At 43.1% G+C, this 288358-nt stretch overlaps 1 protein-coding gene and 1 pseudogene across 1 annotated transcript; both read left to right on the top strand.

Annotated features, from left to right (window-relative positions):
* Positions 1–64116: 64116 nt before the first annotated feature.
* EDIL3 (EGF like repeats and discoidin domains 3) lies at positions 64117–254972 on the top strand. Its single transcript, XM_066612550.1, has 11 exons — positions 64117–64183; positions 65302–65430; positions 98917–98946; positions 136888–137016; positions 148422–148535; positions 167634–167815; positions 191190–191345; positions 195221–195365; positions 204947–205131; positions 244304–244459; positions 254823–254972. Exons 1-11 carry the CDS (start codon positions 64117–64119, stop codon positions 254970–254972), a joined length of 1443 nt encoding a protein of 480 aa, XP_066468647.1.
* LOC136642502 (5S ribosomal RNA) lies at positions 149382–149498 on the top strand (annotated as a pseudogene).
* Positions 254973–288358: the final 33386 nt, after the last annotated feature.

The raw sequence follows: 288358 nt of genomic DNA, 5'->3' as shown, positions 1-288358 counted from the left end.
GTAGCAAAACCAAGGTGCCTACAACCATCTTCCAGTCAACAAAGGTGCTGACCACTCCTGTCATAAGTGGGTGTGCAGAAGAGTGTTTTGTTGCTGCCTATACAAACTCACTTTGCAAACCAAGCAAAACTTAAACCATTTCACAACAGATCAAGTTAAGTGCTCCTTGAGTCCTTCTACCTCAAACATTAGAAGTAGACACACCTTTTGATTGCTAGGCACCATGACTGTTAACTTCTGAGTGGAAATTCCTCCCACTGAAGAGCAAGAATATTGAATGGGTCTATTGTCTTTGCAAGTATTCACATACAAGAGGATGACTGCTCCCTGTGATTAAGGGAGAATAAGGATAAATAAGGGTTGTGATATTGTAGATGACATTACTGCAGTTCTATGGGAAGATACATCAGACTGATTTCCATGGGGCTCACTGTGCTCATGTGATTAGATTAAGTGGCCCTTCATGTTGATAGTTATACTAGTGACTGAGGCCTTCAGTTGAAATTTGAACTAGTTATGGAGGTGACTAAACAGCCACCGGGTAGATGGGACTCATTAGCCTGGGAAGGCAGCTCATCTGAGAGAAGGAAAACTGATCCCAAACCTCCACTGCCTTGTGGCTACATCCAGTTATGGAAAAGGTCTCAGGAGTCAACCTCGAGGGAAAATCTGGAGCCGGAGTCCCTGAGGTAGTTCATGGCTGAACACAGTCACATTCTGGCAACTCCTGCAACACCGCTGGAACTAACCATATTGGCCTCTGCCTTTCCATTGGACCATTTCAGCGACGTGGAGAGGGGGGATTTGCTGCATGGGAAACAGTCTATCCTCCATATCTACTTTACCCAGGCTTCGCGCACTGGAGAGGACACTCTGTTCCAGAACCACCATTCAGAGCGCGATAACTTAGTCTTCTGAGACTGAAGGATGCCAACAACATGTGGTGAACAGTTAATCTGAAGTATTTGCACACTCTAATGTTGACTGCTATCTTTCAAAGATGCTTGAAAGAGTGTGAAGGAATGTGTCGCCTCCATTTTGATTTATGTTTTGCACGGTGTTGTAAAGTGATTGCCAGAAGAAAATAATTACTTTTTTATATTTCAGTTTTTTTTCTGTAGGGCTAGACCAGAGGTGCCCAAACCCCAGCCCTGGGGCCACTTGTGGCCCTTGAGGACTCCCAATGTGGCCCTCAAGGAGCCCTCAGTCTCCAATGAGCCTCTGGCCCTCCAGAGATTTGTTGGAGCCCGCAGTGGCCCTACGCAGCTGCTCTCAGCGTGAGGGTGACTGTTTGACCTCTTACATGAGCTGTGGGATGAGGGCTCCCTCCACTGCTTGCTGTTTCAAGTCTGTGATGCAGTAGCCGCAGCAATGGAAAGGCCAGCCTTGCTTTGTGCAAGGCCTTTTATAGGCCTTGAGCTATCGCAAGACCTTCATTCATTCTTATAAGTTCATGTTTAATATATTCATTTATGTAAACTTATGTACATTTATTCAAATTCACTGACACGGTGTCAGAGAGATGATGTGGCCCTCCTGCCAAAAACTTTGGACACCCCTGGGCTAGACAGAGAAGTTCGTATGTAAACCTAGGAAACTAAAACCAAAAGTAATAGTCAGGAAAAGGGAAGAAAGGCTTGGAGAAAACATGACTTTAAAGAAATGAAACTCAAGACTGCCATCTGATTGGGCAAGATCTAGGAGGGAGGTTCAGTGGTTTCTTATAATGCATGAACTGAATTGAGCCAGAGCACAGAAGGCTTTGCTTGGAAAAGGGGAGCAGCAGAGAGAGCTGTCAAATAGAAAGACAGTTGTCCCTGGACTTAAAGCTGAATCATGCACTAGTATTGCTTTAGTTTGGAATCTGGTTACAATAGGGGAATAAGTCCTGTTCAGGTTAACTGATTGCATTTATCTTTGTTACTTTCTTATTCCCCATTGTCTAATGTGTTTTTAAAAACTGGTTTGCAACTGATTATCCTTGTATCTATTTGCTTACTGAAACATTTTTCAAAAACTCTGCTGTAAATGGTCATTTACCTTCCTTTTCTGGGGTTTTTCCATCTCATAGTCAACTCCATTTTGCCCAGTACTTGTGGCTGGAATGGAAGCACCGATTTTTCCCAAGGCAAAAGGCTGCTTTAATGAAGGAAGCTATATAAAGAACTTCTACTTGGTGACAGCAGGGAAGTGGACTAGGCAAGCTGCTTTTGCCTGTCTTCCCTTTCATCCACAGCACGAGTTACTGCAGGATCATGACATATGGTAAAATTGGGGGTTTATTTGTACTTTGTGCATGTCTTGAAATATTATAATAGTAGTTGTGGTACGATTATCTAAGAAGACCACAGGAAGATTTAAGTCATATAGCTATTATCACATTCCTGAACTATTACAAACTAAAACTGTGAACACAGCAGAATACATGTACTGACTGGGAAAATGGATGAATGAGTAAAGCAAGAAATGAATTCACCTAATACTGTGATTCTGTTGTAACAATCAGTGTGCATTTATACACCCTGAGTGCTGAGTTGAAGGAATACTTTTCTGAATCCTTGGATTTGTCAAGCAATCTTGAGCCTGAAATGTTCCTTCTCACCCATAGATGCGATACAGAGTCATTATCTCTTTTCCCCAACATTCAAAAACTGAAAAACAGTCTTAGAAGGCTGTATACAGGAATGGAAGAGCAGCAGGTAGAGGGATTGCTTAAGTCTTTACCCTCCTCAAAGCCGTCCCATTCATGAGGCCAACTCAACAGCCCAATCCTAACCTGCTGTGGTGTAGCCAGGCCACATGGCTTGTGCTTTATTCAGCACAAGTTAGGACATGGCTGGAGGTCTCCTCAGGATAAGGGAAAAATTTTCCCCTTTACCCCAAGTAATGCCCCAGCCTGCCCTATGGGGCTTCTTGGATCCTTGCCAGCTATATAACTGGCTGACGTCCGAGCATTCCAGTGTAATGCTGGCTGGACCAGGAGGGGATACAGTGGAGAAGGCCTCTGCCAATCCCACCCCCTCACAGGCCTGATCTGTGAGGCCTGATCTGTCAGAATGCCAGATGCAAGGGAGGGCACCAGGATGAGGTCTCTTGTTATCTGGTGTGCTCCCTGGGGCATTTGGTGGGCCGCTGTGAGATACAGGAAGCTGGACTAGATGGGCCTATGGCCTGATCCAGTGGGGCTGTTCTTATGTTCTTATGCCCCATTTTGCCCTTCCCTCACCCAGAAATATTCCTTCCTTTCTGCTGGACTGCTTTCCCACCACCATCTCCCAACCCTTGCTCTGCATGAAACTCACTTCTGCCAGCCTCCCTGCGTCTGAATGCAGTGCTGGTGGAGTGACACTGGTGGGGTGGCACAGGCCCCTCTGGTGGTGCTGTTTACTTGCCAGGTGCTGTGATGTGCCATATAGCACATTTGCTACACCCTCTGCCAGCAAAGGAGCTGCTAGCACAGATCGTCAAGATAGGAGTGCACAATCAGGTGGTGGCTATAGGCAGCGAATTGGCAAGGAGTGTCCAATTCCACCCATTCTCTCATCCCCATTGCTCCTTCTGGATTGGCAAAAGAGAGAGGGGGATGGAATGGAGGACAGGAGATTGATGGACTGAAGCTGTCTACTTCATCACTCATAAAGGCACTGCTTCATTTTATGTCTTTGTATCATATGCTTTTTAATTGAAATCATAATTTTTTTTGGAAATTTAGACAATGAGGTGAACAAAATCTAAACTGGATAGAGTAGGCAGTGGAATACTATCTTGGGAACTGCAGTGTTCAATTGCCCTTAGTCAAATGTCTTGGAAACAGTGTATCGGCAGTTGGGAGTAGCAAATTGTCATAAAGAGATCATCAAACTGGTTTTGCAGTATAAAAACATCAGACACAATTGTCAAATTATTGAACTGCAAAGCAGGTTCAGATAAGGGCCCATATTTCATACATGAAATCCCCATTCCATCCTCCGAGGCTATCAACATCTACCAGTTAATAATTCAGCATATGAGATTTCTGCCAGAGGCTCATTTGGTGTGAGTTCATCAATTTGCGATAGCTAATTTTACTATAAAGGCACAGATTTCTTATCATTTGCCTCTTTACAGTAGCTTGGGTTTAGCTTTGTTATTGTACACTGTTAGGCATCTGCTAAATGTAACACAGGAGCCAAAAAGCAAGGAAGAGTTTGAAGGAATGTCTCTATGACTCGCCTGTGGTTGTCTTTTCTTGGAACTTTTCCACGTAGTAGGAGTTTGCACAGTAACGTAATGTATAGCAGATACATCTTTGCTTCATACAATCCAGATATATTCCTTCACGTTAGCAATTCCATTGTAGGAGTATCACGTTTTCCCACCACTTAAACAGCAGTCCTTTTGTTGCTAGGAATATGTTACAAGCACATCCACTGCTACTATGAATACTGCTTGGAATGTGAACTATACGTATTGTGGAACTCTCCTGAATACTGGTGGCTGTGAGATCACTAGCAGCTAGTAAAACAAATTTCAGCACAAAGCAAAACAAATATGTGTGGAGGGGTTTTATGACAGCAGAACACAGCTCCACTGTTGTAAAATGGTTTCTGGTTTCTGGCCATTTTAAGCAATGTGGGAGGACCGTTGCTGGATCCAGAGAGGTAAGTCCAGCAGCAGTGAGGGTACAGGGTAGGCGGGAGGAGGAGGAGATTTGGTGGAATGGAGGGGAGATGGGTAGAGGTGGTAGATAGAGGCTGCGTATGGGCAGCAGTGGTCCCAAGATCCTGTCCCCAGATTGATCCACCATCCCCATTCAATTCAGACTTGCGCCAACAAAGTACTTGGTTCTGATCCAAGTAGACCCATGCAGGTGGCAAAGGCTTACCCCCAAACAAGGGCACAAATGTTCCCTAACCTGCAGGAAACTTCTGGAGCCTGAAACTCCCCTGCAAGACACAGTGTGCAGTCTGTTGGCATGGCTGTGTTGGTGCAGGCAGAGTTAGGTAGGATTGGAAATGAATAGAATAAAAATTTGATACATTTCTCACACCCAAGAACTTGGACTTTTCTTTATTTAACAGAACATACGCAGATGACTTATAAAACCCCAACTGTCTCATTTTGGAGTGGAAGTATTTTTTTAAGATAACTTTGGGATTTGTTACTTCAGAAAGGAATGTGTTTGTTTATAACTTTGTTTACAACTCAGATCTGTGCATCTTTATTTGGGAGTAAGTATTGACTTGCTAGCGAGCATATGAGGATTGCAACCCATCAGTATGTGTAGCCACCCTGGATGTTTAAAAATGTGGGTTAATTAAAAAAAACTATACAAAATCCATTTTATTTTTCCTTTGGATCAGCAATATTCTAATTTTCCTACACCCAAGAGTACTAGGGCATAGAAAAATGTGTGTGTAACTCAAATACTATATAGGTATCTATGGCTTGCCTGGTTTCAGGCAAAAGTTTTTCTCTGTGTGAACATACTAGGGATTGAAGTGGGGACTTTCTGCCTGAAAAAAGCTTTCTGCCCCAAAAGCATGTGCTCTATCACTGAGCTATAGCCCTTCACCTTGTCTGCCTAAAATGTTTCATGTGTACACATTACAAGTATATTTATGTATGGTGCATGTTACATGTTATACACTGCATGTACGAGAGGAGCACTTGTGCTAGGGAAATGAAACTGGTCACAGCTTTGTCATGAATAGAGGGAAATGGCCTAAGGGTAACAAAATGATGGTGAAGCCCCAGAAGAGCTTCACCCCCCCCCCCTTTGCCCAGCACTCCTAGCAAGCTAGGCTAAGGCAGGAAAATGGGAGCACCTCATTGGCTGCTGCACAAGTGGGGACTGGGTGGGCTGAATGTCCTGAAGGCTGCATGCTTTCTTTCAGGGGGCCTGGTAGGAATTTTTTTTGTCACCAGCCTGATTGGCCTTGGCTGGTGATTTTTTCACCTACCCAGACTGGTATGGTAGGGTGTTGAGTTATGTTTAGAGTTATTTGCCTTTGGTCACTTGGGAAGGTGACATGCAGGCAAGGTAGTCAGGGCAGTAGGGAATCCGGCATACATTCCGCAAGGTCAGCAAGGTCAGGGGGGGGGAGGGTGATCCAGGTCTGCTCAGATGATACTTGTCTGGGTCGATGAGGCTGGCTGGCAAGTCCCTAGGCTAGATTGGGCGTGGCCTCTGGGGTACCTGCTTGTCTGGCTGCCTTGACCCCTGGGGTTGGTGTTGATGAGCTCTGCCAGGCGATGTCTGGGGTGACTTGGAACCAGGATGTGATGCATGGATGTGATGCATGGAGAGGGGGGGAGGTAGGCAGCTGGTGCAGTTTCCCCCAAATTAGTAGTCTGCATGTGGGGGGCATTTTTAGATTTTTTTATGCCCTGCTGCAGATTTTCCGATTGTATTAATAAAGTGATCCTTCATCCCAAACCTTTGTCTGGCATGCTCATTTCGGAGATGCAAGGGTAAGGGCACTTCAAGCATCCATTCTGACCAGTGGATTATCCATGACGATCACAGTGCAAGTTGACAGTGCTTTTACAACTGACAAAAGTGAGGTGACATTGAGGAGACATCCTCTGGCAGGGACTTCCACAAAGTGGGCCACATAACCAAGAAGACTCTCCCACATATCGCTGTCTTCCATGAATAGTGGCCTGTAGTGGAGAGCCTCTCTAGATTATTTTAGGGTCAAGCAGATACATATGGGATGAGACAATCTTTCAAGTATTTGAATCACACATGATTAAGGGCTTTAGAGGTAATAACAAACACCTTGAATTGTGCCCAAAAACTAATTGGTTCAGATTTTTGCAGTCAGGGCCTGACTAAAAAGCAGGGTTTGTTCTCCATACCTACTGCTATCCAGTACTTCCTGCCAGTTCCCCTCTCTACCAAGCCAAAACAAAACAAAAATCATCAGGAAGGAGAAGCCATCCTGCAGGGCTTCTCCCTCTCTTTCCAGCCATGAAGAGGTCCTTCAAGGCCTCACTTTCTTGAACTGAGGAAGGAGAAACTCAAAGACAGAGGGGCTGAACTCTACCCACTTCAACCTTTTTGATTGTGCCTGTCACATGCTTAAACTAAAAAACTCAATTGAGGTTTTTTCCACAGAAGTGGTTTTCAAGATGAGCTGAGTGGTCAGGTCCAGTCACATATCACTAATCGTGCCAAGTTCTGCCCTGATGCTGGGGGCATTGTTTTTGCTACTCCAGAGTCAATGAGCCCTCACACAGCATACTGAACTATTTAATTAATCTAGCTGCACATGCAAAAGCTTCTTTCTACCACTCAAGTTTTGTATAAGCAAGCCCTAGGAAGGAGTGCTTTACTCTAATATCAATGAGCTTGCACATAATTATGCATAAAGACACTTGCTTTTCTTTTCTACACAGAACGCCACTCTTTGTCTTTGCTCAACAATACAAATCAGATGGCAACACTTTATGTAATATAAAACTGCTCCGACTTGCACTGCCCACATTTTCATGACTGTTGAAGGTGGCAGCAAATATACTCATATAATTAGCAGGCTAATATTAAAGAATTTTACAAATACTTGAGATTAGGAATTTATCTCTAGGCCTTGGGAATGCACAAGTGTAATGAAGTTTAATTAGCAAGATGATACCACTTTCAAGAATTTCAAAATGCTTTAAGCACTAGCATCTTCTATCTACCTTCATTGGCTTCCTGTAATAAGTACTTTTTTTTTGCTGTGTGATTGTCACATTTGCGGTGAGTCATGGAGAAGTTTTAGTGTTATAAGATGTTCTACATATTTATTTCTGGCTGCAGAAAAGAGCTGGGTCTCTAGTGTGAGGTTTCATCAGCTCTTCCTCAGCAAGCAGAACCTGGGCATAATCATCTGAGTTTTACTTTCACCCAACCCCTCTATCAAATGAACAAAGTCATGGGATTTGGACAAGCAGGCTGATGGATGAGTGAGTCTGCATCCTTTCAGTATTTACAGTCAAGCAACATTAATGGATGCATCAATATTCACCACCTTTCTCCTTGTTCAGGCATGCTGTTATGGCTTATGTAAAAATCCTTTTAGAAATATGTATAATGGATGTAATCCTTCTTTGATATGCAACTTACCATTGAAACTGTAGTTGGATAATATATATTAACATACTTGGTTATGGATGTCAGGCTTTATTCTCTTCAACAAGTCCTATATACTGAATACCTTTTCTGCCCAGCTATTCAAAATGTGGTATCTTCAGGGTATATGAATATAAGGCAACATTTATCAGTTTTATAACACATCTTGATAGTTTCTGAATTCCATTAGGTAAAATAGGGAGCCAGGCTGCAGTGATTCACAAGAAATCAACCTATGGAAAGATATAAAAGGGTAGGTATAAAAGTACATTGTTTGAACAGTCAAATCACTATAGAAGTATCCAGAATTGAACTCAGGGAAAATCTTTATGACCAATTTAAAGGAGACATACGCTGTGCACATTCTGATTGGCTGGTATTAGTTATGTTTACCTTCGCCACAAAGTGGTTTTGTATACTGATGATGCCATCAGTATACTTGAGCCAGTGATTTCACTGGTGTAGGTCTGAGTAAGCCTCTCTCTGCCATGGAGGCTTACCCTTGGGTAAGGGAATGAATATTACCCATAGGAGACCTTGGCAACTGCCCCCCCCCCCCCAGGATGCAGTGGAAGCTTTTTTGATGACATTGCACCAGCAGGGAAAATATGTAGGAAAGGTAGCACTGATGAAGTCACTAGAGATGTAAAATTTCTAGAAATTTTGAAGCTCGGTTTTGAACCCGTTTTTTTCCAGAAAAAAACGTAAATTTTCAGAAAAATTGAAAAAAATGCTACATTAGCACTTTTTTTCTTTTCCAGATTGAAAGTCATTCTGTTACTTTAGGAACATAAAATATGACTATGGACAATTTGACTTGGCATAAAATTATCACTACTAGCATGTTAAATATAATCCCAACACTTTGTGTTGCTGCTGATGTTACAGATGGAGTAGAAAGAGGACTTCTTGAACGAGAACGTTGAGAAAAACTATGTGCATTTTCATCATTGTGGTTCTCTTCACTTAGATCCATGAAGGATTTTTTAATATATACGGGACACTTGTTACATACAAGAATGTGTTTTGCCATCTGGTAGCATTTGGAAATGCATATTTCATCTGACAATATTTGCAAATCACATTTTTCTTCTCAGAAGAACTTGTAATGTGAAAATGCCTCCTTATGCTAGATGTTCGTCTCACCTGCTCCTTCTCCAATTTCCTGATACCCACAAGCCCCTCTCTTGCCCCTCCCCCTGCATCCTGTTTGTCTCACCACTGCTCCTTCTCCAATTTCCTGATACCCACAAGCCCCTCTTGCCCCTCCCCCTGCATCCCGTTGGTCTCACCACTGCTCATCCCCTTAAAAGATCCCCTAAAAGATCCATTGTTCATCCTCGGCGATTTCAATGCTAGAGTTGGTGCTGATAACAGTTCGTGGCCCACTTGCTTAGGTCAGTTCGGCATTGGGAAGATGAACGAGAATGGCCAACGCCTGCTAGAGTTTTGCTGTCTTCACGGTCTCTGTGTCAGCAACACTTTCTTCAACACGAAGCCCCAACATAGAGTCTCCTGGAGACACCCAAGATCAAAGCACTGGCACCAGCTCGACCTGATTCTCACCAGACGCTCCAGCCTTCCCAGCATCAAGATCACACGCAGCTATCAGGATGCTGCTTGCGACACCGACCATTCCCTGGTGTGCAGCAGAGTGAAACTGCAAACAAAGCGACTGTACCACACGAAAAAGGAAGGAAGACCTCGCATTGATACCAGCAAGACCCGGAATCAGAGAAAAGTGGAGGAATTTGCACGAGCGCTTGAGGAATCTCTTCCAGGCCCGGTCAATGCAAACGCATCCAACAGATGGGAACATTTCAAGAATGCCGTTTACAACAACGCCTTGTCCATATTTGGCAAGAAGACCAACAAGATGGCAGACTGGTTTGAAGCCCACTCTGAGGAGTTGACACCAGTCATTGAGGAAAAGAGGAGAGCTCAAGAAGCATACAAGGCCTGCCCTAGTGAGCGCAACCTGCAGGTCCTCCGAGCTGCTCGCAGCAAAGTCCAGCAGACTGCCAGGAGATGTGCTAACGACTACTGGCTCCAGCTCTGCTCCCAGATACAGATAGCAGCTGACACAGGTAACATCAAGGGGATGTATGATGGTATCAAGCAGGCCCTAGGTCCAACACAGAAGAAAATTGCCCCTCTGAAGTCTGCCACAGGCGAGGTCATCCAGGATCGGACACAGCAGATGGAACGCTGGGTGCAGCACTACTCTGAGCTATACTCCAGAGAAAATGTAGTCACCGAAGAAGCGCTGAACAACATTGAGTGCCTGCCTGTGCTGGAGGAGCTTGACAGTGAACCAACCCTAGAACTTCACGTGGCCCTGGACTCCCTTGCCTTTGGCAAGGCACCTGGAAAAGACAGCATCCCTGCTGAAGTCCTAAAGTGCTGCAAAGAGATTATCGTCACTGAGCTGCTGCATGAAATTCTCTGTCTCTGCTGGAGAGAAGGTGGAGTACCTCAAGATATGAGGGATGCAAACATCATCACGCTGTACAAGAACAAAGGCGACAAGGGTGACTGCAATAACTACCGTGGCATCTCTCTCCTTAGCGTTGTAGGAAAGTTGTTTGCCCGAGTTGCACTAAAGAGGCTCCAGGTACTTGCAGAGAGCATTTATCCAGAATCACAGTGTGGATTCCGAGCCAACAGGTCCACCACTGATATGGTATTCTCTAGAAATGCAGGGAACAGCGACAGCAACTCTTTATAGCCTTCATAGATCTCACGAAGGCCTTCGACCTGGTCAGCAGGGATGGCCTCTTCAAGATTCTCCCCAAGATTGGATGTCCACCCAGGCTCCTCAGCATCATCAGATCCTTCCACAAGGACATGAAGGGCACTGTTGTCTTTGATGGCTCCATATCAGACCCCTTTGACATCTGAAGCGGCGTGAAGCAGGGCTGTGTTCTTGCACCAACCTTGTTTGGGATTTTCTTCGCTGTCCTGCTGAAGCATGCCTTTGGAACCGCAACAGAAGGCATCTATCTCTGGACCAGATCAGACGGAAAGCTCTTCAACCTCTCCAGACTGAGAGCAAAGTCCAAAGTCCAGCTGAAATGTCTGCGTGACTTCCTCTTTGCCGACGATGCAGCTGTCACTACCCACTCTGCCAAAGATCTCCAGCAGCTCATGGATCGTTTTAGCAAGGCCTGCCAAGATTTTGGACTGACGATCAGCCTGAAGAAAACACAGGTCATGGTTCAGGATGTGGACTCACCTCCCTGCATTACAATCTCTGCGCACGAACTGGAAGTTGTCCATGACTTTGTGTACCTTGGCTCAACGATCTCCGACACTCTTTCTCTTGATACTGAGCTAAACAAACGCATTGGTAAAGCAGCTACCACATTTTCCAGACTCACAAAGAGAGTCTGGTCCAACAAGAAGCTGATGGAACATACCAAGATCCAGGTCTACAGAGCTTGCGTCCTGAGTACACTTCTGTACTGCAGCAAGTCATGGACTCTTTGCTCACAACAGGAGAGGAAACTGAGCGCTTTCCACATGCGCTGCCTCCGACGCATTCTCGGCATCACCTGGCAGGACAAAGTTCCAAACAACACAGTCCTGGAACGTGCTGGAATCCCTAGCATGTATGCACTGCTGAAACAGAGACGCCTGCGTTGGCTCGGTCATGTTGTGAGAATGGATGATGGCCAGATCCCAAAGGATCTCCTCTATGGAGAACTCGTGCAAGGAAAGCGCCATACAGGTAGACCTGCGATACAAGGACATCTGCAAGAGGGATCTGAAGGCCTTAGGAGTGGACCTCAACAAGTGGGAAACCGTGGCCTCTGAGCGTCCCGCTTGGAGGCAGGCTGTGCAGCATGGCCTTTCCCAGTTTGAAGAGACACTTTGCCAACAGTCTGAGGCTAAGAGGCAAAGAAGGAAGGCCCACAGCCAGGGAGACAGACCAGGGTCAGACTGCACTTGCTCCCGTTGTGGAAGGGATTGTCACTCCCGAATTGGCCTTTTCAGCCACACTAGACGATGTTCCAAAACCACCTTTCAGAGCGCGATACCATCGTCTCTTGAGACTGAAGGTTGCCAACAAAGGTCTCACCATTTTCCAGAGGGGAGTAGGAAAGAAAAATAATTTAATGGCTAGTTTGCAAGAAGACACTAATCTATGGTTGTGGGTAGGGGAAATAAAGAACCAGATTAGTATTAATTAAATCATTATTTGCACAAAGGTTATAAAGATAAACTAGTGTAGCTAAATGATTCAGAGCCCAATCCTGTGGTTGGCGGCATGGCTCCGTGCCACAGGCCACAGTCACAAATGTGCCGTAAGGTATGTTTGTGGGGCTCGCCACCAGGCTCCCGCCAGTGCTAGCCTAGCACCAGCCGGTGCTGGGCTAGCGCCAGGCAGTGGCCCAAGTTCCGCAGCTTGGTGGTCTCCTGGACCGCTGGGCTGCGGAATGGGTGGATGGGGACATGGGGAGGTGTTCCAGGGAGAGAGGCTGGCAGGGCATAAGAACATAAGAACATAAGAACAGCCCCACTGGATCAGGCCATAGGCCCATCTAGTCCAGCTTCCTGTATCTCACAGCGGCCCACCAAATGCCCCAGGGAGCACACCAGATAACAAGAGACCTCATCCTGGTGCTCTCCCCTACATCTGGCATTCTGACTTAACCCATTCCTAAAATCAGGAGGTTGCGCATACACATCATCGCTTGTACCCCATAATGGATTTTTCCTCCAGAAACTTGTCCAATCCCCTTTTAAAGGCGTCTAGGCTAGACGCCAGCACCACATCCTGTGGCAAGGAGTTCCACAGACCGACCACGCGCTGAGTAAAGAAATATTTTCTTTTGTCTGTCCTAACCCGCCCAACACTCAATTTTAGTGGATGTCCCCTGGTTCTGGTATTATGTGAGAGTGTAAAGAGCATCTCCCTACCCACTCTGTCCATCCCCTGCATAATTTTGTATGTCTCAATCATGTCCCCCCTCAGGCGTCTCTTTTCTAGGCTGAAGAGGCCCAAACGCCGTAGCCTTCCCTCATAAGGAAGGTGCCCCAGCCCCGTAATCATCTTAGTCGCTCTCTTTTGCACCTTTTCCATTTCCACTATGTCTTTTTTGAGATGCGGCGACCAGAACTGGACACAATACTCCAGGTGTGGCCTTACCATAGATTTGTACAACGGCATTATAATATTAGCTGTTTTGTTCTCAATACCCTTCCTAATGATCCCAAGCATAGAATTGGCCTTCTTCACTGCCGCCGCACATTGGGTCGACACTTTCATCGACCTGTCCACCACCACCCCAAGATCTCTCTCCTGAACTGTCACAGACAGCTCAGAACCCATCAGCCTATATCTAAAGTTTTGATTTTTTGCCCCAATGTGCATGACTTTACACTTACTGACATTGAAGCGCATCTGCCATTTTGCTGCCCATTCTGCCAGTCTGGAGAGATCCTTCTGGAGCTCCTCACAATCACTTCTGGTCTTTACCACTCGGAAAAGTTTGGTGTCGTCTGCAAACTTAGCCACTTCACTGCTCAACCCTGTCTCCAGGTCATTTATGAAGAGGTTGAAAAGCACCGGTCCCAGGACAGATCCTTGGGGCACACCGCTTTTCACCTCTCTCCATTGTGAAAATTGCCCATTGACACCCACTCTCTGCCTCCTGGCCTCCAACCAGTTCTCAATCCACGAGAGGACCTGTCCTCTAATTTCCTGACTGTGGAGTTTTTTCAGTAGCCTTTGGTGTGGGACCGTGTCAAACGCCTTCTGAAAGTCCAGATATATAATGTCCACGGGTTCTCCCGCATCCACATGCCTGTTGACCTTTTCAAAGAATTCTATAAGGTTGGTGAGGCAAGACTTACCCTTACAGAAGCCATGCTGACTCTCCCTCAGCAAGGCCTGTTCGTCTATGTGTTTTGAGATCCTATCTTTGATGAGGCATTCCACCATCTTACCCGGTATGGATGTTAGGCTGACCGGCCTATAGTTTCCCGGGTCCCCCCTCTTTCCCTTTTTAAAAATAGGCGTGACATTTGCTATCCTCCAATCTTCTGGTACCGTGGCCGTTTTGAGGGACAAGTTGCATACCTTAGTCAAGAGATCTGCAACTTCATTCTTCAATTCCTTAATAACCCTTGGGTGTATGCCATCAGGGCCCGGTGACTTATTGATCTTTAATTTATCAATGAGGTCTGAAACATCTCTTTTAACCTCTATCTGACTTAACTCCTCGGTCAGGAGGGGCCGTTGGGGCAGCGGTATCTGCCCGAGGTCTTCTGCCGTGAAGACAGATGCAAAGAACTCATTTAATTTCTCTGCCATCTCTAAGTCTCCTTTTATCTCCCCTTTCCCTCCCTCACCATCCAGAGGGCCAACCGCTTCTCTGGCGGGTTTCCTGCTTCTAACATATTTGAAGAAGCTTTTATTATTCCCCTTAATGTTGCTGGCCATGCGTTCCTCATAGTCTCGCTTGGCCTCCCCTATCACCTTCTTACATTTCTTTTGCCACAGTTTATGTTCCTTTTTATTCTCTTCATTAGGGCAAGACTTCCATTTACGGAAGGAAGCTTCCTTGCCCTTCACAGCCTCTCTAACTTGGCTGGTTAGCCATGCGGGCACCCTCCTGGATTTAGTGGAACCCTTCTTTCTTTGCGGTATACACCTCTGCTGGGCCTCTATTACTGTTGTTTTAAGCAGCCTCCATGCACTCTGGAGAGATTGGACTCTTTTTACCCTCCCTTTCAACCTCCTTCTAACCAGCCTCCTCATTTGAGGGAAGTCCGCCCGTCGGAAGTCAAGGGTTTTTGTTAGAGATTTGCCTGGTATTCTTCCCCCAACGTGCACGTCAAAACGAATCGCAGCATGATCACTGTTCCCCAATGGCTCAGTAACGTTTACATCTCTAACCAGGTCCTGCGTACCGCACAAAATTAAATCCAGAGTCACCTGTCCTCTGGTGGGCTCCGTGACTAGCTGATCTAAGCCACAGTCATTTAGCACGTCAAGAAATCCGGTTTCCTTATCGTGACCAGAACACAAATTGACCCAGTCAATATGAGGATAATTGAAGTCCCCCATGATTACAACCCTGTCCTTCCTTGTCACCTCCCTGATCTGTTTCCTCATTTCAAGGTCCCCATCAGATTTCTGGTCTGGAGGACGATAGCACGCCCCCAGTATTACATCGCTGCACAAGCCTGGTAATTTAACCCACAGAGATTCTACGGTGGAGTCGGACCCACCTTCAATCTCTACTTTGCTGGATTCTATCCCTTCCTTAACATAAAGGGCCACCCCACCTCCAACACGCCCCTGCCTGTCCCTCCTGTAGAGTTTATAGCCCGGGATTGCGGTATCCCACTGATTCTTCGCATTCCACCAGGTTTCCGTTATGCCCACTATGTCAATATTTTCCCTTGTCACCAGACATTCCAGTTCTCCCACCTTTGCTCGTAGACTTCGGGCATTCGCATAAAAGCATTTATACACGGAATGCCCCAGGATGGGCTGCTTATTCGCTCCTTTGTCCCCGCATCCTCTCATTGTGCCAAACCGTCTATCACATCCCATCACCCTACCTTTCCCAATTTCTTCTCCTACCCTGCCTTTGTCTTGTGGGAGGCGTGCTGAGGGTCGGGCAGGAGGAGGATCCGTGGAGCTGAACTCCACAGGATCCAGGGCGCTTGGGTAGGGCTGCCCGCTCTACATGACGGCCTTTACTCTACCACCGACCATTTGGTCGGTGGTAAAGTGAGTAGCCCCATTGTAGCTACAAATGTCCCCTTCTCCCAAGAAGCCTCCTGTGGTAGTGCGGGAGGCGCAGGATTCGGCGGCAGCCCTTTTCAGTGCCGCTGAGTCTGGGCGCTCTGGGCAGCTCAGGATTGGACTCCCCAGGCCCAATGCAGTTATCCAGTTTTCCAGTGCCAGTGCAGACATGCCAATGGGGCATGCACTGTATCCAGTGGTGGGAGGGCTGTCACAGAGGACTGCCCAAGGTATGGGGACATTTGTTCCCTTACCTCAGGGCTGCATTACAGCTGCACCAGTGCTGGAAAGTTGGATAGGTTTGGGCCCTCAGTTTTCCGGAATCAGATAAATGGAAACTCTTACCTTTTAAAATTAAGTATACACTTTCAGGTCCTTTTTGTTACTCTATTTTCTTCCAATGCCTTGAGGCCTTGTGAAGAGGACAGAACAGAACCAAACTTAAAAGGGGATTGGACAAGTTTCTGGAGGAAAAATCCATTACGAGTTACAAGCCATGATGTGTATGCGCAACCTCCTGATTTTAGAAATGGGTTATGTCAGAATGCCAGATGCAAGGGAGGGCACCAGGATGAGGTCTCTTGTTATCTGGTGTGCTCCCTGGGGCATTTGGTGGGCCGCTGTGAGATACAGGAAGCTGGACTAGATGGGCCTATGGCCTGATCCAGCGGGGCTGTTCTTATGTTCTTAACATACCCACCCACATGCAAAAACGAAACTGCAACCTTTTATTTTCATGTGACAATGGCAGCACCTCCTAAAGGAAGAAATGCATTTTGTTCTTGCATTGAAGAGTTCAGTTTGTAACCTAGGACTTGCTTGTCCTCTGTGCACAGAAATTAGAATACTCTGATACCATACATATTTTTTAGAAATGATTTGGAAAATATTTGAACAGCTTGTCTCAAAATATTTTATTCATCATGTTAAAATAAAACATTCCATAATCAATTTTTTCTTTTTTTTTCAATTTTTTAGAAAAAAACAGGAAAGTCTTCAGGAAAAAAATGGGAAAAAATTGGTTTTTTTCTTAATTTTTCTGGGTTTTTTCTGGGCCTTCACATCTCTAGAAGTCACAAAGTAAAAACACCCCCGCCCCCCTATAAATGGGTATAAATAGGTGTTCCAGAAACAGAGCCTTTTTTCCCAGGTCTGTCCATTTACGTCTGAATGGAACCCAAATCAAATGAGCCCCATTCAATTCAGGTGTCATTCATTCTGAAAACAAATGCCCAACCCTACAAATAAGGTGTCTTTCATGAAATCAACCAATTTAATCAACCAGCAAGAATTTCATTGAGTTGAGGTTGACTTTGTGTGCCTGGTCTGCTGAATGCTGATCACGTGTACAGAATCTTGTTTAATATTCCGAACAAGAGAGGAACTTCTGGAGAAAATGGTGCTCTGTTTGTAATACAGCCTAAACAAATTCATAAAACTGATCCAGGTAATTGTGAATTTTGGCTGCATTGCTACTCTAAATGGCTCATCTGCATCAACACAAAAGACAGTGCCAAACTTCACAGGTGTTTACATAGACAAGAAAAGCTGACGTGGCTAAGGTTTTCCCATACAAATGTTAGTCTGTTGATAAACTACTTTTCAAACAGAGACTTCGCCAGCTCTTTAGGCCTATTTACAATCCTTAATGTGACCCAGTCCTAAAATCCCAGAAGAATTGATAAAAGATAATTTGTTTCTCATTTACCATACTGGACATTTACAGACTATCCAACTTAATAACTGGACACATGGCTCAATATACTTTAAATATGAACAGTCCAAACAGAATGCACAAGCACTTTTCATTTTTCTTATTTATCCCAACATGCCATAAGGCATGTTTGCGGGGCTCACCACTGGGCTCCCACCAGTGCTAGCCCAGCACTGGCCAGTGGCTAGCGGCTTGGTGGTCTCCCGGACCACCGGCCTGCGGAATGGGAGGCGTGGACAGGGGCGTGGGGGAGGTTGCAATAGCATTGAACACAATAATGAAATAAGCGGCTTTTCTACTCAGATATTCTAACAGTGCTATTACCCAGCTATCATTTTCAGCAGTGCTGCCCAGTATCCTTGTGAGACTTCCAGCCCAATCCTATTGGGCATTAATGCTGGCCAAACACGTGTTCTACCAGCATTAACTGCCTTATAATAGACCAAAAAAAAAAAAAATTCAACAGATCCCCCAACTGGTGCAGGTATCAAAGTGTTATTTGAACTTCAAGGAGATTGTTAATAAGAAAGAAAATTGAGAGTATAAATGGATGATTTTATGATTTTATATATGTGTAAAGGGATGTTGGTTTTAATTTTGTGTATTTTGTTGTGTTGTTTTGTGACTAGCTGGTCGGATGACCGTTAATAAAGAATCTATCTATCTAAGGAGATTGTTATGCCCTGATTATGAGGCACTAAGAGGTAATGGCAGTCTTAGAAATGCTGTAGCCAGCACCATGCAAGCATACAGTTGCTGAATAGACAGGTATCTCAGATTACGTCTCTTGTCCTCTGAAATTCAGCACCAGGGATGAATGTCTCACTTCTTTAAAGCTGGCCAGAGCCAGACTGAGTCATTGGTTTTAAAGGAAAATTAGGCTAAATGTGCTGCACCTTAAATGAGATAGAATTGACCCTTCCTTAATTCAGCTCATGACATCTACTATTTGTCTGCTAAACACACCCAAAAAGCAATGTATTTTTATACTTGGGAGCTGTAGTGTTTAAAATATGTTCTAGCTGTGGGAGAAAGCTGATAAGATGAGCCAGCAAGGGGCATATGATTGTGATGTCAGCATAAATTGAAAGAATTTACAGTGACTGCACCACTGTAATCAAGAGGTGGCTAAAAGAGTTTAAAGGCATTTCATTTCCATAGTAATATACTTGGCTTGTTAATGTTCTTACATTTGTTCCTGCCTCTGCTTCCTCATTTTTTATTTTTTTTTAGAAAAGTATATATTAGTTAGGGAACCTGCATGTTCAAATCCTTTCTTTTTTCTTAATACACAAAATGTACTCTTATCTAGTAAACCTGTACAGCTTCTGAATAATTTATTTTGAAAATAACAGCGTGAAATAAAATGAAGTCTAAAATCAGATGCTATTTAAAATCTAGGGAGACATTCAAACTTGTGCTGTCTGTAATCCTATGTATGTTCTGCTATCGTAATGGGCTCAGCATGACAGCCCAGTCCTGGGTAGGTTGGGCTGTATGTTAACTATGTATATTAAGGGCCCTATCTTATCCAACTTTTCAGCACTGATGCAGCTGTGCCATTGGGATGGGGGGTGCAGTCACTGAGGCCTCCTGAAGGTAAGGGAACATTTGTTCTCTTACCTTAGGGCTGCATTGTAGCTGCACTCCTGCTGGAAAATTGGATAGGATTATACCCGAAGAATGTAGTGCTTGATATACTTTACAAGATGCAAATGGCTCCTTGTACCTTCATATCCTTGCTCACATTATCTATTTTTGATTGAATGGGCATTCAGCATTGCTTTCGAATGAAGCAGGGGTTTTAATCACACATTCAGTGTACATGCACATCCTATACACATGTGTAGGCTTTTTTTGGAAATTACTCTGAATGTATGCATGAGCAGAATTAGCAAACACTATCCTATGCTCATCTGTACACATCAACACAGAAGGCTAGATTAGACACCTGTTCCTCAATCTGACCCATTAAATGGAGGAGAGTTTGAAAACAATTTCCTTGTCTGTAGTCAGTTGCTGGATTTTTCTGGGGGAATCAACCCTGAAATGTTTGGGCTGCATGCATCGGATCTTATATGTGTAGGCAATCGTCAGAAATTCTATCCCCAGGACGCTGTGTGGGGCCAATATGCCAAGTGAGTTGGGATGCTCTCTACACAACAAGCTGGGGTTGTAACTCAGCAGCATGCAGAAAATCTTTACATGGTTCCACATTCAACTATTAACCTCTCTACCCAGGACAGAAACTCTGGAAAGTGACTGCCAGTCAGTGTCAAAACACTGTGTTATATGGACTAATGGTATGATTCAGTTTAAGGCAAGCTTCCTAATGGTGTAGATTGGGAACAGTATCATCTTGTGCAGCCCAAGTATGTTTTTCAGCAGAATTTAAGGCTTGAATAGAAGTCAGAATTTCATCAGGTGTCACTTTTCCTCTCACAGTATTGCAGTGATAAGAGAAGCCTCACCTGCTGAAATTCTGACCTCCACGCAGTTCTTAAAAGTAACTAGATCTGATTGTTGGGTGATTCTTGTGTATCTCAGAACATAACAGATCCATTGAATAAGATGGTTTGTATTGTCCTTATTTTAGAACACACACACCTCTGTGCCCCTTGAGTTTCTGACTTCTTAGCAGCTGGGAAACTGTTTACTTATATTTAAAATCCTTTGAATCTGTGAGCAATAGTATATATTTATTCTTTAGACAAAATTTGTAGGCTGTTGGTTTTATCTGATCCCATTATAAAGCTTGCAGTGTAGGTCACCTCTTGGGTCCAGAAGTCCCCGGAAATGTTGCTTTTGAACAGAAGACCAATAAAAGGAGTGGCTCTTTTTTAAAAAAGTACCGTAATTCAAAATGTATTTTATAAAACAAAGAAGCTAGGAATGATGAATAGATATGACTATTGATTACTGTTTGAAGGTAACTTTACTGTTAAAGAGTGCTGAGTTATTCCATCTAATCTCAGTTCAAGTTCCTTTCCTCCGGCATGTAAACAGAAGCATCTGATTAGGTGCAGTGAATTACTGGCCTGAGGCTTCAGTTCAGATAAACACCAAGTTAATTAGTTTCTGTTGTCAGAAGAAAAAATAGATCACATTTTGTTTAAAATTAAGGAAACACGCAAAAATAAAATTCTAAATCGAACAGAATCTAGTTTTAACAAAAATAGGTTACCGTAAATGTATTTCAGACAGGGAAACTTGATTCATTTCCCATTGCCTACATTGACTATTGAATGTTTATGGCATACTTGGAGTAAGTGGTGCTGGCGGGAAGGCTTACACTGCCCCATCAGCGCTGCAGAGGAAGGCCCGGCCACTACTGGTGACCAGGTAGGTGCCAAGCAATGTAGGGGAGTGGGGAGTGTGGTGGGAGGGTATGAGTGAGGCGTTCGTGGGCAGGAGGAGGGGGAAAGTAGGAGGGACTGGCCCAGAAGGGGGTGGTACCAATAGAGACCTGCCCCATCAGATCATAAGCATGACACAGGATTTCTAAAGAACTCGCCAGCAATGTAACTAATGCAGACTCAAATATCTCCATTATAGAGGGAGGAGCTTTACTCACAAGGAGTCCTCCGCTGCTTCCCTGGTCCCTCAGGTTACAGCAGCGACTATTTCAGTGCTGCTGTAGCCTGCAGTGCAGGAAAGCATAGGATTGGTCTGTAACATATCAGGCAAATGCTCACGTACTTCAGGCGAAAATTGACTTGCAGCATAATCCAGTGCTTCCCAAACTTTTTAGCACCGGGACCCAGTTTTTAAAATGACGATCTTTTGTGACCCACTAGACCAAAAAATTAGAAACAGAGAGAAATTTTATTAATACTTAAATTATTAATAATAAGAGCTGCTTTGGTCACAAGGAGGTTCATCTTATGTTGCTGTCATAATTTTCACTAACAATATTTGAAATCTCATTTCTCTATGTCTTTGCAATTTTTGTGCAGATCTATAAAACAGCCTTGCTCTTTTCAAAACTTTGTCTAAACTTTTTTTAACTCCTGAAAAGAAATTTGTATTTGGAACCTATAGGCCAGATAATTTTACAACCCATCAAGTTCATTATAGCGTGCATGCCATTTCCTCTTTCATTTTTTTTATATCATTCATCTCCCTAGGAAATAAGAGACAATGAAATGAATTTCATTTTTTTGTGTCTGTCAGTCTTAACTGTTTAACCTATTAAACTTTACCTGGGAATTAGTGCTGCTGAACACATTGGGGCTTACTTCTGAGTAGACATGCATAGATGTGCAGTGGGTCATGACCTTGCCTCTCCCATCTGCATTTCCTCATGTTTGGCTCCAAGCTTTCCAGAATTACTCACTAGGAGGGTGGGGAGTACTTTTTCAGGCCATACTGGGCTAGCAACCCATTCTACTGACCTCTGCAGGCCTTGGAATGGTTTCAGAAGCCTTGGAGAGCCATTTCTGGTTTTTTGATAACCACTTCTGGTTTGCTTCTGTGGGACATTCTGAGGCTCACAAAGGCCAGTAGAGTGGGTTGCTGGTCCAGTAAGACCTAGAAAAGCCTCTGCACTCTCCTGCCAAGTCATTACTGTGTCACAACTCACTGCGGAGGATGATGTGGCATCAAGAAGATTGGGAACCACTATAGTAGTAAGTATAGTTAACCATGGTTTGAACCTGAGGCTGACCCAACTGCAGTTTGTTTGGAGCCAAGGATCCAAAATCTGAAGCCACAGCTTCTACTTACTACAGTTTGCTGTTATGTCAGTATTCACTGACCATTGATAAACCACAATTAGGGCCATTGCTATGCCTCAAGAAGATTGCTGCATCATTATCACTCAGGATAAACACATTCATAAGTTCATCCCCGAATGGGAACAATAGCAGACAAACAGCTCAAAACCTTGGTTTGCTTGTGTTATATCTGAAAGCTGAAACAATGGTTCTTAGTGAATGGATTCTATACTATGTTTGGCAAAAAACATGGTTTCTATTATGTTTAAACTCAGCTTGTGCATAGCACTGAAAATAGTGTGTTCAATTGAAACTGTACAAACATACCAAGAACCCTCTCCCCATCAAATCCTCCACCTGGTAACTGTATATTGTTACAGTTTTCCATCAGCTAAGTTTTCCATCAGCTCTAACATGATCTGGCTTAACTGTCTAAAAGAGTTCCCCAATGCTGATGAATTTACTTTTGTATCTTCTCGTGGCGCCAGCGTTGTGGATTACATTTTAGTTTCCACCAAAATGAAACATCATGTGAAAGATTTTGCCATTGGGGACCTAATTCTTAGTGACCATTTACCTTTAATCTTGGTCATTGACCTCCATTCTGGGAGTGTTCCATCACAAGCTGAGGTAGATACAAATCCAGAGTGTAGGTATAAAATTGTGGCTAACAGTGCCCTTTCCCCAAATTTCCATCGTTTAAGTATGGAACCAGCAAGCAGAGATTTTTTATCGGCCATTCTACAGGATTCGGATCCCTTTGTTCAAATCAAATCCTTTGAAGGTTTTATTGGTTATGTTTTTAAGGTCTTGAGTACCAAGCCCAAGTTGGTTAAATCATGCGGTGCATTTGACAAAAAGGATTGGTTTGACAGTGAATGTAGGAATCTTAAGGTGTGTATTAGGGCTTCTTATTTAGATTTTAGAAAGTACAATGACCCCGATTGTTTGGTTAAATACTCCATTCTCAAAAACAATTAAGAGTTTTATTGACAGAGAAAAAGAAAAAGTTTGTTTTAACTCAATGGAACAAGCTGCATCAAGCAATTCAACAAAAAAATAATAAACAATTTTGGGCAGTTGTAGCGAGTTCGTGTAGATCAGAAACATATGACCCTGCTATTATTCCATCATCTACATGGGTTCAACACTTCACAGACATTTTTTATGATAAGAGCAAATCCCTAGACACCTACCCTGACTTCACCTCTGTGGATCTGCCTATCTGGCCTCCTGTGACCCCTGAGGAAATTAAAGAGCTAATTATGCATTTGAAGCCAGGGAAGGCTACAGGTCCAGATGAAATACCACCTGAGCTTTTAAAAGGTGATCCGGAATGGTGGGCCCAGTTACTTGCCCACATCTTTACAGTGATCGACAGTTCTGGCCTATTGCCCATTGTCTGGCTTACAGCGACAGTTATTCCTATCCATAAAAAGGGTGACCCTACCACGCCAGGAAATTTTCGGCCCGTTAGTTTGCTTTCTGTAATAGGTAAGATCGATGCTAAATATCTATGCAATAAGCTTACTCTCTGGGTTACTTCGCAAGGCATCTTAGGCCCCGAGCAATCTGGCTTCTGTCAGGGCAAATCAACTTTGGACAATTGCCTGATCCTATCTCATTTGGCCCATAAGCAGGTTAGGATATGTAAGGCTCGCCTTTATGTAGCCTTCCTTGATCTGAAAGGTGCCTTCGATTCTGTGGATAGGGAGCTTCTTTGATCCAAGTTGGAAAACATGGGGATTGATAAAAGATTACTGCTGCTGATTAGGTCCCTCCATCTAAATACTTCATGCAGGGTTAGACACTCCTGGAGTGGAAATCTAACTCATTCCATCATCACTAACAAAGGGGTCAAACAGGGCTGTGTCTTGGCCCCCATGCTTTTCAATCTGTTTCTAAACGATCTTGCCCCATCCCTGAAGGAAGTAGATAGCCATTGTCCGAAGCTTGGCGCAAGCCAGGTGCCACTACTTCTGTACGCGGATGATGCAGTACTGATATCTTGTACTAGGATTGGCCTAAAATGTCTGCTGAATCACACTGAAGAGTATTTTTTGTCCAACAAATTGCAAATCAATTATGCTAAATCTAAAATAATGATATTTGCCAACAGATGGAAGGCTTGTAAATGGTCTTGTAATGGCAATAAAATGGAGCAGGTTAAGCATTTCAAGTACCTGGGAATCAACTTCCATTACAGGGCTCACTTGGGCTTTTCATCGTAAGGCAGTGCAGAACGCATCCAAACTAGCATCCTCAGCTATTTCCCGTTTCTTTTTCACCTGCGGCAATGGTTATGTTCCAGCTGCTCTGGAGGTGTTTAAGGGAAAGGCTCTTTCCCAGGTTCTTTATGGCTCTCCTGTCTGGTATAAGGCTATTAACCAACTACTAGAACGCATTCAAGCCTCCTTTTTACGGAAGATTTTGGGTTTACCCAGGTGCGTTCCCTACTCGGTTATGTGTCTCAAGGTGGGGTTAATTCGGCTAAAGGCGACTGCATGGCTAAGATTACTGAAATTTTGGTTTAGGATTTTATTTAACCCTACCTCCTCTGGTCTAATGCACCAATTATTGTCGGATTCAGTTCTGCCATTAGAGATTTCTGATCTTCTAACCAAATTTAAGTCAATAGGGCTGGACACTGTAGAGCTAGGCATGAGTGGCTGTGATGCTGCTTACAGAATCGTCAAAGAAAGAATTCTTGATATTGAACAACAAGAGCTGTTTAGTGCCACCAGAACCACATGCTCTCCACGCTATCTCCATGTTCCAGTCAGTTTTGGGAAACCGGCCTCCTTCTTTTATCACCTGGAGTGCCCACAGGCTCGGAGAGCATTCACACTTGCAAGATGTAATACTCTTCCATCAGCCTTGTTATTGGGCAGGTTCAGTGGTATTCCCTACTTGGAGAGGAAATGCAAGTGTGGTAGGGATTGTATTGAGACTATAACACATACCTTTTTCTACTGCCCACTACATGATGTTTCACGCAAGAAATATCTAGGCCCATTGTTAACTAGGATGCAGGGCTGGGAGGACTCAATCATGCTTCAGTCTCTCCTTTCCACACCTGACTCTGAGACCCTTGATAAGGTTGCTTCCTTTTTATCTGGGGTAATTGCCAGGCAGAGTTCTGGGACTCTGGGCAGTGTGTGAGAAAAAGACCGATGTCTATGTTGTGTTGTCTTTGTATATTCTTGTTTTGTTTTGTTCTTTCTCTGTATTTTATGCCAATAAAGGTCTTACTGAACTGTACTGAACTGTATATTGAAAACTGGCCTTGGACAACTACAGAAACAGGAAAATAGATGGCAATTGGAGATAAAACTGTGTATGACTGCAAAATGTATTGGCTCTTTAGAACACTGATAAATTCTTTGCCAAATGAAAAGTGATAAAGGACATAAAAAACCAAAAGGCTTTTTGACACATATATAGATCAGCTTTCTCTTGAACAAATCACCAGCCACCAAATCACCAATGAACTGTGATAGGAATTTATAGAATTGCAAGGTTGACTTGGAACACCTTGAAAATGTCTGATACAAATCCATTTAAAATAACATATATAAAAAGTTACTTGGGCCTCACTGATTCAAGTTGTAGCAGGATTGTTAGGTACTTCTACTACAGATAGAGAAGCAGAATCTGATACATGTATAGTCCAAGATACCAATTACTGTTCTAAAAAGAATTCAGAAGATGAGATATTCTGACAATAGTTTTTGGGAACTTGAGGCATGAATTCTTCCTTTTAACAACACCAGCAGAAGACAAATCAAAGAGGTAAATTCAAAGTAAATTCTCACTTATTGGATCAGCCTGAGACTGGGGAGAATTGCAATGGCATCCAGTAAAATAGATTCAAGTACTTATATTAGTTTGGATATAAGAGTTTCAGAAGATTTCTAGACCCCTCTCTAGCAGAAAGCTTCAGGGATTCAGCAATACATTGGTGAAATTGTACAATATCAACAAGGCAATGTCCTGTGATACATAGACCATTGGTCTTCATCTCTGAAGTCAATGATCAAGGAAGACAGTCTTCTTACCCTGCCAACTTTGCTTAAAATAAGGCTGGTCTATGGCCCAAAATGTGATGTAAGACTTCACTTATTTTATTCTAGGGGAATTGAAGGGTATTCCAACATGTACAAAGACAAGTGTAAGATATGATCTGTGGCTGATCTTTTCATGTTCAATGTGAACACATTCAAGTCTTTCATTCTTTAACCTTGCAAATCTTTCATTTTGTGCTCAAAGGAAGCATATGCTGCATATTGAATAATCTTTTTCCCCCCCATTCTGTTTAATGGATGTTAAATGTGAAAGAGTCATTTGGTGTCAGAAACATGATGGCACTTCTTTAGCCTATTTACGCTGGAATCTGTAACAAGAAGTAAGAAGCCCTAGAGACTGGTGGGCTTTATAGCGGTGAAGTGTGAACCTAAAGGCACAATCCTAACCAGATCTATTCAGAAGTAAGTTCTATTTTGTTCAATGGGGCTTACTCTCAGGAAAGTGTGGTTAGGATTGCAGCCTAATTCAGTTCTAGTGGTATAAACAAATAAGGGCAAATTATTTTTCCCACAGAACTGGGTAAAATGGAAAACTAATGACCAAGCCAACTCTAAATCCCTTATTATTAAAAATGCAAGACCTCTACCGTCATGAAGCATGATCTCAGGACTAACATCTTATTTACCTCTCTGTAGATGTTTATACTTATGGAAGTGACTTTTAATCTAGTTTTGGAATAATTACAGTATAAGGAGTAAAAAAACCTACTGGCCTAAAGTTGAAATGCTATGCTCTCTTGTAGCATAGGTCCAACTGAACAAAGTGGGACTTATTTTTAAGACAACATGCATAGAATTGGGGCAACATGGACACAGTGCATGCAGAGAAATTTTTACTGCAGGCTTTCTCTTGATGTATTTTCTCATCATTTTCTTGTTTTTCTCTTAAAAAGACATTTTCTATGCAAGTTCTTTACTCTGGAACAGGGATAGCCAAACGGTGGCTTGGGAGCCAGCAGCTCTTTGACATATAATAGGTGGCTCTTGGAAACATGTTGGCAGAGCTCCTTTCTGCATTACAATTAATATGTTAATATTAATAACAAATGTTCATGTTCTATAAGTATTTACCAAGTATAAACTCAAGAGTCAACTGTATTAAAACATAAGTTTAATGTTCATGGTGAGTAAATATATTTAAGAATTCACATGCTTCATAAATATTGTGGGTCTCAAACATCTCTCATGTGTCTCTCAAACATCTAAAGTTTATCGTGTGTGGCTCTTATGTTAAGCAAGTTTGGCTACCCCTGCTGTAGAATCAGAGTAAGCTAGTGTAATAGGCAGACCAGTCTCAGAAATAGGTGTGGCTTGACTGAACCCACCCAAAATACAACCACTTTTCTAGGTAACAGCAGTGGTGGGGATGTAGCTCCTTTGGCCTTCCTGTCTTCTTTTCAGTGCTCCACCACCTTTAGTTTTCTTTCCCCTTCTCTGGGAATCACCCTCTGATGACTACATTAATCTACTTGTAGTTTGCTTCAGCCAATACCTCCAGCTCCCCCTTGAAATTATTCTACTGCTTAGTGCTATTAATTTGGTCACTTGGAGAATCACACCCTTCCTGGGGGTCTTAACTGGCTTCAGTAAGGCTGTTGTGTACCAGTGATAGTAACCTCCATACACTGGTTGGTGGGCCTGTGTCAGATTATCTTGACCGAGGGACGAAAAGTCATGTGTTGTCGTAACATCTCACTGTTTATTTGAAATAATTTGATGGTTCTATACTATGATGTATCTCAGTAGTGAGTTATGAGGAGTTTGGGAATATGACCCTTCCCATAAGTCCAGCTGCAGAAAAAATTAGAACAAATAGTTTATTTTCACTGCAATGTTATGCATGTTTACTCAGAATTCAGTCTCATTTTAATTCAGTGGGACTTACTTCCAGGAAAGTGTGTATACATTTGCAACCTTATTCCCCCCAAAAAGGGGGGGGGGAGATGGTTTATTTGATTTCTACTATTTGAACTTAAACCTTACATTTCAGAATCAGAGCTCCTCAAAGGGCACAGATAGCTTTGGCTTATGTAGTTAAATTTTTTTCTGTTGAAATGAGTTAGAGAGCTATCATCCCAAAAAGTGTATTTCAGAAATTTACTCTCACTTTTTTAAGAGGGCTTCCTGTTTCCTGAAACTATCAATATTTGCTAAGCATTGTAACTGTCCTGGGGCAGGAGCTCAGTCTGCCCTTCACAGTACTATCACCCTGATAGCCTGTTTTTCAAGAAGTGATTTTCTTTAGCAAAAATAATGCCTTCTGCTAGCATGTAACCTCTTCCACACATAAAAGGGCTGTTTCCACCCAAGCCAAATAAGAGCCCAATCCTATCCAGTTTTTCAGTGCTGGTGAATTTGTGCCAGTGGGGTATGTGCTGCATCTTGTTCTTGAGGGGCAGTCACTGTGGCCTTTATAAGTATGGGAACATGTGTTCCCTTACTACAGGACTGCACTGTGGCTACACTGGAGCTAGAATGTTGGATAGGACTGGGCCCTAATGAGACAATGACTCCTAGTGCAGAGCAGTTCCTCTGATTGTACAAGTTAATTCTCAAAATCTTTGTTTCCCCCCCCCTCGCAATTATATGCTACTGTATGTTCAGCATATTTCTCAACCTGTACAACAACCCTCAATATACCTTGTGGCTTTGTACTGCAAGGTCTTCTGTTATCTCTCGTACAAATGTTCACTGAGTGGTATGAGCACATTTTCTCTTTCTGCTCCTGGCTCTTTGGATCTAAGCCTTGATATAGTGGGGCAAAATAAGGCAACAACATGTATTCCTAGCTCAGACCTTTGGTTTGCTGTATTGTACCATTACTATAGCCCTGTTCATTCAAAGTGAATTCAGTGAATGCACAAGCTGGGGATCAAGCCTGCTGCCACAATGTGCCCTCCCCAGTGTATTCACTGAACGTGCTCTGAACAACTGAATAGGACTTATGTGGATTTTGAAATTCATACTAGATGTTCTCTAGCCTAGTGCAGGTAACTTTGAGGAGGATGAAAACACATTAAGGGGGGGAATGGGATCAGATTGGCAAATCCAGTTCCTGGCTTTCATATGTAGATCATGCCCTGCACATAAGAGACTATTCATATACAAACTGCATTTTGCAGTGCCCCAAATTGCACAGAGATAGCATATGTTCACAAGTGCGCATGCAGTGGCACCCCTGGCACTGGGCAAACCAGGCAAGTGCCCTGGGTGCTGAGCCCATGCAACTCCAGGACCACGCAGGAAGCCTTACGGAAGCTCCCACATGACTGGAAACAGTCCTTCCAGTTTTCCGGAAGTACTGTTTAAGACTGCAGGGAAGCCTCTGAACGCTTCCCCAGTCAGTCCTGGAGTTGCACAAGGCTCTGTTTCATTGGTAAGCATGGGGGGCATGGTTTGGGGAGGACGACACTGTGCCCTGGGGCGCCTTGAGGGCAGTGTGTTACTGTGCACATGTAGGCTCTGTGCCCAAGGTGTGATCTGAGCATGGAGGTCAGAGGCCGGATCTGATACCCTGATCCCATTCCCCTCCATGTGTTACATGTACCACATTACAAGATATCTGAACAGGGCTTGTATACCTTTCAAAGGATTTCAGTAGGGGCAAATCTGATTCCACTGCATCAAAGACATGCTCCCCATTGCATTTGAAAGTCAGGATTTCAGATTCTGGTGGTTTGCAGTGCATAGCATAGCAACATAACATCCTTTTACCCAGATCCACAGAGAAATCTTGCCTTCAGAGGCATCACTAGAGCGGTGCAGGGGGGGCAGGCCGCGCTGGGTGATGTGCACTGGGGTGGCGGCAGCACTGCAACTGGCCAAAATGTTCAAAATCCATCACGTTATATATCAATCAATGTGTAATTTCATGCTGAATGCAATGAAACAAATCATGTTGAAATATCCCTATTCTATCAAAAGTTATAGCCAAAAAACCCAGCAGGGGGCAGGGCAGTGACACGTCACCACATCCACCACCCAGGGTGCTGCCCCGTCCACTGCGTGGGAGGAGGTCCATCGTAGGGATGACGCACTGGATGTGAACCCTAATGATGCTACTGCTTGACTCATTGAGCGAGCAGTTTACAGCATATATTTTAAAAGACTCTTGGGGACAGAACACAACAACAATAATATAATCCTTTGGGGTGAATTAAGCAGGAAAGTGATAACTGCTAAATAGAACAAGTGAGAAAGGAAGTAGTGCCAAAAGTGGTGGAAGCACAGGTCACCGGTAGGAAGCACAAGGACCCTGGAGTTGGAATTGTATTACCTAATTATTCACAAGGTACATGTGAATTACTTTGAAATTAAGCTAATGTGATCATTTATACTTTCTGTACTGTCCACTGAGGGCAATGATAAATAATTAAACATAGAGAGCTATTAAAGTTTGACATTAACAAAGTCATCGGGAATCTATTAGAGTTGGACAAAAAAATTTCAACGGTGTGGTCACTTGAGTGCCAGGCAGCCCAATCCTAACCTGCCTTGGAGTAGGCAGACCAGCAGGCCTGCCCCACAACCAGAGCAGGGTTGAGGCCAGTTGCAGCTTGGCCCGGGGCAAGAGGAATTCCTTCGCCTTTACCCTGGGTAACGCCGCAGTAGCCCCAATGGGGCTCAGAATGGCTACTCAGATCTAAAGAGGTGGCGCAGATCCAAGCAGCCTGGAGCTGCTCTGGGTTGCCCAGGACTGGAGATAGGATCTGGCGCAAGTGCCAGATCCTGGCCCCATCCCTTACTCACCCACGGCCTGCACACGGGTCTGCCCAATATTCACCGGCCCTGAAATGCCTTCATCCGCCCTTCCCCCACACCCCTACACTGCCCTTACTTGGCCAGCACGTGCTTACCTTCCCACCAGCCCAATAGGGCTTAGGCTGGCTTCTGGAGGTTGGGGCATGTCTGTGCGCTGGTCTCACTCCTCCAGGGTTGTCGCAGAAGTGCCTTATGGAGCTTTTGTGACACTCTTTGGCCAAGTGGCCCTACTAATAAAATACTCTCCCCCAAACTTCCGTGGCAGACCATTCACTGCACACCAACGTACCACAGCACACTGGTTGAAAATTGCTGGCTTGCAACATACACTGTCCATGTGCCAGGTCTTCTGCATGGACCTTCATGCCTGTGCTGGCAGCTGCTATGCCATCATGAAGTGCTTTACGGCAGTTTTGCAATGGGTAGCACCAATGTGCCTTGCTGTATGCCTGCATGGAAGTTGTGCTGGATTCGACCATTATTTTAGGTGCCAGACAACATCTATCCTCTTTGCCTGAAAGGTTGGTTTTCCATGAATTTTGATTGTAGTTACATTTATTTTGGTGTTTCACTATGGGTTCTTCCTTCTGCTTAGTTGACTTAGTATTGGCTCATACTTTAAAATAAAATATTTTGTTTCATAATAGTGATAAAAGTTGCCTTATTTTTTTTACTTCTGTATTTTATGAATTCTCTGAAGATCACTTTTAGAGAAATAGCTGAGAAGTTTAAAATAAATAATTAAGGCTGCAGTCTTAACCACACTTTCCTGGGAGTAAGTCCCATTGAACTCAATAGGACTTACTTCTGAGTAGACTTGCATAGGATTGTGCCCTAAGTAAAATAAGGAGATGACTGAGCTACCACAGAGGTTACTTTCTTATCCCTTACACAAGGGCCTCCCCTTGCCCTGAAATGCTCCTGAAATGCTGTTCCCACCCTCCCCAAACCCCCACGCTGCCCCCCCGGGCTGGTGCTTCCTAACCTCCTTTGCCACTGGTTCTGGCAGGAGCATGCTGTCACATGTAATTCTGCCAGTGCGACCTGCTCCCCAGTAATCACAGATGTGCCTTATGACATGTTTGCGACGCTCTCAGGCCGGCTTAAGGAATTTATGTAAGGGACTTACACAATTACACCTGCTCAGGGTGATTGTGTTCTTATTCCCATGGTCAAATGTATTAGGATTGTAGCCAGAGATGACTAAGCTATGTTGGGGTGAGAGACTTTAGTAGATCAGTCATCTACAGTATATAAGGTCATGGAGTTGATAGTAAAATAGTTGTCTGGGGTTCACTCTCTTTAATCTTCCCATGTGTTCCACCAGAATTCTCTAAGCATTATAGTGAAAACCAGAAGCATGGAGAAATTGACAGAAAAATATTAGAGCTACTAGGAAGACTTCTTTTATTATTTTTCCCATAGACCAATAATTCTTTCTCACCAACATTGCTTTCCTGTTCATTGACTGTGATATTTATAATTATGATCTTTTGCTCTAAAGACAGATTTTGCAGAGATCAGTAACAGCAGCATTGTTTATTTTCCACAATTTCATTCATCCAGATTATATTTCATATGATCTGGAAATGTTTAAAATCAAGACTGTCATAAATTTTCTTTGCTGGCTGTTAGCAAATTATACAGCAGTCAAAACTGGAATATTGGGGTGTCAGTTGTATGGTTACTGTTTGCATATTTGCTAGTGCCTTTATTTACACTGAGAAATCTTGTGTACTTACTCAGTGCTTCTCAAACATTTAGCACAGGGACCCATTTTTTAGAATGAGAATCTGTCAGGACCCACCGGAAGTGATGTCATCATTGGAAGTGACATCATTCAAGCAGGAATTTTTTTTAACAATCCTAGGCTATAATCCTATCCACACTTACCCAGGAGTAAGTCCAATTTACTATCATTGTTAAAAGCATATACATAGTAGTGTGTTAAAAGTACAGATCTGTGACATTTTCCCAAATACAGTCACATACCATGGTAACATGGTACTATATTAAATATATATTAAAAATAAAATATTAAAATGAATGGGGACCCATCTGAAATTGGCTTGCGACCCACTTAGTGGCTCCCGACCCACAGTGAGAAACACTGTACTTACTGACCTTACCAGGTCTTACTGCTAGAGCTGATAGCAAATTCAGCATATTGTATAAAGCTAACCTTATTTTCCCCAACCCTGTTTACTAAAAATGTACCATAAGATCTCTTGTGAATGGAGGAAGGTCACGTTTTATTTCAAAACCTAATTTTTGCCAAAAATAATAGACTTATTAAATTACAGCCCGATCCTAACTAATAGTCCAATCCTATGCTTCCCAGCATCTGGAGGAACATTGGTGCCAAAATGGCTACTGGTATATCCCATGGGCTGGGGAAACTACCTGAGGTCTCCTCAGGGGAAGGGAAATTTTGTCTCCTTCCCCCAAGGAAAGCCCCAGGGTTTCCTGGGGACTTGAGAACCTCCGTGTTGGGCTTTGCAGCCTGACATGGAAGATAGGATTTGGTGAAAGAGGTCTCTGCTGGTCCACTCCCTCCCGCCCAACCCCTCCTCCATTTTGCCTCCCCCCCCGAATGCCCCCCACTCTGAAAGGCTGCATCTCTGCCTGGCATTCTGGCAACTGCTTGATGTTCTCCTCCCAGCAGTGGGCCCAGTGCTGAGTCCAATGCTGGCTGGCACTCCTTATTCTAAGGGTGTCATAAACGTGCTTTACAGCACATTTACAACACTTATTGCCAGTGCTAGACTCCAGTACTGGTGCTGATGGCCCAGAGGATTGGGTCCTAAAACCCCTGCTGATGCTGCCACACCAATGTGCTGCATCCAGAGGGGTAGGGAGTTGTGGAGGTCTTGTCCAAGTAAGGGACATTTGTTCCCTTTATTCAGGGCAAGTCTCAGCTGCCCAAATGGGTCTTCTCCAGGAATCTTCTATGCCAGCCATTTTGCTGGTATAGGTCCAAAGGGAGTAAGATAGTGAATGGGGAAGGTGCAAGTCATAGCTGCCAGTATCCATCCTCCCTGCCTACCACTTCCTGCCCACCCCTCTCCCCATGCAGGCAATCCTTCATTCCTCCCTCCTCCTCCCATTCCTCCTACAGTCCACTCCACCCCCACACTGGCTTACCTGTTGTCCTGTGTGCAGTCAGCTGTGGCAATGGGCTGCCAACACTGTTTGCAGCATGATTCTGAAATTGCCCCCATATGGCCATTTACTACAGTAGAACTACTGTTCTGCTGTCATACAGCTTAGTTAGGATTGGGCCATCTGTAATACAAAGACAGCAATACACAGTTAGATGAAATTCTGCTGTTATTGTTACAGGGCATGAGTGACAATTCTGAAAAAGTAGGAACATTTATTTTGGATGTTTTGATGATGCATAGGCATAATGGAGAAAGCCCATTTTCAATCCCTGGCATTGCCAAATCTGACTAGGAAAGAGCTCTGCTTGAAACCCTAAATACAGTCACTGTAGACCAGGGGTGCTCAATAGGTGGATCGCGATCTACCGGTAGATCGCGAGGCAAAATGAGTAGATCGCGGAGCCCTGTCTCTCCAAACTGTTAATATGCCAATTTCGTCTAGTGACTAGACGAAACTGACATATTTAGCTGACACTAAACTGACACTGAAACTGACACTTTAGCTGCTCTTCAGGCATGCTGCAACAAAACTGAGGAAACTGACTAGACTCCAGCAGGGGCTCCATACATTAAAGGGGGTGTCTGTCAGACGCTTCCTTCCCCCCTGGTAGATCTCCGGGCCTTGCTGGGTTTCAAAGTAGCTCTCGAGCCAAAAAAGTGTGAGCACCCCTGCTGTAGACCATCCTGGTTAGCTAGCTGGACCAATACTATGACTCATGATAAGGTTGCTTCCTGTGCTCCTATGCAGAAAACAATTATTTTCAGGAAGTTATTTGTCCCCCAGTTGTAATTGCTTTTCACCTGAATCACTCACTCACAGTGAGTGTCTCCAACCAGTGTAAGAGGTTCTTAAAGGCTACTACTTGGACAGGTCATGGAGATGTTCAGCATGAGAATAATCTGTATGTCACATAGTGACGTCATTACAAAGAGTGCCATTTTTAGCAGTATACTTCTGGTAAACACATTCAACAGTCTTTATAGAGCTATTATATACATGGGAAAGCAAACAAGGTCTGGATCCCAATATCTCTGGTGTTATCAGTTTTTCAGATGGTGTAATTGTTTTTCACTGGTGTTCGGTGATAGAGCTGGGTATTTCCAAGAATGAATTTCCAGATGCACCTCTACTACAATCTGACTTCCAATTCCTAGGAAATGACCATGTGATTTAGCAGTTCATAGTATAGCCACTACATTCTCCAAATCGAAACTTTAATGATAAGCCTACCTCCCTACCTTGGTGAATGTCTACAGATTTTTAATAGGAACCAGAAGGGCTTGAAAATTAGAATCAAATGGGTTCTTGGGGAACCAGTTTGGAAATCAAGATGTGTGCTTCACAACTCTGTTTTTGAATCTGCAATTCCTGCTCAGAAAGGCCTGTGGTGGTAAAAATAGAAAACTTTGATAGAAAGAGCCGAACGCATTAAACATAATCCTGATACATTTCAGCTGTTAATTCATTTTGATGTAGTGAAGCCACGTAGTGATTTATCTTGCATTTCTGTAATAACCAAAGAGACCAAGGCAAAATGTATATACTTTGAATATTTAAATGTGGCAGGAAAAGATAAATAACAGCACAGGGAATGACTTTCACTTTAAAGATTTACCTAAGTTGTAAAGTTCCAGTTTCATTTTAGAAGATTAGATTCATGTAAAAAAAATTTGTAAAACATAGACTTTAATATGCCAGGCATTAGCAGAAGTAATGCAAGTAATACACAAAAAAGCAATTTAAACCCTTTTGGGCATTCTTCATTGTATGTAAAAAACAAAGTGATCTGCCAAACTTCAGAATTGATACATAAATCTCAAAAATGTCTTATCAATGTTTATCTGTGGTCAATTGATAGTTAATGTGCTGAATTGATATAGCCAAGATGTGACTCATGATAGACCAAAAGCTTAGATCCTTTACAGTAGTATTTGCCTGACTTGATAAGAGAGAAGTTTACCCTTGTACCTCCCATAAAGGAAGACATGATACAGATGCTTGGAATTAAAACTTGGCCCATTTTATTAAAAGATTTAATACAGAAAAACTGCAGCAGGGCCTGACGCAAAAACAGCATCCACTGTCTGCCATCCCCTTGATCATTATCAGGCATGCCACCAGACTCAAAGCTCAGGCCCTGCCGAGCACAGGACCAGCTTGTCATCACTGGACCATGCGACCCATGGACTGACCAGGGCAGAAAATGCCGCCAGGCAAACCCTAAAGGGGCTTGCCAATCTGCCTCCCTGAGCCAGGCAAACAAGGTTCTGGCTCAGCCCTTGACCCTGCTGCTTCAGGGTGGATGCCAAAAGTTCCGAACTGCCTACCAACGTGCATGTCACCTGCCTAAAGTAACCAATGCTAACCAGCCCTAATTAATCACCATGCCTGCAACATCTTGGGATAGGTGGAAAAAAAATCACCAGCCTCACAGCCAATCTTGGCTGGTAGTAAAAAATTTCTACCCAGCTCCCAAACGGGCAACCAGCTAATTTCAGAATGAACACAGGGAGGGCAGGAGGGACGAAGCCACGAGGATTGACTGAGGGGTAAGTAATGGACCCCTCAGACCTCTCCTTGTCCCCAAGCCATGGCCCTGCAGTCAATTGGCTGCCTCCAAACTCTCACCTCAAATTATGAGTTTGAGATATTAAACCATGTTAGGAACACAATTTTCAGAACAATCCACAAATAGTGTACTGACATAGGTCCTGTTGGCATTTGCTGAGTATTTTGAAGGCAGTATTCAGCATCTAGCTTCCACCCAAAGCCATTAAAAATGTTTTTGCAGTTCCCAAAAGCTTTCCCTGCCATCCTTTTATTCTAAACACCTTCCTGTCCTCTCTACTGTCAAGTGGCAGAGGAGGTAGGAGCAGCAGCATTCCTCAGAAGAGCTACCTCTCCCATGGCCCTGTAGGCTTTGTACTCCAGTGTGCTGTTACCCAGTGCATCAGCATGATGGAGAAAGAGGAAGAGCGGGAACAAAGCTTGTATCTTCTGCTCATTGGCCACCAATGACGTTCCTGCTACATCTGCATCTTGTTCTGTAGGTAAAAGGAAGGAAGTGAAGCATATTTTTGGACATGCTGATGAAGAAGGCTTTGGAGCACAGTGAAGCCTGGCAGGATGTGGAACCAAAGCTGGGAACTCTTCTTTCACTTTGATTTTGATCCTAGTTGGGTTTAAAAGGCCCCCTGTATTGGAGCTGGAACCCACAGTTTTTCTTCCTGGCTTTGGAGAGCTCTACTGACTCTAGTGCACTTGCTATCATGGTCCCCTGCTCCAAGCAGTAGCTTGGAGGAAGAGCCAGCTGGACCAGTAATGGATCCAGACCCAGAAACTGAGCTGGAATTGGAGCCCATCAGCCAGGAGCCCCAGCAAGAAGTGTCCCTGAATTCTGCACCTCCGGAGATCTCTCAATCCATAACTAAAATCTTACACTCTTCTGTACTGGCTTGCCAGCACTGGCAGTGAGTCAGAAGAGAGTTGTTGGAAAGGAGCGCAAGTCTTCAAGGCAGAAAGTTTGGACACACTTTCCTTTCCAGGCAGCAGGGACAGAGCTTGAGACAGGCAGTCTAAGACTCAGGACATTTAAGTCCTTGCTTAAGTTATGGATTTCACAAAATGCTCACTTGGAGCTCTCCATGGTTCTAGACCTTTGGCGATATATGGTAGTGTTTCGCAACATTTGTCCTCTGCTGTAGCACTTTCCATGATCCGCCTATTTGAAGTACCTCCTGAAGTAACTGGAGATGATATAATTACCAGTGACTTCTGGGTTGGGAGACTAGATGCAACATGATATGCACCAGTAAGAGGCTCAGGGTGGGCAGGAGGGCTTTTTAAAATGTAGAAAAGCATGCTATGGAGCCTCCTACTGCTGTTTTGGTGTCATGTTCCTGGTCTCACTGCTGGGTGGCAGGTGTTCAGGGATCCCATGAATACCGTCAGACACCACCTCAAGTTCCACTGGTGGTACCTGTACAACAGGCTGATTAACACTGCTGTATGGAAACCTGCATGAAGGATGATACCCACCTTCTGAAGTGAGTGGCAATTAAGGAGAGTGTCTTCTCAGTTGTGGCATCTTCCCAGGGAGTCTAACTTGAAAGAAACATACTTTTATGCCATTTCAGAGTTAATCAAAGACACTTTTTTTTTTTGGCCAGACCTTTTCATCCTTTTTTTAAAAATAAAAAAGTAAAAATCTATCGTTTCATTTTTAATCTGCTGTTTTTATTGTTTCAAGCTTTTATATTAGAATGTGTTGTTTTTGTCCTTCAAAACTGAACTCTACCCTGGTAGCACCCAAGTCTTTACTGACAGCAGGATAGACATTAATGAAGTAAATAACATGAAGTTCTTGGTGTGGGATACATATTGCAACTGCCAGAACTAACTTTTCCATTCAGAAGTTCCTCTTGCAATAAATGAGCCAATTATATATTAAAATACTCTGCATTTGTTGTTGCAACAGACTGATATACTTCATTAGAAGGTTTTATCTCACCCAATCCTTATTATGGTGCATGTCCCTTAAACCGATAACTAAGTAAAAGTTATGTTCTGTTATCTAGAACTTTTTTTCACTTGGCATACCCTTTGGCAGCCCATTTCCAAAAATTGTACCCCTAATATTAGCAAAATGATTGCTAATTTTTAATGATTTTCGATGACTGTTATTTCAAATTTATGTTTTCAACTTCTGATCCATATTGGATAGTACACAATTTGATGACCAAAACCTAGCAGTTGGTGGAGCTTTCTCAGCTAGCAAGCTGCCTGCCGTCTTGTCTTGCCAAACCCACAAGGCATTCTAATAGAAACCTGCCTTTTTCTGCCATTATTAAATTCTTTTTTGAGTAGCCCTAAAAATACTGGCAAGAACCCCTGGAGATACACATAACGCAGGTTGGGAACAACTGACCTAGGGTATACATATGAATATTTAGAACACTTATGTTTTATTTTGGAAATGGAGTCTGTGCTGTCTTTATTTCATTAGCAAGAAAATGGTCATAAAATTTAGTTCACTGTTTTATGTATTTCTGGTTCACTGCTCATATGGAATTAAGTGCATTCTGTGAGGGCAGAAGGGACTTTCTTTGATCTTCTTGACAGCTGAATCCTACCCAGCTACCTAGCTTGGCATCTACAGCATCTTGCAGGGGCATTTTGGCTGCTGGAAGTTTCATCAGGGTAAAGGGACCTTTCTCTCCTTGCCCCAGGGCAAGCCGCAGCAGCCGCTATGGGTCAACTCAGATGTGCTCCAACAATATTGCTTGCCGAAAGTCCACGTTGATCTGTTTGGTGGATCAGGCCTCAGAAGGGGGTTAGGATTTGACACGCACTGCTGCTGCCGATTCTGCCTCACACCCCCCCACCCTGTCGCTACCCCATTCTGCCCATCCCCGTCATCACCCTGTTCTGTCCACACACTGCTCAGTTCAACCCAATCTCCACCCTGCCCCATCCCATGCCCTGAGTGGGCTTACCACTGTTGGCTCATCACTGTCAATCTGCCAACATGCATAGGAAGGTTCCAGTGTCCTGCTGGCAAGCCAACAGCTTGCACTACCACAACTCTGTTTTGACTGTTGCTTTGGCTCTGCAGCCTGTGCCGGCAGAAATTGAAGTGTTCTAATTTCTCTGTGGCCTGGGCACTTTTTCCATGAAGGGAGCCCTGCCGGATGGAGGAGTCTCGCGGCTGAGTGAGAAGCTGCCCTTCTGGGGCAGGTTGCTGGAGGAGTCTAAGCCGAGGCAGCCTCATCTTTTGATGCCCAGGAACCATCTGCCATCAGGGATCCTCCTCCTTTGTAGCCAGAGGATCCTCTCAGTCTTATGACAGAAAGGCAAAATATTTTCTTTTGTTTTCTCCATTATAATGCCAGTCTGTAGATCCAGTCCCCCTACTGATTCTGCCACATTAATGAAAACATGTTGTAAAATATTTAGTACATACAGCTGTTTTGTTTAAAGTGAGAAGTCTCAGACACCCATTGCTCTTTTGAAATTAAAATTGCACTGTGTAGTTAACCTTTCCGTTTCCTGCATCATGTTGCATTGGCAGCAGCCAAAATAGATAGTTCTTAGGGAAAAATTATGTCCTCCAAAACATTAGCACTAAATAGTGAGAAGGTTGTGCTTGTTAGCCAATATCAGGTCAGCATGTAAGGGTTTTTTAGAGCCAACCACAGCATCATGTGCAAGCCTGGTTTATTTTTTCCTACGTATGTAGTCAGGTATGTATGAAGCATTACTGTGAACCAGATAGTGCACAAAGTTGGTGGCATCCTTTTCAATAACTGTGAGGGTACCTTTTCATATGGAAAACTGTCCCACGTTCTGACACTAATGCAACATTTGGTTGTGTTCTTCCATGGGAAAAATGTGGGACTTAGTTGTGTAAACAGGCAACCAATTTATTGTTTATGCAATAAGGGTTCAATATGTCTATTGGGTGAGGAAGCAGAGAAAGACAGAGTATAATACTTAGCATCTGTATAGCACTTCCAAGGGTTTGAAGTCCTTCCTAGGAGTATTTAATCCTTTACAGCACTCCTGTAAAGTAAGTAAGTATGCATCAGGTAGCACTTTTGTTCAGACCATTCCAAAATTGTAGATGAAGGATCAGGGTAGGTGAGCAAAAACTAGAAGAATAGCAGCTACCTATTAAGTTTATGGTGAGGTTTTAGAAGGGACTTCCTGATTTAAAGCTCAGTTTCTTCACCACAGTCAGCCATATGGGTTTTTGAAGTTTATTTTAAAGGTACAGACACGTATCAGAAATCCTGGGATCACAAGGTGTGATTCACAAATGGCAATGTTATGCTGAGTCTTGTCCCTTGCAGTATCAGCACATGGAGCCACAGATCCTGGTGGCTGTTATCCTGTTATCCAATAATAATAATAATAATAATAATAATAATAATAATAATACTGCCTTCATTCAGACCTCAAACATCATTACATTCTCTGAAGTAGGGTGCCATCTCACAAGCCTGGAGATTTCTCCCTGTATCTTTAAATATCCTTCTGAATCTGGACATGGTAGCTGCACTTTCTTCACATTCTCTTTCACCTGCTACACTGTACACCTGGAGTCCTGCTTCCCTACAGCAGGTGTAGGAGAGGGCAGACTAGACGACTGGAACAGGGAAAAGCCACATTTTTTGTCTCACAATTCAGAAGTGAATTAAAGAATAGAGTGAGGGAGAACACTGTGTGGCAACCTGGAGCTCCTACATTAAATTCTCCTTTTCTCCCTACCTGTGCTGCACCAGCTCATCATATTTCCCAAGTTCTGAACAGTAGGAAGTAAAAAAAAACCAAACATTTCCGTTTTAAAATGAAGGACAGACAAGACCAAAGCACCTAAAAACAAGGAACACAGGCCAGGTTGGATGATATCTCTCCTTGATCTAGCACAGGTGTCTCCAAGCTGCAGCCTGAGGGCCACATCCGGCCCACCACAAGATTTTATCTGGCCCATGCAGATGGGCAGATGGTTTTTGGCAGAGCACTTGCTAATGTTTGGTATTTTTACTCCTTATATATCATTTCTCAGTTTAAGCATGGCATTGTTTCTTTGTACTTGTCACATTTCTCTTTTGTTCTGAAATATCATGCTGATTACAAAAAAAAAAAACCAAGTCACATTCATTCAATCATTCAAATTTCATTCATTAAGTTATAAAACTGATCTTTTTTGACCCGATATGTAAAAGATACGATGTGACCCTTATGTTGAAAAGTTTGGAGACCCCTGATCTAGCATATACCGTACATGTTGTGGGGAATGAAAGGGGATCTCTCCACCCTGACTACTTGACCCAGCTGCCCTGCCTCCAACATTCTTTGTAGTCCACCTAGGGGCGAATGGTTGAATGGAGCTCACATATGTGAAATCCAAAGCACATAACCACCTGATCTCAGCCTATGCACCTTGGATTTTATGAACATGGGTCATATTCAACCATTATGTTACTGCATGGAGAACTTGACATATTGGAGATAGGGCATATGTACCACCTGGAAAGTTAGATTTTTTTACTCCTATCATATGTATGAATTAGATCAAGAATCTGGTCCAGTGCAGGAAATTGTAGTGGTATCCGAGTAATGTTAAGTGTGCTTTGTTCTAAGATGAATAAGTGTTGGTGAATGAACAATGATTTGCTTCTGGTTGGTGATCTAAACTTGAATAAACTCCTGTCGATATTTTAAAAATAACATTGAGTAGACAGACTCATCCAAACTCATCCTTGGGTAAACTTAAAGCACAGTGCAGAGAGAGAGAGAGAGAGAGAGAGAGAGAGAGAGAGAGCCTACAATCAGATGAGGAAATGCAATAGACGAAAGGAGGAACAGTGTGTTTCTATAATGAGTCTCTGAGCTGTTATTAATAGCTCAATTTAAAAAGAAATATGTTTAAATCCTAGATCTACTTTATATCTCCACTGTATCCAATGTTTATTTTAGCCTTTTTGTTTCTCAAGCTAAAATGTGGCTCCTCTTCAGGGACTAGGCTAATCTATTTGCCTAGGTGTAATAACTCTTTTATATTTCCAGTCAGTGAATGATGAAGCTTCTCTAATCACCTGTTTGGTCTATAACTACTGTATTCTGTTACCCCCAACTGACTTTTCTAAATGGCAGCAATAAACACCTAAAAGTTTAACTCTGTGAATAACCAAAGGCTAAAAGTAGTCCCAAGTCCAGGAAAAGGAAACAAAAAATAGGTGAAGCAGAGGTAACTTTTTTAAAAAATACTGTAGCAAAATGAAATATGAGACTTTTGGTTTCCTCTCCCTACACTAAGGGATTGCTCAAGAGCCAGAATGATGCAGTGGATAGAATACTGTGCCAGGGAACTTAATTCAACCATGGACTCTGCCAATGCAGAGTTCCGTAAGACTTGGAAGCTTGCATACTCATACACAGGCCTATGTTGGTCCAATAAATATCTCCTTAGATACTAATAGTGTCAGTGGCAACATACAAGGGACCTTGGGACAACCTGGTCCTGCCCCATGGCACACATTGGGCACACATGCACTGCCCCCTATAGTACTCAGCTGTCCAAAAAAGGTAAATGGGAAAGACAGATGAGACAAATAAATCAGTCATGAGGGGAGGAGACTGGATGGATGTACCTTGTTCAGGTAAGAGAATGCCCTTTTTAAATGACATTCAAATTTAGCACTCAGGTTCAGATTTATATTGTTTAAGAAGAATATTCAGAGACAACACGAGAAGCACTGTTAGACCTTCACAGGGGTTTCCAGGTTGCAGATTTCTGGAAACCAGGAAAAAGTCAGATACGAGTTCATGGGGCCAGAGAGAGGAGTCATGATCCTAAGCAGGCAAAACTGAGTTCCAGAAAAGGCAGACAGGGATCAGTGGGCAGAGAGAGGTGTGTAGTGACCTCATAGCCTGTCTGAAGGTCCATTTCCCGGGAAGGGGGGGGGGGGAGAGAGAGAGAGAGAGAGAGAGAGAGACTTCAAAAGGACCAGAGGCAAGAAAATACAGTACTCAAAAACAGGTGAAAGTCAAGATCTGAGGTAGCAATAGAGGACTGAAGGAATCTGCCAGGGGCAGATGCATGATGAAAGTTGAGGTGGGGTAATGGTCCAAGACAGCGGTCAGGAAAAGGGAGCAGAAGTGTTTTCAGAGTCTTCACACTAGCAATGAGTTGCTTGGAATGAACTGAGGAGCAAGTCTAAAGCCAGGGCGTTTTATAGGATGGAGTTTGGGAATTGACCTTTGGTGATCCATTGCGCAGACAAGCTGTTACTGTCGACTAGTTTGCAGAGAAATTGGAACATCAGTGACACTGGTGCTGGAGCCTGTCTGCTGGGAACTCCAGTTTGACACCCACCAACCCACCCACCCGCACCTTGCAGATTCAAATAGTGGGCCCCTAAGATAGAAGAAGGATATGGGATCTTGCGTCAAAATAGTGGAAGGGAGGAAAGTGAACAGCAAAGCATGTGCTCTCCTGCTCCTGAGGACAGGGTTAGAGGCAGTGTGTGTCCCTTAGCCAGCATTGCTACCCATTTTATTATACATTATACAAGCTCCTTCTAACTAAAGTAGCATGCCATGAATGAATGGTCAGGTCTCCTTGTGATCTGTTCAATTTTGGCCAGTGTGTTTTGCTGACAGTCAGAGGCAGTCATCTCTAGCAGTTGAAAATTTTTCCCAAGGACAAGTCAAAGGCATATTGAATGCAAACAGCCAGGATTCAGTTGCACTTCACTCCTTGCCTGCCTCCCTTTCACCGAAACGGTCATTTTGTTACAAGCCAAGAAGAACACAGCATGATAAATGCCGCTTATTTTTTGATACTCTCCACCAATGCATTGCTCCATGTAAAGTAGAACAAACAGTATCTCAAGTATGAAGCAAAAGGAGCAAGTGTGCCTTGCTTGCTCTCACTATGTGTCTAAGGACTTTATCTAAATATCTGCTTATTTAGGGCCCGGTCCTTTGGTGGGTCAGTGCTGGCACGTTTATGGCACCCTCCATGTAGGGTGTGCCATACTGGCCTAGCGCCAGTCAGCACTGGGCCCTGCGCTGGACGGGCACTACCCGGAGCATGGTAAGAGGTCTGCGTGGCAGTGAGGGCCTTGGGAGCAGTGGTAGGGGGGAGGGGGAGGCAGGGGATGGAACTAGTGGAGCCCTGCTCTGCCATAACCTGTCCTTCTTGTCGGGCTGAAAAGCCCAACATGAAGGCTCTCAGGTCTACACTGGCAAAATAGCTGGCACAGACTTGAGAAGCCCCATTGTGGGGCTTTGGGCTTTCCCCAGGGTGACCCTGGCAGGTGACCCTGGCGGTGCCGCTGGATACAGTGGTAATCATTTTGGCATGACTGGGGATAGGATTGGGCCCAATCCTATCCAATTTTCCTGGGCCGGTACAGCTATATCAGTGGGGCATGCACTTCATCCTATGGTAATGGGACAGTCACATAGGCCTCCTCAAGGTATGGGAGCATTTGTTCCCTTACCTTGGGGTTGCATTGCAGCTGCACCGGAGCTGGAAAGTTGGATAGGATTGGGTCCTTAGTTGGCAAATTAACAGGCACATATACTAACATTCACTATAGGACAAATTGGACAATACCTTTGCCAAAATCACTCACCTAGGTGTAGTAGGGAACAATTTGGTATCTTCCTTCTTCATCAGTCCAATGTGCAGGTAACTTGAAAACAAGGGTACATGCATATAAAATCCAATGTGTGTAAACCCAAACTGTGTGGTTGATTCCCAGATTTTATTGAGAATAGCAGACATTCATGGAAGACTGAAAAACACTTGAGTCAGGGACCCCCTGACTCAGCACTCCTTTAGTGTCACTAACGGAAAGTAACGACTCGGAAAGTATCCCTGTTATCGCTCATTTTCAAGTCAAGTTGCGGGGGGCAGTGACTGCAACTCCACTTGAATCAAGCCCAACTGGGTTTCCCATCCCTGGCATCTGGGTATGCATTCCAAGCTTCCAGCAGGAGCAGTTTCAGGTCAACAAGCTGTAAAAAGTGACTCCTGGCTCTGTTGTCTCATGACAGCTTTTTCAGTTTTCAGTTTCCCATCCAAAATTCAACCAGGATCATTCCTGCTTAGCATTCTTCAGGCAGTCTTTCACTTAACCAGACCACACCTATTGCTGACATCTCCCATGAAAAAATGAGGAAAGACTTTTTCTGGATTTTAAGAGAATGTTATAAGATTTATGGGAAACTAGATCGACGAGGTAGGGCACTTGTGGGATGTTCCAGCCACGATTATTACTATAGGTACCTTCCAATTACAGTCTGACAGTTATAATTCTGAGACTTGTAACTTAAACAGAAAGGAGAGACTACAAAGCAAATCTCCTTGGGGAATGGAAGTTTGAGCAGCTATGTGAATAGCTTCTAGACAAGTTACAGAAGGAAATCCAAAGCGTGAAACAAGATTTAAAGCAGGAGATCTTAGCAGTCAGACAGTGGGTTTAAAACAGATTACAGCATTGTGGAAGAGATTGAGGAATTGCCTGAGTTAAAGAGAATTTCAAGGGAACATGAAAAACAAATTAAACATGTGGGTAGTAACACAGAAGTCCCAGCATGTCATTTCTGCTGCATAATTTGAAGTGTTATAACAATCCATGAACTCAGTTGCAAATAGGAAAGTTATGGGCTCTGAAACATCACTGAGCATCTCACTTGTTAGCATTAAATATAGACCTTGCTGGCAGTACTATTGTGACTGTTAACACAGTGTTCAGATTATCAAGTGAAGGGCACAATCCTAACCAAGTCTACTCAGAAGTAAATCCTATTTTGTTCAGTGGGGCTTACTGTTAGGAAAATGTGGCTAGGATTGCAGCTGAAGTCATTCTAAAGGATAATTCACATAAATGTGAGGACATGGAGCTGTCCCCATTCCTAATTATTCCCCATTCCTAACTAACAAATAGTTTGGGCTTTTCTCTTCAACATATATGAGACCAGAAGTCACTGGAGGTACGTCTGTGCCACCAGAATTTGTGGGAAGAGCTTCATCTGCACACTCAGTGCTTTAGGAACTGTGAGTAGTGAATAGTGTTAGGTGACTAAAGAGATGGAGAAGCAAACCAGTTTGAGTATTGATGTTGTTGATACAGCAAAACTACCTTTAGGAGGATAATAGAAGATTAATTGCCCAACATGTCACAGCCTCAGCCCTCTCCACTGGTATAAAAATGCTTCTTGAGGTTACAGTAGATTGCACAAATAACAGGAGACCAATTTACATATTTGTGGGGTCATTGGGAGTACCAAGAAACCCTTTTCAAGGCCCTTAATGTGAACTGAGATTGAAACATGGTAGTCACATGCGCATAAATTAATAAATACTTTGTGCTCTGAGCACGTGTTAGCACAACTGCCTCCCTCTTTTCTTCCTTTTACCAAGCAACTGCCTCCTGTTGACCTCCACCATCAGTGACATATCTCTGCAGCTTCCTCCAGAGAAAGAGTGAGAGAGCACACAAGGCCATTTCCACCCACCTGTTTGACTTGCTATTTTGCATCCCCCTTTTCCACTTCAGCAGAAGCAGCCAGCCACTGGACGTGAGGCAGAGAGAGAAAAAGACTATTCAATTTGCCTGTTTTGACAGCTATTCACCCTGACTTTCCTTGGCTGATCCTATTTCCTTTTGCACTCACATTTCCTTTCCTCCATAATATGTCATGTTTCGATCGCATTTGGACAGCAGCTAGCAACTTCGGGTGCTCTAGTGATAATAATAACAATCATAGTAAATGACTTATAAAATTAAAAGAACTTTGTATCACCCACAAGCAAATTGGAAAGCAATCAAATCATAATTGAAAAAAGCCAAGCCTGTAAATGGAACAGTGGAAAGTCTTGCCTGAATTATGTCTGTCATAATTCCTTGCAGCCTTCCACAGGGCACATACCATTTTATATGCTCTGCTATATCTTGTGGGGGGGGGGAGCCAAAACTCCCCCCACATGATACAGCAAAGCTTGTACCACTTCTGCTGCATTGCCACACCAGGAGTTATATAGTATTGGACCATTAGACCCCTCAGCTTCCCCTGTTTGCATGTGCAACAAGTAGCATTTCTGAAAATGCTACCCTGGAAGTCCTGACCTTTAGCATCCTACTTAGCACCCTTTGCTTCCAGGATCCCCTGGGAGCAACACAACCATTCCCTCCTCCCCAGCACTATCTACCACCTATCTAGGAGATGTGTGATGCCCGCAACCTTCACAGCCAGCGGGGAAGTCACAATGCAATCCATGTATCTGTCACAGACTCTTCTGTCTGTTACTAATGATAAAATCACTTCCTTTCTCGGGTTAATTTGTACCCAGGTGACTACCTGAACAGAGTTTTCTTGAAATGCAAAACAGATGGTAAGCTGAATATTGGATAAGAGCTTGAGCCAGACATTGTGACTGAAATCCTTTACTCTAATCTCCCAGTCTACCAAATCTGCACATAAGCTAAAAGAAAATTGGTGAAGACTATTCATCACTATTTATTGAAACCTTGTCAAATAAAAAATGCCCATAACCATGTGAAAGAAGAAATGAAGACTGTGCTTTACCTCTCATCCTACCTCTAACCTTCATTTCTGTATGCTACACAGGTAGGTGAAAGCAACTGTAAGCAAAATTAGGGAGGTGTGTGAGAGAACCTTGCTAATCGCTTATCTTCTAACTCCTGTTGCCACATTAATTTTTCAACTGTCTGTCTAGCGTTCAGGTTCCTTTGCATTTTAAAACAAATCAGCCATTAGCCTGAACAACTGTTTGTTTGTTTCTTAAGAGAACTACAAAGCTCATTTGTTCTCCTGTTTATCAGTTGGTGTCTCTATGTGTCTTTGGCAAGATTTATGGCCTCGCTTCTGCTTCAGCTGTGGTACCACTATTTCAACTGTGGATAAATAGATTTGAACTTTGACAGTTTACAAATTGCTTTGTGCATCAGAAAACTATTAAAGTGCTTTGAACAGAGTCCCATTTTTATTGTCAAATGGTTTCTGCCATATTTTATTTTTTCAATATTATCCAAAGGAAGAAATGCTAACAATTGGTAGCTGGGGAAAAAAATGGAATTGCTTTTTAAATAGTAGTCATAGTAGTATTGGGGATATCAATAACTTGTTGTTTCAGACTTCTGTTTAGTATTCTTACTTCCATCCTTACTTGATCTCTCACTGAGGTGGTCTCTGATGTTCCTGAGGCAACTGCTTGCTTTTTAAAAAAGAGATATGTTTCTTTCAATTCAGGATATAGGCTTGAAGGAAGTGTGAGATCAACCACGCTCCCAGTGGACCTTTACTCATTGTGGCTGCTTAAGGCAGCTAGAGATAGCCTGAGCATCTGGGAGGCAGAGACAGCAAATTCCTTGCTAAGAGACGACATTGTTCCATCAGGTTTGGAGGAGGCTATTGAGAGACCATCCCTCATCCCTGATCTTGTCTGATCTTGGAAGCTAAGCAGGGACAGGCCTGGTTAGTACTTGGATGGGAGACCTCTTGGGAATACCGGGTGCTGTAGGCTTATACCATAGTCTTTCGAGACTGAAGGTTGCCAACCATTGAGAGACCATTGCTGAAACCACCCTCTCTGGATCTAGACACTCTTGATTATTATCAGCCTGTGGTTGTAATCCTAACCAACTGTCCAGCAATCTGGTTTCAGGCTGAATTATGGGAATAAAATGACATTTGTCACCCTGGTTGATGATGTCCACCAGGAATTATCTAGAGAGAGCACCCTGGTTGGTGCAACCTGGTTGGACAATTCAGTGGCTTTTGATGCTATATTGACCACAGTATCCTTCTGAATTGCATGGCTGGGATTAGTTGTTTTTTGTTGTTTTTTTGGTGGGGGCACTCTGCTCCTATCTGTTGGGTTGGTCTCAGAGACTATTATTGGGGAACTACTTCTTGACCCTTTGGTCAGTGGCATATGGGATCCTGCAAGGTTCCATTCAGTCCCCAATTCTATTGCATTTCTATATAAAGAGAGGTTGTCCAGAGGTTGAGGCAGGAGGTCTGGTCTAGAGCAGGGGTGCCCAAACCCCGGCCCGGGGGCCACTTGCGGCCCTCAAGGCCTCTCAATGCGGCCCTCAGGGAGCCCCCAGTCTCCAATGAGCCTCTGGCCCTCCTGAGATTTGTTGAAGCCCACACTGGCCCAGCGCAACTTCTCTCAGCGTGAGGGCGACTGTTTGACCTCTCGTGTGAGCTGTGGGATGAAAGCTCCCTCCACTGCTTGCTGTTTCGCATCTGTGATGCAGCAGCAGCAGCAAAGGAAAGGCCAGCCTTGCTTTGTGCAAGGCCTTTTATAGGCCTTGAGCTATTGCAAGACCTTCATTCATTCATATAAGTTCATCTTTAATATATTCATTTATGTAAACTTATGTAAATTTATTCAAATTTTAAATGTAAAGTGATTCTTTTTTTGCCCCGGCCCCCGACACAGTGTCAGAGAGCTGATGTGGCCCTCCTGCCAAAAACATTGGACACCCCTGGTCTAGAGGGTAGAGCCTCCGTTAGCCTGAAGAAACATCAGAAGGTCGCCAGTTCAAGGACACCGGCAGTTCCCTGAAGGGCTGAGAATGGCGAGACCTTGAAGCAGCTGGCAAGCCCAGCTGAGTGATTCCACCTGCTCTTGGTGTGAGCAAGAAGCGTCTTGGCTGCCCTCCATGTGAGAGATGGAGCTGCTTGTCAGCCTGCGTGGGAGAACTGGAGGCCAGAAGTGAGACCAAACCAGAAAGATCCATTCTGAAATGTTGTTGGTTCTTGAAAGAGAGAACCTCTATGATTGTAAAAATCCCCTTGAGGGATTTAAAAACGCCTGCCTATGTAAACCGCCTTGAATAAAGTCAGAGTAATCCGATGACCAGAAAAGGCGGTATATAAATACCAAGTTGTTGTTGTTGTTGTTGTTGTTATTATTATTAATGTGGTGTCATGAATATGTGAGTGACATCCAGCTCTACCGCTACCTGATTCTGGGGTTTGAGGTTTTCCATGAAGTTGGGAATTTCATCCCCACCTCACTATTGTCCCCTTTCTCTGGCTGCTGTCCTTTTACTTTCTTCCTTTGAAATAAATAGATGCCATTCACTTCTGTAAGAGAAGATAAGTATTGCATTCTGTACGGACAGTGATTTGCTACTATTATCCTTATACTAGGATCGCTAAGTACAGTACGCACCTTGAACGAGACTGTAAAAAAAATATATGGAGTTGATTCAGCTGGACATATTTCTAAAGTGTGAATCTCAGCTATGATGCAGCACTTTTGTAACTATAATGTCAAATTGTTTATGCAAAATGCCCATGTATTATCAGTCATCACCTAGAGAGAGTTAGAGAGTGAGAGAATGAGAGAGACTTTTCATCAGGTACATCACAGGAAGGAAAACTGACAGGCACTTGATAAAAGTGCGTTTGCTGACTACTGCAACACAAATTGGTCATCTAATGGTCCAATCCTATGGCTGGGATACACTGGCAGATATCGCTATTTGTCATTGCATCCTGTGGGCTGCAAGCACAAAGGCTGGGAGTCTGCGCATTGGCAACTGCAGCCCACAGAACCTCCCTCTGCACCAGGTCAGTCGATGGTGGGGAAGGATCGAGGGTGGATCTTGGTGGCAGTGGTGTCCACAAGACCCAGAGCCCCTGGCCCAGTCCCAATTTTATGTCCCCTTGGATCTACTGGATTTATGCCAGCAGAAAAACTGACAAAAATCTGAGTAGATCCATTGGGGACCAGAGAGCAATAGAGGAAATGAGTAAAATTTTGCTTATATCTCCACCACTGCCTGGGCCCCAGCCGACCTGTGGGGTGCATAAGAGGCTGCATTAGTGCCGCTGTACCCCCTAGGCCAGGGGTGCTCAATAGGTGGATCGCGATCTACCAGTAGATCGCGAGGCAAAATGAGTAGATCGTGGAGTGCTGACCCCCCCCTTCAGGTGCCTCTGGGAGGAAACGCTGGGAGTAAGGCCCATTGTACTCAATGGGGCTTACTCCCAGGTAAGTGTGGCTAGGATTGCAGCCTCACAGCCTAATCCTAGGCATGTCTACTTAGGAGTAAGTCCTGTTATACTCAGTGGGGCTCAAGGTACACCAACATACATTGTACACATAAATGTTATATGTCATGATGGCGCGAACATTGTAAAAAAAACTCTGGTAGATCTCCGGGCCTTGCTGGGTTTCAAAGTAGCTCTCGAGCCAAAAAAGTGTGAGCACCCCTGCCCTAGGCTGTCCAAGGATAAAATTCAGCCATATATTTCCACTAGGACTGTTTCTGTACACATTATTTGAGCTATCAATGTTAGTGATCTGTGCTATACTACAGACTAGTGGTGACCAGTGTTCCCTGTAAGGTGTCCATGCTGTTGGCGAACCCCTTCTGTAGCTGTGCAGTGCTGCAATGCTGCTTCTGCATGTTTAGAAATACATCATCATGTCATTGCTGAACTTCCACATTGCCAAGCTTCGCATTGTACGGAAATCAGCTTGGAGGTGTGCAGCTGTTCAGCCATGCACCTTAGAGGGAATAGTGGTGGTGATATATCTGATGCTCAAGTGACACTTAAGAATATGGTTGTTGGTGCAGTTGTAGTATAAGTGCCTACACTATGGAAGACACAGTCTTGTCATTTTGTCATTCACTTCGTTCACACCATTCCACTTACCTTTGGATAGGATGGTTAATTCTGCAGCAGTACAAAACTGCAATAAATGGCAAGCAATCACAATAAATGGAAATGTCCGCACAAGTAACAGACTTCATCTTTTCTTAATGTAGTGTTTAGGACACCATATGTTGACTTTTCATGCAGAATACATGTGTTTAGATGCAATTATGAAGTGCTTCTTGATAGGCTATAAGAGAATTGCAACTGAGTGTCAATTTCTTGTTCGCTTTGTCTTCCTTAGAAGCAAACACTTGCTGGTTTAGAGTTGTGTCTTTTGTACTTTTGTGAGTTCAAAGTACCAAGCTTTTCTTTGGTAGCAGGCCAGTTGTGGAAAATCGGAGCCGTATTTTGGGATTTTGCCCATATATTTTTTCATGAAACGGCCTGAAAGTGCGCAGTTTCTTGAAGCGTTGGCAAAAGAGAAAACAGAGAGCTGTAACAACCCTTTTTAGGTGGCTTGACTCACATCAAAGAATGCAGGAGTTGGATTAAGGCGGAAACATATGGTATTTTTTGGCTTGTAGCAGTTAAAACTAGAGTCTAGTATTGCATCACATCCATTCTTAATTTTTCCAACTGCATACTCAGACACAAGTACAATAACTCTTCTTAAGACAAGAGATAAAGTTCATTTAAATTTGCATACTCAAATTAGTGAAGCTCTCTTAAAATGCTTGTGCCCATATGACTTACTGCCAGTGAAATTGTGCAGAACAAAATAAATGTCACTTTTGAATCAACAATATGCCTCTCAATTTACATTTGTGCCTCTTGAGAGCCCATTTATTTTGAAATATTGAGGCCTAATTTGTTATACATTCTACTTAGTTTGATGCATCGACTTTCATTGTTAAAGGCTTCACTCTCAAAAAGTGCTTGCATGAATGCCTGTTTTGTGCTGACATTACTGGTGATGGGATTTCTTACCAGATAAGCACCCAAGATATTGCATTTTATATGACCTTTAGTACAACATTATGGTTCCAAGACTGAAACCTGCTATAGGAATCAGCTGGAAGACAATTAAGCCCAATGTGAAGGACTATAAGACGAATTCTTATACCATTGTGGTGGTATTCTGTGCATACAATTTCACATGCATATCATCTCCAAGTATGTTTTCAAGACAGTCTATAAAAGTGGTTACAATTTCCAAAATATAAATAGCTGTTAGGACTGGTTTACACATGAATGGATACATGCAATGGATACATGCATTATTTAATCACAGATCAAATACCACATGTAGAAATTTGCTTCTGACATCTCATGGTCTTTGAGGGGCTTTTCAGTGAAGTCCCTTTACATATTGTGAGATATCAAGCACTGAATAATTTATCAGAAATCAAGTGATCACATAGATGTCTGAACCAAATTTATTTCTTAAAATCTAAACTTGGACCCTAGTGGATGCGTTAAGTGGATACTGATGCGAAATTAGCATGCACCTTTTGTATTTATCTCCTGCTAGGACATTTTGCCATCATTTACTGCAAACACTAGCGTGCTCCAATTCATTTTTTGTTAAATAATGTCTCTACCAATTTTGTAACAGACACCATCAACTCAAGCAGCTGAAGTAGTTGTATATGTTGGTTTAGATCCTCTCACATCAACAGTACTAAATTGATTTAAATCCAGGTATTCCATCCTAGCTAGGTTGTGGATTAAGATGAAGCATGTAGTAAGGCTCTGTTCCTTCAGTAATCACAAATACTGTCATTGCAAAATACTATAATTTTGTAAATCCTTCAAATCACTGTATTAGTTTTCCTTCAACACTAATGCTGTCCTTTGCCTGACAGCAAAGGGCAGTCTGAAAAGATGCAATTGTTCCATTCTACATAAATAATGCAATACATCAGGTTGGTAAAAGCCCATCAATCCATGTCAGGAATACAAACTTGCAGGAAGATTATGGAAACAATCTTGTGACTGAAAGGCAGCCTGGGATGGGCTGTTCAAACAGAAAAGCAGAGGGAAGAAATCTTTTAACGATTATATTACTGTGTCCTAATGGCACAACCTACTCAGAAATAGCAGCCAGTAGCCCCACATATTGTAACTCTGTGGATGTGATTGTTTTAGTGCATGTTTATTGTTAATAATGCATTTTCACGCAGCTTAGTTTGTTCTAGCTACGTAACTAAGGGCACAATCCTAACTCACTTTCCAGCACCGACATAAGGGCAATGCAGCTCCTAGGTAAGGAAACAAACATTCCCTTACTTTGAGGAGTGCCCCCCAACTGTAGGATGTAGCACATGTCCCACTGGCACAGCTATGCTGGTGCTGGAAAATGAGTTAGGATTTGGGCCTAATATGATAGCTGTCCTCCTAAGAAGATTTTAGTGACTGAAAGATTATGATTTTAAATTATTAACTATGAAATCCATAACTAAACTAAATCCATAACCAAATCTGCATAGTTTGAAAAAAGTGGTTGCAGTTTGAGTCCAAATGCCACTGCATTTTAGCTCAGCTTATAAATACCCTGCCCACTTCCCAAAGACATTTGGCCACATCTTATGCCAGGTTTGGTATCCTATGTTAAGGCATTGAGTTAATTAGAATAGCTAAGTTGGTGTCACAACTTGCAAAGTCCAGAGTGGCTTGTGGGATATTGCAAGGAGTTACGCTGCACCTTCTCCTAGCTGATAAGGGGGCTCTAGCAAGCACAGATCCTCCGCATTCAACTACCCGACATGTGATTCCTCCCCTGCCCGTTTTGTCTGACAGCGCTAATAAGCATGAAGGTGGTAATGCTTTCACGCTTTTAGGATGTGGGATGGATGAGCTGAAGCTCTGAGACAGAATAGGGTCATCCAAATCTCCCTTCCCTATGGAGGGACTGCTAGTCACGCTGAACATGCAGTGTGTACTTTCAATAATGTTGCATTTTTCACTTATTCTAGTCCTGTGCTTCATGTCTGTCTTCTGGGCTGTGTTGAGGAGGTTCTACATTGTATTACATAAGAAAAGAATTGTTTTGTAAAATGTGTCAGAGGAAGTCATTAAAAAGTGTAAAATTGGCATGTGTGACTATAAAATGTTCTATAAAATATTTTTTAAAAAAAAAAATCTGGTAAATAATGCCATTAAGGTAGATCAACAGTACATTTAGATAAGGAAGAGATCATTTGAAAACAAGGAACTGGCTGAGTTTATTGTGTCCTGGCTGTCCTTAACTTGGCTGTCCTTAAGTACACTTAACATAAGTGTACACTTAACGTAAGTGTACTTAACCATTCCAACTTCATGAATGCAATATGTCAAGCATTAACAGGTGCCAACACAACAAGCAATAAGAAGTGAACTTTCCTGATGATTTAGCTTACCAGTTCAATACAAACTCAGTGGCTGGATTGCTAAATCAAAATGAATGGTTTTGACTTGAATTAAATGAACTGTGGTGTGCATGTTTTTGTTAGCAGTGACATGAAACTCAAAAGGGCAGAAAAATGCACTCTCCCCAAATGTCAGGATCTGATCCTTACAAATCTTATCTATAAATGTGGACATGGTGTAGTGGTTAGACCAGCAGCCACCAATTTTTTTTTAACACTGACTGTCAAAAAAGCGTTCTCCATTCAGAGCAGAGCTTACTGCCTTGGCACCGCATGTATTCTGAGTAGATCTGGGAACCAGGACACTCTGGGCAGTCACTTCTGCCCGGACGTCCTATTGCACAGCCCTCTGGGCAACAGATGTGCCTGCCCAGAGCTCTGTGCAATAGGACATCCAGGCAGACGTAACTGCCCAGAATGTCCTGGTTCCCAGATCTACTCAGAATACACGTAGCATGGAGGCGGAATGGTAAGCTTTGCTTACAGAATGGAGGGCTTTCCACAAACCCCAGATCTGGCTCCTGGTTCGGGGTTTGGAAAGTCCTGGGTTAGACTGTAGGAATTGATTTGGTAATGCCTGAGTTTGAACACTTGCTTAGGCTAACCTGAGGCTTAGCAGGTTAACCTAGGCCAGTCTATATAAGCTGCCTGTTGTAGAGTGGGAATGCAAGAGGGTAGCAAAATCATGTCCTCTAGCCATGCCCAGGTCTCCAGGCATTTGGCACTTGTCTGAAGTACGCAGGACAGAATGCACTGTGGAACCCTGAGCCTCTAGGGGGACAACTGCTAAACGTGGGGGTGTGACCAGAGAGCCTGTTGGTGTTTGGATCTGTTTGGGGTGTGGCCACCTGGCACACTGCCACTTCCGCTGCCCTGTGTTCAGTGAATGGTGGGGAGAGAGCAACTGAACAGGGCTTGTCTCTCAATCTAATCAACCATGTAAAACTGTGGTGAGGATAAAAATGTCTGCAACCCTGGAATGTTAATAATGACAAGTGTTGTAAATATCTGTATAACTACCATCTGTCACCAGAATGGATATTTGCCATAACTGACATTTATTACATTTAACTTCAGCACTTTCTCCCCAAGCCTTTCCTTTTTTTACTCTCTGAAATTATAATTTTAATTTTTTTAAAAAATGACTCTATGATCTGTTCAATAACTCATAATGGCAGAATAAACACAATTAAATCTGGAGTTTACCTTGCAAAGACAGTTTGCCAGTTTTTTTGTTCTCAATTTGTTTCTAATGTTGGATGTCCTTGGTGTCTGGCAGCCAAAACATCAGGGATACTTTGTCTCTGTGTAAACTGCAATAAAGTGATTCCAGTGAATATATCTGTTTTTATCCTTTTTACCCTAACTGGATTCCTGTATTCAGTCTGTATTCAGTCAATAACACAGTCTGTTATTTTGTATTGGTGACAAATGTACCCCAGCAACTTAGAGCAAAATCCAAGGGGAATGGTTGGCAAGAAAAGCACCAGTGAGGCCACAAAATCAAACTGTTAGCTGCTTTGGGAGCGTTTGGGGCTGCTCTTCTGTTATCTGGAAGCTATTTGTACTTGGAGAAAAAACTTTCAGTAGCGAGGCTGGGCAGTCATTCCAGAGAAATGTAGAGTAGTTGCAGAGAATTCTTTCCCCATAAGACATCTTGAGTACTGATCAGACTGGAGCCAAAATGGGCCACCCACAAAGAAGGAGAAGGAACACCATGCATAGGAGGAAGTGCATTGAATAGCTGACTGTGGGCCCAATCCTATCCAATTTTCCATCACTGGTGCAACTGCAATGCAACCTCAAGGCAAGGGAACAAATGTTCCCATACCTTAAGAGGGCCTCTGTGACTACCACAGGATGCAGTGAATGCCCCACTGACATGGCTGCACCGGCGCTGGAAAACTGGATAGGCTTGGGTCCTATGTGTGCGTGAGAGAGAAAAGAAACACCATGTGTGAGTGCTGCAGAATAATAGTATGTTGTGGGGCATGTTTAAAGTAAGCCACATGGAGTGGAATGGAATTGACTCTCAGGAAGAAGCTGGGAAGATTGTGTGTGTGGGGAGGAGTTGACTCCTATCCAACCCCTGCAGTGTGATTCAGAGCACATTTACTCTGGAGTGAGCCTCATGGGGTTCAGCACGACTTATTCCAAGGGAGATGCGCTTGCAGCAATATTTTGTTGTGGAGCCCCGCTTGTTTTATTAAGTAGTTTCCTAGATATATCAAGCAGCAAATGCTTCTGGATCTTGCATTCCAGAACAATGATGTTGAGCTATACAGTGTGTTTATTAATTGTGATTAAGAATATAATACTGCTGTCCAACTACAGAAGTTTGCAATGCAGTTTACATAGCAGAAGGAACGAGAAGCAGATTCCCTGGCCCCCCAAAAAATTCGCACTAAAAAAAAATGCATGTGGGTACCACAACGGCAACAGGAAACTGAGAATTGCAGGGATAAATTGAAGTGTTACTCTCTTCCTGCTCACTATAAGACAGCAACCACTTTCCTCTTTTTCCACTTAGCTGGAATTAAAGATTTACGCTGGTGTTATGATCTGCCTCAATTACTGTGGAGATCTCTCTCTCTCTCTCTCTCTCTCTCTCTCTCTCACACACACACACACACACACACACACACACACACACACACACAGTCATGAGAGTATCAGTAGTAGAAGAAGAAGAGAGCAGAGTCCCAGAGTGCATTAGCAGCAGCAAGGCCAGAGAGAGAAGGTGCAATAAAATACTTAATTAGACCAGTGCTTCTCCCTGTGCTGGTGTGAACAAGCTAGCAGGACCTTTCACATCATCCTACTACTCTGTCACAAAGTGCTTTATTGCAGCAGGATCTGCACCAGCCTGAATGCTGCTCAGGATTGTGCCATTAAGCACTGGATGCTGCAGTAGGGGAAGGTAGGCTTAGGTGATATTGGAAAGCAGCAGCCAGCAAGGTTTTGCACAGTAGTAGCCTGGAGTAATGGGAGCTGGTGTAGCCTTAGGGCCCAATCCTATCCAACTTTCCAGCATTGGTGCAACCTCAATGTAATCCCAAGGTAAGGGAACAAATGTTCCCATACCTTGAGGAGGCTTCTCTAACTGCCTCCCCACCACAAGATGCAGTGCACGCCCCAGTGGCATGGCTGCACCGGCACTGGAAAATTGGATAGGATTGGGCCCTTAGTAGGCTGCCTGTTTGATCAGGGAGCAAATACAGCCTTCCTCCTTCCCTTGTTGCTGGCAGAGGGCAAGAAGGGAGCTGTGGAACTGGGAACTGCTTCTGGCCTTGTGGTTCTTAACTGTTTCACTGAAAAAGGTGAAGACCCTTTTAAAAAAAAAAAAACTTTGTCAGGCTTCTTAAAATTCTGATGAGATTGTTTTATGCTACTGTTTTATCTTCTGGTTTTATTATTTTTTAATTGGTGTTTTAATTGATTCATTTGGTGTTTTTTTTTAATTGTCTTATTATGTAAACTGCTGGAGAAATAACCTGTAGTGAAGAGCAGCATATACATTTATTGAGTAAATGATAAATGGTTATGGATTGCTGTGTTTTGTTTATTTTAAAGGAATAATTGTGTGCCAGTTTTATAAAATTATAAAATCGATGTGCAAAGGGGGAACAAAAGATTTCCTGAAGGCCGCTAACAGCACAATTCTATGCATATCTATTCAGAGGTCAGTGAGTGTAGGATCACAGCCTATGTAACAAGCAAGGACAGCAAATAAAAACCCCAACCTAATCAAGATATGTGGACTTGTTTTGTTAAAAATAGTGCAGTTTAATTTCATGCACACTCTGAAAAATGGACATTATTGAGAAGTTCTGTGTACTGGAATCTCTGGGTCTGAAGTAGGTGGTGGCACAAGTCACTGTAGATGGGGACGGAGAGAGAGCCTCCCTTGCATCCCTGGATTTCATGCTACTGATGTAAGGTGGGGGAGCCCCTGACCCTCAAATCCTCTTGGTTCATAGAATGCCTCAGGCTATTGCTCTGAGATCCTCTGAAATCTATTTTGTTTGCCACCTTTTCAGACTATAGGCAGTCAGTGTGTTAGGCATTGTGTATGCTAGCCTAGCAAAACCTCTCTATGCAGTTTCTGACATATTAGAACCGTCTAGTCAGAAATAATCCCAGTAGTTGAGTGTAAGGCAAACCCAGCATCCAACGAGGTGCAGTTTCCAGGAATAACTGAAATCTGGTGCTCGTTCACCCCAGACCCACCAAGCCTGCTTGGCTCCTGACACAGACCGTCTGTTTAATGAACTCTGGAACTTTGTCTTGTGCCCAAGGTTCCTATTTAATTTTAATCAAATGTTACCATATGGGTAACACAAGCAGTATTTTCCTCAACAAATTAATTATTAACATTGCTGGGAATAGATTTCCCTAAGCATCTTCTACCTAAGTTGGTAATAATTGGGCCCACAACATCTTTTTACGTCCCTCCAGAGATATCAAATTGATCCCTATAAGATTGACCTCTAGCTACCTTCACTCCCCAAAGAGTGCTGGGAACAGCATGAAACATACCCAAAGAACACTGGGCTAGAATGGCAAAAACAGATGCTTTCAAATATACAGAGGCAGGTCATTGGTTCTCCGCTTGAACAACATGTAGCTCCCTTAGATGCTTAGTTGGCAGGATACGTAACAAACACGGAGGAGGCACAGACATGCCAGTTTTCAGAATGACCTACTTCTCTAACACCTGGAAAAGTTAACTTGCATCTCCCCCCACCCCCTGCATTTCGAAAAAGAGATGGATTCAGCAGAGGCTGTCTTCATGCAGAAATCATGGCTCTGAAATTAAAATAGCACACATGGCTTTGTAAATATTCATACTGTAGGCTGATGCTTGGATGGCAGTGATCTCTTCCCCCTCCACCCACAGAGCTTTATCATGTTCCTCTGCAGAACCAAGCAGACAGGGTTAATAATGTATCAGATTTGCCCATACTGTAGTTAGTGCTCATTAACCTAGATGAACATGCTTCCCCTGACTCTCCTTAAAAAGAAATATTAGATAACATTTTTTTTTAAAAAATAGACATACAAAACAAGATCTGAATTCAAATCCAGCAAGAACCATGCTTCAGTCCGCAAGTTATCCTTTGAGCTATTAATCCCACTCATATTAAATCTGTTGCCCTATTAAAGAATGTTTTGTCGATTCATCACATGAGTTTTAATGGATTAACTATTTATGTCCACATATGAATAAAATCATGTCTGAAGGAAAATGCATAGTTTTTTGATTATGCAGGCAAAAAGTGCCACTTTTTTTTTTTAAAAAAAGGCATTCTCATCCCAGAGAGAAGGGGAGTGCTCTCCCCAAGATGACATCTGTCAGCACATTTTTTTTTTTTGCAAGTTCCTGTATTACACATTTAAATTGGATTAAACTATGCAAGTCTATAAAGGATGCTATGAAGAAAACGTATTTGCAGCACTTGGGAGTGGGTGGGTGCGTACACTGTAGTGGTACTGTTCTTAGACTCAGTCACCGAACAGATAATTGGTTCTACCAGCTCTTCAGCCAGTCAGTACTCAAAGCACCGATCATCTGCATGCTCACACAGCTATCCCTTAATCAGAATCACTGGATAAAACTAGATTTCTTTTTTTTTAAAAAACAGTCATCTTAAAGGAGCGACTAAAATTAATGGAGAGACTCGTCTGCAACAGTGCTTGGTGGCTGATGCCAAAACCATCTTTGCACTGTGTACGTTTATGATTCTTCGAAATGTGTTAAAACATGATTAGAATCTGCAAATACAGAATTTCCCCTTTGTGCAAACAAGTTGGATTCCAGGGATCTGTTTTTGTTGTATTGTTCTTAAGTCCAATGCCAGTATTATTGGTAGTGAGCATGCTGTGAAAAGTTTCAAAAAATGTTTTGTTATTGGGTTGCCTCCGTTCTGGGTCCATGTTCATGCACGGTATTCCCGTTGCCTCAATTCAGGGCCCACTTTTACACTTCCCTGCAAAAAATATCCACCGTAATCAGCTAGCCCTTGCATTTTCCTGCAGTACTTCTGGTGATGAAAGCCCCAGCCAGCCCTGACCAGCCATGTTGCTATCTCAGACATTTGTTAACTTGAATGTACATAAGTACAAGAGCCTCGGTATTTAATTGATCAAACTGATCACTTGTTAGTGAACAGTGACATGAATACGTATGGATATGTTAGTGTAATGCCTGAAATATAGCATTTCTTTTTTACTAGGCTTATATATGCACACAACCACGAGTAGTTGCTGGTTATAGAGGTGGTGTTATGGCTCCCAGGTGACTATCCATTATTGAGGTGGTTACTAGCTCATAGTCAGGGAATATAAGTTAGTTTAGTAAATGGGCACTAATAACTGGACATATTCTCCTAAATAGGCAATTTATCCTCGGGGGTATAAATGGGTATATGTCGGGGAAGATGTGACTGGCAAAAAAAAAGTTGTAATTTGCATCCTATGAGAGAAAGAGACAAACAGAGCTGTGAGTGTAGCTGGACTGGAAGTAAACTTGGAAGATCCAGGGATCCATGCTTGGGGGGACCTGAAGTTGGATTAGAGTTTGTGTTCCCCAATGTAGAAGTCTGTTTGCTTGCACTGTGTACTGATATTTGCAAGGCACCTCACGTCTCCAGTGGTCTTATTGAAAGACATTTTGGAAATGACATTTTGAATGTTTTCCTCTGAACTTCTTGTCAGTTAAAGGAGTGGGAATTCTTAATGCAGCTCTCAGAGGTGTGGGATGTTTTCTTGTTGTTTGAGCTGCTAAGCTGGTGATTGAGCCAAGAAGAAGAAAATATTAGTATTTCTGAAATCACAGCATTGTTGTAGCTACCTGCAGAGAAAATTAAACCAACTGTGAAGTAGATTATAGAAACTTCACATTATTGTTATTGTTATTAACAACAGTATTTATATACTGCTTTTCAACTAAAAGTTCACAAAGTGGTTTACAGAGAAAAATCAAAATTATGGGAGTAGAGTTGTGTTTTGATCACCAACTGGAAGTGTTAGAGCTGGCCCCAAAGCCCAGTTGCAGAGACCCTCGGTTTGTAGGATCATAGACCAAGGCTCATAGACCAAGGAGGCTCATAATGTGGTTGGACAGATGGCTGACTAGGACCGTGGAGTATTGCAGTCAGGAGACTTTGTCTAGCCAGAAGTCTGCTCTCAGTGAGGGGGAATGAGAAACCGGATAAACAGCCCCAGGACATACAAAAACTACTGGGAAAAGAAATGGCAGGAGATGAAGCAAGAGAAAGTGCAGCCCACATTGGTAATGAGTAACTTAAGAGGGGAACCAGATGCAGCCTGGGGCCCCAGGGAAGAAATAAAACTCTTCTAGGCTTTTAAAAACAGCAATTTGTACCTCATGAAGGTCTCAGTATGAAAGGTAAGGCACCTGAACTGATATATCATAGCTGCAGACCCTGTTGTAGCAGTAATTCTGAAGTTATGGAGGGAAAGAGCCTGAGGTTGTTATCCTCAACTCACTAGGAAATAAGCCCCACTATACACAATCTGACTTCTGAGTAAGCATTGACTTTTTGTAACGCAGTTGTATTTGCTTCAGTCTATCATCCCTAATGACTGGGTTGCTGGAAAAGCAGGGGAGTGATCGGCAGCTGGCCTCAGAAGATCAACCCAGCTGGTCTCTCAAGATATATCCCCAGTTAGACTTGTTCAAGGCCTTGAGGTTGCAATTGGGCATGAATTCAAGTGAACCAGGGACCAGTTCAGAAATGGCAGTAGAAAGACAGAGGAACAAAACTGGCAGCCAGGTAGTTTCACAGAATGGAGCTCTTGATAGGCTTGCTGAAGGTGTTAGTTCAGCAGTTTGAATTAATGCACAAGACCTTGCTGGGAGGAACTAGTTCAGGAACAGCAAGTTGAAATAGGGAACCTTTGCAAAACTATCCGCTGATTTAAAGAGTTGTGTGAATCAGGCATACTGAGATGCATAGCTAGGCAGGAATGAGACAATTTGATTTCATGTGATCTTCGTGGAAACAAACATGTATCTGAAGCAGACATAATGCCTTTATGTGAGTAATAAACATAGTCTTTTTTGTACCGTTAATGGTGACTGTTGCGTGCATGGAAGGAAGAACATACTGGTTATGGGGATACTGGTTAAGGAACTGAATTTTTAAAATTTCAGTTAGTGGCACATGGTAACAAGACAGCGTGTAGATATAAATTATAAAGGAAGGAAATTCAGTTGGCAGAATGCATGAATTTTTCTCACGTGCTTTTGATATTAGGAAATCAGATTTTACACGTAGGACACAGAAAAGTAAGAAATTTGCAACTCAGCATACAGTTTGACATCAGAGTGACACCTGACGTCCAAGTGCTTGCTCATACTCTGGTGAAGTCAATGCAATGCTCTTTAGATGGATGTGTTCCTGATAATACGGAACTCTACATGACAGCTGTCTCATCTAAAATGCTGGAACCAGAAATACTTTAGTAAAATTCTGTCAGAGCTATAGATCATATTTAGGACACAAACTTTCCTTTAGAGTGGATTTAAAACAGACTGACAAACAAAAAACAGACCAACATGCCAGACGACAGGTTGCAAAACTTGACTCCTTAATACCTGCTTCATCCAATATATACTCGGAAGCATCACACCACTAGTCCTGCTATATGTTTTCAAAGTCTGCTGCCATAAATAGTAGATAATTCTACAAAAAAACTCAGTTATGTATTTTTAGTGAACTTTTAGGAGAAAGTTCTGTAACTGTGGAACAGCCAACAGGAAGAGCTCTCTGCTCATATTATATATAAAGAATGAACATTTGTTGGTAGATGGTAAGAGATGTGCTTACATCTCCTAAACATGCTCATTTTTGAGATAGTCTTTCATGGTTTAACACAATCTTTTTTCTTCTTCTCAGCACTTACTTCCATATAACATATAACTGACTGGCTGTAATAGATTTCAGTATTGGCATTTCCTGTCTTGCTACCTGAGATCCTTTTAAACAGATCACAGAATATTTAACCTGAAACTCTCTATATGAAATGTGTGATCTCTGTTAATTGGCTCAAACCAGTTTGGCAAACTTCTGGCAAATAAACTTATATTGAAATAATTGAATTTTTCTTTCACATTTGCTTGGGAATTTGGCTTCTGTTTTCCTCCTGTTGCGAAAATTCTTAGTGTTATGTACAAAATGTATGTATTATTTTCTATAATTGACCTGCTATGGTCCACCATGAGCAAGATTTAATGGTATGGCCCAGGCAACTAGCCTTTTTTTGTTGTTGTTAGATGTTATGCTAAAATGGGAAAATAATAACCTGCCTTTGGCTGTAAACAAAACAATTTTTGTAGCATTATTTTCTTAGTTGTATGATTTATATATTCCTGAGACTGAGAGACATCCTTTCTTTCATTTACAGGGGATATATGCGACTCAAACCCTTGTGAAAATGGAGGCATCTGTTTGTCAGGGTTGGATGATGACTTCTACTCTTGTGAGTGTCCCGAAGGCTTCGCAGACCCCAACTGTTCTAGAGTTGTGGAGGTTGGTAAGTGCAAACCAAAGCAAAAAGTACTGTAGTGTGTAAATAGTTTCTGAATGAACAAAAAGCAGTAAGTTCCTTGCATTTTTGCAGTGCTCAAGTCATAATCGTTTTCACTTTGAATACCTTCCTTTAAATGTTTGTGCACTAAACTCATGTTTTTGTAACTATACAATTGTAAGACTATTCTATTGGTTGGAGAAAGGATAGCCACCTCACTAAGTATTAGGGCTCGTCTACACCTTACTATAGCCAAGTGGAAGCAGAATGAATTGAATTTCCATGGGTTGGTTTCTGCACACTGTGGACATAATGTGTGGCATTTCTGGCCTTGTTGTTTGTGCATGTTGTAGGGAGTGACTCTATTCCACTCTATTCCAGCAGCATTGTTTACACCAGGGGTGTCAAACTCGTTTCATGTAGAGGGCCGAATAGCATTCATCATGCCTGCTAAGGGCCAGAAGTGATGTCATTAAACAGGTCATAGACAGGGGATGTGATTAAACAGATCAAAAATAAGCACTTTTTCTCACTTAGGAACTCATTAGCTGCAAATGACAGAAAAGTATGCAAATCTTGATCATATTTCAAGATATGGGAGAGCCCGTATACTGCCTTTTCAGCAGTAACACCTCGACACTGCTGAGCAGTGGAGAGTCTGAGGGCCAGATAAAAAGCTTCCGGGGGCCGCATCTGGGCCCCGCGCCTTATGTTTGACACTCCTGGTTTACATATTCATTCATTGTTTACCTGAATGTGTAGTTGGGATGCTGTGAGAGTGGACCAGCAATGCTCTCACACTGATGCATCCTGTAGACCTGCCCCTGCTGTCCCAGTGGACAACATTTGACTGCACAGGCAAATGTAATCCACAGGGACAGATTATCCCATGATTGAGAATGCTCCATCCCAATGGCATCGCTACAGGGGTGTGGGGGGTACAGGCCGTACCAGGTGACGTGCAAGGGGGGGATGATGTTCACTAGTGACCAAAATCTCTAATACGGCAGTCTATAGGAATAATACCATCATGTTATATACAATTGATGTGTAATTTACAGCAGAATGCAATGAAAAACACCATGTTGAAATATCTGTGCTGTATCAAAAGGTATAGCCAAAACACCAACTGGGCGGGTCCATGGTACAAGACTGTGCCCACAACCTGGGACCTTGCCCTGCCCACTGCATGGGAGGAGGTCCATCATGGGGGTGATGTACTGGCCTCTGTCACTGAGTGACACAAACCTTAGTGATGCCACTGCTCATTCCTAAGTGTTGACAGTCACATAGAGAAACTTTTTCTGTGGACAGCATTTGTCTGTGCAGATGACTGCTATCCCCAGGGAGAGTGGGAGGTTGGGGCTACAAAGAACATCAGTATTGGGACAGGACTTGCTGGCTTGCTCTCATTGCTTCCCTGACCATGCATTCAAGTGTGTGCTACCTGAGCAGGGCTAGTGACTGCCAGGAGACTCCACTGACAGAATGCAGATTATCTGCATAATGCAGGGAATCCATTTTGTACTAAGTACTACCATTTATTCCCACAGCATGGAGCAACTATCATGTGGGAGTTACTTTAATTGGCCTCCACATGGATGGCAAAGTGTGCAGAGAGACCTTCTGAAAGTTTGTGCTAGACCGGTGAACCCAAATGGTCTTTTGATAGTGGAGATAACAGTTCAAAAATAATAATAATGGATTTAACAAAATACCATGAGATTATTAGCATTTCAAAGGCATCAGATGATTCCACAGAATGAATGTATCGGTTATCGGAAGGCTGCAGGAAGAATCACATTATTGAAATTATTTTAAAGTGACTTCCTATCTATGGCCAGTTGATAGAAGGAATTTTTAATGGCATCGCAAAAATAATGCAGATAGTTTGTGAGGTAAATGAAGCATTGCAACCTAGTCAGGGTGGGAAAGAAATAGCGGCCCAGGGAATGAAGGCTTTGAAGTACAGTTATTCCTGGCTAAGAAAGCTCTATGCTGCTCATTACATTTCAGTGGTTTCCAGATCGGTTTTCTCCATTAATAAGAGAAGAAGAAAAAATTAAGTTATTTTTTCTTCTTCTCTTATTAATGGAGAAAACCAGCTCTGTGAAAGTCTGCCAGCTCTGCGACACCCTGGGATTCATGAGTCAGATCACTTCCTTTTCAAGAATCATTTACAGTAAATAAAAGGTCATCAGATTAAAGGAAACTCAGAGACAATAAGAACATCTCGGTGCATTCTGTCTCTGTGGTAGCAGAATCAATTCATCAGATGGAGAGGTTCATGTTGAAGACATGTGTGTGTGGCAGGTATATGAGTTGTAATGCAATTCTCCATCATTCCCAGTCAGCACTGGAAGTGCATCATCTTTGCAGAAGAATGTATCTTAAGCCTCATGTGTAAAAATGTACTGGATTCAATGATTTCTGAAACTCAGTTATGCCCAGTAATATATAGCTACATAATGCTGCCTTCACCCTCAAGATGTGCCTGGCTAGGAGGAACCAGGAAAGTGAATGATAAATAGTGTGCATGTTTTGCCATTCTGAATTAACACAACCAGGGCACAATCCTGAGAGCACCCTCGGCTGGTGCAAGTCCCTTGCACCGGCCGAAGAGTGTGGTGAAAGTGCCATAAAGCACTTTTGCACCACCTTTGGAGGAGGGAGCTGGCACACAGATGTGTACCAGCCTCTAGATGCTGGCCAAAGTGGTGGAGGTAAGCCCATGCTGGCCAAGTCAGGCTGACGCGGGAGTCAGGGGGAATGGGGAGGACAAGGAGGAGGTGTTTCGGGGCAGGGGGAGGGCAGGCAGTGGCCTGGGCCATGAGCAGGTGGCGGGTGAGAAGGGGGCAAAGCCAGGATCTTGCACTTGGGCCGGATCCTATCCTAGGCATCCCAGGGTAGCTCCGGGCTGCTTGGATCTGTGCCACTTCTTGAGTTGGCATAGATCCGAATAGCCCCATTGGGGCTGTTGTGACTTTACTCAGGGTAAGGGGAAGCAATTCCCCTTGCCCCAGGCTGAGCTGCTTTCGACCCCAACCCCACGTTGGATATGGAACAGGCCAGTGTGGGTTAGGATTGTGCTGCCTGTTCTTTATCACATTAACATGCTTTTCTATATGAAAAAGAATCCCTTTTTAAAATGCATCGTTAAACTTTTTTTTTTTAAAGTTTATCTTTGTTTGGTGCTATCCCCTTTTTCTTCGTTGGTAAAATGAGTGGGGTAGGCCTGAACTAGTGATCCATTATATCTCTTTAATTGTAAGCTGTTGATTCCAGAGTTTCTGCCAATGGAATTTTGCCTAGTATTTTCCTCATCCTTCTGAAGTCTGCCTTCCTAAAGTCCAAAGTATGTCTGACTACCATCTCCATATGGTGAATCCCAGGGGAAACACTTGCTCATAAGGTTCCTTCATACTTCTCCTCATGAACCTGTTTTTTCCCATTAATGAAGATGATGTGTAAGAAAGCCATTCCCCTTCGGTCTTGCCAGAAGACAGTCATCCCAGAAGCATAGTCCATGGTCCAGGAAACCAAATCCTTCTTGTTGACACCATCTGCTTGCTCAGTCTTTTGCTTCTAAGATTTTTCCTCCCCTTTGCGAGCCATGAGTTTCCACCAGAATTATCAATTTCTGGCTAATATCATCATAGTCTTTTGTGATTTGTTCAAAGCCTTGCCTGTGGAAAACATGGCTTCTTCTTCCTTGCAGGCCATATTCCTTTGAGTCTGCATAGTCTCTGGAGTTGCTTCCACTCAATCACACACTGCTAAACTCCCACATAAAACTCCCCTGTATGAAACTCTGTTTGGAAGCTTGGGTTACAAGCTCCCTGGCCCTGTAGTTGCTTTCTAGGAACTGAGTAGGAATTAAGGTACATATTTCTCCCCCCCCCCCAGTGAACCTCCATGTAGTTTCTTGAGAAGCAATTTCAAACAACAATAAAGTGGGTTTTTTTGGTTGTTTGCCGTCTGTTTGTTGGCTCCATATGGATGGCAAAAGGTAGAGACCATATTCAGGTGCTGAAGGTCAGCCATGAGTAATTGTCTTCACCATTATTTTTCCTTCTAATGAATAGTAGTTGTTACTTCTTCCATTCCACTTTTGCAGAGCCATCTGTCTATTCACTCCCATCTCCTGTATTGTTCTGTGCACTTCAACCACCCCCTCTCTTCCATCAACCTTTTGCATTCTGAAACTGTAGGTTGGCCCAAATTGCCTTCACAAGAGATGATGGGGTAACAAAAGTGATTTTCTATCCGTCAATAGCTTTGTATGCTGTTCCCACAAAATCAACTTTGTGGATTCTGAGATGATGTTGCCTCTTGATCCTGTTCTCAAATGGCTTGTCATAAAACTTGTCATAAAAGGTGAGAACACACAGTTGGCACTCACTTCTCTAGCCTTATATGTGATTCATCATACTGGTTAGCTCTGCAAAGAGCAAGCTGCACAAAACCCAGGTATACAAAATCTCCATTTCAGTTAACATGTAGGATGAGAGAGAGGCCACTACAATGAACAGATGACAGGGGCATATTTTGTCAACGGATTATGATCTAATCTAAAATCATAATAAACGCATTTCACTAACACCCGTCAACTTGCCAGCATCAGCTGTCTGGTTTCAAAACTGTGGTTGGCACACCTTCATACTTCAGCAAGAGTCTATGAGAAACTACTACCTTTCAGCTTTCTTCATGTTTTATTCCCTAAAGATGACAAAATCAGTGGTATTGCAGACCTCCTGCTGCTTAGACTTCACAACTTACTAAGAATTCTCTTTTTTCCATCTAGTATAACTCGCTTGTCTTTCACCCCACTCATTTTCTAGCTCTCCCATTATAGTCAGGCATTCTACAAAGTTTGCTTCTCAATGTATTTGCAGCATTTTCTGGTCTATAATCTGTGACCCTGGCCAGCAACTAGGTTTTCTGGAGGGCCAGTAAGAGGTGGAAGACCAAACCCCAAGTTACCCTTCCAGAAAGCCCAATTGCTGCAATCCTTTTTTTGCATTTGGGCTAGCAACTTGAGAGGTCAGGCAGATGTCACAGGAAGTCAGATTTGGCTCAGTCCTTGGCCCCTACATTTACATATTTAAAGGATTTCCATTCTGCTTTTTTCCTTAAAGCATCCATGGGATGATGTCTTTGTGACAGAGGGCAGGATCTCACACCGTTCCTCTACTTTGCTTTTTCAGTGCTTGTCCCAGTGGATATATGAACCATTATATATTCGGCACTGGTAGTTTGGTGCCCATCCCATCCACTGGAATTCTCTGGTAAAGCAACTGCCTCCATAAAGGTTAAGAAATAGGACTCCCACATGTTCATAAGATACGGGTTCTTTGAAAAATTTAGCTGAATTAGGTGATTTGGGTAGCTGAAGCTACACAATGTGTTGTGTAAATTAGTGTTTCTCAAAATGTGGGTCAGGACCCACTAGGTGGGTCGTGAGCCAATTTCAGGTGGGTTCCCATTCATTTTAATGTGTGTTTTTTAATGTATTCAACTTGATGCTACCATGATATGTGACTGCATTTGAGGAAATGTGACAGATTTGTACTTTTAACAGGCTACTATGTATATGCTTTTAACAATGATAGTCAGTGGGGTTTACTCCCAGATAAGTGTGGATAAGATTGCAGATTTTGAGATGTTTGGGGAATTTTTGTTCAAACAGATCAGCATCTGCTTGGGAGGTTTGGCATGGTTCTTCTTTATTTGAATTACAAGTTTAAACTTATTGTAAACTTTTAGTTTACTTAATTGTTTTATTTGATTTTGTCAAAAAAAATTCCTACTTGATGATGTCACTTCCAGCCATGACGTCACTTCCAGGTTAATGACATCACTTCCGGTGGGTCCCGACAGATTGTCGTGCTAAAAAGTGGGTCCCAGTGCTAAAAAGTTTGAGAATGACTGCACTGATGTATGTAACCCAAAACTACCTTGACCCATTGCTGCTGCATATGCACCTCCCCAAAAGACCCAGGCGGAAGAACCCAGCCCCTTCCTGCATGCCTTCCCACACAATCCTTTTCAACAAAGCAAGAAATGCAAGCCTGCTCTTCCTGTTTTAATTATTGATCTGCTTCCCTACCTACTCATCTTGCTCCTTTTTCACATAGGCCCTTTAAGGAGCTCAGGAAGTACACTCACAATCTTTGCCATTATCCTTACTAGCTCCTCAAAAGTGTATTTATTCCTTGCCTTTGAGGTTGCACTGAGAGAAAATGACATGCTGGATCAAGTGCAATAAACCAAAATAATCACTGGAAAAAACCCAGTAAAGACAATCACTGAAGGACCTCACAGTCAGCAAATGCAAGTGACACAGGAAATGATAATTATTCCCCATCCAGCCCTGATCTGATCTGAATGCCCTAGGAGAAGCAAATTGCTCAATCATAAACATTTGTTAAAAGTAAATTTTGTACTCAAGTTCTATGTGCCAGCAGTAGGAAAGATAGTGCAGATGTACTTTTGTGTTAGGGGGAAAGTTCTTTGATTAGACATTGCTCATGCTACTATTTTTTATCTTAGAGCATGTGACACTTGTATCATCTGTTCAGCATAGGCACTCTAATTAGGGAAACATTTGGCTGAGCAAGACTGGTTCTGCAGATAAAGAAATTGCATTGTTGGTGTCATTTGATTTATTCAAGAATATGTATAAAAGGACTATAATTTACCATGAGAGCCCTAATGACTGCAAGAAACATGGCGTTCAATTTTAGCTCCAGCTTCTGCAGGCATGAAAGAAGAAACATCTGTGGCTGTTTGTGACTGAACTCACTTAGGGACACACCAATTTAGGTCAATAGCAAGTGAAAAGTGTTGAATCAATCTTGTTCTAACAAGTGGCACCTTCTAAATAAATGTTAATGATATGAAAAAGTTCTTCCATTTAAAGAAGAACAGATTAACTAATTTGATTTATTAATAAATATTGTATTCCAATCACTGTTTCTTTGCCTAACTTAGGACCCAGTCATATTCATATTTCCAGCAACAGTGCAGCCACAGTGCAACCCCCAGGTAAGGGAACAAACATTTCCTTATTGCAGTGGTTCTCACACATTTAGAACTGGGACCCACTTTTTAGAATAAGAATCTGTCAGGACCCACCAGAAGTGATGTCATGACTGGAAGTGACATAATCGAGCAGAGAATTTGTAACAATTGTAGGCTGCAGTCCTACCTACACTTACACAGGAGTAAGCCTCATTGATTCTCATTGTTAAAAGTATATACACTGTAGCCTGTTGAAAGTGCAGATTTCCCCAAATGCGGTCACATATTATGCTAGCATCAAGTCTAATATATTAAAAATATAATATTGCAATGGATGGGGACCCACCTGAAATTGGCTGGTGACCCACTTAGTGGGTCCTGATGCACCGTTTGAGAAACTCTGCTTATCTTAAAGAGGCCTCTGTGACTGCCTTCCTACCACAGGATGCAGTACATGCTCCATGGGCACCAGCACTGGAAAATTGGATAGGATTGGGCCCTTACATCCCAAAGATGTTGTAAGGATAAAACCAGGTAAAGTTACACCATCTTGAGTTCCTTGGAGGAAAAGCAGAATAGAAAGGAATAACCAAATATGCACAATTGTAACCAATAAAAGCAGTCTCTCCCCCCCCCCCCCGCAAAGGCTTACTCTGGTTCTTGAACTTCCAGAAAGTTTGAAAACCAATGGTCTACAGACTTTAGGGTGAAACTTTGGTTTACTATCTAGACTTGATGAATATGGCCTTCAGATGCAGAAAATGAATTTCTCATCAGGTGACTATTCCAGCCACAGAAGCCTTAACTCCTTCATAAGATTGGAATAGTTTGAATGATAAGAATAGTATGTACATAAATGCAGAGGTAGTGTGTGGGGAAATTAAAATGGTAAAAAGTAGGAAGTGGGGTCAGAGGCCTTCAGGCACAATGACAGAAATGTTTATGAGTGTGCATGTAGTGGGGCACGGAAGATAATGTTATATCATGAACATTTTGCCTCCCTTGGCATAAATACTAAGTGTGCCTATTTGAAATTGATCCACAAGATCTTGTTCTTTAGAGACATTTTCCATCCGGAGCAAATATGTTATTTCACCCAATAAATTCCACTGACTGGCCTCCCTGGGAATCTATTTTAAAATATTTAGGTGAGTGTCTGGAAATAGAAGTCCTCATTAAGCTGAGCTGCTTTCCCACATAGGGACCCCCAACTGTGGCCTGCCTGACCTTTTTTTTCTCTGTTTCACACACACACATGCTCATGCTCTGACCCTGCAGAGTCAAGTCTTATGGCCTGTTGCAGAAATGTGAGGCCTCACATGGTGTGCAAGGCTGAAGATTATCACACACTACTGGCGTGTTTTGGAAAGTAGGTTAGAGTTTCACTAAGCCTCTTTGAACATATGGCCTGCAGTTGTCATGGCTAAATGTTAATGCACTTGATGTGATTGCTTAGTGCTGGGAAATCTTTGACCCATTTACAGAGGAGTTAAAATCATTAGTCCAAAACCTGGCATGGCAAAAACAGTTGCAGTTACCTGTTGCACTTACTAATGTGCCTTGACCTCACTAGACATTTTACATTTACACAAGCCTGGCAAAACCTGATGCTGATGCTTAAGCCATTATCAAAAAGCTCATAAGGACAAAGCAATCTAGACACACAGTCTGTTGATTTATTGTAGATTGCCATGAGATGATCGGTCCTTTCAGGTAGTGACCAGGAAATAATGAACAGGGAATATAATAACAAGTAAGTAAGTAAGTAAACACAAGATATTTTCATTGTCCCCTAGAACAGTCATCTCCAGACTTTGACAAAGAGGCCACTCGGTTAGCTAGCAATTTAATTTCAGGAATTGGTACCTGTATGTCTTAAAGATGTGGTAGATGTACATAAGAGTGAGCAAATACCTTAGAACAGTGCTTCTCAAACTGTGGGTCAAGACCCACTAGGTGGGTCGTGAGCCAATTTCAGGTGGCTCCCCATTCATTTCAATATCTTTTTTTTAATATATTAGACTTGATATTACCATAGTATGTGACTGCATCTGGGGAAATGTTACAGCTCTGTACTTTTAACAGCCTACTATGTATATGCTTTTATCAATGATAGTAAATGGGACTTACTCCTAGGTAAGTATGGGCAGGAATGCAGTCTAGGATTGTTAAAATTTTTCCTGCTTGATGACATCACTTCTGGTCATGACATCACTTCCAGTGGGTCCTGACAGATTCTCATTCTAAAAAGTGGGTCCTAGTGCTAAAAGTTTGGGAACCACAGCCTTAGAACAAATAGGAAGCCAACATGCAGAAGTCAGGCAGGCAGAGGAGCAATATTCCAGCAACGCGGAGACATGATTGGGTAGCTTCTCTCACAGCAAAATGTTTTGAAGACTGAAGCAGAAATTCCATCAAAAGGTAACCCAGTTCTTTGCAGTCAACTGATTCGTTGAGCCAGGAGGTACTATGTCTCATTTTTAGTTCCCTGTTCTAAACTAGCAGTCCTGGTGTCCCAGAGAGGAAGGAATAGATGCCTGCCTGCAATTCAGAGTTCCATTTCACTGTTCCCAACTGGATAACAATGCAGGTGACAACATCTACTTGCAATACTATCCAGAATCGTCTATTTTCTCCACACATTTACCAGATGCTGGTGAGCACTGTTAGCGTGGCTGTCAAGGTATTCAAAATCTCATGCTCCACTTTCTTTCAGAAATTAGTAAATATTTTTTGGAAGCTCTTGGCGAGGATGTCATGAGCTTGCTATCACATTGTGGCTACAGATCATATTGTCCATTAAAAGTCAAGACATATGAATTGAGAATATTGATGCAATTGGATTGTGTGACTTTCTGTTATCCTAACTGAAATCCTTGCAGAAATCCCAATGAGATAGATACAGGTGTGCCATGGTACCATGGGGGTCCCGTTTCAGAAACCCCTGCAGTTAAGCGAAACAGCAGATACCAGGGATACCCCCCAACCCTTCAGAGGCAAGGGGAGCTCTGCTTCCCCTCACCTCCATAGGGACTTTTGAACCTCACAGAGGCTACCTGCATCTGCCCACTGCCTCTGCCAGGGTCAGACGGACTCTTAGAGTTAAAAAAGTCACTTTCTGTTTTTCTGAAAAACCAGAAGTGATGTTTTTAATGCCTTATAAGATATTAGAAGGCCCAGGGAAGCCCTACTTCTAGAAAAAAACAAAACAAAAACGGAAGTGAATTTTTTTTACTCTTAGAGTCAGTCGGGCAGAGGCTGTGAACAAATGTGTGTGGCCTCTGCTGAGCTCAGGAGACCCTCTGGAGAGGAGGGGAGTAAAGCTCCCCTTACCTCCTGAGGAGGCTTGTGGGATTGCAGGCAGGGAGGCTATGGACCTGATCCGTGGATAAGTGAATTCGCGGATACGAATTCATGGATATGGGGGGCCCTCTGTATTGCCGTCTAGCATTGCTTGTTCATCATCCACAAGTTCCTCCCTACCAATGCAATTTATTGTCCTCATTGGATACTGGTTATGTATATTAACATAGTTATTTTTTGTTGCTAACGCATAATCGAATATATCAATAGTTTGTCAACTGGTGTTTGCATTGCACATACTATGCAGTCATCCTTTTAAAATTAAGAACAGACTTAAAAACGAACTAGTTTAAAGCATAGAATATTTAAAGTTGAAGAAATTTGCCCACCTGATGAATATATCATAATTTAACTTTTTATTTCAGCCTCTTGAATACATTTTATATTTAGTTGTGGTAGTCTTTGATTTGTTATGCTCTCTTTGAAGTCTGCAAGTACCAAGTGATTAATAGGGACTCTTAAAATACAAGCAGTAAATTAAATTTTAATGTTTGACAAAGTCCAATAATGAGAATATTTCTTTTTTCTCATGTAAAGATACCTAAAAGCTTGAACAGGAGTTCTTGAAATTTAGATTTTGGTTGCAAAGGATTTTCAGTAAAGGATACTCATGACTATTAATTGATTTGTAATTCGGCATTCTACTCGGACATACTGATTTTTTTCTTTCTATTTTTTCCTGAACTTTCTTTGGGTATGAGCAGTTCTTATTTTTATAAAAAAAAACTGACCCAAGCTACAGAGAACAGATCTAAAAATGGCTATTAGTAATTCTGGCTGTGTGTCACCACCAGAGTCAGTGGCAGTGCATGTCGTTATCTCCGTTTCAAGGGAGCAATGGTAGGAGAGAAATTTGTCTTTCTTTCCAGTTCTATTTGGACACCATGCTGATGTCACTGGGAAACCAGCGTGATGTCATCATATCCTAAACCTGTCCTGGCAATGCCATACCAACAGTGCACTGATAGCCAAACAGCAAGGGTAAAATTCCGAACCTACCCTGGATCATGTTAACTATGTTAACTATCATGTTAACATGGATCATGTTAACTATGGACCAGCATCCTGACAGCAGTGCATCAGTGCCATGACATTGGAACATCACCAGTGTGGCATATGTATGTCATTGCCAGCATTTTATGTGATGATCCATGTGACATCTATATGTCATTCATATGGGCCACAGTTTGGGGGCCACCAAACTGGCCCCCTTCCTGGACCTGATTTGCCCATCTCCTGTCTCTATCTCCCCAGTTTCTCCCCTCCCCACCCCTGTCCTGCCCTCTCCCCACCCCTCCGGTCTCTCATGCTGACTTTGTTGCTCCAGCAGGCATCGGGAGAGCTGACAACATGAAGAGGTTCCTTTTATGATGGCGCTGACTGCTTTATGGCAGTCACCATGAGCAGGAGAAGCATGACAACAGCCATTTAGGACTGGGCCATTTGACTTTTTATGTCTGTTTCCATTTCATAAGTAGGTGCAGTGCAAAAGAGGTCACAGGAAAGGAAAGTGTAATGTGAGTTTTCCCCCTTAAGAATTCCCTTTAAAATGTTTTTTTTTTTTTTTATGGATTTATGCTGAAATCTTTCTTCATAGAAGTTCCCTTTCTGACAACACTGCATCAAAGTGCTGTTTCTGGGCTAAGAGCTTTGCAACTAGTGCTTGTTGTACACTCTAACCTGAGGTCATAGCATATGACAATCCTACTCATGGCAGCTACTTTTTCCCCTCATGGCAAATTGTTTTTGTGATGAAATGCAAAACTACAGATCCTGCTTATGGGAAATAAGTCAGATGGCCCAACTGCCGTCAGGAGGAATCTTCCCAGAACACGCTGAAGCTTCCTCAAGCTTTAGTTGTCAGACACTGCAGAAACGTTGCCACCACTTTCCTTAAAGTATTCTAAAAGTGATTTTTTTGCTTGAAAGTTTGCCAGGTTTGTGTCCTGCATACTGCTTGAATAGTAGTCACTATGACTCACAGCCCAATTCTAACTTATATTTATTTTTCACATTTGTATACCACCCTTCCTCCAAAGAGCTCAGGGTGGTCTACACAGCTGCTCCGCTCCTTTTGTCTTCACAACAACCCTGTGAGGTAGGTGAGGCTGAGAGAAAGTGACTGGCCCAAAGTCACCCAGGAAGCTTCATGGCTGAGGGGGATTCAAACCTGGATCTTCCAGGTCAAAGTCCACCTCCCAAACCACTACACCGCCCTGAGGAGGTAGGCCAGCGGGTCTGTGCTGCATCCAGTGCAAGTTTGGGGCTAAAAGTAGTGCAGCTTGAGGCAAGGGAAAATGTTTCCCCTTACCCCATGTTGCACTGCAGTGGCCCCAATGGGTCTACTCAGATCTTCGCCACCTGACGAGGTGGTGCAGATTTGAGCAGAACGGAGTGACCAGAGGCCGCTCTCTGCCGCCCGGGAACAGGGTCAAGATCCGGTATAACTGCCAGATCCTGGCCCTGCTGCCTGCTCCCTACCTACCCACCCCCAGGAACGCCTGCCACTTGCCCTTCCTCTGTCCCAAAATGTTTTCCTCCTACCTTCTCCCCAAGCCCCTCCGAGAGCCCTGTGTTGGCCAAGTTTGGCTGATGTAATCTTACCCCACTGAGGCTGGATCTGGCCTAATGAGGCCAATGCAATTCCTTGTGCCGGCCTCCCCGACTCCCAGGTCGGCGCAGACGTGCTTTATGGCACATTTGCAACACTCCTTGGCCAGTGCAAAGGACACTCCTCGACCTTGTGCCAGCCCAAGTTCCCCTCAGGACTGCGCCCTTAGTTTCTTCACTGCCCAGTCCTAAACTGTGCAGTCTTCGTTTTGTGTTATCCTACATTATGAAAGGTTCTTATAGCTTAGCTATGGTGCTGGTGGGTCTTAGCTTTGGAGGTCAGGTACATAATAGACATTCATACCAGAATTTCATAGGTTTTTTTAAATTTAAAAAACCCTTCTTTGTAGTTTTGTTTGTTTGTTTAAAGAACCCATGTGTGATGTCTGTGGATTCATACAAACTGTAAATTCTTATCCTTATAGGTCATGCATAAATCCAAGAGTTCCATGTTATTTGACAAAATAACTAGCAGAACACAACTCTGGTGGCACTATGGTGTTCATCATATGACCCTTAGGCTTTTTTCCTTAATAATAAAAGATAAACAGTATATAATAACTATTCAGTTTTATTTATTAGAACAATTTCTATCCTGCTTTTCAGCTGCAGGCTCTCAAAGTGATAAACAATGATCAACATCTATTGAAACAATATAATAAAACCCAAAAGCGAAGCCAAGAGTTAAATCGTCCACTTTTTAGTTCCTTCCTTGTATGCTGATATGCCCAGAGATCAGAGGGTTGGAAAACCATTCTTGAGGTTCTGAGACAAAGCCTATTGCTCTATTTCCCTCCAGGACACACATGATCTTGTAATAAAGTCAAACGCAAGGTGTTATATTTGGAGTTGTGGTCTTTTCTAAGGTACTTGTTGTCTACTCACGTATCCTTTCTTATTCCAGTGTTATTTTTTAAAGCAAAATCCACACTACCAAGTCTTCCCAATTCTCTCTTTATTGTTTTCTTCATCACTTTGCTTGTATTTTATTTTTCCATTGTCTCCCATAAAAAGAGGACTTGCCCTTGGGTGTGGTGACCATGTCCTAACTGCATAATTATTTTATGATAAACTGGCAAAGAAAGCACTATCCATCCTTAGAAAAGCTTCCATGCAGAATGAAAGAGCTAAATCACAGAAAATGTACTTTATAACTGTTCATCCCTTGGCATTGTTTATGGTAAGATTTGAGTCATCAGTCATCTGCTTAGTGGAGGGAAGAAGACCACAAATAATACAAAAGGGCTAAATTCACAAAGAGTTGGGTCAGCACCTAACAGTTGTAGTTACTCATACTAAGAGCTTCCATTTGCCCGAGGGTTTTATATAAAAAGTGAATAAAACAGCTTAAAATTCAAAGAAGAGCACAGTAGACTTGAACTTCAAGCAGTCGTTATTTTTTCAAGCAACTCTAATAAAACACCTTTTAAAATCAATAGGTCTGACTCCTTCGCTAATGAAAATTGAAAGTTAGAGAGCAGTACTAGAATGCTGACTGACAGTTTTCTTCAAAGTGCTTTTGTACAAAGGTTAAGTCAGGAGGGGCTGATAAACTTTTGATTTCTTGTGACTCCTTTCATTAAGATAAAGAAAGATCAATGAAAGTGGTCTTAACTTACTCATGAGTAATTTGCAAAGCTCCATTAAAGGACCATACATAAATTAAAGTTTTGTTTCTAATTCCTAGAGCATATTTTAGAAACTAATTCTTTTCTCAGCATTGCTAATCGTATGTAATACGCTGCTCAGAACGCACTCAGGATCAGCCTCTTAATTATTCGTCATTTCCCTAGAATATATTTTGAAGTCAGTTAATGGAGAAGGCATTTTTTTTTCTTACTCATGATTCCCACATTTGTACTTTTCATTGCATAATTTAATGGTACCCAGATAAATTAGACAGGAGCCTAATCTAAACTCCTTTTACTACAGTGGTTCACAAAACATCTCAAGGAACAGTGGTTCTTAAAACTTTTTGGTCTTCGGAATCCTTTACACTTCTAAAAATTATCTAAAAATTCAAGAGCATTTGTTTCTGCGGGTTCTGCCTATGAATTGATACCTTATTAGAATTTAACCCTCAGCTTAGACATTAAAATTAAGGTTTAGGCATTAAAAGGTATTGTGTCAGGGCTTCCAGAAGAAATGTTTTGGGAAGAGCAGGTTTACAGAACAACACTTAAGCTACTTGCTACGCTCCGAGAAGAAGCAGTGGAAAAACGGGGGGGGTGTGCGCGCGCGTGTGTGCGTGCGCGCATGCGTGCACACATATGTAGCTTCACCCACAGTTAAGGCTAAGGCTGCAAACCTATCCACACTTATCTGGGAGTAAGCCCTACAGACTATAATGGGATTTACTTCTGAGTAGACATGAATAGGCTTGGGCTGTTAGACATTAAACCGTGTTGTGTTAGGGCTTGCTGAACAAACATTTGGGTAAGAGCAAGCTTATAGAACAGCAGAGCTTACATGTTAGCTACCTGCTGAGAGACTTGTTTCCAAGTAAGCACAATTGACTCGACTGCAGAAGGCAGATCTACTTGGAAACTAATAAAGCTTAAGCTTTAGGTACTCTAATCTTGGGGGGGGGGGCAATAAGCAACTTTCATTTACATTGCCTAAAAATTTTTGGGTCTACTTATGAGAAAGGATTTTTTAAAAAAATAATAGTATAATAGTCACTTGACTCAAATTGATTAATGTTTTTGTTGTATATATTTCAACAATCCCAAAGCTGGTTGCGAAGGGGCCCTTATAACAGTTCAAACTGCAGGCCCCCAAAGATGTTGGTCTGCCACTGACCTCAACTGTTCATTAAGATTGCTCAAGCCTCAAAGGATCCCTCCTGCCCAACCAAGGCATTGAAAGAGGGCAAGATTCTAGCAAGTGTGGGGTGAGCTCTGTGGACACTTGTGATTGAAGATGGTGATTTATTGTTGTCTGCTCTGGGAGGGAAGACTCATGCTCATCTCCTTGATGAGTGTTTTCTTTTCATGTCACTCATAATGGGTGGCTCTTGCCTGCCCTCTTTTGCAACACTCTTTCCCCTGCCATATGGTTTACCAGAAGAGAATGTGAAAGTAGAAAAGCAGGAATGCTAGCACTTGCAGATCTGCTCCTTTCCACAGCAGAACCAGATCAAATGGAATAGCTACTTGCAGGGCTTGTGGCCCTGTTCTCACAGAACCCTGAAGGGGAATTGTGGATCACCTGGGTTCCACGGAGCACAGTTTGAGAAAAGCTACATTAGAAGCTTCTGGTCTCAGACCACCTTCACACAAACCATTCCCAACGTGGTTCGGGTTCAGTGCATTTACGTATATAGGTTCCCATTTATGTAGCTCCCCTTTTGATCACTTCCTTCCATTATTTGTACAATGGTAGGAATGCAAGCTATGTGGGTTGAAATGTTCACACACACACACACACATACACACACACACACACACCCAGAGTAGCATGGGAGCAATCCTGAAGATACCTGTAACCGCAAGAAAGATACAGGTAAAAGAGGTAAAGACTCTAATCCTGTGTTCACTTACTTAAGAATTGTGGGACTTACCACTGAATAAGCATAGTTTTGACCAGTGATGTGTGGTGTGGGGGATGGAAGGTAAGGCAGAACTGCTGCCACCACCATGGCGGCAGTCACGCAAGCACTTACAATCCACACAATGCCTCAGTTGCGAAGAGCACTTGGGTAGTGAGTGTGTGTGTACTCACAGCTTGGGCAGTGGTGGTAGTGCCTTTGGAAGAAACCCAGTGGAGTCTCACTGCTTTGCTTTCCGCCCCCACACCTCTCGTCACTGGTTTGAACTATGGGATTAGAATGTGTGTATGTGCTATCTTTTCGTTCATACTTGTTTATAACTTTTCAACTTAAGAATATTCACAGAATGGCACTACCATAGAAAACACCATCTTAGCTGAGAAATGTTCTGCCTTTGGATTTTTGCTTGCTCGTGCAAGGAGGAGAAACTCGTAAACATGCCATTTTTGCATGCTGCCTCATAATAAACAGTGTTGACAGGGATCTCTTTGTGGAAGACGTATTTCTGGTTTTTTTTTCCCAGTGCATGGTCAGACAAGAGCAATGAGAAAAGGAGACATCACTTCTATTAATAAGGTTGTCACACACCTGCTGCTCACGAGAAATGGGGATTCAATATTCCCCTTTTACCACAGATCTTACAATTCTACAGAATTTGTCCCCTTGGCCATGTCTCCGAGATAAGTAAAAATATATTTTAAAATATATTTTATGTATCTCCCTGATCACATATGGGTCTCCTTGGACCTACTTTACTATATAGCTGGTGCAAGTTCAAGGAGAGACAGAGGGCAGGATGGGCAGAAGAATAAAGGATAAATTCTGGCATGTGCAAAGATGTGACGAATCCACCCTCTCTGTCCCCAACATGCCCCTGATTTCCTAACGTGCCCCATAACTCTCCCGCCCTGCCTTTGCCATCAACTTACTGGTGCCTGTGTAGCCTCCTGGAGCTGCCAATGCACCGCTGTTCCTCTTACCATTTGTGGCAGTGGCCCAGTAGTGTGCAACAATACCCCAGCTTTCGCGCAGCTACAAAAGAACTTGTGCTGACAGAATGCTAGTTCCGGCATTACAAAGCCACAATAGGATTGGGACCTTAGGTTTCATAAGATGTAGCCACAGAATGGGCCATTAAGAAAAGGAAAGAGTTGGAGTGTTGGGCAAGAGCCATTCATGTACATTTGATATGTACCTCAAAAAAAGTGATATCTACAAGAAAGAAAGCGTTGGTAATTTATTTGACATTCTGACTCTGAGTAAAGATCTGATTTGTCTGCTTGAACTTACAGCTCCTGAGATAACTGTTGAATGTATACATGTCTGCAGTTCTGATCCATCACCATGCAATGGCATAGCTAATAAAAATATAGCCCAGTGTCAAGTACATAATGATGCCCTCAAAGTGATGTCACTTCCGGAAGTGATGTCATACCCAGACATTTAGAGAAGTGAAAAATGGGGCAGTAGCATAGCTAAGATATCTGCTATCTGGGGTCAAAGAAGATTTTTTTGCCCCCCCATGACAAAATTGAATTTAATTAAGTAAATAAATACTTTTCCAATGATATATAATATAATGGTATTATTCATACATACTAAGGTTTTCACAATTTTGACCACTAGTGTCAAGTTCTGCTTGTTACCCCCCGAAAGCTTGTAGCTACCCCCTACACCCCTTAGCTATGGCACGTCCCCCATGCTCTCACTGAACATGTCATGGAATCATTATCTATATTATATCAAAAATGGATAAGGAAAGGAATTTTCCTTTGCAGAGATCTAGGTGGTTGGTGTTTTTTTTTTTTAAAGGAAGAGACTAAAAATCCCTTGACAAATTTTGTGAATGTGGAAGAAAAATACAGACCAGAGAAATGTATTTACAGTCAGAAAGTCATGCTTGCTTCCTCTTCAGCGTACTAAAACTCAGATGGAATCATACAGTCAGGCACTACGCCATCCCTAACAGGGATCATTACCTATACAGAGAGGAATTGTAATAGAGCAGGGATAGAAAGGATTTAGTAGCAAAAGAAAAAAGAAAAAGAGAGGGAAAAGCTAGCTAAAAAAAAATCCCATCTCAAGTGCCCAGTTATAGCATGGTGAGAACCATTTAAATACTGAAGTGTAAGGAAATAAAAAGCAGAGCTGAACAATTCCGGTCGGTCTTGTACTCTTGTATCTGTGCTGCAGAATGAGGCTGTGAGAGGACCAGAAATCTCTTTAGCTTGTGCTGGACTGTTTTTTTCCTCTGTGCCACATTAAAGGCTTGCAGGTGGCCAAGCAACAATATACCCGAGACACCCGCCCATAAGTCGACCCCACAGATAAGTCGGGAGCAGGTTTTGAGCCAACAATCATGGCGTTTTCTATGACCCTCGGATAAGTCGGGGGCTAAACTTAGGGGAGTGTCTGACTATAGTTTTTTCTGATTTTACCGGAGGCCAGATCCTAAAAAATAACCTACCACTAATTGTTACCTAAGAACTGTAGTCTCTAATTTATTAAAAACATAGTAAAAGATTATAAGATACATTTTTATTCTTTTTTAAATTCTGATCTTCACCACCTTTTTGTAAACACTGTCAGAGTAAGTGCACTGTAAACTACATACCAGTAAAACAGTGGTTCCCAACCTGGTATTCACGTACTCCCAGGGACACTCAACGGGACCTTTAGGGGTACTTGAAAAAGAATGAAATAATGGCAGAAAAAGGCAGGTCATGCTCCAGAATACCTTGCAAGGACCAGCAAGGCAGGAAGGGAGGTAGCTAGTTGGCTGTGAAAGCCCCACCAAAAGCTAGTTTTTGGTCATCAATTCATGTATGCACCAGTGATTGAAAATCAGCACAGTAAAAAAGCTGAAACAATATGGAAAGTGATCAGTCACCCAGAATTTCTCAGCACACTTCTGGTGCAAAACAGTGCAAAGGCAGAGTCTTCTATTCTTCAAACAGATAAAAAGAGAAAACACTGTGATAAATACATGAAGTCTGGGCTTTCATATGGAGGAGATGAGGGCTTGTCTTACTAATTACAAACATTTTGCTATTATGAAGGGTACAATTTATGGAAACGGGCTGCCAAGGGATATGTAAGTGAAAAAGGTTGGGAACCACTGCAGGAGAACCATGAATCAAATCCACCTTTAAGGTGTCTGGCGTGTTAAGCCAGAAGCTCTACATACAACATACAACCCATAACACAGAACTGAGAGTGCACAATTCAATTCATAGCAGAGAGATGAGATATTTGCAGCCCTTTTTACTCAGAAGTAGACCCACTGCTTTCCATGGGTGTTATTCTGAAGTAACGGCGCACTGAATTGTAGCCTGGCAAGGAGGGTCCCATCCTGGTGTTTCCAAAAACAGACCTGCTTTGCAAGTGTTTGCCAAGCAGAACCAGAACCAGGCTGCAGCAGAAGGAAGGAGAATAAAAGCTTACCTTTGGCTGGAATGTCCCTGGAAAGTAACTATAGCAACTAAGGAGGTGCCTGCGGGAGCTGAGCAACAGCTCAGCTGAGAAAGGAAACTGTTCAGAGCTGAAAGGCTCTGCCCTCTGATTGATCAGGCGATTGACCCTCTGAGATCAGGCCAAGTGAGAATTGGAGCTGGATTACTTGGGGAAAATTTCACGTACTATACATGAGTATCCGGTAGTTCAGAAGCTCAAAGTGAGTTTCATGCAGCAAAGTTAACACTTCTAAATCCCAGCAGCTTGGCTACTAAGACCGTAGCTTGCCAGAGGAGAAATTCCATTCATTCAGATTTCACCCATGTCTCTGTTTCTTCTGCAGCCCCCTACGTCTCCCCCCATTAGGCTGCAACATCAGTTTTGGAAACTATTTTTAGGATCCATCTTACAGCACAATCCTGTAAGATTGCACTGAGTGTCACAGGGAGCCTGGGAGCAGGCCGCACCAGCACAAGGACGTGCAGTGGCCTGCTGGCACCAGATCCCACCACTGAGCCAGCCAAGGCAGGTAGGTTTTCACGGGGTGATTCAGGTGGTAAGAGAGGGTGGTGAGAGGGCATTGTGGGAGTGGGGAGGGGGTGTTTCTATGTGGGGGGAGGGTGGAATGGGATGTGGGTAGGGCCAAGGAGGGGTGTGGAATTAGTGATGGTAGTGCATGCTGTATCCTAACTCCCTGTCCCTGACCTGTGCAGCCATCCACGAGTTACTCAGATTTGCGTAAGCTAAATAGCTGGCACAGATCAGAGTAGCCCCATAGGCCAGGCTGGGGAGATACATAAGGGAAAAAATATCCCCTTACCCTGAGCTGACCTCCAGCCTGCTTTTAATCTGTGTAGGATACAGTGCAGGCCATGTGGCCTTGCTGTTCTGGTGCAGATTAGGATTAGGCTGTCCATAGTTTCAGTGTATACTGATACATTGTAAGCACATGCTACAATGCAAGTAATGCTTTCGAGTGCACTGCATTGCAAGCAGTGGGTAGTAGAATATGTTACATGAAATAACGTGTACCTCAAACCAACAGTGGGCTATGTACATGGGGAAGCCGTCTGCATATTCCTAGCTTGATGAAGCTTCCTATGTCCAAACTGTTTCTGCAGATACTGGAACTCCCCTTCCCATCCAAAACTGTGTGCCCTGGTCCCCTTTGAAAAGAGGGGGAGCTGGATTCAACCCCCCCCCCCCCATGTCACTATTAAAAACCTGACCAGCAGGATTATTTTGCTTTTGAAAGCAGAGCTCCAGGATCCGAACAGCTCCACCCATGTGACATTGGATCATATCTGTGGTCTTCTAAAGCATCAGTCATATGTGGAATTAATTGCTTGAAATGCGAGGTACAACGAAAATTGGAATTTAAAAGAGACCTTTAATTTGAAGAATGGACAGGCGTCGTTTGGCTCATTAAAATGATGAGCGATTTGACTTTTATGAAATGAACATGGAATGGCCTTTCTAACACAAGTAAATTTCAAGAGCTGTGGAAGCCATCTGTTATTTACTGGAAAAATAAATAATCATTTACACAGTGTTCAGTACCCTGGTCCCTCTGTGACTTGATGTTTTTGTATTGATTCTTTTTCATATTATTCAATAAAAGGGAGGAGAGGTACACAGTGTCTTTGAACTTTCCCTGTTGCAAAGTATTAATTGCATGGATTTTAGCTAAATTGATCCCACTTCTGTACCTCATTTTCAAACATCCTTGTTGTTCATGGTAATTAGTCAGGTGTCCTCTTTCGATTCTGTCGGGATCCCAGTACTTTTCACTTCCTCTCCTTGCATAGAGGTGGGGAATTCAGAAAACCATCAGGGAGTGATTGGATGCAGTTATGTGAGAGGGCCTGTAAGACTCAAGAAAGCTGGTACAATGTAGTGGCTATGAGCGTGACTCAGGAAATCTGTGTTCCAAATCTCACTCATCCATGAACTGACTCAGTTGCCTTAAGGATACCACCATTTCATAGTTTCAGCACTTCTCTGCAATATGGGGACAACACTCGCACAGTGATTCCCAAAGTCCTACTTGAACTTTGGGACTGTGGTAAGTATTTGGGGGACAAGGGGGAGGTGCTGCAACAATCATGGTGGTGCTAGGAGGAAGGGGCTTTTACATTTCTGGGGGAGCATGCTGGCCTCTGGGAGAGTCTGGGGGGCTTGCAGCCCCCTCTGTGGGCTTCCACACTGCTGTATACAGCAGTTATCTTTTATCACAGCCATTTTCAACCACTGTGCCGTGGCACACTGGTCTGCAGATGGTCTGCAGGTGTGCCGTGGGTGTTTGGGGTAGGGTCATTTATTAATAGGGCCACTGGGGGATGTGAGCCCCCCACCAACAGCATGGTGTGTCTTCTCCATTGTCCAAAACCTAATGGTGTGCCTTGACACTTTTCGTCCCTTTTCAGTGTGTCGTGAGACGAAAAAGGTTGAAAATCACTGTTTTATCAGAAGGCACTTCAGGTTTTTGTGAAGGAGCAGCCTAGAGACCTAGCTAGCAACTGAGGAGTGGAGAGGTGCAGATGGGGGAAAGGGGGTGAAGAAAAGAGGTAGCAGGAGGAAGAAGGTGGCAGGGCAGAGAAAGAAGGCAGAGCTAGAAGGGAAGGGAGGTGGAGAAGTCTGAAGAGGGAAGGCAACAAAAGAGAGAAGTATCAAGGGTACATGGCAGCCAGAAGTGGACTATGCCATAGTTTCTCAACTATGCCAGCGGTACTTGAGGTGGTGTGTGGTGGTACTCCCAGGGCTCCTGGACACCTGCCACCCGGCAGCGAGACCAGGAATGCAACCCAACAAATAATGGTAGGAGTCTCCAAAGTATGCTTTTCTGTGCTTGAAAAAACCCTTCCCCCACATTCTGAACCTCTCACTGGTCGTGTTGCATCTGGCCTCCCAACCAGCTGACAATGATGTCATCGGCAGTTTTGGTGATACTTCAAATAAGTGGAGCATGTGAAGTGGTACGGTGGAGGAAAAACAGAAAAAGAAACAGTGGACTAGGCCATTCCCAGCATATCCTGGGCACAGTTGCCCTTATTTCCTGAACTTGGACTCCAACCCCTGGGACAAAGAGGAAGCCTTCAGGCAAGACACTCTTAGACAGGGACACCCTGACCCAATGACAAAGATCACTCTGGTTCTTGAGAAAAGTACTGTAAGTCTTGCTGCTGGAAGAATAATGCCAGGAAGACTGCCCCCCCCACTTGCTTTCGCTCTCTGAGTTCTTCAGTACCCCCCCCATGCAGAATCCTACAATAAACCCCTGTATTAGCAGCATCTCTATGCCTCCACATTTCTGTATCTCTTCCTCTGCCCAGCATGTCATTTCCCTTCCCCTGTGAGGTTGAACTCCTACTGTAGGAAGGGGTGGGGAGGGAGGTGCAATCTGCATAGTTAGCAACAGGTTCACTTAGACAGGAATTTTCTTGTATTGCATCATCAAACTGTGCTAAACAGGAAGGCAAGATAAGCCTATTTTTGTTAAATAGTTGAGTTTGCTTTTCAGGAGAGCTACATCCCAGACTTCTAAGACTGCAATTGTATACACACTGCACACTTACAGTGGGAGTAAGTCCCTCTGAAATCAATTAGATGTACTTCTGAGTAGATACACGTACGTTTGCACTGTAAAAGAAGGGAGAACGTCAATCTGTTTGCTTATACATCTCTACGGTTTCACTTCAGAAAAACATATCTAGTTTCTGTCTTATGGTCTGTTTGAGTCAGGAAGTTTGAGTTACCATAGGAAGTTGTCTTATACTGAGACAGACCCTGGTAATAGAATGATGCAATACTAGAACTGGAAATACATTGCAGATAATCTAGTCCAGCCCCTGTTCAGTGCAGGCCACAGCATCCTTATGAGATGGCTATCTAACCTCTGCTTGAAATCCTCCAACAAGAAAGAGCCCATAGTTGCATAAGGCAGGCTGTTCCAGTATCGGTCAACCCTTACATCAGCTCTTATAGTTACACTTCCTCATCTCTAGCCTAAAACTACTTCAGCGTATTGGTTCTAGTCCTGCCTGCAGGAGCTCCACAGAACAAGTCCTCACGTTCTCTTATGTGACAGCCGTTCTGATACTTGAAGGCGGCAATCATACCTCCCCTTAGTTTTTTCCCTTTCCAGAGTAAATGTAACTAAACTCTTAATGATTCCTAATGGGACTTGGTTTCCAGACTATTACAGCGCAATCCTATCTTGCACTGGAACAGGTAGGCCAGGAGGCTTGCGCTATATCCAGCACGAGATAGGGTGCAAAAGTGGCTCAGCCAGAGGTAAGGGGAAACTCTTCCCCTTATTCCTGGGTAAGCCACTGCAGCCCCTATGGGTCTCCTTAGACTTGTGGCATAACAACTGGATCCCAGCCCCATCTCCCGCTCCCCATCCACCCACTCCTGGGGCCACCCTCGCCCTGCCCCGAAACACCTCCGAAACACCTCTTCCCTGCCCTCCCCAGACCCCTGCATTGGCTGAGCTTGGCTGACGCAACTTACCTGGGGAAGCTGACATAGAGGCTGGATGCTCCAGCACACCTTCCTCCTGAGGAGGTGCAAACATGCTTTACAGCATGTTTGTGACCCTCCTAGACTGGCAAGGGACTTGCGCCAGCCTAGCATTTAGGAAAACGTTAGGATTGCGCTCTCAGGCCCAAATCTTAACCAACTTTGCAGCACTGGCATGGCTGTGCTAATGGGACGTATGCTGCATCCTGCAGTTGGGTGGCACTCACAGAGGCCTCCTCAAAGTAAGGGAATGTTTGTTCCCTTACCTCGGAGTCGCATTGCCCTTATGTTGGTGCTGGAAAGGGGGTTAGGATTGCACCCTTCGTTGCCCTTTTCTGAACCTGTTCCAGCTTATCAATATCCTTAAAATATTGTGCCCAAAACTGTATTCAGCAGTCCAAGTAAAGTCTGATTAGTGCAAAATAAAGTGAAACGATTGCGTCTTGTGTGATCTGAACTCTGTGCCTTTGCTAATGTAGCCCAGTAATGCATTCACTTTTTTTTTTTTTTTACTGCCACAAAATCAGGATACCTAGATCAACACAGGGTGTCCCACATTATCCATGGGGGTTCCGTTTCAGGAACCCCTGCATATAAGGAAACCTACACATAATGAAATCCACAGGTTTCGGGTCCTGTAATCCTCCAGAGGCAGGGAAACTGTGCCTTCTAAGGTGTTTGGGAGCCCAGTTCCTCTCACCTTCAGAGGCCCATGTGAGTCTGACCCGAGGATACTGAAATCTTTTTCTTCTTACCCTACCTGAAGATGGCAGGGTCTGAACCTGAGACCTTCTGCATGCTCTTCTACTGAACGAAAACTAATGCTCTTCCACTGTGCAGCAGCCCTGCAAGCCAAACCTAATTAAACAACAGAGCATATCCTTTGTTTCAATAAAGTAACACTATCTAGTAGCAGATCATCATGGTGTCTGAAGGACAGAAATAATCAAAGATACATTCTAGTAGCTTTACAAAAACGTTTGAAAGGGAGGCCAGAAAAATTAGCAGTGGGAACACTATCAGGCAGGCACATCAGGCAAGATGACAAACCTTAATAGTCGATAGTATATTGAGTTCTGCTGACAGATCTAGTAAAATCAACATGTGCAACTTTCTGTGTCGATTACTACTGTAATATTCTGAGAATCAATCATCTGATTGATTTTCATACCAAGCAATGGTATGAACAGATTCCCAATTTAAACAGCCTTTTCCATATTAATCTTCTTGGGGGAAAAAATTGCATAGTGCTTTTCTTCATTACCCCAGCTATGCATTTTTAATAACTCTATGGGTGCTTTACTTTTTTTTCTGTAGCCACTTCATAAGTTTGGAAGAGTTACAGCTGTGTAAAACTTAGGAAAAAAATAATCCACAAAACTGATGGCCTAATCCCCATCCCTCACCATTGGTGAGGATTTAGCTACACCAGCAGGGCACATGCTGCATCTAGTGGTGGGGAGGGGAAATCAGAAGGCCTAGGAGAGGTAAGGAAAATACCTTACCTTTCTACAGGCCTCCTGGTGTCCCATGAGTCTCCTTGGACCTACACCAGTTGTGAAAGGGGAGTGGCAGTTCAAAACTTGGGATAGGATCCTGATGTATGCTAGTGCTGATGGACTTCACCCCCTGCCCTCTCTGACAAACTCCCTGCTGTCCCCCTCCCTGCCCCGAAACCCTTCCCACCCCCACTGCCAACTTACCAAGAGCTGTAGTGCCTCCAAGAGCCGCTGCTGTGTACATGATGCCTTTGCCCATCATGTAGAAGCTTGCGATGGAAGCCCAGCTTTTGTGTCACTGCAAAGGGCCTAGTGCTTCCAAAGCACAACTTCTGGCAGCGCAAGACCCCAATAGGATTGAACTATAAGATGCCAAAATCATGCATACTTGTGGGCAGCTTGATGTTTACTCTTGTGAAAACTGTTGCTTTTTGTTTACTTTCAGAAAAAGTTTAGTAAGACACAAAAGGGAGGGCTGGTAGAGTTGGATACTCGAGTTCAGCCTAATCCAATGCAGGCTTGTGCTGTCATGCAGAGGGTTTTATGCCCCTTTGAGCCTGGTGATATGGCTGTACTGACTGTGCATAGACCACACACACATTTATGATCACCTGGGCATCCCTATGTACCCTCTGACCTGATCAGGTGGGCATGGAAGTCCAGTTGACTGGCACATACCAGTTCCAGCAGGTGGACCAACTAGGGCTATTGTTATTGCTGAGCTCAAGCAATGAAGCAGTTCACAAGCTGTCTGTCTGCTTGGTCATGCGCTCATTCTGCAAAAATGTAGATTTCAAAGTGAGTCAGAGTCTATTGATTCTTACACTGATGTTTTCCTTAAGGGAAACATACTAATAGAAAATGGGAGCAAGGAGAGCTCAATCATCACAGCAGGGTTTTTACTTAAATCAGTTTGTAATGAACACATAAAAGTTAGAATGGCCGGATGTACTGTTGATTTAAATATGGCTGATTCTCTTTTTCTCTTCTGCACTGGAGACACTAATTCATTGTACAAAGAGGAGCTCAAAGGAAGCATATTTTAGCATACTCATTTCAGGTAATGTAAGAACAAATTCATTTAGTAGTACACTCAGCCTGCATCTTATGCACATTTTACTTGCACAAATTCAAGTATGCACGGTGGGAAATAAAAGAAAGGGGGGGGGAAATAGTTTATGTGATTTGTCTATCATTCCACTCAATCAGTATATTCCCTGGAGTGATTATGAGATGGACTGAATCTTCTGTTCTCTCAGTCATCTCTGTTCCTGCATGTCTCTCATAGTGTGATTTTAGTTTTCAAAGAGACAGTACATATTTTATAGATTTAAAGATAATTTTAGTATTTGCAATTTTTGCCTTATGAGCTGACTTAGGCCAAATCCTACCCAACTTTCCAGCACTGATGCAGCCAAAGTGTAGCTCCAAAGTAAGGCAACAAACGTTCATTTACCTTGAGCAAGCCTCTGTGACAGCCCCACCATGGCAGGATGCATCCCATGCCCTACTGGCACAGCTGCATCAGTGCTGGAGATTGGATAGGATTGGGCCCTTAGAATCTCGTATATAGCCTTCTACTATTTATTTAGCTAAGGATAAGGGAGTGCTTGAATCTACAGTATTTGCCTTCACAGATGTTGATTTTATACCAAATCTTACAGATTTTTTCTTTTTAGGATATGGGCAAGCCATTTTTGTGCATCTTCTCTCTGGTCCTTATCAAATCACTGTTTGCAATATATAGGGCATAGAAGACTGTACAAGCTGCCAGAAATAGTTCATCGAAGTTGTACCTTGGTTCTGAAGAAATCCTAGAAGATCTGGCCGTACTATCAGTGCTATATTGTCTGTACTAATTCACAGCGCAATCCAAACATCATCCTGAGCTGGTGCAGCTGTTCTTGAGGCTTGTGCCGAGTGGCACAGGGCTGTAGGGAGGGTAGCAGAGAGGTGGGGAGAGTCTGGGCAGGGGGAGTGTGGAATGGGGGCAGATTGAGCTTGGGAGGGGTGGAATTGCTGGAGGCCTCCTCTGCCATATCCTGACTTCCTTCCTGGCCCTCCCAGCATTATGCTGGGCTTCCTGGATTTGCACCAGCTAAATAGCTGGCACGGATCTGAGAAGTTACGTATTGCAGGCTGGGGCTCAACATAGGATAAGGGGAAAATATCTGGATGTAGTGTACATCAGCAGGCTGGATGTAGTGTAGGCCATGCTGCCTGGCTGATATCAGTCCCTGACCTACCTGCATTGATTAGAAATGTGTAAAGGGCCATTCCTTCTCTATGCATATTTTGATAAATACAGTGGAGTCTGAATATTTATGAAAATTTGGAAAGCACTGAAAATTTGGAAAGCATCACCCTACATCGAAGGGTGTACATTCCTTCACCCTACATCTTCTTCTTCCTCCTCCTCCTCCTCCTCTTTTTGTGTCAGTTAAACATGTTGCTTAAGATAGGGCCAAAATATAAAACAAGACAAAATTTGAAAGTATATTTCAGGGTCCTTCTCAAGGAGAAGCATCTGACAGTTTTCAAGGGAAGCCAAGAATGTTTCTGTAAGACAAGTAAAAATTCTCAGGGGGCTTGTCTTCCTATGTCCCATTAATTTCTGTATAAATAGTTTTTCAGTGTTACACTTGGGCTGCAATCCTAGGTTTGCCTACATGTGAGCAAGCACTCAATGAATTTGGTGGGGGGGAGGGGCTGCGGTTCAAAGAAATCGAATCAAACATTCCCCAAGGCATGGCTAAAGTAGCTTTAGGATCTGAGCAACGTCATTGATAATCATTGAAATATCATTGTGGTGTTATTCTACATGTCCTGGTCAACTAAATTTAAGAGTATCCCCTCTCCCTTACATTTAAAAAAATGGGCTGAAGTTAAAGCTCATTGCATTTGCTTCCACACGAAGTCCCACATTGAAACTGCTGTACCTGTAGTAAAGGAAACCTGTCAAGCACAGCAGGGGAATTGCAGGTGTTGATTTCTTTTGATGGAAAAACAACTCTCTGTGCATTAAGCCTGCAGGATTTTGATAGTTTTTATTCATAATTAATTTTTAGTATATATTTGCATTTCTCTCGTGTCAGTGATTTAGAAATGCAAGAATGACAGCTCAAATTAAGTCTTCACCTTTACATAAAAGCAATTCTGAAGGGGCATTTTTTTTTTAAAATCCTTTCCAGGACTGCCATTTAGATTGCAAACGGTGAACAGTGATGACTGATATCTGCCGTGAACAGTGATTATCTGCCATGACTGATAATATGGACATGTTCTGCCAGAAAGTTCTCTTGTGGAAATAAATGGGAGTTTAATAAGAGCCCGTTCTTTTCCCATTCTTTTCACTGGGGCTAGCGCAGGAGACTGTAAAAGGGACTACAGAGTCCTGGGCTGCTCGAATTTGCACCACCTCTTTAGGTAGACCCATTGGGGCTGCTGCGGCTCTCTAGGGGTAAAGAGAAAAGTTTCCCCTTGCCTCGGGCTGAGCTTCAGACTGTCCCAAACTTGCTCTGGATACAGCACAGACCCACTGGCCTGCCTGTTCCAGCACAAGTTAGGATTGCGCTGATGCTGACCTATGACCTATCAGGTTCCATTGAACTTAATGGGATTTGCTGCTGAGTCCCTTCTACTTAGGATTGGACTGACAATGCCTCTGAACCTGGGCATACCGTACTGCAATCATGACTAGTAGACATAGATCAGTGTGACTTCCATCACCATCATCATCCCACTTCTAGTTAACAACAACCAAGTGGTTATGTCAACAGAGTGTGCCTATAGTTTTTTGTTTTCCAAGGTGTGCAAGATTATGGTCACTAAATGCTTACCTTTCCTAGTTCCTCCCAGTGCTTAATGCCTTACCTACACAGAAGATTCAGTCCACTTTGTTCTAATCTTCAAAATCAGTGCAAAATCTTTTAGCATAGGCAGTAAGTTCCCTTGCCAATAAGGCCACAACAATGCAAATGTTTAAACTGAAGTTTTAAAGGTTTCACAGAACACCCTGGCAGATGGAATTTATGGCCATTTGAATGAGGCTTTAAGAGCTAAGTAAGCAAGTCATAAGATGAAGGAACTTTGTGTGGATCAATTTCTGATTAAAAGATATAGAACAGAATGATGTAGATAAATGGTCACTTTTTATTATGTTGAGAGGTAAACACAGAAATGGCTCAGCAAGCTGTAATGTTTAATGAGACAGGAGCTGTCTCACCTTTTAAGTCTATGGGAAAGCTCTATGAAATTACAGGGAATCCATTTCACATACTAAAAGCCATTGAATAGGAAGGTGGCCATATTGGCTGCTCATGCATATCAGCTACCATCAAAATATGTAAAGGTGAACTTCCAGGATTCTGTTACACTCTAGGGTCAAGCCAAGAAATGGAACACAGATGGCAATGTGCAGATGATGGGGCAAGGCTATGCAGATGGAGGCTGGCTCAGTCCTCAGTAATGCTCATTGACTTTATTGGACTGATTGCACACAGCTGAAGCAGGCTAAACCTGCCTGTTACCATAGATACTGAAGGAAAGTGTTAGCCCCCTTCCTAATCCTAAATGACTCCTCTGTTTCTTCCCATAAATCCTCCTGGCTTTGCAAGTGCAAAATAAAAAACTTTCCCTTTACCATTCAAGCCTCTTTTTTTTTTGTCCTTTTTAGTTGGATAGAGAGACTGTCTTCTGAAACATATGTTGAGCTTCAGTTCCATCAGATCAGGACCATTCTGGTGTCCTCACATTCCCCTTTGCCTGGCCTGACCACCAGCCAAGGCTCGTCTATCTACTCACGAGTAAACACAACCGTGAGGCTGCTTCGCTTTCCATAGGGCTGGGAGGGAGGGACCTCCTTCTCCCTTTTGTGTTTCTGGGGGCTGCATTCATTGGATCAGGACCATTCTGACATCTCTGGAGTCCTCTCAGCCTGCCCTGAGTCCTCTCAGTCCTTGCCAGTTCTCTCAGTCCTTGCCTGGTTAGTGAGGGACTCACAAACGTGAGTTTGTGACCTGGCTATGAATTGAGAGCTGTAAACGTGTTCTGTTTTCAGACACTCTTCAAGGTCATTTGCTTGTGACTACCAAATTTTACTTTCTGGTAGCTTCAATCATTTCCTTTCTCCCTCAGCTGTTGATTCAGGTCCACACATCTTTATTTTAAATATTGCTTACCTAATAATTATTAATCACTCTTACATTTGTACATGAAATCATGCTTTGATAGTAGGGGTCGGGTTGACCTGGAAAGCTTGTGTTATTCATTTTTTTGTCTGCGTATGAAATCCATGAGCTGTACTGCTTTCCCAATGCCTTTCAAAACAATTTAATCCAAAGGGAGGAGGTGCCTTGCAAGCAGTTCAGATAAGATAGTCATTAGCCTTGACATTTTGTTTCTGGTATCTTAGGGAAAAACTCTTTTTGACATTCAATTAGAAGAAACCTGTTGTGACCGATATAATGGTACTAAAGAGCAATATTTAGCATCCTGACTTGGGCTGCTGAAGCATGAGATTCATGCAGCAAATTCAATCCCTGTCTTCTATGGGAAATTGTCTGCCTTTAAAAACTTAACCATACAAGTCAGGATGAGAATGGAATCAGAGCAGACTGCCGTATTTGTTCTTCAACAAATGTGTTCCTGCTTGCTGTATTTGTTCTTGTTCATTTTTAGCAAAGTGGATGCCTGACTGGGACACGGGTGTAGAGTCTGCTTGTAATCTTTAACCCCTGACCCTGAAATCAAAGTGTGAACAACTTTGTCCAGTGTAACTCATAACGCCGCCATGTGGTGGCAGCTTGGAAGCTCACTCAAAAGATTCTCTGCTGCTGCAGTGCCTCAAAACACAAAGCCTAATGGAAGTGTATAGAAATTTAAAGGATAATTTTATGAGAGATTATGAATGAGCGATGTTTCCTCTTTATTATGCACGTAATCATTTGGTAACCCTTTCTTAAGCATCTTGTTGTTCTAGAGTGCCTGATATTATTATTATTATTATTATTATTATTATTATTATTATTATTATTAACAGTATTTATATACCGGTTTTCAATGGAAAGTTGGCAGGAGGTCTGGTCTAGAGGGTAGAGCCTCCATTTGCCTGAAGATTAACATCCACAAGGTCGCCAGTTCGAGGCCACCGGCACCGTGCGACCTTGAAGCAGCTGGCAAGCTGCAGCTGAGCTGTTCCATCTGCTCGGAGCGTGGGAGGATGGAGGCCAGAATGTTAAACCAGATCGGAGTGTAACACCTTGAATGTGGTGGTTCTTGAAAGAGAGAACCTTCTTTCAATTTGTAAAAATCCCTGCGTGGATTTAATAAGCCTGCCTGTGTAAACCGCCTTGAATAAAGTCTTGAATAAAGACCAAGAAAGGCGGTATATAAATACTGTATAATATTATTATTATTATTATTATTATTATTATTATTATTATTATTATTATTATTATTATTATTATTATTAACAGTATTTATATACCGGTTTTCAATGGAAAGTTCACAAAGCGGTTTACAGAGAAAATCAAACAAACAACTAATGGCTCCCTGTCCCAAAAGAGCTCACAATCTAAAAGTATGCAAAAGAACACCAGTAGACAGCCACTAGAAAAGGCAGTGCTGGGGTGAGGAGAGCCAGTTACTCCCCTCCCCCCTAAATTAAAGAAGAGCACCTTCTTAAAAAGTGCCTCTTACCCAGTTAGCAGGGGTTATCCAGGCTCTGAGTCTCTTCTTTCCCAGGGATTGTGAAATATAGTATTGTCACTGTACATTGTCTTTCCTATGTACATTGAGAAATTGTGATTTTCCATAAGAGCAATATAGATGAAGTCACTGGTAATCAAGGGCTGTCTACCAGCCTTTAATACCAATATATTCTTCTTTTTAAATATATTTTCAATTGAACAAAGAGGAGTCTTTTGGCTCCATAAAGACTAAAAAAAAAAGCATAGGCTTTCAGGGGCTAGAGCCCACTTCCATCAGATGTAAAAAAAGTGTTATCATGTATCTGATTAATAGAATTCTAGACCACAAAAGCCTAGGTTGAAGTCCAAATGTTTGTCTTTGAAGTGTTGACCAGATTCTTCATTGTTTCTTTTGCAAGGGACAAACATAGCTTCCCCTGTGGAATCTTTTCAATTCCCTTTTCTAACTGAACTTGCTGTGGTACTCCATAAATGCTGCTCATACTTTCTCTCCTAAATACTCAAGGAATATTCTGATTCTGCTTTGGATTATTTTCTTATTAAAAGTGGAGATGGTGATTTTATTCACAAACTATTATTAAAAATGTGACAGTTATGCTTTTGCTTCAAGGATTTCAGATTTAAAGGATGTAAAAAGAAAAAAAAAATAACCAAAAGTGATTTGATGGAACATTTAACATCAGAAACAATTTAACGTTTTTTCTAAAGATTTTTTTCAGATCATGTATAATCTTGTTTCTTTTCTCTTTTTGTCTTTTCACAGCACTTGATGAAGAAGAGCCAACGCCATCAGGTGAGAAATTTACAGTGTACAGTTTGTATTTTAATCATCATTGCCTTTTCTAGAATTTCTTCTTTCATCCTAATCTAGCATATTTCACGAGCAAACTCATACTGCAATTCTGTGCATGCTTCCTCAGGAGTGTAGTTCATCTGTCAGGGAAAGGGATTCACAGGAGAAGGCCCACTGACCAAAGCAAGTAGTACCTAAAGGGGGACACACATCACTTCCTGCTTCCCATTTTCCCTTTACTGGACCAGTAGCTGAACAGGAAGGGAAAAAAACCTTGGGAGAAAAAAACCTTGGTAAAAAAAACCACTGCCACCATCCAAGACTACAGAAACCATGCAGAGAGGGGCCAGAAAATCCCCTTTCCAGAAGAGCACTAAACCCCAAAGGTGTTGAATTAAAAATCAAACCCACAGTAGCGCTTACAGGACAAAGGGAGGTGAAAGAACTTTGGACAAATGATACAAAGACATCCCTTGGTGAATAATGGTATTTGAAACATGTCCTGGGTCTGCAGCCATTTGGAGAGTGATGCAAAACTCCAGACCAGTCCTGGAAAGTCTGCAACCCAATCTGGGTTGCTCCAGGTTCACTGTCTGAGGCAGATAGTGTAGTTGCATCAAAGTAGACTAGTATCTTGGGTCCACCTAATTATCTTGGCATTTGGTTTCAGAAACTCTTGTACTTGTTCCCTGAGAAACAGTATTAGATACAGCTGAATATGCAACATCTTGCCCACACTCAGTGAACTGCATTCACAGTCTGCAAAGAGAAGCTAACTGGGCAAAGAGGCACTTTTTCAAGTGATTTCCTCATATTTAGTGGGGGGGGGGGGGAGAGCAATGTCCCTCATCACCCCAGCATGGAGTCTTTTCCAGTGGCTGTTGAGTCTGGAGTCTGACTGGGAATGCAAGAGGAGCAGCCTGATGGTCCAATCCTATCCAATTTTCCAGTGTGGTGCAACTGTGCTAATAGGGCATGCACTGCATCTTGTAGTGGGGCAGCAGTTACAGAGGCCTCCTTAAGGTATGAGAACATTTGTTCCCTTACCATGGGGCTGCACTGTGGTTGCACCGGGGCTGGAAAATTGGATAGGATTGGGCCCTGATAGAAGCAAGCTCTGCCCTTGCAGCTGGCCCCTTCCAGCTTTAGCCAGCTCAAATTATCTCACAAAGCCTTGTGCCTTTGCAAATGGGCTACCCCAAAACCACTCTACAAGCTTGGGGTCAGTGTCATTCCAAGCATCATTTCCTGAATCATATGCTCAGGACAGCCACATGTCTTTATACAGCCCTATTGTCTCTTGCTCACTTGGGAAGCATTGGAGGTGGGGGTATGTTCCCCTTGGTGGCTCTCCAGGGTTTTAGGTGGAGTCTCTTATGCTGGAGGTGCTACAGATTAAGGCTTGGATGCTCTTCATGCGAGGCAATTGGTGTACCACTGAGGGATGGACACACACCCCAGTATACCTGCTGACCCCTTATGACCCCTTATGACCCATAGCCCTTTCAGTTAAAACAATACTATTTCAGTAATTCACCATTCAGCCATTGATGTGAATAGAAACTCTTTTAATATGGTCTTTGTTGGCTTGATAAGAGGACCAGACAGATGCTAACCTATAGTGTTTTAACTGCCTTCATGGGATTTTTATACCCACCTCAGGGTGTTGTAACCTTCAGCACTCAAGTCTAGTGGAATAATGTAAAACAGCCATTTGCATTTTAAAGTCTCTAGAAATTGAATGCATCTGTTTGCATTTTATCTATTGAGGATTACCCTTAATTGCCCGAATCACCCCCTGTTGAATCAATTGCTGGGAACACAACAATAATCCCTTGAAACATTACACCTTGAGATTTTCCCACAAGTTCCAAAAGGTGCCCCCTACATAATAAAAGAATGCTATTCTAAAGATATCCCTTCCTTGCAGTGTTCTACACAGTTCTGTTCTGCATCCAAGGGTAAAGGTGGACTAGTTTGAATGGTACACCTGCCAACCCCTTGAAATCATATGGGAAGGTGTGTGTGCGCATACATCTCCCATCCAACTCGGTGTGCTATCACTCCACCACATAATTTCATGGGGAGATTAATTCTCTGAACCATTGCATGCACACAATTAGTATAGTAATACAGTACTAGCATTTAAATCACCTGTGGGTGGGAGGGCAGGTTCAGTGAACCATACCAGTGCAATTATGTGGTGTGTCCAGAGTGTACCAGATGGGTGGAAACACACTAGCACATGTTCCTTCTTCTTGTGATTGCATGGGACCAACAAATATATAATCTGAACTGATCCACTATCACAGCACAGATGACTAAACTGAAGGGTTGGATATAGCATTAGTCATAGGACTAGGCATCCACTTCTCTTTATGTCTTCCTGAATCTAATCCATTCCTGTTTGTTTGTTCTGCAAATCATTAAAGTCCTCACAGAGGTCGGAATGGGGCCTCAGAAACTCCAATTAAGGTATATTCCACTTATTGCATCTGCCTAACATTTTTCCTTATGAAGACTTCAGCTTCCAAAAGAAGCAGAAGCACTGCGTGGCTATCTAGCAACCACTTGACATGGTTCCCAGGAAAGGATTGTGTGCTGTTAGTTGTTGTTCAGCTGTCCCCATGAAAGTGGCTTTGGGTTCACAGTGCCAAGACGCAGTGCATTTGCAGGCACTTTAGAAGAAGCTTGCAGCAGTTAGGATTGGACGACTGCATGGAAGTTGGCTCAGGGCCCGATCTCAATGGGCCCATGCCAGCGCAGTGCTGGTGTGCAGTATTGCAAACATGCCGTAAGGTACACCTGTGACACTTACTGCTCGGTGGCATGCGGGCTGGCTCAGTGCAAGCCTGCGTTGAGCCAGAACCATGCAGAGGAGCAACAACCGTAGCCTGGAACTCCAAGGAAGCACCCAGCAGCGAACTGATATGTTAGGGCAGTTCCGGGGCAGGGGAAGGCTTGATGGGGGAGAGTGTGGGTTCGGAGGGGTCAGAGATGGCGGCAGTCTCTGCCACCGTATCCTAACCCCCCTCCTGGCCCAGGAGCCCCAACATGGGTCTCCTCAAATCTGCACCCATAGCAGGTGCAGATCTGAGGAGACCCATTGGGGCCACTTGGGAACTACACATACCCCATGTTGCTTCCCCACCCCATGGGATGCAGTGGTAGCCATTTCAGCTGCACTGCAACCTGCATGCTGGGAAGCACAGGATTGGGCTGCCCATAACATTGAGCCTAGACCTTGTGGGGTATCACATTTCCTTCTTTGGCAATATTTCATTTTTAATGTTTTAGACTATTCCAGTGTTATTCAAACTGTGCGGCGCGGCTCTTTAGGGAGGCGCTAGGAACTCAAAAGGGAGGCACGGGACGTCCTCTTGCAGCAATACAGTTGCACCCCTGGGCAGAATACGAGCCTATCTTCTGCCCGTCTGCGCTTTTTTTAAAGCAGAAGAACTGGGAGTTGCTCAGCTGCGAGAGTGGCTGCTGCCGCCCCGCCCTCTTCTCCCTCCACTCCGAAGCTGCCGCCTTCTGTGTTCCCTGCATGTTGTTTCCAAAGCTCTTCGACTCCAAACCCCATCTGGCAAGTACTGAGCATGCTCAGCTTGCAATCCTTAACCCTCGCTGATCCTTGTCTGGTTGGTTCTTAGTTCCCAGCCTGGGATCGTTTCTCATCAAAGTGAAATCTCTCTTTTCAGCCCCCTCCCTCTTCCACTCCCCCCTTTCAATCTCCAAACCTTCCCGCTTTCCTCCCCCTCCCCAAATAAAACACTTCCTATTTTACCAGTCACCAGGGGTCTTAAAGTTGCTTCCATGCAGTTGGCAAAGGGGGGGAGGGGGGAGAGAGAGAAGCACACACTTTACTTGGCCAGGAGTAGAAAAAGGGTACTGTTTTTAAAGTGATTTATTAATCTTGTTGTTTGACTGAAGAGGACAGGCTGTATTTTTAAAGTGATGAATCTTGCTATTTGAAGGGAATCCTTATCAGCCATTGATGAAGTGATTGCCAGCCCAATCCTATCCACACTTTCCTGGGAGTAAGCCCCATTGACTGTAATGGGACTTACTTCTGAGTAGACATGCATAGGCTTGAGCTGTGCATCTCCTAGTATAGGAGACAAATCAGCTTCCTAACCAAACCCTTATCAGCTCTGATATATTTTCATGCTCTATTTTTGTTTTCCCCACCACCTGCTGGAAAAATTTAATTTCATTAAATTAAGAAAGGGTTCAATCCTATCCAAAGAGAATGGGAGAAATGACTAGATGGATTGGGTCCACAGGGTTGTGTGTGTGTAATGTTGGTCAGACCGGTTGTTCACAAAGTTCATTTGATAAAACAATTCTATTGGTATGCTTACAAAGTTTTAAAAAATGAGTCCTCCTGGACCAGACAAAATCTACCTACTCCAGCATCCTCTCTCCAACAGTGATCAGCAGTTGATAATTTATAAAGCATGTATATTGCTGTGTATTAATAATGTATTTTTAATAATGTATTTTTCTGTATTTAATTAATGATATGATTAATAATTAATATTAATACAGTCAATATATATTTAATATTTAATATTATATTATAATAAATATAATATTATATTTATTATATTTAATATATTTAATATTTCTGGCCACTTCCTGTTTAATGATGTCACTTCCAGCCCTCAGGAACATGATGGGGAGTCATGGCCAACAGCTACGGGGGAAATGTTTGAGTACCACTTTCCCTTAAAAGCCCATTTCATCATTGTTAATTTATAAAAGTAAAATGTTATCCATCAGGCATGGCTCCTAAATCAGTGGGTTCAAAATAATAGAATTTATGGTTGACTTCATAAACAGATGTGTGTACGAAAGAGGCCATGAGGTGCTATTTGCAGGCATGAAATGTAGTACATCAGCAAGCCCATAGTTAACACTTATCAAAACAAATGAAGGTTGCAAGCAAGCAATGATTGTTAGATTGTATTCATAAATATGCTTTGCTAGTGCTCTTTGCAAGCATCCATTGGATGTGGAATTGGCTCCAGTTCTTAAAATGTCTTCTTGAAATGTTACTATAAGAAAATTAAATTAAATTAGCAATCAGTTGCTATTTGTAAGTTTTCTTTCCAAAGCAATTACTGCAGGGATTCTCACATTATGTATTAATTGCAACCATGCTTTACCAAAATGTTAATTTATACCCAACCACCATCACTAATTCTAGATATTTGAATTTTTGGAAAATGTTTATTACTACAATTTTGTTTTGCTTTAAGATATGACCAGATGTTTTTGTTTTGAAAGGAAGAGGTTGAAATGTTCTTCTGGATTAGTTCTGATACTTATTTGCCAGATTGTATTGACATTTAAAACCACTGCAGCCTCAACACAGCAAATAATCTCCTTCTATAACAATTGCTTGGGGAATGAAATTGTTTAATTGTTGGACAAAAGTACTCAGTTTTTTCCCCTAGAGTTTGTCATAAATAGAAAAAGCTGATCCAAAGTCAGAGGTGGATGCCAAGACACTTGATTGGTTTCCTGAAGTATATGACTCAGAGCAATAAATTATATGTTCATCAATGCTTATTCACATTTAATATCTCTACAGAATCTAGCCACGTGGGACAGTCAGTCATTCCTTTATATACTATAAAATAAGAATGACCAGCTTCTGTGTCCTTCAGGGCAAGTGGTGTTCTGATAAAAGCAATTGCTCAGACAGTGCTTTGACCTTTAGATAAAATTTCCTCAGGGCCCAGGTCTGGCCCACTTCCTCCAGTTGACTAGGCCTATCACAAATACTTAAATGTGTATATTAAGGACACAATTCAGTGAGATTTGTCCCTGATTTAATACAGATGGATGTTTAGTTTTCCACTAATTTAACAGTAGAAATAGTATTATATTGTAGTATGAACCACCTTAAAGCAATGCATTACAAGCCCTTACAGAGGAACCTGCAGTAGGGCTGGCACAGCCATGAAGAAATGGCTGCTTTGAGTTGGATGGAACTGGTGAGATGTGTCCTGCACCCCACATCTGCCTACCATCCCTGTCTAGCCCACCACTCATGGAGCTGCTTCAGTTGACTCTCTGGTCTTCTTATTTCTTGTGGGAAAAAGGATCAGGGCAGTGGCAGCCCACCACCCTCCAGCACCACTGCTGTGAGTGATTGTAGTGGTAGAGCTTCAAGGAACAGCAAAACAATGATCCTGTTTTGATCGTTTGCTTGACAGCACTTTATCAATAGGATCTCATAGCTCAGCTCCTTTTCCTTGCAGCCCACCCAGCAAAAAGGCCAGGTGAGCAAGAAGGAAGTGGAGCCCCCACTTCTCCTCCTGCCTAGTGTCAGGTTTGTTGCCACCTCTTCCTCCTTGCTTTGCTTGGTCCTGCTGAAATAAACAGGATGAATGGAGCGTGGGCATTCTCATTGTGTTCTGTCCATGCTGTTTGTTTTGCACAGTATCAGTGAAAACAAATAGCAGTGAATGTGAGGATAATATCCACTCCACTCTGTTCTGCCTCCCTCTCTTTGCCCATCCAGTTGCTTCCCTAACCAGCCAGGTAAATAAGGGAGAGGGTAAGGAGAAGGAGGCTGGAACCTCCTCCAGCCTCCAGTGGTGGTAGGGCTTGTACACTGTAATGTACATGCAAAGGTGTGTGTGTGTGTGTGTGTGTGTGTGTGTGTGTGTGTGTGTGTTTTTAAGGGGTAAGAGGTTCAAACTAGCAAAGTTAGCAGATTAGGTCCACCTCCTGACCTGCAGTTATGACCACTGCATGGTTTTTCTGTACTTTGTTAGTTCTTCAGCCGACCAAGGTGTTTTGTGTAAGTTGATGAGCTTTCTTCATTCAGCAAATGCAGTGACAAAATAACATCTGTGAGGTATGCAAAACATGTTTCCTACATATCAGAAAGGTGAAGGAACTTTTGGTGTTGCCTTCTAGTGGAACCTACATTTACATTCAGATGTCCTCACCCTCAGCAACATGTGTAATTGAATTTTAGTCTCTGATTCAGCATACATCTGTACATTCTTCTATCCTGCAGTGTCTAAAAGGTATCTTGCACTTTTGTTCTGCTTTTTCTCTGTATATTTTAACAAAACAGAAGTGAGGTGCAATTCTATATTGGAAGTTTAATGAGCATTGGTGCTGTGAGGAAATTGGACTACAGCAGTGAAAACAAGATTGGGAGCCAAGTGGCAGAGTCGGTTTGTTCCTAAGCCTTTCACCTCTAAAGGCTGCAAATCTTGCTTAGGTCAAAAAGAGGAATTAATTGGTGTTTCTGGCTTATTCCTTCGGGAATTGTTGGTCGGCGTTTCAGAAAAATGCCATGCAATTATTCTGCAGCAGTGATAATTTCTTTGTAGGATTAGATAAAACATGGAAATAAGGAAATTTTCAAATAGCTTTACCCTCTAGTAACTATCCAGGGATTATAAAATGCCGTGTCCAGTATTCTGCTTCTTTGTACAGAATGTGATTAGTTTTTTTCTTTGTATTAATTGTTTCCAAGTGCCAATGATACTTTATATGTCACATTTTTCCTCTTCTAACTATTTTTCACATTCATTACTTCTTCAAGATGTGATTTTCCCAAATGAATAACTAACAACCCAATCCTATGGCCTCTTTAAGAAGGCAGAACTTGCATTCCACTGCCATAAATGATTCACTACTGCCATGCATGTTCGAGCAACCAGCACAAATGGCTGGCAGTTTTGTGCACCCACCATCATTGGACTGGGCCCACTACAGAACAGATAAGGTAGTTACAGGGGTGGGCCATGGGTGGTTCAGGGTGGGAAGGGGGAAGGCATGCATGGTTTGGATGATGGAAGAAAGGAGGGGGTAGATCTTGGTGACAGCAGCATACTCTGGAATGCTACCCCTCTTTTGGCAGCCGCGTACACTCCTTTCCTGTTTTTGGATTTATGCCATTAAGTGAGTGGTGTGGGCCCTGGGAGACCCATAGGAAACCAGGTGACCTACTGGGAGTAAAGTAAAAAAAAATTACTTACCTCTAACTGCCCTCTGGTTGCCCCCCTCCCACGACCACCATAGCATGCAGCACACACAGCAAATTTTAATACCTCTAATCTTTAGTAACAAGACTAGAAACAAGCTCTGGTTGAACCTTTGGAGAGCTACTGCTTATGTGTGTGAACAATACTGGGCTAGGTGTTCCTGTGATCTGATTCAGTATCTGGCACTATCATATAGGACAGGTGTCTTCAAACCCTGGCCTGGGGGCCAGATGTGGCCCTCGGCCAGTCTCTATCCAGCCCGCAGCCAACTTCAGATCCCCTGAGAGCCTCTGGCCCAGTTGACCAAACACAACTGGAGTTGTGCTTGTGGGGTGGGGGAATGGGAGTCTGTTTAAGTGTGTGCTTTATTTCTTGGGCTGTGATGGTGCTTGGAGAAATCCTGGGCATTTGAACCCATTTATTCATTCATCTAAGTTCCATCTCTAATGTATTAATTTAAATTTTATATTTAATTTTTTTCCCGGCCCTCGACACTGTGCCAGATATTTGATGCTGCCCTTCAGCTGAAAAGTTTAGAGACCCTTGATATAGGAACATAAACTGAAAAATGCAAAAGCCCTTCAAAATTTTCTGTTAATGTTAGTTGGAGTTAGTTAGGGCCCAGAAAATGTTGCTGCATGTTGCATTTTTGCAATTATATTTGGGAACGTCACAAGGGGCAATAAATGTGACACTTGGGCACTGCTTTCGTTTTCCATTGACAAGAACCAATACAGTGGCGAGATAGGCAGCAAATGAGATTAAGCATCTCAAAGTACAAGGGGAAATGTTAAAATAGAAATGAATGGATTTCTTTCCCTTGTGCTTCTGGTTATTAGACTCTATCTCTTCAGTCACTGATTGGATGTCCATTTTCATCCAAGGAACTCTCTCCCTATATTATGGTCACTGTATTCCCTTCCTACAACTAATCCTGTATCTTGGAGAAAAATGGCTCTTAAACTCTCTGATGTCCCAAACAATCTGCTCTCTGGCTTCAGCCAGAAGGATTTGCCTGTCCATGTAAGGGATCAGGTAATTGGATTGTCTGAGCAACTGATTCTGTGAAGTCTGCCTGTATCCCAAAAGTGTTGTTTTGCAAATATAACTGAGGGATAAAAAAATAAGCCATATGTTCTCTAAATGAGAGGATTAAGTCAGGAGTCGTGAGCATAACAGAGGTTACCCAGTTTTTTCAATGACACAGGTAGGAGATATATAAAATTTTCTGTAACCTACCCTGGAAGCATATTCATGCTTACACGTAGGCAAAATAACATATTGTCTCTCATAATGACAGTGTGCGCTCCTCATTTAGATAGCGTGTAATCCACCTGCCAAAACAAATAGTAGCCATTGAAATATGGTTGTAAGGTTGCATTAAGTAAAGCTCATGTTATAATTTAATGGAAATAGTTTGGTTTATCTATAACCAATCTTGTCCTGTGAGGTGACTTATAACCGATTAAAAAACTATCAGCCCAATCCTAACCTGTCCTGGAGCAGGCAGGCCACCAGGCCTGCCCTGCATACAGAACCTGGTTGGGGTCCAAAGCGGCTCAGACTGGGGCAAGGGGAATCACTTCCCCTTACCCTCAGTAAAATCGCAGCAGCCCCAATGGGGCTACTTGAATCTGTACCATCTCAAGAGGTGGCGCAGATCCAAGCAGCCCAGAGCTGCCCTCAGCTGCCCGGGATCCATAAGTGCTGGATCGTGGTCCCGCCCCCTCACCCGCCTCCCGTCCATGGGTTCACCCACTGTCCGCCCTTTCCCTGCCCTTCCCTGGCCCCAAAATGTCTTATTCTCACTCCCGCTCCCTATGCTGCCCCAGACCCCTGTGCTGGCCTAACTTGGCTGGCTTGGACTTACCTTGTGTAACTGCCTTCTTCCTCACCCAGTGGTGCAAAAGTGCTTTATGGCACTTTCACAACACTGGTGGACCAGTGTAAGGGGCTTACGCCAACCCAACTACAGGTTGGGATTGTGCTCTGTATTGTTCCTTTAATACATGTTACTCCCACCCTTCTACTCCAGCAGGGGCTGCCAGGGAAATTCTGTTATTTAGTTTTATATATCACTCTATTCCATAGGCTAAGAGCACCTTAGAGCAGTGGTGTCCAAAGTCCTCAGAGGGACTTGGGAATGCTGTAAGTTGTTCCGAGGGCTGGGCGGCAGCTGGGGTGTGTGCCCCAACAGCGCTGTAGTGATCATGGTGCTGCAGGGACCCAGGAGCATTTAAATGTACCTTGGGGGGTTGAAGAGCCTCCTGGAGACTCACAGTCCCCTCTGCGAGTCTCCCTGCTGCTGTGCTGAACTCTGATCGATCCGAGATGCTTCACAATCCCCGGGCAAATTTAAATGCCCCTAGGTTCTGTGGCATCATGATTGCTGTGGCGCCATCAGGGCACCCATTCCTGGGTCACACCCATTACAGGTAAATGGCCCATTTCTGGTTCCCCGGTAGGTTGCGAGCCACCAGTTTGGGAACCACTGTCTTCAAGTACTTCTCTCTGCATGTTAGTAGAACTTCTTAAAAGGGGCTCATAATCTAAAAGGTAAAAAAAATGGTTTGGCCATTAAGAGAGGTCGGCAGCGCAGTGTTAACTAAATCCCCACACAGCAATGCAGTGGTATCTGCACGGTCTATGCTGCATCTCACAGGGGATTATCAACTGCTGGAGGGCTCCTCAGGGTAAGGGGACATTTGTTCCCTTGCCCTGGAGTGAGTGTGCATAGGATTACAGCCGGACAGCCCACTCCTGAGCTGCCCAGAGCTGCGGGACCCGGCGGCTCCATGGAGGGCTCCCACCGGATCCAGTGCCTCCTGTGCTACTGTGGGAGGCTCCTTGGGAGAAGGGGACATTCGTCCCCTTCCTCCGAGTAAGGGAAGCAGCCTAGCAATGGGTTTACTCACTTTAGCGGCAACTGTTTGGTCCCTGCTAAAATGAAGGCACTCAAGTAGGGTGAGCAGCCCTGCACGAGCACCTTGGATCCTGTGGAGCTTGGCTCCGTGGATCTGCCTCTCCCCCACCCCCGACACGCATCCCCCACCCCCCGACCACGCCTCCCCTCTCCCTGGAATGCCTCCCCCACACCCCCAACCACGCCCCATCTCCCATTCCGCAGCCTGGCGGTCACTGAAACCGCTGAGCCGCGGAACCTGGGTGCCCACCAGCTCACTCTGGTAAGCCGTGCCAGCTCAGCTCTGGTAAGCCCTTATGTTTGCGACTGTGGTCCATGCCACAGAGGCACTGCGCGGACCACAGGATCGGGCTCTAAGTTGCTTAGTTTTTATATCTTTCATCCTTCTTTCTGTCCAAGGGCACCAACTTCATGGAGTTCAGCAGCTGTTAGCAATACATGTAGTTTTGACTTATATGAGCATTTTGATTCATTGAAGAATTCACATACTAACCATCATTTGTAAGAGGTCTCATTAGATGTTCTTCTTACCGCCCAATCTTGTTCTTTCCCCACGCTGATGTAGCTGTGCCATGGAGGCTTGCACTGAGTCTTGTGGGAGGGGGGCAGATTACCTCCCCATAAGCCCCTCCTTAACTGGCACAAGCCCAAGGACAGAAATGGGGTGTGCTGGCTGCTTTTGGAGGGGATAGAATCTTGTGCAAGTTGTCCATGCCAGGATTATCCCCTACTGCCCCCTTCATGACCCCCAAGCCTCCCCCTGCCCTGTTCTGCCCTCCCTGCCAACATGCCTTTGTCCCGTCATCATGTGCAGGGCTGCTCTGACCTTGCCTCTGGCCTTCTGGCAGCATGCTACTCCACACTCTTTTGGAAGGATGTTTGCAACAGCCAGGAAGGCTGTTGGAATGCTTGTTCCAGTGACAGGGAGGAAGGATAGGATTGGGCCGTTAATCATACACACACACTTTTGTTGATCTTTTCCAGTCAACAGTCATCTCTGCATTCCTTTTTCCTTTGCATACCATTAGTTTTGTAATATACGAAGGGGAAGGGGAAGGGAAAGGCATAAATATTTTAAAATAAATACAAATAATATATCAGCTCTGTCCAAAACATGGATTGCTTTTAGTCCTTGAGCCAAGGTGAGCTTGAGCTGTAACACGTTTTGCTGTCCGGCTCTTGGCTGTGTCATGACAGGAAATTGATTTTTGTTACACTTTTCAGTTTCTCCACATAAAAACTGATTTAAGAAACATAAAATCCATCTACCCCTAGAATCCTAGTATAAAACATGTATAGAAAGCTTACATACTGACTAGTATTTTTTAAAGGAATTGAAACCTAAACACTCAATTCTTAAAATGTATTCCAGACGGTGTCCTCTGCATTGCAAAGACAATAATGAGAATACGATGTGACTCTATAAAATGCTATGCATATATTGAGAGTCATGAGGTCTTGATTCTGATGAAATTTAAGTGATGACACAGGAACAGGAATGACAGAAGGAATATAAAGAATGCAAATCCATATTCACATGGGCTGCAAAAATTTAATACCTTGTTTCAAAGCACAAAACAAACTCCACATTAATACTGAAAATTCTTAAGGGTTAGTCATATATTATACTGTAACCAGGTACTGAATGCCTATAATGGGGTAAACATTTCCATGTGAATCAATGTACACAGACTAAACCTGCATTATATGGAATGTGTGAGTATCCGAACTCAAGTGGAGACTAGCAGAGAGAATACAGCTATATAAAAGTAGTGTGCTTTAATGTGTGAACAGCTCTTTAGTGCATTGTGAATTGGTTTCTCAGTCCCTCTGTTACACAGTGTGCTGCTAAACTCACGTAGTATGTACAGAGGACAACTTGGTTACTCGCTGCGACCAATCTGTAAAGTATTTCACAGATAAAATCTCTCACACTGTCACCACTTGAACTGTTGGAGGAAATTAAAAGTAGTTTCCTCTTTGGGGGGAAGCAGAGTAGCTTAAGCAGCAAAAAACCCCTTTTGGGTTCCAGGGAACCTCCCTCATCTGGCTGACTGCTACTTTCTGACTGCTAATTTCCGTACCAGGGGAATTAAAATCTATCCCCTCACTCATGGTGTTTCAGCGAGGCTCAAATCCTTTTTGTTTTATTTAAGCCTCTATAGCAGTTCCTTGATGTTAATAGTTTCCCCCTCCTCCAATTGGTATTTGTTTGTTTGTTTGCGATACCATAGTCTTTCGAGACTGAAGGTTGACAACAACATTGTTTTTATAAACTGTATTTATTAAAATTATTTTTTTCTATGTAAGCCACTGTGGGCATCTGCTCTGGCAGAGGCATTATGTAGACAGACAGAAAGACAGACAAAGAGGGTGACATCTTCAGCTCATTGCAGGGAACACTAGAGACCTTGAACCCAGCCCACTGTAGATAACATTAATCACAGCCTGAGCACTGTGACAGTGCCTTGGAGCAAAAGTCAGACTGTCAGACAAAGGGTGAACACTTCTTCAGAAGTTGGGACAGAGCACTGCTGAAACTGATAGAATATTGCAAAGAACAAGAGTCATTTGTGTGAGTTGTGTTTTATTCTTTTTTTGCTCTCCCATGTATTGTTCTTGTCAGCTTTTTTCCCCTCTACCCTTTATTATTATTTTTAATTGTTGTATGTGGTAGGATATAGGGGGTTGCCTTTTTTATCTAGTAAATAGAAAGAGGAAGATGTGAGGATAAAGCTGAGAGGGAACCAGATAAATTATTACATGAGGGATGCGGCCAAGCCCACCAGGGAAACCAGGAGAGCAAATAGGACAGTCCTCAGTAGTGAAGACCTCAAGTCAAACACTTACAATAAAGTGTTTGTTTTCAACATACAGCAGCACAAGACAGAAAACGACAAATCATAGCAAATCACTTTCATATTTACCTCCTCATTATGCAGTTCAAATGCTTATTGATTACTGGCAGGACTGGCATCACATATCGGGCCTTGCCAGCCACAGTCCTGGCAGGTTCCATGTCTGTGTTCAAACACGTCCACTTGCCCGTTGTGTTGGCTCCGTCCCCCACATCACCTGGTAAGTAGCTTGTGACTAACTGGGCAATAGGGAAGATAGCAGCTGCGGCAATGATCAGTCTTCCTTCCTGGTGCTGGCCATTCTAAAATTGCAGGATGGATTGCTTGATGTGATTTGAACTGAGATACCTGGGAATTTAAAAATGGCCAGTACCCAGGAAAGAAGATGAACCACTGTGGAGGCTACTCTCCTCCGCATTGTCTGTTAAGGCAAAGAACCCCTACCAATGTGCTGTGTCCCTTGTGCTGTGGCACTAGTGGAGGTGAGAACTCTCCTATCTCTTGTAGTGGCAGCACAAAGAAGAACACTCCTTTGAAGCTGGAGGAGGGGATTGCTGATTCCAGTAGAGGTCAGTCTCTTCCATCTTGAGTCTTGGCAGTCTGACTTCTGGGCAGCCAAGGCCCAAGGTAGAGAGTGCTCCTTCATGTTGCTGCAGTGGTGGCCCAAAGGGATATTCTCATTCTTTCTCCTACCTAGAACAGACAGAGGGGGATCAAAAAAAGCCTTGTGCCCTTGCCAGACTGATGCTGACCCTAGTTTAATGGACCGATGTCCCAATTCTATCTGGGAGTTACAGTGGCAGATCTTTGCAATTTAATGAGCAGATGATATTGTCCATGCACTGCAATTTCCTCTATGAGGAACCTGAATTCTAGAGGAATGTATTTAAAAGTCACTGTGGACACGATGTAGAGAAAGCTAACAAGAAAAACCTGAGAAAGGAATTTTGACTTAGCAGGCATCAGAAAGTAAAGGGTCAGTCAGACAAAAACCCTGATGGTTTGAAGGCGAGCAAAAGTAGAGACTGTGGAAGACGGGAAAGAAAATAAAAGACAAATGAAATAAAAAGGACAATGTAAAAAAAAAGAGGGTTCACTGGATGCAAATCTTTCTAGAATCTTCCTAGAGTCTGATCTGTCTGATACTCTTTAAAAGACTGAACTGAATGTTTAAAAGCACACACCGAGCCAAATGACACATTCCAATATTTGGAGCATTTAAAAACCAAATTGTATAAGAATATCAGTTACAAAATGTCACAAAGAAGGTCAGGCTTAACTGTGAATTAATCTGCCATTTTCAGTACAAGTGAGGCTAACGGGGAAGTCTTTATCAAGCACAGCTTTTTAAATTACGGAGTGACAGTACACGACCACGAGTTTTAAACAGCTTGTCATCAGTAATTACTCCCCCAGTTATTTCATTTTAAAGTGAAGCCATTGGCTGAGCAGTTCTCTGCTGCTTTCCATTTCTTTGTATTCACAGTTCATTCAAATCGAAAAGGCAGGCAAGAGTTGGAAGGGGACCTGACCTGCAGCATTTTGGAAAGGTGTGGACTTTGCTTTTGGCCTTGCCAGATGGAGGCACTTTGATTATGGTAATTAGCATGCATCATTTGATGCATAAAGCAGGATAAATATTTAACCACAGCACAGTCAAATCTGGAACAGTGCCATTCCTTGGTATTGAATATGTGGGGTTATGTTGCACTCATACAGCCACATCCTTGGAAAACATGTTGATCTAATTTAAATCAAAAATCTTATATCCCTTCGGTACATATAATTAACTAGAAGATACGTCTACTAGTTCTGAATATCATCTACTAGTTCTGAATATCGCTCTGTAGCCATGACCTCTCTTTCTCTCTCTTTTACACACAAACACACCCACCCACCCACCCACAGAGAGAGAGAGAGAGAGAGAGAGAGAGAGAGAGAGAGAGGATGAGCTGTTAATTTTATATTACTACTTTTTATATATGTCTTTATTATTTATTTAAAGCATTTGTACCCTGCTCTTCAGCTGACAAGAGCGGCTTACATAAAAATCGAACAATGAGAAATAATTACAACAGAAAAAAGCAAGGTGGATATGCCTTGCTTGCTTTTTTTTCCTTCCTCCTCCTCACTGTGCAGTTGATGTTTCAGTGGCCACTGTGATGAACACAGGTACCGTGAGGTGGAGATGGTGATATAGAGGGGTTATGCCTTGCTGGTACGCAAGGGGATATGCTCTTTTCCCTCTCCTCCCCCTCCACAGGGAACTTGATCATGTAATCATAAAGTTGGACGGTACCCACAAGGTTATCTAGTCCAGCCCCCTGCTATAGCAGGAAATTATCCTAGAGCATCTCCAGCAAGTGTCTGTTGAGCCTGTGCTTGAAGATATCCAGTGAGGGAGACTCCAACGCCTCCCTTTGTAATTGGCCCCACTGCAGAACAACCCATACTATTAAAATTTTTTTCCTGATATCCACCTGGAATCTCCCGTCTTGCTTTTTGTCCCTTCTTGATCTAGTTCTACTCTCAGAGGGAGATGACAACAAATCTGTTTCTTCTTCCATATGACAGCCCTTCAGGTGTTTGAAGGGTACTATCATATCCCCTCTCAGCCTTCTCTTCTCCAAGTTAAGCATACCAAGTTTCCTCAGCCTTTCCTTGTAGGGTATGTTCTCCAGACCTCTGATCATCCTTGTCTCTTCTCTGAACCCACTCCAGTTTGGCTGCATTTTCCTAGAGTGTGGTACCCAGAATTAGGCACAGTAATGTCTGCGAAAGTGGAAGAATTCTCACAACTTGGAAGCTACGATTCTGCTAATGTAGGCTAAAATTGTGTTAACCTGCTTTGCAGCTGAATCACACTGCTGACTCATGTCCATCTTGTGATCCACTGCTGATGGACATAGTGTCACTGTTTTCCTTTCAGACAACCCAATATGGCCTACCAAGAAATCATTGACAATACAAGGAGCCAAATAATATGAACAGCAGGAAATAACAGAACAGTACATGACGTTCTAACAGCTAACAAAAGCAACGACAACTACAACAATTAATAATTTGAAGTTCAAACTTCAAACAGAAGAAAAGCAAGATCACTTTATGCTAAAGATTTTTGGAAAGAACCAGGTTTTTGACTGGTACATGAAGTATAAAGTGGCATTGTAAAATGGTATAGGGCAGCCCAATCCTAACTTGCATTGGAAAAGGCAGGCTGACTAGCCTGCACCGTATCCAGTGCAGGTTAGGAGGTGACTGTGGTGCAACTCACCACAGGGGATATTTATCTCCTTACCCCAAGTAATGCCACAGCCACCCCTATGGGGCTACTCAGATCTGTACCAGTGAAATTGCTGGCACAACTTCAAGGAGCCCAGTGTAACACTGGGCTAGCTGGGAGAGTTTAGGGCTAGGTTGCCTAGGCTGGTCCCACCCCCTTCCTAGGCCTGGTCTGCCCACCAATCACTCTCCTGCAACCCTCTTCAAACCCTTGTGCTGCTGTCAGCCAGTGCAAACTTACCTTTTCCTGGCAGGGATCTGGTGTGTGGAGGCTGGCACCTGTCCTTGTGCTGGCTTCTCCAACAGTTGAAATAAAAAGAGGACAGTTGAAAGGATTTGAGAAGAGGATCCATGTACATAAGGTCCCTAAATATACAGAAACTCATACCATCAATTTGCCTGAGGAGTGGATTAGGTTTTCTTTTACTTACCCATTAAGCTCCTGGAAGGGTCACCTCTGTGGAACAGAGATAACATTGAACTAGTTACTAGTAACTGTGAAGTCATCTTTCTGATGAAGTTTATATCTGTCCTGACACTCAAAGAAAGATCTGTAGTACCAAAACTGTAGCTAATCGGTGAATAAGAGGAATCTTGTATTTTGATATAGCTTTATCTGAGGAATTTACAATAAGAACATAAGAAGAGCCCTGTTGGATCAGGCCAAGGGCCCATCTAGTTCAGCTTCCTGTATATCACAGTGTTCTACCAGATGCCTCTGGGAACTCTCAAGACAACATTCCACCTCCTGTGAAGCAGAGGAATGTTGCATTTTGATATAGCCTTTATCTGAGGAATTTACAATAAGAACAAAAGAAGAGTCCTGCTGAATCAGACCAAGGGCCCATCTAGTTTGGCTTTCTGTATCTTGCAGTGGTCAATTCTAGCAGAAGCTTCTGGGAGCTCACAAGATGCCTATATCCTACTGCCACTCCCTTTCATCTGGCATTCAGGAATAGGCTCCCTCTAAAACCCAGAGTTTGCATATAGTCATCATGACTTGTAACCTTTGATGGACTTTTCCTCCATAAATCTGCCCAATTCCATTTTAAACGTATCTAGGCCATATGCCACTGAAGGTGGTGATTCCTAGGAAATATGATCTACATTTTCTCCAGGACGTAAGAGTGGAAATAATTTACAGTATATTATTGAATATTGCTGAATCTCATTTGGCAGTCCCTTCAGACCTTTCAGTGCAAGGTTTCTGAGGTTGAGAAGAGTGTGCCAGGTGGCACATAAAGCAAAAAAAAAAAAAAAAGGTAGTCACAACACACCAGCCTGAAAACCACTGCCCCTTTCCGTTTAAGGAGAGGGATTGGGGGAAAGCAGCAATGCGATCCCCAACATCGTGCAGCAGCAAGGAAGGGGAGCTTTTAAAACATAGCTTACCTCCTGCCAGGTTCCAGGGGGTGCAGGGAACTTGCAGAGAACTCTGCAGGGCTCCCTGCAGCTTGTAAAAAGCGAAAGTTGCAATTGCGACCCACTTCCGGTTTTGCAGTCGCAACCTGAAAGTGGATCGCTATCACAACTTTCACTTTCTGCAAGCTGTAGGGAGCCCTGCAGAGTGCTCCATGGACCCTGGCAGGGGGTAAGACATGTTTTTTAAAAAAAAAAAAAAAACCCATGCCACTGCAGTAGCATGATCCTAGGCATCACATTGCTGCAAAGACTTATCTTGGGAGGTCTACTCCCAAGACGTTTGAGCACCACTGGTTTAGGGCTTTAAAGGTCAAAACCAGCATCTTGAATTAGCTTGGGAAACAACAGCTATGCAGTTTGAAAATAACTGGAATAAGATGTTTCAACCTATCAATTCCAGCCAGAGTTGGAGCAGTGCCGACATGGGAAGGATTCCTTCCCTGGAACATTTACACACTGAAGTGTGGTTCTCAAGCTGCTTCTGTAATACCGAAAGAGACCTTAATGCTCCAATTCTGTCCTTGTCAATTGCCAGTGTACCACTAGGTATGCCAATGCAGTTAGGGCCCTGCTTCTTCTTTCTGAAACCTTTATTGGCATATCAAACGATTAACAATTATACTTTACAATTGACATGACAATTTGCATAACACTCAACAATTTAAACAAGATACTAGAATTATTTAAATTCTAACAGCGTTACTTTAAGGATCTCGGATAAATAACCAGCAACAGCTGCAGTTAGGGAATCACAAACATCACTCATAAACTTGGAGAGAATAATATCAGAGGGGATAAGGTCAGAAGGTCAGAGCTTGCGTCCTGAGTACACTTCTGTACTGCAGCGAGTCATGGACTCTTCGCTCACAACAGGAGAGGAAACTGAGCGCTTTCCACATGCGCTGCCTCCGACGCATCCTCGGCATCACCTGGCAGGACAAAGTTCCAAACAACACAGTCCTGGAACGTGCTGGAATCCCTAGCATGTATTCACTGCTGAAACAGAGACGCCTGCGTTGGCTTGGTCATGTCGTGAGAATGGATGATGGCCGGATCCCAAAGGATCTCCTCTATGGAGAACTGGTGCAAGGAAAGCGCCCTACAGGTAGACCACAGCTGCGATACAAGGACATCTGCAAGAGGGATCTGAAGGCCTTAGGGATGGACCTCAACAAGTGGGAAACCCTGGCCTCTGAGCGGCCCGCTTGGAGGCAGGCTGTGCAGCATGGCCTTTCCCAGTTCGAAGAGACACTTTGCCAACAGTCTGAGGCTAAGAGGCAAAGAAGGAAGGCCCATAGCCAGGGAGACAGACCAGGGACAGACTGCACTTGCTCCCGGTGTGGAAGGGATTGTCACTCCCGGATTGGCCTTTTCAGCCACACTAGACGCTGTGCCAGAACCACCTTTCAGAGCGCGATACCATAGTCTTTCGAGACTGAAGGTTGCCAATACAATACTATACTATACTATACTAAGGTCAGAAGGGATCCAAGAATCAAGGTAATGATTCCGAATATCAAAGTGTGCTGGGCAAAGAAAGAGTATATGAAACAAAAAATCAGAAGTCTCATGACAAAAGAGACAGAGCCTTTTCTCCCGTGGAATGTTAAAAAAATGGCCAGAATGAACTGCCGACGGGAAAATATTGAGGCGAGCTAACATAAAGGCTCGTCTATGTAACGGATTGATTAATGTATAAAAATAATTAGATGCATGATTAAAGGATGGGGCCAAACCAAGGGAAAGAGGGGAACAAACAGAATTGAGACTATTACTTAGATAATTGAATTCAAATGCTAGGAGCTTGTCTTTTATCAATGAAATATGCTCTTGGAAGACTCATATCTGCCAGGGATTCTAATGAGAGGTCGAGAGAAGCAAGTTTATTTTCTATCAACCGAAACCAAGAAGAAAAATTAGAATCTCTTAACAAATCATATAATAAAGAACCGGAATGAGAATTTAAAAACAGCTTAAGCCAATATTTAAAAGTAAGTAACCAGGCTGTAGTTGTTGGAAGATGGATACCTAATTCTAGGATAATTGTGGAAACACGAATTAAATTTGGAATCCCTAGAATTCTACGAAAAAAAGATGCTGCGATCTGATCAATATCCTTATTAATTACTTTAATCCAAATTGGGGCACCATAAAACAAATGAGAAAGAATTTTGGACTGAAAGATCTGGATAGCAGCAGGAAAATACTGGTTACCTTCATTATAAAAAAATTTTAAAATTGCTTTAAGTTGGGGAGAAAGAGATGAAGTGATAGCTTTCTTATGAAGAGACCAAGAAAGTTTATAATGAAATATAAGACCCAAATATTTATAAGACTGGACTTGCTTATATATATTTGGACCTATCGTCCATGTTATAGGGGACCAAGAGCGGGAAAACACCATAATTTGAGTTTTGTTTGAATTGATTGTTAGGTCATTTAGTGTACAGTACTCCTGAAATTTAGCCAAGATGCAGCGAAGTCCAGATTTAGTTAGAGATAATAGTACTGCATCATCTGCATACAAGAGAGTAAAGACAGGGACCCCGTTTAGAACCGGAGTAGAATGAGTAGAAGAAAAAAGAAAAGAAGGTAAATCAGATAGAAATAAATTGAATAATAAGGGAGCAAGGATACAACCCTGGTGGACACCATTGTGAATAGGAAATCTGTCAGTGAGAATATTAGAATTTGGGATCCGAACCTGACAAAAATTTTGAGAGTGTAATTGACGTAGCAGGAATAATAAACGCAAGTCTATTCCCCATTTAAGTAGTTTGGACCATAAAAGGTCTTTATTCACGGAATCAAAAGCACCTTGGAGATCAACAAATGCAGCAAAAAGGTTAGCTTTATTATAAATAAAATACTTCTCTGCTAAATAAGTCAACGTAAAAATATGATCAAGGGTAGAAGCTCCTGCCCGAAAACCAATCTGTTCCTTTCCGGGGAGGTTTTTAGAAATTGCCCAGGAAGAGAGTTTTCTTAAAAGATACTTTGAATACAATTTTCCAGTGTTTGATAATAAACTTATTGGGCGATAATTTGAAGGTGATGAAGGGTCACCTTTTTTGTAGACTGGAATGAGAGTAGATGTCAACCAGGCATCAGGAAAACGACCTGTGGAATTAACCAAGGTAAAAAAGGATGCAAGTGGTTCTGCCCACCAATTGGGATTATTAGACAAAGTCTCATTCAAAATGTTATCGGGCCCAGGAGCTTTACCGGGTTTTAAAGAAAGAATTAACTCATGTATTTCATTAGGGGAAACTGGAGGCCATTCCAAGAGATCCTGTGGAGTACTGCTGGGAAGTTGAATTGGGGACAAAGATGAGAATTTTTTTGAAAAAAAGTCAACCCAGGTAACTGCAGAGATAGATGGAAGCAAATTTGAAATTGAACAGGTTGATCTGGAAACTAAAGTCCAAAAGGCCTTTTGATTATGGGAAATAATTGCAGAATGTAATTGGACCCACTTACGCAGAGCATACTGATGTCTTTTCTCATCAAATAATTCATAGCATGTTCTGCGTAAATAAAAATAGTCTCTTAAAAAAGATGGGATTGGATGAGAACGAATGAAAAAAAAGAGAGCGTATTTGTTTCTTTAATTGCCAACAATCAGCATCAAACCAAGAATTATGGTTAAAAGGAACCCTGAATGGTTGTGAGGAATTAGAGAAGCTAAGAAAATTAACTAGAGAATCAATTAAAGAATCGTAATCTCTTATAGCTGAGGATGGGGAAGAAAAAGAAAGAAGGTTACGGATGAGAACAATAGTCTCCGGGTGACTAGTCCACTGGGAAAAAGCTTGTTGTGAAGTAAAGGACCATTTATAAGATCGACTGGAGTTAGAAGGAAATGAAGAAGAGTGGGGCACATCATGGGGAAAAGAAAATGTTAATAAAAGTGGAAGGTGATCTCCCTCAGAACGATGGCCCACTGAGAAATCAGAGAGGAATGGTAAGAGATCAGGGGAAACAAGGGCATAATCAGTAACACTTGGGCCTCTCACTGAAAAATGAGTAAACTCTCCTGGGGAATCATTACCTCTAGAGCCATTTAATATAACTACATTAGCAGAGGCACATAAATCGACAAAGGAAGCATCATAACTATTAAAGAATAAATCTTTGGACACCCTTGGAAGATGAAGCCAAGGAGGGATTTGGTCACCCATAAACCAGTTCATATGTTGGACTAGCGCAGAATTACTGGGGCCAATTCTAGTATTAAGGTCCCCTATTATTATCAGCAAAGCAGAAGGAAAAGCTTTTAAATTTTCCTCTATAAGTTTTTCAAGAGATTCCCATAGATTGGAGGGAGTAATAGCAGCAGGGGGGATATACACATTAAACAGCAAAATCTTAAAAAAATTTATCTGTAAAAGAAAAATTTGACAATACAAAGATTGAATTGGTATATGAGAAAAGGAAAAAGGTGATGATAACTTTACAAGACAGCAAAGTCCAACACGTGGACGTCCCAAAATATTATTTTTGAAAGCAGGTAAATGGTAGGGAGTATAGCCAGGAATGGACGGGGAAGACAAAGACCATGTCTCCTGAAATAAAATTACATCAAAAGTTTTCAGAAAATTGATGAAATCTTTATCTGAAGCTTTTCTGGACCACCCCGAAATGTTCCATGAAATTATAGTAATAGTCATAACGTTATGCAAGGAAGGAGAACAACAATCAGTTAGTCAACGGGGAGAGGGGATAGCAGAATGACTTTTAGGGGAAGCTTGAGGATCGTGTGAAACCTCTAGCTGAGTTATAATTGAGTTAGGAGGGGTGATCTGAGTATCTAAAGGAGGGCCAGATGTAAATTTATTAATCTCATTGTTTATTAATGTACTGGAACCAATGAAATCAAAATTTAAAGGCGGGGGATATTGAGCGGAAGCATCAATTAAACGAAAAGAGTCAGATAAAGAACTTTTCTTAATAATACAAGTAGGAAAAAGGGATGTATGTGAAAGAGGCATCAGATTCGGGTTAGAGGGAACAACTGGAAGAGATAGAACATCATTTGGAATCAAAGCATCAGTAGAGATTTCTAAATTCAACATAATAGGCATTGGAGAAGGCTGACTAAAACAAGGATCATCCGGTCCTACAGAAGAATTAGGCAACAGGTTTGTTTTGGAAAATGCAATTTCTGGTTTATCAGCCTCCAAAGGGCAAGGAAGGGGAAATAATTTGGAAGCAGACAAAGAGCAATCCAAAAGGGGTATAGTAGAGGAACCATTCTTTGCCGAACAGGGAGACTGTGCTGACGCAGGAACGTCCATATTTCCTCCTTGGAGAGAAATTTTAGATGGAACCAGTTTGGTTATGGAGGTATTACGAAAATAATGATGGACAGATATACCTACTTCCTGGAGAAATCTGGAGGTGGCAAATAAGAATCTCGGAATATATGAGGAACGAAATTCCAGGAGGAGACGAAGAGGGTGACGAACAGAAGGTAGATGGACTGAATTCCGTAAATCCACCTTAGAAACAGGAACATTCAGCAAGGAGGCTAGATGTCTTCTGGCCAAATGGATTGTAGACCAGGCTGGGTGTCTCCTGGGTGCCAGTTGATCAAATGATAGCACAGCTACAGAAGCTTGATAAACCAGTTGGCTTGAACATTCCAGCAAAGTTGCAGAGACAAACTTAGAGTGAGATGTTGAGGCTAAAGTAGAATGTCTCATCTCCAATGCAGATTGAGAAAAATTTTTAACAAAAAAGTTTGATAGCTTAGAAATCATTTGGTGTTGCTCCTTTAAAAGGCTCAATATATGGGAGATCTGAGAAAATATAGAAGATACCATCTGGGCCGTCAATTGAGAATATTCCTTAAGCTTCGTAGATAATTCACCCCCATTAATCATTTGTGCACTCCCCTCCAACTGAGAAGACTGCTGAGTTTCCAGCAGAGGTTGTTCTTTTGAAAGGGGAGACACAGGCTGGAAAAACTCTTCCAGAGACGGCTGACTCATAGAGAGTTCTTTGGAATTAGAGTTGTAGGAGGGCATAAACTTCTCTAATTTAGTTTGTTTCAAAGAAGGTAATGATGGCTCAAGGTCAGGACTTGAGCACATAGACGAACAGGCCTTGCTGAGGGAGAGTCAGCATGGCTTCTGTAAGGGTAAGTCTTGCCTCACGAACCTTATAGAATTCTTTGAAAAGGTCAACAGGCATGTGGATGCGGGAGAACCCGTGGACATTATATATCTGGACTTTCAGAAGGCGTTTGACACGGTCCCTCACCAAAGGCTACTGAAAAAACTCCACAGTCAGGGAATTAGAGGACAGGTCCTCTCATGGATTGAGAACTGGTTGGAGGCCAGGAAGCAGAGAGTGGGTGTCAATGGGCAATTTTCACAATGGAGAGAGGTGAAAAGCGGTGTGCCCCAAGGATCTGTCCTGGGACCGGTGCTTTTCAACCTCTTCATAAATGACCTGGAGACAGGGTTGAGCAGTGAAGTGGCTAAGTTTGCAGATGACACCAAACTTTTCCGAGTGGTGAAGACCAGAAGTGATTGTGAGGAGCTTCAGAAGGATCTCTCCAAACTGGCAGAATGGGCAGCAAAATGGCAGGTGCGCTTCAATGTCAGTAAGTGTAAAGTCATGCACATTGGGGCAAAAAATCAAAACTTTAGATATAGGCTGATGGGTTCTGAGCTGTCTGTGACAGATCAGGAGAGAGATCTTGGGGTGGTGGTGGACAGGTCGATGAAAGTGTCGACCCAATGTGCGGCGGCAGTGAAGAAGGCCAATTCTATGCTTGGAATCATTAGGAAGGGTATTGAGAACAAAACGGCTAGTATTATAATGCCTTTGTATAAATCTATGGTAAGGCCACACCTGGAGTATTGTGTCCAGTTCTGGTCGCTGCATCTCAAAAAAGACATAGTGGAAATGGAAAAGGTGCAAAAGAGAGCGACTAAGATGATTACGGGGCTGGGGCACCTTCCTTATGAGGAAAGGCTACGGCGTTTGGGCCTCTTCAGCCTAGAAAAGAGACGCTTGAGGGGGGACATGATTGAGACATACAAAATTATGCAGGGGATGGACAGAGTGGATAGGGAGATGCTCTTTACACTCTCACATAATACCAGAACCAGGGGACATCCACTAAAATTGAGTGTTGGGCGGGTTAGGACAGACAAAAGAAAATATTTCTTTACTCAGCGCGTGGTCGGTCTGTGGAACTCCTTGCCACAGGATGTGGTGCTGGCGTCTAGCCTAGACGCCTTTAAAAGGGGATTGGACGAGCTTCTGGAGGAAAAATCCATTATGGGGTACAAGCCATGATGTGTATGCGCAACCTCCTGATTTTAGGAATGGGTTAAGTCAGAATGCCAGATGTAGGGGAGGGCACCAGGATGAGGTCTCTTGTTATCTGGTGTGCTCCCTGGGGCATTTGGTGGGCCGCTGTGAGATACAGGAAGCTGGACTAGATGGGCCTATGGCCTGATCCAGTGGGGCTGTTCTTATGTTCTTATGTTCTTATGACTAGACGGAGACAAAGCTCTTTTACGCCTCATTTGGAAAGACTGATTCGCCGTAGTTTTACAAACAATTGAGCTCTGCACAAGGAAAATCATTAGGGCCCTGCTATTATGGCAGCCCCTCTGCCAGAGGCTGATGCATGGCCACTGGTGCGGCAGCTGTAAAGCTGCGCATCACCAGCAGCATGGCACATATTGGTTGCTGGCAGGATTCTGTCACTGGAGAGGCAGAAAAGAGGTGGGAATCGGGGCAGGACAGGAGGGGACAAGGCAGAGTTGGCGGTCAACAGATCCTGAGGCGTCATCCTAAGCCTGACAAGCTCCCTGCAGGTCCTCAGAGTTACACCAGCAAAAGGCTTAGAAATAGCTCCAAGGAGTCCCATACTGGACCCTTTGGCAGCAAGTGTACCAGTAAGTATTTTACTTTCCCACCCCCCACTTGCCTGGACACTTCCTCATGATTACAAGTTGGGGGCGGTGAATGCTGTTCCAGTGGTCCTGCATCCCTTGTGCCGTCACCAGATAGAATTGGACCATAAGTGCCTCTGCAGAAAATTCATTGGTTGCCATTATGTGGCCATTTGGCTAGCTTTAAAAAAAAAAAAACAAATGTAACTTTTATTCTGGGATTGCAGCAGACTGGCAACGTAGTAGGATCTCCCTGCTACAGCATGCAAAAAATGCAACTGTAGCATTCTCCTTGCATGCACAGCAATCAGCTGCAGCTTGTCTATCGGTCAGAAAACCTGCACATTATTACTTTAGCGCTTAACAAAAATATTTACTCATTCCAGGGAACCTGAAACATAGCAGGAGCATCTAGAATTGCTTAGGCAGTGTGTGCCCAGTGAATGCATAAGCAGTAACTGCCCACCATAGATAGTGGATGTGAAGCTTTCCTTGCTGCATTCAGCCTTCTGTGCATAAGAACAGAAGAATTAAAATGGGCTCTGGTCCATTTAGTTCAGCATCTTGCTTTTTCAGTGGCCAACCAGGTGCCTCTGGGAAGCCCACAAGCAAGGCTTGAAGGCCACAGCTCCCTCCTACTGTCGCTCCCAAGAACTGGAATTCAAAGGCATGCTGTCTTCGGGTCCATATAACCATCATGAATAATATGTACTACATGTATTAGGGAAGATCCAGCAGAGGAAGCCTGTATCAGGGTGATAATGATTTTCTACGTTTGGTTTATTTCAGGCACATCATGCCCTCCATATTTTGCAGCATATGTATGTTGAGGAAATGCCCCATGCTTTTATCAGCTTCCTTATTATAACAGCTGTATTTACTGTTGAAAGTGCTATTGAGAACTTCTTTAAAAGTGCTAGAGTGCATAATTAATCAAAATCCTGAGTCATTGTTCTTAAGCGAAATGTCATCTGTCACATCATCAATCTGCCATCTTTACAAGTTATAACAATGCAAGTTTAACGTTTTAGTTAAATTTCAGTTAGAGGGGGAATTGGATTTTACAACAAATGGAAGGAAGACTTTAGATTTATTACCCACTACTGGAAATGGCATCAATTTTCAGCACTACATAGACAAGTTCATTAAGGAAAATTAAATATGCCATAGTACTGTAATTCAGTCTCATTACTGTGTCACTGAACAGATAGCCTGGATAACCAGGATTAATTGAGAGCTGATAGCAGAGGGTGGACAGCCACAAACATGGCATCCGGTGTGCAACAAAATCATGCCGTTATTCAGTTAACACTGTAGCAAGGGGCTTTTTTCTGAAAGAACAATATATTTTGCTCAGCATTGCAAGTACAGGGGAGCACCCATGTCCACAGATCCCGTATCCGCAGATTCACTTATCCACGTATTGGGTCTGTAGGGCCCCCCCCCCACGCACCCCCTCCGGGGGTGAGGGGAGCTCAATTCCTCTTGCCTCCAGAGGTTCATCTGAGCCCAGCAGAGGCCATGGACATTTGACCACAGCCTCTGCCAGGCTCGGACTGAGCCTTTCTGCCTGAAGAGCTTCCCCAGGTCTCCTATTGCCTTCTAAGCTGTTAAAAACATCACTTCTGGTTTTTCTGTGAAACTCAGAAAAACTCAGACTGAGCCTTTCTGCCCGGAGGTTCTCCCCAGGCCTCCTATTGCCTTATAAGGCATTAAAAACATCACTTCCAGTTTCACAGAGAAATGGAAGTTGTATTTTTTTAGCAGAAAGGCTCAGTCTGAACCCAGCAGAGGCCATGGACAGCTGGGGAAGCCACTAAGGGCTTCCAGGGTGCTCATAATGTCTTTTAAAGGCATAAAAATTCATTTGCTGGTTTTTTGTGGTCTTTTTTTTGTTTGTTTGTTTGTTTTGCCTAAACAGCTATTCTGTGGCCTGCAGAGGCAGCGGATGGGTGTGTGCAGCCTCTGTGGGGCTCAGAAAACGCTCTGGAGTATGCATGTAGGTGCATGGTGGAGTGGCACATCTGCAAATCTGTAGATAAGCGAAACCATGGATGCGGGATCCACGAATATGGTGCCCCCCTGCATGATTAACTGAATATGAACTCAGTTGATGGGATCAGGTTTTTCTTCCTTTTATTGAACAGTTGATTTAGTTCAGCTTGTCATAGTTGCTTTTTGCTCCCACCTGCATTAAAACAAAAAGTGTTCTAAAAATTATTTTAATTTTTCTAATTTTTTTGTGGTTCTTAGCTGTTTGTGTTTGACATTTCAACTGAATCAGAAAGGTGGGAAATTCATTTTAAAATAAATAGCCACACTAGGACCTCTTTTGAGTATGTGTTGCAGGAGTAGAAGTATGTGGACCGAAAGTGAGTAGGATGCCAACAGAATCTGAAAGTATGAAGTTATACATGCATTTGTGTTGTGTGTGTGTGTTGTTTGTTTTTGTTGTTGTTTTCCATTCACCCCAAGCTGCATCAGGTCCTTCTAAACATGGTTTCTGATTTACACCTATTATTTATTTCCTTTGTCGGCATTTACATTTTACCTGGGGAAAAATGGCCTTCTACACTCTATCCGACAGCCTCTGTATTTTAAATCCAAACTACCTGTCACATTTGGAAATATTTAATTTCCAGTTCAGAGTTTGGTTCTCCCTAGTGGGCACATATTATGGAAACTGAATTGACTGTATTTGTCACTGAGGCCTGGAAGTAACACGGTTTCTGCCTTAAAGACCTTCTTGCTACCCTGTAGAGAAACAGTCATTTGATTTCTTTGCCTATGAACCTCAGATATTTCCATCACAGCTTCTGAAATATTCAGCAACTGCCACCCTTTTATGTTGACTATTATACTGTTAGTATCTTTCCAATGCAGGATGAGAATCCAATTGAATATCAACATCACACATATTGGAGGGTTCCAAGCACTTACTGCGCTAGCTATTATCAGTGGGGTTGTACTGGGAGGAGGGCTCAAAAGAGCTGCAAACTGTATAGATCCATTACTGTTAGTATGCAATTAATCTTGTTGACATTACTTATATGAATGTGGATTAAAATGCCTGGGAAGCATACCATTGGATTCCGCAGCTCGTTTATATTGATCAAAGGTAGTTGTTCTCTTTGTGTTAGAAGCTACTTAAAGATTACCTGCAAACGTATTACTACTCTATTGATTAATTTTTAAAAAAATCCCTGAAGCCTATTGTGTTTTAAAGCATGACTACAAGAATTTGCTGTAATGATGGATGTTTACAAACTTTGCCTGCATCTAATGAATAATATTAATCACATAGAAAGTTAGGCAACACATTCCCTGTATTATGACAGAATTCCCACCTTTATATTTGGGTGGTATTTCCTAGCATATGGCTTTACTCTTACGAAAACTGTACATTTTCAGTTTCTGAATATCATGCAAATGTCCACAACTAAGACTTTTGCAGTGTATTCAATGAACCATGACACTGGGAGAGCTTCAGGTCTGCAATTATTTGTATTGATGCAAATATAGGGCAATCATGGGATAACTGGAATTTGACAGGCACACACACGCAAGCGTCCTAAACTATGCCTGACCTTAGTATGGAGAACATGAGTTCTCATGGCCTGGGTGCATACTTGGTAAAAATGATAGAAGTTTTGTCTGATAGAAACATACCCTCTTTGTTAGCATATATTTCTATAACAGACACCCAGATGGGTACTCCATGAAATATTTTTGAGATTTGCAGCCTTAAAATTATGATTCAGTGGCCTTTCATGCGTCCTGCAAAACTGAATATTGGTGTTTCAAAGCTGCGATATACAAGAACCATGAGAGACATTCCAGTTTGACACCATCATAATCATGCTGTTATGGTTTGTGTGTGTGTGTAATGATCATTAGTCTAAAAACCTATACATCACAGTATTACTATGTTTTCCATACTTTTTGTTATTGGGTATGTATTTCAACATGCAATAACATATACACAGTGGGGAACAATAACTTGTGTGTTGAGACCTTGAGACCTTCAGTGGCACACCTCAGTGATTTTGTGGGGAACGATGAGGGAGACAAGGGTGAAGGTACACTAAACAAACTTTATTGTGGAGATAATTTAACAATAATATCAAATCAAAAATGGAAAACAATTCACTGTTTCTTACAGTGCAATCCTGAGCTACACTTAGGTTGGCGCAAGTCCCTTGCACCAGCACAGGAGGGTCACAAATGCATGGAGGCGCGTCAGCCTGCAGAGGATGGAATAAGTTTCTGTGCCGACAGAGGCTCTGAGTCTTGCGTTGGCCAAGCTCAGCCTACGCAAGACTCTGGGGTGGGCGGGCAGGAGGGAGGCATTCCAGGGCAGGGGGAGGGCAGGCGATGGGCAGCCCTGGGGGCGGGTGGGTGGGGAGCGGGAGGCAGGGCTGGGGTGGCAGTTATGCCAGATCCCAACCCCTGTTCCTGGGGAGATCGAACTGGCTTGAAGCCACTCCGCTCTCCTCATTCTTGTGCCACCTCATGAGGTGACATGAGTCTGAGGAGACCCATAGGTACAAGGGTGGCTTACCCAGAAGTAAGGGGGAAAGTTTCCCCTCACCTCTGGCTCAGCTGCTTTGGGTACCTATCATATGCTGGATTCCGTGCAAGCCTCTTGGCTTGCCTGTTCCAGTGCAGGATAGGAGTGCGCCCTTAGCCATGTATACATCTAGGTCCTAAACATAAGCAGTTACTATGTCAAAAAGAGAGAGAAAAGGCAGAAACCTTAAAAGGGAAAGGGGTGCATGATTGTACAAGCATGGAGAAGGAAAAGAAGGGAAAGAGATGGAAGTGAGGTAATTAGGTGGGCTACCTAGAGTAGCTGGGCTGCAAAACCAGAAGTTTGACAGTAGCAGAAAGGAGGGGGAGGGGTAGCTGAAGAAGAAAAAGTAAGGGAGTGAGAGAAGTTCCCACAGTTTGTGGTGGTGAAAAGCCATGGCTGAATTATGGTTTTCTATAGCCTGAACCTTAGGCTACAGCAGGGGTCTCCAAACCCCGGCGCGGGGCCAGATGCAGCCTGTGGCCAGCCTCAATCCGGCCCGCGGCCAGCCTCTTGTCCTCTGAAAGCCTCTGGCCCGCTTGGCCAAACATGACTGGAACTGTGCTCTGGTTGCATCTGGAGGGTGTTCTAAGGGCCAGAGAGATTGAATGAATGAGCCCATTCGTTCATTTATTCACTCATCTGAGTTCCATCTCTAATTTATTTATATAAATTTTATATTTAAATTTTTATTCTGGCCCTTAGCACTGTGCCAGATATTTGATGCGGCCCTCTGGCCAAAATGTTTGGAGACCCCTGGGCTACAGGAAAGCAGTGAGATGCTGAGTAGGCCATGAAATCACTTCTCTACAAGGGGCAGGTAGTCTCTCCTACTGAATTATCTCTCTGAACTGATGCTCCCAGACACCAAGTGGGAATTGGCAGGAATGGATAATTACATTTGTACTCTGAGTCCCTGATGGATCGGTTAAGGGGGTTTGTTCCATGGAGGCCTGAGGCTGATCTTAGACCTCCCTAAAACAAATGCACACTTCATTTCACAAATGCACACTTGCAACAAGAAAAAGATAGAGGCACTGAGCATTATGTCAATTTGATTGCAGATGGTAAAAGGAAAGATAGAGGAAGTTTTGTGGGTTGATGGTGAGACTGTATCAAACAAAGGCCAAGGGTCAATTTCTGCTGGATGGAGTGTACTGCTTTGCTAGTCACAGGGCTAAGATGCTGAAACAAAGTGATTTTCCTGTTCTAAAGCAGGGTCTAAAAAGGCAGAAAGAACTCTGAAGGTATCCTAGGGCAGTGACTGTCAACCTTTTTCATTTCATGGCACACTGACAAGGCATTGAAATTGTCAAGGCGCACCATCAGGTTTTTGACAATTGACAAAGCACACCATGCTGCTCACATCCCCCATTGGCCCTACTAACAAATGACCTCGCCCCTCATTCCTATGGCACACCTGTGGACCACCAATGTGCCATGGCACCGTGGTTGAAAATGGCTGACCTAGGGGATAGGAGGTGGGTGGCTCTAGGAGGGAAACAGAGCAGGAGTTGTTTTCCAAGAGTAAAGGGGCATGTTACAAGACGGCCCCCAAGGAATAGCTGCCCGGCACAATAGATTTCAATTGCACTTGAGGAAGAGAAAGGGGAAAGGTGGGAAAGGAAAGGTGAGCGTGGGATTGCTGGTGCTGGGTGACAGCTCAGCACAGTGGTCCTTGGGTTGTGGCTGGAATGGGGATGGCTTAATACAGCATCAAGGGGTCAAATATGCAAATACTCATGATACAGAAGCATGGATTTATGTTGGTGTATGCGTGTTTCCCAGAATTCGGATCTGTGTAAAGTTTCAAAAAAGAAGTTTCGAAAATCTCTCCATGTGTATGAGTACATATGTTTACACATGTGTATGTATTTGTAAAGTACTTTGAGATCGGTCATGTATCACTTAAGTTTGCTAGAACTGGCTCAATTATCTATAAAAAATGACACTTTCAGGAGTTTCAACTTCAGGGACACGACAGAACAACATGCCAATAGAATGTTTCATTCTTAGCATAAAAATGTAGGAATACTCCTTGTGTTGAAGGGAGTCTCATTTCATAGAAGAAATAAGTATTCGGAAACCATCCAGCTTTCTCAGAAAGTTACACTGTTTCATTAATGGAACACATTTCTCCCTGTAGTTTGCTAAAATTTCACATTCATGCCTACCTACATCCAGTCTATCAAGTATTCTGCATGCCATCTTATATAAATTAATGAATGGCATTTGTTTGTTTGTTTGTTTTGTTTCCTGAAAAGTGAACACACTGGCCAAAGGCCCATAGGCTTCAGGTGTTCACAGTAGAACCATGACTATAGCACAGGGATGTGCCGGAGTCACAGTGTCAAGTCACAAGTCAAGAGTCTTCACCCCCTTAACTTGCTCACAAGTCATAATGGGCAGCCATCACGACTCATCCAGAACTGCAGAGTCATTTTTTTCTCAAGTTAGGGCACAGTCCTAATCCAGTTTCCAGCACCAACATTAGGGCAATGTAGCTCTGAGGTAAGGGAACAAACATTCCTTTACTTTGAGGAGGCCCAATGAGTGCCACCCAACTGCAGGATGGAGCACACGTGCCATTGGCACAGCTATACCAGTGCTGGAAAGTTGGTTAGGATTTGGGCCTTAGTAGCAAATGAAGCTGTGAGTCAGGCACGGCTCCACAAGCGAAAAAAAAAAGAGAGGTACTGGTGGTGTGTGTGTGTGTGTGTGTGTGTGTGTGCTGGAGTTCTCATATAACTCTCCCCTGAAGTTCTCATCCCATCTGCAGTCAGCAATGTGATGAAGCCCTTCACTTCGACCACCATTTTTTATTTCATTGATGCAAACAAAAGCTGTGATTGTTATTCGAGTCAGTGCAGCAGTACAACTGATTGGTTCCATATGAACCCCAGTGACCCCTCCCCCTGTACACATCATGACTCCTCCTTCTCCCCTTCCTCATCCTGAGAAAAAAAATCATGCCATCCATTCAGCCAATCAATAATGTGTCATTGACAATAATCTGTCCGGACAAGAGAGCTCCTCCCCCGGGCTTCCCCCACCTTCTTCTGGTTCCTCCCCCCAGCCTCATCAAGCCTCTCCTTCACCCCCAGTCCCTGCCTCCTGGAACCAAATTACCCTCCTCCTACTACATCTGCCTCTTGCACCAATCTGAATGCCAGATTCTGAATTTGGCGTAATGCACAAGTGGTGGAAAAAAAATAGTAAGCAAGCATTGCACACACACACAGGGCTGAGTCTCAGGCCCCAAAATCATGAGTCTCAATTACTTGAGTCTATACAAGTCATGACTCATTTCTAAGTCACAGCCCTGAGTCGCGAGTCAGGGTCCAAGTCAGTGATGCAAGTGGTTCGAGTTCCCACCAATCACGGAAAACACACATTTTCACAACTCAAATCGAGTCTTCAGGTCTCGGGTGCCCATTCCTACTGTAGTGTGCTAGCAATGAACATAGATTATATGTTTTGCCAGTACTAATCTTGGGCTGCAATCCTATGCAGGCCTCCTGCTGGGTTCCAGAAGCGGAAGGTTCTTTACAAATGTTTGCAACCCTTGAGGCACTCTCCAGTTGCCTCCCTGCCCACAAGGGATACAACAGTGGCCATTTCGGTGTCTGTGTATCATGGCACAGGCAGTTCTGCTAGGACTGGGCTGTTAGTTGTGGCTAGCTTCTTCCGTTGGATTCAGTCAGGTTTGATCAGAACTAACTTTTGACTAAAGTCAAAATTTTAGACTGATCTTTTTTGTTTAGATCAATATTTTATAATACTGTAGAAGTACTGCTAGGGTACTATACTGTAGGAATATAATACCATAGGAATAACTAGGGCATTTTTTGAATATGCAGAAATGCCTAATTACTGCTGAGAAAAGATCTAGATTACTTTAAGATATATATTTTTTTTTCAGCACACAGAAAATAAATTTCCTGCAATAATAAAAAATATATTACTTTTAAACTGTAAATACTGGCGTGTCCCCCCTTATTCACAGAGGTTAGGTTCCAGCTGCCACCGTGGATTCCAAAAACCATGGATAACAACAAAACCAACAAGAAGTGGTTCACCAAACAACCCCCCCCCCCCCCATTGCACAGGTAACTCATCTGGTGTCTGATTGCAACCATCCTGTTGTCTCCAGTTTCTGGCTATTTCTGTGCTGTGTGCAGTTGTTAACAGGAAGGCGGGGAGTGGGGACTGAAAACAACATGATTCTATGAACTCTATAATAACCTTGTGGGTTCCTCCCAACTCTTATGATTCTAGCTCTGCTGTGACATTCTTTGCTTGCAATTCAATCGTCATTCTCCAGTTAAAGATTCAGAGCAAAACTTTTAAAGTGCTTTGAGCATCACAGATTGGCAGCCCAATCCGAACCAGTTTTTCCAGCACCGATGCAGCTGTGCCAATGGGATGGGCACTGCATCCTGCAGTGGGGGGCCAGTACCAGAGGCCTCCTCAAGGTAAAGGAATGTGTGTTCCCTTATCTCAGGGCTGCATTGCATTTGCACCAACAGTGGAAAGTTGGATAGGACTGAGAGTTTGTTACACATTTTTTCCTTGTTTTTCTTTTTAAAGAAATGCCTGTGTTTATTAAAATCCAGCAACACTTGCAGTGTGACAAAATTCATATTAGGGTGTCCGGCAAACCATCACTGATATCTGAATTTGTGTTGACTTTTTGCCCACACTTCTGCGTATGTTCTATTGTGCTTGCTTGTTGCTGTTTCTGTGAAAGTGCATTTTGAATTCTGAATAAATTCTGTTTATATAAAGAGTCAACAATCCTTGTTATAAGGAAGAGAATGTATTGAACTATTATGTAGAGTATAAAAAATGTGAAAATATGTAGTTCTTGAATCATTAAATAATTCAGTCCCCAGCCTTATTTATAAATAAATTACATGGTCGGGAGGAAAATCTTTTCTTATGTATTACAAAATGAGATTTTAAGTGGACAAATAATTATAAAAAAATTATCCCTGCATTCCAAGGAATGAAGATTAGTTCTTTATTGCGGAGAAGAACTTATAAGCAGTTGTGAAGAGCTCACTTCAGATGTTTTCAAGCATGTAATCACTTTTTAAATACTAGCACTAGTGACTGCCAATTCTTTGCAGGGAGAAAAGGTAAAAAGGTACCTAAGGTAAAACGGCTTCTTCAGTTGCTTAAAAATACTGCCCATATTTTTGAGAAGCTGATGGCTCATATCCAGCTAAGGATGCAAAAGTAATGGGAAATTGGCAGCCATTCTTAATTTCTTGGAATATAAATGCATCTGAAGAAAAACTACAGAAACAGATACTTCAGGTGTTGTAACGTAATAGAGATCATGCATTTTCAAGAAAATGCTGTTCGTACCATATGCAGTACATAAGTATTTATTTTGTTTCTTTTGGACAGTTAAAAAGTGAAATATTTGTAATAGAGGAGTTGACAGCTAAAGCAAAAGTAATAAAGTGCTTTAAAATGTTTGTCCTTGGGGGCTACACTGAGAGTTCAACTGACATATTGCAAAGGGAAGATATTTTCAGCATAAAACAGTGAAAACTTTTGACCTAGATTTATACAGGCAGTTATTTGAGGAAGACACATGCTTAGTATAGAAATAGCATCTACCACATTTTTCTGAAACTTATCCAAATGACCCATTGTGAATGACAAAATTAATACAATTAAATCTCACAGTGGTATGCAGAAAGTATAATTTGCTACAGCAGCATGTTAGCATCACTTAAAAAAAAATCCAGTTAGTCAGAGCCACACTTAAAATGTAATTTCAAAAGAGACATTTAAGTTCTTGGAATCCCTTGCTTCTGCTCTGTTTGTTCACAAGGCTGACTAGTACACACAGCCAAAAATAGTTTTTGGCAGCATTGTTGCACTGTGTACATATGCCACCTGCAGCATGTTGATTTTAAGAGGCACCCAACATCCCCTGCAGCTGCTATTCCATTTTCTTATATTTAAATCACATGAGAATGCTGAAAATGAAAGTTATCTTGGATGGCAGAAAGGTTACAGATTGCCACTGGAAGTGCTTCTTAGAAGTTGCGTCAAGGTCTGCTTGGCTGTTTAGAACTGGGCCATAAGAAAAAAGTGTTCCATAACAGCAACCAAGTCATGGAAGAGAATGTTATGATTGAGTGGTCTCAGTGGGAGTTGTGTGGTCAGTGGGAAAGCTTGGTGAATATTGCTACCCTTTGATAAAGCTATTGAGCTAATACACACAAAAAAGTAGAAAGTGATTATGGTGAAATGTAGCAATCATGGTGGTGATTAATTCCTACTTTCCCACCTTTTCAGATTTTATCTAAGTGTAAAAGCATTTTAGCTTCTCGTAGCCAACTACAGGTGTGCATACTTAGCAACGGTCCAGCTAACGCCGGGATCGCATATGCGACAACCACATGGTCATGGTCACGTGGTCATTGGGGGCGCACATCCCTACAATCTGAATGCGAGGGGAGCTCAACTCCCCTCGCCTCTGGAAGGTTTTCTGAGCCACCCAGAGAAAGTGCATGTCCGAGCACTGCCTCTGCAAGGCTCAGACTGAGGGAAATTGGGCCTCTTGCGCTATTTCTAGTTTCCTCCATGAAACCGGAAGTTGTGCAAGAGCTGCGATTTCCCTCCGTCTGAGCCTGCAGAGGCAGTGCTTGGATGTGTGCTGCCTCTGGGAGGCTCAGACAGCCCTCCAGAGGGGAGGGGAGCTGAGCATTCCCTTCCCTGCAGAAGATTCAGATTGCATCAGGCGCCACTTGGCAGCGGGGATCGTGGTCCTGATCCCCGTCATTAAGTGGCGCACGACTGTACTAATATTTCTATCCTGAGAGTCACTTTTATCTTCACAGCACCTGTCCCACAGAGTCTGAGTGAAATGGATCTCATGGAACGTATAATTCTTCATTCTAATATTTGATTTGCCTTTTTTATCTTTCAGGACCATGCATTCCAAATCCTTGCCATAATGGTGGCACATGTGAAATCAGTGAAGCATACAGAGGAGACACGTTCATAGGCTATGTCTGTAAATGTCCAGAGGGCTTTAATGGGATCCACTGCCAGCACAGTAAGTTTCAGTATAGTGCTTCGTTACTTTTGTCCCCAGAGGCTGCACTGTGGTTACCGATGGTATAAATTACTATAAACATCTATAGCAATTGGTTGCTATTTGCTATAATTTCATTGATTTCAACCATTCATTGTAATTCTTGTTTCACCGCTGACTATCCTGGGCCAGTTTCAGAATTATATCTGTCTTTCTAGACAAGACAACTGCTGCCCAGTTCTAAGAAAAGTTTAAAATTTCACCTCATGTGTATGCCTCATTTGTTTAAAAAAAATACATTTTGAAAAATGTAAGCTTAAGTCCTTGTCATCAAATAAAGATGAGCTGAATTTCCTCCCCCCCCCCCCATAAATTTAGGGGTATCAGAAAGTGGAAAGTGGCCTGATCTGCCTTAGGGCTCAGGGCTTCATCATGATGTTGTCAGCAGTTCATTTGGTCAATGGCAGCCAAAGATGAAAAGGATTATAAAAAGCAGATCTTTATGCTAATCGGTTTCTTATATCCTCTTATTTAGCCTATTTTAATATAAGCCCAAGACAGGTGCTCTTGGTCATATTATTTAATTCATTGAGAAGACTTTCCTGAGGGCTTCATTAATGGCTAACCTGGATTTAAAACTGATAAGCTTTTACCATTTAGGTTTAAAGTGAGGCATTAATTCTACCTAAAATTTGTTATAACTGGTTTGAAAGTGCCTATTAAACTGTGAGGTTTTTTACTTCCTCTTCTTATCATGGAAACTAAGCAAATGGGCAGCCCAATCCTACCCAGATTCCCTCACGCTGGTGCAGTGGCATCAGCATAGACTCTGCTGCATCTTGCGTGGGAATTTTGGAAGTGGAGGTCTCCTCAAGGTAAGGACATTTGTCTCCTTGTCCCTGGATAAGACCCAGCAGCTGCTGTGGGTCAACTCAGACCTGGGCCAGCTCAGTCATTGGCACAAGTCTGCATTGATCCATGTTAGTGGGTTAGGCCGAGGAAGGGGGCTAGGATATTGCTCGCACTATGCCACCAATCCTGTCACGCTCATAGGCTCAGTCAGTCAACCCCTGCCCTGTTAACCCCTTCCCTCCTCTGCCCTCCCCCACCCCTGCCCCAGAGTTACCTGCACTAGCAGGCATAGCGCCACACATCAGCACCAATGGGAAGGCTCTGCTTGTAGGCTCACTTTTGCAAAGTGCTTTCCAGCACTTTTGCAACAACTTGTGCTAACATAGCATATGCTCCACTGGTGTTTGTAAATGTTACAGTGGGGACATAAAGGTTTATAGACAAAATACTTGTTCTCTTCAGATGAGGACTGTCAACCATTCTGTCAGGTGCCCGAATGGACAAATAGTATTTTATATGCTTCATCAAAGACTCCGGGGCAGAGTATAACACAATAGAATATATTTGCATTTAATAGGAATTGCTATGGTAGCCAATATACTAAGCTTGCCCATGCAGATTATGTTCTCAGGGTGAAAAGAGACAGGTCAGAAACCCAAGAATCCCTTGACTGAGTGGAATTCACACAGAGGGTACACCTAAGTCCTACTGCAGCTAGAATCTCCCCATCACTGTCAGTATAGAATTGCATATGAAACCATATCCCACCTTGATTTAAAACAAAATGTTTTATGAAAACCCTATAAAAATAGTGATGTCATAGCCCAGGGAAAATGGTAAGTTTAGAATTAGCCTCACGGTAAGTGCTACATTACTATTTTCACTATCAATCTTTTCCAGTTCCTTCTAAGAACAGGCAGAGTACCTTTTGCCCAGTAGCAATATTCTTCAACACCATTTTTCAACTACAAAATATTTACACTGTCTCCTGCTGTTGATAGGTATTGAGAAAATTGATACTGAAATAGGAAATTCTTGCAGCATAACAGCTCTGTGGGTAGGAAATGTAATCTGAAATCAATTTTATGTAGTACTGCACCACAACCACTGTTTTTACCCAGCCATTTTTGCAAGTGAAACATTCCAAAATACATGCCTTGACTAATATAGTGACTGTATTTTGATTGGATTCCCCAGTTAGCTATTTACAGGGATAAAAGTGATGCATGTGACTTTTGTCAAGGGAACATAACGACAGGTACTCACACGTCAATAGCACAATCCTAAAATCAGAATGGGGTGTAGATTGCTCCCACTGATTATAAGCACTGTCATTATCAACCACGCTGCAATTAGATCATACCAGAACAGCTACCAGCAATTCTGAATGAGTCCACCCAACAAGGCAAAAACGGTAACAAAGTCATGGCTGTCACAATTTCTGCAGGAGTTTTGGAAATGGTAAATTGCTTTGTGATAGTAGAAGCCTCAAATCACCTACCAGGTATTTGAAGGGAAAAGCTGCAGATGTATATCTCAAGGAATCTCAGTTTAGCACAAGAGCTCTTGCCTACTGGCGCCTGCTCTTTCCCCTCGTAAGTTCTCTTGGTGAGAAGAGCACTGTCAACGTGGGTGGGACTGTTTAAGAGGCATGCATGAGGCTGTACGTAGAGGAGGTTGTTTCTGCATATTTGAACGTGTTTAAACTGGTTAGAGCAGAGACTTTCATCCTTTTCATCTCACGACACACTGACAAGGCACTAAAATTGTCAAGGCACACCATCAGGTTTTTGACAGTTGACAAGGCACACCTTGCTGCCAGTGGGGGGCTCACATCCCCCATTGGCCCTACTAATAAACGACCTTCTCCCAAAATCCTGTAGCTCACCTGTGGACTATTCACAGCACACCAGTGTGCCACGGCACAGTGGTTGAAAATGGCTGGGTTAGAGATCTAGAATTTTCATTGCATAGTACAAGGTGTGAGCTCCATTAGAGAAGAAGGGGAGCTATTTAGGACTGCTCCAGCATCTTCTTTGCTGCTCAATGTGTGTCATGATTCTGTAACAGGTTGGTGAGACAGGCATCATCTGTGTGGTTTTCTTTAAAAATAGCAGAACCTCCTCCTCCTGCCTGCCTGAAACTTTCCCATGGGCTGCTTTGGCAGGGGGAAACTGAAGTTGGACTGGACTGCCCATCTCTAAATTCTACTAAGCTCCAGATCTTCCATGCATACTTTTCACAGTCATGTGCAACTCTAAAGCCCCACTTTATTATCCCTTCCAACCTTTTCTGTCACTGTATCTGTGTTTTATTTTGTTGTATCAGCAGCCTTACTGGTTCCAAAATATCATAGGGCAACTCAAAGCTCTTATACTTTCCCTCATATTTCTCATAGTGTTTGAGAAGGACGTCTTGGAATTGTATTACTTTTATTGGCTGTTCTGGAAGCAAAAGCAGTAATTAACGCACATTCAAAATACTGCATTGTTGTGTATACATTAGCAAACAATGCCCAAATAACACACAATACATAATTGAAAGAAATAGTTTATGAAAATACAAAAACAGTGGGAAAACAAGAATGTGGAATATGAAGTGAAAATATTAACTCATTCTCCCTCTTCCTTTGCTTGAATAGAAATGCCTTCTGTTTGTGGAAGAGAGGGTCAGGATACAACACTTTGTATCTCATAGCCATAGGAGGTATCAAGTCCATATATTTGGGGAAATTAGATGTGCTAAATTCTTATCAAAATTAGGGTAGTATGTTGGCAGATTGTATTTACCTACAGTAAATCATATAGAAAATTAAAATGATTGACCTCAGATTAGTTTATTCTTATTTGTGATTTTTGAGCTGGTATCATTTTGAAGAGCTGAATTCTGTTGATATGTAGAAGCATAAATACGTCTGTTGAATACAAATAATAAAACTGATTAAACCCATTCACAAATAGTGCTAACTCTTTTTGCCTGTTTCCTAACAAACTTATACTAGGCCCAATCCAACTTTCCAGCACTGAGGCAGCTGTGCCAATGGAGCATATGCTGAATCCTGTGGTGGGGGGCAATCATGAAGACATTCTCAAGGTAAGGGAATGTTTATTCCCTAACCTTGGGACTGCATTGTGGCTACATTGGTGCTAGAAAGGTTAGGATTCAGCCCATGGTTTTATAACTACTTGAAATCTGTCTTTCCTGGTTCCCTGTCTACAAACTCAGCTGCAAGCTCATTAGAATTCAGGTATGTAATCTGCCCAAATTTACCCAGAGTACAGAAGCTAAATTAAAGCGACCTCATTCCAAGGCATGCAGCTTCTTGTGGAATTATAATTTCTAAGTGTCCAACCTATAATTTTGTTTTATTTCACTTTTCCCCCTCTGATATTGTCTCTATGAATCAATTAATCTGGATAATTACAAACCTATCAAACCACACTGATGCATTCATGCCAACGGATTGCAAACCAATATTTCTGTGATTCCCTGACCTTTCATTCACGTAGTGGGTCATGTACACAATTAATATGTAAATTCCAAAGCATATCTCTATTAATTTTTACTGATTTCATATGCCAGCCTTGATAGCTGTGCCTTGATATTAATTTTCAATATGCTGCAACAGTTTCTGACGTTTCAATGGCATTACCAAGAATCGCACAATTGGTGCCGTTGTGTGGGCTCGTAAATTGAATACCAGATAGTCTGGCTGAGAAAGAAATCCCAGGTGCCTAAAAAGCAGTTTCTAATAGCATTAATTAATTTAGTCCTGAGTCCTGTGGCAGTGTATTGTATTGGCAACCTTCAGTCTCGAAAGACTATGGTATCGCGCTCTGAAAGGTGGTTCTGGCACAGCGTCTAGTGTGGCTGAAAAGGCCAATCCAGGAGTGACAATCCCTTCCACACCGGGAGCAAGTGCAGTCTGTCCCTGGTCTGTCTCCCTGGCTATGGGCCTTCCTTCTTTGCCTCTTAGCCTCAGACTGTTGGCAAAGTGTCTCTTCAAACTGGGAAAGGCCATGCTGCACAGCCTGCCTCCAAGCGGGCCGCTAAGAGGCCAGGGTTTCCCACTTGTTGAGGTCCATCCCTAAGGCCTTCAGATCCCTCTTGCAGATGTCCTTGTATCGCAGCTGTGGTCTACCTGTAGGGCGCTTTCCTTGCACGAGTTCTCCATAGAGGAGATCCTTTGGGATCCGGCCATCATCCATTCTCACGACATGACCAAGCCAACGCAGGCGTCTCTGTTTCAGCAGTGAATACATGCTAGGGATTCCAGCACGTTCCAGGACTGTGTGGCAGTGTGTGCAGAGGAGAAGCCAGCAGGCTGATTACTACCATCATCAAAGTTTACGGAAGAAATGTGTTTCTGTGCAGTCATCGGAGTTATGATTCAGGGGCTTCCAATCCAAGTGTTCTGAACCACCTCATCAGTGACTATCAACCCAATACAATTGGGTTGCCCAGCTGGCAGAAGTATCCTTCTGCCAGCATTAACTAAAATAATGTAAAATAAAATAATCTTTCTTCAGCGCGAAAGCATAAGAAGGCAATGGGGGAATCAGGGAGGGGTTTGGTGGCAGCAACATCCACTGAATCCAAGCTCCCTTTCCAGACTTAGTTCCCTGACCTAGGCCCATTTATCTGGCACAAATATGAGTATGCCAGACCAGACTTTGGAGGCTTACCCCTGAATAAGGGAACACATGTGAACACATGTTCCCTTACCCAGAGGAGACCTCTGCAACTGTCCCCTGCCCTGCAGGATACAGCGCAAGTCGTTTTAGTGTGGCTGCACTGGTAGGGAGTGAGGGGAACGATAGGATTGGTCCTCAAGGATAGGATTTGGCCTTAATATTTCACTAAAAACATATTTTTAACTATCAGCCCAATCCTAATCTGCCCTGGAGCAGGCGGGCCAACTGATCTGCACTGCATCCAGAGCAGGGTTGGGGCTGCCTGCGGCTCAGCTTGAGGCAAGGGGAATTCATTGCCCTTACCCCAGGTAATCCCGCAGCAGCCCCAATGGGGCTACTCAGATCTGTGCCACCTAAAGAGGTGGCGTAAATCCAAGCAGCCCAGAGCTGCTCCGGGGTTGCTCAGGAGTGGGGTACAAATGCCAGATCCTGGCCCTACCCTCCTGCTTGGCCGCAGCCCACCCATATGCCTACCCGCCGCCCATTCTCCCCGTCCCAGAATGTCTTCTTCCCACCCTCCCCAAGCCCCTGTGCTGGCCTGCCTCTGCTAATATGGCTGTACCTATTGCACCAGTTCAGCAGGGGTTGAGTCAGCCTCTAGAGGATGGTGCACAGCCTCCCTCCTCACTCAGTGGCGCAAATGTGCCTTACAGCGCGTTTGCAAGACCCCAGGGCTGGTGCAGGGAACATGTGCTGGCCTATCCCGGGGTCTGGTTTGTGTCCGATCTCTTTTTGTCTTCCTCAAAGTCAATTCAACAGGATATTATTAAATATCCTGTTGCATTTATTTTTAGGAACACAGAAAGATACAGAAACTTAGTTCAAAACAGAGAGTTGAGTCGGTGTGGTGAGTTTCTAATGGAGTGCAATTTTTGTGTGTCAGATTGGTTTAACAAGTGCTTCAAAGCAGAGTTATAAATTGTTCATGCCTTTCCTCATGGATATGTTGAAGTCTTCAAGAAATGACATTTTAACTACACTAAATTTAGTATCACTTCAAGACATAGGGAAAAAAGTTGTTACAAGCTTGGCCTTTGTTTGACTCCTGCAAAGAAAGTGGCTTTGGCTTGCCTTCTTTTCTCTTGAAAGCAATAGCAGTTTAGCTTTTCTGCAACCTGCATCTTACCCATTCCCAGAATAAAAGGTCTTTTAAATATTATGTATTTTGAATTAATATTATATTTCCTTTATCACCCTTTCTTAAACTAAGGCTAACCTCACAGTGTGTGAAGAGAAATTAACACATCTTTCAACGCACTGCCACAGTGAACGCCCCAATTAAAATGACATTCTCTGAAATTGCCTCACTAGGGTGAAATTCTGCCGGAAAATGAACAACTGTGAAACGGAGCAGGCTTTATCCTGCCAAAAGTACCTCACTCACACTGCTACCCCGTTTAAAGTGCTGTCATTTATGACAACTTGTTGAAATTATCAGTGCTGTGTCATCAACTTGGGGGGGGGGGAGCACCGGGTAATGCCACCTTTCAAAATGTGTGTACGAAGTGAATTAAATACTTACATTTTTAAATGGCACATTTAAAGACAGTGTGCAAGAACTATGACAGTTTTCCAGATGAAATCTGCATGTATCATTTAGTCACACATGCATGCCCTATCCCATGATATTTAATGCTCATATCCAGTGGTGTAGCTTTGGTGGAGGCGGTGCAGTAGGTAAGGCAGGCTCTGAAAAGTGCTATGTAAGCAGCCCCTTCCACTCACCTTCGGAGCCATTCCGAGCAGAGACACCAATGCGCAGGCACTCCAGAGGTGAGTGGGAGGGGGCACTTTCGTGGCGCATTGCGGCTCCTGTAGTACTTAATGCACAAGCCCCCTATAGCTATACCAATGTTCATATCTGAAGTGGAGAAACCAGATGACTTGCCAAGTTATTCCCCAAGCTACCTTAGTGTTAGCAGAGAGCTGTGCACAATTGGATCAGCTTTCCTGAAACAGTCATCAAGTGTCCATACAGAGACTATACATGAGTTTTACATGGAATCGCCTAACACAAATTATCTAACCATTTCAGATAGTTAAGCCAAGCACTTAATTTTGACAGAATTCTATATGTGCTATAAAAACAAATCCCTGGGTAAACTTGCATTTATATTTTGATAATACAAAATATGTGTTGCATGTCACTATTTTTCCTATTTCTACCATTAAATTATTTACATGTCATTCCCCCATATATGTCACAAACATGTTTCAAGAAGTTCAGGCAGCGTACATAAAAGTGTCTCTTTATCCTCACAATAACCCTGTGTGATAAACTAGCCTCAGATATAATAGCTTGCTCAAGGCTACCAAGTGAGTGTACTTTATGGCTGTGCAGAGATTTGAGCCCAGTTCTTACTGGTCTAACACTCTGTCCATTAAACATTCTACAATTTGAGGAACTTGTTTAAGGTTTATGCGCTTGAAATTCTGATGTTGGCTCCTTTCAGTGTCCCATACTTTAGGAAATAAAATCAGCATAATATGGCATTTCTCAGTTAAAGGAAGAAAAATGGTATTTCCAATCAATAAGGGTTTTGACTGGATAAAAGCTTATACAATGGACCAAATGCTGGTTTATATGATAATGCTTGTTTTTATCACTCTGTACAACACACTTATCAGAAAGTGTGCAAGTATGTAAATATTCTCAGTTTTTCTCTAGATTTTGCATTTCAACAAGAAAAGCTATTATCTAAGTCCGGAGTAAGCTTTGTCTTTTTGTGTCATCCATTTCCTCAATTTCTTAGAAAGTATACTTTTTTCTATTCTCTTTCAAAAAGTGGTTTATGTTTTCTTCCTTTGAAAGAGTAAAAAGTCATTGTATATCAGATCAGCAAAATCTCTTTCCCTTTTCTCTCCAAAACTTTAGAGAGAAGGAATATTTATTGTTCTTTGTTCTCTCTCTCCAGGTTACCCTTTAAGTTCTTTTTTCTGAAAACGTACCTATTCGCCATTTGAGTCTTGCAAAATGGTTTCACTTCTCAATTTGAAGGTTGCTTGTATCCTGAGCACTGAACAGGAGAACAGAGACTAACAGCGCAATCCTATCTTGTGCTGGAACAGATTCAGATTCAGGAACCTTTATTGGCATTAAATAAAACATAACATAGGACAATACAGGTCCAACCTTGTTATACACTGATTTTTTATACACGGATTTGACTCAACACGAATGGCCCCTGCAAAGGAAGGAATGTGCTGATCCCTGGAGAAGGGGAAAAATGCACCCCTTTAAAATCACAGTTTAAAAAAACCGCTTTTCTTACTGTTGTAGAGAGAGAAAGTCATGCAAGTGATTACAGGTATAACCTAATTATCCATAGATTTTTCTCTCTCAACGCAATGAGAAGCGCCCTTTAAATTAAAGGAAAATTAAAGGAAAACAGTCCTTTAACAATGAGAGAGGGGGGAGCAGGCTGACAATCCATCAATCATTCTCTCTTCAGGCAGCTTCAGCCCATGACCCCTCCCTTCCCCCTGAGCATGTGAAAGAAAGATACTTTGCATTGGTGAAGGGAGGGGTGAGAGTGAAACCTTTCTTAGCACCTTGAGAGAGACTGATTGTTGGATTGTCCTCTTAATGACTCTATCTTAACCTCACAAAGGTCAGCAAGGCTGTTTTTAAATCACCTGAGCAAAGAAACTTTGTTTTTAAAATTGATTTGCTATAGTGCATTTTTTGCCATCCAAGTGAGTTCTGGGAAGGGAAACCAAATAATGAGTCTCAAATAATGAGACTCAAGCTGTACATGTAAACTACACCTAAAACAGCCCATGTGCCCAACCAATACACCGCCCTTACTTATACCACGCCTCCTCAAAATTGAGTAAAGAAATTTTGCAACCTGGCATGTACATGCCTCATCATTTCCTAATAGCAACTGATGTAGCAATGGCCTGAGCAACTGCAAACGCAGATCATCAAACCATTTGCAAGTTAAAACCATATGTGGAAGAGATTCAACGTCCAGAGAGTTGCAAGGTCTGGAACAGGCCTGGAGGCCTGCACTGTAACTAGCACAAGATAGGGACCAAAAGTGGCTCAGCTGGAGGTAAGAGGAAACTCTTCCCCTTACAACCGTGTAAGCCACCACAGCCCCAATGGGTCTCCTTGGACTTGTGCCACCTCTGGAGGTGGCATAAGTCAGAGGAAAGCAGAGTGGCTTGTAGCTGCTCTGTACTGCTCGGGAATGAGAGTTAGGATCCAGCATATCTGCTGGGTCCCAACCCTGCCTCTTGCTCCCCATCAGCCCTCCCCAGGACTGCTCTCCCCCTGCCCCAGAACGCCTCCCTCCCACCTCCTCCCTGCCTTCTCCCCCCCTCCCCAGAACCTTGTGTCGGCCGAGCTCGACCAATGCAAGACTCCCCTGTGAAGTTAGCACAGAGACTGGATGCACATATCCCTGCGGCAGCCCAGCCGACTCCTGAGGAGGCGCAAACAAGCTTTCAGCGCTGCTAGGATTGTACCCTAACTTAAAACAAAAGGGGTTAGCAGAGTTTATTTGAGGAAGGAAGGAAGGAAGGACGGACGGACGGACGGACGGACGGACGGACGGACGGACGGACGAAAGAAAGAAAGAAAGAAAGAAAGAAAGAAAGAAAGAAAGAAAGAAAAGCATTATCGCAGCAGGATGGAATCTGTTACTTCTTTCCCCATGATTCCAGTACTTGACAAATGCTGCCAGGGATGGTATTGAAGCTGGCAGGCAATTAACAGTTCAATACTATTATACTTGTAGAAAACTGACAGACCTATGATTGTAGATATGGTGATCATAGGAAACCTTGTGGTAGGTCTGGAGGGGCAATCACTGGGGCCTTTTCAACATGTGTTCCCTTACCACATGGCTACATTGTGGCTACACTGGAGCTGGGAAATTGGATAGGATTGAGCCCTAAATCTCTTAAAGCATATTTACTGAAGGAATAAATGACTATATTTTTCAGAGAGGAATGTGATGCAAAAAATCAATATAAGTCAGTGCTTAGTAGAAGAGGTAATATGGGAAATGAATTATGTTGGTGAAAGGAAATTCATATGTTTAGGTTTCTCTTTTTGTTTTAGTGAGAAAAAAACAACCTTTGTGTTTAAATTGCCTAACTTTGGCTATATTGCACTATATATTTTTCAGGGTATAGCATTATCTGGTGTGTGCAGTGTATTCTTAGGAATGCATGCTCAGAAGTAGGTCCTATTTAGTTCAATGCAGATTATACCAAACAGGGTGTGCTTAAGATGGAAAGCATGCAAAGCAATCTACTCAGAAGTGAGTCCCATTGAGTTCAATTAAAACATAAGAACAGCCCCACTGGATCAGGCCAAAGGCCCATCTAGTCCAGCTTCCTGTATCTCACAGCGGCCCACCAAATGCCCCAGGGAGCACACCAGATAACAAGAGACCTGCATCCTGGTGCCCTCCCTTGCATCTGACATAGCCCATTTCTAAAATCAGGAGGTTACACATACACATCATGGCTTGTAACACGTGATGGATTTTTCCTCCAGAAATTCGTCCAATCCCCTTTTAAATGCATCTAGGCCCGATGCCATCACCACATCCTGTGGCAAAGAGTTCCACAGATTAACTACATGCTGAGTACAGAAATATTTTCTTTTGTCTGTCCTAACTCTCCTAGCTCTCAACTTTAGTGGATGTCCCCTGGATTAGATTTACATGCAGGTATGTCTGTGTAGGATTGCAGCCTTTATTGTAGATTCCTGGGAGGGAGAGGTTTTTGACTGAATGCATTTTTTACTGATATTATATTACCTAGTAATACTAATTATATGCAATCAAGTACCAGAACTCTTATTTCAAAAATGCAAACATTTTCTGATTAATACTCTAATGCGCTCATTGGTCATCCCCACAGATGTGAATGAATGTGAACTTGAACCCTGCAAGAACGGTGGAATTTGTACAGATCTCATTGCAAACTATTCCTGTGAGTGTCCAGGTGAATTTATGGGAAGAAACTGCCAGTACAGTAAGTATAGTTTACCATGTATGGATTTAAACTCTGATCCTTTTATTGCAAAATAACTGCATGCTAGTATGCAGAATCCAATTGTGATTGCTAAGGTTCTAGATATTTAAATGAAGAATATTACCTGATTATAAATGATCTGATTATTTATAATATTAATCATAGCCTAACTGATGCCATGTTCCCTCTCTCAAGCTCTGACTGATGCCTGCATTCTGCAGTACTTTGTTTGAAACTGCTCTCTCGTCAAATTTCTCATCATTCTGCAGCTCAGCCCTGCCAGACCCATAAAGGCACTATGCACCTAATCCATGACAGTCAACATTTCAGCACTGCTTAGGTCAAGCTTTTGATTCTGTATATTTAGAAAGAGGTCTCCACAAATGGTGGTCCTATTTTATAGGTGGTCTTGGTGCAGTCACACATGGTGCCATTCTGCACATTCACAGAACTGACTGAGAAGCTACTAGGGCTCTGGTGAGTTTGCTTTTGTTCTTAAGACAAGAGATCCCTGTACACACCTTGTGTTTTAAAGGGAGAAAAAAATATCCAGTCCCTCATTTCCTTTGAGGAATACCACATAAATTCAAATTGAAGCATTGCAAGAGTGATCCAACAGTTGGAGCCGAACCTGAAGGGGGAACAGTTGGGCGGGTCATCTTGTTTCTGCACAAATGATTACACAGAGACCTATCATTGCACACTGTGTGTCTCAAGGTTAGGAAGAATGCCCAATCCTTCTGTTCCTTTTTAACCATCACTGAAGCAGCATCACAAGTAATGCTTATCTTTGTCTTTTGTCCCACAGAAATTTGGAAGACTTTAAACACAGTTTTAATTTTTATTTTCTACGACTGTTACCCTGCACATACCCGATCTCATCTGATCTTGGAAGCTAAGCAGGGTCAGTCCTGGTCAGTACTTGGATCGGAGACCACCTGGGAATACCAGGTGCTGTAGGCTTATACCGTAGTCTTTCGAGACTGAAGGTTGCCAACCATTGTGTTAGTAGTTTGATGTTACAAAATCATAGATTTAAAAATGTTGGTAGTTAGTACATTAGTTAGTTCTGTGTCACTGTAACCTCTGGGGGCTGGGGATAAGAATAGGCCCTCAGTTTGCCTATACTTGTCATAAGTGGTGACTGAACAGCCACTGGATAGATGGGACTCGTTAGCCTGGGAAGGCAGCTCATCTGAGAAAAGGAAAACTCTGATCCCAAACCTCCACTACCTTGTGGCTACATCCAGTTACGGAAAAGGCTTCAGGAGTCATCCTCGAGACAAAATCCGGAGACGGGGTCCCTGAGGCAGTTCATGGCTGAACACAGTCACGTTCCGGCAACTCCTGCAACGCCGCTGGAACCAACCGTATTGGCTTCTGCCTTTCCATTGGAGAGGGAAGATTTGCTGCATGGGTAACAGTCTATCCTCCATATCTACTTTACCCAGGCTTTGCGCACTGGAGAGGACACTGTTCCAGAACCACTATTCAGAGCGTGATACCATAGTCTTCCGAGACTGAAGGATGCCAACACTGTATGGCAACAAGGGTTACTTTTTAAAAACTTGCCATTGTGGAGCAAAACACTTATCCACTATTGGGCATAACACTGGTCTCCTTTATTTGAGGAAAAAGCTTTGTAGTGGGCATCTGCATCCCCACAGCAATATTCCTGCAGCATCCTTGTAACAGTATCAGCACCTTCTGCAAACCTACTTCCTTCTTCACTACTGACAGTGGCTTCCAGTGCATAAACTCTCTTCAGGCTGCTGTCAGGATCAAAGCAATACCTAAAAGGCACAGCAAATGGCATACGTCCCACACTAGGTGATTGACCAGTACTGGGGTTCCCCCTAAAAAGGCAGTGAAACATCATTCAGAAGCCAAGCCTTCAGAAAAACTTTCCAAAGTCTAAACACCAATGCCTTCTACCTTGGTGGCTGCAACATTCCTGTTGCCAACCTGATCCTGGAACAATCTCACTCTTTATTGAAATCTATTCCAAAGATACCATTGTTGGGCTATTCCTATGGATCTGACATTGTCATGGACCACACTATCTCTGAGGGAGTTACACCACCTGGGAGAAAAGACCATGCGTGGGGGAGAAAGGACAGAAGAACGGCAATTGAACTTTGCATTGTAACAAGGTGTTCTTTGTTGTCCTCTTACAACAGTAGCTAACAGCCCTGACACACACACCCCATAACTTCTCCCAGGTGTTATGTTTCCAGCAATACCTCTTGCCTAGTCCTTTGTGGCTTTGCCACTATATGCAGCATCTAACAATTTTCAGCCAAGGGATTCCTCTATCTAGGGCATCCTATGGCATGATATTCGCCTCAAGTCTGTGCATTTGGTGAATTCTTCCTTAAGAGTTCATTTTGCTGCCATCTCTGTCTTCCATTTGGCAGTAGGCAATGTATGTGTTTCCCATACTGCTAATCAGAAGATTTTTCAAGAACTATCCACCCACCTATAAAGCTACTTGTTCCATTATGGAATTTGTCTTCCATCCTGTGCCAATTTATGAGCAAACTGTTCGAGCGTATGGCTACAGTAGATCTATGTCAACATTGGTGTTTCTGATATGCATTAGTTCAGCATGGAAGACCAGTGAACTGTGCACTCTACTCTGTGGTCTGATTTTTCCATGTTTCATTTTTAATCCAGAAACAGTGGTGTTGAGATTGGGCATTGCCCTTTTGCCCAATCTCAACATTCCACATTAATCAAGAAAATCCCATCTCTTTTCTTTCAAAACAAAGCTTCAGATGCTGAAAGAGAGGTTCATATATCCAGACTATTAGGAGAGCTTATTTTTTCTACATTCACTGAACTGCATCATTCTGGGCAAAGAACAGGCTTTTTATCTGCCACTGAAAAGCCCCAAGAAGGCAGGAATGTTTTTACCCATCATCTGCATGTTTGCGCCTCTGTGGGTGGGAGCCACGTAGGCACGTTCAGTTGCGCCAACACGCGGAGGCAGGCAGAAGCCTCCGCGGTGGCTCCTGCGCCGCCGCTTGTGTCGTAGGTAGGTGTGGTAGGTAGGCGTGGTAGGCATGGGGAGGGGGCAGGAGGGGTCGTTTCTGGGAGGGGGAGGGCGGGCAATGGGCGGCCCTGGGGGTGGGCACATGGGGGGCCGGGGCGGGGCTGGGACCAGCCGCTTCCAGCCGCTCCGCTCTCCTCGGACTTGCGCCACCTCCAGAGGTGGTGCAGCTACGAGGAGACCCATCAGGGTGTGCAGTCCTTACCCAGGGGTAAGGGGAAGAGCTTCCCCTTGCCCGTGGCTGAGCCGCTGCACCCAACAAACCTGCATTGGATGCAGTGCAAGCCTCCTGGCTTGCCTGCTCCAGCGCAGGTTTGGATTGTGCCCTTAGTGACTTACCAGTTAGTGAAGAAAGAACCACTAGCTTCCTGGAAAGCACAACCCATCTGAGTGCTTCATCCTACAGTGCAAGATTGAGAGGTGTTTCAGTTCTGGAGAGCATTGTGATTTACATGATGGACCTTTATCAAGCACTATACATAGTCATGAGGTAATGCCTTGTTTGGGTGCACTGTTGTACAGAATATCTTCTCCTAAACTACGAATTCAGTAGCTGTGACTGCTCAGAGACATCAAGTTAAGCTTGCTTAATTAGATTACTTGCTTGTTTACTAGTTCCTTGCGCCTATAATTCATTGAGTGGTCATCTGTGCAGTCACATGGTTCACCCAGCCATCACTTCTCCTGGTCTAGCTCTAACTGTTGGAACTTAGAGATGGCCCTTAAAGGAACTAAGAGCCCAATCCTAGGCCCATCTACTCAGAAGTAAGTCTCATTATAGTCAGTAGTACTTACTCCCAGGTAAGTGTGGATAGGATTGAGCTCTGAGTGACTGAACATTCTTTCCAGCCTTCAGGCACCCAATGTGCATTGGGTTTCCACCCTTAAGATCAGGGGCAAAACAACAATGTCCTGGAAACTTTTGAGTCTGCTCTCCACTTTTGCAGAACAGGACTATATAGTTAAACATAAGCAATCTGTTCTTCTGATTCAATGCTTCATTCATGGTGCCTCAAAGCACTAGTTCAATAGTCCACTCCAGCATATCTTAACTACAGTATCTCCTTTCCTTCTGCTTCATCTTTTACCATGTGGCAATCTATTCCAGGAGGAAGTATTTTAACTTCGCATTCTGTTGGTCTTTAAAAGTAATATTTATAAACCATCCAAAATCTATGTAAAATCTCTTGTGGAAATCTCTTGTGGAAAACCGTTTCATTACCATGCTATACTTAAATGCTCTTAATTCTTAGGTTATGTTATGGTATGTAAATAATACGATGGACAGGTGGTTTAATGTCTGTACTGACTAGAGTACGCTGAAATACCCCTGTTTAGGGAGGCAACTGCATCTCTCCTAAGCACTTTGGCATAATTTCCCTGACTTTTAACATTCATTTGTGAGCTATAAATGTAAACTAGCGATAGCAGAGTTCATATTAAAATGCAAGCTCCTACTTATATAACTACATTATTCTTGTAAACTACAGTGCCAGCATTAGCAGGCTCCCGCTTCCTTTCACAAGGGTTTTTGCCATGTTGTAGCACCTAATTATGTAGTTACACATTGTAATTACAAATCCTAATTGCATCATTGCACATATTTACAATAATTATGTAATTGAAAGCTGTCACACTAATTATGTAAATCTGTGATTACTGATTACATGTACCTCAGTTAGACCAAAATTTTCTTACTATAGTCTCAGAATTCTTGAAATACCAGCACTGAGTTAGACAATGTAGAAATATTACAACATGTAGTTCAGTTTTGGGTTATAGATGAATGTTTGTTCAGGTGGGTTTTCCCCCCTTTTATTTGTGAATTTTCTTGGCTTTTGCTTCAGGATATTTTTCTGAACTTCCCTAGGAAGACTTTTCACAGCTTGATTATAGATCATTCCCCCAAAGGTTTTTATTCCTGTTCATTAATTCCACCCAGTAATTCTTCTCTACCAAATCCTATCCCCCACCATTGGTACCAACGCAGCTATGGTGATGGACTGTGTGCTGCATCCAGTGGTGGGGAGGGGGTGTGATCAGATTGCAAGCTGGAGGTAGGTAAAAACACTTTACTACCACCCCCCCCCCAGTAGGCTTCCTGATTGCCTATGGGTCTCCTTGGACATATGTCAGCCATTTTGCATTTGTCCAAGGAGAGAAGAGTGGAGGGAATGAAGGATAGCATCTGATGCCCCAAGATCTACCATCATTGTTTTTTGTTAATTCATTCCAAGGCCTTGGAAGTTGAAGTTTCTGCCATAGAATTAAGCTGTTTCCTTCTCTAAAATGGAATTTAAAAGGTGACTAGTCCACTCTTTAGGGACTATGGTTATCAGTAGCATTGGGAACTAGAGTCAGTGTCTCAGGCTCAAGTAGTGAAAATGTGTGATTTTTGCTTACTCAGTGATTCATGGGTCACATGCGTGGAAGACTCTGGAAAAGATTCAGGTTAGGGTCCCCCTGACTTAGCACTCATCCCCACATGTGCTGACTCAAGTCTGCCTGGGTCTGGTAGTGCTTACTTACTGTTTTCACCACTTGGAAAACCTTGTGGGGCAAGTATTCTGATCAGTGAGCATCAAGGAGTTCCAACCGGGAGACAGGGAAGGGTTAATGTGAGGGGGGGAGACGGGCCAGGGTCTCTTTTCCTGTCTCTGATAGGAAGGAAGGAAGGAACGGATGATCATTGGACAAAAGATGAACATTCTGATATTTTCATTGGTTGAGGGAGGGCAGGAGGAGCAGCGGAGATGGGGCAACCTGCAAAGGGTCTATTTCTGAGTAGAGCTGCAAAGGATTGGGTTGTCCTTGTAAGCCTCCCAGTTGCTGCTTGTGACCCGACTCCCTCTTGCCGCTTCTGTTCCGGTTCTCATGCAATCCCTCCCACCCTGTTTACAGATGGAAGGGAGCAGCAGGGGAGTGAGTAAAGAGAACTCCCCCCCACATGCACACACACCCCAGCAGCAGCTCCGTTTTTCCCATAACTGGCTTTTTAAAGGGGGAGACTCAGTCTATGGAAGAAAGAGAAGGCAGAGGTGTAATCATGCTTTGCATGACATGGCTCTGTTGTTACTTTGGAGGAAGGGGGACCCTCACTGAATGAGCAGCTGAAGAGGGACTACTTCCTTCCTACCCTTCCTGCCCTCTTTTCAGATGGGTGGGGACAGCAGGGGAGTGAGAAAAGGGAACTCCAAGACACACACACACTCCCCAGCAACAGCCCTGTTTTTTTTCCACGGCAGGCTTTTTAAAGGGGGTGGTGACTCGACTCGAGTTCATTAGAGTCACTAAAGGGTGACTTGGAGATTCAGAAAGTTCCTGTTAGGACTCTTTATCGAGTTGAGTCTTGGGGGACAGTGCATTGGCAACTCAACTCAAGTTCAAGCCCCTCTGGGTTTTCCCATCCCTGGTTATCAGTTTCCACAGTGTTGTAATTATGCAACACAAATTATAAGGTTTGATCCTTCCCTCAGTACATACAACCACAACATTAAAAACACTGCTACTGCCTGAGATACTTGTTTTTTGCATTGTCTATATCCTTCCCTCCAGACACAGCCAGAATGTTAAAAACACTGCTATTGGCCGATGCAACTAAACACTTACGTTCAGATCGCTGATTGGTTTAGCTATCACCCACAAAATCCTGCTGGTAGCAATCGCAAGCCCATCATAAAGTGAATAAAATACTGTATACTATAGTGAACCTTGTTTTGCTTCAGAGAATTCATTGTAAAATGATTTGATCATAAAATGAACCCACTGTAAGTGGAGCTCCACTATATGGTTTCTCTTGCACCATGATCCCTCAGGTTGCCTATCTGCAGAATCTCATTTGACTATGCTCTTGAGCTTTTGTGAAAACTTCTACAAGAACTCCCTCATTCCTGCCTAAGACACACTCATTTTTGTGGGGACTCATTTTTCCAGTCTTTGGAAATTCTCTACTTCCCACCTCACTCCTTCCAAAACAGTGACGGACCTCCCCAGCCCCATGCCCCAGGGCAAAGGTCTGAGATGGCACTCCCCCACGGGATGCTGTCATTCCTCCACATGAACAAATCCACAGTCCCTCACCTGAGGCTCTCGGATCCTCATGCGACTGCAGGCTTCCCTCAGGGATGCTTCCCCAAACCTTTAAACTGCGTTTCTGGAAAACCGGAAGCACAGTTTCCAACCCTGTTGGGAGCCTCAAAGAGGCTTCCGCGGAGTCCTAAAGACTTGCGCCTGGGGCATTTGCCCCATCATTCTTAATGGGAGGTCTGCCACTGTCCCAAGATTTGGCTGCTTCCTCATGTGCTAGTTTTCCACTTGCAAGGAATTAATTGTATTACACTCAGTTTAAATATGTGATCAGGTTTACAGTGGAACTCTCCATTTTGTCCTTTTCAGTGCTCTGCTGTTTTCTGCTCTCTATCACATTCACTTTGGAATTCCACCACTTCGTTCCCACTTCATGTTACACATGTAGGCTGGGCCGTAGAATAAACCTGGCTCTGAAATGGTCTACTGGTTTCAATATTTCAGAACGAACAATCACTTTAGATTAGTAGGGTTTTATTTTGTTCTAAGAGATAAACACATTTAGGAGTATTTAGCAGATCTTGTTAGGCAGGATTTAAACTAATGATGTAATTCCCAAAACACTCTGCCAGCCCAAACCTCTCTTTTATGAGGTTCTTCACTATATCAACATATAGAAACAGAATTTCTTACTGTTTTTATTCATGCAGAATGTTGGAAAATCATCTTCTGATATTTCTTTCCCATGGTGTTGGAGCCACTGCATCCCCATGCAGTGGGCTGGGATGCAAAAGCAGGGAGCTGAGTCAGTGTGTGCAGAGCAAATGAACACAGCCTATGCAGATAAGGTACACCAATAAGTAGGTTCTGTTCAGCAGTTTGGATGGATGTGGCCACACTGCAAACCTCCCCACACCTCCACCAATTCATTTTTCCTCACTTATCTGAAAAAGCCATTATTTTACCAGTAACCAGGAATATATTCTGTGAGCTTCATCTGAATGAACACGGGTGGAGCACCTGCACATGAAAAACTTCAGTGCTTTTTTGTGTTGCCTACACATATACCTGTGCATCACATTGATGGAGGAATGGGAAAACAGACCTTTTTGATGCCTCTGAAACTCCTCCGTGTGCAGGTGCTGCACCCTGAACCCAGTGGGTCTCTTCCATGCGCACATACTCTGCATGCACTTGACAGGATCAAGCCTGCAATGTTCAAATAGCTCTTCTCTGTGATTACGGACAATTTAGCTTGGAACCTTGTAATGCCAGCATTAATTCTGAAGCGTCTCCCATTTAACTGAGATTTATCTTTATGTCAATCATATTTTATTCCAGTTTAAGATGTTACAGTTCTGATACTGCACATAAATGTATGCAGATTCCTGCAGTCCATATCCGTGGGGCATCTTTCATGATTTACATCTGGCATACAATTACTAGAAGTCTAAAAAGCTAATACATATTTTTGTTTTTAAAAATGTCAGGCATTGTGGCTTCTAAAATGTATTTAGATTAGAGCAGTTTGCATGCAATCATGCATCTCTGGTGGCTATAGCTCATTTTTAGCATTGTGCTTTAGTATAGCATTCTTAATTGTTTCCAAAAGAAATGAGCGATGCTGTCAGCCTATACAGAAGTTGTTCAACTGGTATGTTTTAAACTATGTTGGTAAAAGTGTCTGAATTGGTAACATTCTTGTCATGTTTTAGAAGGAGTGTTTTGTTGCACTTAAGGAAAGATACTTCTCTTCTAGAAAACTGATAAGGCTAAAGCTAGATATTACCTTTGTCCAGTGCCTTCTAAGTGTGTTCCTATTTGATGGTGCCTTAGGGTGGGCTGGCCACAATAATGCCGCTGACCTTTCAGTTGCCAATATAACTGGAAATGAATAACAAGAGGAACAATATGACTCTGCATTAGTAGACAAAAATACATTTTTGTAGGAGAAATAGACCAACAATATTGCAAATAACTATCATTATTGTTTCTTGTATGTTAGAAGAGCGTATGCAACTATCGAAACCCTCATGTGCTTGAATAAAATTATTCCTGCCCAAAGAACAATTTTCTATGCTTAAGAGACAAAATAGGGGAGCGTGTGCTGTCTCTATACTTGGACAGGGATCATAATTATACTGACAACAAAAAAAGTTGTCTTGAATAATTTAAAAAAGGATAATAAAATAAGGGCGTAATCCTGCGGTGCCGTTGGGCCAGTGCAAGTCCCATTACAGGAGGTGGTGCAAGTCCGAGGAGACCCATTAAGGCTGCAGTGGCTTACCTGGGGTAAGGGGAACAGTTTCCCCTTACCTCTGACTGAGCCACTTCGGGGCCCTATCTTGGTCTGGATACAGCACAGGCCTCCTGGCCTGCCTGTTCCAGCATAAGATAGGATTGCAGAGAGCTGCACGGCTCTCTTTTGTCTTGTATTCATTGCCACCAGATTTTTGGACTGTGTTCATTTTCAACCACATTAGCTGTCCATTCTGGTGACCATTAGTTGCATATTTGCCATCTGGTGCCAAGTAGAGAACAGTGAACATCTATCCAAGTCAATTCAGAAGTAAGCCTCATTAAATCCAATGTAATTTACTTCCAGAGAATGGTGCAGAACAGCCATTCTCAACCTTTTTTTGGTCACGGCCCCTTAGGAGCTCTTCTCAGGTTTCAGGTCCACCCTGTCAAACAAGGATGCAACATGATAAAGATAAAATCATTTATTATTAAACAACAGTCTGTGGCCCCCTTCAAATATGCCAAGGCTCCCGAAGGAGGCTTATGGCTCCGGTTGAGAATGGCTGGTGTAGAAGATTTCAGCTTAAGTTTCCCACAAATCACTGTGGCTGTCAGAAGTTACTAAGGCTGAAGTCTTAATAAATGTGTTTAAATTTACCAGGGAATAAGTCCTGCTGGGCAGCCTGTAAATATCAGTAACCCATACATGCACTCTTGGTTGTTGGCAGTAGCTTTGGTGATAACATCTAGCTTTCAACCCTGGAGCTACCCTTTGAAGGCCCAGCAGACATGTTCCCCATATGCTTCAAAAGCCAGTCCTTATTTGCTTCCAACTACCTTGTTGTAACAGTGAATAAATGCATAACAAATGAATAAATATCTGACAAACCTGAACCTAAATATTGCTCTAGTCTAGTTTCTCAACTTCCTTAATAAGAGTATTTGCAGTAGAAAAACATTTGCTCCATTCTGCCAATCTGGATTTTGCTTTATCTAAATCAAGACCAAGTTCAAATGCAGGTTCTAGTGAGCACCAGTATGCTATTTGTGATACAGAGCTATTGCTAGCCAAGGTTTACCAAACAGCATAAACTGCTTGCAGAAGAAAATAGGCTTTTTCATAAGGTTGAGTAGGACAGAGATCTGTGTTCAATTATCACTGAATCTGTGAAGAATTAAAGAGGGACCAGTAATCCATGGCTGCCAACTGTTTTAAATAGCTGTCAGTAAAATGGATGGGCCCCTAAAATTGCCCCTGTAGTCATAATCATATAATTTTATGGTACCACAGTAATGAAGCAGCTTGAATAGTGTTGTGCTTCTGCCTGAAGGAAGGAAGATTCTGTGTCTTCTAGAGCTTTTGTGCAATGCATGCTTGTTTTGTTTGGCCTTCTCATCTGAAGAGAAGAGGCTTTTTAGCTGTGCATCAAGGAAATCCAGTAATGGCCCATATTGGTTATGAATATATTATGAAATAAAATTCTGCAATAATCATTCCCAGCCATCTAAACAGATTGCTCATAAGGTCACTGCTATCTTCTTTTTTTACCCAAAGAGAAGTACCCTAAACAAAACACCTGCAAGTGAATGGAAATGGCTGTGAGCTTAACTGCACATTGGAAAGTTTATGCAGGAATGATTATTACTACTGCAAGTTCGGAGGTTGTCTATAATCCCACTGCCAGGTTTTGTGTTCAAGGCCATTATCATGCTATGCTAAGCACAGCCAGAGTAATCTCTTTCCAGAATATGAGGTGCTGGGAAGAAGAGAAGGCCACAGATGTCTGAAGCAGGTTTCCTTTGTGCATTCTGCCCATTGGAAATCTGTTGTGCTGAACTGCTGCTGACTTGTGGAGCTCTGCGGACATGATAAATGAACTCAATGCAGCAAACCTTACCACCTCCACTAATAGCAATACGCTCCCAACAACTTTATTTTCAGTCTACCACATTCTCTTTGCACCTGTTAGAACAGCAATTCAGCCATTATTAGACAGTGGTCGCCTTATCACCTGCATAACTCATGATGTATACTGGGCCTACTGCCATTCTAAGCATTAGATTTCGGAATAAGTATCATTTATGGATAGCATGGTGACCCTTGCCCTCCTCTGTGTTACAGAACACGCAAGAATGTGCTCAGGAGCAACTATATTTCTGGCCAGCTCACTGGCACTGCATGCTAAGACTAGGTATAACAAGGAGTGGGCCTTTGCTTTTCTCTTATTCAAAACAAAAGATGAAGAATAATATCTGCAGAGATCTCTGCACAGAATATCTGCAGAATATTTGCACAGTCCCCATCCCGATCAGGACTGTGGGGTAGGAGGGAGGGAGAACCTTTCCTACCCTGCCATTTTCCTGTTGAAATTCCTCCTCAGAAAGTGTTGTTTCCCCCAGAAAGGCAAAAAATATGGGCATATGGAGCAGTTTTGTTCCCTGGCCAAATAGCAGCTTTTGGGATAGTGATTCTCTTTGAGAGAGTGACATTGGGGAGGGAGAGGTAAAACAGATCAGGGAAATGAGGAAACAGATCAGGGAGGTGACAAGGAGGGACAGGGTTGTAATCATGGGGGACTTCAATTATCCTCATATTGACTGGGTCAATTTGTGTTCTGGTCACGATAAGGAAACCGGATTTCTTGACGTGCTAAATGACTGTGGCTTAGATCAGCTAGTCACGGAGCCCACCAGAGGACAGGTGACTCTGGATTTAATATTGTGTGGTACGCAGGACCTGGTTAGAGATGTAAACGTTACTAAGCCATTGGGGAACAGTGATCATGCTGCAATCCGTTTTGACATGCACGGGGGAAGAATACCAGGCAAATCTCTAACAAAAACCCTTGACTTCCGACGGGCGGACTTCCCTCAAATGAGGAGGCTGGTTAGAAGGAGGTTGAAAGGGAGGGTAAAAAGAGTCCAATCTCTCCAGAGTGCATGGAGGCTGCTTAAAACAACAGTAATAGAGGCCCAGCAGAGGTGTATACCGCAAAGAAAGAAGGGTTCCACTAAATCCAGGAGGGTGCCCGCATGGCTAACCAGCCAAGTTAGAGAGGCTGTGAAGGGCAAGGAAGCTTCCTTCCGTAAATGGAAGTCTTGCCCTAATGAGGAGAATAAAAAAGAACATAAACTGTGGCAAAAGAGATGTAAGAAGGTGATATGGGAGGCCAAGAGAGACTATGAGGAACGCATGGCCGGCAACATTAAGGGGAATAATAAAAGCTTCTTCAAATATGCTAGAAGCAGGAAACCCGCCAGAGAAGCGGTTGGCCCTCTGGATGGTGAGGGAGGGAAAGGGGAGATAAAAGGAGACTTAGAGATGGCAGAGAAATTAAATGAGTTCTTTGCATCTATCTTCACGGCAGAAGACCTCGGGCAGATACCGCTGCCCGAACGGCCCCTCCTAACCGAGGAGTTAAGTCAGATAGAGGTTAAAAGAGAAGATGTTTCAGACCTCATTGATAAATTAAAGATCAATAAGTCACCAGGCCCTGATGGCATCCACCCAAGGGTTATTAAAGAATTGAAGAATAAAGTTGCAGATCTCTTGACTAAGGTATGCAACTTGTCCCTCAAAACGGCCACGGTGCCAGAAGATTGGAGGATAGCAAATGTCATGCCTATTTTTAAAAAGGGAAAGAGGGGGGACCCGGGAAACTATAGGCCGGTCAGCCTAACATCCATACCGGGTAAGATGGTGGAATGCCTCATCAAAGATAGGATCTCAAAACACATAGACGAACAGGCCTTGCTGAGGGAGAGTCAGCATGGCTTCTGTAAGGGTAAGTCTTGCCTCACGAACCTTATAGAATTCTTTGGAAAGGTCAACAGGCATGTGGATGCGGGAGAACCCGTGGACATTATATATCTGGACTTTCAGAAGGCGTTTGACACGGTCCCTCACCAAAGGCTACTGAAAAAACTCCACAGTTAGGGAATTAGAGGACAGGTCCTCTCGTGGATTGAGAACTGGTTGGAGGCCAGGAAGCAAAGAGTGGGTGTCAATGGGCAATTTTCACAATGGAGAGAGGTGAAAAGCGGTGTGCCCCAAGGATCTGTCCTGGGACCGGTGCTTTTCAACCTCTTCATAAATGACCTGGAGACAGGGTTGAGCAGTGAAGTGGCTAAGTTTGCAGATGACACCAAACTTTTCTGTGTGGTAAAGACCAGAAGTGATTGTGAGGAGCTCCAGAAGGATCTCTCCAGACTGGCAGAATGGGCAGCAAAATGGCAGATGCGCTTCAATGTCAGTAAGTGTAAAGTCATGCACATTGGGGCAAAAAATCAAAACTTTAGATATAGGCTGATGGGTTCTGAGCTGTCTGTGACAGATCAGGAGAGAGATCTTGGGGTGGTGGTGGACAGGTCGAAGAAAGTGTCGACCCAATGTGCGGCGGCAGTGAAGAAGGCCAATTCTATGCTTGGGATCATTAGGAAGGGTATTGAGAACAAAACGGCTAGTATTATAATGCCGTTGTACAAATCGATGGTAAGGCCACACCTGGAGTATTGTGTCCAGTTCTGGTCGCCGCATCTCAAAAAAGACATAGTGGAAATGGAAAAGGTGCAAAAGAGAGCGACTAAGATGATTACGGGGCTGGGACACCTTCCTTATGAGGAAAGGCTACAGCGTTTGGGCCTCTTCAGCCTAGAAAAGAGATGCTTGAGGGGGGACATGATTGAGACATACAAAATTATGCAGGGAATGGACAGAGTGGATAGGGAGATGCTCTTTACACTCTCACATAATACCAGAACCAGGGGACATCCACTAAAATTGAGTGTTGGGCGGGTTAGGACAGACAAAAGAAAATATTTCTTTTCTCAGCGTGTGGTCGGTCTGTGGAACTCCTTGCCACAGGATGTGGTGCTGGCGTCTAGCCTAGACGCCTTTAAAAGGGGATTGGACGAGTTTCTGGAGGAAAAATCCATTATGGGGTACAAGCCATGATGTGTATGCGCAACCTCCTGATTTTAGAAATGGGTTAAGTCAGAATGCCAGATGTAGGGGAGGGCACCAGGATGAGGTCTCTTGTTATCTGGTGTGCTCCCTGGGGCATTTGGTGGGCCGCTGTGAGATACAGGAAGCTGGACTAGATGGGCCTATGGCCTGATCCAGTGGGGCTGTTCTTATGTTCTTATGTTCTTAACCCTTCCCATGGGGAGACCCAGCTTCTATTTAAAAAAAAAAAGAAAAGAAAAGAAATATGGAAATGACATGACAACATATGTTCAACTCTCTGATTATTGCACTTCATTAATGGGGTCTGTGTACTGGACACTATATCAAAGATATACTACGAGTACTTTTACTTTGAAAATGATGAGTTGCTTCTGTGGTTGCTGGGCCAGTGAATGAATTGAGTAGTCACACCAACCTTCTGCTGGAACCTTCACTTGTCTGTTCATTCTTTCATGCTCACTTTCGACTGACTTTTATTTCTACCAGAACTTTTTCTCATCAAACAAATAATAGTAGTACTGAAGGCAGAGCTGTGTTTGAAGGCAGTTTTATGCCTTCACCAAACAATGGGCAAAATCTCCACTACACTTCCACTTTGTCTTCACAAAATCCTCCCCCTCTCTCTGTCTTTTAATAGGGCTTTCACACCTCTGTCTTTTAATAGACAGAGGTGTGAAAGCCCCATTGTATTACAAATTTGTGGAGGATCAGTGGAGAGCAGGGGGTGGATCTCTGCAGCACCAACACACACCAGATTTTATCCCCTCTGTTCCAGGCCTCCCTGCCGCCTTTCTCTTCATGGACATATGCTACCAAAATGGCTGGCATAGGTCCAAGGAAACCTATTGGTGATCAGGCAACCAACTGGGGTAAGCAAAAATATTTTTACTTACCTCCTGTTTTTTACTTACCTGCAATCACCCTCCCTGTTGGATGCAGTGTACACTCCCCCAGTGCAACTGTATCAGTGCCAATGGTGGGGCATAGGATTGGCGGTAATTAATTCAAAATATTTATATGCCACCTTTTCCTTCCACTAGGAGGCATTCAAGTTGACTTACATCAAAGTGTAAAACCATAAGCACTAACCAACAAAATATTAACTAATAATTCAGCTCCTCAACAAAACATGAATAAATCAGTCTGGCATCATGAAAAATAAACATAAATAAGACAATGTGGTAGAAATCAAGCAAGGCTCCAGTTGCGAGGGTGAATACGTAAGTCTTTAGCTGCCTTTGGAATAAAATACCATTGCCATAACAATGATGCAAAAATATTACTGGCATAATAATAATATGCATTACTGAATAATTAACATATAGTTTGGCTCTTAAACTGAAGACTATTTTCTGCATTAAACTGAAAAGGAGTATCATTGAATTGAAATGCACCATTTAGCTAGTTTATGAACTGAGTGAAAGAGTGCAATCAGCAATCCACATAATTAGTTATATTTATTACAGTATTTATAAGTATTTTATGTCTTTTTATTGTTGTTGTTTTAAAGCTGGTTTTTAATACTGTTTAATTAAATGTTTTAAGCTGCCGTGGTGGTTACTTCAGTGTGACTGAATAGGTTTGAATGAGATTCAACAGTATAGTATATATATGTTAGCTTAATTTATCTGGAAGTGTTGTTTTGAACAGTTTGTTCAGCTATTTGGGAGGCCTTAAGGATAGCTGTCAATTTTTTCTTGTTTCAGTCAGTTTCAAAAAGATTCAAGATGCTTTTTACTTCAAGAAGGGCTGTTAAACCTAAAACTATCCCTGCTGAAAAGATTCAATACCTCTTCACCAAAGCTCTTACTCCTACAGTTGATGCAATGGTCAGAGAGGGGAGGAAATTATACTTGTTATGCCTCAAGACAGACCTAAATTCATATACATAGATCCAGGTGCAGTGATGCCACTAATTTATTGTGAGGCCTTTTCACCTCTCAGAGGTAAATAAACTAAGGATGGCATGGTCAGTCTTGTAGGAAATAAGATAATTTTGTTTAATTTCATTGTTTAGGTCAGTGTTTCTCAAACTGTGGGTCAGGACCCACTAGGTGAGTTGTAAGCCAATTTCAGGTGGGTCCCCATTCATTTCAATATTTTATTTTTAGTATATCAGACTAGATGCTACCATGGTATGTGACTGCATTTGAGGAAATGTTACGGACCTATACTTTTAACAAGCTACTATGTATATCTTTTAACAATGCCAGTAAATGGGACTTATTCCGGTGTAAGTGTGGGTAGGATTGCAGCCTAGGATTGTTAAAAAATTTCTTGCTTGATGATGTCACTTCTGGACATGACATCACTTCCAGTGGGTCCTGACAGATTCTCATTCTAAAAAGTGGGTCCTGGTGCTAAATGTGTGAGAACCACTGGTTTAGGTAGTTTAACCTATAATGGTTCTGATGTTAAGGTTTTTGGCCCAATGCTGTGGACCAATTATGCTGTTGGAATGAGTGTTCTGGCAGCATAATGCACTTTCCACTGTCACAAATGTGACACACCAGACTACACAGGATGGCTGATGCCAGCATCAATAAGCAACTGGCTCAGCATGGCAACAGACACTGCATGCCCGCTGGCACCAGTTAGGATTGCACAGGTAGCAGAAGTTAGGTAGGGAGGGGGTGAACACTGGATGCCCTCTGCCCCAGATAGGTTCACTCTGGGGAGGGAGGGAGGTGGGGAAGGGTGAAACATAGGGGCGATGGGGTGGAGCTGAGGGCAGATCAGGTCTGAGAAGGGGGTGGGTTCAGCAGCAGTGGTGCCTGCCAGATTCTAACACCTTCCTAGGCCCAATCTGCCTTCACTGGTCCAAGCGAATTTGTATTGGCAACCTTCAGTCTCGAAAGACTATGGTATCGCGCTCTGAAAGGTGGTTCTGGCACAGCGTCTAGTGTGGCTGAAAAGGCCAATCCGGGAGTGACAATCCCTTCCACACCGGGAGCAAGTGCAGTCTGTCCCTGGTCTGTCTCCCTGGCTATGGGCCTTCCTTCTTTGCCTCTTAGCCTCAGACTGTTGGCAAAGTGTCTCTTCAAACTGGGAAAGGCCATGCTGCACAGCCTGCCTCCAAGCGGGCCGCTCAGAGGCCAGGGTTTCCCACTTGTTGAGGTCCATCCCTAAGGCCTTCAGATCCCTCTTGCAGATGTCCTTGTATCGCAGCTGTGGTCTACCTGTAGGGCGCTTTCCTTGCACGAGTTCTCCATAGAGATCCTTTGGGATCCGGCCATCATCCATTCTCACGACATGACCAAGCCAACGCAGGCGTCTCTGTTTCAGCAGTGAATACATGCTAGGGATTCCAGCACGTTCCAGGACTGTGTTGTTTGGAACTTTGTCCTGCCAGGTGATGCCGAGGATGCGTCGGAGGCAGCGCATGTGGAAAGCGCTCAGTTTCCTCTCCTGTTGTGAGCAAAGAGTCCATGACTCGCTGCAGTACAGAAGTGTACTCAGGACGCAAGCTCTGTAGACCTGGATCTTGGTATGTTCCGTCAGCTTCTTGTTGGACCAGACTCTCTTTGTGAGTCTGGAAAACGTGGTAGCTGCTTTACCGATGCGCTTGTTTAGCTCGGTATCGAGAGAATGAGTGTCGGAGATCGTTGAGCCAAGGTACACAAAGTCATGGACAACCTCCAGTTCATGCTCAGAGATTGTAATGCAGGGAGGTGAGTCCACATCCTGAACCATGACCTGTGTTTTCTTCAGGCTGATTGTCAGTCCAAAATCTTGGCAGGCCTTGCTAAAACGATCCATGAGCTGCTGGAGATCTTTGGCAGAGTGGGTAGTGACAGCTGCATCGTCGGCAAAGAGGAAGTCACGCAGACATTTCAGCTGGACTTTGGATTTTGCTCTCAGTCTGGAGAGGTTGAAGAGCTTTCCGTCTGATCTGGTCCAGAGATAGATGCCTTCTGTTGCAGTTCCAAAGGCCTGCTTCAGCAGGACAGCGAAGAAAATCCCAAACAAGGTTGGTGCAAGAACACAACCCTGCTTCACTCCGCTTCGGATGTCAAAAGGGTCTGATGTGGAGCCATCGAAGACAACAGTGCCCTTCATGTCCTTGTGGAAAGATCTGATGATGCTGAGGAGCCTGGGTGGACATCCAATCTTGGGGAGAATCTTGAAGAGGCCGTCTCTGCTGACCAGGTCGAAAGCCTTTGTGAGATCTATGAAGGCTATAAAGAGTGGCTGTCGTTGTTCCCTGCATTTCTCCTGCAGTTGTCTAAGGGAGAATACCATATCAGTGGTCTCCCAAGAACAAAGGTGACAGGGGTGACTGCAACAACTACCGCGGCATCTCTCTCCTTAGCGTTGTAGGAAAGCTGTTTGCCCGAGTTGTACTAAAGAGGCTCCAGGTACTTGCAGAGAGCGTCTATCCAGAATCGCAGTGTGGATTCCGAGCCAACAGGTCCACCACTGATATGGTCCAAGCGAATTTACGTCACTGATATCACTGGCACAGGTCTGAGCTGACACACCTGGACAGCAGGGGCTTACCCCAGGGGAAGGGAGCAAACAAGAGAGGAGATCTAAACTCCCTTGCGGTACCCAGCAGATGCCACGTTGGCACTGCTGAATTGCTGCACACCAGGTTAGGTAGGGATTGGGCTGTTGATCAAACAAAAGAAATTTGCCTCAGCTTAAAGATATATTTTAGTTTAGTTTCCTTATTGTTAAATTTTAAGTGTAAATTTTAACATTCATAGAATGATTCTTTCCAGTGCCATAACTCAAACTGGTCGTTATGGATGATTTCAGTTCAGGATGCTCTGGAACCTCTGATTTTTTTCTTTTCATTTTTTCCCCACAGAATGTTCTGGGCCGTTGGGAATTGAAGGCGGAATAATTTCAAATCAGCAAATTACTGCTTCATCCACCCATCGAGCTCTATTTGGTCTCCAAAAATGGTATCCCTACTATGCACGACTTAACAAAAAGGGTCTTGTAAATGCTTGGACGGCAGCAGAAAATGACAGATGGCCATGGATTCAGGTAACAGATGGAGCAGTGGGCTGGGGTGGAATCTTCTAGTCTCTATTGCCAAAGTCATTTAAGAAAACAATGAAGATAAATGGTAAATTATTATCAAATATTTTATTTGTAGCCTTTATTTGGCTGTAGACTGATGGGAATAGTTCCTACTGCAACTGCTGTAAGTTTTTCAGTGGTCCAGGCTTTCTCAAAAAGTGTTAGCCTGTCTCCACGACAATATTCTGAGCATAACTACAAATTTACAAAGATGTTTAGCAATAGAATAGCATTTACACTGCCTTCTTTCTTATCATAGTAGCAACAGCTGCTGATGGGCACATTTTTACATGTCACACAATCCAAAAACCCAGTCACTTCCCATCTGCCTTGGTGAAAGTTTGGCTCAAAACTGGTTCTGCGAGATGGTATTTATACAAAACCGAATCATTTTTGAAAATAGCATTGGATAAGACATTCCTTTCGCTTTCCATGTGATTCATTAATCCCAAATGAATGTAACTTAACAGTTACAAGAACAGAATGAGATCTAGCTATGAAGAAGTGATAGTCATGCAGATTTGGTAACATAATGTTAAGCACTCTCCTCTTCTCTAAGTGATGAGCAGACCTGGAGTAGCACTATGGGACTTAGGTTCCCATGGATGAGTGAGAGCACGTGACTCATACAGTATCGTGCCCTTTTGATATCCATTTACAAATATACAAGCAGAGCTTATTGTTATATTGTACTAACTATGCAACAAGTGCCCTTATGAAAATGTATGTGTGCATTTGAGCCGGTGTACTTCTAAATGTCAAATACGTAGTAGTTAACCTCCACCAGTGTAAGTACTGATAGTTCATGTGAACTCAAAAGTTTATGACCCGTTTTTCACAAAGAAGCATCTGGGTGTCTACTCTGAGAACCAGGATGCTGGATTAGATGGACATTGGACCCAATCCAGTAAGGCTCTTCTTATGTCCTTAAGAGCAGCAGGGATGGTAAACCTGTATTTGAACTACACTACTTCAGACTGTAGATGGGGGGCTCACCTGATGACATCCCCCCCCAAAAAAAGATTTACATACAGAAAAACTAGTATGTCCAGAAGACGGTTAACCTAGAACCTTCTTCTTGAAGTACTAGTTTTTTATGTGAGCCAGGGTGGTGTAGTGGTTTGGAGGTGGACTTAGACCTGGAAGATCCAGGTTTGAATCCCTTCTCAGCTATGAAGCTTCCTGGATGACCTTGAGCCAGTCACTTTCTTTCAGCCTCACCTACCTCACAGGGTTGTTGTGAGGACTAAAGGAAAGGAGCAGCTGTGTACACTGCCCTGAGCTCTTTGGAGGAAGGGTGGTATAAAAATGTGGAAAATAATAAAATAAATTATACATATATATTTAAATGGAACAGCATCAGTCCATATCTTCCATATCTTCAGGCATATCTTGCTGCCTGAAGAGGTACAGCCCAGACAGGCTTGCTGCTTTATCTGCTGCTTGTAAGAATTAGTCCTCATTTACAAGTAATTGCTAATGACAGAAGATTGTCATGGGCTCTTCCAAGAAGTGGAAAGTTAGTGACTCCAGTTGAGGATTCTTACGAGTTTTCATTTGAAGCCACTTTTCAGCAAGCTGCTGTGTTTTCATCCATTTAACTGGTGCACTGAAATGTTTCCAAAGTCTCCTGTACTGGTAGGCACTGTTCCGCATAAGCTGCACAGCTCACCTCCAAGCTGAGCTCCATGCAGCATGTAGATCACCAACCCGGAAATTTGTCAATGATGCATGATGTCATTGCAGAGCATCTGGAGAGTGTTTCATGACACAACTGCAATGCCACACAGCAAAAGAAGGTGTCTGTGCACTGGCATCCTAGTCCTTTAATCAATCCAAACTGGTAACAATTGCCTATACATAATTTTAATTTAAAACTTCAGTCAAGGACTGTTTTCTTTGTCTATAGCTATACAGTGTTGTACCTTGAGAGCACATCAGATAAATGAGAGCTCTGTTGAGTTCCAGACATGTGGCTCTTCTCATAAGCCACTTTAGTCTTTAAGATAAGTTTCATTTCCTCTCTGCTACTCTACGAACAAGAGATAGATGAGCAGTTCCCTATCATCCATCGTTATAGATTCAGTCCACCACTAGACATTCATTTAATGATTAAATTTCCTTCCTTTCCATCAGAGATGTAGCTCTGTGTAATCTAAGGCAGGGATGCTAGAACACATAGCTATAGGTTTAGTGGACTCACATTTCCTAACACATGCAAGGATAACTTAGCATTGTAAGAACTACAGAAAGGGGGACTGAATTGATCAAAGAACTGAAGCATTTACATGTAAGAAAAGACTAAAGCAGTTGAATGTTTAATGTAGACAAAAAAACTACCAGTGTAGGGAGAGATATGATAGAGTTTTATAAAATTATTGGTCATCCAATGACCTAGATGCCTTTTAAAAAAAGACTGAGCAAAATAATGGATGGGTGTCTTGTTAGCAATTACAGCTAAGGCCCAAATCCTAACCCACTTTCCAGCACTGGCAGAGTGGTGCCAATGGGACATGTGCTGCATCCTGCAGTTGGGGGGCACTCACAGAGGCTTCCTCAATGTAAGGGAATGTTTGTTTCCTTGCCTAGGAGCTGCATTGTCCTTATGTTGGTGCTGGAAAGTGAGTTAGGATTGCGCCCTTAATAGAACATCTGTGTACTGGCATTCTATAGTCTGTATAACTACAGAAAACAATCACTATTAGAGGAAAACATTAGAAAGTGACTGAAACATGACACCACTCAGAAAAGAATACGTCCCATAAAATAAAACATCACCTTAATGCAGGGGTCTCCAAACCCTGGCCTGGGGGCCAGATGTGGCCCGTGAAGAGCTTCTATCTGACCCGCAGCCAGCCTCTGATCTCCTGAGAGCCTCTGTCCCAGTTGACCAAACACAACTAGAGTTGTGCTTGTGGGGTGGAGGAATGGGGATCCATTTGTGTGTGTGTGCTTTATTTCTTGGGCTCTGTTGGTGTTTGGAGAAATCCTGGACATTTGAGCCCATTCATTCATTCATTCATTCATTCATTCATTTATCTAAATTCCATCTCTAATGTATTCATTTAAATTTTATATTTAATTTTTTTCCCCCGACCCTCAACACCATGCCTGATATTTGATGCGGCCCTTCAGCCAAAAAGTTTAGAGACCCCTGCTTTAATGTGTTGTTCTGCGACTCTTTGAAATATAGCCTATTTCTGTATTAGAGCTCTTGAGTTCTAAAGAAAATTAAGTTGTAATGGGAGAAGTCTCCCCCCCCCCCCGTGTAATTGCCTATGGACCTCTTGATATTTTACTAGAGTGAACCATTATTATTTCTCATAATTTTGTATGATTTCTCTGCAAGTGAAAGATTCAGGTAGCCTGTACAGTTCTTTCTGTGTTGAGTTCAGTTTTTGCCCTAATCTTTCAGGTCAATGACACACCAACCAATAAATATGTAATTTATTTTCCCTTCATTCTCCTAATGAGATGAATATTGAAATTCTCATTCTGAATATACACTCCCAGCATGTAATTAGTAATGGGACTACAATGCTTGTAATTGGCTTGCAATTTAAAGGGTCAGTGATTGTGGCATTAAAAGCAAATTAAAGGCAGCCTCAGTTATATCTAACTTTAAAGCAGTCTCTACATTTACAAAAATCAATAAAATAACATCCATGGTAAGCATTTCTTCATAGGGAACATAGAGAAATACTGCTTTATCTGAGATGTAAGAAATAACACCTTATATCATATGATTTTAATAAACCACTAGTTAGCTATAAATAGATTTATCCCTAATGTAAGCAAATCCAGTTTTTTTATACTATCAGCTATAAATCAATGCCATTATCTCTACCATTTTAATTTTACCTTGGTTGATGTGAGTTGTTTTTGTTTTTTTAATACATGATTTCCAGAGACAAAAATGATGTTACACAGAAAGAACCTGTGGAGACAGTCTGGTTCAAAAATATGTTATTCAGTTTTTGAAAAACAGCTCCTTTGCCTTGCTTCTTGAGTAAATGATGGTGCATTTTAATTTAGAAGGAAAATAATTTGTTGTAGTAGCCAACTTAGGGTGCAGTCCTAACCATCTTTCCAGCACTGTGCCAGTGGGGCATGTACTGCATCCTGTAGTTCGGGGGCAATTATGGAGGCCTCTTCAAGATATGGCAATGTTTGTTCCCTTACCTCAAAGTTGCATTGACCTTATGTCAGTGCAGGAAAATGGGTTAGGATTGTGCCGTTAGGGCCCAATCCTATCCAACTTTCTAGCACCTGTGCAGCCACAATGCAGCCCTGAGGTAAGGGAACAAATATTCCAGTACCTTGAGGGGAGGTCTCTGTGAGTGCCTCTCCAACACAGGATGCAGTGCATGCCCCATTGGCACAGCTGCACCAGCACTGCAAAATTGGATAGGATTGGGCCCTGAGGTTGAGTCAGAACCCTATCAAATCAACATGATGGTTGAATACTTGCCATGTCTGGATAGTTAGCCTGCCCCACATCATTGCCATCAGCTCCATGACAAAGCATGGTGAGGCTGGAGTGTTCAGTTGTTGGCTTTGAGACATGGGCACGTTAGCTTGAGATACTGGGCTAGACTAGCTGGGGACCTAGGCAGAATTGGAAGCAGGTAGGCAGAAAGACTTAGAATAGACAACAGAGGAAAAGAGTGCAGGGACATGCGCATAGCCCCGTATGGGACTCCTCTAATCTCTGCCTGGTCTGAGGCTGGTGTAGCAATTTTCTGCAGAAAGGGATGCATCTACCCTGCTGTATAGGGTTAGGATTTGGCGCCTCTGTGCCTGTGGCGCTCTGTTCATGTCACACCTATGACATGCCCAAGAAACTCCCATGATTGCCCCCAGCCAGCAGTAGTGGCTGGTTTGCATCAGGTCTGTATCAGTGTAGGATTCAGGCACATAGCCCTGGCATGAGGTTGACATTCATCAGCGGAAGCTATCTTCCATCAGCTGAGCTCTCATTGCACTGGTGGATCATGTTACGCACCAGTATTTCCCATGGATAGGATTGGGCCATGAGTAGATGAAAACTGGAGGATGTGTGTGCATCATTTCCTCTCTTTACCAATTTCTAATTTCATTGCATGTGAAGAAATAGCAAAGTTATGCATTCCTGCCCCACTCACCTGCCCTTTCATGCTCCTGGGCAACAATTCTGGAGTGATGATTTCCAGAGTCTGAGCAGGATATTGATTGTTCTTTTCAGGCCTAGGCACTTTGGTCTTCCCTTATGTCCACCCAGTTCTAATATTTTGCCCATGCATGGGCATCTAGGGGTGACAGAGGTGGGACAGGCACACCCAGTTGCCAGGATAGGAAGGTGAAAATTCATTACACCCACTGAAAATAGAGACAGGATGGGAGACCAGTGTGTGACGCAAGCCAAACTCATAAGTTGTCTCTCCCTCTGCTGTCATTGTTGGATTTCAACATTACCAGTGTTAGCCACTCCTGTTGCAAGGGCTGGCTCAAGGCCTCCTGATTCCTGAGGTAGCATGCCAAATGCTGCCCTCCTTACCCAATAATGCGCCATCCTCTGGTCCTCCCACTCTCCAATGTTCAAGCTCAGAACTCCCCTTCCCTCCAGATTTCCTCTTCCTTTCTGTCCCTCTGTTCCTTTTCCAGTCCAGGGAGTGGAAAGAAGGGGGAGCAGTGGATGCAGCTAGAAGGCCTGAGATGGGCATCTGCCACTAATCTACTGCCTGAGATGACCACCATGGCATTTACTACCTCTGCTGTTAAATCCTGTAAGAGGGTGTTCCCAGAGCCATTGCTTCTGATGACCAAAGCAGGAATTGTGTGTGTGTCCCGCACGCACATACCATTTTATGCTGAATTTGACCTTTTTTCATTACATGCTAAAGGAACTTTGTTGCTTATGGAAACTTTCCCAACTAGCCAGGATAGGGAGGTCTCCTTTGACTGGGAGAGAAAAAAAGAAAAGAAGGCAGCTTCCCCTCCAGTAGCAGGATGCAAAATAAGTTTCATTGCTGAATCTGCCAGCAGACATTGATCTGCAGTTCAGGGATGGAAATCCATTAGTCCCTGAGGTTCCACTACGAGAAAGCGCACATTGATCCCACTGTGTCGTCCTTCCTTTTTCTCTATGCAAGCTATTAATATATCTCTGGCTCATTGTGGTTTCATGAGCACCAGCACTTCAATACCCTGATGGCTGGGAATCAGAGCGGAACAGTGACATATATTACCTGTTCTGCAGGGAAAAACTATTTTTGTATTGGCCATAGCTAAAGAGAGTATCCAACTCACAACACTTTTCCAGTTCTGATTAAAGCTTATATCCCTAAGGACATATTATACCGATTACATTAATTTACTGCTTACTCTAATGAGCCCGTTTAAATTATTCCTGATGGAAATTTACAAATTTCATTTAGAAAGAGACTTTTATAGTAATCTTATACATACTTATAAATAAAGATCCTTAAAATGTACGTTCTTTCTTGATTAAATGAGAAACGACCAAAGCCTAGCAAGTCGTTATGCTGGTAGAACACATGTTCTGCCAGCATAATAAGCTTTACAGCAGCTACAGGTAGGGGAAGGGCAGAGGGCAGATCAGGCCTGGGAGGGGGCGGTTTGGGGGCAGCGGCACCTGCCAAATCCTAGCCCCCTTCCCTGGTCCGATCCACCTGCATGGTTCAATTCTGCCTTGCACTCACTATGGTGGCTTGTCGGGTTTATTTTACCCTGGGCAAGGGAACATTTGTTCTCTCCAGAGGCCATAACTCCCCTCCAGGATGCAGCAGTAGCCACATAGGCTGTGCTGCATCACCGTACAGGGAGTGAGTTTGGATTGGTGTGAAAAACAAAAGGACGCTTTGCATTAAATCAAAATGCTTACTGCTGTTTCAGCAGCACAGGAAAACATGTTTGTGTTATACTTATTTGTCTATTCATCCTAATTACAATAACGCTTTTGAACATTTGCCTCCTTATTATTTCTAAAAGATAAATCCTACATGTTCCTTTGCAAGTAGTTGACTAGTGAAAATCACTCTTAGAGGCTGATAGGTGTAAACTCACTTTTTCTTTTCTTTTCTTTAAATTTTTATCAACTAAAATTAACAAAAACAAACCCAGAGAACCTTGAATTTAGAATAACATAGTTACCAGGTCTAAAACGTAGGACAGACAAGAAAAAACAAACAAGAAAAAGATGAAATAAAATAAAGATAAAAACAGATACTGAAAGTTATATAGCAAGTGTGGAGTCCTAAGTCTGAATTATTTTATTCTCCTGCAAATTCATCACATTTTAAACCATCACATCTTAAACAGTCTATTGGTTATTTCTAAAATATAGGTGAGCGTCCCTTTGCGAAGCTCCGACCAGCAATAGGCTGCATATGCAACGCTGCCGCTGGTCCCTGCACCCCCCCCCCAAGCCTCAGGAGCTGAGGAGAGCTCTGTTCAGTGCAGTTGTGTGCTGTCTCTGCGAAAAGCCTCTGGAAGCAAGGGGAGCGCAGCTTCCCCTCGTCTTTGGAGGCTTTGTATAGTGTCAAGCCTCTCTTGATGATGGGGGTACCAGTCCGCATCCCGGTTGCTAAGCGACTCATGGTGCTATTTTCTTGAATTGTTTTTTTAAAAAACCTTTTTTTCTATTCCTCTCTGTATCAATTATTTAATTATCCATTCTTTATTTTATTTTCAGCAGAAGATTTTGTCTCTATATCAATTATCTACTCATCAAATCCATAATTCATTAGACCAATTTTCCTGTTCATGCACAGGAAGTCCATGAATGGTTTCTAATTGTCCATAAAAGTCTTTACTGGCTTCTCTTTTTTAAAAATCATGTTTATTATGGACTTCAACTAAGTCCAATATCTTTACCCACCATTCTCCAACTGAAGGTAGCTCCAGAACTTTTCAATACTTAGCATACAAGTAGACTCACTTTTTCTTATTGTACACAACATTCATGAAAGTTCCTAGGTGTTGATGGAGAAGTTAAGATATTCTGATCGTATATGCCACAGTGTGCTTAGGGCAGGTTACACAGGCCACAGTTTGTAGCTGGGAGAAAACCGTACATGCAACTGTAGCCTGGATTCCTTTCTTTGCCAAATATTTCCCCTGCCAAAGAAACAAGCCACCATTCAACTTAAAGCACATTGTTCTTCTGCAGTGGCAACTCCCGCATCCAAGTTGCATGCATGGATCTCCCCATCAGTGAGTATTAATTACTGTGTTTCCCTGAAAATAAGACACTGTCTTATATTTTTTTGGCTCAAAAAAAAAAACAACACTAGGTCTTATTTTGGGGGTAGGTCTTATTTTTTTTTTCATGTACAACAATCCACAGTCATTCATGCACAAAAATATACCGTACAAAAATATCCCCTCAACACCCAGGAGGATCCCTGCCTGCCTGTCTACTCAGAAGTCAGTTCCTTTATAGTTAATGGGACTTACTCCCTGGAAGGTGTGGAGAGGGTGTTCCCTAAGTGCCCAGGAGGATCCCTGCCTGCCTGTCTACTCGGAAGTCAGTCCCTTTATAGTTAATGGGACTTACTCCCTGGAAGGTGTGGAGAGCCTCAGAGCCCGGTAGGCAAGGTTGCCTCACTTGCTGCTTCCCACCTCAGCTGCTCCTCAGTGTCCTCTGCCCAAGGCAGCACAGCAGGCGCTTTCTAGGTGGTGGGCATGGAGTGCAGCATTCCTGGTCACATTTTCCACCCGCCCCCCTGCCTGAGAACCCCTTCCGCCCCCCGCCCCCCGTCCTGGCCCTGATCACAACTAGGTCTTATTTTTGGGGTAGGACTTATATTTCAGCAATTCTCAAAAAACATACCAGGTCTTATTTTTGGGGTAGCTCTTATTTTCGGAGAAACATGGTATTTCTATTCCAGCTTCTGTTCGTATAGTCATTGTTGGCCTTTATGGGAATTTTACATTGAAAGGCTTTCTGTTTAACTTTTAAAAAAACATGACTTACTAGAAATCTCTTTTAAGCAAACTATTTTCTTCCAAACCATCCACTTTGTCAAACTTTATTTCCCCACTCATGAGTACTGGAGCATCTGTTTCCCAAACATGTCTGCCATCATTCCTAAGTCAATACCTTGACCTTCGTTCACTTGACTTTTTGTCACTTTGCTCTTTTGTCCAATTTCATCCATACTTCCATGATTTCCAGTGAGTGGATCCTGGATGAATAAATGAGGTGGATCCTGTTGACTTAAAGAGGTCTTGCCCCTTTCTGCCACCTTTCCTATCATCCCTGTCCCTCGTCCCTACTCGCACTCCCCTGGTGCTCTCGGGAACCAGGCGCTCACTAGGTTAGGCCTGCGTTGCTTCCCTTGCCCAACTAGAGTGAGAGCCAAATCAGTCACCTCCCACTGGCATTGGCAGGTACTTGGATTCAACTGCTGCGTCTACTGCTGCCGCTAGGGTCACGTAGCACCCAACCTGCCCTGTGCCACAGCATCTGTTTGGGTGTGTCAGCAGCTCCCACAGATGGCAGGGCCACTACTGTCTTCTGCCCACTGCTTTGGTGGCCCAGTACATCCTCATCCTGACATGTTTATTCATGTCAAAGCCAAAGCAGCTTTCAATTAGCTGTAGAGTTGAGTGAACACTCCATTCCCCAGCTTAAATGCCACTCTAAAGGCAGCTCATATTACAATGGATGAGCATTCGTGGCAATCTGTGCTTATTCATATATCAATACTGTACTGTACTTTGCCATTCATCCATTCTTTTCTTTTGTCCATGCTGTGGTCCCTAACCAGACAAAAATGCAAGTTATTGCTGTATTTAAAAGTCCTGAATATTATTCATAGCACAACAGATGCCAAGTTTACTTAGATCTCTGAACACTACTGCAACATATTTGTTTTTCTTTAGTGCTTCAGCCCTTTCAGAGCAGTCAGCAATCAAAGTGTAAAAATCCCTGTTAGTATGCTGCATTTGTTTCCAGCAGTTGAGCTTAATAGGACAGGAAGGCAGGATCCTTCAAGAGAACGTAGGCTTCAAAACTTTGCAGCAAACATCCAATCTCTTATGAGGCAATGAATATAAACCAACACAGTATTGCTAGATTTTTCTGTACCCTGGTTTTGCATTTGGCCTTAGGACTAAAGAAAGAATATTATCATGTTTAGCCTTCCAGCGCTTTCTAGTTTCGCATTTTTGGTGTAGAGAGGGAATTCGCAGAAAAAGACATATTTCTGTCACTTGAGTTACAGCCCAATCCTGTTAAGGACCTTCAGCTGCAGATCTCATGATCTGCTGCTATAAGTCCTGGGCTAGTGTCCTAAGAGCCACACCACTCTCATGCCCTGTAGAACTGTCAGTGCATGTGGCTGAAGGTAATGCATATGTGCAACTGGATCACCCAACCTGCAACAGGGAAGGTAACATGACAGCAGAGGCAGTTCAGGGGAGGATCGGGAAGGTGAGTCAAAAAGATTTTACCTACCGTCTGGTCACCTTCGCCAACAGCATGCTCCATGTGTTCCATTGGAGCTGCTGGATTGCACTGACTGGTGGCGGGATAGGATTGGGCTGCCCATTCTTTTTGCCAGAAGCAACACAAAGAAGGTAGTTTTGTGTGACTCCTCATTCCAGAATGATCAGGAACAAGTTTACACTTTTCTATTCCTAAAACACCCTGAGTGTAATGCTTCCACAATGTAGGGCACAATCCTAAACAGGTCTACTCAGAGGTAAGACCTATTTTGTTCAGTGGGGCTTACTCTCAGGAAAGTATGGTTAGGATTCCAGCCTAAGGCTTTTACATCCTACTGATTTCGACTGAGTAGGATGCAAAAGTTTTAGTAGTTTTAAGCCAGTTTCATGCATTCTCGTGGTACAAATATGTATTCAAGTTTTTTCTTTTTCCTTAGATTTAGTTTTTGAATTTGAAAAGTATTATCTGGCTTACTGTCATCCATTCCAAACTTCATCTGAAGCCCAAACTACAAGTGATGGTAGTCAGTGATGCAGATTTCCTCTAAACTGTTCCTTTCTTCTTAGTCTAAAGCAATCTAAAGGTTGAAATCTCAAATCTCAAATAACTGCTTATCAACACTTCCTTCTTATTATATTTATATTATATTAACAGTATTTATATACCGCTTTTCAACTGAACGTTCACAAAGCGGTTTACAGAGAAAAATCAAATAACTAAATGGCTCCCTGTCCCAAAAGGGCTCACAATCTAAAAAGATGCCAAGGAATACCAGCAGACAGCCACTAGAACAGACAGTGCTGGGGTGAGGTGGGCCAGTTACTCTCCCCCTGCTAAAAAAAGGAGCACCCACTTGAAAAAGTGCCTCTTACCCAATTAGCAGGGGTTAAGAGGGTTCTTCACTTGTTGTCTATCTTCAAATCGGCTTCTGAATCCAATTTTGGCTCTGTGAAGAAAAAAAAAGATATGGGCATCATGTGGTGAGACAGCCAGGGTGGTGTAATGTTTCAACTTAGGCCAGAAAGTTCTGTGTTCAAATTCTCACTCACCTGCAAAGATTACAGGGTGACCTTGAGCTATGAGGCTAATATGAGGTTGTTGTAAAAATAAAGGGGATAAGGATTGTGTATCACCTGGAGCTCTTTGGAGGCCAGAAGTGAAAGTAGGTGGAGTGTTTTAGAGGTGGAAAACAGCTACAGGTTAAAAAGCTCTTTCTCTCATGCCAGTGTCCCATTGGTGCAGCCTAAACCTACTTTAGATTTTTTTTTAAAATGGCAGAGGGTAGACTACGTGCAGTAGTTTCAGCCTGAGTCTTGAATAATGTTTATCAAAGCATCTGCACTGTGATATTTTTACCCAGTAGGTGTTGAAGACAAAAAATCCTAATTACAATGCCGGGCTTCCTCTTGAGACTCATCAAGTGTTCTTCTTTCCTCTGCTTACTCTATATAACATATTCTTACTCTATATAACATATTCCCAACAAAGTGCTTTCAATTTTTAATGAGCTGTATTGTCTTGCATTCTTCTCTCTCTCTCTCTCTCTCTCTCTCTCTCTCTCTCTCTCTCTCTCTGTGTGTGTGTGTGTGTGTGTGTGTCTTTTAATGCCTTTAATTCATTTTGAATAAGGTCCATCAATTGTCAGTGTTTGCTATTTCCCCCCCCCCCCAGCAGAGCTCTGAACATTCTTAACTTTACATTTGACAGCTTTCCCCCCCTTCTGGTAACAAGGAAGCCTATAAGAGAGTTTATAAGAGGTGTCTGCTCTTCATTTTCATTTGTGTAGGAGTTTTCATCTTCGTCTTGCATAAAAAATAAAATGGAAAAATGAAATTCTTCTTCTTCTTCTTCTTGTCTCACCAGCACTGGATTTAAAAAGCTACAAGAATGCATAAGTAAGAAATGTCATGAGGAATACAGTCATGAGCAGCTGACAGAAATGATAACAAATATGTCCCTGCTTGAGAAAAATTGCAACAGTCCCTCTGTTGCTCTCATCACCATTGTTTGTGACTTATTTATTATTTGTTAAGCACTGAGAGCCTACTGCTCCTACACTAGAAACTACTAATGCAGACTGTCCTTGTCTGTCCTTTAGAAGCTGTAGTCAAGACAAGTATACTGGTGGTTTCCAGCATTTATTTCAGAAACGGCCAATAGATTCTGTCTTGAGTGGTTTGCTGTTTTCAGATCTCTGTTAGCAAGCCCAGTCTTTTTTTGGCTATATTACAGTTGGAAGCATACTTCATTCTTACAGCTGAAAAGATTTACATTTTATAGGGTGAAATAGTAAGAATTGCCCACCCAGTAATGCCAAACCATGGTTTCATGTTACATCTGAACCTCCCTGCTTACAGATTGCGCTTTATCTGAGCCAGCACATCAGGATCTGAAACCGACATTCAAAGCTCATTAGCAAAACGCAGCTTGTGCTTAGGGTGGTTTCCCATTATTTCTGAATTCACAGACCACTGACAAACTACAGTTAGGGCCATTGCTGGGCCTCAGGAGGGCCGCTGCACCATGGAGATGGGACTGATCTTACGAATTTGTGATGCTGAATCCTGAGCACATGTGAAACAAACGCAGACTAGGTGCTCTAATTTTGATATGCTTCCTGCATGTCTGGAAACTCAAACCACAGTATAAGTTCTTATCAATGGTCAGCACAGAACATGTTGTATATTGAATCTAACCCATCCTGTTTTTGTGTGTCTGTTTTCTGAGAATACCTCTTCAGTAGAAAAATGCAGCTTTAAAAATATCCCTGACGTCTGAACAACGTTTGAGTTATATTAGCACAGGATGTTCACCAGCATCTGTGGCAGTAGCGAACCTCCCCAGCCCCATGCCCTGGGGCAAAGGTGCCTCCCATAGGATGCCCTTGCCCCCCCGCCTGCAAATCCACCCCTCCCCACTTACCTGGAGTACATGGACTCTCGTGCGACTCCAGGATGCGTTGGGGAAACCTCCTGAAGCTTCCCCAACACTTTAAACTGTGCTTCCGACAAATTGGAAGCACAGTTTCCAACGACATCAGGAGTCTCAGGGAGACTTCTGTGTGGTCGTAGAGGCGTGCTCCGCTCCGCTCCCTGGACATTTGCCCCATCAAGTGAATGGTAGGTGTGCCACTGGTCTGTGGTGCATCCATTGGTGGACAGGCTTCTACACTGGTGGGGTTGTCATTGCTTCAGCAAACATAGAGATACACTTGCATATCTCAGGGATAGAATTGGGTCTTTAATCATGTAAAGTATATGTTGAGGAAATTATTTGATGTAAGGTAATTAATATTCTTCATTCACCAAACATAGCTAAGGTGGTAATCTATGATTTGTACATTTCAATGAGTGCAGAATTCTATAGAACAGGAGTCTGATTACAGGCTTTGTACTAAGGCTGCCGTCTAAATATGCCAGTGACTGAATAATTCATATCTTTCAGTTAATAGCATTCATAACAACCACCTTTGGGACTAAAATAATAACTTAATAATAATAAGAAACAAACCAAGCAAGTTTCCAGTCTGCCTAATTCTGTGAACTCTCTGAGGCCTAAAATAATGTTTCAAAGAAACAAAAGAACCCAAAACAGTGGAGTCCATAGGAAAACAGCAAAAGCTAGAGTTTTGTTTATTTTTTTCCATTCTCTTGTCAAATAAAACATATATCCAAACTTAGTCGTGCACAGCTCTTCACACATATTAGTTGGTTCTGCACCAGGATGTACATCTCCATCTGCATCAAAATTCATTTCCAGGCAGTTGAATGAGTACTGAATGAGTATTGCAATGCAGATGTAAATGTGCACCTGGATGCATGACTGTATCCACATTGACTATGCACACAGAAGCCGGCTTCTACACATATCTGTCTCCCTTGTTGGATCAGTATGATTGAAAGGAGCTGTATTTCCAAAGCTCAAGACATAATAATCTGCTCCAAAGCAGTAGAATTAGGTTCAATTGTGGGCAGAAAGCCCAGGAAGGAAGGTTGATTGAGTATCTATCCAGTTCCTCAGGTATATTGCACAGGTATCTTGTCACAGGTAACTGAAGCATATGATGACCAAAACCCACTGCATCTGTTACAATTGCATAGCCTGCAACATTCCACAGATAAAAATAGGGGCATGCTTGTAATTCCTCATTTTTCATACCAAGAACTGCTACCTGAACTGCTATCCCCCTCCTGCCATGATTATATGTTGCTGAAAGTTCTACTTTGACTTTTGTATGCTATATTGATTTACCTGGCTTGTATCTTTCTCCCACCAACGTAAAGGCCAAGAAGGTGTTTGTCCTTTGGCTAAGGAAATACTAGGAAAAGGAATTGTCCAATAGATTGTCAGTTGTTCAAAATATATAACAGTAGCTACAATGTGCAACGTGACATTGCTATACATGTGCCTAAGCTTTCATGTACACGCATTGACACTAGTGATGTTGCATTCTCTTCCTCCTCTAAGAATTAACTTTTGATGAGTTACACTTCTCCAACTTTTGTAGAGGAACCTTGTAGAATGACAACTTCAGCAATGCAGGCTAACAACGTTTTAACTAGACAATTCCCAAGGCAAAACAAAAAGACAAAACAGGGACAATGATTTATCAGGGACAAGCAGCAGAAAATAAGAAAGTAGTGGCATGGTTTTGTGTTCCTTTTTTTCCTGCTACACATCATGGAGATTTCATCCCCTACATTGATGTACATGCAGAAAATATTAGGCAAAGCAAAAGCACCAACAAAAAAACCAACGAGCTGAACTAGATAATTGAAACAGAACGATAATTGAAAAAGAACCATGGCAGCATTCAGCTATTCAGGCAGAGTTTAATTTGTGTCTAAGGGGGAAGGAAAAGGGATTTGCCTCCCCCCCCCCCTGCACTTTTCATAACAGGGGAAAAATCAGGTTGTGAATAATACCTAGAGAGAATGGATTCTATACTTAAGGTGCTGTGTGAATTTTTAACTCTTATATTTTACATATCTGCTAGTTGTTGGAATAAATTATTCACCAGGCTAACAAGTCTCCTGTGAATCCCAAATCCCAGGGCCAAAATTACAAGTCAGCTCTTAATAGCTTGGCTGACTGCCAGCTCTACCTCAAATATAGAATTCACCACTTGTGGATAAGAAGATAACCTGTCTGTTTTAAGTTTAAAGATTAGTTTGTCCTTTAAGGGCAAGTATTTTCAAATGTATAGAATTACACTGCATTTAGGAAAAGGGAAATAAACACATCCATATAAATAGGTATAAATCTATATTGACACATCTGTTATATGGAGATATTTTATATTTGGAAACTGCTTCAAAACCTGTGACTGGACAGCAAGATATAAATCATGTAAACCAGTGGTTCTCAAGCTTTTCGCATCGAGACCTACTTTTTAGAATGAGAATCTGGTAGGACCCATCAGAAGTAATGTCATGACTGGAAGTGACATCATCAAACAAGAAAATTTTTAACAAACCTACCCACACTTACCCAGGAGTAAGTTCCATTTACTATCATTGTTAAAAGTATATACAGAGTAGCCTGTTAAAAGTACAAATTTGTAACATTTATACTAATGCAGTCACATGCCATGATAGCATGTCTAATAAATAAAATATTGAATTGAATGGGGACCCACCTAGAATTGGCTCATGACCCACCTAGCAAGTCCCAACCCACAGTTTGAGAAACTGTTCTATAAACAAGTCACAGAAATCTAAAGCCAATCATAAGCCAATATATTTGGATTTTTGTTTCCATGTTTGATGATAGCAAATCCACTCCAAGTGGATAATCCTTATAGCCCACCAAATTCAGTGGGATGAACACCCAAGGAAATATGTGCAGGATTTTATTTATTATTTCTTGAATAGTAGAATCTAATGGAATGAAACTATTTCAGTATAGATACTATACCGCATTCATTTACTAGATGAGGTGAATAATGGAATCTAATGGAATAATTTCATTCCATTAGATTCCATTATTCATCCCATCTAGTGGCTGAATGCAGTATAGTGCCTATACTGGAGTGGGTGGAGGAGGAAGAAGACCCACTTCCATTGAGGAGGAAGAAACCTGGAAGTGGGTCTTTTAAAGCAATTTTTAACCCACAGCTTGCAATTGCTGTGGTTTAACCACATAAACATAGGAAATGGGATTTTGGCACTTTTTTCCTTGTTAAAAAGAACACTTGTTAAAACTGGGTTCCCCAGTAGCCGCAGATTTTGGTATCTGTATTTCATTTCATTTTGCTGCTTTAAATTCAGAGTATGGTGAAAAAACTTCTCTTCCTCCAGTTTTTGGGTCTTGCCATAAAGTGTGGCCATGGGGGCAGCTGCTGAACATCATGTAATCACTCTTCCCACATTATCGCATTATCGTCCCACTCTTCCCACATTATCACCACTTCTGGTGGTGAAGACCAGAAGTGATTATGAGGAGCTCCAGAAGGATCTCTCCAAACTGGCAGAATGGGCAGCAAAATGACAGATGCATTTCAATGTAAGTACGTGTATAGTCATGCACATTGGGGCAAAAAATCAAAACTTCACACATAGGCTAATGGGTTCTGAGCTATCTGTGACAGATCAGGAGAGTGATCTTGGGGTGGTGGTGGACAAGTCGATGAAAGTGTCAACCCAATGTGTGGCGGCAGTAAAGAAGGCCAATTCTATACTTGGGATCATTAGAAAAGGTATTGAGAACAAAACGACTAATATTATAATGCCGTTGTACAAATCTATGGTAAGGCCACACCTGGAGTATTGTGCCCAGTTCTGGTCGCCACGTCTCAAAAAGGATATAGTGGAAATGGAAAAGGTGCAGAAGAGAGTGACTAAGGTGATTACTGGCCTGGGGGACCTTCCTTATGAGGAAAGTCTGTGGCGTTTGGGCCTCTTCAGCCTAGAAAAGAGGCGCCTGAGGGGGGACATGATTGAGACATACAAAATTATGCACAGGAAGGATAAAGTGGATAGAGAGATGCTCTTTACACTCTTGCATAACACCAGAACCAGGGGACATCCACTAAAATTGAGTGTTGGGAGAGTTAGGACAGACAAAAGAAAATATTTCTTTACTCAGCGTGTGGTTGGTCTGTGGAACTTGCCACAGGATGTGGTGACGGCATCTGGCCTGGATGCCTTTAAAAGAGGATTGGACACGTTTCTGGAGGAAAAATCCATTACAGGTTAAAAGCCATGATGTGTATGTGCAACCTCCTGATTTTAGAAATAGGCTATGTCAGAATGCCAATGCAAGGGAGGGCACCAGGATGCAGGTCTCTTGTTATCTGATGTGCTCCCTTGGGCATTTGGTGGGCCGCTGTGAGATACAGGAAGCTGGACTAGATGGGCCTATGGCCTGATCCAGTGGGGCTGTTCTTATATTCTTATATAGTGTTGGAAAGGGTGAAATGTCACCCATCCCCTAAGACAGTGATTCTCTAACTGTGGATCGGGACCATTAGGTCGGTCACGAGCCAATTTCAGGTGGGTCACCATTCATTTCAATATTTTATTTTTAATATTTTAGACTTGGTGCTACTCTGGTATGTGACTACTTTTGGGGAAATGTTACAGATCTGTACTCTTAACGAGCTACTCTGTATATTCTTTTAACAATGCTAGTAAATGGAACTTACTCCTGGGTACATGAGGGTAGGATTGCAGCCTAGGATTGTAAAAAATTTTCCTGCTTGATGATGTCACTTCCAGTCATGACATTACTTCCGATGGGATACTCGGGGATACTGGTTGGCAACTCTTAAAGCCTGAATTGCAGTCTAGCCAAAATGGCTTGAGATGAGCTGAGTAATTTGGCTGTCTTGAATCCCGTTTCTAGGAGTTGGTGGGGGAAATCAAGGGTCGGCTTGAGCCGATTTCTGGTTGCAGCCAGGGTGCTATGCCTGTGAACAGGAAAGTAAACAGTTGCCTCTGTTTCCCTTAGGGCAGGTGCCTGCACTAAATGGAGGGGGGGGAAGCTCCCTAGTTTGGCACCTGCATATACTGTTTATAATCAGTAAAATGGCCCAGTTTATACCGAACAGTATCTTGTCTTGTGTGGTCTATGGTGGGTGCTCTTGCAAGGACCTCACTTAATAAAGTTTGAATGCTTTCCCCCCCCTTAATACTCTACTGAAGTATTGCAAATTTCCTAATAATGAAAGGGCTGGTTCTTATTATTTGTCAGGGGCTATACTTCTTTCCTTTTTTTTAATTTTTTTTTAAAAGGTGTTGTTATTCACAACATTAAGAAAAAGCCTAGGCTGACAAGTATCACAGTAATAGATGAAGGAACCAGAGGGTTAATTCACCAAGAATTGTACTCTTGTCTAAGCCCCATTAATTTCAACAGGGCCGGTACAGAAAATGTTTCCAGGGAAAGTACAATTTCTGAAAGAAGTAAGAAGCTACACTGCTGAAGTTTAGCCCATTGTCTCTTTAATACACATGAAAAGCATTGTAGGGAATTGTCTCCCTTTTTCTTATTTTCTTGCTAAACTTAAAGCTATATATCAGATTTTTAAATGTAATCACAATAATGTATGAAACTCCACAATGTGGAAACTCAGCAGAAATAGCAATGGAGACAAAGACCTGCATTGGATTCTCCCTCTATGGCATACCTGCCCACTCCCTAAATGTGTGGTGGATGTGACCACTACCACAAATACTGAGAATTGAAGGGTTCACCCAGCTGAGTGAGGCCTCTAGATATGGCCCCTCAGCTGGTATCAGATCTGATGACCCCTGACAAAATCCCTGGATTAGAGTCAGGGGCGGTCAAAGCATAAGTCACAGATTAAAAAGGAAGGACAATATTAATATTTTAATAAGGACATATTTTCATTTGCAGTGATGTAAAAAAAAAACTTATGATATACTTCCTTTAAAAAGAGAGTTCTCAAACTGTAAAATTTTCTTAATGTCGTTTCTTATATAACCACATTATTTTTTGACTGTAAATGGGGAAAAGAAAAATTAGCTATGAATGCTAGTCAGAAACTATTGCTGTTTTAGACCTTGGGAAATGGTTATAAGATTCTAGTTGTGTTTACAGTTGAACCTTGACTAGCATTTTTAGTGTCCATGTCAATGCTAGAAATGGGTTAGAATTGCACCCTAAGTCCTTTGCGCTAGCCCAGTGTATCATTAGGCACATCTGTGACGACTTGTGAGTCAGCTGGGCTGGCACAACAATGTGTGCAGGCTCACAGAGGCCAGATCCATCCTCTGTGCTGACAGAAAGAGGTGAGTTCGTATCAACCTCCTTAGGTCAGTGAGGGCGTTGGGGAGGGCGGGGGGAAGGCAGAATGGGGATGTCCTGGGATCAGGAGGAGGGCAGGCAGTGGGCAGTCCAGTGGATGAAGCAGCCCCAGGAGAGGGGCAGTACCAGGATCCAGCATTAGGCTGGATCCTAACACCCATCCCAAACAGCCCATCCTTACGCCAGGCTGCTTGGATCCATGCCAGATCTGAGTATCCCCATTGGGCCAGATGCCTCACAACACGGAATAAGAGGAATTAATTCCCCTTACTCCAAGTTGTGTGGCAGCCAGCTCCAGCTCCATGCTGAATATGGGGCAGGCCAGCTGGCCTGCCTTTTCCAGTGCAGGTTAGGATTGGGCAGCCCATAAGTGGGTTCTATACAGATCTTTCTCTGAAAGATAACTTATTGGAGGCTTGCAGCAGGATCTCTCCTAATGCAAGGCAAGGGGCTGTCTGAGATGTATTTAAGGGGACAGTGTACAGCTAATTAATTGTGCTGAATATGGTAAGTCCTCACCTAAAATCATTTTGTTCAAAGTCATCTTGTTACAAAGTTGTTGAGATAAAAAATTGATTCCTGCCCGGGGCCATTTTCAGTGTGGATTGGCATGTTCTCCCCATGTATGCCCAGAAAGCTCACATTTATTTCAGTGTTTAATATTAGAAGTGTTTGGGGTCTTTATTTAAGTTTGGTGATGTTTTTGTGACCAGAAACATGCTATAGGAATAAACCTCTTGTTTATGTATATCAGTTAACCCAGTGGTTCTCAAATGTTTTAGCAGTGAGACCCACAGTTTAGAATGACAGTCTGTCAGAACCCACTGGAATTGATGTCATTAATTTGGAAGTGATGTCATGGCTAGGAATGACATCATCAATTTAGGATGCAATCTTAACCTCACTTTCCTGGGAGTAAGTCCCATTGAACACAATAGAACTTACTTCTGAGTAGACCTGGTTAGAATTGTGCCCTTAGGCTTCAAACTTAAGCTGCTATCAGCAAATGTTCCATTACACAACACACTCATATTTTTATTTACATAGCTCAGAATTTAAACATTCCATCTTGGAAGTCAAAGCAGAACTTGGATACTTCTGCAACCACACAGCCCACCCTCCATTTCTAGCATCCCATCTTCCCACCTATTCAGGACAGAGCACCATGCCTCTTTCGTTCTCTCTCACCAGGAACCTGCCCTTCCCAGCACCTGTGTACCCTGTATTTTCAGCTGTATTTTCAATGGAAGCTGAGCTAGGTGCTACATGACCCAACTGAAATTGGTTCACAAACCACCTAGTGCGTCCCAACCCATAGTATGAGAAATACTGAATTAGCCCTATGATGATATTGATTTCATTATAAGTTGTTTTGCTTAAAGTTGCAGTTTCCAAGAACCTATCAACAACTTTAAGAGAGGACTTGCTATATAGCAGACTATTAACTTGCGTTACTGTGTAAATCATTTGTAGGTGGGGCGATAAAACAGATACTAGAACTAGAAGGAAAATCAGCCATATAAATTGCATCCCAACTGTAAACACAGTTGGAAATGTGTTAGCTTCTTAAAAATCCATATTGAAAAAGACATGATCAGAATGTTCTTTTTTCCTCTCTGTCTTACAGTTGTAAATTTAGGTTAATTTATTCCTGCTAGTGAAAGGAGCTGGCAGGGAACTTAGGTATAATTATGCCTCGTTTAAATAAGCAATCATCTAATGCATTCTTTCTTAGGGGTCATAAATCAAACAACCTTTATATATTGGTGGATTTTAAATGCATGCTGTATGTGTTGCTTTCACTTCTGCAGTCACAGAAGGTAGTTCATTAGAATAGCTAACTGACAACTTAGCATTTTGTGTGTTGTATACTGCAGAACTATCTACTCCTCCTTTGGTCTTGAACACTAACTCTAAAATACATGCAAAGCAAAACATTAATGAGTTCTGACTTATGGCCATATTTGAACAAATGTGTATTGGAGGAATGAAAATCTGAAAGTTTTTTTCTAAATACATTGCGACAGCAGCTTTAACATTGCTACTGTGAAACTGTTATCAGTGAGGGGGCCAAATGACTTCTGAGAAACCTACACAAGCATGTTGTAGACCTCTGGATGAATGAAGCTAATACAGGTGGGGCCTCTGTATCAATGGATTCTGTATCTGTTGATCTGGGTCAACACGGGTCCCCCAGACCGCATTGAGCCAGACTTGGCCCAACCCAAGCCTTCCAGAGGCGATGGGAGTTGTGCTCCGTTCACCTCCGGAGGGCTTTCTGAAGCCCACAGAGGCCATGCATGTCCACCTGCCACTTCTGCAGGCTTCAGAATGTCCATTTTGGGCCCCCCCAAAAAAATTTCTGGTGGGGGGCCCAAAATTTCATGCACTGCCTCTGCAAGCTTCAGAAAGCACAGGTCTGGTCGCCTCCGAATGGCTTAAAGAGACCAAAACCACAGATTACATTATTCACAATTTTCAGTATTTACAGGGCAGTATGAAAACAGTCCTCCACGTTTACCAAGGCCCCAATTGTATACTGAGAAAAGTTCACGAAGTTATATGCTGCAGTGAAGCTGCTAGACTCTTCTAGGCATATTCTCGAAAAAGAACTTGTGTCTTAACTACATACTGCCCAGTGCATATAGTGGAATGATAAAACACTGCATGAATTACTTCAGAGAAGGATCAGGCCCCCAGTCCACTAATGAGCAAAATATAGAATGAAATACCTTAATTGGAGGGGAAAATAGCTATGCAAGCTCTGAGAACACACATACATACAGCAATCAAACTACTGAGAAAGGGTGACTCTTACTTAAAATTTAAATAAAATTTTGTAGGGATCAGTAACTGAACCCATAACCTACTTTATTTCTCCACCTGCAAGCCTCCTTGTATCAAGAGAGCAGAAAGATATGTGAATGGATTTGAAATATTTCAGTCTCAATGCAAAAGTTTGCCTTGAAATTGATGATTCACTCTGCATGGCTGAAAAAACTTGCTCGCATTCTAATACATCTGACTTGGAATCTTATATATGTTTACAGAATCTTGAAAAGTAATAGATGTTTCACTGCACTGTCATAATGTCATAATGGTATCATAATAGCTTCTACAGGAACTCACTTGTCTAAAGCCATTATGTAAAAAAGTATAGGCTCTGTTACTAGATAACTGTAGGTTTGTGTTTGGAAAAAAAAACATTAGAAAGCAAACTCCAGGGCTAATACTTCATATGGTTTTTAGCAATGGAAGTTACCAAGCAAATCTAGCTGCAGGCTATGTTATGTATGTTCCCCATGTTGGAACTAACTTGTGCAATTGATTCTATTTGGCATTCTTTCACATACCTGCAGGAATGTCAGCAGCTGAAAAACATACTAGGAGAACTTGTTACCATTTAGCATATGATACCCTTTCAAGTGAATTCATCTCCAATGACATTTCCTCCATGACTGAGCATCCAGATGAAATTCTGACTACAAAAAATTTCAAGACACTGGAGAAGCCATAGAATTCTTTTTTTTTTTTTTTAAACCAAAGACTAGATGAAGAATCATAACAGGCATTCCTCCTCTGATCGTTACTGATGACACATTATTGCTGTTGTAGATAAACCTGCAAAGGAAGATGAGAATCACTGGAGTTATAACTCAAGGCGCCAAGAGAATTGGAAGTCCAGAATATATAAAATCATACAAAATTGCATACAGCAATGATGGAAAATTATGGGCAACCTATAAAGTGAAAGGCACAAATGAAGATATGGTAAGTTGACGCATACCTTTCTAAGGCAGCAAGTTGACGATATGGTATATGATATGGTAAGTTGACGCATACCTTTCTAAGGCATACCTTTCTAAGGCATGCCATACCTTTCTAAGGCAGCAATCCAATGCACACCTTCATGGGAGTAAGTGCTGTTCAACACCATGGAACTTTCTTCCGAGTAGGCATGCATAGGATTGTGCTGTAAATCTTCCAATGTGTGACACTTCAGTAGGGGAGCTTTATTACTGTGTAGAGAACATGGGCTGATTGAGACACTTTGCCTTCATAGATTTCTTTCTGGGAAACTCTGGAATAAACTGACATTATCTGTGGACTAAAACTTCTTTATATTGTAATTTATTGTTTTATAAATACAGCATTGCAGGGCTATAATAATCCTGTTTATTACATTTAAATGATTTTCATTTTAATTAGCTTTCCAGTAATTACTTCTCTGTGTTCAATTTAATTTTATTACTTCAGCAAATGGTAACCCTTGAAAGGATAGAATTTATTCAGAAGTGCCAAACACTTTTTTTTTTTAAAGGTGTCACATTGTAAAAGGAAAAATACAACTGATTTTATTCTGAACTAAGCACAGAGCAGCCCACTCCACTTTTCTCTCAAGAGCAGAAATGTGAAAGTACAGGTAGAACCTCAGTTTCCACTGATTTGGTATCCACTGATTTGATTCACCACTGATCCCGAGGTCCACCTTTAAACAAGGAAACTTGTCCGCCTTGTAACAAGGAAAAAAGCACCAAAATCCCATTTCCTACCTTTGCACAGTTAAAAAATTATAATTTAATTCCACCGATGATGGAATATGGTTGGTCTGTGGAACTCTTTGCCACAGGATGTGGTGATGGCATCTGACCTAGATGCCTTTAAAAGGGGATTGGACAAGTTTCTGGAGGTAAAATCCATTATGGGTTACAAGCCATAATGGGTATGTACAACCTCCTGATTTGAGAAATGGGCTACGTCAGAATGCCAGATGCAAGGGAAGGCACCAGGATGCAGGTTATCTGGTGTGCTCCCTGGGGCATTTGGTGGGCTGCTATGATATACAAGAAGCTGAACTAGATGGGCCTATGGCCTGATCCAGCAGGACTGTTCTTATGTTCTTATTATTCATCCCATCTAGTGGCTGAATGCAGTATAGCATCCATACCAATGCATTCTGGGGCAACAACAGAGGAGCAAGAAACCTGAAATTGAGTCTTTAAGGCTATTTTTTTGCTGATTTGGTATCCACTTATTTTTCTTTCCACTCTGTCCACTCCGGAACAGAACCCCTAGGAATAACAAGGCACGACCTGTATAGAACTTAAATTTATCCTAAAGCAAGAAAAGAGTGTATGGGAAATATATAATGTAAGGGAAAGAATAAAGGTACATGGAAACAGGAACCACCACTGCATTTCGTCTAGCACTCTTGCACTAAACTGCTCAGGCCAGGTCAGCAGGGACCCTCAAGCAAATGAGTACCAGGGTTCTTAGTGGGAGGGTTACTTTGATGGGCAGTTGGAGAAATGGTGGTGGCTGGGCTCCAGTGGCTGCTCACTTCTTGCAAAAAGGAGGAAAAAAGGTCCATGGCATGTTTCACTAGGCTCCTTTCCCCCTGTGGTTTCCTTCTTTCACCCCTCCCTCATGTGGGGCTTTCTTCTCCCTCCATCCACGCAGCCACCTAGCTGGACCAGCACTGGTGAATAAGTAACAGTCGATATTGGGGCTGGCTGTGCCAGCTTGTTCCCAAAGGTCCAGGACTAACTCGGTTGGTTGTGGGACAGGGAATGAAGAACTGCTTATGCAAATATCACATGAGCAGTTCCTCCTCCATCACTCCTCCTACCAATCAACTGGCTCTCCAGAGACCCTGGCCAGGACATGATGGAAGAATTTCTGGGAGAAGAAGGAACTGCTCATGCAAGACTTTTCCTTGGGCAGTGTCTTCTTTTCTCCCCCTCCCTTTTCTCTCTGAGTAGAGATTTCCAGGGATGGGAGCCTGAAAATCTAGAGTCACTTGGGGACAGTAGATGTTCTTAATCTATCTGGAATCTGAGTCACCGTGCAACTCTAGATTTTTGAGTCATCCTGATGGGGATCCAACAAGGACCTTTGGTAACTGTGGGCCCCTAGCTTGTGCCCAGGTAGACCTGCTCTCTGGCACTGCCCCTACTTCTCAGACTTTCCATCATAGGTGAGAGGTGAGATCTTCCTAGATGCTATCACTGCCATGCATTCCTGTTACCACAGAACCTGGAAGGGGATGAGCCACTACCATCACTGAGGGACTGAAATCAGCTCTTTTCTTCTCCCACCCCAATCAGCCAAACCTGGAAGGGAGCAGAAGGTGATGGCAGTGTTGGTCTTCTAGCCAAAAGGCTTGCACACGGAGCCGCTGCTGCATCTGCTTGTTCCTGTATGGGTCCTGGGGTCAGCCAATGTCCCTTTAACAGTACATAACCTAAACCACCCCTTAAGTCATCCCTGAAACCAATATGGGCAGTCAACAAAATAGTGTTGAGGGGAGGGACTATTGCAAGTTAGTTTTCTGAAATGCTCACATTCTTGCAGTGTTGGGATAGGCTAGTTTCCATGCTACCTACCCTCTATGTATCAAGATAAAGGCAATGGGGTCAGGGAGCAGCTGGGGTGGGTGGAACAGGGAAGGTGAGGAATGGGGAGTTTCTGGGTGGGGAGGGGGCAGGCAGGAAGTGGAATGGGAGTGGGAGAGCGGATCTTGGTGGCACCAGCATGTGCCATATTCTAACCTTATTCCTTTTCACCTTCCCTTTCCCATATTCTCCTCAGTTTTGCGCCAGCATAATAGCTGACATAGATCTGATGAGACTCATTGGGACAGTTTAGGCTTGCCTCAGGGTAAGGGATCAAAAGTTTACTTACCTCAAAGTGGCATCCGCAACAGCCCCCCTGTGCAGGATACAGCACACCTTTTACAAGTCTGCATTGGCAGTGGGGGATTTAGGGCCTGATCCTATTCAACATGCACTGGCCCATTGCCAGCGTGCACTGTTGCAAACATGCCGTAAAGCACGCTTGTGGCAATCAGTGCTGGGCCAGTGCTGGAGAAGGCTCAGCGCAAGCCTGTGCTGGGCTGGTGCTGACCGCCGCCCGGTACTCCATGCTAAGCACCGGGCAGCAGAGAGGTGAGTGGGGGTGTGGGGGGAGGCATGTTGGGGGAGGGAGCGGGCAGGAGCTTCTTTGTGCTAGCTATTTAGCCAGCACAGAGTCAAGGAGCCCCTTTGCAGGGCCACTTTCCTTACTTGGGGTAAGGGGACAGATGTCCCCTTCCCCCAAGGAGCCATCTGCAGCTGCCTGAATGCTGTGGCAACTCTTTGGGTGCCACTGAAGCCTTGGGAGCTTGGCAGCTCAGGATTGGGCTGTTAGTTAAGCTTGATCCTTTCTTCTGTAATGTTTCATGAACTGGCAAAGAGTGCGTTGCCACACATCCCTAGCCAGTTAGAAATCCAGGGTAACAAAAGTGGTAAGTCCTTCCAACGACTTGGAAAGATGTTAAAGATGAAGTTACCACTTTGCAAATGTTTGCCTATATGCACACCTTGTCAGTCATTGGTCTTTGTGTTGTTCCTATCTCACCTATCAAATAATGGCTGTAGACCTTCTGGTTATATTAAAGAAATGTCAGGTGGTAGTAGCAATGAATTGTGTTAGACTATGCTGCAAAATATTTCTAAAATGTTTCTATATTTTCTAGTTTGTTGTGTCAGTCCTCTTGTTCTTGCAAACTGTCATTTAGTGGGATGGCACAATACGCAAAGAATAATTTAAAGACATAGTTCCAAATGTGATTCTGATGTTGTCTGCAATGTATTGTTTTTTCATAGGTATTCCGTGGAAATGTTGATAATAATACACCTTATGCCAACTCTTTCACCCCACCTATAAAATCTCAGTACATACGATTGTATCCTCAAGTTTGTAGAAGGCATTGTACATTGCGAATGGAACTCCTTGGGTGTGAATTATCAGGTAAAGGTTTTCTTGTAATACCTACATGATAACAGTGAAGAGGTTTTAAACTGTGCCTAGGAACTGTCTATCCATCTATCTGTAAACTTTATAAGTGGCAAATGAAAACAAATAATTAAGAGCGATCTGTGGATATAAATGGAGAAACAGCTTGGGTAGTAGCATCTTCTTCATCTGGATGTAACCAGCTGTCTTCTGCTCCAGGAGTGTATAATTTGCATTTTGTGTGCCTCCAGCCAGATTGACATGATCAAAGCCTGAGATAGCGCTTTAAAAATGTTATTGCATTTGCATTGTCACAAACCTTATTTTGTGGACTGTTTATACAGCCACGAACATAATAATTACCTTTGTTGAAACAAATTGAAGGTTGATTTAATCAGCATCTCGAAATCATCAGTACTGTGTCTCTGATAAGAAGGGGCCATTTGTAGCTAACATTGCTAACAACCACTGATAAGGCTATCCTCCATGAATTTGTCTAGCAGCCCAGTCCAAACCCTTTTCCCCCGCTGGTGCAGCCGCACTGAAAGGTGTGCACTATATTCAGTGGGGGGGATCTGGACGCTTTGGATGGGAAAGAGGATTTAAATTCCCATGCCCTTCCCCAGTAAGCCTCCCACTCTATAATGGGTCTCCTCAGACCTGCGCCAGCTATTTCACAGGCACAAGTCCAAGGAGGGAAATGGCGTGAGGAGTCTGCAAAAAAGGAGGAAAGAATTCAGTATGTGCCATCGCTCTTGGATCCACTCATTCCCCAGCCTTCCCACCCCGGTTCTCCCCTTTCTTGCCAGATTTTGCCTCATTCCACCCTCCCCAACCCTGCCTTCCCCATTACCTACTCTGCCAGGTGGCTGGCGATCCCCCAGTACATGCGGAAAGGCACCAGTCTTTCTGCAGACACTTGGACAGGACTCTACTTTGCACACTGCTGGAAGCACTTTTGGGCTGTAATTCTGTTTTCTTGAAACCTAGTAGCCAACACCACCTTCAGGTGGCAAAGCATTTATGCACTGTGTACAGAAACGGACCTACTGCAAATGAATTTCTTTGAATAGCCTCAAGTTCAAGTATCTGAGAAAGAGAGAGAGAGAGAGAGAGAGAGAGAGAGAGAGAGAGGCATTTCTATCAATGCACTCTCTGTATCCTCTTTTTGTTTTCTAAGATCAGGGACAACCCTTCCCCTGGCCAATGAAAATGGCTACCACAGGCAGCAGATTGGTGGGGGTACCCCCACCATTCACCTACTTGCCTCCACTGCTCCTCTTCCTTCCAGTCCCTGACTTGGAAAAGGAAGAGGGGGAAGAGAAAATGTGGTGGAGAGGAGATTGCTGAGCTAGAACACAGGACCTTGGGAGCCTGACCCATCACTGGGTAAAGGGGGGGCTAACATTTGGCATGCCACATCAGGCATCGTCCTTGTTAACTTTCTAGTGAGGGGTTAAGACTTTTTCACCAGGACATCCCTTCTTAATAAGGCATCCCTTCTTGAGGTTTTGTGGTTGTGTTTTGTAATTGTACTATTCTTCATGTTTTTATGGGTAGTGCAGTTTATATTTCATTCTAATTTTGGCATTTTACTGTTTGCTCCCCCCCCCCACTCTATATGCCTCCTTGTGTGCTTTGCTTATTTGGAGGGAAAGGCAAGATATAATCATTTAAATAAATGAATAAATTTTCCCTGTGAATCCAAACACATTTCCCCCACCTTCTAATAGCCAATTTGATCCTTGTCACTGTAGGGCACAAATATGCTATTTGTGTTATGCACAAAATGTGCTTTAACAAATCTAAACAACAGACAACAAGAAAGGAAAACTCATAGCCCAAAATGTTGAAGTGGAAGGTTTGGGAACCTAAGCTGTTTTAGCCAAAGGTTTACACCAAGCCTGGCTAAGCAATGTGTTTTTTATGACTGTAATAGCTCCACAGAGAAGTTCAGCAGGTGCATATATTCTTATTACAGCAACATTTTGAGAAGATACTTGGGCTGCCCTGTTCCCATTTAAGCCACAGTATCCCCTTTGGGTTCTGGAGTTCTCACCCATGCAGCTTCTTGAAGGTATAGCTTAGAAGACCTTTTTGGTTTACAAGGGTTTTCTAGCTTCTTTTGAAGAATTTTCCAGGAGAAATTAAGTATGCTGCTGAGCCTGGTTGCTTTCAGTGCTATTTGATTTGATTTTGTTTTGTTGCTTTTGAGCAGAATCCCTTCAGTGTGTCTTGTACCAGAAGTAAATGAAGTAGTGGAGTCAATATCAGCCTTTTCAAGGGTTTTTGTGTGTGTGTGTGTTGAAGGGTCATAGCACAAAAATGTAAAGCCTGACCCAGCTCCTTTCTGCATGGAAGTGTCATTCCCTTGCAGATTCAATGAAACACATAAAATTCTCTGTCTTTGTCAAAGTGCCAGCGTTATTTTCATATGGCAACTGCTACACAAAATTCGTTTTGAGATTATTTTTATATAGCTGCCTCCTTACTATACAAGCAGTCAGCTAGAGCACTAGTAATATATCAAAACAGCCCATGTTACATAATTTTTGGTTCTCGAGTGACAACAAAACCAGGTTCCAAAATGAAAAGTTAATGCATTAATCTTGCTGTGGCCCTCTTCCAATACAGATAGAAGTAAAGAGAAAATTGTGCCCAGGTGTTTGCCTTATTAAATTTTCTTTTTTGTGTGTCTCCCATCCACTGAAGCACAATTTCAAGTAAGTCCTTGCCAAAATGACTAGGAATTGTTTTTCTCAAAGAACTGTGAAAGCTACTAAGTGAATCAATTTCAGTGATCTCATCTTATTTCAAGGTCATTATACTTCTGAACTGTCATGGTGGCCAGGCTCTCTAGAACAATTGGATTCTCCACTGAAACATAAAAATGATTCTTAAAGATAAATGAATGCTATTTAGCTCTTGGTGGCCCAATTTGTTTTATGTGATAGGATACAGAGAGTTCTAGTTTGTAATAAATCCTATTTATTTAGCTACTAACTTCCTATCCTGACTTCTATCCAAGAGTGCTCAATGCAACTAACAAAATTATGGACTGTGGGCATGACCTGGTCAATTTAAGAACTACTTTTCACTATTGATGAATGGGATGTTCACTATTGATGTAAATGGGACGAATAGTAGCTTCATATAATAGATAGAAGAAACAATGTCATTTCCACTGGGAGTACAAATGGCAAGGACCTGTGGCCATCTCTGGCTTCATGGAACCCATGCCCCTTTAGATGCAAAATACAGAACATACATTGGTAGAAGCATTTTTTAAGAGTCTGTGTCAAGTGTTTTATCTGTAAATATAAATATGTAATTTGTGAAGCATTCCTTGAGTTCCTGACTTTGACTGCAAATTTCCCAATCAAGTAACTTCACATTAAGACCCCATTCCTATCCCTTGCCACTGGCACCAATGCAGCTGTGCCAAAAAGGCATGCACTGCATCCTGTGGGGGGGGGGGCTGATTGGACAGCTTGCCCCCAGTTCCCCCACCCACCCAGAAATGCTCCCAGTCGTCCCACTCTCTCCCCCTTCTCGCCCATGGCCCACCCCCACTGCTGATGCTCTGGCACTGGGAGGCCACTGCCATTTCCAGCAGTGGCCCCATTGCTCATCATAAGCTTTGCATTTTGTGACACTGTAAGTTTCACCAGCACAGCCGAATGATTGATAAAATTGGGCTGCCCATGTCATTAGCCAATAATTATACTATTTGTTATAAACAAATCATACAGGGTGACCCCCCCCCAAAAAAAAAAAACCCAGAACCCATAAAAATTTTATTAAATCCTACAAAGGTCCAGTAAATTTCAAGAAACTTACTGGACTCAAACTTCAATCTGTGTACGATTATTCCCCAAAGTTTCAGTTATCTTGGTCGCTTTGCATAAAAGTCATGTTCTTTCCAAAGAAAAATTAAAATTAACAGTTTTATTCAAAGATTTGTGGGTTCTGTTTTTTTGGGGGGGCAGGTCACCCTGTACTTGTTATATAACAAAATAACAAATACAGTGATGCCTTGCAAGACGAAATTAATTCGTTCCGCGAGTCGTTTCGTATTGCGAAAATTTCGTCTTGCGAAGCGCGGTTTCCCTTAGGAATGCATTGAAATTTAATTAATGCGTTCCTATGGGCAAAAAAAGTCAGAACAAAGTCAAATTTGGTTTACAAAGTGTTTATTAAGTGCTCTTTAAAGGCATACATACTGTACAGAAGATTTCAAAAATTTCAAGCACAAAACTTCAATGCATCCTGGGTATTAACGGTTGTGCGATTTAAAACAAACCAAAACAAAAAAAAATGCAAAAAAATTCGTCTTGCAAAGCACGGCCATAGAAAAATTCGTCTTGTGAGTCACCAAAAAAATCGCAAAACGCTTTCGTCTTGCGAGTTTTTCGTTGCGCGAGGCTTTCGTCTTGCGAGGCATCACTGTACGTATTTTGTTATTTAAATATATAGGTCACTTGTGTATCATACTGTCCTGAAATGGTTTACCATAAAATGAATGAATATATGACAAACGTTATAAAAACAATTCTCTTTAAAAAAAAAAAAAAGCCAAAAATAATTGCAAAAACCATATCAGCTTAGCAGCAACATTCAATTGATTAAAAGGGACTTAGCAGAACAAATCTGTTTTTCCTGGCTGTCTGAAAGTATCATTGGAATGGGACTGGCGCAGCCCAGGTGGCATAAGAAAAGTATTATAAACATTCACCCCAAAATTGCATATATTAGCCCAATTGTAACAAACGGATCATTATAAGAACGACTGATCCCTGACAACCTGTTTAAATATTACACAGGCCAACACACATTTTGCTTCCTTAAACGTTACACCAATTCCTGGGTATATTTGGGGTGCTGATTCCAAAAATGGCTTCCGTTTTGCCCTATCGCATCTAGTTTTGGAGATATAGTACAGCCTCTTGAATGGTTCAAGCAGCTTCCTCATGAGGAAGCCTACACTGTGGCTTCCTCATGAGGAAGCTTCTTGAACCGTTCACTAAAGAGGCTATACTATATCTCCAAAACTAGATGTGATAGGCAAAACAGATGCCATTTTTGGAATCAGCACCCCAAATTCATATCAAACCACCATAAAGTTTAGGGGAAACTTTTCTGACCCTCAGTTTTGTAGGCCTGTGTTACCATATGAAGTGGTTGGTGGTCTATTGGCTTGACCTTTTCTGTGATGGCTGACTGGATGGTAGCTTTCTAGGGTTATGTTCTTCAGCCTTGCTAACCAGATGCCAGGGATTGAACCAGGGATCTTCTGCTTGTCAGCTGCACTGCTAATGTATGCATATAGACAGGAATGTAAAGCATGCATGAGGGGCCTACAATCTACAATCTTTTTTCTTCTTTGAGACATAGGACACAATCCTAACCCCTTATGTCAGTGTGGTACATCTGTATGTACCCTAAAAATGTATAGTGTTTATGCCAGAAGACTAGTATACTGGTGACCTCTATACTTCCTTAATACTGTACTTGGGGCACACCTAGAGTCAATATTCCCCCTCCCTGATTTTAGTGCATAAACATATGGACAAGTAAGCCCATCCTGATATATTTGGAGTGGCATTTTTTTTCTATCGAAATGTGTGTTCCACTGAAGATGTATTAAAAGAGTCAGAGGTGAGAATTACAGAGAAGGACCAGGCCATCTCTTAAACAGAACACATAGTATCAATATCAGATGACGCCATTCACTGATTTAAGTAGAAACTTCTCATTTCTTTTTCATAGAACTCAAAGCAACTAAAGAAAATGTTTGCTTTTTCTTGATACAACACAGAGTACTAAGCTTATAGTCCTAGGCATACAATGCTTAAAGTGGTCCAGCACAAAAACTTTTCCACAGCTTTATTTTTACTATCAGTATATTATTGAATGGACAGTAAGCTTGCTTTGATATCTGAACCAGGATGACCGACTCCAACCGGTCTCTGTCTTTAAGGGCCTACCATAAATTTTTAATGTCAATACCCTTTACAGAAGTTCATTTCAAAAGTGATAGGAAACTTTATTCCATTCTGGTTGCTTGATAGAACACTGGTCAGTTGCAGGTCATAACAAGCAAATTAAGCAATCAAGAAAAATGAGTCTATATCAGTTCATTCAATTTGTCCAGTACCTCTGACCAGATGGAATGCTTTGATAGAGTGCGGGGAGGAGGTGGAAGTTTTTTTTTTTCCAGTGGTTTATATAGCCCTAAGGGAAGTATGGTGAATCACTTACAGTTCAAACTCCCTTTTCCATTTCAATTTGGCTTCATGCAGTATAGGTGATATAGGAGCTTCAGCTTTCTAAAGTTCCCATTTTGAAAATTATAGAATACTGCTGCTAATTTGCTTAGTCTCATGCTCTCTGTCTCAAGCCAAAATGCTTTCTGGTCTTTTTTTTTTAACTTTAGAAAAAAATCTTAAAAGAAATGCATTTACTGAGTAGAAAACTACTTGAAAATCAATAGTAGTCCTTAGACAACCTACAAATAACCATCTTCAGAAATATGAAAAGATTTCGCTTCACCACTTGTATCTTGGACACAATGCAGAAAAACCAGAGAAATATAATCAGTTATTTCATTCTCTGCCAAAGATAGAATCAGAGTGGAAAAACAAATTGTTTTGAAAAGCTGAGAGTCATTGATAAGCAACCCTCAACTCTAAAACCAATCAAACGGGGATTGCAGCAAAACTGGATGATTGTCATGCCCAGCTCTCTAAAGGCAAAAACAGTATGTAGTCTGCAAGTTCTTCTTGTTCAGTCTAGTAAGAAAACCTGATCAGAAGTAAACATTTGAATCGGGAAATAAGGGCACCTGACCCACTCTGGACAATTGCTGTGAAGCAGCTTCCTTGACTGGTCTCCCTGTAATTTTCTCATGGCACACAGATTAAATCCCTACCTGACATTCCCAAGCCACCAGCAAATGTTTCCTTACCTAAAGGAGACCTATGCAACTGCCCCCCTCCCCCACAGGATGTAGCATGAGCCATTTTGGCATGCCCCTCATTTTGGCAACAGAGGGGATGCACAGCATTTGGCCCTATATCACTGTGAGTAAATGAAGTGCTTCTACCGCTCTCACTATCAGTAGGGGAGGAAGAAGACATGTTTCCATTGACTACGCACTGGGCTCGTGCATCTTATTTTGCTTCACAGCTTCTTGCCAGCAGCTTCTTCATGCACTAATACTGCCTGGCAAGATGTTTCCTCCAACCGTGCTCGAATCTTGCAAAGTTAGAATAGGGGACTTTGGTGGTAATGGGGTGAGATTTTATTTTTCTGCATCTTAGTTCTTCAGTGGTTGGATTCACCTGAACTCAAAGAGTCAGGCCCAAATCCTAACCAACTTTCCAGCTCTGACATAGCTGTGCCAGTGGGGTATGTGCTACATCCTGCAGTTGAAGGGCAGTCACAAAGGCCTCCTCAAGGCAAGGGAATGTTTGTTCCATTACCTTGGAGCTGCATTGCCCTTACCTTGGTGCTGGAAAGTTGGTTAGGATTGTGCCCTAAGTGGCTCAGGGGTAACAAATTTGATGAAGTAAGAGCATCACTTGCTATCAAATATGGTCACATTCAAAGAAAAAGAACAAGATACCCCACTGTACCCCCCCCTTTTTTTAATTTGCTGGCATATCATGCTTTGTAATGAGAACATCTCCTAACTTCAAATTAAGAATAATAAATGTTAAGAATACTGAAGAAACAAAGACTTGGCTTCCATGTGCCTGTTGTCTAAAGGCATCAAAAGGAATGTGCTTCAGGGTGGCGATCAGTGTGATCACCACAGTGTGATCAGTGATCTTGTGATCACCACAAGATCAGTGTGATCGCCACACTGCAGTGGAATCACTGTGCGGTTTCCACCAGATTTCCACCAGAAATCTCCAAACAAAGAAGAGCAAGATCAGATCCACACTTGGATACAGAAACCTTCAAAGAAACCCTGCTTTGCTGGAGTGATGTTGAATCAGCAAGACTGCTATAATACACAGGTCCATGACCCTCTCTGTTTTTCAGCAATCTATAATCCTCACATGGCTGCTGCTAAATGCTCCAATGGCACACAAACTGCAGATGCTTTGCAAGAGAAAGAAAATAAAAAGAATGTTATGATACCAATGCTTTGGAGAATAATTTCTCCTTACTGGTTAGGTCCTGTGGTGAAAGAAAAATATCTAGAGAAACTTGATACAGAAGATGAATAAAAATAACTTTTGGTTCTTGATTTTGGTATTGTAATTATGGCTATAAGCCCATATTCACTTATCAATACTAATGCCTTCAGCGAATCAGTAAATTAATGAATAAATGAAACATGTTTTTCCAACATGCATGGTCTGCTTGCTTACAATAATTTTTAAAAAAATGATCTAAGCAGTAAAGAAAACCTCTTTGCTATTTATATCATCTGAAATTAATTCTTTGTATCCAGGGAGATACCTTGGATTGTAGCTAAATTTTGCCTAAGGCAGAAAGCTAAATATATAGGTACATTGCTTCCATACTTTTTAAAAAAAATGTTTTAAAGTGCTGGTATTGTTCAGTGATTATTTAAATGATATTTTGTCATACATACATCCATATTTTGTCATTGTTTTTAAGTAATTGCTTAAGATTCCAAATTGCTTTGGGTGCATACAATGGTATGGGAATTCAGAAGCATAAATAGATCATTAACTTTAGACCACAAAACTTATGCTACAGCTTGATTTTGATCAAATTAAGTATGTGAAGAAACATTCAAGTCCTCTTCTCTGCACTTCCTTTTCTGCTCTGCCCCCTCCTCTTTTTTAAGTCAGGGGGTAAGAGAAGCAGAGGTTGGCACATCAGGCTGCCACATTTGGTATGCCATCACACACTCCAGGTTGTCTTGAACCAGCTGTGCTACAATCAGACTCAAGTGACATGTTTGTATTTACTTGTGTATCTTCCCCCCAAAATTAAATGAATGTAGTCAGTTAAACAATTACTTGAATCCCACTGCCCTCGAAAAGCTTTGGGCACTCTTGTGCAAGTTTCAAACCTCTAGATCGCTGGTTCCAAACATGTGGTCTGTAAGACCCTGAGAAGTGGTCCATGAGGTCTCAGAAAAAAGGGCTGCCTTTGACCATGTCTAGCATCTTGCTGAGCGAGCTCTCCCCCACAGACCACCAAAGAGGGCAGAGAACAGACCGTCTGCAGCCAGCACTGATGTGTTGGCTGCAGCTGTAGATGCTCTGTTCTCCACCTTCTCTGGTAGTCTGTGGGAGAATGCTCACTCAGGAAACTCTTCCTCATGGACCACCAGAGAGGGCAGAGAATAGACCACCCACAGTCAGCAACAAAAGCATCAACCCACAAATCTATGTAAATAATATATCGAATACATGCCTAATGAATCTTCTATTATTATTATAAATTTAATAGTTTTTTTGTGTGTGCAGGGGTGGGAGGTTGCATGTGGCCCATGTTGATTCCAGTTTTTGCCTCTGTGGTCCACAGGCTCCTAAAGGTTGGATACCACTGCTCTGGAGCTATAGATCACTGAAATAAATAATTTCAAAGATACTCTTTCACTTCTTTAGGTTGCTCTGAACCACTGGGAATGAAATCGGGTCACATACAGGATTATCAGATTACTGCTTCCAGCATCTTCAGAACACTCAACATGGACATGTTTACATGGGAAGCTAGAAAAGCTCGACTAGACAAACAAGGCAAAGTGAATGCTTGGACATCAGGACATAGTGACCAGTCACAGTGGCTGCAGGTGAACATTTGTAGTTATTCTTGACCTCTACTTTAAAAAAAACAAAACACCTGTTTCTTTAGGTTATGCTAGAGGAATGAGAAGACAGAGATCTACCTGAGGGTCTAATCCTCTCTTGCATCACACTGTTTGTCTGATTTGTCATGATTTAATATCTGCAAATAGTGTACTCTACATGCAGAGAGTTGCCCTGGAGGGAGCATGTATTGCATGTGGTTGGGCCAACAGTTTCTTGCCTAAGATCACAATACTTTATTCATAAGTATTGATTTGATCTCATAAAATCAAAACTTTAGATATAAGCTGATGGGTTCTGAGCTGTCGGTGACAGATCAGGAGAGAGATCTTGGGGTGGTGGTGGACAGGTCGATGAAAGTGTCGACCCAATGTGCGGCGGCAGTGAAGAAGGCCAATTCTATGCTTGGGATCATTAGAAAAAGTATTGAGAACAAAACGGCTAATATTATAATGCTGTTGTACAAATCTATGGTAAGGCCACACCTGGAGTATTGTGTCCAGTTCTGGTCGCCGCATCTCAAAAAAGACATAGTGAAAATGGAAAAGGTGCAAAAGGAAAATATCCCCTTACCCCGAGTTGGGCTCCAGCCGGCATGTACCTTATATTGGATACAGTGCAGGCCACTCAGCCTGTCTGTTTCAACGCAAGTTCAGATTCGGCTGCCCACCTCCTTCCCAGTAGTAGGGAAAAGCTCCTTGTGCAAGAAACTGGGACATTGTATGCTTTGTGGGAAGAAGCAGAGGATGTTGGCAAAATACAGCCAGAGGCAGTGGGGATCATCAGCTTGCTGTCATTGAATGGTGCAAATGGGACAGTGGGGAGAAAATGGAACCGTAAACCTAGCTATTCACCACTTCCTTGCTCACTTCTTATACAGTGTTTACTTTCAGTTTCTGTGTGTAGTGCCTTTGCCTCCTGACTGCATCATGCAGGTGACGATAATCTGTTACGTGTTAGTGCTAGATCTGACATATCATAAGGTTGCAGTATATGGCTGGACACAGTTTTAAGGTTTTTCTGCATGTTGTGCCATCCTTGTAATTTTTAAACCTTTAAAACATTTTCCATGTCCTGGATTGCTTGACTTTAGCACTCATTCAATCCTAGCTTACTTATGGCCCAATCCCATCTGGGCCTTACAGTGACAGAACTTGGTTTCCCTCATTGGAAAGTATAGGCTGCTGGCATGTAGTCAAAGCAGTGCATTGTAGAACAGGGCCACCAGCACAAATCACTGGTGACTATGCATGTGAGCCAGTATGTAGGTGGCAGAATTGAACCATGGATGGGGAAGGGGAGCATTGTACTGGGAGGGGTAGTATCAGGGCTGGCTGGGGGTGTGTTCAGAGAGAGCAGAGGGCAAATATTGGTGACAGTGGTGGCGCCAATATCCAATGCTCCCTTCCAGGCCTTGACACACATTCTTGGGCCCACTCGAACTTATGCCAGCCAAAGGGCTGGTGCAGATTCAAGTGTGCCCATTGGGGACTATGGCATATTGAAGTAGGTAAGTAAGCAATTGTTTTTCTTATCTCTCTGCTGTGAGGTTTTCTGTCAGCCACAGTATGAGTAGAGGCTTCACTGGTGGGCTGGTCCAAGGATCAAATTGGGCTGTTAAATTAGCTGTGTGCAAAACCACAAATCTAAATAATGAAAAATGATATTTACAGTTGGCATCTATTTTGCTTGCTATGCTGATTTGGGAATCTGAATCAGGTGTTGGATTTCCCCATACAGAAAGAACTTGTTTTATGAGTCACTCAGTAGCGTAGCTATGGGGGTGCAGGGGGTAGAAGTGCACCGGGCTATGGGGTGGGTGGGGGCAACAACGTGGCTGAGGGGACAACAACTTGCAGGCAACAGCACTTGTGGGCAACAATTGGGCTGCTGCTAGCAGCCCTGCCAGTGCCAGGCAGTCCAGAGGGAGGAGGGGCAACAGTCACGGAGAGGGGCGAAACTGCATGTTGCCCCTCCCTGCAACCGAGATGGAAAGTAGTCTAGCTAGGAGAGGATTCCCCTTGTGCAGCGGGACCAGTTGCTCACCACTCCCCTACTTCATGTTAACAATCCTATTCCCAAGTGGCTTACAATTTGAAAATAATGGTTGGCAACCTTCAGTCTTGAAAGACTATGGTATAAACCTACAGCACCTGGTATTCCCAGGCAGTCTCCCATCCAAGTACTAACCAGGCCTGACCCTGCTTAGCTTCTTAGATCAGGCATGTGCAGGATAACAATTAGTTTGAGGGGGAAAAAAGAATGCAGATGAACTCAAACTGACATCATAAACCTGACATATATTTCAAGCTCTAGCTCTTTTTTTCCATCATTTACTGGGGAAGCTGTGGAAATTCTGAACCTCTGCCTGGTGGCAGTGGCGGACTGGATGAGGGCTAAGAGACTGAAACAATAGAGACAAGACTGAGGTGCCACTTGTCAGGAGATCTGCCGGCTTGCTAGTGTAGTGTCAGCCTCATCTGGCTGGGATTACACTTCCCTCGAAGAAATTAGGAGTGTTCTTGAACCCAGCTATTTTTCTGGATGGGCAAGTGACAACTATGCCCAGACCCCAAAAGAAAAAATTTCAATATGTGATTAGGTTGCTATGTCATGCCCATGCTGTAGCAATGAAAATAAAGTGTCTGACTTTAATTATTTTTGGAGCAAATTTACAAAATCAAATTAAATGGAACCAATTGTTCAGATGGACATTCTCAAGAGGTATCAAATTGTCAAAGAGAGTAAAGCGTAAATCTTTCAGATTTGAGATTGGTTCAGAGAGTCAATCTGAACCAATTGTTCAGATGGACATTCTCAAGAGGTATCAAATTGTCAAAGAGAGTAAATTAATGTGATTAATTTGAGAAAGCATTATTTATTCCATCTCTCAGGTACACATGGAGACCTGATGTTTTCGGCTGCAGAAATTGCAGCACTATTTGATGTAGTTCAAACTTTGCCTTCTTTTAACATGTTTAGGTCTAGTAAGATTGATTCAGCACCGTGAACTCATTTAAGAAGCCATTCGCATTACTTGTTTTCAGTGCTAGGGTGATTTACAAACCTTAGCTGGTAGGCTAATGTGTAAAAGACCAACAAATCACCAAGCAGAAGACTATTTGGCCAGTCACTGCTCAATCTGCATATTAGAAACGTTGTATATAGTAGTATTATAATCTGCTTCCAGGAGGGAATGGAGTTCTCAGCATGAAGCCTTAACTGCACTGTGTGCTGCTAGCCCCCTGCAATCTTTTCACATATGAATTATGACTTATTCACTTAACAAAAAACAACAACAAAGCTCTGCAGTTGCTAAGCAATTCCGCAGTGTGATTACTATCATCTCTCTAAACTCACAAATGGTGGGAGGAGGGGGGAGAGGAAAGAACTGGCAACTGCCTTGTCTATTTATTTCAAAAATTAAAGATGTCTTAATTCAGTCAAGATATTAACACACTGTGATGCCCAACCCATTGGGGAAGAGGAATGCGATTCTGTTCTCTCAAACACGCAGTCTGCTCAGCCGCACGAACAAATCAAAGAAGGAAGATGCTAGAACAAGGCAGAAATGGATCACCAGACCAGTCATCATCAGTGATCACGCCGACATCATCAGGGACTGCCCAGACGCTGAGCAGCTCTGCATTATAAGCTGTACTGTTTGAGGTGGCGCTCCAGAGAGCTGGGATAGGGCAGCAAGTCAGGAGCAGCCATTCTCTGCAGATTTTTCCTTCCTGGTTGTCTGGCTTAAGTTTCCAGCTACAGTGCTGTATCACATAGGAGATCTAGGTTGTTGTTGTCAAGGATGATGGAGTTTGGTGTGTTCCCCCCCCCCCCACTGCCTTAACATCCATTTACTGAGCCCTTAGCAGTTTTACTTAAACTTTAAGAAGCTGTTGGTCCTCAGTAACAGATTTTATAAAGAACTCTTGAAAGCCTTTGAAAGGTTTGGGTGTGGATTGTATTGAAACTACAATGATTTCTGAGGGTTCAGAGCTAGATTTACTGATACTCAAGGGTGTGAGTCACAAGCCACAGCATGAATTGTCCCTTCCCCGGATGGTACACTCTGTAATCTTTTAAAGGTGTGGAATTTGGTGAAACCAACCACTTCTGCAGTAGGAAATGCATGCAAGCATGTCACATTTTTGACCCTTTTACTGATCCCAAGAAGTAAGTTTCAGAAGCAATACAGATTACTCTTTGGTGCAGGGTTGGCTTTTAGGCAACTGGAGAGATTACACCCAATTGGGCCCCGCGCATGGTGGGGTCCCACACTGCCCTTCCGCCTACCACAACTTCCAATTGGCCCTCAATTGGTTCACTTTGGAAGCTGCTCCTGTCCACTGCTGCTTCCGATTGACTCGAAATTGGTGCCAGGCAGGCGGCAGCATGCACACCTTGCTCTTTCCCTGGCCTTGCAGCTCCCGGCACCGTCCTCTCCACCATCTCACTCCAGAGCAGGCCACTGTGGACAAGGCAGCAGTGGGCGAGAGTCAGGGAATGCTGCAGGCTGGGTGCATGCTCCGTCCCCCCTCCGGCTGACCTTCCAGGCGCCTATTCTGCACAGCCACTAAAGACACAGAAGTCTTATCCACTTGCACAGAAGTAACAGATTTTTTTTTCTTGTTCTGGCTCCATTCAAATTAAGAGCTAAAAAAAATTACGAAGCGGGGGGCCCACAAATGTATTTCCAGTTGGGCCCCCATAGCTCTTAAGGCTGGCCCTGTTGTGGTGCATTATTCTATTGCTGGTGACAATGGATCTATAGTACTCTCTAGATGGGCAGGGAATTAGGGAAATGAGATGGGGAGATGATGACAGCCCTTATTATTTTCTCTGAAAATTTCTGTGGTGTTCCAATTGTTGTTTTTTGTTTTTATTTTTTGTTTTCTGTTGTACCTGATTGAGTATACAAATTGATTCAGTCTGCATCCAGGTGGCTGCAGGCAGATTTTCTGTCAGCCCTGGAAGAATTATGCCTATTTTTTTCCCCTCATCAAACTATGCAAAAAAAACACAATGCTCTGAGGTATGTTATGGTTTCTGAAAAGAAATCATTTCCATTTGCAGTGCATAACATACAGCGTTCTGCATTTACTAAGCCCAATCCTGAGCTGCCTGGGGCGCCCAGCCTCGGCGGCACCGAAAATGGCTGCCACTGGATCCTGCTCGCCTTGGGCTACTGCGGGCAGCACCTCGGGAGAAGGGAACTTTCATCCCCTTCTCGCATTAAGGGAAGCAGCCTCGCAATGGGGCTACTCACTTTACCACTGACGAAAAGGTCGGCAATAAGGTGAAAGTGTTCATGTAGGGCGCTAAGCCCTACACAAACAAACAGGATCCGGTGGAGAGGAGCTCCAACGGACACACCCCTCTGCCCTCTGATCCCTCCCCTGGCACGCCTCCCGCCTGCCCTTTCCCCGCCTCCTGCCTCCCTGTCACACCTCCTCCCTGCCCCCTCTTCGCCCTCCGCCTCCCCCCTCCCTGGAACGCCACCTCCCAGTCCCCCTCCCCGCCCCGGCTTACTGTGCCATGGCTTGGGGGTCCATGAGACCACAGAGCAGCGGAGGATGGGCACCTGCCTGGCGCTAGCCCAGTGCTGGCCAGCACGGGCGCCTGTCCAGCGGTAAGCCTCACAGACGTGCCTTAGGATTGGGCTCTCAGTTCTTTGGAAATATCAGCACATGTCCTGCACATGTCTACTCAGAAGTAAGTACCATTGTGCTCAATGGGGCTTACTCCCAAGAAAATATGTATAGGAAGATTGCAGCCTATATCTTATTTTTAACATTAGAGGATGCAGCACACACATATGTCTAGAATAGACATGAACACATACCCAGAAAACTTGGCTGCCTCATAATGTCTGAATCAGCCTTTAGAACAGCACTCAAACAGGAGTTGCTGGAACAGTCTGAATGGCCTTTGCAATGCATTCCGTTTCTAGGTATACTTGTGTCTTGCATTTCAGTACATTAGCTTTAGCATGAGAGTGGCCAAAAGCTTTAGTTCTAGGTAAGCATTCAGTAGAAAATAAATGTTCACATCATTTTGGCTGCAAACCTACATTGAACAGGGAGCAAGCTGATTAAACTCTATGGGACTTACTTTTAGGTAGACATGCATAGAATTGCACTGTTAAATTTGTAACCTTTCTGTTGCTAACTCCTTTGAAAAAATCCCTCTGTACTCCTTTTTGCATAGTTTGTCACAACAAAGCTTTTACAAAATCAAATCTGATCATATGTTTGTAGGAAACAAGGTACAAAAACAGATTACTTGTACAAACTGGAAATTTTTTCTCAAATTATTTTCTCAAATTACACCTTCAGTTGATTTTAATGGCACTAAAAGCATGCCGCCAGGAAGAGAACAGATGGATTGATGGATTCAGAGCATGACTATGCTGCCTTGCAATCCAACAGTTATTTTATAATCCAACAATATTGGAATAATCCAATACTATATTAAATAATCAAAACAACACAAAATATTAAATAATCAAAATAAAACCAAAACAGTATTAAAATAATCTCAACAGTGCAAAACGGAGAGATTTTGAACTCAGCAAGTGACAGCATCAGATTAAAAAATGCAAAAACCTGGACAAATACATTGGGTTAGAAAGAAAATTATTTACAAGAAATCCTGTGAAAGTCTAGTTCTTCTTACTCCCCATTGGGTAAAACTGAATCAGTAAAAAAGCCCACAGACCAGAATTGTAAGTGAAACATCAAATGGTTTATGGATTTAGGGTAGAGATAACAAGTCAATGTGTTTATGGAGCATGTAAAAATGTTAAGTAAAAGGGAAATGGACAACACAGCTAACACTAAGGGCACAGTCCTAACCAACTTTCCAGCACTGACATAGCTGTGTCCCTGTGATGTGCACTGCATCCTGCAGTGGGGAGGCAATCAAGGGGGCCACTGCAAGGTAAGGGCAGGTTTATTACCTCACGTTGGGGCTGCATTGCTGCTAGGTCAGTGCTGGAAAGTTGGTTAGGATTGCGCTCTAAATTATATAAATAATAAACGTAAATCAAGCTACACAATACAGTTTATCTAAATGATGCTGTTTTGTGAAAGCCAATCAAAACTCTTCCTGCCTTGCAAAAAAAAAAAAAAAAATTTAAAAAAAATTTTTTAAACCCTGCTAAAGTACTTCCCAGCTTTAATCCAAAAAACACACATTGCCATGCACTCCCCAAATAAATACAGCCGACAACAGGTATGGTATTAAAATGGGCCACTTTATTGAATACCAGATAGCAACAAGGCAACAAGAGGGTAAACAATACCCGTCCCAAGTGCGGGGGGGAAATGGCCCTAGCCGTCTACGTCCTCCAAACTCATAGGGCGTCCACCCGACTCCAGGCGTAACTCAATTGTTATTAAGCCTGCCTTTCACTGTTGCCCGAAGAGGGTGAAAGCCAACCAAAACTAAAGTACTTCCTAGCTTTAATCCAAAAAACACACATTCCCCAGAAAGAAAACCCTCTGAATACAATGAGATTTCTCAATAATAGATCATCCATTAAAAAAAATAGGTATTTTCAAACTCGAGCCTCACATAAACAGTAGAAGAACTGTAACCAAATAGGCGGGGACTTGATTTGTTATGGGGTTGAAGTCTGGCACGTTTGTGAATTGAATCACCTTCTCTGAATAGGTACTTGCTCTATCAGACTGGAAAATTAAAAGAAAAGGGGCATTATTTTAAAGTGAGGTTGATATGGCAATGTTTTCACTCTGAAGTGATGGGAGAAGCACTTCTCAACACATCTTGGGTACTGTAAACTACATTAGTGATGACTCACAAGGTATCAACCTATAATTAGCTGGGTTTGCATAATCACCTTTAAGTTCATGAGCCATTAACAAAGCAGGCATATCTATTGAAATACTTCTTTTTTGGCCATAAACTCAGCCATGTGAAATGCAAATCTGTATAATATGGCAGCCTTTGCTTTGAAAACTCTGAAATAAAAGGTAAATTGTCAGGCTTGTGTTTATTCTGCCAGACTCGGATTCTCATGCTGTCAACTTTATTTAAAAAAAAAAATGCATCAAGTGGCAGCAATTTCATGTGGCAAAATGAAACTGACTTACATCCCAATCCCATCCCCCACCACCAGAGATTATGCAGCTGCACCCAAAAGGCACATGCTGCATCCTATGGTGCAGGGGGTAAGTGAAAGTATTTTGTACAGACCTCCAGGTAGGTTGCCCAAACACTTCTTTGGACATGCACCAACTATAATAAGGAAAGGGGTGGAGAGGTTTGCAAAGTTGAAGATAAGATTCGGTGTGCACCATTGTCAGTAGAAACACCCCCTTGCCTATTCTCTGGCCCTGTTCTTACCCCTTCCCTGAAATGCCCCCACTCCCTCCAACTTCCCACCCCCTCTGCTGACTTCTGCCTTGGAGGATGGTAGCCTTGCTGCCGGTCCATGCCAATGGCCGACACTGACTTTGCTGCTGGCCTTGTTATGGGCAACATTGGCAAGTGTAATAATGTTGCACAACATGCACTAGGATCCAGGCACCTCTGCCTCGATTCTGGTGCTTCAGTCAATGGAATGCACATTACACCGGCAGAGATAAGGGATAGGACTCGCGCTGTTAGTCTTTTTTACCAGTGGGAGCAGTTGGGATGTCACTGAGCAGTAGAGTATGGGGCCAGCATCATGGTTTGGCATTGTTGGGTAGCATTTGAGGGACTTCAAAGGGCCCTCCTTTCAACCCCAGTGACCCCCTCTGTGTCTATAGCCTTTGTGCGGTGGTAGTGGAGTGAGTGTTTCGGCTGGGATGGTTGATGTGTCATTGACCACCCTCTCATTCCATTCACCAATGTAGCCCCCACACCAATGGAGAATAAACCTTGTGTGTTTGGATGGGGTTTGCAGCTCAGGTAGGATGTTACCTATGGAGGGCAGTTTGCAAAGAGCCTCTTATAATTTGGCACCAACCCTGGCTGAGCAGGTAGAAGGTCCCCCATTTGATTCCTGACTTCTCTCAGCAATGCTGGGAAAGATCTTATGTTCAGTTGGCTCACAGGTGCTTCTAATAAGTACAGCAATGAAGTTTCAAATATTTTTTTTTTCTTTGCCCTGCCCCATTAGTATAGAACTTGCTCTCATTTCCTGCTTTGAATCACCTGCTATGCTAGTTACAAGCCAGTAAAGGCCAAAGTCACATAATCAAAGCAGAAGATTTAATCTTTACAAGCCAAAAGGACAAAAAAAATGCAATACCAATTGAAATATTGCTTTTGTTATTAACTCCCTGTCCTTTGGCATACAGCCTACTCATTGACTTTGCCTTTGTCCCTGCTGGTCATGCTTGAAAAACATTAGGCTTTGACTTCCTTAGTGTAGTATTAATCCCCATTAATTGCACCAATAAGTGATAAAACAGATTGCGCAGCATTCAAGGGCATTACCTGCGCAATGCACTTGACATAGATTCTGTCGGTCATTGCCTTATCCACGGCATACAATTTCAGGCAGAATCCATTATTCATATTAATAGTGTTGTTAAGGTATGCATTGCAGCATTGCCCTTTTGAAAATTGCTTTTAACTTTGCAAAGCTTTCGTTCACCACTCATTTTATGGAAATATTTAGAACGACAAATAGAATGTAGGCATTCGGTTTCAATAAAGCAAAATAAAGGCTTAGTTTATTTTTAGTATTCTTAATGCAGTGTTTAAGCTGTAAACTGTGGAACATCTGAAAGGTCATCGCATTTTTTTCCCACCTAGCCATTTACAGCAACGTTATTAGCAGGTCAGGGCAGGTAAAGTCCTGCAAAACTTTATTTACAAGAGGTATCTTAAGGAGTCTGTGAAATAAACAGCAGCAGGGGAAAGCATTTCCATTGCTTTTTGTGTTCTTTTTTCCTTTAATAACAACATGATATAAAGAGGAGATGGTAAACTACTGGTTATAAAAAGAAATTCTACTGTAAAATGCCTACATTCAAAAATAATTGAGGTGTTCAGTTTGTCTGGGTAGGGAATTCAATGAAAAAGCACTTACACGTTAAATGTTTTATTTACCATTTTCATTAGTTTTAAAATTAAACCTAAAGTTTATGTGCCAAGCCCTACTCATTCACTTTCTAAAGCGCCGGAAGCAAAAATTGTGGTTGCATTACTAGTTGAAGACGAAGCCTACATGCCAACCCCCTTTGACTCTTTTATGAGTGAGACAGGTATTGCATTCATCTCTGCCATTGAGCCTCACAATGTCCTGATACCACCCACCCATCCTTTGTTGCTGCACTGTAACAGCAAGGTCTTTGTTGACTTGAACAGCTCCATTGAGTAATGTGTTATCAGTCAAAGTGGAATTGAGACCAGCCATTGGTTGGCAACCTTCAGTCTCGAAAGACTATGGTATAAGCCTACAGCACCCGGTATTCCCAGGCGCTTATTCCCAGCACCCGGTATTCCCTAACCCTGCTTAGCTTCCGAGATCGGGCATGTACAGGGTAACTGTTGCTGCCATTGGCTGGGTCAAGAAGATGACTGTCTATCCCCTCCACCTCTCAGAACATGAACAAAAATGATAAGTCCTGCAAGAATTATTCATATCAACCTCATAAAAATGTATTGGCTTTTAATAACCACTGGGATTATAAGAGTTTATGGAAAAACTGGAGAACATCAATCACTGTGGATCCTTTTATATTATTTTTAATCCACGAGCTCCTTCAGTCACACTCAAGAACTTAAAAGAACTGCTAGGCTCCTTTGACTGCTTTTGTTGTACTACAGCTACAAACCTGAATTGCATTCTACCTTTGAAACTCATGTGAGATTCAAAAGCAGTCTGCCATTGTGGGGAGGAAGTGCTTCAGTTTTAAAATAAATAAATAAATCAAATGCCCAGCAAAACATGAGTCATCCATTCTGTCATTCTGTGTGCCCACCGTCTCTTTTAGGACCCAATCTTACAAACACTGATATTGTGAGAATGTCATTTATTTCAGTGGAATCGCCAAGAAAATCCCAATGCAAGCCTTATTAGAAGAAAGAGTACTGTCCCGTAGCAGTATTTAGTTTTCCTTGTAAATAACAAAAACAAAAAATCCTCTTTATACTGTACTTAAGTAGTTAATTCATTATTCATAAAGAGAAATAAGTAGGATAAGTTTTCTCAGGTGGAATGTCTGCATGCTTTCTTTTCTTTTTTAGATGTTCTTTTAAGGTCATCATTTTTCCTTTCACCTATAACCTTGATGTCAAGTTTGAATATAAATTAAAATTACTACAAGAATAACTCCTTTTGCATTATGGAGAATTGGCAAATTACTGCTGATAACTATACTAGGGAAGTAGAGTGTAATAGATTAGGGTCAAACAGTAATAGGTTAAAGAAGGTATTACAGTTAAACCATAACCTTCTGTATATGTATATTCTTCCATGGGATGTGTAGTGCAAAATAGAAATTATATATTGTTCGTTTTACTAGGGCCTTCTGCAATACATGCAAGTCCCTTTGGGCTGCATTTCAATATATCTGCAAATATCAATGTGTTCTGTTGTTCTTTTGCCAGTAATCATTAAACTGTCTACTTTATTTATCATATAGCCAGACTTCAGAGATTATTTTATAGTCATTTATAGCCGGAAGATCTGCTATATTCCTTCAGCATTATGAATAGCTGAGGGACTGATTTTGAATGGTGTAAAATATGATATAGAACAAATTGAACAGAAAGAGAAAATCATGGGAGACCACCACTATTTTTTTATCTCAATCTTTTATACTGCCTGCAAAAGTTATCACTGATTTGGCAACAAAGAGACTAACTGAAACGTAGCTAGACCAATTGCCCAAGTGCCCCTTATTCAGTACCAACATTCACGTTAAGTACATAATCAAGGCTGATGTGCTTAAATTTATGTACTAAATAAGAGTTGTAGGGAAGACATCTGATTTGGATTAGGGACACAGTATTGAGGGGTTAACTTTTGCTTGTCTCTTATTTGCCTTAAGAGGAAAACTCCCATTAAAACTCCTGTATCCCCACACTACTGTTCTGATTTGAATCAGCCCTCTTGGACTTCTATTTAGTATAGAAAAGTTAAGCACATCAGATCCAGTTACATGCTTAACATAATGAGTAGTTTGGCTTCATTTAAACAGGTCACAACTTCGTTTCCAACTGCCTCCATTAATTTGTCTACCTAAGGGCAAGGACATCCTAGGATATAGCAGACCACCTGCAGTCAGCCTGACTACTGGGGGGATGGATTGAGAAATTGGAGTGATTTAAGATGGCAGATGATGAGATCTACCTGTAGCACCTGAGACCAGCCACCTAGAGGGAGTGAAGTTGTTAAACCAGCTCCTGAAAATGAAAGGAAACCTCTCCTGCCCCCTTTAAGACAGTTTGCAGGGATCAGATCTTGCTAGTTCCTCAATTATGGTGCTTGGCCACTATCAAAATGTCAGCACAATTATGCTAAATGAAAAGTCCATACAGAATGAAAGCTTAGGTCTAAACTGACTGGGTTTGCTCCTTGGAAAAAATTGTTTCACGTCAGACTCCATGACCATTGTGTAATAGTCATACACACCATATCCAAGGTTTATTCTACATACCTAAAATGCTAACCCAAATTATTTCTAAATTTTGCTTCACTGCCTGAGGAAAGGCAGTTTTGCATTTCTATATTAAAAGAAGTGCAAAAAAAGCCTATAAGTTTCTTTTCTGGGAGATGGGATCCAAATGTATGTGCAGGAGGTTTGTGAATTTATGCATACCACTGTTCCTCTATTATGAATCTAACTAGCACAACAAAGCTGTATTATGAGGCCTTGGCTGATTTAAAAACCTTTTCTCCCTTCAATACTTATGTTACTGTATCCTGGTATCTTTCCTGACATTAATTAGATAAACTAGACTGATTCTCTTCCGAACTGACAAACAATACATAGGAGGCATTTATCCTTTTCCTCTTGCATTAGGAATTAAAAGCCCATATTGGAAGGAGGTAAACAGTGACAACTCCCCTTCAATTAATCTTAATTAAAAGCCTGCTATATCAAAGATTTCTTCAAAAGCCAATAAGCAAGGGGAATACCATAAAGTATCTTGATGCTGTAGTCTGATAACAAAGAAAAAAGATGAGACAGCCACATCGTAGCATATGAAAGTAAAACATGAAAGAAAATATAGATGCTACATGCATCTTTTATTTCAGTTTGATTTTACATGAATTTGATTGGCTTGATTGGTATTTACTGTGAGTCACCATAAGCCTACAGAACATTAACATAATGATAAATGTTTTTGTTTTTTTCTTTTCCCTGAACATGGGCTCTGTAGATGATGATTAGGATGATGTTTTCATTAATTTGCTTTGGAATTTCCTTCTTCTCCCTGAAATTAAATCTTTCATAGGAGTTCTGCTTCTATTCAGTTTTTAGTGATGGTTTCTGCCTTTCGGACTGGAATCTTGGAAGGTCTCTAGAATTCTCAAATTGGAGTGTCAGCACCTGATTATTGGGTCCATGGGACAGAACACTGCACCTGGCCTCCATGATGTCCCCTGCCCACCCTGAATGGTTGGCAACCTTCAGTCTCGAAAGACTATGGTATAAGCCTACAGCACCTGGTATTCCCAGGTAGTCTTCCATCCAAGTACTAACCAGGCCTGACCCTGCTTAGCTTGCGAGATCAGACGAGATCAGGCATATGCAGGGTAACAGTTGTGTGTTGGGCACTAATGCATCCCACTTGTACTGAGAGTTCAGCAGCCAACATGGCCCTCTGATAAATGTGGGCCTTCTGACGCTTTTCAGAGTTGATGCATTCAAAAACCTGGTATTTCTGAGGTGGGGATCTGGTGATGTCTCAAGATGGGGCTTGAGCTTGTTACAAGTCAGCCAGCTCTTGAAAGCTTGAGAAAAAGTTGGTACAGGAGCTGTGCGGTCGTAAAGGGTCAGACTCCAATGGCAATAGGGAACACAGTGGTAGCCCCCAAATGTCCTTATTGCTACCTATCCACCTGAGAAAAAAGTAGAATACTAGAGAATAAGGTATTTCTGGTAAGTGGAGAATACTCACCTGACATAGTTCAGAGTGAGCCTTGTTAAGCATGGCACACCTGATGATGTTTGCAATCTTCTATGATATGTCGGCCTTCAGGAAATCACCACTTGGGGGCCAATTTTCAGTTAGTTAATTAGTTGCATTTATAGCCCACCTTTCATCACAACTGATCCCAGGACAGCGAGTAAAGCATAATTGAAATGATTAAAACAATTTGATAAATTAATGCACAATAAATCAATACACAAATTAATAACAGCAATAAGAGACAATCATCTTTTAGCTGCAGCAGATATTAGCTATTCTACTCTTAAAACCCTAATGAAATGGCTACAGAAATGAGTTTTCAGTATTCTCAAAAAGGCTGGGAGAAAGATGGTACCCCCCCCCCCCATACCATCCAGAGAAGGGAATTCAACATCTAGGGGGCCGCTGCAGAGAAAGCCCTGTTCCACAGGCACATCAACACATATATATCTTTGGAGACACTGAGCTTGCATTTCTCAAACAGCAGCCATCCATGCCACGTGGGAAGCTACTTTTGAAAGTAATAGAGTATTCAAAACAATGGGGACGGTCTGATGTTCAGTGCTCAGCCCCTCTGAAATAGTTCATTGGATTTCAGCCACAGATAAATATCAAGACACTGATCATTGATGTATTATCTATGGCTAAACAAGTTGCTGATACTATTTGTTTCACTTATTAATTACGAATGTCACCTGCATATGACAATGTAATCATATTTTGCCCTGACTACCCCACTACTGTGATCATTATAATGTACCATTCCCACCATGAGACATTATGATAGAAGGGTGCCAATTCCATTGGTTGGTAAGAGCCCAAGCTTGAGCAAGAACTGTTCGGTGGTGGCCAGAAAAGGGAGGAAGAGACAACTCTGTTGACTTTGCTCTGGTGTCGCAACTACAGAAGAAATTGAGCACTGCCGGAAGCATTCTGACCCTCTTGGGCTTCCAAATGTATCCTTCCCTCCCCCCTACCCTTCTCCAGCAGATGATCCTGCCTCCTGTTTCACTTTCCATACCTCTAAACAATTTTCATCACTCACATGTGAGCAATATTTCCTATGCTGTTTGAAAAAGCAGATTATCTTCTAAATAAACACATCCTGTGCTGTTGTTTCTGTCCTTATACGATGAAGCAGAGGGCATCTAAATCATTTTTGCGTCTGACAATATAGCCTGTTTGCTGCTCACATTCTTATTCCTCCGGATGGTTCCTTCTTTTGAAATCTCTGAGCAACTTTAAAACAGCTGCTTGTCATTTTTACTGTCAGTTTGTTGATTTCCAAAAGCATCTGTCAGAAAACAATATGAACAAAGAACACACACATACACCTGCCTTTTAATAATCTTTCCCTACTCCTATATGTATAGGATTTTAAAGGCAGGATAGGTCCGGTAAGTCCACTTAATTCAATGCCTTTCATGAGAATTGGACAGGCAGCAAGCATTAGTAATTCCCATATATTTGTTTACCTTGGTATACCACATGAATTCCCAGAGTCTACGCTTGGCAGAGTAGATGAGTGATGGATCAGGCCCAAGTCAGCATTGTTGCTGTGTTGTGCACAATTGGAACGAAATCCGTTTTGAATCAAAGACCCAAACAGGAAGCCTATGTGGGCAAAGCCTAAGTCTGGATCCGTGGTTCTTAACCTGACCCACATGGCCTTCCAGGTGGCCAAGCCATATTTCTAGAGAGCCACATGGAAAAATAGAACATTAGGAGACCACATTACATTTCTAAGGGGGGGGCAACCAAATCTAACTGCCAGGTGTATGCTCAAAAGAGGCTCAAAACAGGGCCATGAGCAAAAAAGGTTTAGAAACCCGTTAGCTGCAGCGGCTCCGAAAATGGCTGCCACCACATTCTGCACACTCCAGGCAGCCACTGGTGGCTCCTCCGCTTCCCCTGGGTGAAGTGAGTAGCCCTGCAACGGGACTACTCAATTCTATGGTGACCCAGTGTAGAATCAACAGCCTCCATTTTGGGCGGGCAGCCCAACACTGAGGCTCTGGATCCGGTGGAGCAAAGCTCCACCCTTCCCACCTCCCTCCCCCGGAATGCAGTATGGTAGTAGTATTGCAACTCAGCTAGGCCGGTGTTTCTCAAACCATGGGTGGGTCACAAGCCAATTTCAGGTGGGTCCCCATTCATTTCAATATTTTATTTTTAATATATTAGACCAGCAGTGTGCCACGAGGCTGCATCGGGTGTGCCGCAGGACCAGAGCAGACAGGCAGTAGCCGTGCACATGGGGAAGCAGCTGCTTTGAGCCTCACATGGCAGCAGAAGAAAAAGGAGCAGGCAGCAAAGGGGCTGGTTGTGGTTGCTTTGCACCTCCTGCTGTTGCTTGCTCCTACTCCTGAGCAAGACAAAGGCTACAACCCTATCCTCATTTACCTGGGAGTAAGCCCCGCTGACTATTTTGGGGCTTACTTCTGAGTAGACATGTCTAGGCTTGGGCTTTGAGGCGGTTGTTACCTGGCCCGCGTGCTGATTGGGCAGCCAGAGAAGACTGGAGGAGGTCCGAGCAGAGTGAATGAGAAGAGGGAGCCAGGAGCAGGCAAGCAGGTAGGAAATGAGTGAGTCTGCTGAGGCCACCAGCCTAAGAATTGGCTGGCTAAAAGGGTCCATCTAAGTCCCTTTTCCTTGCCACAGTTTGCCTACAACTCCCCAAAGTGACCCTCCCTGCCTTGCTTTTGCCTTTTAGAGGAATGGCGTTGGGCCACAATCCTATCCTCACTTACCTGGGAGTAAGCTGCATTGACTATAATGGGGCTTTCTTCTGAGTAAACATGCCTAGGAGTGGGCTTTTGGTTTCACTCTTTTTTCTTAAATGAGCAGGCAATTGGCACTTCTCTCTCCCCACCCCTCTCCTTCCCACAGGTACATTCCCTCCCAAATCTCATAATTGCAGTTAGCACCAATCTTACTGTCCCTCCCTCACTCATCCCCACCTTCCTAAGGTCCAGAATCACTTGCCTCTCATTCTCTTCCCCCCCACTCCAGCTGAATGCTGTAGTTGCTTCACTCATGTCTCTTCATTGCCCTTCACCCCTCATCTCTCCACTATGTGCTCAGTTGGACCTCTCTTTGCCAACACATTCGGGCATAACACTTCAATAACATCTGATCGCCCTACTTCAAAACATTTTTCCTCCTTTCCAGAATCACATATACTTTCCTCTCCAAGTTTATTGTGAGTTTCTTTGTCATGTAATGATTTAACTGTATCAATTATATTAATTAAAAATTAATTGTAATGTAGTGATTTAATGTAAGTAAAAAACTGGTAGTGTGCCTTGACAATTTTAGTGCTTTGTCAGTGTGCCGTGAGCTGAAAAAGGTTGAAAATGGCTGTATTCGACTTAATGCTACCACAGTATGTGATTGCATTTGGGGAAATGTTACTGATCTGTACTGTTAACAAGCTACTATGTATAATCTTTGAACAATGATAGTAAATAGAACTTACTTCTGGGTAAGTTTGCAGCCTAAGATTGTTAAAAATTTCCCTGCTTGATGATGTCACTTCCGGTCATGACATCACTTCCAGTGGGTCCTGACAGATTCCCATTCTAAAAAGTGGGTCCTGGTGCTAAATGTGTGAGAACCACTGATTTAGGCATATAGAGTGGGCAAAGGAGAGACAAAGAGAGAGAATGCGGCTTCTGCAGTTAAGAACCTTTCTGTATGGTTTACTTTAAAAATCCCCTCTTTATTCTGGAAACTATACTCTTTTCTCTGCATTAAAGTATATAAACAAATTAAATTTTAATGCTGCACGACGTTACCAGAAACATTAAAATTAATTATTCAAATTCAATCTGTATTCCAATTTTACCGAGAGATTCCTAAGCATTGCTCTTTGGCCATCAAAGCAATGTGATTTTGTTTTTTCCAGTGAAACTCAGCCCTGAGGTGAGCATTTGTTGGGTAATTTGAGGTTAAGTCTTTTTATGTGGCTGCTTCTATATTGTGCAACAGACCAAGGAAGAAAAACACCGTAAGACAGGCTAATAAAGCATTGCCCAAACTTGCTTGTAAAATTGGTTGTTTTGAGCCCAATGCTGTATTACGTTAATCAGCATGTGAAAAGGATATAAATGGCTGCCTTGCATTCCTGTTATTTGTATACTAATTATTTTACAGCATAAGATTTAGTGCTACATAGTCTGAAAAACCTTAGTAGTAGCTGTTTGTTAGAATTTTACAGCTCACACTTTGCCATTAAGTGACCTCATTAAACTAATTTACATGATTTTAACAGGATAGTTAGTATCCATGATAAACAATAAGTACTTGAAGGCTTTCATATTATGTAAATAACATGAACTGGTGTCTGGAGAAGCCTAGCAGTGTATATGTTTGGTGTAAGGATTACGGTGTTCGTTCTTGGAATTAACCAAAGCAGTGTTCGTTCTTGGAATTAACCAAAGAAAGGCCAACCTAAATAATTCTGAATTCATATTTCTTCAACAATGTATGTGCATAGTATTATACTATGGCTGTTGCCAACAGAATCCCTTATATAGTAACAGTAAAGAGCAGTCCCAATGCAGTGTTTTGCTCATGCTATAAATTGAGGCATATTGGCAAAAATAGTTGAGGGATTCTGCTAGAGGTAAGATGTAGCCAAGCTCTTATACAACGTCCAAGGTTGCAAAGTGAAGGAGACAAGGGATCATATTGCCCTCCTAGATCCCAGTGTAGCTCCATCATTGTAGGTAGTGTGGGTCCATTTCCCTGTTGTTTCCTCCTGGTCTCACTCTACTATAAAAAAACCTGGTCAGATCTAGGTCTTGCCTGCCAATTGCTTGGCCTTCACACTGTGGCTCCTTACTTGCGAAGGGCCCAATCCAACTTTACAGTGCTGATGCAGCCATGCCAACAGGGTGTTTGCTGTATCCTGTGATGGAGAGCAGTCATGGAGGTCTCCTCAAGGTAAGGGAACATTTGTTACCTTGCCTTAGGGCTGCATTGCAGCTGCATCAGCACTGGAAAGTTGGATAGGATTTGGCCCTAAATTACTTGACTGTCTGCTTGCTTTCATTGCAAGCTTTTTGCAACCTTCCTGCCATTCTGTTTTTTGCTCTTCTGTATCCTTGTTCCAAGCTGATTGTTGACTTGGAACTTGTGATCGCATCCACCTCCAGACTAATTCTATGTGCTACATGTTTGTAGCTCTGCTTCTGATCTTTTCCTTCTGAAGAACATCAGAAAATCCCTGTTGGATTAGACCAAGGACCTATCTAGCCCAGCATCTGTTTCCCAAGTGATTCACCATCTGCATCTGGGAAGACCACAAGCAGGAGAGAACAACAGGCTTCTTTCCCACCATTGCTGCCCTGCTTTTGTAGGCATCCTGCTCTTGAACCTGGAGGTAACTCAGAGCTATCATGATTGGTAGCCACTGAAAGGCCTGTCCTCCATGAATTTGTCTAATCCCCCTTTAAAGCCATCAGTGGCCATCACCACATCTTGTAGCAACAAATTCCATAATGTGCTGAGTGAAGAAGTGTTTCCTTATTCCATTCTAAATCTCCAGCCTGTCAGATTCACTGGCTGACCCCTGATTATGCTACTGTGAAGAAAGGAGAACTCCTCTCCAGATCATGCATCATTGTATAAATCACAATCATGCCCCCCTTTTAACTTCCTTATTTCCTGGCAAAAAAGTCCCAAACAATGTGACCTTACCTTGTAAATATGTGAGACCTGCCCCAATGCTCCATTCAACCCCAGTCCCAAATGCACTGGGACTCATAGTTTCAGTTCTCTGTGTGCTTTGCTACCTACAGCCCAGAGCCAGCAACATCTCCTTATTTTCACCCTTAGGCTGTAATCCTAACCACACTTTCCTGAGAGTAAGCCCCATTGAACAAACTAGGACTTACTTCTGAGTAGACCTGGTTAGGATTGTGCCCTTAGTGTGTTCAATATGTTGTATGAATAGTGTGCATGTGTATGTGATGTGTGCAGTTGGGAACCCTGCAAAAAGTAGGATTCCCAAAGGAGCAGGCCAGTGTTCACGTACATAGTTTGCATCTATATAGAGTCCATTTGCACAGCCGTCAGTGGTCCTGCTTTTTCCAGAGTTCCTGATCGTACATTCACAGCCTTCACAATTTGTTCACATAGTATGGTGAACTTGCATAAGTCAGGGGCAAACTGCTCTCTTGCTAAACCCCTCCTCACACTGCTGTATTCAGTTACCCTACATATTGTGTGAAAAGGATCTATTATAGCTATTTTGGTGATAGCTGGGGGAGAGGTAGCGGCTGTGGTGCATGTCGGCACCAACGACGTGGGCAAGTGTAGCTGGGAGGTCCTGGAGGCCAAATTTAGGCTTTTAGGCAGGAAGCTGAAAGCCAGGACCTCAAAGGTAGCGTTCTCTGAAGTGCTACCTGTTCCACGCGCAGGGCCAGCTAAGCAGGCGGAGATCAGGGGTCTCAATGCGTGGATGAGACGGTGGTGTAGGGAGGAGGGGTTTAGATTCGTTAGGCACTGGGGAACGTTTTGGGACAAGCGGGGCCTGTACAAGAGGGACGGGCTCCATTTGAACCAGAATGGAACCAGACTGCTGGCGCATAACATTAAAAAGGTGGCAGAGCAGCTTTTAAACTGATCCCTGGGGGAAGGCCGACAGGAGCCGAGGGGCATCCGGTTCGGGACTCCTCATCCCTATGGGATGAGGATGGGGAGGTTAGAGAACAACAAGACAAAGGCAGGGTAGGAGAAGAAATTGGGAAAGGTAGGGAGATGGGATGTGATAGACAGTTTGGCGCAATGAGAGGATGCAGGGACAAAGGAGCGAATAAGCAGCCCATCCTGGGGCATTCCGTGTATAAATGCTTTTATGCGAATGCCCGAAGTCTACGAGCAAAGGTGGGAGAACTGGAATGTCTGGTGACAAGGGAAAATATTGACATAGTGGGCATAACGGAAACCTGGTGGAATGCGGAGAATCAGTGGGATACCGCAATCCCGGGCTATAAACTCTACAGGAGGGACAGGCAGGGGCGTGTTGGAGGTGGGGTGGCCCTTTATGTTAAGGAAGGGATAGAATCCAGCAAAGTAGAGATTGAAGGTGGGTCCGACTCCACCGTAGAATCTCTGTGGGTTAAATTACCAGGCTTGAGCAGCGATGTAATACTGGGGGTGTGCTATCGTCCTCCAGACCAGAAATCTGATGGGGACCTTGAAATGAGGAAACAGATCAGGGAGGTGACAAGGAAGGACAGGGTTGTAATCATGGGGGACTTCAATTATCCTCATATTGACTGGGTCAATTTGTGTTCTGGTCACGATAAGGAAACCGGATTTCTTGACGTGCTAAATGACTGTGGCTTAGATCAGCTAGTCACGGAGCCCACCAGAGGACAGGTGACTCTGGATTTAATTTTGTGCGGTACGCAGGACCTGGTTAGAGATGTAAACGTTACTGAGCCATTGGGGAACAGTGATCATGCTGCGATCCGTTTTGACGTGCACGTTGGGGGAAGAATACCAGGCAAATCTCTAACAAAAACCCTTGACTTCCGACGGGCGGACTTCCCTCAAATGAGGAGGCTGGTTAGAAGGAGGTTGAAAGGGAGGGTAAAAAGAGTCCAGTCTCTCCAGAGTGCATGGAGGCTGCTTAAAACAACAGTAATAGAGGCCCAGCAGAGGTGTATACCGCAAAGAAAGAAGGGTTCCACTAAATCCAGGAGAGTGCCCGCATGGCTAACCAGCCAAGTTAGAGAGGCTGTGAAGGGCAAGGAAGCTTCCTTCCGTAAATGGAAGTCTTGCCCTAATGAAGAGAATAAAAAGGAACATAAACTGTGGCAAAAGAAATGTAAGAAGGTGATAGGGGAGGCCAAGCGAGACTATGAGGAACGCATGGCCAGCAATATTAAGGGGAATAATAAAAGCTTCTTCAAATATGTTAGAAGCAGGAAACCCACCAGAGAAGCGGTTGGCCCTCTGGATGGTGAGGGAGGGAAAGGGGAGATAAAAGGAGACTTAGAGATGGCAGAGAAATTAAATGAGTTCTTTGCATCTGTCTTCACGGCAGAAGACCTCGGGCAGATACCGCTGCCCGAACGGCCCCTCCTAACCGAGGAGTTAAGTCAGATAGAGGTTAAAAGAGAAGATGTTTCAGACCTCATTGATAAATTAAAGATCAATAAGTCACCGGGCCCTGATGGCATCCACCCAAGGGTTATTAAGGAATTGAAGAATGAAGTTGCAGATCTCTTGACTAAGGTATGCAACTTGTCCCTCAAAACGGCCACGGTACCAGAAGATTGGAGGATAGCAAATGTCACGCCTATTTTTAAAAAGGGAAAGAGGGGGGACCCGGGAAACTATAGGCCGGTCAGCCTAACATCTATACCGGGTAAGATGGTGGAATGCCTCATCAAAGATAGGATCTCAAAACACATAGACGAACAGGCCTTGCTGAGGGAGAGTCAGCATGGCTTCTGTAAGGGTAAGTCTTGCCTCACAAACCTTATAGAATTCTTTGAAAAGGTCAACAGGCATGTGGATGCGGGAGAACCCGTGGACATTATATATCTGGACTTTCAGAAGGCGTTTGACATGGTCCCTCACCAAAGGCTACTGAAAAAACTCCACAGTCAGGGAATTAGAGGACAGGTCCTCTCCTGGATTGAGAACTGGTTGGAGGCCAGGAAGCAGAGAGTGGGTGTCAATGGGCAATTTTCACAATGGAGAGAGGTGAAAAGCGGTGTGCCCCAAGGATCTGTCCTGGGACCGGTGCTTTTCAACCTCTTCATAAATGACCTGGAGACAGGGTTGAGCAGTGAAGTGGCTAAGTTTGCAGATGACACCAAACTTTTCCGAGTGGTAAAGACCAAAAGTGATTGTGAGGAGCTCCAGAAGGATCTCTCCAGACTGGCAGAATGGGCAGCAAAATGGCAGATGCGCTTCAATGTCAGTAAGTGTAAAGTCATGCACATTGGGGCAAAAAATCAAAACTTTAGATATAGGCTGATGGGTTCTGAGCTGTCTGTGACAGATCAGGAGAGAGATCTTGGGGTGGTGGTGGACAGGTCAATGAAAGTGTCGACCCAATGTGCGGCGGCAGTGAAGAAGGCCAATTCTATGCTTGGGATCATTAGGAAGGGTATTGAGAACAAAACGGTTAGTATTATAATGCCGTTGTACAAATCTATGGTAAGGCCACACCTGGAGTATTGTGTCCAGTTCTGGTCGCCGCATCTCAAAAAAGACATAGTGGAAATGGAAAAGGTGCAAAAGAGAGCGACTAAGATGATTACGGGGCTGGGGCACCTTCCTTATGAGGAAAGGCTACGGCGTTTGGGCCTCTTCAGCCTAGAAAAGAGACGCTTGAGGGGGGACATGATTGAGACATACAAAATTATGCAGGGGATAGACAGAGTGGATAGGGAGATGCTCTTTACACTCTCACATAATACCAGAACCAGGGGACATCCACTAAAATTGAGTGTTGGGCGGGTTAGGACAGACAAAAGAAAATATTTCTTTACTCAGCGCGTGGTCGGTCTGTGGAACTCCTTGCCACAGGATGTGGTGCTGGCGTCTAGCCTAGACGCCTTTAAAAGGGGATTGGACGAGTTTCTGGAGGAAAAATCCATTATGGGGTACAAGCCATGATGTGTATGCGCAACCTCCTGTTTTTAGGAATGGGTTAAGTCAGAATGCCAGATGTAGGGGAGAGCACCAGGATGAGGTCTCTTGTTATCTGGTGTGCTCCCTGGGGCATTTGGTGGGCCGCTGTGAGATACAGGAAGCTGGACTAGATGGGCCTATGGCCTGATCCAGTGGGGCTGTTCTTATGTTCTTATGTTCTTATGTGATCATGCAACAGAGTATACAGAACTGGATGCCATTGTGATAGTAAGCAGTGATGTGATCACGGAGTACTTCCTTCTGTTCATGGGAATAGGAAATTGGTTTTATTCAATGAATTTTTTTCCCCCTCCTAGTTCTGGAATGAGCCTACTCTTGTGTGTGGCACTAACCTTGCCAAATAACTGTCCGTTTCACTTGCAATCAGTTGATGTAGCCACGTATTTTAATTTGTGTTCCAAATCATTGCCTTGCCAAAGCATGTTCACACCTCAATATTGGATAGCAATCACCTTCTGCAAATGATTCTTCATTTTAATTTGATAGTGAGTGAGTAGTTGATTTGACAGTGCCAAATTCAGAGTACCATAACCACAGGATACTCAACTTTTAATGTTATTGTTGGCCTGATGTCAGCTCTTGCTTTATCCTTCTCACCCTTCTTTCTTCTGGTACTGAGCTAATGGTTTTATGCCACTGGTAGCAGGTACTTTCCAGTTGGATTCGTAACTATAGCAATATAATGATATTATAATTATAGAAACATAATAGCACAATCAGAGGGATAACTATAGTCCCACAAAAAAAGGGAAGGCTATTGTCTCTTTTCTTTTATTGGAACGGGAATCTGGAGATCGCATTTCCATGTTACAGATCGCCTATCTGTAATATGTGGGCTATGTTTGCCTGGAAACAGCATGCCTTGACTGTGACTGGTTCATTGCTAATCACTATTTATCACTGCAATTAACAGAGCAGTCCTTAATGTGCCAGCAGCAGAAGGTTCATTCAGAATTTATAGCGTACAGCAAGTAGTCTGGCATCCTGATCCTAAGTGCATTTGCTTGAAAGTAAAACCTATTGATTTGAGTGCAACATATTTGCAAGCAGGGACCACATCACATGGCCATTTTCTAGAAATGCTTCATCCTTGGTAACTTGCAACTTTATAGCATTTCAGTTTATAGCATGACCATTTCATTACGTGAACTTTTTTAGGAAACATCACCCCATTAATGTTTATTTGCCTCAATATTTTGCCACACTCCCAAAGGGAACTGGGACCAAGTCAATATGGTGTTTATTCCAAAATGTCTCATGAAAAAGGACTAGAGCAGGGGTGTCAAACATAAGGCCCCGGGGCCGGATGCAGCCCGCATACATTTTTTATCCAGCCCTTGGACTCTCAGCCACTGAGCAGTGCTGAGGTATTAATGCTGAAAGGGCAGCCTGCATGATAATTGGAATCTGCTGTATCTTGAAATATGATCAAGATTTGCATATTTTCTTTTCTGTCATTTGCAGCTACGTGAGAAATAAGTGCGGATTTCTTGTTATGTCCTGTTTAATGCCATCACTTCCTGCCTAATGACATCACTTCCGGCCCTCAGCAGGCATCATAAATGCTATTCAACCCACTGTGTGAAATGAGTTTGACACCCATGGACTAGAGAGTAGGGAAATTGCATGTATGAGATACCCTAAAGACAAGAAGCACTTGTTTGGCAGCAGGTTGTGGGTAGATGTGTCAGAATGCCTCCTCGAGCTCCCTTTGGGCTGATGTGATATGATATGACACACCTGACCTAGGAAAGGTGTGCAGAAGATGTTTTTATTCTGATTCATTGGCAGCACTTCAGCTGATTCAAGCTGCTGTGCTATGAATTTGTAATATACAACTGGGGTATCTGCTACTCCAGTGGTTCTCAAACTTTTAGCACTGGGACCCACCTTGTCAGGTGGCACAGATCCAAGTAGACCCAGTGGGGCCACTATGGCTCTCCCCAGGGTAAGGGGAATTTTTTCCCCTTGCCTAGGGCCAAGCCTCAGCCAGCTTGAAATTTGCGCTGGATTCAACACAGGCCCACAGGCCTGCCTGTTCCATCGCAAGTTAGGATTGCACTACCCAGTGCATAAAAGAACACAGTTTGTAAAAATATTGTCTGAGTTGATGATATTCTTAAGTCTGTATGTGTCAACTTTCAAGAGAGCCAACATTTTTACCTTGCATTCCTTGCTTTAATTTTCCTTTGAAACTTCTTGCTGAGTGTTTGTAATTCATAAAATAGACTACATAATACTATAGTAAAGAGAGAATACAACTAAACTGAGTTTCCTTTTCAGAATGCCATAAGTCCTGTTATAGATTTCCCTAGAATCATTTCATGTCAACCTGTTTTAAATAAACTTTCTCTCTCAGACGGTTGTGAAATCATAAGTACATCATTTGTAAAGCATGCTTCTACCTTTCTGAAAGGTTCAAATGAACATGATTTAAGTTGTGCCAGACAACCAGCCAAATGTTATTTCAGGCCACTTGATAAGTTTATGTTGTTTTTCGGATGGGGTTTCTGTGTTCTTTCTTAAACTTGTGCTGATTTTCAAAGCAACCTCAGTAGTTTGAATATTGTAATGAGCTGTTTCCAGAGCTTCTTTGTTTTGAAAGCTGTGGCTGACGTTAAATGTATAAAATATAGTAACTGAGCCACCACGAGCATGTTATGAAAATTTCTGGGTCTTAATCTAAACAGGCTTTCTGATAGTTCTCCAGGCATAATCCAAGTGCTGAGATTGACCTATAAAAAGTTTAAAAAATAACCAGCGCCCAAATGACTTTGAGACGTATTCATCTTCTCTGTAACTTCATGAGATCAGACCAGAGCACCCTTGCAACTATGCTGTCCGTGCACCCCCTTTAGAAAGCATGAAACTATTCCATGACTATAGAACTTCCTTCTCTAAAGATGTGTCAAAGCTTGAATATTTTCTGGAGACACTACAAACTACATGTAACCTTTCCAACCTAAGATCTCTATATGATTTCAGTTTTCATTTAAAAGACACTATGAGCAGGGAAGGGGTGGATGGTAAATTTTATCAACCAAGCAGCACCGCAGAACAGCCTGGTGTGCCTTGTCAATTGTAAAAAAAACTGATGGTGTGCCTTGACAATTTTAGTACTTTGTCAGAGTGCCATGAGATGAAAAAGGTTGAAAATCACTGCTCCTGCAAGCTGGTACTCGGCACAAATTCAGACCCTTCTCCCTAAAGGAGACAGAGTCATGGATTTGCCATATTACTTGTAACTTGGCTCAAAGATCAAACCATTTCTTTCCATCTTCAGAACAATTTGGGAAATTCTTATGATCATTCATAACAATAATTTAGCATTTGTATAGTACTTTCTGGTAAGTGAAGCACTTCATGTTTTGTCATATACCTGACAATAGCCCTGTAAGTTGAGTATTGATTGATTGATTGATTGAGACCTTTATTGGCATAAAACAATTTCCAGGAGATAGAAACAATGGACAATATAAAATGCACACAGTAAAAACATGAATGTAATTAAAAAACATCAAACATTATACTACTGTACTCAGGGCACAAGATAAAGCACGTGGGGGGGGAATTATGGGTTATCCCATTTTAACAAATTATTGGGAATGAGAAACTAAACTCTAGCACAGTGTAACTCCTGTAGCTTTGTTAGCTACATTAACTATTATGCACCTCATCAATTCATATATGTTTAACTTTTCAAGTGAATAAAAGCTCTTTTAAATGGGCAAGGCTACAGTTCTGGAGAAGCAGCAGGCAATAAGTTAATATCTTTTCTAACAGGGTGAAGGGTTTTGCTGACCAGGTATGAGATGAATTCAGCAAAAATCAAGTCAACTGCAGTCAACAGGAAAATAGAAAGAAAAATAGAATTTAACAAACAAAGCATAAGAAATCCACAGTAGAAAATCATTACTTGGACAATTGTTCACTTTGTTAAGATCCTAGGCTGTATGAATATCTATTGGAACTCACTGCTGCATTTGTGGTTACTCTTTAGTGCCATGTCTACTCTAATTAGGTACAAAGTGGTGGTCCAGGCTGGAGAAATTTGCCATTGTGTGAGGTTTCTGAGAAATACATATGTCATAGATACATAGTCTGGCACAAGCGCAGCCTGGTTATAGTTGGCACAGTTGGCTAAGATTGAATCAATACTAAAGGAAATCCAGAGAATGCCAACAGAAGTAGTTTACAGAAATAGTTCAGTGACCATCAGGTTTTGTCTTCTGTTTAGGAAGGTGCCTATGGTTGGTGAATGTTGTTGTGGGCTCTTGCAAAACAGAACTTTCCTCTAGGTCAGACTCTGGAATAGTCACACAACCACCTAGTAGAGCTGCACTGATAATTTGGTCTTTAGTGCTGTCAGTTTACTCTCCTGCGTGATCTTAACTGTCACTGAAAGACCACCTCTGCTCTTACTTCAGTGTCAGCATAAGTTGAGTATTATTATCCCCAAATTTCCAGTTGTGATGGTTAAGGTTCAGAGTGATGGGCTTTCTTAAGCCTACGTAAGTGGGTTCAACTTGGTACGTTCAGTAAAATTTGAAACAGGGATTTTCTGCTTCATAGTTCCACCTCTTAGACTGCAATCCTCTACTCATTTACCTGAGGGAAAGCCCATTGAAGACAGTGGAACATTTCTAGGTAAACATGTATTGCATTGCACTGTTAATTAGTTCATTGCATCAGGAAGAAGAGCTTGCCCTACAGTTTTGGAAAGAAGGGCCTAAGTGGTCTATGGAAAGGAGGCTTCCCTGGAATTGGAGACTGAAAGAATAGCTTAGCAGAAGGCAACCCCCCGTATGCAGCCATGAGTCACTTCCAGGAAGCATTTGGGTGCAGGTCGTGCGTCCTTATCCACTGATTTGACTCCGCACTGATACTGGGTTTCACCATTAAATACCTTGTAGCAAGGGGAAAAAGCAACAAAATCCCATTTCCTTCCTTCGCACTGCTAAATAGTTATAATTTCATTCCATTAGATTCCACTGTTCATCCCATTTAGGGTGCAATTCTAACTTGCGCTGGAAGCAGGCAGGAATGCCCTCCGCCCACCCTCCGCCAGCCCTGAAATGCCTCCCCCCCACCCTCCCCATGTGCCCCTCCCAGACGTCTGCATCAGCCAAGCTTGGCCAATGCAACTCACCATTTCTCTAGGGCCCACGTCAATGCGGGGAGGCCATTGCATGTCCAGGCGCCAGCCTATCTTCCCAGAAAGTGACGCAGAATCACTTTATGACACTTTTGCAACAGTTTTGGGCCGGCGCAAGGGACTTCTGTCGGCCCAAGTACAGGTCTGGATTGTGCCCTTAGTGGCTCAGTGCAATATAGTGTCTATGCCAGTGCATTCTGGGGTGACAATGGAGGCACAAGAAACATGGAAGTGGGTCTTTAAAGCTATTTTTCAACTGATTTGGAATCCACTGATCTTTTTTATCCACTGAGGGTTCTGAAATGGAACCCTAGTGGATAATGAGGAACAACCTGTACAAGTCCTTGGAAGAAACAGGAATTCAGAGCTATAGTCTGGTCCTTGTGGATATTCTGAGGAGGTTCAATCTGGTCTGTGGTTCATCTCCTTCTAAGGAGGAGAAGCAAGAAAAACTGAAGGGTGAGCTTAATCTCCTCACCACCAGCACTGCAACTTTTCCTGCTAAGGCTTAGGGAAAAGAAATGGGAGTGGGAGAAGTCTTCCTGGCCTCAAGGGATTCTTTTGTTGTTGCATTTTCTTTCTATGTGTTTGATATTTTTGTGCAGAGTGGGGTATTTACTGAGGTTTAATACAAAAGCAGTTGATATTTTAATCCTTAAACAGTGTTGCATGGCTATAATTTATGGCTCCCTAGAGCTGCAGATGAACCCTTTGTATGTATTAGGTATCAAGAAAGATACTAATAGCTTAGGGCAGACACTTCATTAAATATTGGATATAGTCCAGGTAAGCAGCATTGAACACAAAGATGAATCATAGTCTTATGTAGTTGTTTACAGTACAGTGAAAATAGATTTATCCTAGATTATATGAGTGTTATGGCTTAGTTACTTCCATTCCTTCACTCCCTATCATTTTATAGCTCTGATATATATAATTTTTGTCCCTGAGGGACTTTACTTTTTTATTATCTAAACTCCCTGAAGTGAAACTTGTACCTTAATCACTGTGGGTTATTTTTTTCAAACTTTTTAAAATTCTTTTTCCTTCTTTCCTTTCTAATGTATTTTGCCCATAGATCAGTTGCAGTTTATTTTGTACCAAAGATTCCTGTATATGGAGGAGCTCTCATATTGAGTGCAATGAGACTATTGTGGACAAATGCATATACTGTACATAGGAAACTAGCATGTCAAGAAGACTGGAGTAGAACCCTTCCCCTGGCATCTACGGTAGTTCTCTATGCAGGGAGTATATTTTTTGTGCATGGATATCTAGTCAGTCATGCGAGTTTTGAAGTGCTATTCGTTTTCTGTTTGTGAAACTAGGCATATGAGTAAAGGGACTCTCAAGGGGTGGGGGCAACTTACGCAGCACCTTGAGGGACCCTGCAAAATGTATCAGGGTGCCGCTTTCTGGGAATGCTATTGGTTCAAGGTCAACTTGTCTTTATCATCTTGGGGTCCATATGAGTTCCATTTGACTGTCTTAGAGATAAGCCTCTTGAGGATCAGGATGGGGATGAACACAATCCAACTGTAGCAACTGGAGAGGTTTGGCTGCAGTAGAAAATCCGAGACTTAAAACTCAGTATGTTTCCCCCTGCATACCCCCCCAAATGATGCCCCCAAGCAGCTCCCAAGGAGAAATTTAGACTACATCAGGAACAATGAGCATGAAGCTTAATGTAATGTGTAGGTTTCACTATAGTGCGCTATAAGAAGTTCTGAATAATTCTGATGCTGTTGCTGATAGAGGAACCATGAATTATAAATTCTTCAGGACTGGAATCTTCAAACTTTCTTTCTTCCTGGTTTAGGGGTTAAAATTTAGGGACTGGATGGTCTAGAGCAGGGGTGCCCAAACCCCGGCCCTGGGGCCACTTGCAGCCCTCGAGGCCTCTCAATGTGGCCCTCAGGGAGCCCCCAGTCTCCAATGAGCCTCTGGCCCTCCGGAGATTTGTTGGAGCCCACACTGGCCCAACGCAACTGCTCTCAGCATGAGGGCGACTGTTTGACCTCTCACGTGAGCTGTGGGATGAGGGCTTCCTCCACTGCTTATTGTTTCACGTCTGTGATGCAGTAGCAGCAGCAAAGGAAAGGCTAGCCTTGCTTTGTGCCAGGCCTTTTATAGGCCTTGAGCTATTGCAAGACCTTCATTCATTCATATAAGTTCATCTTTAATATATTCATTTATGTAAACTTATGTAAATTTATTCAAAATTTAAATGTAAATTAATTCTTTTTTTCCCCGGCCCCTGACACAGTGTCAGAGAGACTATGTGGCCCCCCTGCCAAAAATGTTGGACACCCCTGGTCTAGAGGAAGAGAAAATGCTACGTTCCTTGGCTCTTTGGGAGCTAAGTAAGTGCATGGTTCTTCAAAGCTGCTGTTTACAAGAATTCAGGACTTTTTACTGACTATTAAGGAAATGTATTGATAAGCTGGGGAGGAAGCCATTGTTGCTGTTTGTCATGGGACTGTGAGATATAGTCCAGGTGTGGTACAGAGCTGCTCTTACTGACTCACAGAGCTTTGCTGGAATATGTCAGGGCTGGCTCCAGATGACAGTGAGGCTGGACATTTAGGGTCCTAAGACTATCATAAGGCTTAATGTTGCATTAGTGCTATCATTCTAATTTTTTAGGAAGGCAGCTGGAGATAATTTGCACATGAGGTCGGAAATGTTAGGAGAAAGTTGTAAATGTAGTGAGAGAAGGAATTTTGACTGTATGGGGAATATATTTCTCTCTCACACACACCTGTAATACAGTTGTGGCACCTTCTGTTAAATACAAATAACACAGACTGCCTGCTTAGTTCACCCACTCCTGTTGGTCAACCTATCTGCCTAAGGAAAGAAAAGGAAAGCGGGGAATGCAAGAAAAATGTAGTAGACTGCCAGATCAAGCAGCTGTATATTAGTAAGAGATGATAAAAAAGAGAAGTATGAGGGTGGAAGAAGAAATAGAAGGATAAGGAAAATGGACTACTTTCTGATTTTGCTAATATGTGGATTTGAAATGCTGTTAGCCTAATCCTATTCTTCCCCCCCCCCATTCAAATGCAGCAACACCAAAATGGCTACCACTTCATCCTGTGGGAGAGGGGAGTTGTGGAGGTCTTCTCTAGGTGAGGGAACATTTGTTCCCATGAAACCATGGTGGAGGGGCAACTCAGATCAGGACTAGGCTGTGGCAGAAGGCACATGTAATCCTTTGTTCACACAGTTGGTGTTTATGGAGAAGAAAAAACACGCAGCATTAAACAGCCTATCACTGCAATCCTGTACCTGAATCCTATACCTGAAGCCCCATTCAACCCAGCGGAACTTACTTCTGAATAAACATGTATGGGATTGCAGTACAAGTGAAGTCACGTCTAGTTCAACTTTTGTTCTGTTTCTAGTAATCAGCTTGATTCCTTTTGTTCATTGTTTTTGTAAATGAATCTGTCCCTATGATATGATAAACACAGTTAGTAAGAGAAATAAGAATTCCTAATAGGTTCAGTGCAGGGTTTATCTAGAACAGCACTCTGTTTTCAACAGTATCCAGTACTTCAAGCTAAGGTGTGAAGGCCACAACAACAAAAATTCTACTGTTTGCGATTACCCCCCCCCCCCTGAAAAAAACAAACAACAAAAATTAGCATTCAGAAATTTCATCCTGAACATAAATGTTTCATTTAGGTCACAGTTTTTGACACTTATTCTCTGTGAATTTTTAAAATCCCTTTAAAAAATAAATTTAAACCAGTGACCACAATTTATGGCAGAGAATTCTGTAAGTTTTCAGTTATACAATAAGATCCAAAGCAGTATCCGTAGACTTCTTCACTCACACTGGGATTCTCAGCTCTTCCTCATTCCCACAGCGGTCCCTTCTGTCTCCATAAAGTCCCTCCTAAATGTTGATAGAACCCCAGACCTGTGTTGAACCCCAGACTGCCCCATGGGGCTACATGGATCTGCACCAGCTATTTAGCTGACTGAAATTCAAGCACCCCATGTAAAGCCACCCAGCCCTGGAGTCAGGGTTAGAATCCAGTGTGCATGGCTGCCGCCAATCCCACCATCCTCCTGGGCCCAATCCACCTCTTGTTCCACCCCCACCCACCCAAAAACACCCCCCTCCCAAACTCCAGAATGCCCTCCTGCTACCCTCTCCCACCCTCTGTGCCACCCATCTCAAACTTACCCCATCCAGCTGGCACAGGGGCTGGATCAAGCCAGCACAGGCCTCCATGCTGACCCAACCAACTCCCACATCAGTGCAAGTGTGCCTTATGGCACATTTGCAACTCTCAGGGGCCAGCTCAGGGTCTGCACTTGACCTGTGCTAGCTCAGCCTAAGGTTTGTTTTGGGCTGCCCAGCACACCTATAGTGCTCGTTGAAACTTTTCCATAAGCTTCAGTTCTCACAGTTAGGTGCACATATTTATTACTGCATAAATGGGATCTAATTTTCTGCAGCTGTGACCAGAACTTCTGCTGTTGAAAAGTTTTGGATGTACATGATATGCTAGGATGTCATAAAGTATATGTAAAAATACACATTTCAATCCAGTGGAAAAGAACCATGGAACAAAATTAAGACTTTCTTGTTGTCACTGATGAACAGTATCACTTTTCTCTGGGTTCTTGAGCTTAGTTTTTCTGCGATTAGTAATGGAACTCCTGGATCACCGTAACCTTCTAGAAAGCAACCTGCATGAACACTACATGGTTAGATTGAAAAAGTACATGGATATGTACTGAAACGTTTAATTGTAGCACATTTTAGAAGAGAAAAGGCCCAAGCTTAGTTTTTTCAGCTAACTTTAACCTTCTAAAAAATAAAACCACTAACTGCAGTCAGTGTGGTATACTGGTTAAAGAGCCAGATGAAAACTAGGGTTTCCAGGCTTAGATCTCCATTAAGCCATGAAGTTCTTTTGGTGACCTAGATCCAGACACTACTTCTCTGCCTAAATTAACCTATCTCACAGGTTTGTAAGATTAACAGCCCAATCCTACCCCCCCCCCACTTGCTGGTGCTATTGCTCTGAAAAAGTGCATGCGGTAACCCCCTTTCCCCTTTATAAGCTTCTGCCCCAAAATGAGTCTCCTTGGAGCTGTGCCAGCAATTTCTCTGGCACGTCCAATGAGATAAGGGGGGAGGGGGGAGCTGCTGCCAGAGTGAATGGGATCTGGCTCATACAAACACTACCAGATTCACCCCCTCCCACAGCCTCCCCACTCCCCATTCCTCTTGCCTCCCAGCCCGGGTTTGCCCCTCTCCACCCCATTCCTTCCTCCCCCTGCCCCTCCCACCACCTCCCCCACTACCTTACCTTCCGTGGCGGGTGGCCAGCACTCTGTCAGTATGCGCGGGAAGGCTGTGGGAGCACACTTTAGAGCCATTTTTCTGCAATCGCCACCAGCAGAACACACATTCTATTGGGCCATCTAAAGGATAGTATCAAATGATTTCAAAAGATTTCAAATCATAATAAAACATCAGTCAGAATAGAATTAATACAGCATTTTAGTAACTGTTGCTTTGAAATAGCACATCTGATGACAGGTCCAGTGACCCTCTGAGTTTGTCTCATTTGTCGTCTAAACCAAAGGTCTCCAAACCCCTGCCTGGGGGCCAGATGAGGCCCGCGGAGAGCCTCTATCCAGCCCGCAGCCAGCCTCTAATCCCCTGAGAGCCTCTGGCCCAGTTGACCAAACACAACCAGAGATGTGCTTGTGAGGTGGGGGAATGGGGGTCCATTTAAGTGTGTGTGCTTTATTTCTTGGGCTGTGTTAGTGCTTGGAGAAATCCTAGACATTTGAGCCCATTCATTCATTCATTTCAGAACTTAGATGAATAACTATCTCTAATGTATTTATTTAAATTTTATATTTATATTTTTTTTCTGGCCCTCGACACTGTGCCAGATATTTGATGTGGCCCTTCGGCCAAAAAGGTTAGTGATCCCTAGTCTAAACGATAACACTATTCCTTGAAACTATGGAAACTGAATATCACTATGAAACAAAGCAAATAATCTAGATAGAAAAAAAATTAGAGTGGCAATTAGCTATTCTATTTTCACAAGCTCCTTCTTCAAACATAAGATCCTTCCATAAATTGAAGGAATATTCTGCTTGCACAAAGGGGTCATGCGGGTCTAGAGACAACTGACAGTCCAACAAAGATGCATTGTTCATTCTTGGCTATAACAAGAAATATCCAAAACAATAATGAAGCAATAAACTCAATGTACACTTCTAAAATAAACAGAGCAAATATAATTATAAAATAAAAAATAATTATGAAGTTGCTTCAGGAGAGGATCTTTGTTTTTATTTACCAAGGAATTAAGCATGCAGAAATAAGGCAGAGATTATTCAGTCATTTTAGCTGCCTAATAAAAATGCTAATTTACTGATGAGAGACATATGGATAAAAGAATATAAACTGCAATTCGCATTCCATTAATGCTATAGCGAATGCCAAAAAGTAAGCCATCTATTGTTCTGGTTTCTGGCATAACTGGAAATGCTAGGCATAGTTTTCTAGCATGCTAGATATGCATGAACACAAGGGACCTCTATCAGGCTGGGCATATACAGGCAGCAGACTGACAGCCCAATCCTAAACTGCCTGGTGCCCAGAGGAGCAGCAACATCAAAATAAGGAAACCGGATTTCTTGACGTGCTGAATGACTGTGGCTTAGATCAGCTAGTCACGGAGCCCACCAGAGGACAGGTGACTCTGGATTTAATTTTGTGCGGTACGCAGGACCTGGTTAGAGATGTAAATGTTACTGAGCCATTGGGGAACAGTGATCATGCTGCGATCCGTTTTGACGTGCACGTTGGGGGAAGAATACCAGGCAAATCTCTAACAAAAACCCTTGACTTCCGACGGGCGGACTTCCCTCAAATGAGGAGGCTGGTTAGAAGGAGGTTGAAAGGGAGGGTAAAAAGAGTCCAGTCTCTCCAGAATGCATGGAGGCTGCTTAAAACAACAGTAATAGAGGCCCAGCAGAGGTGTATACCGCAAAGAAAGAAGGGTTCCACTAAATCCAGGAGGGTGCCCACATGGCTAACCAGCCAAGTTAGAGAGGCTGTGAAGGGCAAGGAAGCTTCCTTCCGTAAATGGAAGTCTTGCCCTAATGAAGAGAATAAAAAGGAACATAAACTGTGGCAAAAGAAATGTAAGAAGGTGATAGGGGAGGCCAAGCGAGACTATGAGGAACGCATGGCCAGCAACATTAAGGGGAATAATAAAAGCTTCTTCAAATATGTTAGAAGCAGGAAACCCGCCAGAGAAGCGGTTGGCCCTCTGGATGGTGAGGGAGGGAAAGGGGAGATAAAAGGAGACTTAGAGATGGCAGAGAAATTAAATGAGTTCTTTGCATCTGTCTTCACGGCAGAAGACCTCGGGCAGATACCGCTGCCCGAACGGCCCCTCCTGACCGAGGAGTTAAGTCAGATAGAGGTTAAAAGAGAAGATGTTTCAGACCTCATTGATAAATTAAAGATCAATAAGTCACCGGGCCCTGATGGCATACACCCAAGGGTTATTAAGGAATTGAAGAATGAAGTTGCAGATCTCTTGACTAAGGTATGCAACTTGTCCCTCAAAACGGCCACAGTGCCAGAAGATTGGAGGATAGCAAATGTCACGCCTATTTTTAAAAAGGGAAAGAGGGGGGACCCGGGAAACTATAGGCCGGTCAGCCTAACATCCATACCGGGTAAGATGGTGGAATGCCTCATCAAAGATAGGATCTCAAAACACATAGACAAACAGGCCTTGCTGAGGGAGAGTCAGCATGGCTTCTGTAAGGGTAAGTCTTGCCTCACAAACCTTATAGAATTCTTTGAAAAGGTCAACAGGCATGTGGATGCGGGAGAACCTGTGGACATTATATATCTGGACTTTCAGAAGGCGTTTGACACGGTCCCTCACCAAAGGCTACTGAAAAAACTCCACAGTCAGGGAATTAGAGGACAGGTCCTCTCGTGGATTGAGAACTGGTTGGAGGCCAGGAAGCAGAGAGTGGGTGTCAATGGGCAATTTTCACAATGGAGAGAGGTGAAAAGCGGTGTGCCCCAAGGATCTGTCCTGGGACCGGTGCTTTTCAACCTCTTCATAAATGACCTGGAGACAGGGTTGAGCAGTGAAGTGGCTAAGTTTGCAGACGACACCAAACTTTTCCGAGTGGTAAAGACCAGAAGTGATTGTGAGGAGCTCCAGAAGGATCTCTCCAGACTGGCAGAATGGGCAGCAAAATGGCAGATGCGCTTCAATGTCAGTAAGTGTAAAGTCATGCACATTGGGGCAAAAAATCAAAACTTTAGATATAGGCTGATGGGTTCTGAGCTGTCTGTGACAGATCAGGAGAGAGATCTTGGGGTGGTGGTGGACAGGTCGATGAAAGTGTCGACCCAATGTGCGGCGGCAGTGAAGAAGGCCAATTCTATGCTTGGGATCATTAGGAAGGGTATTGAGAACAAAACGGTTAGTATTATAATGCCGTTGTACAAATCGATGGTAAGGCCACACCTGGAGTATTGTATCCAGTTCTGGTCGCCGCATCTCAAAAAAGACATAGTGGAAATGGAAAAGGTGCAAAAGAGAGCGACTAAGATGATTACGGGGCTGGGGCACCTTCCTTATGAGGAAAGGCTACGGCGTTTGGGCCTCTTCAGCCTAGAAAAGAGACGCTTGAGGGGGGACATGATTGAGACATACAAAATTATGCAGGGGATGGACAGAGTGGATAGGGAGATGCTCTTTACACTCTCACATAATACCAGAACCAGGGGACATCCACTAAAATTGAGTGTTGGGCGGGTTAGGACAGACAAAAGAAAATATTTCTTTACTCAGCGCGTGGTCGGTCTGTGGAACTCCTTGCCACAGGATGTGGTGCTGGCGTCTAGCCTAGACGCCTTTAAAAGGGGATTGGACGAGTTTCTGGAGGAAAAATCCATTATGGGGTACAAGCCATGATGTGTATGCGCAACCTCCTGATTTTAGGAATGGGTTAAGTCAGAATGCCAGATGTAGGGGAGAGCACCAGGATGAGGTCTCTTGTTATCTGGTGTGCTCCCTGGGGCATTTGGTGGGCCGCTGTGAGATACAGGAAGCTGGACTAGATGGGCCTATGGCCTGATCCAGTGGGGCTGTTCTTATGTTCTTATGTTCTTAAAATGACTACCACTGCATCCTACCGGAGTCTCCTTGGGGAAGGAGACATTTATACCCTTCTGCCAGGTAAGGGCACAGGCCCCTCAATGGGTCTCCTCCAGTCTGCACCGTGTTGCTGGTGTACACTGGAGGAACTCTGTGTCTGGCTTTTCAGCCCAACGTGGTGCATTGGATCCAGCGGAGCAGGGCTCCGCTGGTCCCACCCCAGTTTTTTGGGAATTTGAGGTGGTTTTCATCTGGTCCAGGGGTGTCCAAACTTCTTGGCTGGAGGGCCACATCATTATCTCAGACACTGTGTTGGGAGCCAGGAAAAAAAGAATTAATTTACATTTCAAATTTGAATAAATTTACATAAATGAATATATTAGAGATGGAACTTATATGACTGAATGAAGGTCTTGTGATAGCTCAGGGCCTATAAAAGGCCTTGTGCAAAGCAAGTCTGACCTTTCCTTCAATGTCATTTCTGCTTCACAGACATGAAACAGCAAACAGCAGAGAGAAAACTCAGCCCTCAGCTTGTGCGCAAGATTGAACAGTCGGCCCTTGCGCTGAGAACAGTTGCGTTGGGCCAGTGTGGACTCCAGCAAGTCTCTGGCGGGCCAGAGGCTAATTGGAGATTGGGGGTTCCCCACAGACCAGATTGGGGATCCCCGAGGGTCCCCCTAAGGGCCGCAAATGGCCCTTAGGCTGGGTTTTGGGCACCGCCGATCTAGTGTTTTTTCTTTTAATTTAATTTAATGTAATTTTTGAAAAATGTACCATATTCTATGTCTAAATAGTTTACAAAGTGAAAGAAAGTTACGCGATTGGTATTTTAAAAGAACAACTGTCTGGTCTACAATAGGTACAAATGGATTTGTTCATATTTTCAGTATTCCCTTTGCTCTTGTACATCAGATCTTCTGTGGCTTGATCAGGAAGACAACTCTAAGCTATTCTTTTTTTAATGCAAAATGAAACTGAGAGTTTAAAATAGGTGACTTGGCTGTGTTGTGTTTTTTTTTTTTCCTCTTATAGATTGACCTCCTTGTTCCTACAAAAGTGACTGGCATTATTACTCAAGGAGCTAAAGATTTTGGGCACGTACAGTTTGTGGGCTCCTATAAACTTGCCTATAGCAATGATGGGGTACACTGGACCATATATCAGGATGAAAAGCAAAAAAAGGATAAGGTAAGCTAATGAGCCAATTGATATTTGGATGCATTTTTAAATAGAGAGCTACACCTATGGTAATCTCAGAGCTGGTAGCCTGCAGGGGAATTGACGGTATCTGCATTATGTGATGTTCATGCCTAAGGTTCCATGGCTAAAAGTCAAGGTGAACAGAAACAGATTGTATTGCAAAACGTCATTGACATTTACTGATCTTATTGTATTAGACACATAAACGTGCAACTTCAGATTTAAAGTTATGAAATGTAGGCTATAAATTTTTATATGTATATAACCCCATTTGTAAGGAAAAACTTACCTGCCTTCATTTTTTAAAAATTCACTTTTCTAAAGGGTAGTTAAAAATAAATCAGAGTCATACAGTAATACCTTCTATAACATGGTTTTGAATAATATCACTCTTTGTTCTCGTAGTATTTTTACAGTTTTATAAATAAAAAAGGTTAAAATCCATAACCTAAAATCCATAACCATTCAATACAGAAAAGAACAGCTTTTAACACTGTCAGGAGCATAGCTAGAGGGGTTGCAAAGCACTAAGCTTTGCAGGGCGCCACATCCAACATTGACTCCAGATTGATTCCGTGGCCTGTGCTGTATCCAGCACAAGACGGGGCCCGAAGTGGCATAGCTGGAGGTAATTGGAAACTCTTCCCCTTGCCCCCGAGTAGGCCAGCGCAGCTCCCATGGGTCTTCTCAGACTTTTGCCAACTCTGGAGGCAGCATAAGTCCGAGGATAGCGGAGCAGCTTGTAGCTGCTCAGTACCGCTCAGGAACGGGTGCTAGGATCTGGCATATCTTAAGGTCTTCCAGCCCCGCCTTTCAATTCCTGCCCACCCATCCCCGGGACCGCCCTCCCCCACCCTCCACCTCAGAATGCCTCCCCCCCACCTCCCCCCTGCCCACCCCAGACTCTTACGTTGGCCAAGCTTGGCCGATACAAGCCTCCCTGTCCAAGTCGGCACAGAGGCTGAATTCAGCCTCCATGGGCCAGCATGCATCCCTGCACTGGCCCAGCTGACTCTAGAGGAGGCACAAACATGCTTTACAGCACGTTTGCAACTCTCCTGGCCCAGCACAAGTTCCTTGCACCAGCCCAAGGCACACTTAGGATTGCGCCCTTAGTGTGTGTCAGGTTTCGTGTGGGGGTGGGGTGGTTGTAGTCTGTGGAGCTTTGTTCCCTGCCTCCCAGGCCTTTCCAACAAGGGAGAGGAGGCCTACTGAAGGGTGGAGGGGAGTGCCTCAGGAGGATGACCAGAGGGAGGGGTTTAAAACACCCTCCTCCTGGCAATCACCAGTGGAGCAGCAGGAACTGCTCCACACCTTGCCCGCCTCACCCTCATCACAGACTTCTCTTATGAAGCCCTCTCTGCTCCACCCTTCCTCCCTCACCCTCCTCCTACTTCCTTTGTGAGAGCCTTAAAGGGGCCTGGGGCTCTGGTCCCTGCCTCCCTTCTTTCCCTTGTGTTTGGTGGAACAGGCGGCTGGGTGTGCCCAGGGTCCAGGTGGCCTCTCCTCCTCTTTTGCTGCCAGTCTGGGGACCCTCCCCCAGTCTTTCCAGGTGAGTCAGGGTGGGAGGGAAGCAGCCAATTCCAACAGTGTGAATTCATTTCACTTGTGTCCAGGGTCAAATATTTTCTGTACTCAACCACAATCTGAAAGTAGGTTGCTTGCCCAAGGTGGCTTAGTGAGTTTCACAGCTGAGCAAGATTAGAACCAATGCACATGACTTCTCATCACAAGTAGTCTGTGTTGACTGTGGGATGTACAGGGAGCTTTCAAATAATGGTCAAAGAACAAATCTGTGTCCCCTTCACTGTGTGCCTCGGCACCCAAACAGTGCATGCTGCTTTGTCATAAGGGTTATGCAACTGCTGTAAACATTGTAAGGGCATGCAGGTTGAAATGAATCATATTTTCATTCCAACATGGAAGAAGCACTACCTCATTTAAATGTAAAGAAAATCTTGCTTCACAGCACCGTCCTTGTTATTAATTCTCACTTACAGTGTCTTCACAGGCATTGATGTTAATTTTCCACTCTTCCTCAACTGAATGGTTAATTGCAGTATTGGTAGACCTTGGGGAACAATGAAAATCACTGCTTTAAAACATGCCGCATTCATAGTACAATACATACATCTTCATTGTGATTCTGCATGCAAGTGCTTATTTGAAGAAGGAGCCTAATGCCCTCCAGCTGGGAGTAGCAGAAGATCCAGAGCCCAAATAAATATATCCACCTTGTAGCTTCCAGCAAATCTGCAGGATCTTTCCAATCCAGAATTAATTCCTCGGACCTAAATGTGAACCTAGGTTATTTAGAAGGCTCATTTTAAAAACAAGGGATGCTTTACAACTCCCATGTCCTTCTTCCAGCCACCAACCCACTGTGGCAACAGGCCAACAGGTGGGAGGAGCTTCTCCTCTTCTTCCTCTACATATTCCTCCTCCTTCCAAGTGCTTGTAACACTGGGAAATGTACTTTTCTAAAGAATACCTGACCTGCTACAAAAGTGGACCAAAATAGTCTGCATCACAGAACTTAAAAAAAAAAAAAAACACCCTGAAAACTTCAGGTCTTCTAACACAGAAAACACAGTGTTAATTAATTCTAAAGTTTAATTACAGAGGGAATTTTTAAGGGAGCAGGTACTCCTTGAATTATTTTGGGCTTTGGGGTTTTTATAGTTTATAATCAGCACCTTTAGTGAAGGCTGAAATCTATCTGGCTTCTGCTAGTTAAATCAGCGGTCTCCTAACCATGGGACCACTGCATGACGAAAGGCTTCCCCGTTGTGCACGGCACTTACTGTTCCACTGTGCAACATCCTATGTTCCCAGCCGATCTCTGCAGAAAGTTGCTTCGAGCAGCCACTTCCACCCCAGAACTGGGGCACAGAGCCTGCTTGGACACAGGTAGCAGAAGCGTCTGCATGGTGCAACTTTCTGTAGAGATCAACTGGAAAGATAAGACATTGAGTGGTAGAATGGTAAGTGTAGCACGTGTGGGGGAAAGCATTTTCCAGATGCTGGATCCAGCCCATAGGCTGGGGTTTGGTGCCTGCTGAGTTAAATGGATGAAATTAGGTTCTGTGGCTAGTTCTTAGTGCAAAGTTTGGAGACTGTATTCTGATTCCAGGTCTTTGTTTGAATCACACTGATTGCAAAGACATAAAGGTTCTAGATTGAAAATGCCATATTTACTGACTCAATCTCGTCTGGTCAAGGCCAGTTCAGCCATGAGACAAGGTGGGCTGCCTTAAGGCAGCAGAAGGTCACAGGCAGCTCCCAGGGCTCATTGGTCACCTTGGCGGGCATATTACCTAGCTCCCATTTGCCCTCTTACCTCTGCTCCCTCACTCTACTGCTCTATGTTTTGAAATGGAGTGGCAGAGCAGGGTAGAACAAGGAAGTTGGGAGAAGGTCCACCCATTTTTTTCTTGTCCCAGTTTTCTTGTTCCATCCTGCTTTGTGTGCCTTTACAAAACAGTGGTCAGAGTGAAGACAATGAAACAGGTAAGCTGAGCAAGTTGAGGGGAAGTAGAAGTGGTAGGTAATCCTGGTCCAGTGGCATTGCTAGAGGGGTGTTGGCTGCCACTGTCTTAGTCCTTGTTTGAGGACCTTTGCCACAATTATTTTATCTCCTCATTTATGGCAAAAGAGGCAGGCAGGCTAAGAGGGCTGTGTGTCGTTGCCTCTTCTCTTTGGCTTCTAAGCTGAAGTGGAAGAGTTGGAGGGTGTACCCCCAGCCCCTATGCGAGGGGGCAGCATCAAAATCCATGGGGAGGCAGCAGAACTTCCATGGGACACCATTTCCTGTTTGGCTGGACCTGCGTTTGGTTCATTTTTCATAACCAAATGAGAAAAAAGTGCAACTTAACTTTCAGAGTCACATGCACATTTTTGTACGAACTACATTTTTGTGAATTTTTATTTTCACGTCAAACCGTGTATGCTTACCAAGGACAAACTTTCAGTTGAGCAGCTAAACAAATGACATGGCTATCAGCATTGTTTCTCTGTTTTTCACCCAAGGCCGCAACCAAAAGCACTACCAAAAACAAAGATGCTTTTTGACAACAGTGAAAGCAAAAACAAAACTAAGGAGATTGCTGGGTCTAACCCTCGTTGCATCTTTAAAAAGTAGAGGATGTGAAAAGGAACAGGCACTTCTGCTGTTTCTCACAGGCATTCACTGCTTTATAACTGCCAGTTCTTGACAGTGGTGGCCAGGTCATCATGGAATTTGTCTTTGGCTTCTGCTGGAGACGACAGAGTCGGTGCATAAGCACTGATGAGAGTGACAGGTCCTGCTGATGACTGGAGCTGCAGGGACAAAATTCTTTCACTTCCCACAGTAGGTGGGATGATGGATTTCAGCAGGGTATTTCTGACCACAAAGCCAACGCCATGTTCCCTGGTTTCGTTTGGTGGTTTTCCCTGCCAGAAAAATGAGAAATTTCTCTCCTTGACAGATCCGGAATCTGGCAGCCTAGTCTCTTGAAGGGCGACAATGTCCATCTGCAGTCTGCTCAGCTCCATGTCGATGACAGCTGTTTTGCGTGCGTCGTCTATTTCTTGCAGGTCATCAGAGAAGCCAGGTGTCATTGTCCTAACGTTCCAGGTGCCCAGCTTTAGGGCAGTAGTTTTCTGTTTTCTGTTGCATGGTGCAGAGTTGTCGATCCGCTTGTCGGTTTTCACCCTAAACCCCACGCACCCCATGAGGTTAACGGACCGTGGCGAGGCAACACCTTACTGGCTGGGGACTGCCCAGCTTAAGGCGGGCGGTAGCTGCCCAATGAGATGCAATGATCTCTCCCACCGTCGGAAGCAGCCCCTGGCGTCATGCTCTACGCCAATCGAGCAAAGACTTATAACCGGTAAACTGCTGCTTCCCGTGTTGTGCCGACGCCGTATGGCGAAGTTGGAGTGTCCTCTCCAGTGCGCGAAGCCTGGGTAAAGAAGGTATGGAGGATAGGCTGTTACCCATGCAGCAAATCCCCCCTCTCCACGTCGCTGGAATGGTCCAATGGAAAGGCAGAAGCCAATACGGTTGGTTCCAGCGGCGTCACAGGAGTTGCCAGAACGTGACTGTGTTCAGCCATGAACTGCCTAAGGGACTCCGGCTCCTGATTTTGCCTCGAGGTTGACTCCTGAAGCCTTTTCCACAACTGGATGTAGCCACAAGGCAGTGGAGGTTTGAGGTCAGAGTTTCCTTCTCTTAGATGAGCTGCCTTCCTAGGCTGACGAGTCCCATCTACCCGGAAGAGATTACCACTGTCAAGAAAATCCCTGTAAAAGAGCCATTGTTCATCCTCGGCGATTTCAATGCTAGAGTTGGTGCTGATAACAGTTCATGGCCCACTTGCTTAGGTCAGTTTGGCACTGGGAGGATGAACGAAAATGGCCAACGCCTGCTAGAGTTTTGCTGTCATCACGGTCTCTGTGTCAGCAACATGTTCTTCAACACAAAGCCCCAACATAGAGTCTCTTGGAGACATCCAAGATCAAAGCACTGGCACCAGCTCGACCTGATCCTCACCAGACGCTCCGGCCTTCCCAGCATCAAGATCACACGCAGTTATCATGGTGCTGCCTGCGACACTGACCACTCCCTGGTGTGCAGCAGAGTGAAACTGCAAACAAAACGACTGTATCACACGAAAAAGGAAGGAAGACCTCGCATTGATACCAGCAAGACCCGGGATCAGAGAAAAGTGGAGGAATTTGCACAAGCGCTTGAGGAATCTCTTCCAGGCCCGGCCGACGCAAATGCATCCAACAGATGGGAACATTTCAAGAATACCGTTTACAACACCGCCTTGTCCATATTCGGCAAGAAGACCAACAAGGCGGCAGACTGGTTTGAAGCCCACTCTGAGGAGTTGACACCAGTCATTGAGGAAAAGAGGAGAGCTCAAGCAGCATACAAGGCCTGTCCCAGTGAGCGCAACCTGCAGGTCCTCCGAACTGCTCGCAGCAAAGTCCAACAGACTGCCAGGAGATGTGCTAACGACTACTGGCTCCAGCTATGCTCCGAGATACAGATAGCAGCTGACACGGGCAACATCAAGGGGATGTATGATGGTATCAAGCAGGCCCTAGGTCCAACACAGAGGAAAATTGCCCCTCTGAAGTCTGCCACAGGCGAGGTCATCCAGGATCGGGCACAGCAGATGGAACGCTGGGTGCAGCACTACTCTGAGCTATATTCCAGAGAAAATGTAGTCACCGAAGAAGCACTGAACAACATTGAGTGCCTGCCTGTGCTGGAGGAGCTTGACAGTGAACCAACCCTAGAAGAACTTCACGTGGCCCTGGACTCCCTTGCCTTTGGCAAGGCACCTGGAAAAGACAGCATCCCTGCTGAAGTCCTAAAATGCTGCAAAGAGATCATCGTCACTGAGCTGCATGAAATCCTCTGTCTCTGCTGGAGAGAAGGTGGAGTACCTCAAGACATGAGGGATGCAAACATCATCACGCTGTACAAGAACAAAGGTGACAGGGGTGACTGCAACAACTACCGCGGCATCTCTCTCCTTAGCGTTGTAGGAAAGCTGTTTGCCTGAGTTGTACTAAAGAGGCTCCAGGTACTTGCAGAGAGCGTCTATCCAGAATCGCAGTGTGGATTCCGAGCCAACAGGTCCACCACTGATATGGCATTCTCCTTTAGACAACTGCAGGAGAAATGCAGGGAACAATGACAGCCACTCTTTATAGCCTTCATAGATCTCACAAAGGCTTTCGACCTGGTCAGCAGAGACGGCCTCTTCAAGATTCTCCCCAAGATTGGATGTCCACCCAGGCTCCTCAGCATCATCAGATCTTTCCACAAGGACATGAAGGGCACTGTTGTCTTCGATGGCTCCACATCAGACCCTTTTGACATCCGAAGCGGAGTGAAGCAGGGCTGTGTTCTTGCACCAACCTTGTTTGGGATTTTCTTCGCTGTCCTGCTGAAGCAGGCCTTTGGAACTGCAACAGAAGGCATCTATCTCCGGACCAGATCAGACGGAAAGCTCTTCAACCTCTCCAGACTGAGAGCAAAATCCAAAGTCCAGCTGAAATGTCTGCGTGACTTCCTCTTTGCCGACGATGCAGCTGTCACTACCCACTCTGCCAAAGATCTCCAGCAGCTCATGGATCGTTTTAGCAAGGCCTGCCAAGATTTTGGACTGACAATCAGCCTGAAGAAAACACAGGTCATGGTTCAGGATGTGGACTCACCTCCCTGCATTACAATCTCTGAGCATGAACTGGAGGTTGTCCATGACTTTGTGTACCTTGGCTCAACGATCTCCGACACTCATTCTCTCGATGCCGAGCTAAACAGGCGCATCGGTAAAGCAGCTACCACGTTTTCCAGACTCACAAAGAGAGTCTGGTCCAACAAGAAGCTGACGGAACATACCAAGATCCAGGTCTACAGAGCTTGCGTCCTGAGTACACTTCTGTACTGCAGCGAGTCATGGACTCTTCGCCCACAACAGGAGAGGAAACTGAGCGCTTTCCACATGCGCTGCCTCCGACGCATCCTCGGCATCACCTGGCAGGACAAAGTTCCAAACAACACAGTCCTGGAACGTGCTGGAATCCCTAGCATGTATTCACTGCTGAAACAGAGACGCCTGCGTTGGCTTGGTCATGTCGTGAGAATGGATGATGGCCGGATCCCAAAGGATCTCCTCTATGGAGAACTCGTGCAAGGAAAGCGCCCTACAGGTAGACCACAGCTGCGATACAAGGACATCTGCAAGAGGGATCTGAAGGCCTTAGGGATGGACCTCAACAAGTGGGAAACCCTGGCCTCTGAGCGGCCCGCTTGGAGGCAGGCTGTGCAGCATGGCCTTTCCCAGTTTGAAGAGACACTTTGCCAACAGTCTGAGGCTAAGAGGCAAAGAAGGAAGGCCCATAGCCAGGGAGACAGACCAGGGACAGACTGCACTTGCTCCCGGTGTGGAAGGGATTGTCACTCCCGGATTGGCCTTTTCAGCCACACTAGACGCTGTGCCAGAACCACCTTTCAGAGCGCGATACCATAGTCTTTCGAGACTGAAGGTTGCCAATACAAACTGCCAGTTATCTGAGTTTATAGCAGCATGGAGCTCCTCTAGGGATGCAATCCAAAAACACACTTCTAGAATGCTACTTTTCTTGCTCATTTTAAATTGTTAGAACAGGGCATCTACTTCAACATGGTCTCCGTCTTTGGACTGAGTTGAAATGGAAACTGAGACATGTTGGGGAAATACCCTTTTTCAGAAAAAAAAATCAAGTTGAAATGGTGATCTTGTTCTCTTCAACTAGATGTCAGTAGATCACTGTACATTTAGTGCTAGGGTAATTGATGCCATTTTCGGCAAACCCTTTTCTTCTTCTTTTTAAACTGTTCCTGTGATTCAGGGGAAAAAAAAATTCACCGTAGAGTGAATTGCCATGTCATATTAGAAATATACACCATGATCTACCAGCCCTTTTCCACAAGCAATAGGAATGTTGCATGCACAGGAGCACTATTAGACATCACAGGTCAAATAGGTATCTGTGTCACTTGTGCACACATTTTCATCACCACATTCCAAATCATAATGAAAGGACAGAAGGACTGTCACATTTTCTTAGTGACAAAATGCTACAGTACAACTTGCCAACAGTTGATAAACTAAATTGGAGGAAAGGTTTTGAACCTCCTTCCCCTACACACACACATATACACACCTACACACACCGTGTAATGATGACTATGCAGTCTCCTGACACATTGAAACAATCATCTGGCAAGCCACCAAAAGAATATATCTTTGCACTTTAGCTGTACCACCTAAACAAATGCACCCTGAAAAATGCCTTGCATATCCTTTGGACTTTTAAATTTAGTCAGTTTTATTCACCATTCATTACAATTCCTCTGTTAGCTGACATTTGTTTGGGACAGGTGACGATTCAGGGCCCAATCCTATCCAATTTTCCAGCACCGGTGCAGCTGCAGTGCAGCCCCAAGGTAAGGGAACAAATGTTCTCATACATTGAGGGGGCCTCTGTGAATGCTGCTCCACCACAGGATGCAGTGCATGTCCCATTGGCATGGCTTTACTGGCACTGGAAAATTGAATAGGATTGGGCCCTCATTCATTAGAAAGATGATACATCTCTAAGCTGTGTGCTAGTGATACAAATATTTACAGCAGTCTGTAAGTATGTAAAATTTTCCACATGTTGTCTAGTCTCCCAAACTCTTCCAAAATAAAATAAAAAGTCTAATTGAATGCTATTAGCTTCATTAAGGCATTTTCTACAACAGGGAGCTGCAAGCTGTAGACCTGAAATGTTCTCTGAATGGCTGAATGCCTTTTCGACATGGTTTTTAGTGTGGTTGTCTTCCCTCCCCAGCCCCCTTTGATTCCCCACTGTGCACATACCTAGGCTGAAGCCTATTTCAGTAACATCCTCCCAGGAACAGTGTTTGATGTGCCATCTCAGTAGAAGAATGGTTTAGGGTGCAATCCTATCCTGCACTGGAACAGTGCTGTATCCAATGCAGGATAGGGGCCAAAAGCGACTCAGCCAGAGGCAAGGAGAAACTTTTCCCCTTACCTCTGTGAAAGGCACCCTTTTCCCTATGGGTCTCCTCAGACTTGCGCCAACTCTTGAGGTGACACAAGTCCAAAGAGAGGAACAGGGGTTGGGATTCAGCATAACTGCCGAATCACCCGCTCCCTGGGCCTCCCTCCTGCCTCCTCCCCACCCCTACCCTACTTACTTCAGAGCCTTGCATCAGCCCAGCTGGGCTGCTGCAAGGGACTTGCGCTAGCCCAAGTCCAGGTTGGGATTGCGCCCTTAACCTCTTTTTTAATAGCCTGTATCTAGTTACTGATATTTTTGACTGTTTAAAAAAAATCTTTTTAATGTTTGTTTTCTTAAATTTTTTCATGTTGATAGTGATATATTAAAAATCATTTAAATTATTGAAAATATTTAGAAAGAATAATCTGTGTAGAAAGTAGAAAGTTTGAAAACCAGTGCTGTAAATGAATGAGCTGGTGTTGCCAGGGCAAAAATAGCTGTGTAGCATTAGGTACAAAGCATATTTATTTTCCAGGATTCAATTGCTCCCTTCCTAGTAAGTGAGTTTAAGTGTATAGTTGTTAATGCATGTTTGAGAGTACACAAAACTTTTCCAGTATAAATAGCCAGAATAAAATATTTCTTTGTCTGTCTGTCTGTCTGTCTGTCTGTCTGTCTGTCTGTCTGTCTGTCTGTCTGTTTTCCTTGTGCTGTTTTATCCCTATTACTCTGCTCCTTCCCATTTCATTTTATCTGTTTTGCTATCACCAAATTCTTCTTCATCACTTTTCAGGTTTTCCAGGGAAACTTTGATAACGACACCCACAGAAAGAACGTAATTGACCCTCCAATCTATGCACGGCACATAAGAATCCTCCCTTGGTCATGGTATGGCAGGATCACTTTACGTTCAGAGATCTTGGGCTGCACAGAAGAGGACTGACGAGGAACTTCACTTCACAGCACAACTCTTGATATTCCTAAACAAAAAAAATCCATAGAAGAAACTGTGCAAAACCTGTAGGAAGTTGAATGGGTTTTTTCATGAACAAGTGCTCACTTGCCGGTAGGCCACTAACTGTCTTTTGTAAGGAGGTCTAAGCCTGCCCTTAAAATGGTCCAATCTGATTTTGTCCTTTTAAATCTGTTCCAGTTATTCCTCTGTTTTGCTGTGGAATTCCCCTTTTGAGTTTTCTTCTAAGTTGTTCACTGACTGAAAGGTGGTTAGGAATGAAAAGCAGCATCATTTTTACAAGGAAGATGAAAATGGCATGACAGAGTTCATATGTGATTTGAGAAGGAGCCGGCTGATTCATTGTTTCCAAACTCACAGGGTCATCTTACTTGCAAAAAGTGATACTGTAGCTTTAGCAATAAGTTTTCTCGGGGATGACTGCATTTGATTGTTTCCCTTGTGCCTATGAAGCATTGTCAAGATTAATGACACTTTTTGGAAGAATCTCTGTGGTCTGCAGTCCTCCTGATGTTAGAAACTACCTTCCATAATTTCTGTTACAAGCAGACAATTTTATTGCCACTTGCTTTGCTTTCCATTGAGCACGCTGTGGGCATCCTCACTGTCTTTTACGTTTAATCACATCAACTGCTGTTGTTTACTTTCAATAAGCTGATCTGGATTTTAGGAAACAAAATCTGCTATCCGTATATTATGAAGTTAATGGTTTTGTCAGAGTAAAGTCAGTGAAACTGGCTTGCAGTTTTCTTCCTAAAGGATGCTGGTATGAAAGACCATGGACCAAATTCAAGGCCGAAGCAACTGTAGCAGGGATGTGGGCACAAATGTAGGCTGCAGAAATAGCACTGGGTCTTGTTTGAGTGTTGCTTCATGCCTAGATGGTGGCTTTTCTAAGAAGCCTCAGGAGTCTCAATGGGCAAAGGTGAATATAGGATTCAGGGCACACGTCACACTGCACAGATCATGTGATCCTAGCTCTAACCCATTCCCCCAGCACTATCCCTGACTGACTCCAGAAATTTGGATAAAATTTGGATAGTATAGCAATGCCTGGCACCGAATATTCACATGACATGATTACTAAACATGTTTAACATTCAACACTTCGACAATTATTTGAGAAGTGGAAAGGATAGGATGGAGAGGACAGGTCTTCACTGAAGGAATGACTGAGGACATGCTTTGCATGCAGAAGGTCCCAGGTTCAGTCCGTGGCATCTCTAGGTCAGACTTGGAAAACCCTGAAGAGCCTCTGCCAATTAGAATAGATACTTAGATGGATGACTCAGTACAAGGCAGCTTCCTGTGTTCAAAACCAGAGGGGAGGGGAGGAAAAATGAATTCAAAAATCAGCTAATAGACTGATTTGGGTGTATGTGACAATTCAATGGAAGTGCAGGAAAAACCAAAGGATGCGGTATTTGAAGGAACAGTCAGCTTCCTAAGAAATTTCCTATCGTTAAAAGGGGAAGGCTCTGAAGCTGTGCTGGCAAGTGGGTAAGCATTAAATGCTGCTGAAATCTTCAGGCATGAGGGATAGGGTTTCAGTAACCTGCAAAGCTCTTTCCCTTCCCATTACTAGTCAAGGCACAGAATATGGATTGGCTAGAAATAGAATATTAGCCTTTGAGGCCTCTTAAGCACAGAGTGCACATGACACCCTGACAATAGGGCTCAACCACAGTGTGTGTGCACACCAAGAGATATGCTACAGTCAGTTCTTGCATGGGGATGGATGAAAAACCTCTTTCATGCATTCTCTTTCTTTTATGCCACAGTCTGAGTGCTTAGTTGCATTTCACCCTGGCTGAGCTCTCTAAGACTAAAGAAGAGATGGAGCATGTGGTAATCACTGCTGCTGCTGCAAGGTTTAGTTATGTGAAACATTTATCATGGATCAACTTTAGTTGTGGAGGTTCCTTGCACATCAAGACAGGTCTCTTCAGGGGAAGCAAATATCTCAAGTGATAAGCTTATTCTCTGATGACAATCTCCTTTCAAGATCACCACAACTGTCCATACATCTAGATGTTGTACACATTCATCAGGCAACTCACATGGACTTCTGTGGTTCAGACATCCCATTTGAAAATGTACAGCTGACTATAGCATCATTTGATTGAGCCTTGGATGCAGTGCATGGCAATACTTGAGAGCCACAGACATAGAGTTCTTTTCCCAGCTGTGCATACATTTGTGCTAATTCAAAAAAAGATAGTGGCTAACCCAGCCCACCCTTAGTCAAACAAGATGTGATCCTGTGGCCATTGGAATGAACATATGGAAATGCTGGAAGAGCACTGTAGAAATTGCTCCCTAGTCTTGATTCTACTTAATCAAAATTTGGGTCAGTTCAACCCAAATTGTCCCTTATGAGTGTGGGAAACACTGCTGGATCCTAATCTGACTGTAATTTCTTTTGTATGAAATCCCTGCATCTGTAGGAATGCTTCATTCCTGATTAATTGTGGCCCTATCCAATATCGCAAAACTCGTTCATTTTTAACAAAGTATAAATATTTTGTCAGTTCTCATTATAATTCTTGGATGTCTTTCCATTACCTGAAATCTCCAAATTATGATTACTCTCATTCTTAATTTCATATCATGCTGTAGTAGATTTGTTTCATTTGTGTCTCATTAAAGCATCATGCTAAGTATCTTTTTCTTCTTTTTCAATGGCATTACATTATCATTCAAGAAAAAAAGAATCATAGAGAAATAAACATGGTCTCCATGACCTTGATAAGCAACTCATCATCCTATTATTGTTACAGAAAGGAATGCCTAAAGAGGAGTCTGAATATTAACAATGTCACAACCCATATATAATCTCCTATTCTCCATGTACAGACAGTAACATCTGATTTGCTTCATGGTTTGGGACATAAACTTTTAATGATCAGTGGAGGCTCTCTCAACAGCATCTCTAAAAAAATTTGAACCAGGAAAGGACTGGGACTAGTCTACACAAAGAGAACCTAATTCTCAAGGTGTATTTGTTCATGTTTGTTTTCTAAGGCTTAGACATGGATATTCGGAGATTCTCAATTTGGGAATCGAATCAAGATAAAGCAGATATGTGTAAGAAACATTAAGGTCCTGTGCAACACTGTTAAATTTATGATTTTTTGTTCTCATATTTTTTTAGTTGAATTTGTGCAGCATTACAAAAGCCACTAGACTGTTACTGTCTTGTCTGTAACTGTGTTAACATTTCTTAACAATGTTATCTATGGAGTGGTCTTCAACTGTAGTGAATAATTTTAAAGAGAAAGTCAATCATAATTGTGTTTTAAGGTGCAAAAGTCAGATGGAATAAGGTTGGAGATTGAAATGGCATTAAGCTCCATACAGCCCAAGTTTTGCACTTTTATCTGGTATGAAGATTCTGCAGTTCACCAACCCACTTGCTCCAGAGCAATTCTGTTTTATTTTGTAAGCCTACTCTCAGATTTTTTTTTTTACAGTGGCTTCTTAATGTCTGAATGTTCCATGGGTCTGGAGTTTAAAGGGGCCTCATCTTTTTCTCCTATTTTATGGGGTCAAATTTTGCACTTAAGATTTGCTGATACAATAGGTAGCAAACAAAATCATTGCAGATTCAGCTCCTAGCAGCAGGCACAACTCCCATTCCAGAGGTTATCACATGAGTGACCCAAAGGATGGTTGGCATTATCAGATTTTCAGTAATGATTGCCTCCTGGGGGTAGAGAAGGAGCCTGGATTCATTCCTCCACATGTAAACACACCCAACTGGTAGCTGGTGCTGTCAACTCAACCATTTGTACAGTGCTGCAGGCACGGTTCCTCTCTAGCCAGAGAAGCAGCATATGCCTTTCCCTTTGCCACATGTAGTCCCATCCAGACAGGGATTTTAGCAGGGAGACTACCCTTGGATGGATCAGGGGAGCCTGCCATTATTAGGCTGCAGAAGGCCTCTCTGAAGAAAGTGCTTTGAGGTTTGCAGCTTTCCCTAAAACGGCCTTCCAAACCCCAGTCCGGGGGCCAGATCCGGGGTTTGGAGTAACCCTTCTACCCGTGAGTGGAGCTTACTGTTCCACCACATTGCCACATGATTTCCAGTTAGATCAGGGAACAGGGATGCGCTGGACAGTCCTATCTGCCCAAACATCCTGTTGTGCAGCTTTCTGGGATGCAGGGCGACAGATGTGACTGCCCAGAGTGTCCCTGTTGCCCGATTTAACTGAAAATCATGCAGTGGAACAGTAAGCTCTGACCTGAATAGGGATCAGATTTCTGTTACACAACAGTTGCGAGTTTGGTGACCGATGCCCTAAAACAAGAGATTTTTTTTTTTTTTTCTGCAGATAAGGATACTGTTGATCTTTAGTGTTTGGGCCCTGATTCAGAAAGTCCTCTGCTATTGCTAGTACCACTTCAGTGAATGAAGCTTGAATAGATGGAGCACTTTGAGCTAGTCAGTAGTGTCTTATAAAATGTTTCTGTGTTTGTTCTTTTTAAAAAAATGCATTTAAATGAATATTTCTTGTACTTGCAATGGAGTTACATATATATATATATATATATAATATATATTATAGTTTACAGTACATGAAAATAACTTCATGTTGAAAATGTAGTTGTCTCTGTTCATTCTTCTTCATATGAAATGGTTACATTTTTCCCTTCTGTGCCCATTCCTGTCAGCCTTTACCAGTTCATTCCTCAGAGCCTGAAACCTTTTGATTAAACAAACAAAAAAACTCTGTACCTTAAGAACACTTTGCCACATCCTGCTTTTGTCACTTCAGTATAAATCTTCTAAAAAAAATGCCTTTGGCATCTGTTTAGTACCTTTGGCCACAATTCAGGGGAGAGAGTTCTTGCACAAGCCCATTGAAATGAATGGGAGGTGCAACAAAGTGCTATGCTACATTTCATTTCATACACCTTAAAAGGGGGGGGGGGGCTTCCATTGGATTTCATATAGCAGTTGAACACGAAATGCATTCCATAACCTGTAGACCACAATCTTTTTATTTTGCTTTTAATTATGCTGAATTCATTATTGCTGCAAGATATAGTTTCTAACAAAACAGTAAGTTTACACATATTCATCACTAAGTAACTGGCATGTATCAAAAGTCCACCACTGATCAAACACTGCAGACAGAGCTGGTATCACCTCAAACCCAGTAGTTTTCAATGTGGGAAGTGTGAATAATCAAGCGTGAAGTAAGTAAGTGGATATTTCAACACTGGGTGGATTCAGACATAACACTAAACCATGATGGCTAGTCTAGAGTTATTAGTGTAACCCTCATCCCTTTTACACATGATGAAGGGAAAACTGCTACTCCCATTCCTGGTTTAAAACAAACTCTGATTTGTCATGTTCAACTAGGGAAAGAGCAGCTTGTTTTAATCAGTATATTGGCTTGATATCTTGGCTTCATTGTGGTTAGGACAATTTGTGGTTTGCCAGATTCAGGCATAGTTAATTGCGACTTGTTTTTGACAAGGAATGGTGGCAGCAAATTTCCTCCCTGTATGCAAAGAAGTGAAGAGCATGCAAGCCCAAGGGTCATGCAAATAACACTAAACTATGGTTTAATTGTGGTTTAGTGTTCTGTCTAACCTGGTCATTGTATGCTATGCACACATGTTTAAATCACCCCTAAGTCTACATATTATACTTTCTTAAAGAAAATGGAATTCCATCCCACACCTGTACATATATTCAATGTAGCTGTGATCTGAAAACTGCTTAAGCAAAAGTACTTTCACTTCAGTGGTACTGAAGATCGAGAACCAGTATTTCACGTTAAGTGGTTTGTGAAGCATAATTGTGGGCTTTGATCCTAACATAAGGGGAAGGAGTTCACAAATGACCCTAATATGTATACTGATCACATGGGCAGGGGATCAGGAGTGACAGTTTCTTTCACACACACACCCTCAAGTGGAACGGGAATGTTTTGTATGAACTCAGGTTTACATAAATATCTCTGAGTGTGAGTTTGCTCTGCCCATTTATCTGTATCCCCACATAAGTATTTTGTGTGGACACACATAGGTTCATTAAACTTTTCTGATGTTCAATGAACACTGGAGAGAGAGATCAGAATAGTGTCCACTGTCGCCTCAGTGTTCATGTGTTCATCCAGAGGTCTGAACAAAGCCTTTGTGCGTGCAACAGTATGTGTGTAGAGCAAGCTCTGTTCATCCAAACAAAGACTCTGCCTGTATTCCCAGTCACGTTAAGGAAGTCTGTGTACATAAAATATGTATGCCTGTAGATTCTGTTCTAACCATCAAATGAACGTGTGGATGTTAGGACTGAGGGAGTGAGTGCAATGCCAGTACCTTTCCTCTTCTCACTAATTCACTGACAACCCAATCCTATACATATTTCCAGCCATGCTAACAGGGTGTGTGCTGCATCCTGCAGTGGGGGGGGGGGGGCAGACAATCATGGAAGCCTCCTCAAGGTAAGGGAATGTTTGTTCCCTTAACTTGGGGCTGCATTGTGGCAGTTTGTTAGAATGCAGCCGTGAGTGTCTAAAAGGATATATAGAGAATTCTCTGTATGGATGTGTGTGTGTGTGTGTGTGTGTGTGTGTGTGAGAGAGAGAGAGAGAGAGAGCCTCTTTGATACCACACTGCTTATAGTGAATACATACAGAGCCATTAGTGAATCTACCCAAAGTTAAGGAGAAAATTTCAGTGTTCTTAATCTGAAGTAAATCTATTGCAACCAATGGAACTTTTCCAGAAATAGATATTTTTGCTGTGTTTAGGTTCAGAAGGTTAGTGACTTTAGAGCTGCATCCCTCAAACCACTTACTCTTGAGTAATCTATTGATTGACAAGGTGGTGGCTTGAAGGCTGTAACCTTTAAACTTGTTGGGAAAATGTTATGAAATTGACCTGGATTTTTGTACTAATTCTAATAGTGAAACTGCATCAAAGTGAATAAACATTCTCTTCAGTTTTCCCTAAAGTGGTTTAATTATCTCCTGGCATATTTCACCTTTCTCTAACTCCCCAATGTGCTGCTTTTACAGCCTATAAAGTGAACTTTAATGCACAAGGCTTAGGATTCTCTATGTTTTATTAAGGGCTTCTCACAAGAAAACAAAACTACAACCCTGATTCTAATTTTTAGGTTGACTTTCTCTTTTGGAATGAACGCATACAAATTTGTGTGAGTTTTGAAGACAAAGGATACTAATGAGTGTATCTGTGCTATACAACAAAATATGAAATATAATAGTCACAGCTGGCTTCAGATGTGTCAGTCAGTACAGACATATCTCAGACACAATGACCTTTGCAACCTTGGCAACCTGTGTAAAGTTCCAATGTTTTTTGTATATACTTAAATCATGTAGAATGATGTTTAAAAAGTATGACCTCGTCTAGTCTTCAAACTTAACAATAAAACTTTTGAAAAATTAAGACATTTTTGCAGTGTTTTGAATAGTTATCTGTTGGGGGCATTTTGCAGACCATCATGTGTAAAATGTTTTTATGCAGACTGTTTTTATGCAGGCTGCAAATGTGGATGTCACTGAATAGACATCTGTACAGCTTTCATACATCATGGACAAACACATGTTTTCCCAGCATAGTCTGGCCCTGGATCTCAGTGGAGGAGTCAGTATAGAATTTCTGTATGAATGACACTGTGTTTTTTTGAAGTTGTCCTTCTGCTTCAGTTTTGTCCTGTGTTTCAGTGCTTGAGAGAATTGCTATCTCATTACGAACTAGCAGGCCACAGTATAGCTGGACTAGTAAGAGAGACTGGTTATAAGTGTCAGAACATAAAATCATAAGAAAATGGCCAAGGGAAGCCCACAAACAGGGTAGGATACTCGTTTCTCACCATTGCTTCCCCTACACTGGCATTCATGAGTGGTAAGTGAAGCTAGTTCTACGAGAGACCTGCTGAGATTACTTCAGCAAGCATGAACACGCCTGAAGCCATATGCCTGTTCCATCTCAAGATCTGATTGCTATGTAATGGCTAATTTCATATGCTAGTTCTGTCAGCAGAAGGTGCCTATAAGATTGGGCCCATAGTCACTGTACAGCAGAATGACGAACTGAGCTGTAACAGTATTATTCTAAAATATACAACGAAGTTCCCCATCAGTTATCTTCATACAGTTTTGTAGCTGAATTAGGACCCAGTCCAAAGGGCCATTAGTAGGAGCACTGAGCTCCAGCGTTGGCACTAGGTGTCATAAATGTGCCATAAAGAACGTTTATGGTACCATGGGAGGAAGGAGTGCCAGCGCCAGACCAGCACCAGTTGACACAGAGCCCAGTCCCAGAAGGATGCCGCCCTGAGGTGAGTGAGACCCCCAGCTGGCAGTATGGACTTTTGGGGTGGGGGGAGGCATTCCAGGGTGAGAAGAGGGTGGGGTGGAGTAGGAACTGGCCTAGGAAGGTCTAGTGGAGGCCTCCTCTGCTAGAGCCTATCCTCCGTATCAAGCTGAAAAGCCCAACGTGAAGGTTCTCAAGTCTGCACCAGCAAAATAACCCCATTGCAGGGCCTGTGCCCTTATTCAGAAATGAATGTCCCCTTCTCCTGAGGAGACCTCTGGCAGCTTCCTGACACCTGCAGGGTACAGCAGTTGCCAGTGGCGACCACTGTTCCTTTAGGCATTGGGAGGCTTAGGATTGGATTGTTAGTGTGCAAATTTTGTTTAGTACTACATTAGGAGTTGGTGGACGTACAAATAATGCTTGTCTCATATGCATGTGCTACTTCTATTTAAGACTATGGAACTAGTTTTATCACCATGTAGATGAGTATTCTGAACAAAACGCAGTATAGAACACCTGTATTGACATGCTGTAAAAAACAGCTGCCATCAGTATGAGAGAGGAAGCAGTAGCCTGGAGTAAGAGCAAAGCTTTGCTGTTTTGCTGCTTTGAAAGCTGATACATCATCGTTATCAGAGGTTGCACATCAGGGAATAGGTCAGTGGCCACACTCCTTTATCTTCACATGAGCAGATAAGGAAAATCAGCCTCTAGAAAAAGGTGTAAAAAAAAAAAAAGTCACTGAAAATATGAGAGAACAAAAGGCTTTGAGCTATACAGTCATTCAGTAATGCAATAGTAGATTGATAAAGAGAAACTCAATTTGAGTTAGAAGAAAAGTGATGGCGTCATTTTCTTGAATTACAGTTCATCTTTTTCTTCTGAGGAATGATCTGTGGCCGCATTCTGTGGCATCATTCTGTAATGATCTAAATTACCAGGCCTGAGGAGTGATGTAATACTGGGGGCATACTAACATCCTCCAGACCAGAGACCGGAAGGGGACCTTGAAATGAGGAAACAGATCAGGGAGGTGACAAGGAGGGACAGGGTTGTAATCATGAGGGACTTCAATTATCATATTGACTGGGTCAATTTGTGTTCTGGTCACGAAAAGGAGACCAGATTCCCTGACATGTTAAATGACTGTGCCTTAGAGCAGCTAGTCATGGAGCCCACCAGAGGACGGGTGACTCTGGATTTAATATTGTGCAGTACTCAGACCCTGGTTAGAGATGTCAATGTTACTGAGCCATTGGGGAACAGTGATCATGCTGCGATCCGTTTCGACATGCACGTCGGGGGAAGAATACCAGGCAAATCTCTAACAAAAACCCTTGACTTCTGATGGGCAGACTTCCCTCAAATGAGGAGGCTGGTTAGAAGGAGTTTGAAAGGGAAGGTAAAAAGAGTCCAGTCTTTACACGGAGCATGGAGGTTGCTCAAATCAACAGTAATAGAGGCCCAGTGGAAATGTATACCACAAAGGAAGAAGGGCTCGACTAAGTCCAGGAGGGGCCCCCATGGCTGACCAGCCAAGTTAGAGAGGCCGTAAAGGGCAAGGAAGCTTCCTTCCATAAATGGAAGTCTTGCCCTAATGAGGAAAATAAAAAGGAACATAAACTGTGGTGAAAGAAGGTGATACGGGAGGCCAAGAGAGACTATGAGGAACACATGGCCAGCAGCATTAAGGGGAATAATAAAAGCTTCTTCAAATACAGTATGTTAGAAGCAGGAAACCCGCCAGAGAAGCGGTTGGCCCTCTGGATGGTGAGGGAGGGAAAGGGGAAATAAAAGGAGACTTAGAGATGGCAGAGAAATTGAATGAGTTCTTTGCATCTGTCTTCACGGCAGACGACCTTGGGCAGATATAGCTGCCCAAACGGCCCCTACTGACCAAGGAATTAAGTCAGATAGAGGTTAAAAGAGAAAATGTTTCAGACCTCATTGATAAATTAAAGATCAATAAGTCACCAGGCCCTGATAGCATCCAGCCTAGAGTTATTAAGGAATTGAAGAATGAATTTGCTGATCTCTTGACTAAAATATGCAACTTGTCCCTCAAAACGGCCACGGTGCCAGAGGATTGGAGGATAGTAAATGTCATACTGATCTTTAAAAAGGGAAAGAGTGGGGACCCAGGAAACTACAGGCCGGTCAGCTTAACATCTATACTGAGTAAGATGGTGGAATGCCTCATCAAAGATAGAATCTCAAAACACATAGACAAACAAGCCTTGCTGAGGGAGAATCAGCAAGGCTTCTGTAAGGGTAAGTCGTGCCTCACGAACCTTTTAGAATTCTTTGAAAAGGTCAGCAGGCATGTGGATGTGGAAGAACCCGTGGACATTATATGTCTGGACTTTCAGAAGGCATTCGACATGGTCCCTCACCAAATCAGGTCCCTCCACAGTCAGGGAATTAGAGGGCAGGTCCTCTCCTGGATTGAGACCTGGTTGAAGACCAGGAAACAGAGAGTGGGTGTCAATGGGCAATTTTCACAATAGCAAGAGGTGAAAAGCGGTGTGCCCCAAGGATCTGTCCTGGGACCGGTGCTTTTCAACCTCTTCATAAATGACCTGAAGACAGGGTTGAGCAGTGAGGTGGCTAAGTTTGTAGATGACACCAAACCTTTCCAAGTGGTGAAGACCAGAAGTGATTGTGAGGAGCTCCAGAAGGATCTCTCCAAACTGGCAGAATGGGCAGCAAAATGACAGATGCATTTCAATGTAAGTAAGTGTAAAGTCATGCACATTGGGGCAAAAAATCAAAACTTCACATGTAGGCTAATGGGTTCTAAGCTGTCTGTGGCAGATCAGGAGAGAGATCTTGGGGTGGTGGTGGACAGGTCAATGAAAGTGTCAACCTAGTGTGCTGCGACAGTAAAGAAGGCCAATTCTATGCTTGGGATCATTAGAAAAGGTACTGAGAGCAAAACAGCTAATATTATAATGCTGTACAAATCAATGGTAAGGCCACACCTGGAGTATTGTGTCCAGTTCTGGTCGCCGCATCTCAAAAAGGACATAGTAGAAATGGAAAAGGTGCAAAAGAGGGCAACTAAGATGATTGCTGGGCTGGGGCACCTTCCTTACGAGGAAAGGCTACAGCGTTTGGGCCTCTTCAGCCTAGAAAAGAGACACCTGAGGGGGGACATGACTGAGACATACAAAATTATGCATGGGAAGGATAAAGTGGATAGAGAGATGCTCTTTACACTCTCACACAACACCAGAACCAGGAGACATCCACTAAAATTGAGTGTTGGGAGAGTTAGGACAGACAAAAGAAAATATTTCTTTACTCAGCATGTTGGTGTGTGGAACTCCTTGCCACAGGATGTGGTGACGGCATCTGGCCTGGATGCCTTTAAAAGGGGATTGTACAAGTTTCCGGAGGAAAAATCCATTACGGGTTACAAGCCATGATGTGTATGTGCAACCTCCTGATTTTAGAAATGGGCTATGTCAGATGCAAGGGAGGGCACCAGGATGCAGGTCTCTGGTGTGCTCCCTGGGGCATTTGGTGGGGCCGCTGTGAGTTACAGGAAGTTGGACTAGATGGGCCTATGGCCTGATCAGTGGGGCTGTTCTTATGTTCTTATGTGGGTACAAACAGTGTTGGCCTTAGGAGCTGCAGGGCCCAACTGGAAACATTTTTGTGGAGCCCCAGGTTCAGAGCCAAGGTCTGTGGAATCTAAGAGATATAAATAAAATGTATTATAGACTTTATATCACTGTGGTAGAATGGAAAGCAATCTAAATGAGCACTTAAAAAATGCATGCGAGTTAATGAACCAAATGGATCTAAGCACATTTTAATACAAAATTGCATAAATGTAAGCCTACAAGTAAACAAACAAAATATGTTTATTACATTTTCCAGTGACACTGCAGATTTGACTGAAGCACTACCTCGAAAAGTAAAAACAAAACCTCTTGTTTTAGTGACTGTGAAATGATTTACAGCCCAATCATGAGCTTCCTGGTGCCCACTGGAGCAGCGGCACCAAAGCGGCTACCACTGTATCCAACAGGTGCCAGGAAGCAGCCTGAGGTCTCTTTGGTCCCCTTCCCCGGGGAAAGCCCCAAGCCCTGCAATGGGGCTTCTCAAGTCTGCACCAGCCATTTTGCCAGTGCAGACTTGAGGGACTCCGTATTGGACCTTCCAGCCTGACAAGGAGTTCAGGATATGGTGGAGCAGACCTCCACAAATCCCACCCCCCTCCTACCCCAGTCCCTCCCCCCACACTGTCAGCCTTCATTCCACCCTCTCCTCATCTCCCAGAGGCTGCACTTACCACTAGCGGCGGTGCGTCCTCTTCCTGCTGGCACAGGCCCAGCAGGGAAGCTCCCTTCTCACCGGGTGCTTTAAATGTGCTTTATGGCATGTTTTTTGGTAACTAGTGCCTTCCCTGGGGCTCAGCGCAGGTACCGGGCCAGTTTAGGATTAAGCGCTTAGAAAAAATATTAATTTTATTTTCTATTTTTACACTAGTGCAGGGCCCCCATAAGCATGTGGTCCAATTGGGAGCGATTGATCCAGTTGGCTTAAAGCCAACCCTGGGTACAAAAGGCAGAAGGTATGGTCACTGAGTGTTTAGTGTGGAAGGATGGTGGGCTGTGCAGAAATGGTCTCCGTTTTTCACTCAGGAAAAAGTCGCAGAACTATTAAAAAGCACATTCTTGGTTATCTTTCATTTTCATGCCTGTATACACTGCTTATCAAAGGTCAGCATCTCAGAGCTGCTAATTAATAGAGGTGTTTGTTTCCAGTGAGTAAAGTGGGATTACAGTCTGAGGAACCAATCCTATCCAATTTTCCAGCGCTGATGCAGCCATGACAACAGGGCAGTCCTGGAGGTCTCCTCAAGGTAAGGGAACATATGTTCCCTTTCCTCAAGGCTGCACTGCAGCTGCATCAGCATGGGAAAGTTGGAGAGAATTTGGCCCTAGGTCTTACTGAGTACAGTGGACTTACAGTACCTCTGAGTAACATAAATAAGTCCATTTCCAAGCATCTCTACCAATGAACCATGTACTATGAGCACTTTGCCAGGGTATATCATAGATCTCCCACGCTATGTTATTTTTGTTTCATTCAAAGAAAATTTGTCACCATAGGACTTTTCACACACTGACATTTGTTAATGTCAACAGTTGTAACCATTTTTGTTTTGGTCTTTATTAACTGAGGGGCTGAAGTCTGGGAATTTAAGCATGGGGACTTGGATCTAAAAGCTGGAAATTGGAGGCTGCAATGGGGCAGCCATTTCTCTTTGCAGTTTTGCCTATGGAGACCACCATTTGTGATGGTTCAGTGGAGGCTAGAGAGCCATTACCAGTCAGTGTTGGCAATACTGAGCTAGATAGACCCATGGTCTGACTCAGTAGAAGGCAGCTTCCTATGTTCTTACATCCAGTGATTATACTGAGATTCAGAGAGAGAAGGATGTTTATGGGACTAGTTCTCCATATAAAAAACTGTGTGTAGCTCTCTTTTTCGAGATAGAATTGTGCATATAAATCTAAAGTGCAACAAAAATCCCATTATGGGAACAGAAGATCTTTTTATGTATATATTTTAGTGTTGATGAAATCAATCTCTTATTGAGTATGTTGGTCTCTAGGCTTGTGTGTTCATCTGCAGGAAAAAAAAACACCACTCAAACAGGTAGGTTGTATTTTGTTTTTCTACTATGCTTTTCTTTATACTGGTGGTTTGGTCTGTGTTTACAGAATTTTTATAGACATAAACCACTGGCGAGGTAAACTGGCCTCACCATTTATACATCAAACAATGGAGTAACTCCATCCATGCTGAGATCGTGCCGAGAGCATCCACTGCCATAAATACATGCTATTAGAACAGTAGCTATTGCCTTTAATATATGTACTAAACTAGCTGCCAGGTGAGCAGATTTCTGCCTTTGCAATGGAAGTCAACTCATTCTTCAGCACCCAACATCATTTGAAGTCTTTCTAAGGAAAAGGAAAAACAAAACAAACAAAACCCCGCTCTAATTGAAAAGGAGGATTGAAGTATATCTGTACTACAAGCAACTGATCAGGCACACACACGGAACTCCTGTACCCACAACATTGCCTTGCTAACTTGTATGTTTGGCAAACACACATCCACCTTTGCCAAAGGACAGACAGAGGTACCATCTCCACAAAAATGTAGTTGTAAGGCTTACATCAAGAGAATACATGTGAAGCACATTACACATTCAACCAGCAGTTTTCAGCCTTTTTCATCTCACAGCACACTGACAAGGCACTAAAATTGTCAAGGCACACCATCAGGTTTTTGACAATTGTCAAGGCACACCATGCTGCCAGTGGGGGGCTTACATCCCCCATTGGTCCTACTAATAAATGACCCTCCCCCAAATTCCTGTGGCACACTTGTGAACCACTTGTGGCACACCAATGTGCCATGGCATAGTGGTTGAAAATGGCTGCATTAAACAGTACAAACAAATGCTAAATATTATTATACACCCTGCGCAACAGAATCCACTAGAAATAAGTGGTCTGTAATGTAAGGTGAGATCTCACAGTCCTTGCATGAATTTGGCCAGAATGAAATAATCCTGAAACATTAGGCATTCATTTGTGTATTTAATGTGTACATTGGAAACAAGAATGCATAAACATATGACACCAAAGGAAAGAGACCACTTTAACCCAACTGAGAATGAAGCCTGTATTCAGCTGTGTGAATCTAGCCTTCTTTCCATTCCCTATACTTCTTCCAATGGGCTCTAATTTGTACTGTAACCTGCTAACAGTGACATCTGTTTCCCCACTTTGTGTCTGTCGGTCGACATTTCAGAGACCCTCCAGCTACCCTCCTGTTCCTCCTTTCAAATGTTTAGCATTATGAATGTTCATTTAGAAGGGTAGTTAAGCTTTGTTAGAAAATACATCTATAAACCGCAGCTGTGAGTGTAACTATGCTGGCAGTATCAGTTTTAAATTAATGATATGGATCAAGGGATCTAGTTACACGTCTTCAGTATTAATCTCCCTTTTCCCAGGAAATGTACAGTTGATTTTCAAATGGGGTGCTTTAATTATATATGTGTGTCAAAATGGGGATGACCACGACATACATGCCAAGAGGTTTCTCTCTCTCTCTCTCTCTCTCTCTCTCTCTCTCTCTCTGTCTCATAGCAACCTAACTAGATATTAAGATAACAGTCACATATGCAAAATGTCACATAACCTGTTTGCTGACTTATGCCCATAATCACCATTCCATTTCTGTTCAACAATGGAAAGGGCTATTTTACCATGGGAGATGTGCCATCTTCTCACAGATGACTTTTCACTGGAAATGCATTTAACGGCTAATCATCATATTTTCCAAATGGTTTGGAGAGCCTACAAACTGTCTGAAGACCAAGAACCAACTGCAACAGTTTCATGTAGGCTCTGGGGAGTTTGTTCAGCACCTCTGCGGCCTGTAATCAAAAGGCAGGCATGTAAATACAAGGTGGTCTATGCGCAACATTAAGGAAGCAAAATTCCTCACAGCCCTAAATTTGCTTAAGTTCTTTTAAAACATTTAACAGTCATTTTCTTGAGCCACAAATTGGCACTGATTGACCTTAGCACAAAAGAGGTGGACTGAGCTTTCCAATAGCTCTAAAATCACAGCAGAAATATAATTCTCTGTTAATATATAGCTTCACACTGAGAACTGTGTGGCAGTGGGGAACTGTGGAGTAGGACTGCAATCCTGTGCACCAGGGTTCCTCAAACTGTTAGTCATGACTCGATGTCTGGTGGGTCCTGGGTTGGTCCCTCCCACCTGCCCTTTTTTTCTGGTTGGCTCCAAATTGGAGTCCTCCAGACGCAATTGTAGGCCTCTGCAGGGTCTCAGAAGCAGCCGGAAAGCCACTTCCAGTTGACTTCCAGGTTCATGAAAGTGATTTCAGGTTGCTTCCAGAGGCATATGAAAGCCTAGCATCAGAGAAGGAGATGGGTCATGGCACCTTCCACTGCAGCATAGGTGGGTCGCTGCAGGGGGAAATGTGAGAACCTCTGCTATATACACCTCAGTAATCCCCACTGAATATAATGAGACTTACTTCTGAGTAAATGTGAATTTGTTTTTCTCTTAAGTTTACTTTTGAAGAAGAGAGTCTTGTAGTACCTTGGGGAATGCTGAAGCAAACACACAGCATGTTGTGGCACTGTGTAAATGAGGAGTGCTGGCAGAAAAAACTTGTGCCAACCCACCGGCACTGAGGGGTATAATGGGGCAGGGGATAGGATGGGGGCAGATCAGGGACAGGAGGGGGCGGGCTCAGTGGAGGAGGCCTCTGCCTATCCCTATTCCCAGAACAGAAAGCCCTACACAGGGCTTCCTGGACTTGCACCAGTGAATTCTCTGGCACAGATCCAAGTAGCCCCATTGAGCAGGTTGAGGATTGACATAGGGTAAGGGAACAAATATTCCCTTATCCCAAGGAGCCCTCCATCCTGGATACAGTATGTGCTCTGCTGCACCAGCACTGAATAGGACTGGGCTGTCAGTTTCTTGATGCTACTGTTTCAAATGAATAACCTACACAATCTTTCAACCACAACACAGATTGCATGCATAAAACAAACACTTAAAGGGCCATCATTGCTAATTTTGCTAATAGTCTTCTAATATAATTTTAGTGATGCTTTTATGTAGCAGTGAGCAAGTCAGCTCAACCTGAAAGGCTTTTTGAGTTATCAAGTTGCACATTTAAAAACACTGAATGATTTTTTTTAGTATATGTGTACTCAAAAATCCCAATTTCCCCCTTTCCCAAAGTGTCCTGCCTGTTCCTCTGCCCCCCTGTCAGTTCACCTCATTGCCAAGGAAAAAGGAAAGCCTTATCTTCGGAAGGGGGAGAGGGAGGTGGGGTAGCTGACAGTGGAGGACAGGAGAGCCGGCCAGGAAAAGTCCAGCTGAGAAAAGGAAACAGATGGCAGGAGAGAAGGTAGTGATGTGCCACAGAGTTGCACCAGCAGTCCTGGGGCTTGTGTTAAGGTCCAAGAATCCCAGCAACAGATGATGTAATGCAGCAAGCAGTGAGACATCACTGCAGCCAAGGAGAGGCCCCATGTGGCCTCTTCTAGCCTACAATCTTTCACCATCACGTTGCTAAAGCCTTGACAGGGTGAAGTGGTGGGGACCAGCAAGGGGGTGTCAAAGGTGATATTTGCCCCATCCCTGCTTCTTTGGTAAGGCTATCTGGTCTTATGGAGCCTTGGCTGCAATGGGATAAATAGCAGTTGTTGCTTTGTCATCTGCCCAACTAGAAGGCTAATGTTATGTCCTTAGCTTACCTTCATTACAGGTAGATTAACCCTTATCCAGATATCCAAATTCCAAGCCACTCCAAAATCCAGACCTTGGGGGGGGGGGGGGTCAAGACTGTTTCTGATGCCTGACCAGCATCGTGCTGGTACTAAACCCACAGAGGATGCCTACAGGATGTTTCTTTTGCTTTCAGTGTTTGGTCATTCAGTGATCCAGCAACAAAGCCTACAGGACATTTCTTACCCTGCTCCTCCTGCTCATAGCATAGGCTCAGCACTCACCACTGCATCAGAAAAGCCTTTTGATCATGCTGGCCATTGCACAAAGAAGTATGGGGGTGCAAGTTTTCCCAGCTTGTAAAATTTGAATTCTGCACAGGCTAAGCACTTAGCATGTTTTTGTTTTTATTTTTTTCTCCCTGTGCTCCCTCTGACTGGTTGCTAAAGTGATCATGGGGGTGACAGTGGCAGTCCTCACTCCCCCTCCCCAGTGCACAGCAGGCTGGAGGAGGAGCAGAAGCACAGGCAGAATCAATTTACCTGTGGCTTTGCTGGAGGAGTCTGAGCAGCTGCCTCTCAAAGGTATGGTGCTATTATAGCAGGCAGCTTTGCTGCTCTGTTGCACTGAACCAATGGCCAGCTTTGGAATACTTTTTTATGCCAAGTATTCTAAAATTCCAAAATCTGGACCACTTCTGATCCCAAGTGGTCCAGATAAGGGGTTTCCAGCCTGTATGTGTTCAGTGGATATGCTATGGATTTTATCACCCTCTTTGCCACAGAAGTATACAAGGGTATGCATGTGTAAAGGAAATGCACAAGATCCCTTGAGGAGTTAGAGTGTAGTGTCAACAGTGGTCCCTTGCTCTGGCAGGCAAGCATGGGGTTAACACCAGGGCCTTAGATGGCAGTGAATGAGCTGCACAGCTGCTGCCACTTGGAGGCAAAAAGGCCCACAGGGTTAAAAGAAGCACCTGCAGGAAGGAAAAGGGTGTGGGTAATAGAAGGTTGGAGGAAGGAAGAACTAAACTGAGGAACTAATGGACTGGCTGACTTAAGGGAGAGACAGAAGAATGGACTTCTGAGCATGCTGTTCTCAGATTCCAAATAGCACATAGGCTACTGGGTAACAGGGCCCAGCTTGCTTTTTTTGGCTCTAACTCTCATAAGCTCCTGACCTGGTAAAGCAGGGGAAGCAATGAGTGTCAGTGCAAGAGAGCGAATGGATGGTGGCTGTTGCATCAACACATGGTTGGCGATCAAGACAAGGAGACAGGTTGTGCCCTCACATCTTCACTTTTCTTGCAATAAAACCTGTGAACCATTCCCTCAGCATCTTCCTGTTACATAGAGCAGAACTAGACCCTTGTGGACCATTTCTTAGATGGAAAACTCAACTACAACAGGGTTGAGTTGATATTTTGACCTGCAATTTTCCCTTGCTTTCTTCTGTGATCACAGATAAAAGTTGGAATCATAACTGAATTGGCTCCAAGAACATCCCCAGAGAGAATGCCTCTAGCTGGGGAAAGATAGAAGAGGAATCAGAATGTACTGGTCAGTCCCTAAGTGATTTGCAGTCAGCCAAGCTGGGCCTTCTGACTTCCAAATAGCAACAACCAACCAAATGCGCCTGCCCCCCCCTCTCTCTCTCTCTCTCTCATTCCCTCCAAATGCCATTGCTCTCCCCATGAGCAACTTTTTGGGTCTGGTTGATATACCTTGTGATTTCTAGCAAAAAACAACTACTGTAGATCTCATAAGCTCCAGCTTTGTCAACTTCCATTCTGGCGCACAAGTACAGGGGGGACCCTGTATCTGCATATCCTGTATCTGCAGTTTCACTTATCTGCAGATGCGAAGGTCCCTGCCCCCCATATGATTTAAGCTTACCCCCCAATTCTTGCTTAAACAAATTCTTGCTACAAGCTGAGTTCATAGTGACCTTCAGGCGGTCTCTCGGCAGCCTGGTCACTATTACTTTTACATAATTATTTTTTATTTAGCTTTTACATAGTTATTTACTATGGCCGTTTACTAACCTTAGTAAATAACTAGATTAGTAAACTAGTAAATGACTAATAAATAACTAGTAAATCCCTGTAATAACTGGTTTGAGTTTAACAGAAAGCGGAACTAAACCGCTCCTTGTTAACCTCCGTCTAGTTTAGAAAAAAAAAAATGTCTAGGCTGCCAGGAGACAGCCTTCTCCTTTAAGGAACATTTTGACTGGGGTAAGTCCTAAATGAAGTTAATGGGCTCATGGGGGAGGTGCAGAGGCCTCCCCCCCTTCCGCAATCCCATTAGTTTCTTTAAGGATTTACCACAGCCAAAAGGTTTTCCTTAAAGCAGAAGATCATAGCGACTTTCTGCTTTAAGAAAACTTTTTGGCTAGTTATAAGTCCATAAAGAAGCTAATGGACTTGTGGGGGATGAAGAGCTCTTGTACCCCCCCTAGCTTCTTTTAGAACTTTCCCCAGGCAAAATGTTTCCTTAAAGCAGAAGATCGAAGCAGTCCTCCACTTTAAGAAAAAACTTTTGACTGGTTTAAGTCCTTAAAGAAGCTAATGGGCTCACATGGGAGGAGCGGGTGTGGGAGCTTGTTTAAGAATTGACCCTAGCCAAAATGCTTTCCTTATAGCAGAAGATCATAGCAAAAAAAGCTTTTTCACTGGTTTAAGTCCTTAAAACAGCCTAAACATTAAAAAAAAAATATGGAGGTTAAGTTCTGCTTCCTGTTAACCTTGATCTAGTTATTTACAAGTGACCAGGCTGCCAAGAGGCAGCCTGAAGGTCACTATGAACTCCTAAATTTGTTGTGACCTTATTTAAGCAAGAATTTGGGGGTCAGTTGAAATTCTGCACAGTGGGATGTGGGGCACGGAGACAGGTGTCTGCAGTATCCGTGGTTTCCAATATCTGCAGGGGGGATCTGGAATGAAACAAGGGCACAACTGTATAAGTAGGCTTATAATCTGCAACCAACAGCTAGTGGCGAAAGAGCTAGGATGCTGTCAGATATCTCAAATGGCTTGCTTTATACAACCCAGTGTTAATGACAGGAACATGAATGTGAATTAGCAGAATTTGACATATGAGAGAGCGACATCGTTTTTCTTACAGTCTAGCAGTCACATTATGATCTTATTAATCCCAGCGCGTTTTGCTGAATTCTGTGGGCATGATACAAATGCAGCTTTGGGAATGAAAAATCAATTGAAGTAACATGATCGCTCCTGTGGATGAAAGCAGAGCTATTGCCAACACCTCCCTGCATCAAACTGCAACACAATAATAACTGCAGAATCCTAGGTATGTGTAATAGAAGATCATCAGGTGGATGATGTGGTGTTGACAGCGATTCCATGTTTTGACAGCTGTTTGACAGCTCTGGGAAGGGCAGGGCTGGCTCCACAGCTGTAATCAATCAAGGCCAATGGAGACCTGGATGGACACCTGAGCTTCATTTGAACTTGATGGGACTTTGAATGGACATTGACTGAAGAGATGGCTCACCTGAGCCTAATTTGGACTTAATGGGACATACAAGGATAAAAGGCAGCTTCAGAGGGAACCTGACCAGACAGAGTTATCTGACCCAGACCTACAGGAGAAGGGGACTGCCCGGTCCCTGCTGGAGGACACAGAAGAGAGGACTGCCCGGTCCCTGCTGGAGGACACAGAAGAGAGGACTGCCCGGACCCTGCTGAAAGAGACACTCTGCTGGAGAGGAGGGACTCTGCTGCAGAAAACTGGATTGGGAAGACTGGACTGTGCTTTGGAGACTGGATTGGACTTGGACTAGAGGCTTCAGACCTTTACCCACTGAGTTAAGTGGAGTTTTGGGGAGGGGAAAGCCTCTGGACAAGAGGAATTGCTGAGAGTGTGTTTGTAGCAATAAATTCCTGTTAATTGTTCAACTGATAAGGAGTTCTGTTCATTGCTTTGCACACCACAGCTGTTCTTGGAAAAGGAGGGTGTCAATTATCCAAAAAATGGGTATTAGAAGGGAGTTGGAATATTTGGCTGGGACAAATTGGCATAGTTGGCAGGATTGGGAAATTGGGATAGGGCAGCATGTCTGCTCAGAGCTAAGTGGTTCCCTTGAGTTCAATGGGACTTACTCCCAGGTATGTGTGTATCAGATTGCAGCCAAAGTCATGTGCCAGTTCTCACCAGTGCAGTTGTGCAATCTCACCAATGCAGGTTTTGAACTTAGTGCATGGAGAAAATCTAACGTCTGGATCTCATGTAGTTCAGCTCACCCTCTCCAGTTAGCCCTGCAGTGATGTCATGGCAACATGAAATGGTCTTTGAAATGTACTCATGAGCCAGTTATCTGGTTCTTTCAGGAGAATCTGTTGTGGCTTTGGAGACTTTTGCCTTGTGAACTGAACTGAGCTGAGTTGACTGAGTTTGCCCTGGAAGGAGGAGATTAGGGTGCGAGCCTGTAGGATCCCACTGAAACCTCTCTGAGGCTCCTGACGGGGTCAGAAACTGCTTCCAGTTTCCCTGAAGCACAGTTTATAGTGTCAGGGGAGTTTCCCCAATGCAGGCTTGGGTTGCGCAAGAGTCAGTGACCCTCAGGTCGGGGGGGGGGGGAAATATCTGCATGGTGGGATGGTGACAGCCCACAGGGGGTACCTTTGCAAACTTTTGAGTGTGGGGCTGGGAAGGTCCACCACTGAGCCATGGCTTCCTGGGGAGATGTGGAAACCAACCACGGGAGCCATGGAATCTTCTCAAAAAACCCAGCACCCTGTACAATGTATACAATTGAAGCCCTAATGGAGAGCCGCAGCCAATGGCCCAGTAGGTCAAGGGAGCCTCTAGTTGAAAGAAGTGTGGGAACCACTGCTATACTTGATACCAAAAAATAAGGTTGATAAGACATAGAAATTTCCACTGAGGAAAGTGTAGACGTCCATGTCTGCTGCAGACAGAAAGGGTGTCACCAACATGGGTTGCAAACTAAATTTCCCAAAAGCACATCAGGAGGCACTGGAGTCCAGAGGGTTGTTGACGGTGAACAGAAGAGATGGGCAAACAAATGCCTTCTCAGCCAGAGGCTTGCAGAGCTATCCCACCATCACCCTGAAAGGCTGCAGATGATTGAACCTCCAGGAGAGAACAAGAAGTACAACTGACTGGTACTGGCTTTTTCTGCCTCTTTGCAGCATCCCAAGTGAGGGCTCCTCCTTCACGTCCCTCATGGGGAGATGTAGCAGCCTTTAGGCGCTGGAGCCTGCTGGGGAGTTGAGTCACATCCTAATAACATCCTTTACATCCTTCAATTTGAGCCATTTGTGCATGGAGCCTTCACTTTGTGAAAGATTCAGCAGACAACAGGCAATATGAGGAGCAATTCGGAGTAACTGGAGCAAGTCAATGAAGCAAAAAGAAACAATGTAGACTGGAAGGAAGTAGATTTAGATATTATTTTGGGAACGGCTCCCCAGCTGGTTCGAAGTGAAAATAGAGTAATCGTGCTCCACTTCCGGTTTTGCAGAAGTTGAGAGCAATCACTCACTTCAAACGAGCTGGGGAGACTTGCAGGCACTCACGAAGGGCTCCCTGCACCCCCAGGATGATGCTGCAGGGACTGGTGAGTGCATCTCAGTCCCTGCAGCCCCCCTGAGCAGCATGATCCTGGGGATTGTATTGCTGCCTCCCACCTGCCCCCGCCCCTTAAGGGGGCAGAGGCCAGGGCATTCAGGCTGCGGCATCATGACGCCCCAATCTGAAAACCTCTGTAGTAGCCTGTTAAAAGTACAGATCTGTAACATTTCCCCAAATGCAGTCACATACAATAGTAGATTCAAGTCTAATATATTAAAAATAAATACACTTTGAAATGAATGGGGACTCAGTTGAATTTACTCACAACCCACCTAGTGGGTCCCAAACTACAGTTTGAGAAACACTATTCTATATTGTGTAATGGCTTAACTTCAGAAGTATGATTACTGGCAGTCAAATTATGATGCTGATGCTTTAAAAATACTTGTGTTGCCTTTTCATTCAAAATGCAAACCAATCAAGGAAGCTAACATTAGAATTAAAAACACAATCAAAGAAGCATTGTACAGCTCGGGCAATCCAGCAACAGATACAATAATGAAAATCAAGCATTGTAACAAATGAAGTTTAATATTGGTGCTTCAAAGTTCTTCAATGAAAACAGCCTTTCGGCTATATCTTTCGCAGTATAATTTGCCTTGCTAATAATAGGATGATTCATGTAAAAAAAATTATTTGGTGGAAGTGTGACAATGCCTTTTTTCTCCAAAATGAAGGCATGTTCACAAAAAAAAAAACAAAAAAAAAACACACGAAACATTACTGGGGAGGGGGAGATGGGGGGTGGAAAGATCAGCTGCAGGTATTTTGAATGTCACTAGCTTTCCCCTTAAAAAATCACCCCTAAAGTGATCAATCAATTCTGTTTTGTTTTTTTCCTGGTCTTGTAAACTTTATGGCAGAAAAGGCATTCAACTGTAACTTTAAATTGTTTTAAATAAGCACATTATGGGTCAGTTTAGACAATATGTCCTGTTCCATTTCCTTTCTCATTATTAGGGCTGGGGTAGATCAGATGAACTGCCCCACAAATGATTCTGAGAAGGGAATTGGTGCACCCAGTGGGAGTGCAGGACACGTAATCTCACCTCTCTGCTCAGAGCCAGCTCAGACGTATCATATAGACCATGATCATTTGTGGTGTTCTTAATGGGAGACGTATAATTCTCAATGGGAGCCATATGGCCTCCTGGGTTGCCCTGGCATATGTGAAGGGGGGGTCACAGATAGAAAACTGAAAATAATTTTATGTTCAGCCATGTGGTATCTTTGTTTGACTGGGGAGCCCTGGAACCTAAGAAAAGCTGAGAACGGTGTAGATCAGTGTTTCTCATCCAGTGGTATGGGTACCACCCGTGGTACTTGAGCTGATATCTGGTGGTACTTGTGGGACCCCTGGACCCCTGCCACCTGGCAACGAGACCAGGAACACGAAACAACAAACAGCAGTAGGAGGCTCGACTCAGCAGGCAAAGCTCCAAAGCAAGCTTTTCCATACTCAAAAAGGCTTTCCAGTCCACCCTGAGCCTCTGACTGGTGTTGGTTGTGTTGCATCTGGCCTCCCAGCTCAGAAGTAACTGGTGATAATGTCATCACTAGTTACTTCCAGTGTTACATTGGGCTGCTTGAATTTGCACCACCTATTTTGTTGGTGCAGGTTGGAGTAGTCCCATAGGGGTGACTGGCATGCAATACAAGGTAAGGGGAAAAATATCGCCTTACTCCAAGTCGTGCTCTAGCAAACTGCCTAACCTGCATGGGTAAAGTGCAGGCCACTTGGCCTGCCTGTTCAAGTGCTGGTTAGGAGTGGACCTCTTGTGTGCTTGTGGGGAGCGTTAGGAGGATTTTACTACAACAGATATAGGAGTGTAGTTAAAATGTGTGCTAAAATGCTATCCAGACATGGATAAAGCTTTCTGGAGATTATCAGCTCTTGGGGAAGAACAGGAGGGCTGAATGTATTCTCTGCTCACTAGCAAATTGCTAGGAGTTCCAATTGTTTGATACTGTTTCAGTGCAGTGCTAAGTGGCATGTTGTTCCAACTAAGATATATGAACAGACTGAGATTGGTTGATTCAGTTTTACAATGTTTTATTTAAATTCTGTGTGTCCTAGATTTCATTTTTGCTGTACGTTTGTATAAATAAAAAACTGAGGTTTTTTTTCATGAAAAAGCCAATACTAGCAAATGGGGAGCAGAGCTTTCTCTGTGATGACTCCCAAAACTCAGGAACTTGTTTCCCAAACCGTATTTATCCCTTCTGACTTTCAGAAAACTGTGTAAAAGCTTTTTTAAAAATCTGATTTTTTTTGTTCCTGATTCACAGATTCCCTAATGATTGGAACTGTGTAGACAGGCTGTTTTACACGTTGGTTGTGTTAGTTGTTTGTCATCTTAAGGATCTGTAGGACCTTTTAATATAGCCTAATATCCTGTTTCCCTTGTTGATCCTTTCCCAATTCTTCTTAGCGATTATTCCCCCCCATCACCAACTTGGTGGCGGAATTTTTAGTGGTAGTCTCTATGGCAAAGGCCAGAAGCTAATACCCGGTAAAGTGTATCTATTTGCTATGTTATATTTATTATTGTCTGTGGACTTCCAATATGCCAATAAAGGTTTACCAAAGTAAGTATAGCCCAATATAATATATTAATTATATTAATATAATATAGGAACAGTGAAATAATCCCACACATTATTTTTTGAATGAATGAATGAATGGGTTGGCCCACAAACATCCCAGGACATTTTTAGAACTTCCTTCAAAGCCACACTCTCCAAGTTTCCAGAATCCAGAGGAGAGTTCTACTTTTATATTCTAGCGTCTGCAGGGATGTGGTGACTGGTTTCTGGTCTTTGCTTGTGGCACATTGTAATGATGTTGCTCTGTGGATCCCATGAGTTGACAGCCCTGCCTTGCAGCAGAGTGTTGGGCTAGATGGCCATTGCTTGCTTGCATTTTTTTTAAGTTTTTGAGGAAAGGGGCTGGACTGGAGTGAACAATTCACCTGCACTTTAATAGTTCCTTTTTGTCCCTCCCCTGGTTTTCAAAATGAAAGATAGCAGATAGGTGAGAAGAAGGGCCCAAATTCATTAGTGTCATGAGATTCCAACTGCAAAAAGCAACACTACTTGTGTTTCTGGGCTTCCCCCCCTTCTCTCTCCTTAGAGGCTTAAAACACATTTGGTGATTAATTTACACCCCAAGTGTCATTATTGATGAATGGAAATGAAGATGTTTTCTTCCAGCAGCTTTTATTCATAGGTAACTTCGCATACTTCCCAGGTGACAGTCAGTTTAATCCCTTGTATATACAAAACTGAAGGTTTGTTTCATTTTTCAAGTCACGTGGCCTTGCCAGAGTCTTTGAAGCACAAGGCAGCTTGTCATTAGCTTTCTCTCAAAGTGCGAATAATTGAACTGACCTAGAATATCTCCAAGCTACTTCATCTGCAGAAACATACGTTTACCTCTGTTGACCTCTCGCTATAGCTGCCAATCCATGCAAATCCAAGCATGTGGCTCCTGCAGCAAATCTCTGAAAATATATTGACTTGGAGCCTACAATGTAGGGCTGTCACTCCTACTAATGAAAAACTAGTTTCATCTGCAAAATAAATAATAGACTAGTTCTCTCTCTGAGGTCATAAACCTGTGTTTGGGCTGCACCACTTCAGACAGTGATAAAAATGGTAATCTGCTAGTGCTCAAGGTCAGAGGGTGGCCCAGAACATTCAGAAATCAAACAGGATCTTGGGAAAGCTTGGATGACACAGGGCAAACACTCACAAACACCAACTGTTTGTGAACATAGCTGTGTCATTTATTTTTCATAGCAAGAAATAAACAAATTTTATTCCTAAACATTCATGATTACCTGGCATAGAAGATCAGGGGCCAGAGGAATCCGCCCCTCTAACTGAGAAAGGCAGGAGAGTGGTGTGGAAGAGGTTTCTTCATCAACATTGAACCAGCAGCTCATGCTGGGGAAGCCCTCCTTTCTTCAAAAGAATTTTGTTTACTTATTCTTTATATGATCCTTGCTGACATCATAGCCTTGAGTTTGGCTTCCTCCCTTGGCTCCATAACAATGTGAAGGTGGAGTATTAACAGGCATGAAAAGGTTGGTCTTGTAAAAAGGAAAGAGAATGAGGCACATAGGAAGACATGTTCCTATACATATGGAACCTTTTCTCTGTGCGAAAGGAATCCCTGAAGAGAAGGCTCACTGATCACCTGGATAAAATCCTCTGACTGTATGACTGTTCACCCAGGATCTTTTTCATACTTTGTACTGCATGTGTAGAGGTTGGGTCTGTGAGATTCGATTTCCTTTCTGTATTCAGATAAGGTCTGCAAATGGCTCTAATTGTTTTATGGTGTCATCCGTGGCGTATCGAGGAGAAATGATGCCCATTGCAAGCACTGAAATTGCTCCCCTGTCAAAACAGAGAAGGGGAGATCATGGGGTGGGAAGCCAGACCTATTGAAATATTATTGGGTGAAGTCAGCTTCTGACTATGGTTTAGATAAGGGTCTATATGTCAGCACCTTGGACAGTACTGCAAAAAAATTATTCCCTTTCCTACTAGCATTGCGCATTTGCAACACCTCTTTCAGGTATATGGAAACACCTTGAATTTTTTCTGCAGGAATTTATCTCTTTTTCAAAGTCTCCTGAAACTAGTGCAAAAATGCGCCATTGACTGTGGTGCAGAAATGCACCATCAATAGAACAGAGGTAAGTCTGTGCCCTGCAGCCTCCTTGAAGTGGTGCCAAGGGCAAGTGTCCCCACTTGCCACACTCTAGATATGCCACTGGATGTCATCTGGTATTCCCAGGTGTTTTGTGGGGAAATGGGCCCCACAGAGGAGTTCTATGTCATATGGGCTTGAGCTCTCCATCTTCATCAAATGCACAGAGAGCAAGAGTGTGGTGAAGCTTATGTTACAGATAGCAAGACAGCTGTATATAACTAGGAGCTTCCAAGTTTAGCCCTACTGATGACAAACTCTGTAAGAGTTGGATAAAGCTCCTTGATTCCTCTGCCCTTTTGCCTCTTGTCCATGGGGATGCATAGTAGCCAACCTTCTTTAGGCAACAGTGATACCCAGTCAAAATATTTTCTTAGACATTTTTTAGACAGCCAAAACATTTACTTCACTTTCTGGGCAACTGGCTCTCTCCCCTTACTGGTGGACTACCTACTCTTCACCCCAGCCTATTTCACTATCTCCCTCTTGCTACATTCTTGCTGGGCCAGTTTGGATGATGTTCTTAGCATCCAACAAGCCCCACAGACATTTCCCATAATCCTAGATGGGGATTATCCAAATCACCCTTCTCCATGCACTGATGCATTTACTTTTAGTCTCCATACCCATTCTGCATGATTAAAGAATGTGCTCTGGGCCTCTCACAGAATGGAAAGGAGAAACAGAGACATGCATGCATTGTGAGTGTGCATGTTTTTATCATGTGGGGCCTGTCAGGCATTGTTTTCTGAACCGGTGCCCTCTTGCCTCCTCATTCCTCCTCAACTGCTGAACTGGTGTTAGTGTTGCATTATATGAGCCCTTGCCTGGAGTCTGAAGTTGTCGAAATGGGTACCTTTCCAGTGAAAAGTAGGTCTCAGTGGCCACTGCCACAAATGGTAAGCAGTGCAGGCCTTGCAGCCGTGGCTCATGTGGCTCCTCTGGTGCCTCAAGTTGGCATGATGGGATGGTTGGTGGGCAGGCAAGGGGAGCAATGGGTTAGAGAGGGGGAGGATTGGGCAGGGTTCGGGACCAAAGGGAGGGAGGTAGGATAGGCAGGGAGTGGTTATTGGTTGCAAAGGTGCCTCTGATGTTCCATGAAACCTGCCTGGTCTTGCCACACCCTCTTAAGTCCCCTTGGACTTGCACTTGCCAAAGAGGTGGTGCAGATCCAAGTAGACCCATAGCCTGTTGGCCATAGGGCAACAGGGACTTACTTGGATGTAAGAGAACAAAAGTTCCCTTACATTGAGGAGGCCTCCTGATTGTCCCCACCACCACATTTGGATGCAGCACATGTCTCCATGTCGCAGCTGCATCAGTGCAAGTGGCAGGGGATAGGATGGGAGCATTAATCTTACCAGATTCAAGATGAGTTTGGAGCAGATATGTACTTTCATCCTGCTCAATCTGCATTTGTTTCATGAAATAAGACTTTGCCATGATAATTTATGGGAATTCTAACAGAGTCCCAGAGGGCACTTCAGTCAGCAACAAGAATTGCTTAACACCCTGTGATTTTTTTCTTCGTGACAAAGGGAAGAAAGCTGTTTCCAATTGAAAGGGTGGTGACTTGAATAAATATATGATCTTATTTTTGTTCAACGTTCTTTGTTGACAATGCAATTGCAATTATAGCCATATTCAGACATCCTGCCCCCTTCCCAGCAGTGGTATAGCTAGAGGGGGTGCAAAGCACTAAGTTTTACAGAGAGCATCACTGCAGCATGCTAGCAGACCTCCCCTTTGGAGCCATTCCGGGAGCATTCGCTTCCATTTCCGTTGCACAGCTCAGAAGGGAAGGGTCCGCTTGCATGCTGCAGTAAGGCTCCCTGCAAAAATTAGTGCTTTGCACCCCCTCTAGCTATGCCACTGTCCCCCAGGACACACATGAGAAGGACATGGAAGCATGCCAGCTAGCCATCGCCCTTCCATGCCAATGAGCTCACTTCCCATGCCCCTGGGAACCCACAGATCTGGCATTTGAGAAGGATAATCCTGAATGTGGGGAGGGTTTCTCCATGCCACATACTCAGTACTGCCTTTTACAGACAAATGCTGAACGCATGGAGCACAAGGCCAGTGAATGAGTCCACGGCAGAGGCATGGCTAACTCGTGCTTTCCTGTTTCCCCATTTGACATTTGCTGTTGGGGGGGGGGGGGGAAGAGAACTGATTAATAGTGCTTTTACTGGTAATGAAATCCCAATGGATCATGGAGATCATGGGGTGAGATTTTTCCTTGGAAAGTGCTTTCAACATTAGAAAGCTAAAAGATAGGACACAGCTCTTTAAACCTGTAACTCATTGTAATCAGAAGATAAAATCTGAAATTCCTTAATCACTCACAGTTTGTACCTTTGTAGCCACTTCCATTAAAATGAGCTAGATGCTCTAAAGAAGAGAGGGGTCATATAATCACTGTTTTGAAGATGGCTGATTCCTCAGAGGGAAAAAATGTTTTGATTGGCCAGTGGTGGTGGCCATCTTACTTAGCTCTGAGCTTGCTTGTAAAAATTCTAGCGTGGCTAGAACCAAAAAAAAAAAAAAAAGAACATGACACAAGCATGCTGGAAGCTTTAAAAAAAATTATCTTGGGCACTTCTAGCGCTAGAAGTTTAAAAAAAAATAATGTAGCCTGAGATGAGGTCAGAATTTGGGAAGTCCTGATTTGCAACTCAGGATCTAATTCGGTGTGCACTCAATTGTACAATTTGCCCAATCAGGGCTTAGATTTAATCATACATAGAAAGTGGAGGTGCACACAACAGGACAAAAGTAGAAGTTTCTCACTACTTTGCCAATCATATTTTTCATCCAAATTGCAACCCCTAGATGTGATTTTTAAGTGAAAATAAACTTATATTGAAGAACTTTTTTCCTAAAAAAAAAAAACTCAGAGGAGCAATCAAGACGAACACCATGGTGAGAAAAAACTATTAACATGCCCTACCCCCAGCATGGCTTCAACCCATTTCACAGTTGCCCCCACTTTGTTATTTAATCCAGGGCTCTCCAGGGATCTCCCTGGGCCAGGGCGATCCGGGGTTTGGAGAAAGCTCTTCCCATCCTGAGGATGCTTATCATTTTGCATACCTGTGCCCAGATCGGCTTGAAAGAAATATTGCACCTCAGCATCAAACAGTAGGCACCACTCAGGACAGGGAGGGCTTTTTTGGGACACAGCAGTTTCCAGTTTGGAGACCTCTGAATCTAAACTCTATTCCAGGCAAGATGGTTAACATCCTAACTAAATCCACCCACACTCTGCCCCCACTTCTGGCTTATTGGCTCTAGTAGGGGCAGTGGTGTCTGGCAGTGAAGCAGCAGCTCCACCACTTCTTGTGGTGCTGCTTACAAAATGGCAGCCAGAGGTATGCTGTGCTCGCTCTTGGCACCCATCTTACAGCTGCAGAACATTATTCTACTGTTGTAAAACAACCCTATCTACCAGCACGACCCTAGGTAAGATTGGGCCATAACAACCCAGTCCTAGCTATGTCTAGTCATAAGTATGTCCCACTTAATTCACTGGGACAGACAGCCCAATCCTGAGCTGCCCAATGCACGGGACTGCCACAGTACCAAAAATGGCTGCTGCGGTATCCTGTGTGGCAGCACAGCAGCAACTCCTTGGGGGAAGGGGACTTTTGTCCCCTTCCCCCCGGGTAAGGGAAGTAGCCCCACAATTGGGCTATTTGATTCGAAGGTAGCTCTAGGGCTGCTGCAGAATCAGAGAGTCTCGTGTCAGACTGGTGCGTTGAGAAAAATGCTAGATTAGGCATGTGGAATGGCTTAAAGAAGGAGTCCCACAAAGAAGAGAGAAGAGACAAGAAAGAGGCAGAAATCTATCTATATATAAAAAATGAATGTCCTGACTGACTCATTAACACCCAGCCCAAACCCCTGGATCAGGAAAAATGAAGGACCCACTAAGAAGAGATTTTTAGACATTCGACCTCTAAGGGCGCAATCCTAACCCCTTATGTCAGTGCTTTCCAGCACTGACATAAGGGCAATGCAGCTCTGAGGTAAGGGAACAAACATTCCCTCACTTTGAGGAGGCCTCCGTGAGTGACACCCAACTGCAGGATGCAGCACATGTCCCATTGGCACCGCTATGCCAGTGCTGAAAAGGATTGCACCCTAAGGGGATCAAAAGGGGTCAAATGTGTTTTCATGGATTTCTCAATATCTCTTAGGCCTGATGAAATATCAATTTGGCTTTTACTTACAAAGGTTACCCATACAATAAAACATAGTGCAAAGATTTAAAAACATAATTCACGATTTTGCCTTAATCAACTCCTAAAAGGGTGAATTAAAATTCAGCGGTGAATTATAAAACCCTTCCTGTTACTTAGGCCTGGTTGGCTTTTTCCCCTGTACTACTGCCTGAGAGAGGTCTGTAGCATTCATGACAGCTGAGGCCAGGCTGGTCATTTTAACTTAAACCCTTTTTAAGTTGGTACAGAAAGGGGTAGTAAAATAACAGAAAAGCAACAGTCATTTTAGTGTTTACTCTTAACAGTAAAATGAAGTGTATTTCTGACTCAATGTAAAGTTGAGCTACCCCAAGATTTTGACAAGTCATTCTCTTGAGTACTTGTGCTATTGCCAACCCTTATGCCTGGGTTCTAGTAAGTGGAGAGTTAGGGAGGGGCACTGGCTTGAGAGTTGTCTTAATTTTTTTCCATTACTTTTGTGAATACTTTTGCAAAGAAACAGGTACTACGCTATTAGAGCACAAAACTAATTCAAAGTACAAAAATAATTTATTAAACAAAGAAATTCAAAGCATGACTTTCAGTAATTACAGGGAGTTGCCTGACATGGGGTAGTTGTGCTAAATTTCAATTGTTCACTGCAATCAAAGGAATGTTTACTGGAGTCAAAATGGATTTAAAGTAGATAAATGCCATAGTAAAACACAGGTACCATGCAAGTGATGAAATCATTAGATGACAACCATTGGAATGAAGACGACTCATACCAGTAATGGCTTTGTCAATAAAATGTGCCTTCATGTGTCTTTTGTAGGAATATGTACCGTATTCCTTAATCAGAAAATAATGGATATTTATTGACATACAGAAGGATTTAGTTTTAACGTTACATACTGGCATTAAATAAGAGTTGTTATAGTGTATAAGAGACTAGAGCTGAAGTCCTACGCAGACTTACATGGAAGTTAAGGCCTGATCCAACAACAACAACAACAACAGGTATTTATATACTGCCTTTCTTGGTCTTTATTCAAGACTTTATTCAAGGCGGTTTACATAGGCAGGCTTTATTTAAATCCCTTATTAAATAGGGATTTTTACAATTGAAAGAAGGTTCTTTCTTTCAAGAACCACTACATTCAGGTGTTTCATTCCAATCTGGCTTCACACTCTGGCCTC

Source organism: Tiliqua scincoides, chromosome 2 (assembly GCF_035046505.1).
Source record: "Tiliqua scincoides isolate rTilSci1 chromosome 2, rTilSci1.hap2, whole genome shotgun sequence".
NCBI classification, from domain to species: Eukaryota; Metazoa; Chordata; class Lepidosauria; order Squamata; family Scincidae; genus Tiliqua; species Tiliqua scincoides.
The sequence above is the reverse complement of the archived record's forward strand: the minus strand, read 5'-3'. Positions and strand labels throughout refer to the sequence as shown.

Coding starts and splice junctions, on each gene's coding strand:
- EDIL3 (XM_066612550.1), top strand. CDS start 64,117: ATGCATGAATTTTTCTCACGTGCTTTTGATATTAGGAAATCAGATTTT. Junction 167,816..191,189: donor ACAGATGGCCATGGATTCAG/GTAACAGATGGA, acceptor TTGCTGTTGTAG/ATAAACCTGCAAAGGAAGAT. Junction 195,366..204,946: donor CCTTGGGTGTGAATTATCAG/GTAAAGGTTTTC, acceptor TCACTTCTTTAG/GTTGCTCTGAACCACTGGGA.